Below are 288,358 nucleotides of genomic sequence, written 5' to 3' on the forward strand. Positions count from 1 at the left end.
CTCAGCAAATAGCAGGATGGGAGGCTGGAATTAATATTTGTTTGGGTCTTTTTTCCAAGCTAGTTTTATATAGCACACATCCAAAAGGCATGCATAAACTCAAATCTATAAAAACCCCTTGGTTTTCATCTCCTTTTCCAATGCAAATCCGGTTTCAGATTTATCACCACTTAACATCAGGAGAACAGAACACTCAGAATGCTGTGCATGGCACTTGTCTGTTTGCCAGTAGAAAAGATAGCAAGCTTTAACCAGGAACTAAACAAGGAACTTTTAGAGATAGGCTTCACTCTGGCACCAGCCTGGTAAGTATCAGATTTAGCCTTGTGCTTGACAGTACTTTTTACTAAAGGTTGCTCATTTATTGCCTCCCTGTTGGGTTTTTTTGGGGTTGGTTTTTTTTTGTTCTAGTCCTTTGGGACAGCAGGGACAGCTAGCTTCCTCCTCAGCAGCCGCACTGCTCATGTGTTTGGGTGTGAATGGGCTTCTCTGGCTTCAGAAAGGCTACCCCACTTTTAGTCTTCAGTGGAAACACAGTTGTACAGCTAGCTGTCCATGCAAAGTGCATTCTGCTCCCCACTCTGGAATATGGGGAAGCTTCTCGACATCACCCTGCAAGGGATTTTAAGTGTTTTCTCTTCATTGTGTCTGGGGTAGAATTATTTTCTTCCCAAGGGCTGGTATGAGGCTGTGTTTTGGATTTGTGCTGGGCACAGAGCTGATAATATAGAGATGTTTTTGTTATTGCTTGAGCAGAGCCAAGGCCTTTTCTCCTCCTCCTGGGGAGGCCTGTGGGAGTACCTGGGAGTTTAGGAGGGGACAGAGCCAGGACAGGAGATGCAAACAGTCCAAAGGGACATTCCAGACCATATGGCATCATGCTCAGTGTGGGGGAAGAAGAAGGAAGTGGGGGACATGTGGAGTCATGGTGTTTGTCTTGTGCTTATCTTCCCAAGTCACCATTACATGCAACAGGGCCCTGCTCGGCCTTCCTGTGGGGAGCAGGGAGTTTAATTCCTGTTTTGCTCTACTCATGTGCATGGGTTTTGCTTTCCCTATCAAACTGTTTGTATTTCAAGCCATGAGTTTTCCAGCTTTTACCCTTTTGATTATTTTCCTCAATTCCTCTGGCAGGGGAGTGAGTGAGCTGCTCTGTGGGTCTGGACTGCTGGCTGGGGTTAAACCACACCACCTCCTCAAACTGCTTTCAACAAGTCCATCAGTGTCACCCACAGCTTAATCCCACCTGCTTCACACTCATTTTTTTGGTTGGTTTATGTTTGACTTTTTCATCTGATGCAATTTATAGTCAGATTCTGACACCCTGGCTCTGGCTGACCTCAGCTTCACTCATGGGTTTGTGCCACTCCTTGCAATAACACAGGTAAAGAGCTAACATGATCACTTATGCTCATTAAGGACACCCTCCTTTCACCCTGAATCCTTTAGGTAATCCAATTCAACTACTTGCTTTAATACCCTTGATTTGATTGTGTCATTTGAATGGCACTAAACCAATGTTCTTCTTCCAGGATAATTCCCATTAAGATCAAAATAATTGTTCATGATTCCTTACTGTCTTCTACACAATAATAGTAAAGAGTTCAACACACACTAATTTACTTTGCTTCCTTTAGTTGCCTCTGCCTGATGAATCACAGAGGATCCCTAAAGACCAGAAAGAAAAAGCAAGATAGCAACAAAATACAATCAGGTTTTGATTTTTTGCTTGCTCCCAGTCCAAACCTATCTATGTACCTCCTGTGCTTCCACTCTGTCTACCCTAGCTACAAAATTGAGGGCTGTGGAAGGCTCCCTGAGGACCTCTGCATCCATCATAATTTTCAGTTTGGCAGGAGAGAAAAAAAGGTGACTAGCCACTAGTAGATGTCTGTGCCAGAGAGAGGAATCACACAGCCTCTGATAAAAGGATGCTGACTGCAGGAAAAACATGATAAAGCAAGATCCAGGTGGTAAGAAAATTCTATAAATACTCTTCATTGCTAACCAAGCTGTCACCAGCACTTGTATTATCATGCCTATCTGCATCAATCACCTGGAGAGAAACACTCAGAAAACATAGCTCTGCTAATTCCTCTGTTTATTGAACTATTCACTTGTTTGCAAAATGCTGCCTGCACCTGTCTTGAACTGCAGCTCCCAGGGACAAGCCCCCACTTTGTTCTGCTTGTACAGCAATAAGCACTGAAAAGAACCCAAAACAAACAAATAAACAAACAAAAAACCCAAAGAAAAAAGACCACACAGAATTTTAAAAAAAAATTAAAAAAAAAACCAAAACCAAAAAAAAAACCACAGACACAAAAAAATACACACAAAAACCCCACCAAACCTCTAAACCCCCTGGCTAACATTCTCTGTCAGGGAGATCTGGGATGCTATGGAATATTAATCCCAATATTTCCGGGTGAGACATGCCTGGCCCCATCTGACCCTTGCTGCTGGACCAAAAGCTGCAGCTGTGGTGTTTCCCCTCAGAGATACCTTTGGCTGCCTGGATGCTGCAGCTGGGCACCCAGAACAAATCCAGGCATAGTAGAAATTCAGTTTACCTCTGGTGGAAAAGGTTCAGGCAACGGTGAAGAGAAAGGAGAGGATTCTATCGTGGAGTTTTAATCCAGAGTTTTATTCCAGGATGATAGACCTCTGAATCTTGTAACCGCTCCCAATAGAATCCCAACCGCATGGTCCCGTCTCCTTTTAAGCCCCGGGCACAGGGGGAGGGGAAGGGACAGGTGAGGCACAACCAGGTGTGAGGAGGGGAAGGCTCAGGGGATACAGACACTTGGACAGGCCAATGAGCCCGGACCTGAGGGGCATCTTTTGAACTTCTGCCAACCACATGATGCCCTTGCTGGAACGTTAAGATTGATGGACAGCTCTCAGCAGGAGGGCAAAGGGGAAAGGAAAGGTTGGCACACCTGAGGGGTTGGGATAGGTGAAACAGGAAGTGGCATCACACTGCAACAGGATGCAACTCAAACACACATCTCAATTATCAGGGAAGTTTTGGCAGGCTTCAGACACAACCTCCTCCTGCAGCTGCCAAAGCACAGAGCAGTTACAGAAATCAGAGCTGAGGTTCAGAAGGAAAGTTTCCCTTTCAGGACTGTGTATCTTTCCAGGCAATAAGATGGTCACATAAATCTGCAAAAATGGATGAAAACATAATGCCAAGCCAACAGATTAATTTACTCACAAGGCATTTCCTGCATGTTATATTAATTCCAGCACGGAAAAAGCATTCTGAAAATTAGCACATGAGCTATGTGTGGTACCTAATTGCCTGTTAAGGTTAGAAGAACACTGCTTAGGAAACGAGTAAAGTGTTTTTTACTACCATGTGCAGCTTTGACCTTCAGGCAGCTTCAGTGTAGGCTCTCATTGCAGGTTTATTTACAGATATTACAGCAAACTTCCACAAGAAGGGACCAGAAAGAAGAAAAGACCTAGAACACTGTGTAAAGCAGCTTTTGTGCCAACACTGACAAACTGCTTAGCATTTTTCACTGCTGAGTTTAAGTGCTGGGGCATGTCAGAGCAAACCAAGAAACATTCTGAGGAGGCAAATCTCCATCGAGCTCCTTTGTTTCTCTAATTTTAGCACCCAGGCAGAGAGGATCAGAGAACAAAATGCTGCTTCAGGTGACCTGGTATCCGTGAGACATTCAATCTGAGAATCCTTCAGAGATTGAGTCCAGGGAGAATAATTGAAGTCTGTAGGCAAAATCCCCATTGCTCTGACACCTGTGACTTCCTACCAGTGCTGATACATGTACTGCAGTAAAAATGTTGATGCCTTGCACCTGTGGTTTTTTACAAATATAAATGAAGACTGAACTGAAAAGGCAGTGGTCCTTCAGCCTTGCTCCTAGGAGTGTCTCTGCTACACACCTCTTCCCAATGCAACATGAAGTGTAAAGAAGGAGACAGAAACAAAGAAACACTCTGATCTATGCCTACATCAATAGCAGGTCTCTCTGTCAGATCTTTTGGGGTATTTCAATCTCTGTCATCTTGTCAGTTACATAAATCTATACTCACAATAATTAAAATCAAATCCTTGCTTTGCACTCTCCAAGGTGCATCAGACAGTGCTTTGCACATTTTTTACTGAGATGGCTCAAGGGCAGACATCCAGAGAGCTACAAAAATGCAGCTTATGGTCAGGTAATCAGAGCAATGACAGTGAGAAACTTGTCACTCTTCAGAGGAGCGAAACGTAGCATGATTTTTCCAGCCCCTATTGTAAGAAGTAATTGCTGTTCTAGCATTTAATGCAAAAAAATAGTTCTCTTTTCTGGAGGCTAATCCCTGGCAGATGGAGACACAAGTTTACAGCTTAGTGTATTAGTGATTCTTCATTGTGTCGGCTGTGTGGTAATACCAAATGCAGAGCGAACACACCATGCATTGGTCGGACAGAACTAGTGAATAACAAAGCATTCAAGAAACACCTCAGAGACATAATTTTCTTTCAATTTATATGTGTTCTTGTTAGAGGGCTTCTGCTCTAGACTTTCCCCCACTGACCATAGCAAGTCTTTCTCACTGCCTCGCTCTCACATGGTCAGATATTTCACTGTGTACTGCAGAATGTCAGAGCTGATTGACCTCTCCCTCTCTGAGAAGAACTGGGTCCCATGATGAAGTTTGAAAGTTATTAACACTGCATCCCTCTTCAGAGCTGGCTAGCCAGTTACTGGATCTGAAGGAATTCTACTGTATTGAGAAATCAGGCCAAAATACTACTTTCACAGTTTGGTGAGGACAGTGCATTCCTAGAAGTACATTTCAGAACAGGAAGAATTTCCTTCTTTAGATTAATTACTTGCTTCCACAACAAATAGGCATGCCAGTAGGTGATGTTTGCTGGTAGCTGGCAGCCAGCTCTGCAGGGGTAGGGAAGGGGATATTCCAGCATATTCCCAGACTGCTCCACAACTAGTTTTGCTTCTGCGTTTGGCAGAGCATACAGAGAACTAAGAATTATAATTAAAATAAATCTGAATTGCATGACTCCACATGTTCTCTAGATTCCACGAATTCTTAATATTTTTTCCTCAAGATTACCCTAGATTTGTGAGTTTAAGCAGATCATACAGGAAAATCAGCAAATAAGCAGATAATATTCTTTAAAAAGAATTGCTGAAAATGCTGCTGCTGAACGTCTTCCTAAAATCAGAAGAAGCATAATATACTTTGTGTTGTCACTAGAAAATATTCTAAGTTTCATGAGAGCAAATTTCAGACTAGGTTTGAACACAGTTCCTCTCCCACTGATTGCAGATGGTGTCACTGGTAACACACAGGCCCTAAGGAATCCAGAGCTTGCAACATCCCTGGTGTCCCTGAGGAGCTGCAGCCACCTTCATCAGGACACACTGGGCTTTAAGGACACCACCAAGTGTGGAAAAGTGCATTTTGGAAAGAGGTAGCAGTTCTCTTTACAGCTCAAACTTTCTTCCAGTGCCTGATCAGCAGCTGAACATGAGCCAGAGTGAGCCCATATGGCCAAGAAGGCCATTGGCAGCCTGGCCTGTGTCAGGAATGGTGTGGCCGGCAGGACCAGGGCAGTGATTCCTCCCCTGAACTTGGCACTGTTTGGGCCACACCTCAAGTGCTGTGTCCAGTTCTGGGCCCCTCAGTTTGGGAAGGACACGGAGGGGCTAGAGCACATCCAGAGAAGAGCAACACAGCTGGAGAAGGGGCTGGAGCACAAGTCCTGTGAGCAGCTGAGGGAGCTGGGGGGGCTCAGCCTGGAGAAGAGGAGGCTCAGAGGAGATGTTATCACTCTTTACAGCTCCCTGACAGGAGGCTGCAGTCAGCTGGGGGTCAGGCTCTGCTCCCAGCTGACAAGGGACAAGACAATAGGACACAGCCTTAAGGTGTACCAGGGAGGTTTAGGTTGGACATTAGGAAGAAATTCTTCACAGAAAGGGTGATCAGACATTGGAAAGGGCTACCAAAGGAGGTGGTGGAGTCACTGTTCTTGGAGGTGTTCAGAAAAAGACTGAACATGGCACTCAATGCCATGGTGTGGTTGATAAGGTGGTGTTGGGTCATAGGCTGGAGCTGATGATCTCAAAAGTCTTTTTAAACCTAAATGGTCCTGTGATTCTGTAAATGAGCAGGTGTGCTTGGCACTGCAACTGGAGTGGATAATTACCAGTTTCTTCTTTCTCTCTTATTGGTGGTGTCACTGTGCCAGGTTTTGCTGCAGGGCAGCCACCAAGTTTCACGTGGACAGTCTGGGCTGTTTTCATGCTTTAATAAATTCTACCATTCCTTTGAGTGCCCAGTGCATTTTTCAAAACAATTTCTTTCAAAAATAGAAACTTGACCAGCAAAGTCTTACCATGCTGGGCAGGCTGTGTGCTCAGCCTGCAGTGATTCTTGGGAGCAGAAGCACGAGGAAATACAGCTCCAAATCCATGTACTCTTTCTCTCTAGCTGTGACAAAGCTGTGGAAGAGGGAGTTGGGATTATTCAACCTTCTTGCAGCATCTCAGTACTTAAAGGGGGCTTGTAAGAAAGACAAGGACTGTCTTTTTAGTAGGGCCTGTAGGGATAGGACAAGAACTAATAATTTCAAACTAAGAGAATGTAGATTTAGAGTAGGTATAGGGAAAATATTTTTTATTATGTGGTTGGTGAAAAAGTTGCACAGATTGGTCAGAGAAGATGTGGGCGACCATTCCCAGGAAACATTTAATATCAGGCTGGATGGGAGTCCAAGCAACCTGAAGTAGTGAAGTGTCCGTGTCCTGTGGCTGGGGGGTTGGCCTGATAGGACTCTAAAGGTTCCTTCCAGCCCATAAAAAACTATTTTATAATTCTATATGAGAATTTTTAGCTCTCATGGCTATCTGCAAAGAATGGATGATCCAGCAAGTTTATTGGCATGAGTGCAAACACCTGAAACAAGACAACTGGCTCCACTCTGGCTGAGGCTCCTGCTGCAGGCTGCCACAAGGTGACAGATCACAACCTCTGAGCCTGTGTTCACCTCCAAAGAGAAGCCAGAGTCCAGACTTGGGCTGAACTGACAAGCTGCATTTCAGCAGGGGTGCTAGCATCAGCTGAGGGGCTCATCTCCCTGTTCCTGCTCCCCTTGCTGCTGCAGCAGTAAATTCTCCAAGGATGATGGTGTGGGCTTGGCAGGGCAGCCCAGGATAGATATCCACTGTCTCATCACAGTGTGCTTGGGGTGCTGCACTAGGTCTGCTGAGAGCAAGAGGCAGGGCAGCAGGGAAAGGGCAGAGGACGTAAAAGAGCAGCTGAGAAAGCCACGAATGCCCCAGATGGGATCTCCACTTACCACGCCAGAATGTTTCCTAACCTGATCCTGAGCAGTTTTCCTGCACAGCTCCTTGGCTGAACGCTGATTTCCGCCACGGTTTTACTTCCGCTCATGAGGTTACCATGGAAACTTCTATGCCTGAGAAGCTGGGAAGGCCGAGCTGTAGCCTGGAGAATACATAAATCAGTAAGCAGGGAAGTAAGTCAGAAACAAGCAAGGGCTTAGGAAGTGCACCTTTTTCATGAAAGCAGCGCCAGAACATATTAGAAAGGGCAAGAAAGGTGCTGTACACTAGCAGATGCCTCCTGTTACAGGGGCAGAGCACAGGCTAGTCAAGAAGAAGCTGAATTAAAATCTAGAGAGCACAAGGAAGAGACAAAACTCTCACATGAAACCCAGATAATACTTTTGCCTTTCCCTCCTTTCCTAGTAGCATAAATTAGTTTTAACCAGCATCTCATATAAGAATAACTGTCCTCGATCTTTTTTTTTCCTACACTGTTCTCATCCCCCCTTTTTCCTAGATGCACTCCAATAAACCATAATTTGATTTGCTGCTTTGACCTAATATGTGCACACGGGGATGCACTATTTTTTTTCCTAAAAGTGGGAGTCACACTGCCCACAAAGAAGGGAATTCTGCCTCTGTCAAATGCACAGCTGTCAGATATCAGCAGCAGCACAGAGTAGCTCATTCTCTATGGGTCAGACAAAAGACTGGGGAAGGTGTTGCAAAAGTGGACTTAATTCTTTCCCTTCCTCAGCTGTTTACCACTATACTTTCTATGAAAAAAAAAAAGTGGTGTCTCTGTCTCATAAATATGGTGAAATACTTTACACAGGCATCTTGATTAAGTCACAGATGCCCCTAAAATAATTAAGATGCATAAAGGATTAATCTACTTGCCTAGGAAAATACCTTCCTCTGCATACCTGACTCTCAGCTGCAGCATCTTTACATCCTTTGGCTGGCTGGTAATCACATGCTCACAGCATCAGCTATCTTGAGTAAACCTTGGAAGTAGAACTAAGGAGTGCACTGAGAACTTAAACTATCCTGCTAAATGAATTGACGACTTCCCAGTGACCTTCAGGGAGGCAGCAGTTGCAGTATGGTGCTCCCAAATTAAAACACATGCTTTTTTTGTCAAGGGTAAGGCACCATACAACCTTACTCTCAATGATGTCTCAGGAGACTGGAGGTTAAAATTATGCCATTTGCAATTACTCTTTATAGGACATAACAGACACAGCCTGTGCTTAGACAAACAGAAAGCAATTACTTCTGTTCTTAACTAGGCCCTTTGATCACTTTAACAAGTCCACACCACGCTGCCTAACAAGTTGTTATTATGATTTTATCAACTGTCCTTAATCCTTTCCTGAGGTGTTCCTGCTGCCATTGTTGTCCTAACAAAAAGACAGTTTGTCTTTCCAAAATTTTCTTTTCTTGTTCTGACTTTTCATGGTGTCAAGGTTGCATGTAAGTACTGAGGTTTTCATTAGACAGGTATTTGCACAGCAAAGCTCCTCTCTGAATTTATGCACAGGGGAGTGAGAAGCAGATATTTACATCAAAGACAAAAGGCAAATGATAGCTGGCAATGTGAGAAAGACAGCTCACAGAGATTTCTGTCGTCAGGAAAGTCAATTTGCAGCAAATCACTGTGTCAGAGGAGGCACAGGATCAGGACTGCTTCATATGTGGGTACCTGCATTTCTCCAGTCTTACACATGGCATTTCAATGACTCATTTTTGAATGGACCTTAAAGGAAAGGACCTTAAAGATTGCCTTATTCTAAAGATCCTGCCACTGGCATTCTTCCAAGGTATGACACATATTGAAAATATTGAAAATATGTGTCATATACCTTCTTCATCTCTTCCCAAAATCTGTGATGTTTTCATGCTGCTCACTCCTTCCCCCACCCCCAACGGAATACATTTGGGTTTTGAAACCAGTAAAAACAGGTTTGTCAAACTGCCTGTATTGACCCATCAGACCAACAAGCTGTTCTCCCAGATCCAGTTAGAAAAAGAAATCTTTTGGAAAAGAGAATTTTGATACTTTTGCTTTGGTGTTGCATGCCAATATTTAGCAGCTCCAGAGCACTGGCTCCTGCTTTTTGCTTTCAAGATACTAATACTGGCAAAAACTTAATGTAAAGGTAAGAGTCCTTATTATTATGCTTATGCTGACTATTAATAAATGATAGGTATATTTTTTTTAAAGTGGAAGGAAGAAACAGTTTAGGAAATTCAAGCAAATCAATGTATGACTAATTTTGTGACCTGTTACCAAGTCACAGGTTTTGCAGGTTATCCCTGCTGCCAACAGAGAGACTGGTTTATGTATATGTATAATTCCTCCATGCCACAGAAAGGACACCTTGGAGAATTTTGGCAGAGATTGTCATGGAAGAAGTTTTATGTTCATCAGATGCAAAGGTGAAGCACAACCTGGGTGTCTTCGGCAGATCCATAGGGAAGCCTTCCTGACAACATGAGTTTGCATGCCCTAAGGCAGTTTTATTATTCAGTAAAGGTTAGATCAGTCTCTGAGTATGGCTGGGTGGATAAAAAGCTGGATGGAGCCACTCTGGATATCCAAAATCAGTTTCTAATGATCAAAAAGACAGCTTGCCAAAGTAGCATGGAAGGGATGCTGACTAGAAATGGAGAAGAACTATGGCACAAAATACAGTAAATTATTCTCTTTCATTTGTTCTGACAAAGATTATAATACTGTAAAAGTCCAAATACTGCTGAACGGGTAGATAATGTTGAAGAGTTGACATTGGAGAAATGGGTGATGGCAAATGCAGGGAACAGCAGCAATTCTGCAAGAGTAAACCACCACACTGAGGAACATTTCCAAGAGAAAAACCAAGTTCTACAAGAAGAACCAATGTGACCTGGAGCTCCAATTGCAAGGATTTCCCACAGCTTCCAAGACAGCAGAAATGTGTTTAATTTTCTTTCAGCTCCTTGGCACTTTCTGGCACTTCTCTTGAGTCATCTACATTGATTTAAGCCATTTCAGCTGTAGAAATTAAATTTATATGCACCAAATGCTGTTGTCTGCTTACAGCAGTGTTTGAGTATCTTAACATTCATCTTAGGTCTGCTGGTTTCACTACATGATTGAGTGTTTGAAATGGTGCACACTTGCCTTTTTTCAGTGTCAGAGTTCATCATGGCAGATGTTCACTGTTTGCACTACATAATGCTTTGTTAAAGGGTTTCATTTGGGAGCAACAGGAGCAGTGGAATTATTCTGAGTGCTACATTCTGAGGACTGAGTGGAAACCTTTGAACCTGCAAAAGAGAGCTTGTCCAAGTAACCTGAGAGCTCAAAATGCAGGAATAGATGAGAAAATATCCAAGAATAGTGGGAAGGTGAATTTACTTTCTTGGCATACTGATAAAAGTTTAGCACTATATGAAAATTCTTCTGACTCCAAAGCAATGAGATGGAAAGGCATGCATGTTAAAGGTTTGATAATCCATAGCTACTGTGTTAAAAAACTTGAGCACGTCGACCGCATTCTTTTTTCTAGCATTAAACTTTTGCCTCTGAAAGCTGCCTCTTCTGACTCCTCATTAAAATCAGTAGGACTACTAAAAGACATCTCAGCAGTCTGACAATAAAATCTTCATTGAATAATGGAGATTTCAGGTAGCTTTATAATATGGGCACTAAACATTGCTGTTCATTCTAGAAGGCAGAAGTCACAAATTTTATTAATAGCCTTTCACAATCAAGCCTGAACATCTAATGAGATTTCACTTCAGGCCCTAAGTTAACACTTCCAATTTTATGGCAAGCAACACCTTCCTAAATTCTCTTCAATAAACCAAGAATTGATTGACCACATAGCTGAGCTGTTCTCTGTCTTTCTGCCTCCAACATTTAAACCAGGTCTGAACTACAGAGCAGGAAGTGCCTGGAGCACACAGCCTGTGCTGGTGCTGCAAACAGCTGGTAACATCTGCATGCCCACTTCTGTTTATTCTGAATTCTGTGAAAAAGGGACCAAGTGTGGAATGGAAACACAGTGTCAGCCATAGTGGCTAATGGCCTCCAGCTGCTGAGGCTGACCCAGCATCCCAGATCATGCCCAGCAGCACCTCATTTTTCAATGTGCATGTTCTTGTGGACAAGTTTAAAAGGTCAGAGGGTTACACCAGGGTGAAAGGAAGAAATCCTATGCCTCAGAAGGAGAAGTGCAATATGTTTTCCAGGGTTAGAGTCAGAGATTTTCTGACTGAACTCCTGAGAATGTACCCTCAAGGATTCCAAAAAAATCCACTTTCTTTTGTGTCCAAAATGGTGGTGATTAGGAGGGTTCAGATATGCACAACTCAAAAATGCGAAGCAAAACACTATTCGTGATCAAAAAGTCAGTATGTTTTAGAATAGTTGCTAGAGGAATCACTTTCCCATAGAAACCTACTGGAATATTGCTTCCCATAGAGTTGCCCTGTAAAAAACAAAGATTACAAATAAAATCAACTTAGACCAGTGTAAAGCCATTTGAATTCCAGCTTCAGTTATTTCCCCTCCTCCCTTTTCTTGCACAGGTACAACTGAATGCTGCTGCCATCTCAAGATTTATCTGTTCTCCTTTTGGTACATAGATTTTCCCACTCCCTATCTAGTGCATCTGGTGGGGCATTGAACAAAAATAGATCCTCAGTCCTGAATCCTAAATCCCAAAATAGGTTGGATGGGGCCCTGAGCAACTTAATCTAGTGGGTGGGCCCCAAGGTGGGGCACTGAATGGTAGTGGTAATTGGAACCCAATGACCTTTAAAGAGACTTCGAACCCCAACCATTCTATGCTTCTGTGATTCCAAATGATAGACTCCTAGAGGCGCATTCTGGATTATAATCATTATATTAAATTATGAGGTCAGAAGTATCACATTCAGTGACAGACAACCTCTAGTTACAGAGACCATCATCTCCGCCCTCTTGAAGTTTCCTCAGTTACTTTCCTCAATAATTTATGTTTAATCAATAAGGAAAAATACAGTACTACAGAAGCTTCAAGTGGCATTAGGCCATCTAGTAATTTGCAGACAACAGCAAAGGTGCAATAATACTGTGATATCTGTTTCTGTATGGACTTGGCTTAAGTAGCTGCTGAAGGGCAAAATCTGTGTGGAGGCATAACCACAACATCATAATTCATGCTAAAGCTCAGCCAAAATGCATCCAAATTATTTTATTGGGACGTTGAGTTCATGTAATATGTGACTTAAAAGGGAAAATTTTCTGCTTTTTTGAAAAATAGCTCTAAAATGAGTAAGAACAGGGTCTAGTTCTGGTTTAGTCTCTTCTCCATGTTGATATCTTTTCTTTGGGTTGTTTTCAGGGTTTTTCTTCCCTCCTCCCTACCTGGTCCTATCTGTATCCCTAATAATGGGAAATGCAATTCAATCTCAGCCTACAGACATCAAAGAGGAAAAGGGAACTGGAAATGAAATGGAAATTATTTCTAAGCACACCACAGAGCAGGGATTGTCTTATTAAATGCCAATTCACAAAGAGGTTTACTTGTCTGCTTTTTGTATTTTCCCATCAAAACAGTCTAAGAGTTTTGGATTACCTGTATTTACAGTTCTAACAGCAGCTAAGTAGAAAGCACTTATAACTGAACTCTCAAAAACAATTTTAAATAATGTATCTTTAAAATATTTCAATGTCAGGATCAATGCCAGTTAAGGTTCATACAATTACTGAAAGGGACATCTCAATGTCATTGCCAGAGTCACAGAATACCTCCCCTTCCTTGTTTAGGTCAGGCTTTAGTCAATTTTTTTCCACAGGCATCAGTTTCCAGTCATTCCCACAGGTCTTTAATCAGCAAAACACTCACTGTTAAAGAGACAGTCTTGAAACTGTGATGCAAGCTCTTAAGTAAGGTAATCTGGCCTCTTTTGCAGCTGCTTCACAGAAAGATTTCAGCTCAGCTGCAGTCTGAGCAAATCCTCAATCAGAATTTCATCTTGCAGTTGCACCAATATTATTAATCCTGATTTTTTTTTTAGAAGACACCATTTAAGCCCCTCATGACTGTTATTTTTAATAAACTTCTTGGGGGGATTTTTGGTGGGTTTTTTTCGTTTTGTTTGGTTGGTTGGTTGGTTGGTTAGTTGTTGGTTTTTTTGTTTATTTGTTTGTTGGTTTGATTTGGTTTGGTTTTTTTGGTTTGCATTGCAGATGCCAACGTTGGTGTTTGCCCTTTTCAAGACCCTTTTCTTTACATTTTATATTTATATTATTGATTTACTCTTGGGCGGCTGAAACTGCTCTTGGGGCTGAGAGCTGACCTAGGCAGCAACCTGATTCTTGGAAGTGGCATTGCATAAAAAACTGGGGAAGCATTTTATTAAAAATTCATCCGCTTCCTCCATTTCTTATCTTCTTTCCACCCTCCATTCTGCCTGCCTCCTTTCCTCTTTTTTTTCTCTTTTTTCTCTTTTTTCTCTTTTTTCTCTTTTTTCTCTTTTTTTCCTCCTTTTTCTCTGCTCCTTCCTTCCTTCCTTCCTTCCTTCCTTCCTTCCTTCCTTCCTTCCTTCCTTCCTTCCTTCCTTCCTTCCTTCCTTCCTTCCTTCCTTCCTTCCTTCCTTCCTTCCTTCCTTCCTTCCGCCAATTCCGCCACTTCCGCCACTTCCGCCACTTCCGCCACTTCCGCCACTTCCTTCCGCCACTTCCTTCCGCCACTTCCTTCCTTCTGCCACTTCCTTCCGCCACTTCCTTCCTTCCACCACTTTCTTCCTTCCGCCACTTCCTTCCTTCCTTGCACCACTTCTTTCTGCCACTTCCTTCCTTCTGCCACTTCCTCCCTCCCTCCCTCCAGATTTCTCTTTACCCCACATTACAAGGCAGTTACTCCACAAATGTTGTCACTGACTTGATTTTTTTCTCATTCCTCATAACAAAATTTTTTTTTTTTGTAATATGTATGCATATACACACGCACATATATATGCACACACACATCCATGCCCACACACATGACTCCTCACATGATGTTAGTCTGTTTTAGACAGAAAGAGAAGCCAAATAAGATCCTTTTGGGAGAGAGTGGTGAGCAGTGTGTCCTGCCTGGCTGCATCCATCTGCATCTGCCTGTCCCTGGGGCATAGCTCAGGGGCACACTGCCATCACAGCCCAGGGGGGCATTGCCATCACAGCTGGCCACTGCTCCCAGCACTTCTCCCACCTGCATTGCCACCCGTGAGCTCCCTGCTGTCCTTTGGGAGCACAGAGCAGCACGGAAATCCTGCCCCAGGGATGCCAGGGGGTGCCATGGCTGTCCCCTCCATGGATGTCCCCTCCATGGGTGTCCCCTCCACCACTGTCCCTGTCATAGCTGTCCCTGTCACAGCCGTCCCCTGTCATGGATGTCCCTGCCACAGCTGTCCCTGTCACGGGTCTTCTTGTCATGGCTGTCCCTGCCACAGCTGTTCCCTCCACAGCTGTCCCTGTCATGGCTGTCCCTGCCACAGCTGTTCCCTCCATGGCTGTCCCTGTCACAGCTGTCACTGTCACGGCTGTCCCCTGTCACGGCCCTCCCCTGTCACAGGTGTCCCTGCCACAGCTGTCCCCTGTCATGGGTGTCCCTGTCACGGCTGGCCCGTGTCACGGGTGTCCCTGCCACAGCTGTCCCTGTCACAGCTGTCCAGCTGTCCCCTGTCACGGGTGTCCCCTGCACAGCTGTCCCCTCCACAGCTGTCCCTTATATGGTTGTCCCTGTCACGACTGTCCCTGTCATGAGTGTCCCTTGCCATGGGTGTCCCTGTCATGGCTGTCACCTCCATGGCTGTCCCTGTCATGGGTGTCCCTTTGTCCCTGTCACGGCTGTCCCCTCCACAGCTGTCCTTGGAGCAGGCACGGGGGGAAGGAGCCAGGAGCCACCTCCCTCCCTCCCTCCCTCCCTCCCCACCACCTCTGTGAACCGAGGATGGTGTCACGGCTTGGCACTGCAAAAACCAGCATCAAACCCCGGCAGCCACTCTTTAATTAGCTTTATTCCCTCTACGTCTCGGTTTTAATGTGCAGCTCCCAGATTCCTTCACAGTCAGCTCTCCCTTTTATGCCTCCTGGAAAGCAATATATATAGCGCAGGGCTATAAATAAGACTAGCAATGTCATGGTAACCATGGCAACTGGTAGGCTTCAAACACAGATGTGTGTGAGATTTATAGGAGGCTGCCCTTGACTTTATAGCCAGATAATCTGTCCTCTTTAAAATTACGCTGCTTGGAATCTGGATTTGTCACCTGAATTTTTTTTTCCTCCTTTTAAACAGATAGCAAGTAACTGGAATTTTTTCCCCTTTTTTTAAAAATAAATTGTTGTTGCAAAGAGGGCCTTAAAAATTGATACCTTCTTTGGATGCTGATTCCAATGATGCTTAAAAAACTTTTTCTTTTCAGATGAAAGGAGCAGCTGTCCTTGCCCACCATCCATTGTAGATGGTATGTCTTGCCTCCCTCTGTGAGGGATAGTTCAATTCACTGCAAAGATAAAATGGATGAATTCTGATCTTTTGTTCTGGGCAGAATATGAAAGTTTCAATTTCTTGAAAATAAATGCAGCAACTGAAATTCAAAGATTCAACCAGGGTCTGCCAACATCAATGTAGTAAAAGGAGCTGCTCAGTCCCCCTGGAGTAACTTTTGACACAAATGGCAGCTGAAGCAGAGGAGGCTTTCAGATCCCTCCATATCCCTACCTCTGGAGCAAAGCAGCCCTATCCATGTGGCCAGGGCCTGTGGGCAGTATTGGTTTATTGGGGGGGGTGAGCCCTGGTCTGCAGCTCTGGTCCACAGCACTCCCTGTGCCCTCACCTCTCACCACAGCCAAGCTGTGTCTGCTGATCCCTTGTTACTCCTGCAATCATAGGAGCTCATCGTGGGCTGCACAAACTGGGCTGGGAAGCAGGGTGGAATCTGCTTGAGGAATCTGTCCTTACAACCTCCACACATCTGTCCTGTAACCTGTGCTGGTGGCACCCTTTTCTCTGTGTTGCCAGGACCTTCTCATTGCCATCATTTCATCCAGCTGAAGAACAATATGTGGCTTCAGTTTTGGAAAACTCTGAACCAAAACTTCACATCTAAAAGGTGGTCACTGTTTTTTGGACCTAAATGGAGCAGAAGCTCCACATGTTTAGGAGTTTCATGGGCTGCTCAAGGAAATCGTGGTTGCTAAAGCAATTCTGACAAAACCTGAATTTTAAATGGAAAACTAGGATTAGCTTCCTCTATAAACTATATTGTGATAAGAAACTGCTTTAAAATTGCAGGACCCTCTCTGTTATAATATTGTCATTTAACTGATAACACAGTTACTTGTTTGGACTTAACTTTCCTTCAACACCTTTCCTAGCAACACTTTGTCATAGTAGTTTCAGTGCTTTGCTGTATCTCTCATCATAAGCCGTTTTCTAGAATTAATAATTTTCTTTAGTATGAACTTCTGGCTGGCTCTATAAAGGAGATAAAAATTATAAAGTATATCTGAGCAACTTGATCTAATGGAAGGTGTCCCTGCCCACAGCAGGCAAGTTGGAACTGGATGATGTTTGAAGATTCCTTCCACACTACGATTCCATGATTCTGTGATTCCATGATTCTGTGATTCCATGGTTCCATGATTTATTACTCTGCCATTGGGGGAACACTGATATCAATGTCTAGAGAGAGGTCTCAACTAGTGGTAGGTATTTCAACATGTCTGGGAGCATTGGTGGAGAATGGCTCAGCATTTTCATTAAGTAGGGTGGACAATGGTAATTACATCACGGGACATGAAACTCTTCCAGGCAAATACAGAGGCATTCCATGCAAGCAGTTGGGTGGAGAGCCTTGTGACATCTGTCTCCTCATCACTGCAGGGGAAGGGAATCGATTGTGCATGTTACTGAACAGCAGCTGAATGTGGGGAATGCTGTAAAATGGTTCCTGTCCCATGACCCTCGGTAAGAAGAAACCCATCTTCTACTAGCTGAGCATTTGCTACTAATGCATGGATGCTACTTGGGGGAAAACTGTGAGCATGTCCCACTGTTTCATTCTCCCAGTGATAGTCCAGCTGCAACAGCTTAGAGGCAGATGCTGCAAAATGATGCTGCTCTCAGAAGGATTTGGGATGGCATCTGAAAAAAAAAAAAAAAAGGTGATGCAACACTGTTCCATAGTTTGGCTTTGTTGGCAGCCCCTCAGGAATGGAATTGGGGAAGGAAACAATGAGCAGTGTGCAAATATTTCAGTTGTGCAGAGTGGCTGTGCTGCACATGGAAACTTTGGTGAACTCCTGATGCTTCTCAGCCCACATATCAATGGAGAAATTTGAAAGATGACCCCAACTCCAGTGGGTTTCAGAAATTCCTTCCACAGATCTCTGATGTGTTTTTGAGTCAGTCCAGAGGCTCTGTGCTACTTTCCTACTAGAATGCAACATCACCTGAAAGATTTTTGTAGCTGGAAATGAATGTGGGTACAGGAGAAAATGCAGCTTGCACTTATTTTGTGCATCTGTGCTAAAATTCATAGCACTGAGGGAGAAGCCATATGAGTCAGACTGTTCCTTTCCACCTTGTTGAGACTCGCCAAAGGTGCGAGCTTACACAAATACACCACAGAAATTATTTCCTCTCCCAGCAGCACACAAGGAGTGTATGCTGCCTCTAGAGAAGCCATTGCCTCTGCAGTTTTTTGCTGCCTTCAGCAGGAAGCAGGTTCAGCAATGCCCACCTCAAGCACCTGCTCTCCACCTGTCAGCAGCGAACGCTCTTGAGCTGACAAAGTGCCACCAGTGAGATTCACGGCCCACCGCTGGAGCCCCGCTTCATCAGAGCAGTGACCCGAAACCATTGCTATAGATTTTCAATGAGAGCACGTTGGGGAGTTGAAATGACCGTGCTCCCCTTGATAAGCAAGGGCATGGAAAGGTGGCAAGGACGCAGGAGATCGATAAGAGCTTTAAAAGTGCTCTGTGCAGATGTCGAGCCTTGATCTTGTGTGCAGGCACAGGGAAGCATTACAGCTATCCATTTCCCCATTTGCTCCAGCAGGATTCCTGGTTCCAGTAAAGTCCTTTGTTTGCAGTGCCAGCCCTGGGGTCTGTTGGTCAAGGATTTAGAGCCTCTTGGTGGGCTTAGACCTCAGCCATGGACAAAGTAGAACCATAGCATCACAGAACAGTTTGGCTCGAAGGGGCCTTCAAAGGTGATCTAATCTGACCCCCTTGCCACTGGCAGGCAGCTCTTCTGCTAGAGCAGACTGCTCAGAGCCCCATCCAATCTGCCCTTGAATGTTTCCAGGGGTGGGGTATCCTTCGTATATCCTTTATTAGCTTCTTTGGCAGCTGTCAAACATGCTGCTAGTTCTGAACTGCCAGACTCTTCCATGTTTTTTTCACTCTGGCACCAGAACATCTCCAGACTGCTCCAAGCTTTTATACCTATGAGAAAACACTAGTATGCCCTTGAACTTTACACCATGGATTTGTATGAGAATAACCTCTCTGCCACAGAGCGATTATTCCATCATATATTTTGAAACCTGCTTCCAGACAAAAGCAGAGTGATGTGTGACACTGTGAACAACATTGGGACAAAGAAGACTACAGTTATTTCTAAAAGACATTCTACTTTCCAGGCCCTTTCCATTACATTTCCTTGAAAAGCAAAGACAATCTCATACTTGTTTTCAGCCGACCTTGCCCAGCTGATTTCCACTGTCTGAGGCAGAAAAACTTACCAATAGTGGGGGAAAGACAAGAAAACAGTGGTGGAGCATCTTTTCTTTCACTCTCACAATTTCTATGGTTCCACTCAGGCATCATAATTGTTCATGACATTTTTGTTTTCTTCTCTTCTCATAGTATCAGACTGGAAATTTGCATTCATCTACTATTCCCCAAGTTCTTACTTCATTGTGCAACTGGCCATGAAGCATTTATAACACTGCTTGTTTTCAGTGGCTTCTGGAATCCACTCTGTAGCTGCAGTACGTTTACAAAGACCCCACTGTTGGAGGTGGGTAGCTTGAAAATTCTGTCTTACCCTTCAGTAAAAGGAGCTGGCAAAAAAGGGTGACTGACTCCATGGTTAGGGACCCTGAGCTTGCCCCACCTTTGGCCTGGCAATTTTTCACTTGCATCAGGACAGCTCCAGGCTGGAAAGAAATTAGAAGATTCACAACTGGTCTTCCAACTGCCCAAACAAGCAAAATGGGGGTTTTTTATGTTAATGAGCTTGTGGCATTCACTGGTGCAGTGCATATTTATTATCTGGGTGCAAGAAGCCTGATCTGATAGATTGAGACACATCCCATTATGTTTGTGCCACCCAACACCTGCCCCTCATCATCTCCAGGCTTGCCATTATTTTGCTAGATGACAACTTTGATGTTGAAGGAAATTTCTGGCAGGAGCTGAATTTTGTTATGTGGTCATGACACAGAGCACACAACACTCACACACAACACCTGGCACAGCAGAGACCAGACTACTCTGGGAAATGCAAATTCTGAGCAATTCATATCTGGATCCACTTAGACTCCAGCAGAAAACAGGCTCTTGATTTTCAGAAGTGTTCAGGCACCTATTGAAGGGTGACTTTCCTTCTTGAATTGTACTAAGCATTTCTTTGCATCTTCTGAAGCCAAGATCCTTTAAACAACGTAATCTGCATGTCTGAAAAATATCTGACTCCAGGTTTGAAGAGGAGGGACAGCATCATTTTTCTCTGCTGTAAGCAGCAAACTCATTTCCATGAGGGAGGACACTTATGGGCAGGGTGGCAGAATATTTTTGCAGCCACAGCAGCTGAAGCAGAAGGAACTTCTCAGCATGGGCTTTCTGGACCCCAGGATGATGATGGGAGAGGTGTGCAGGAGCCTCAAGCTTCCCAGGGCATTGCCTCCATGAACCAGTTTCCCACTGTGTTAATCCTTGCCTGAACACCCTATCCCATGACCCTTTATTACATTCTGCTTCTTTTTCAGGTATTAATACGTGCTGTAGCACTGCTATATTGATGATAATAATTATCTTCATAATAAACTGACTTGATCCAGGCAGACAGATGGATAGAAAAGTGAGAAAAGAACTAGAAAAGGGCACACAGATGAATAGTTTGGAAAGGAGGAGAAAGCAGATGGTGGGTGAATTCATTAGTTTAGAGCAACTGTATGCACCCCCTTCTTTCTTCCCAAGCTGCAGCTAAGTTCTGCTGCTCATATTTGTAATCTTCCTCCCCCTGACTGGCAGCTCCATGTAATGCTTGCTATCCTTAGAGCACAGCCCTTGCAGCATACACACAGCAGCTCTGATTTACCTGTAACAAAGCAAAGCCATCTTCCTAGCTCTGCAATAAATCCAGGTGAGAATCCAAGGCATTGTGAGCCTTGGATTGGACTTAGGCATGCAGGGAATGTTAGTTTGAAAACAGGATCATGTGTCCTTTTGTTGCCCCAAAGACTTCATGAGACACATAGATATCAAGCTGTAAAGTTCTGGTCCCTCTGAAGCTCAAAGAGATTGAATTGGGTTTTGCTACAACAGTAGTCAATTAAAGAAAAGTGCATGGAATGACAGGACAAGGGGCTATAGTTTCAAACCAACAAAGGGTGGATTTAGACAGGATATTGGGAACAAAATATTGACTGTGAGGGTAAAGAGTCACTAGCACAGGCCTCCCAGAGAAGTTGTGGATGCCCCATCCCTGGAAGTGTTCATGGCCAGATTGGATGGAGCTCTGAGCAACCTGGTCAAGTGCAAGGTGTCCCTGCCCATGGCACAGGGAGTGCCCTGCATGAACTTTTAAAGTCCTTTCAAACCCACATAATTCTTGTGGTAAATTTACTGCCTCCCAAACAGTGATCCAATCACTGCTGTCCCACACCAAGGGCTGCTGAAAGCAGCAGGATTCCCTTGAGCATATGTATGAATTCAGACAATATCCCAGAGGGTTTCAGACATGACCCTGGCCTGGCCAGCAGTTCTGTGGCAGAGAAAATGTATGCATTGCAGTAGAGGGGTCTTCCAAGGCCCATTCATCCTGATGATAATAATAGAATTTGTCAGGGAAGCCCCTCTCAGCCACCAGCAGTGGCTGTGTCCCTTTCCCAGCATGAATTGACTTCCAGAACACATCTTCCTCTGTGGGTTCACCTGCATAGACAGAGGATTCTGTCTTGCAGCTCCTTTGGAGGGGCTCAGCACACATTCCCCAGGGGTGGGACCCTCCCGGGTGGGACCCTCCCGGACCCTCCCTCTTTGCGACCCTCAAGGCAGTGCCAAATCCCAGAGGGGAAACTGGTCCCAAAACAAATGCAGGGGTGGGCCGAAGCGTGCTGAATCAAATGCTAAGTCAGTAATTAAGTTAATTGAGCTTTCGATCTGGCCCATAAATAGCTTTTACATCTTAGCATGATGATTTTGCCTGTTGCTAATTTGACTAATTAATTCAACTAATTCTACATGTTGTAGAACTGTTGGTATTGGGGAAACAAATGCTTAATTTAAAAGCTAATTGAGGAACAGGCTGTGGTCAAGAAATGCAGATGGATGAAATGGGTGCTTGCTGATCACTGAGTTTTCATCATTTTCAGTGGAGGAAGGCAGGCTTTGTAACCTTAAGAGAGAGATCTCATGCTTGAGTGAGAAGCACAAGATAAAAAATTTCTGACTGACATAATTAAAGCTGACTATTTTTTACCAAGCCATTGGTGAAGTTTCCTCATTTTCTACAGTGAGCAACCACAATGTTAATTTTCCACCTTGTGTAAAAGGATTTCAGAATTTGTGGTTCAAAATGTTTGGAGTATTTAAATGTAAGTGCTGATGCCTAGCCAAACACTTTTAAGCTGGCCATAAAATGTTACTTTGTGAGCGTACTAACTATGTTAAGATTGGATTGCATTTTCTAAGATGATGATTGGAAATATTTCAGGAAATTCTGTTTGAGGTCTTCATTAGAAGGATATATAGAGATACTTCATACATGTGTGCACTTTCTTTCTTTGTACCATGCTGCACGTCTACACTCTCTATAATTAGCTATAGCAATAAATTGTGCAGGCTATATTCCTTGTCCAGCTCTTAGTATCCATCAAACCAATTACCAAGAGAAGTCAGAAGAATGCTTACACTGCAGTTTGCAGAATTTATGTTTTCAGGATGCCAGGGTAGGGAAGTGTGTATTAAGCATTCACCCTGAGTACAGATGCAGTTGCTCACTGAGATAAGCTGGGGAGCAGGGAGATTTCCTTCACCTGGAGCTGCTGCACCAGAATTTGTCACTTCCACTGGACAGGGACCAGAGCCCAAGCCAAGGACAGGTTTATGTGAACCTTATTTACAGTGTTTATCTTGATGACCTTAGTGTGCCCATGGAGGTGTTTATAAAAGCCTATAATTAAAAGAACTCATTCTAATATTTAGAATTGGGCTGAATGTGAGGTTACAGCCAGGGATCTGCTTTTCCCACCTGCTCTTCAGACACTCACCAGCACAATGTGTTTCCATGGGGGGGACTCTCAAGGCTGGTGTGGCCACAGATATTAAGAAGCTAAAAGTGAAGTTGGGAATAAATAAACTGCCACATAGCTGCAATGTGCCTCACGGCTGGGAGGGACTCCTGCTCTGTATATCCTTCATATGACTCACACGAGGTGTCAGAATGAGAAGGTATTTCCCCATTGTATTTTGGGGTGGTGAATTTTCTCCGTATCTTTGTTACTTATTCACACCCACATTTAGGGGTTCTGACCCGGAGTACTTATCACATGACTGAACCTATCAGGTTTAGTTGGATTTTTTTTGCAAATGGTCATCAGGAAGGAATATAAATAAAATTTAAAGGGCCAGTGGAAAATTTGGGCTTACTTTTGTCCTTTTAAAATCCAAACAAAACCAGATTTTTTTTCTTGATAGAAATTCACTTACTTTCTAAATGTCCAGCCTGATTGGATGGGAACATAAACCCAGAACACTTTAAAAACTGCAAAGCCTCCTTCAGCTGCAGAGGGACTGGGGGATGCATCAAAGTAGTTTTTCTTGGAAATTTTTGATTTTTGATAGGTTGTGCTTTCCACCTTAAAAAAAGAATATTTAATCTGATAATTACCAAGCAGCAAAGCACAGCAGTGGTGCACATAAATTGTGGTAGGGAGCTGGTAGCCCATGAGGAAACACTTTTTTTTTGCTTTTCTTCTTCAGCAAGTGTGTGCTGCAACCCACATCTACACCATCAAAAAGGTGCCTGTGCAATAAAGTAAACTTTTTCCCTTTCCTTCATTTTTAATGGTGGAAATGGACAGGGTTACAATCTACTGGGATGAGCAGACCACACCATGGATCTTCCTGGCCTCTGCTTTCTTTCCTGGCTGTGACATCATTACTCTCTGCCAGGAGGCAGCTGTGGAGTGTTCTCCTTGATATGATAGAGTTCTTGAGATCCATGGGGCACACATTTCTCTGGACTCTGAAATTAGGTTCAAATGGTGCTTTCTGAGTATTTTTGCTTTAATTTAAAAGTTTGTAGAAAAGCTGTGGAGGTCACATTAAGGACATATCAGATAGCATTTAGGGGCTGCAGAAAATTTGTTAAGATGAGATGCTTACAGGAATCTGCCAGATTCACTTATCAAAAAGGAGTCTGATCTATGACATGACTACAAAGTACTTTCGTGAGGAATTATTTCCGTGTACTGATACTGCCTTTAATATAGCAGAGAAATGTGTAAAAAATCAATTTCTGTAAGTTTATGTCCATTCAAAATGAAAAAAATAAAACATTTTTAAAGAAAAATGACAAATATTTCAATTACTCCCTGATGCAGGACAGGGGAAAAATATTTGTCCTCTCAGCAATGTCCACAAGCTAGAAAAATTATTTTCTACGCTACTTGGAATGACAAGGGTCAGAACTACCCAGGGCCATGAGTTCTGTTTGGAGCCTTTAGGTTTTCTTTTCATGCTACCAGTGAAACAGAAGCTGCCTTCAACTGCTTTTACTTTTCCAAGTAAAAGTGTACTTCATCAACAGCAAAAAAAAAAAAATCTAGACCACCCGAACTGATACTGTTACAGCACTGAGGGAATAAATTATATTGATTAAAAGCTTTGGAAAGGTTTTGTTTTTCAGTGCAATTTCTTTTAATATGAGACTCTAGGAAAGCAGTGCTTCAGAATTACAGAGGATGAAAGAGTTGTGACCTTTTTTTTTTTAAAAGCAAACAACATGGAATAACAACTGTTGCTCAGACTTACTGCCATGGTCAAATGAGAAGATGTTCCAGCCTGTCTTATAAGGTTGGACTGCTTATATCTTAAGATTTTCAATGCCAAGTACAACATTCAAATACCCTTTCTTCAATTACTAGTGATGGGACCTGGGCACAAGGGTGGCCTAGAAAGCTCCAGGAGAGTCCCTTTCTTTTCACATTAGGACTGATGGATGGCATCGACCCTTCCAGACACAGCTGTTGACACAATTTTGTGCCTTTGCATCTTGGCAGGAGGCAGTAGCTGTACTGTAGTCCCTTGTGATTGTTTTCATAAATCACAGGAGGGAGGAGTGAGTGCTGGTTATGATTATTGATGAAGGTAATACCAAAAAAAACCAGCTTTGATACAGAGATTTTGGGGCATTTCTAATCCCATGTGTAATCCACACCAAAAAGCCACTGTTCAGGTAGCTCAGCAGTGTTTTTGATGTCCAAATAGGAGCCCAAATCTTATTCAGTACAGAAGCTTTCATTAGGAGCCTTCTTAGCAACTACTCAGCCGCTTTATTTGAGATAGTTCTTTGCAGCTTGGTATTTCTGCACAACACACACCAACCTCTCAGGCATAGGAATGGCCATAATAAAAACAGAAGTGCAACAGGTCACGTTTCTACACTTTAGCCTAATGCGATAATTTAATGTGCTTTTAATGGTTATAGATTCTTCCATCCTCCTTAAACATAGATCTAACAATGTGAGATTTGAGGTAACAGAAGCTTCTGGTCTGGAGCTGTTATTTCTTTTTATAGCTTGCTTTTGCCACTCTGCAGAGTGTAAAATTCAAGATTAGTTTGAGATTAGTTTGGGTAAGTGTAAGTACATCACAGAGATATTTTTAATTTCTTCTTTGCTCCTTTACAAAGTCCGTTGGTGCCCAGCAAAAAAAAAGTGTAGTGAATTCATATGTAATATTTGGGTGAAGATTTCAATCCCAATGCTTTTAAAGGGCATTCATTGCAAAACAACTTACACTTGAAAAATCTTGCAGCTTTTTTGAGAATTCTGAGCCTTTGACACAAATGAAGTCTTTTTGGAGACCCTGTTTTATTCTGTCTTAATTTTGAGCACATACTAAAAAAGACTTTATTATCAAAGCAATATTTTTCTATAAAGGCAAGAAATCAACATCCACTCTATTCCTCCATTCAATTTACAGATGCACACAATATATGAAGTCTATGATTACTTAGCAGTTTTTAGATTTGCCCTTTGTAGCATAACCCTTGATATTCCTGATAACTTGTAGTTTTTCTTGCATGAATGACAACTTTTTCTATGCATGCATAAGTAAAATATTTTCTTCTTTGTTCTAGAGGAATTTGCCTTTTACCTTGCTTGGTACTAGAAAAATATGATCACAGTGTCAAAACCAAAATACATTAATATTTCACAGAGATTTTTGTAGAGTGGTAAAGTCCTTGTCATAAGGACTTTTCATTTTGTTAAAGATTGATTCTAGAGGGATTTCATTCTCTCTGTAAACCATGGCACAGAAGATGCACTCTTGTGTAGTTACAGAACATACAATTAATATTAACCAATAGAAAATGGGTCTTGGCTTTAGTTAATATCACTTAATATCATTCTGAAGCTTTCAAGGACCTCTCTTAGCCACACTCAATGTTTATTTCTCAGAAAAGAATGATGGTTTTGGTTTTGTCTCCATTTATCCTCTAAAATTGAAAAATAATAAAGTCATCATACTAGCAGTATAAACAAAGGGGTTTAGCAAATTCCCTGCAACTGTTCAACACACAGGGCAAATGCAGTCACAAATGAAAACATCACATCTTTTCTCAAAAAAGTTTCCCTGTATGAAATTTCAGCTAAGGAAAACCCCCAGATTAGCACTTTCATTGTCCCTTTTTGGAACAAGTTTAGAGCTGGCCTCGTGTGCAGTAATAAAGCAAAAGGCACTGGACTGCAGTGGAGCTTTGATCTTTGCACTGAGATATTTTGAAGCACTCATCACAGGAAAATTCACATCTGTGACGAATTTCTTCTACACTTCTGCTCTCTGCTGTCTTAGGTTGTCTTGAGGGAAGCCGGAACTGTACATTAATTAATTGAGAATGCACACATAATCCCTGGCTGAATTAATAATGTCCTTTTCCCATCTGGCTTCAAGATCAGGTGTATGTGTGTGTGTAGATGCACTCAGAATTCACAGGTCAAACTGGGTCTCATTGTGCTGAGTGCTGATCAGCAGAGGCAGTCTCCTTTCCAAATAATTGATAACCAGGATATCAGATAGAAAATAGCACATAAGCAGAACGAATAAATGATCACAAAACAAAACGGGGGAAAATGTGTGGATAAAATGAACACAGTGCTGTGAGCAAAGTTTTGGCAAAACAGTTATTTCCTCACTGAAAGCACACAGTAGTGTGAGCTCAGGTGTCACTTGACGTACTGCAAGTCACTTGTCAGGCATTTCTGCTACACTTGTGCTTTTAAATTAAGGATTCACGATTCAGTGACTCCAGCACAATGAGGATGAACTCTTCCTATCCAAAAGTGACTCTTCACAGGTAAAGCAACATCTACTGCCACACCTGTCTGGTCTGGTCTTGTCCCTGAGCAACAGAGACATGCTGCTTCCAGACACAATGCCAGGCTGCTACACAAGAGAGGAACTGGCTCATGCAATGCAGACAAAAAGAGTTAGCCACTGACCAGCTGACACATTTTGTTTTTTACAAGTTTTGAAAATGCAAACAAATGACATTTTCTTTTTGTATTGTTCAAATAATAAACCTCCAACATAGAAATCTTAATTCATTTTCTCTTTCCCACTGTACTGACAAAGATATCACACAGCTGTATCCATTAAAACAGACACCAGAAATTACAATACATCTTCTCTGTCTCATTTCCAAAAATAACTCTTCCTAAGAAACAGAGGGAGAAAATAGGGGTATCTGCATTAATGAATGGGTCATTCAGGATATCCAGCTGATCACTGCTCTATGAATACTCCTTAGCAAAAAATGGTAAGGGTAGAAAACGCATGCAAAATGTCATAGGCTAGTGGTATTTCTGCACCTTGATAACATTGAAATGTGCAATCATGGATAAATCAGAATTGAAAAATGATACAAATAATAAGTGATGGGAGCTGTCTTGCTTACCTCCAGAGCATAAAAAGAAGAAGTAACTCCAGAAAAGTTATTACACTTGGAGTGTGTTTTAGTGTAAAAGCACAGGGAAGCATAAAAAACATCAGTTTAACACTCAATGCAGTTATAGCTGCATTAAGAAAAAATAGGGCCTTATAATGATAGATTTGAGAAAGTGAGAAAATCTGCTTCGAACAACTCAGAAGAGATTTGTCTTCACTTCCTGGGCCTTTGTTTGAAGTGTGATCAATAGAAAGGTGCCAGTGTGTCTGAAATTTCTAGAGCAAAACTTTATCTGCTATAAATCAGTGCTGAATCCCCCCAGCTGCTCTGCACTATTGGCAGTGGTGATGACACAGTGATAATAAGAGATCAACAAGAACATCCAAGGTCAGTGTCAAAGAGGTGGAAAATGTCCCGGGGCACTATCCAGTCATGAATAAATCTTGATTGTGTGAATTGTAGACTCATTTAGTCTGGAAAAGAGCATCATTTTGTACAGCCACTAACCCAGCATTGCCAAGCCCACCACCCAGCTGTGTCTCTTTGACTTGCTCTCATTTAGTCTTGGCATCTTCTGGCCTGGGAACCACTCTTCTAAACCGGCTCTGCAGCTCATGGAGTTCTGTGGCATTTTCTTGCTGTTGTCTGCAGAAATAAGTACTTGCATATAAAAGTACTTTATAAATACATTTATGAGGGAGATTCTTGGTCTGGTATGGAATTATAAAATGTTCCCATTCAACAAATCATGCAGAATCAATAAATATGGACTTAATGAATGTGAATGGCAGAGCAAAACAAATATTGTTGGTATAAACAAACTTGAGATTCCAGCTCTGGCATTGCTGTCTGATTATATTTTTGGAAAATTCATTATGTCAGTCTTTTGATTTCAAAGGAAATGGTATTCCAGAGTCTGGTGTCTTATTCTGAAGCTAGAAGAAAAAATAAATCCATACATTTACACTGCTTCATGTTCTCCCAGGAAAATCTCCAATCACTTCTAAAAATCTCTGCATTAATCTACATAGAAGGAAGGAAATAGTCATATTTGTGTCCTCCTCTCATTTCCAGGACAGACTAATCAATACTGACTGAAAAAAGCATACCCTTAGTATCAATAAGGGCATGGAATTTTGTTCCACTATAGCCATGTTAGGTCTAATATAGAGGGACTACTCAGGTGGTGCACATTTTCAGACAACTTGCTGGGCCAAAACTAAGTGTCAAACATTCCAAACCTGTCCCCACTCAATCTAGCCTGTGGCAACAAATTAATTATGGAAACCAAAAAAGGCAAATGTATAAAACAATATCTATTCAACAAGTCAGAAACATCCAATTAAGAGCAGACAGCAGTGCTGCTACAAGGGTGATGACACATGATAAAGATGAGATGAATTATTTCCTACCTCTAGCTGGAAGAAGATTACGTGGAAAGAACATCTGCACTGTTTCCTGTCTGACTTTCAATTGCACAATTATCCTTAGAGATCAGATGTACTAATGAGACTTCCTGTTTTTTACATGCCTGCTGGGGAATCATTGCTTTTAGCCTCATGTCTGCCCTTCAAAGTTCAATCTGTTCCCCCTTCTGAGCAAAGATCACCTTACAGCTGGGAAGCCACGGGATGTTGGCTGATAAAAGCCACCACAGCTGGCCCAGGAAGATCCACTGGGTTTGGCCCAGCTGAAGAAAATTTCTTCTCTTCCAGGTGGGGTTAACAACAAACAGCAGAGGGAAGATCACCCAGGCCTCCTGTGAGCCTTTCAGAGAGGAGAGGGAGTGGTGAGGATGCTCTTTTGGGCAGACACTTGGGAAAAACAAAGAGTAGAGCAGGGTGGGGCTGAGAAGGCAGCTTTTCACTGAGTGGGAATGATACCCTGATGAAAGGGATTTGATACAGTGAATTTATTTTCCTTGGAGAAATGATTATGAATATTCAAAGGAAAGAGTTTGGGCTGAGCTGGAGAGTGCCTTTCAACACCTAATATTGTCAGTTTCTTCTACCTGGTACTTCTCATGAAGAATACAATTGTTCCTCCCTGACCCTTAGGAGGTGTGTAGGCAGCTGGGAAAGGTTTCATAGTCAGAAAATCATATCCCTGCTATGGTACAAAGCCTACTGATTCTGGAAATTTGGGGGTACAGTAGGGTTACAACCATTTCCATTCTATCTTAAGGCTCCTCAACATAAACTAGGAAGGAGTTAAGGCAAAACTATTGGATTGGAAGCAGACCTTGAGTTTCAAAATTTAAAAAACTACTAACTAATGAAGTAACATAGAGAGAGGCTTATCCTGAAGGACATGAGAAGCTTCATGCCAAAGCATATTATGTTCTCAAAGAGTACTTGAGGAAAACATTTTAAACAGTCCATACAGAGGAGCAGCAGAAATTCTGGTTCAGCTAGGGAGCTTCCAGACATTTCCAAGCAAAGGACATTGGGGCCTTTTCTTAATATTTTATAGATATACATTATATATATAAGATACGATATAATTTCATTACATATGATGTATTGTTTTATTATAAACACATACATATGTTTTATTAAAAACATATTTTATATAGCAGCCCATACTTAGATTACAATATATATTATTTCTGTTTTGTTCAAACTGCTGGTAAATAATGAATACTTTAAATTTGCAAGTAGCAAAGCTGTTTTGAGGTCTTGGGGGCATTTTATGCATAAAGAAAAGAAGCACCTTTTTGCAAACTTGCATGCACAAGACAGCTAAAGGAAAATATTCCTCTCCTCCCAAGGGAAGCACAATTAGCCTCACTCTGCATTTTTCTCTCACTTAAAGTTGTATTATAACAGGGGAACCATCCACTTGCACTATGAACCCATCTGCTTGTCTGTTTATTCCTCATTAACTGTAATGGGAGGTTTAGGCAGTTTTGGCGGCCCTGCCAGTGAAGAGCATTCAAAAACTAAAACTAAATTGTGACAAAATAGGTATGTTCCCTGAATGAGGGCTCTCTGCAGATGAAATAGGTACTTCTGCCAGGTCCTCATGGAGTTATTCCCAACTGCATTGTGTAATCTGCTTCCAACCCCTAGAGACCAAAAGATAAAGTAACCCATGTGATTTGAAATTCTTTCAGGCATTATGGAGTTACTATCAGAAATCTCTTAGTCTATCCAAGGGATTAGGGCTCATTGGGGATGGAGGTAGGTTCTGTAACTGATAATTGTGCCTACACTAACTGAGAAGCTTCTAGTTCTCCAATACTATTCTGAGCTACCAGATAAAGTAGCTATTAGCTACTGGCTCTGAGTGGGATTTCGATTGATGTGAGGATTTAGGAAGTTTCCACCTCTAACCAGCTGCCTTACCCAGACCATTTGTTTAGAGAAGAGGCTGATATGACCATCTGTCTCTTGGAAAAAAGCACAATGCTGCACCTGTAACCCCACTTTTCCCACCTTATACTCTATCCTGTATATTAGGCACACCACAGGTTGTGAAGAAAACAAGGTTCAGCCTTCATATATTCCCTAATGGATCTTGAGTTCATTTTATACCTTTCAATTCATTAATCTGACTGCCCTGGAGGGCAGAGAGGTTATAAGCACACTGGCCCTGAGCCACAAAGTACTTAGAGGAAGTCACCTGGAGCTGCCAGCAAAGCAGGGAATTGAACTAAATACATCAGTTGGATTACTTTTGCCCTCACACACCTCAAATTGCTTTTACTTCATTTCAGTGTTTACCAATCTCTTTCAAAGCAGTCTGCAGCACTGATAGGCTCAGCCTTGTATTCAGCAGCTGCTGCTGAGAACATCCTGCGCTCTCAGGCACCTGCCCATGGCACACCTCACCAAGTGACAAAGATATATGCTGTCACTTTGGTGTTTAATTATACAGGTCTTCCTCATCCCCATCTGCACAGCTGAGGACTGAGACCAAAGGTGATGAGAGAGGGAAACAGTAATTTGGCTGGGAAAACATATGAAGACCTTCTAAGCTGCTGTAGCACAAATTACTCCAGCTAGGATATGATGAGGCATTAAACAGCAAAATGTGTCAGGTGGGGCATCAGATGGAATGACATCTTGTTTCAAAGGGAAATAACCCATGTATGAACAGTATGATAAATGGAAATGTGAAGAGCAATGCCAAAACCCTCAACATACAGCAGATGAGAAATTTAAGGAATGTGTTGATGTCTGTAACGTCATGGAGTCGAAAAGGGCTGAGGGTGAGATGAAAAATGCAAAGCCTAGAGCTTTCCTCCTTTAGTGAAAGTGGAGCTGCTCTTGCCTAACCTCTGCTTTCAGCCAGACTGAGGAGTCCTAACAATTACACTCTCTGTCTGCAAGCTATATTCATTGCCTTTTTTGAGAAAGAAATCCAAGAAATCCCAGATCTCTGATGAGCTCTATGATTTCTCATGTCCGTCAGGGCTTCCACTGAAGCCCTGTATCAGCACTTCTGAAGATGAAGCAAAATCTTCTAAAATCAAGAAGCTTGCATAAATCAAAAGTTTTGAAGGTCTCCATCTGAAAGCTCTCTATTTTTCCATGTGGCTGTTAGGCTAATGTTTTTAACAAGAATGTTCAATGAACAAGGAAAATGGAGATTCACATTAAATCACCTTTTTTCAGGAGCCTGGAATTTAAGATGCACAACATAAGACAATATTAAACTTTCATGAATTGTGTTCAATAAAATGACTCAGTTCCTTTTGTAAATAACTAGCTCCTTCATCTGATGTCTTCACAAGATTCTTCACAATCTGATGCCTTTGTAAACCTTGACAATCTCTTCCCTTCCATTCCTTCTCTGTATTTGTGGGAATATGTATATGCTTCTTCTCAAATAACTTAATATTCCTCAATCCCTATAAATATTAACTGGCAGGCTTTGCAGAGCAGGAGATGAAATGTTTACCATTCACATCAAAGGTAGTCAATTCATGACCCATTTAGGTTGAATCCCTGCCAGGGAGGTAGGGGAAGGAAAAAAGGATGAGGTAGAAAACAGTCCTCTGTGAATGTCATTTGAGCACATGTTTATGGCAATGCCTTTGTTGCCTACACAAATGCATTTGCATATCTATAAGTAATAAGAATTAAGACATGGGCCTTGTTTGAACTCCTCTTGACTTGATTTTCCTTTGACAGGTGGGTCTTGGCTTGCATGCTGTGTTCAGCATTTTTTGAATCCCCAAATCACTTCACCAAAATAGCTTAATAACTTCTTTCTGAGTGCCTTCAATTTCAGACCTTTAACAGAAATAAATTATAGAAGATAAATTCTTTCCCAAATCTGTGTATTTCAGGGACAGCAAGTTAAATGTTCAGTGATATTTCTCATATTCTGGTGGCTCTGAGACTTGCCTGGGGCAGGGGAATGTGTCTGCTACGTGTAGAGGATGATACTGAGCAAGTTCCTGCATCTCTTTGTGTTCAGGGCTTTTTCTCCCACACTTGTCGGATGGGAATAACCCTGACAGCTGTAATAACTGTTGAGACCTGGCAGGGCAAATATTTAAGAATAAAACAAGTATATGCAGCAGAAAGAGAAATCTTAGTACTTTACAATTTCTGTTGCACTTTAAGCAAGTAAATAATTGGCCCAAATAGCTAGGACATAAGAAATAAAATAGAATAAATCTATTTTATATATTTTAAATAATAAAAACCAGAAGGGTGGCTTCACTGATTTCAAAACAAAGATATAGGGTTTCTGTCAGCTTTTAACAATGTGCCTTACAGTCTGTATCTGCTTTTATCATTCAGCTTACATGAACAGTGCAAACAAACATTGTATTAACAATTGTATTAACAATTCTGCTTTCTCCAAGCACCTTTCCCAGCACATTCAAAGAGTATTTGAGGTATCTAGATTGAAATACACCAGTATACACCAACAAATTACAAAAATGCCCCAAAGAATTACAAACACCTCACTTTCTAAAGAGTCTCAGTTTAACAGTTTATGAAAACAAGAAAACCTTTGCTATGATTCAGATTCCAGTTTTGTTAAGATGGGTGTTAACAAAGATGATCTGCTTAAAAAAACCTCTGCCAACCTGAAGTTTTTATTTTGAAACCACTGAAATTTGAGTCATTTAACACCTTGTTTTGCGAAGGAAAATTCAAATCGCTGCATTTTTTATAAAATTTAAGTTCTAATGTTGCAAATAGCACTATTCTGTGAGGAGCATCAATAAATATATACTTGAAAAGTTTGAAGAGTAGCAGACATGGGGGCACTCCAAATCCAAATCCATGCCTTTGCCTCATTTTCCACCAGTGATAGAAATTAAATTCTTTACTTCCCTCTCAAAAGTTAACACAAAGCTGCTACCACCTGTAAGCAGTGGTGCCTGCTAAGAGTTCTGGAGAGGTGCAGAAACACACCATGACTGGCAGGTCTTATTGCAATAGTGTGACTTTACAGCAAAAATGTATCCTGCCATGGTAGTAGACATAACTCAAGAGTTTCATCATGCTCAGTATCTCACCCTGTAGTGAGAGTCATCAAGTGCAGGAGTAGAGCCTTCCTACTCCTTCCAAGTGAAAATAGTTCTAAGAAAAGATGACGCATTCCTGGAAATAATACAGCTGCAATGCTGATTGCCTGTGTTGTGTGATCATAACTTTCATTTTCTTTGACAAATTTAACGGGTAGTCATGCTAGAACTACTCATTATCTTTTTGCTAGCAGGCAACTAGAGTCATGAACCTTTCTCTCCTGCCCACTTTGTGTCCCTCATGACACCAGAAGGTGTGGGTGTCTCATTGGGGCATGAAAACAAAGAAAGTGGACGGTAGCAATATCTCATTTGATAAGCAATTGCCAGTTTGCAGTTGAGGTACTGGGCTGATGGAGGTCTCTGTGCCTTGGCTCATCTTGTCTTCCAAAATTAATCAGTGGTGCAAAGACAGTGCTGAGGATCCGTCCCAGTGGCAGGACTCGTGCTACCTGTGGTACTTCTCCTTCCTCATCTTCTCCTCGTTTTAGTAAGCTACATGTTTGTCACTAACTAGGAGACCTTGTAGCTACACCTTGTAGTAGAAGAACCAATGGAGATTTTTGGGTGCCAGTGAGCTGCCTGAACCCCAGGACGTTCCTGCTGCCTGTGTAAGTGTAAAGCTCTTCCGACTCACGATAAAAGCTCAACTTTGCTCTTCAGTAAGATGGAATAGACAAAAGCTGAGTAACTATAACATTTTCTTCTACTCCACTTGCCTCCTTAAATGTTAATTCTTTGCATTTTCTGTTATGTTATTCTTTGCATTTCTGTTATGTTAATTCTTTGCATTTCTCACCCATTGCTTGCGTGTTCTTTTACCCTTCTTTCATCCATAATCAGAACCTCTAAAGAGCAGGTGAATAAATCTGGTCAGTACTTGGTTTAGGATAGCATGCAACATCCCAGGAATCCATATTCTTTATATTCATCACTCACAAATTCCTTTATCTTGGAGGAGCTATGTAGATTGAGTTTGTGGGAACCCATGCCTGAGTGCCTAAGTAGACACTCTGAGGGAACACTGTGAGTATTAACCATTATTTTTATTCTGTTTCTCTCTCTTTTATTTTTCTTTATTTTTTTCCTTTTTTATTTTAAGTTGGTATTTGATATTCATTCCACTTTGGTGGTTCATTAAGAAATGAACCACTTAGTACCACTTAACTCTTTACTCCCATTGATATTGCCCAGAAACATCACTGTCTCTTTGACCAGCTGCATTTCCTTTCAATCCTCCCAAGGCTCTGGATTTCTTCTCCCAGTCAAGAACTTTCAAAGATCTTAAGGATTTTTAAGGCTTAAAATCTAGATTCATATCTTGACTGGACCCTGGTTTTCTGGTGGCAGAATACAATAGCTGTGTAAATTATTATCTCTTTGGTAGCTGTAGGGGTTTTGTTGATCCTTTGATCTGATCATCTCAAGTCTTTTACTGAACTTACTATCTCTGGTTCCTACTGTTATAAGATACCTGTTCATGGCCAGGGTCTCTGGAAGATTCACAGATAAATCTGATTGCAATGACTGAAAGAAGACACTTCCTCTTAAAACCTTGAGGTATTAAGAAGTGCTAGTTTTTTGGGTTTTGCGGGTTTTTTTGGGTTTTTTGTTGTATTTTTTTTTTTTTGTGTTTATCCTGAGACTTTTGTAAGAACAAATGTTCAGCAGCAGCTCTCTGAGCAGACTGTTTGGTTGTGGATTAAATGTCTCAAATGCAGATAAGGTATCACAGGAGATTCTACACACCCTTGTGATGGTATCTGTGCTTGTTCAGGGTTATAGACCCCCTGGGCCAAGCTGTGCATCTGCCCCTTCAGAAGCACAACACTGGCTGATCCTAGAATGGATTGTGCCTACTTGTGAAATATAAATGTGTAGCACCATGATGCTGGTAGAACTAAATGTGATCCTTTTGAGAATGGAAAAGGTAATCACATGTATATAATAATAACATAAACTGAAATTTTTCTCTAAATGTTCTAAATTCTTCCAGGTGTTCTAAATCTTATGAAGTCAATTCAAAGGAGAAGTATACCTGACAAAAATCCAACTCTCTGCTACTTGATGCTGCTCTGTCTTGTATTAAACATAGCAGGGCACAAGGTGGGGATGAAAACTGTGTAGGTTCTTCTCCACCCTTCCTCCTCTGTCTTGTACCCCAACACTCATCAGCAAGAAGTGACAGGGACAGTACATAATATATATTTTACAAAGGAAGCACTTCTTCAACTAAAGAACCAAATTTCAGTGCAGATAAATTCTCTTTGTTTTCTCCTCTCCTTCCAGACATTGTAAATTATCCTCTAAAATCAATGAGATTACTGGAGTGGATAGCACAGGTCTGTTTACACTTTGGAAATACCCCTGGAAGTCCCTCAAATCAAGTCAAAGGTGCATGCTCCTCTTTAAATGCTCCTCCTGTGCATATAACGAGGAGCATCCAGCCACAGTAGGACCAAAGGCATCACAAAAAGCCTAGAGAGGCCTGCTGTTTGTAGCTGTTTCTAGAGGAGAAAAGTTTTTTCTACTTGAAGTCAAACCTTGCGAACCTTACAAAATACATGTCTTTTCTTTCTGTTCATTGATAGTTAAGCTGATCTGTCAAAACTTTATAACTGACCCTCTTATTCATACTTAGACTGCATTGGTCACCTGCACAGGGCAATGGGGGCTGTTGGCTGCCATCCCAAGGGTTCTGTAGCTGTGATGGCAGCTCTTGCTCTGCCTACACTTTGACTTGGGTGGTGATGGCTTGCCACATCTATACAAATGAGGGTATAAATACCGCTGGGTTGTTTGTTGTTGGTTTTTTAAAGATTCCACTCATGGAAAAACACAGACCTGCTGGAATGGGTCCAGAGGAGGAGGCCATGAATATGCTCACAGGGCTGGAGCACCTCTTCCATGAAGACACACTGAGATATTTGGGGTTGTTCATCCTGGAGAAGAATAGATTCCAGGGAGACGTCAGAGCACTTTATTGTACCTAAGGGAGCTACAACAATGGGGTGTAAGTGAGTGTAAATGTGGGATAAGGGTTAATAATTTAAACTAAGAGAAGGTAGACTTAGATATAAGAAGGATATTTCTCCTCATGAGAGTGGTGAACCACTGCCACAGGTTGCCCGGAGGAACTATGGATACCCCATACTTGGAAACATCCAAGGCCAGGTTGGATGGGTCTCTGAGCAACCTAGTGGTCCAGTGGAAGGTGCTCTGGCCCATGGTAGGGACTTGGAATGAGATGATCTCTAAGGTCAGTTCCAATCCAAACCATTCCATGATTTATGATTTGTCATCAGGTTCAGGGTGGCACCTCAACAGGGCATCACCTTGCCTGGTGATGATCTGGACTGATGCTCCTTTTCCCCAAAAGGGGAGACAGTCAAATGCATATTCCATATTTAAAGAGAGCTGGTGGATCAAGTCAGAGTCAACAGCCACTGACTTTCCTTGTTTCTTGTCTCTGATTAACCAACAGAGCCATCCTTCTTGCTAGGCAAGGCTTTCTGTTGTCTTTCATTTCCACAGAAAATTAAATACTTCAAAATATGTGAGAACCCCTGTGCTGTCAAGACCCCATATATTGCTCTGCTCATCCAGGGAATATCCATGGCCCCGGCCCTAAATCTGAGCAAAACTGGCTGTAGAGACAGAGAAGTTGCGCAGCTGGCTTGCACTGATACAGGGCAAGATTGGGAATATAACCTATAACCTTCCCAATTCTATATATAAGAGCTGCAGGTAGAAATGCAATGGGCAGTAAATCTGGAATGGTCTGTAGGAACTCCTCTTCAGACCCCCTCCTTCCATTCTAATGTGTCTTTATCTTTAAAAAAAATAAAAAAGTCGATGCTGGTTGAGCCATCACTCAGATAATTCCTTGAAGCAGGAGGGAAGCACTGAGGCTCACTTTCCTGCTGTCCTATCATCAGCACTCACTGACACAATGAGGTTATTCTCAAAGAGTACCTTCTGAAGAAGTTATTGTTCCAGCTACATTTCTAGCTGTTAAATCCCCAGACTTCACAAGCAACCTTTCTGGAGATCCATTCCTCATGCCTAATGGAAAATCTGCTTTGCCAGAAGAGCGAGCAGGTTAATATCAAAACCTGTAAAATGAAGCAGCTACCCTGAATGCTCTTGTGAGTGTAATGCCACATTTTCCCACCAAACTACATGACCCCTTTGATGTAAGATTACCCAACTGCCAGATTAGTTCAGGTCCCATATTCCTGACCCACCATTATGACTCCTGCACCTAATGCTCAGCTACTGGACAAGGATTGTGTTGGACTTAACAAAAATGACAAATGACACTTCAATTAAACTCAAGAATATCATCCCTTCTTAATAACCTACTTTCTAGAGAGCTGTCCTACAAACTTCAAATTAATTTTAAACTTCAGGCACTGTATTTCTGCATGCTGATCTTGTTAGGCTGAGCACAGAGAAACAGAAAAATTTATCTTGGCATTTGTTCTGATGCAAGCCTCACTGCTCAGAGGTATCACAGCAGCCTCTGAGCTCTGTAGTGGAGTCATGAGAAAGCAGATGAGCACAGAGGGGGATGTTTCTGTGCAGAAAAGAAGTAGAGTGGGTAGAGGGTGATCAAGTCCTCTCCTGATATAAAGACAACTCATTTTCAGTTAGTGGGAAGTGATTTCCTTGCTAAAGCACTTTAAAAATTACTCCTATACCAGAGAAAAATAAAAGTGTTAGACACTGGCTGGTATCCTGACAGCTGTTTGTGCCCTAATGTTGGCAGGTGAGGTTTTCCAAAGCTTCTCCTCGACCTTCAAAGTCTTGTGCAAACTGAGACTTTCAAGGAGACTTTTTGTAGCAAATGACTACTGTGAATGACTGATAGCTTGTACCTGTCACCATGAGATGACAGGCACTGGAACTGGATTGGGAGGCAAATAAATGAATGGTGAGATGACACATGTGTGCATCTTTTGGCCCTTCCCTGGAGCAGCACCTGAGAGCAGCAAGGAGTGGGACTGGGAGTTTGTTTAGGCAACAGTGCTCAGCCCCCAAAGCCACCAGACCTGGAAGAGGCATCCACATGGTGTCACAAGGATGATCCATTTGGTCCCTCTGGATATAGAGGTGGGCTGCTCTCATCCTGTTCTCCTGAGGCCATAACCTGGCACCATTCAAATGGTGACAATGGGGCTGTGGGGTTTTTCACTCTCTTGCTCCAGGTGCCATGCCCAAGGGCAGGGCAGACTGCCAGTTACCCCCAGACAGCCCCACTTACATCACCTCCAGACCTTATTCTCCCTTTCACATCTCTCAACCCTTCATTTTATCACTCCTGTACCTCCTTATCGCCACCTCAGTCTCCTCACAAATCAACAACTTCAAATTACTTTTTCCAGCTAGACACCAAATTTGATATTTCTGATTCTGTGACCTGTCTGATGTGATATACCTGATAGAGTTACATGGGTTTGGCAGCTTTACAAGGCTGTCTTTCCCTAAAGGTCTTTAGTGCTGGCTCCAGTTATCTGTGGAGTTTGGCCATGTCTCACACAGCACCCCCTCAGCTGTCCATCCATCCTCTGTGGCACCACCTGTCAGTGTCTCACCACTGCCATTTCTTGTGGAATCACACAGTAATTTGGGTTGGAAGTGACATTTAAAGCCCAACTAGTCTGACCACCCTGTAATAAACAAGGACATTCTCAACTAGATCAGGTTGCTCAGGGCCACATCCGACCTGACATTGAATGTTTCCAGGGATGGAGCATGTCCAACAGTTCCCTCACACCATGTCTGAAATAATCCATGTCCTGATTAGCTTGGTTAGCCTCTGGCCAGAGTCCAGCCAGTGCTCCCATCATTTACCTGCATGTCTAGCATGCCATGCATGTCTAGCAGTGATTTTTATTGTAGGTCTTGTAGTATGGGTCTAAATAGCTCAGTAAGGATGCTTGATTGTTCACTCTTAGAGATAAGACTAAAGCGCACTTAGAAGTTTGTGTTTTCCCTTTAGGATGAAAAGGTCCAAGAAATACATGATGGATTTCATGATCAGAAGGATTTACCCAATTCATGAATGCTGCTGGACTTCAGCTTAAGGTGCAACTGCAAGATGAACAAATACAATCAAGTAAAACACCATCCAAGTACAAACTTGCACAGACCACAAGATTCATGCTCTTTGCTTTAAAATTTTACTAATACATCAAAATTAGTTGGCTACCTTTTGGCACAGAGTCTGCCCACCCTCTGATCAGCCTCCAAAAACTGAATATGCTTTTTAAAATAAGGTTCAAAAGCAAGAAAAGTGGTGGAACAGGAATGACTAGCTTTGAGTACTAAAATAGAATCCCATCGAGTATGAACGTTACCTGGAGAGAGAGTGCAGTTCAACATGTTTGTACAAGAATTAAGAAAATGAATATAAATTGAAAAAAACATGAAAATTCACTGGGAAAAATCTTGAGTAGCTTGGTTAGAAGCTAAAATCTAATTCAGCTAAATAAGGGAGACAAGCTAAACTCCTGTGCATTGATATGAATATAAATAGCAGGGTTACAAATTTAGCTAAACTGGTACACCTTTGTGTAGGACAGCCCTTCTTCCTAGATCTGCAATGCAGCCAAATATGAAACTGTCTGTATTTTTTTTTATTATTATTATTTTTATTGTTTCAAATGCTATGTGGAAAAGCAGAGTTTGTTATTAAGGTACCTAAGCAGTAAAAAATTTGGGTTTAAATAATGTTCACACAGAGGATGTGTCCTGATTTGAGGCTTTAGGCCAAGAGAAAACCACAATGCACACCTTGCTCTCAGATATTGTGGACTCTCTATCTGGAATGCTGGGTTTAGGCAAATACCAGAAAAAATACAGGGCATCTCCATTTAGGTGCAAATTCTGATTTGTTCATCTCTTCCTGTGCAGTAATTATGAATTTGCTGTTATCCACATGGAGATTGTATATTCTTTCTTGTTAGCAGGAAGATGCCAGAAGTTTTTTTAAAACTTCTAAAAAAATGCTTAAAAACACCCCAAGATTTGAGGCACATTAACTCCTCAAATGTGCTAGGGGAACAGCTTTCTGTGTTACTGCTGAAGCATACTACCTGCCCATATCCACTCAGCTCGAGCTTGCCTACCAGTACACTTCATTATGCAAATGTCATTTGCTATCAGAATGCTACAAAATTGTTTTCCCAAATTTAGGTGTATCATACTCTATCAGCAGCCTTGCTTGTGTGTGTATGTAAACATATAGAGGTAGTTTGGGTTTTTTTTTGCTGGAAAGCATCAATCTGGTGTTGAAAAGCAGAAAGCTGGTCCCTCACTCCTTAAAGAGTGAATAATTTGGATTACTCTCTGCATTGCAAGGCGTGTTACTCTTGTATACACACCCCTCTTTGTTCCCATTCCCTACTAACCTTCTCCATGGTGAAGACTTTTCTGCAGCTATAGGATTTTCATACCTGGAGCAGCAGTGTGACATGTCAGAAATCAGTCTATTCCCTCTCTGTGGGCTTTAACTTGTGTATTATGCTTGAATCCTTTGATGTCCGATAAGAAACTGGTCTTTGCATTTAGCCTACTGAGTGTTTAATGAGAAACAGCAGCTCACATCACACGTCCCCATGGCTAAAAAAGTCCATTCGAGGGAAGGTTTGGGTATGGAGTTGTTTATGAAGCTGGTGCTCCCTGAAACTGAAGTGGAGCACTGTTATCTTACACTGGCATAACAGATGGTGCATTTTCCCGTGACTAATTAGCTATGCAGCGCCTCGTCTGCAAAGAGTGAGAGGAAATCCTTGATGCTTCTCTGCTACTATCTCTTCTCCCCAGGTCTGAGCAGCATTCCACCACAGACTGCAGTGGCTGGGAGACTGTTAGTCTGGCAGAAAGCCTTCCTGACCTATTTCAGGACTCTGGCAATTTTACAGGTCACTCATAGTTGCTCATGAGAGGCTTGCCCGGGCTGCTGTTCAACTCAGGTGGGTTTGGACTCTCAGCCTGGCTGCTGTGAAGACAGGCTTACAGAATCTCAGAATGGTTTTGACCAAAGTGGACCTTTAAGGTCTATTCCATTCTAACCCCCTTGCCTTGCACGGGGACACCCTCCACTTGATCAGTTTACTCAGTGCTGTCCCAGCCTGACCTTGACTGTTTCCAAGGATGGGATATTCACCACTTATGGCACCTCTGTAGCCTGGCCAAGTGCCTGATTTGGAGTTCCACATCCAGTCAGGAATGCTGCTTCCTTCCTAGCCCCTTGGGAATTTTCCAGATGGTGATGGTGATGGTGGCCCCCTCAGGTATTAGAGAAACTGATTTTTCTATCTGTGATATAAGGTAAACACACAAATCTGGATTTTGAGACACTATAGTACTACAGTTGAGGAACCTGGTCTAGTAAAAGGTGAACCTGCCCATGGTGGTGGGGTTGAAACAAGATGGTTTTTAAAGTCTCTTACAACCCAAGCCATTCTGTGATTCTACAACACAGCAATGTGCTATTGACATTACAATGACTTACACAACTAAGTATACTGCATTTCCTTAACCAGGAACATCTGTCACCAAAACAGTGGTATGGTTCACTCTCTGGCTAGCAGTTAGGGAGGTGTGTGGAATGTCATTTCAAGACAGCAGGAGAAAATAAAACATAGTGGAAACCAATCTGCCAAGCATTAATTCACCGCCAGCTCTGTGGCAGTCAGCCCCTGCTCTCCAGAGTGACACCTGGCCTGGCATCACTATCACACACTTAACTTTAGGTTCTTTGCAGGCTTCTATCCTAATTTTGCTCAGGCAGGGCTGGAATTGGTAACCTGTGATTGCTGCCTGACAAGCACATGGCAAAGATAATTAAGTAAGTGCAGTGTTCTTAGACAGAATGTATTCAGCTAAAAAAAAAACCAAACAACAAAACAAACCAACCAAACAAACAAACAAAAAAACAAACAAAGAATAAACAACAAATCCCCAAATTAGTCCTAAAACTATTGTTTTGTTATATTGGTTGCAAACATTTCACCTCTATGGCTTGTACACAAATCCTCCAGCTGCAGTCTGGTCTGTGCATATGTATGTTATCGTTTTCTTGCTGTGTGCGTCAAGAAGTGTGGGCTTGAATCAGGTATGGCTGTTCTGTGAAACAGTGAAACACTTATAAGTTGATCTGGACTCAAAAAGCTATGCAAAAAAGTCTATACTTTTGCAACTGAAAAGAACATCAGGGCAAATTTATGGACAGGTAGTAACAGTGAGGCCTTAGGTTGAATTCTTAAGCACTAAAGTCTGATGTCACTTCATCAGAAAGTTTGTATGTGCCGTGGAAAAAAGTCAGATGGGGACACAGAGACAGGCTTGTCAATTAGAGAAATAAAGAAAAAAGTGCTGATCCTTTCTGCTTTTTGAGGAAATTGTCTCACAAAATTAGCAGCAAGCAAATGCAGGCTATATATAGCAAACACTTATGCTGTCACTACAAGCATCCTACTACAATACTTGATGGAGTAATGCATGATATGGTAACACGGATTGTCCTGGATTTCTGGATTGCATCTACCCAAACACTCAGGCAAGCAAACAGCATTCAGCATGTTCTGCAACTGGCTTCAGTGGAATGACTCTAACGAGATTCAGAATGTGAGATGTCTTACTGGAACGTCTAATGGAAAAAAGATACCCAACTACTACCAGAAGTTAAAAAAAAAGAGCTAAAAAGCAGCCCTGTGAGTCTGTGTGGCAAGTACATATCTGTGATGAATGTTGCTGCACTTATTCTTCCACAAAGATTTACAGAGTGCTGAATTGTTGCAATCCAGTCTTCAAATTCCAACAAGGATAAAGGAGATGACAAATACCTATGCCTCCTACTGAATTATCATTGATCGAAAGCTAAGATTTGTTGCTTTTAGTAGCAAAATATGAATCCTTCTCCTGCAGTACACATTCCTGCCTCTTTTCTGCTTGCTGCAGAGAGCTGCACGTTGCCCACAGGATTTCACTACAAACGTGGGCGTGAATTCTCCCAGCAAGTTGGGCAACACACTTTGGGTACCAGCTACACTCTGATTCAAAACATAAATGTGTAGTGATCTCTAAGAAGGAGAATAATATCTATTTAAACTTCCAGGTTAGGCATGCTTTTTCTGGGAAATAAATGCATGCTGCAATCTGATAAACTGGGCATCTCTAAAAATCCCACTCCAGGTGTGTGGTGCTAAAACAAGATAGTTTGATTGTTCTGGAAGTAACACATATTGATGAGAGACTGCATTACCTTGTTTGCTCTGGGGAAGGGTCATGTCTCCTGAGACAGATGATGCAGTTCCTTATATTTACTATTTAGCAAGTGCTGCTGGTAAAAGATTGTGTTTACACTTCTCAGTTTGTTTTCTCTTTTGTTTGCTTGTTTTGTTCTCAAATGTTCCTCCTATTAATACATCTTCTGGAGCTGCCTGGCCTACTTTAGGCTAAAAATAGCCCTTGTTGCTACTGCTGTAGCTCCACAAAAGCCACACAACAACCACACTAGGAAAGAAAACCTCGTGCCCAGCTGAGCTTCCCTGAAATGACAAGTGGATTTGAAATTCATATGACCAAAAAGCAGGAGGAAAACAAATTATGCCTTCCTGCTCTGCTTATACTAGGCTTGGTGATGGTGTAAAGAGGGGAAAGAGCAGAAAGGTGTGAGTGCTTTGCTTTCTTTCTGCCTCCTCTACATCCACCAAGGACAGGAGGTGCCTCTTTTGGAGAGAAACAATCGAAGAAACAATGAAACTGCAGGGATGGAAAGCTGCAAAAAAGACATTCTCATGTTAAGTTTCCACGCAATCATTCCTGAAGTTAATACAATTTGATTTATCTCTTGGGTAAATATCAGTCTTTGGGTATGGCCAGACCAAAGCTACTGATGCTGTTGCACTGCTTAAATGAACAGACACCTCTCATCCTTCAGTGGGCTGTGCCTGTGCTCCTGGTGTCTTACAAAGGAAAAGGTCTTTGGATATGCAAACGTTTTCCTCTGCATTGCAGCAGACAAAACTTAACACTTCTCAAACCTTCGGCACATAACTCTGCACTACTCCTCTGGCTGCACTCCATGGGGCCCATGGGCCTCACTGGTCAGACACAGTCTGGCAACCTCATAAGGTAAACATGGCACAGGGCACTCTGTCCATGAAATGGTGGGGTAATAAACACCCAAAAAAGCTTCTGCAAGGTATCTTGGCAACTGAGGAATTAAATTCCATTGATCCACAGATAAAAATTATGTTGGCATGATTTACTCTAGCTTGTGGGTGCTATTTTTTTTTTTTTTCAATTTTACACTTAAGGCATATTGACAAGAACATGCCACACACTTGTGGGAAGCCAGGAGTCTGTGCTCATTTGCAGGAGAGTAACTCCTGGGTTACTTTTTTCTTTGCCTTGCCAAATAGGAATTTAGCTGGAATGTAGTTGGGGTGGCACCATTCTCAGTTATAGAAACACATCTGTGAGTTGGAGGCAAATCCGAGAAAGCACAAGCTCCTCTCCTTGTGTTCTGAGTGCCTAAGGGAGTTTGTTGAGGACAAGGTCCTGTTGGATACCGAGTTCAGTATCCTGGTAGCTCCCAGGTGGACAGGGCCATGGATAGCTTTAGGGTTCAGGACAGCACCACCGTGCAGCAGCCTTGAAGTCCTGCCCGGTGCCCTGCGTGGGGCATGGGAAGGTGCACGCCAGCACTGCCAACGCCTGGACCAGGACCTGCATCCCACTCCACTGTCACCCCTCTGCTCCAGGCTGCAGGGCTCCTCCAACCCAGGGTATCCGGGGATTCTGGAGCACCAACACGGCTGCGGGTCACTCAGACCGCATCCCTCTGCCCCCGATGCGGTCCTGCTGCCGTGATGCCGGCGAAGTCCCTGGGGCATCGTGCTCCCCGCGGCGGGACCGGGGCAGGGGCAAAAGGGACAGAGAGATGTCCGGCTGCCCCCGGCGTCCGCCGGGCGAGGGCACGGAGCGATGTTCCCGCACGCCGGACCCTGCTCCAGCCCAGAGGGAGGGGACAGCCCCAGGGAAGGGGCCAAGCTGGGGAATCGCGGCGGCTCTGGGGGTCCCGCTCCCCCTCCCCTCCCTTCCGCCCGCCCCTCCTGGCCGGCCCCTGTCCCCTCCCTCCGCCCCGCCGCCGGGCGGGGGCTGGAGCCGGGTCCGGTGCCCGGGAAAGCAGAGGAGGAGCCGCGGAGGGAGGGAGCGGAGCTTGTTCTCCTGCGGGCAGCATTGCGGGCAATCCAGGCGGGAAGGGGACGAGCAGGACGAGGAAGCAGGCGGCGCAGGGAGGGAGTCCCGGAGCCGGCCCTCCCCGCCGCGGCGGAGGGCGGACCACGATGCCCGCCCGGCGAGCGCTGCCCGCCCGCCCTCCCGGAGACCGCCGCCCGTAGCGGAGCCGCCGCGCCGCGGGGTGAGCGGGGGATGCCCCTGCTGGAACCGGGACCGGCGGGGGCTGCGGGGGGCGAGGCGAGGCGAGGCGGCGGCTTCCTCGCGCCGTGCTGCAGAGCGGGCCGGGATGCGGGATGCGGGATGCGGGATGAGGTGGGTCGGTGTCGGGGATGGCGGGAGCGGCGCGGGGGCATCGCCGCTTTTCCCGTGGCAGGTGCTGGGTGGCCCCTCCCCGTCCTTTCCCTCGGGATTCCTCCCGGGAACACCCCCGAGAAGCCCTCCCGGGTAAGGGTTCCGCCGCCGGGGCCGTGCGGGTGGGCTGCGGTTCGGGAGGAGGTTGCGGCGGCAGCAGCAGGGCGTGATGGACGCCCCGCATGCGGGGAGAGATGCTTTGGAGCAGAGATGCTAAAATGTCACCGTGTGCGATGTCCCTGTCAGGTCTGGATGCTTTGAGAGACCCCTGACAGGCGGTGTTTTTGCATCTCAGCAAAACCTCCGTGGTAGGGAGAGGAGGGAAATGCAGGCGTTTTGATCAGCTGTCAATGACAGCTTGCAGGTAGAGAGATGAGATTTCCAAGCTCTAAGGTTGTGCAGTAGCTCTCTGGCTCCTTGTGGGTGAGTACTTGAGAAATAAACGTGTCAGAGTAACAGCGCTCGTCCTGCATGCAGTGTGGTCTTTTGTGGGGCTTGAAGGCACCCGGGACAGAGCAGGGACCCCAGCAGAAATCCCCCTACTGAAAACGAGGGGGGTATGGTTAGAAAAAACAGAGATCAAGGCTCTGTGCACAGATTTCTGCCTGCTCCTACTTGGGCACAAGACGGAGCATTTTTTAAAACCTCTCGTTCTTGTACAATGGGGGTTTTGTGCTTGCTTTGGGAAGGAAGGTTTCCATAGGAGTTGCTGCAGAAGGGGTTACCTCTGGGGCTGAGGCTGCTGAGTGTGATTCCCCTCAGCCTTCACATTTCAGGATCCTGTTTAATCTGAGCACATTGCTGTGGACCTCCCTCTCTTTTAAATCATCTCTGTCTCTCTCAGGTCTGAGTTTTAGGTTGGCTGTTTCTAAAAATAAAGACTGGTAAGACCTTAGGGGAAATCCTTTATGTATTTGTCTACAGGTAACTGAATATACTGTACAGGATGAGAATCTGCTTCCAAGGCTTGACATAGGGGAGGAAAAAGAACAAAATTTACATCAATTGAGGAACTGTCAAGCACTGGGAGCTATGACAACAGCTCCTTACTACCTTCCCATATTTATTTGTATTCCTTCCTTTCATTGTTGGCTCTCACATGGCATATTTCAATGTTGGCTTTTGCCCACTCTGGGTGAAAAACCAGTGATGCTGAAAAAGATAACTAAACCAACATGTATGAGCAAGGATGATATCAAGTGGCATTTTTCCTTTGATACGGTGGATGTGAACTTGTTTCATATGTACATTATGCATATGTAGAATTACTACAAAAATCTGATGAGAACCATGCTGGCTGTTGGTGTTTATTAGGCTATTTCAACACTCAATAAAGATAATATATTTTTTTCTGATTAATGAAATATCAGAGGAGAGAAGGAACTTGTGGAGAGCCATATCCTTAATTTCTCAGTCATGTAGTCACATCTGCTCAGTTGCAGAACCTTTTGCTTGGTCTGTAATTGGAGACATTTTGTCTGGGTTGAGAGAGTTCAGTAGCTGAAGAAGGAGACTTTTGAATTTTCAGTTGATTTTTTATCTATTACTCTACCTCAATTTTCTTTCACCGCTTTGGTTGTCTTTTTTTTTTTTCTTTGCTCACTCTTCCCTGCCTCTTTGTTCAATGGTAGGAGTCTACCTACTTGTACTTTGTGTGCTTTTAAAATTGGCAGACATATCTATAATTATTACTTCCATCAGATAGTATGTTGAACTGATTAGCCTACTTTCTTGTGCTCTAGTTTTTCTTCTTAATACTTTCTGCAGCCACAAAAATATTGCAGTTGTGTGGATAATACAACAGCATGGAGGACATGTGTTTTCCTAATTGTGTTCACGAGGAGCTAATGTGAGTATCACTTTGGGATTTTAGTATGGAATTGTCACTTATTGTGGCACTAGACCCTCAAGATATGCAAACTTCTCTAATGGAAAACAGCTACATATCATCAGTGATTAAAAGAAACATTTATTTTATCCACTAATGCCGTCCCATGTGTACTGGGTGAAGTTATGGTGAAAGAAACTTTTTCAGTTGGTGATTCTTCAAGAGTAAGATCTGCCTTCAAGATTATTTTCCTCCATCTTTGTTTCCTCACAATAAAGGCAGAACAAAGATAAATTCTGTAGTGCTGATGCCAGAAGACAGATGTGCCTGTCTTTTCACTCTATCCTGGTTTGTGCCCAGCAAGCCTGTGATACATGGTCAGTTCTCCACTAGTTTTCACACAAGGGTGCTGAAATCAGCTGTGCCACCTTGCTCTGAGTGTCTGAAACCAGAATGCTTGTTTCTGAGGAAGTCAGTAAGTGAGGACACCCCAGATTATGACTTCTTTTGAAATCTTTGCTGTGTTTTAGACCTCATTGCTTCCCAGGTGAGGTTCTCATGTGAGTTAAACCAGTGTTTGGCAGCTGGGAGGTGAGCTCTCCAGAGCCTGCTGCATGGTGTCTGCTGCATGGTGGCTCTGCCTGGGTGTAAGTGATGCTCTGTGCTTTCACAGACCCTGCAGAAATGCCACACTCTTCAGATAGCCCAGCCTGATGTTGCTTTGAATTCTTCAGACTTAGCCCTGTACCATCACAGGGCATTTTTTAAATGGTTTGGTTTGGTTTGGGTTTGTTTTTTTTTTGTTTAGTTTTTAATCTTACCACTGAAAAGACTGGGTGCTAACATCAATTTGGAAACACAGTTGTTTTCTGAAGAACACCTAAAGCTCTTGGAGTTTTTATAGATAGATGTTTGGATGGAGCATAAACACAGAAATAATGACCAGCATCTTTATTGCCATTAGTGTGCAAAGTTGGTGCTGCAGCTTGTTCACATATTCTCTCTTCCCTATTAAGGTGTTGTTTGCTAGGTTTGCATATCCAGAGTGAAACTTGCTTTTCAGTGGTGCTTTTCAGAAATGCTTGCTTGGCAGCAGCTGAGAGACCCATTGTGAGGGGCATTATTGTTCACGATGCATGTCCTGATTTTGAAAATCTCATGCTTTTGTAAAAATTGTGCTACCATCACTGTCTATTGGATGGACATGGGGCTGAAAAGGAGAGGCTACAGAATCTGACTTCTACTATCTACTCTGTGTAATTGTTATCTGGGTTGTTAGACATGGGGTCAGCATTCATCTGTTTTCTCCCTTTTTGCAGAACTGCTTTATTGGTATCCTGTACCTGTCAAAACAGAGCTGAATAGCTGTCCCATGTTGTAAACAATGAGATGTCTTTACAAAAGCATTGTACTGACAGGATAGGGGGGAATGACTTCAAACTGAAACAGGGTAGGTTTAATTAGATTTTAGAAGAAAAAACCTTTACTCTGAGGGTGGGGAGGCACTGGAACAGGTTGCCCAGAGTTGTGGATGCCTCATACCTGGAAGTGTTCAAGGCCACTGAGCAATCTGGTCTACTGGAAGGCGTCCCTTCTCAGGGCAGAAGGGTTGCAAGTAGATGGTGTTTAAAGGTCCCTTTAAACCCTATGATTCTGTGAATCACATGTAACAGTGATGGGGCAATTCCACACAGTCCTAGGGAATGGAGGGTAGTAGCATCATTCCTGTAGTTGACTTGTTGCACTACTTTTTCCCTAATAAGCAAGTGGATCAACGTCTGTCCAACCTCTTGAAGTACAAGATAACTTTCCTTACCCAAGTGGGTTTTCTATATTTTATTTCAAAAGGGTGGAGCTTCATTAGTGCAGGGTTCAGGACATCCCACAAGAGCATGTGGAATGTGTTGTGGAGCTGCCATACTTTCTGGTTATAGTGAAGTTGTATGGGATTGATCAAGGACATAATTAATCAAAAGGGAGTGGCCACAGGTAGAGGAGTGGGGACAGAATGGGCTCATATGTATAAGACAGTGTTTTGATCCATTTTCCTGAAGGATTTGAGCTGTATTATTCTTGTGTCTTAACCAAAACAAGAATTATCTTTGAGAGATCCATGTGCAAAAACATGCTGATCATTGATTTAACATCTCCTCTAGGGATCTCAGGACCAGCATAAACTGTAAAGTCATGCCACTCATTGCCAAATAACAGAAGTGTGTCTGCTAGATAGAGGCTTAAAGTTAGCTTGTCTTCCTTTGCTGTTGAAGTAGGGTTTATGCTTTTCTTGTTTTGAGCGTGTCAGTGTTGTTCATGACCATACACTGTGCCACACTGCCACACATCCTCTACTCCTTTAAGCCATTTGTTTAAATAGCCTTGACAATACATGCCTTCTTTGACTTCATTTTCTTTTTGCTGTGCTCTAGCAAGTGGAAGGCTGATCCTTTGCTCAGAAAAGATATCCAACGGAGAAGCAACATTTATCATTAATGGCTCATGCTGTTGAGGACAAAGAGGTTTTACAGAAATCATGGCAAATGCCTGTGAGACACCAACTCTCTTAATAACTCTAAGTCCACTGTTAAAATCTCAGAAGGTGGAACTGATTTTGAAATTGAACTCTGTACAATTGCAAAATCTAGCTTCATTCCTGTCTGAGGACAGATGATCTATAAGTCTCCGCAAACTTGTCTGAATCTCATGCCTGGCTGGCCCTGGCAGAGTTTTATGGGAGTGGACCTGAATGCCTCTTGGAGGTTGTCAAAGCTAACAGGTTTCTACAGAGGCTGAGGGTTGGACCCTCTTAGAAGAGCTGCTCTTTTGAGTAACTCAAACAGGAGCATGAGATTGCAGTGTGAAATTTCCACAGATGTTTGTTCTGCTGCTTTTTGCTGCTTAACTGAGGCTCCAGTTAATTCAGATCCTGCTTCACCATCCATCAGTTAAATTCTATCAGAAGGAGAGCAGGAGAAAAAAAAAATCCAACTTCGATGGAAATACATACACTGCAAGAGACATTTTTACCACATTTGTATTCTGCTCTGTGCTTCTGTCACCCACGCTTGTAAAATACTCAGTGACAACAAAATGAAGTACATTTAATTTCCAGAAATACAATAATTTATTGTATTTAGTGAGTAATTGCTGGTAGCTCTTCTATGGTAACTTGTTTTTCTGCTTGTTCCAGATTTTGTTACATTCCTTGTGCATGGAGGGAGACGTTTGGTAACATATGAACTGAAGAGAAACGAACCTATTTGTTCTTAATTAACTGAGATGTTTTGCAAGAAACTTGAAAAATATAACTTTGTATAATGCAGCTGGGATTTTTGGGGCATCCCAGGAGAATAAGTTATGGGAGAAAGGCAAAGTATTGGAAAAATGAAGAGTAGTTGTAAAAGGATGCCTTTTCTCCTCTAGAACACCTAAATCACTCTCTTTTGTGCTCAAAGCTTGCTTGTAATACTGATGAAATACACTCATTAACCTGTCAGAGGAACACTGTTGTGATGGCAATGCTGTATTTGGATAAATGAAGCCAGAAGAACAATTTAGAGTTCCCTCAGTTTGCACAGTCTTGTGAAGGAGTCTTGCCTCTCACAAACCTGCTGCACAAGCTCATTGTCTCCTGTGCTAGGAGCTCTCCTACCCCGTGATGTGCCACGGTCAGCAGGCAGACCTGAGCACAAGCAGGGCAAGAGCAGGACAGCCTACAGAATACAGGGCTGTGGGGTAACAGCCCTGCAGACGGCCCCCAAATGCCATTTGTGCCAAAGTGTCCCCAAATGTCTTTTGTTTCTTTGTAAGGACCATGCTCACAGATTACTCTGAGCACAACAGCGCTTTTGAACGAGACACCTGAGGATGTGTCTGCTATTCACTGTGCTGGGAATGCTGTTGATCAGCAGTGAAAACACATGTGTGTTGGACAGGAGAGTGTGCACATCACTTTGGTGTGACTTAGGGAGATGTCAAGTGGCTCAAACCTTTGCTACCTGTGGTTGTAATCCATCTTGGTGAAAAAGGGAACAGATTTTGAAGAACTGGGTGTGAAAAATTATTTGTTACTGGACCATTGTATCAACTGGAGTATTCAGGGATTTGAATTGCTGGTAGAATGGGCTCCACCTTAAAAAATACATGGTGATAGTGGGTATGTTTCTTAAAAGCAGGACCAGGTCAGGCAGAAGAAACAAGTCTCCAGCATTATACTTGGAACACTGCCCTGAGTCAAGGGAATTTCAGTTCTCCACAGTGCAAATGTAAGCCACAAACTGATGAAGGTTTCACATCCTTGCATCACTCACACAAACTGTTCTCAGTTATCCTGAGAATACAGTGAGTGCTATTTCAAAAGACATGAGAAGATATAACACAATTTGCCAGTCTTGAAAGCCATCACAAGCAGGTAGTGTCTTACAGCAGATCAAATACCAGAAAAATAAAGTGCCATTCAAGAAACACCCAGCTTCCACTGAGACCCTACAATTTGCTGGCTGCGCAGGCAATGTACTCTGAATGCAGAGATAGAATCATAAAGCCACTGAGGCTTGGAAAGGCCTGTAAGATCATCCATTCCAGCCATCAAGGGACGGAATGGCTGGCTTCATGGCTGCAGGCTGGTTTTCTGTGCTGATGAGCATCAGACAGAGGGCAGCCCTTTGGCACAGCCTGTGGTTTTGGGAAAACTAGAGGTGGGTCACGGGTTGTGGCCACCACGTTGCTCCTGTAAGGCTGCCAAAAGCACATGAGACAAATCATTCGTACATAATCCTTTCAGGCACTGCTGCAGCAGTGAGGGGAGAGAGGCCATTGCTTGTGTGGGGCTGTCACACACGGTACATCTGCTGCTGCCCTGGTGCACGCCCCACTGCGTGCAGCCAGTGACCCAAACACCACAGAAACAGCTCAGAAACGCGCAGGTACCTGAGGTTATATAAGGACAGCAGCACCTGTGAAAGGAAAACAAATGAGGGGTTTGGTGATACTCAGCTTGAGCTCTGTAGAGGAGCTGTGACAGCGATGCTGAGGTGGCTCGAGGCCACGTTAATCTGCCCTGCTGCCCATCCCAGGGGAGGTGTAATCCCCATCCACATCCCCATTCTCATCCTCATCCACATCCTCATCCCCCTGGACAGCCACAGGCTCAGCTCTCGGGGCTGGGGGAGCTCCTGGGCACCGCTTGTGTCCACTGACAGAGCACGCAAGGCACTTGCAGAATATTACTAATTCACAGGTGTTCAGGGAGAAAAGCTGTGCCTGGGCTGCAGGAGGTGACCTTTAAAGAGGAGCTGTTCGAGGACTTGTGTGGTTTGCATGAGTGAGGAAGAAATTTTGACTGGAAATGGTTGGTCTATGGCTTTGTTTCTCTTATTCAGGCAGTTTCCATAGCAAAATAAAATTCTGCAACATATAGATTTCTGCCAGAAACTACTCAGATTTGAAAAGTTTTGGCCCAAAATATTAAGCATTTCCTTTTTTTTTTTTTTTTTTTGGTACAGCTGTTTTTTGAAATCTTGTTTTATGTTTACTTAAAATTGCAAACATAAACTTATATATCACTTTGAATAACATTATTGGGGGTGATGGTTGTTTATTTTCTTTGTTTATTTCTGGTTGAGAGTGCAAGGGTTTATCTGTTTTTCTGTATGGTGTTAGTGGCATGAATTTCACAGAGAAGATTCTCCTTTTGACTTTGGAATCTAGAGAAGGGATGTGGAGCTTGAAGTAGGAAATCAAATTAAGGTTCTAGTGAAGGACCCCTATGTCTGCTAATTCTCTTTGTGTGTATATCTGTGTTCATTATTTGGATTTTTAGAGAGAATTTCGTGAGTCTGTGGTTCAGTGATGGAAATAACTAGGAGCTGGGAAGAAAATTATTTTCTGTTGACCAAAGCCATAATCTGTTTTTCTTGCTAACAGCAGAAAAATAGGGTGTCATTTCAGATATACTGAAATATTTTATTTGCTTTGTATCACTGTTTTATCTCTTCATGGTTTGAAGTTTCTTTGAGTAATTTCATTTACCCAGAATTCAATTTTGAAACTACCTGCTATATTTGACCAAAATTGTGTTCCCCAGCCCCTCTGCTGCTCTTTCCTTTGGCTTCAGCAGCCTCCTTAAGAGAACAGAAAGCACAGCTAGGGTTCCACAGAGCAGCAGTGGTGTGAACTGGGTGCATTGCTTTTATTCAGTATTACCTGAGGTCCCTCAGGAAGTGACTCATTTATGCCTACAGAAAAAGGACCACCAAAGGCAGATTTTCCTGCCACTCTTAACTGTTCTTGAAATAGAGGATTGAGACACTCTATTTTTTTTATAAAACTCATAACAATCTTGTTGCCTAAACATAATATCAGACCTCACTTCTAATTTCCATAGGAGTAATTAATAAGTTATTTACATGAAGAAATATTATTGTCAGTCTGAAGAAAGAGCAACAGAAAGAGACCCTGACTGGAATGGCAAAAAAAAAAAAAGCACAAATAACATCAATCTCATTGTTGTCCTGCTGTTTTTGTTCTCTAAATAAGACTATTTGGGTCAAGGAAATGGTATAGAAACTTGCTGACATTATTTTATTACCAATGGCTCCTTACCTCCTGGCATGGCAGTCTGTATTTTCCAGTACATAATGACCTGCAATTAATCTGCAGTCATTTATCCAATCAAATGCTCATGTCTTTGGAATCAACACCAGTGGGGTGCTCAAAGGAAAAACAAATCTCTTATGACATCAATTAATCCATTTCAAGAAGGAGCTCATTCTATAATGTCTTGCAGCCCAGCAGCCCTATAAGCATTCTTTCAGTGTTCAAAGATAATTTAATTATCAGATAACTGATGTTTGAAAAGAATTATTATCCATAGTTTTAATTAATAGTTGACATAAACTGTATTCCATCCTGAGTTAGACAAAGTTAAATTAGGGGTGGATGTTAGTACATCCCTGGTGATCTGGAGATAGGCCAAAAGTTGGAATATGTTGTTCATCACATGACTGAGATCTGTATTAGTCAGGTCCAGGATGACATCAACACCCTCATGGTCATTACACCCTGCTGAACTGTGAGGGCTTTGGAATGTTGGCTTTGGAATGATTTCGAATGTTGGCTTTGGAATGGTTTTGTTGCTGGTTGCCACACTCCTGGCAGCAGCTGAATGTCCACAATGTCCATGCCCTCCTAGGACAGCAGCTCCTGCCTCAGCTCAGCTGCCTGGTGCAGCATTGCAAAGGGAGAGTGGCATCCAAAGGGGAGAATATTCTGCTTTCCTCAGGGCAGTGTGGCAGTGGGGATGTTGATGATACTCATACAGGGACTGACTTTTTCATTGTAGACTTCGGCATTAGCAGCAAGGAAAATTCTGACAAAATTTGCATTTTTCTTCCATAAGCATTTTTAAAAATTCATTTCTGATACTAGAAATAGCTACTTGACTAGTGTTTTAGGACAGACTGTTTTTTGGGTTTCTTTCTTTAAGACTTCATTTTTATCACATATCACCTTGGCTAACATACAACCTTGTCTTCTTCAGTCATTTCTTATTGGGAAACTAACATCTTCATAGCACTTTCTTAATTTTGCCATCCTTTTATAATGGTAAGGCTTCATTTATCTTAAGAGGAATCACTCCCTTGGCTTCATTTATACACTGGAGACAATATCTGCTGCTGTCAGAGACTCAGACTGATGGATGTATCTCACAGTCATGAAAGATGACTTAATCTGGTCCAAAGTTATTCATGGGGTTCTTGGCTGAATAACTCAATGACATGGATTCACAGATCTAAAATGCACTCACTCACCTGAGAGCAGATGTTTGGTTGCATTATTCCTCTTGTGGGGAAGGAAAACTGGCTTCTAAGTGCAAGCAATGTGAGTTCCAAAGACAGGAGTACTTTAAAGAACTGTAATTTTCAAAAGAATAGAATGATTTGTTGAGTAAGAGGCTACTCATTTTTCTTTTGATATGTGTTTTCTGGTTTCAAAACTCCTGCTGAGGTCATGCTGATTCCTGGTTCCAAGATGTTTGCCCTGGTATAGAGGGCTAGCAAAACAGCTGTTCAGCTTTAAATCCCATTACACAGGTCTCATATTAAATTTTACGATGGAGGACAAACTTGATGTTTGCAATGATGTGAGGTGGAATGATTTTTAAAAAATATTACTGTATTGCGGAACAACAAAAAGCAATAATTTTAAAATTGCCAGTCCTCTTCCTTGTTATTCACAGTAGGGATCGATAGCCAATGCAAAATTCTGAGTGTTATTGCTTGTAGAATTCCATTTAGCTTGATGATCTTCAGCAGAAGCCAGTCAGTGATGCAGGTAATTTAAAAAAATAAATTTAAAGGGGAAAGTTATTTATTACTCTATTATAAAGCGTTCAACAAGGGAAAATAGAAATCAGGAATAAAATCTACACTGTTTTGTGAGAAGAGGTGAATGAGTCAGTTAATCAGGACAGAAGGAGCACAGTGAGAGCACTTTTTCAGTTAAAGCTCATCACAGGACAGAAGAGCACACTGAGATTTGTGCATCCTGTGCCCCAGTGAAATGGTAGTACCAATGCCTGTGTGGGTTTGGATTGGCATTGAATGGCTTCACAAGCACAGAGAGATGAGGGAGATCAGGACATCCAAGTCCTCCCACACTTCAGGCTAGCATGGGTTTTTTATGTGGTGTTTTGTCCCTTGTCATCTCCTCTGTCATCTTGTAATAGAAAAAAAAGCATTTTTCTCTCCTCTGTCCACACCCTTTGCCCTCAAGGCAGATGTGTGAGGTGTGCACTTCAGGACTCAAGCCAGTCACGTCCATTTCCTTCATCCTCCTAAACAGCATTTCATGTACCAGAACTTCCAGGTTTTTTCTGCTTTAAATGAATACTTCAATGTGGCTATCCAAGTTGTGCAGCTCTTTTGGGGTTTGTTTCCTTGCAGATACTCAGTGGCAAAGTGTCCAACAGCCTGGCTGCCAAGCATCAAGTCCTTTTCAGGTTTGTTCCCAGCTTGGCTACCAGAAGAGTCTGGTGTTCTCTGACCGTGCAGCTTGGATATTCAGCCTTCCAGCCTTGGCCTTCCTTAGTACACTGGCCTTCTCAGTCCTAGTTTACCTTTGTCTCTTACCGTTTTGGTTTCATCTACCTGTGATGGTGACAGAAGAGGGAAGCTGAAACTTCCTCCATCACTGCATCATGTGAGAAAAGTGAACTGAGATTACTGGGAAATATTAGTTAAGGCATTCTTGGTAGCAATAGCACCTTTTGAGGTTTTTTTAAGCCTTAAGGGCTCAATGAGAGACTCAAAGTTTTGTTCAAGCCATCAGTGACTCAAGACTGGTAGTTTTTAAAAATTATTTTGCTTTTAAGCCTTTAAACAGCTCTTCTGCTAGAAGGTTTTGTTGATCAGTTGTTAAGCACAGTGGGTAATGGAAGTATTTCAGTGAGTGACAGGTGGAAATAGGTAACTAATTTTCAGGACTTCTCTCTCCCTCTGCATTAGTGTAGCAGAAGCAGTTCCTGCCCTGTTTTATCAGTTTGCTGTAAACAATGGGTGAACATTTGAGCAGTGACAGCTTGCAAACAGCTGCTCAGGTGCTGGGAGGATGTAGCTCTTAGGCTGAAAGTTGTGCAAAACTCTGCATTTAATGTACGCATGCTGTATCCATGTTTGATGAGTATGAGTTACCTCAGAGCTGGGATTTCAGTGGGAGGGAGAACGCAAATAATAATGGTGTAAAGTGGAGGTAGAGAAGGAAAGGAATGGAATGGTGTTAAAGGTAGTGGTTTTGTGAGCATCAGTTGTTTTGACAATGACAGAACATTGCAGGAATGTGAGGTGGTCTCTCTTTAAACCTTCCAGGCTGAGCAGAAGATGGGGTCCCCCCCAAATGTTCCTGGGGTGCATGAGCATAGATAAAGTCAATTACGATTATGTTTCGAGTTTTGTATCTAGGGAAATACTGATATTTCCAGTACTCATTACAAAGGATGTCCTTCACCAGTGACCAGAGCAATTGCTAGCCCCATTAAGGCTGCATGTGAAAAGTGCTTTCCTATTTCAGACAAAACATCTCAGAAAATGGAAAAACCAAATGTTTACTGACTCACTCGTTCTTATGTGTTGTAGCCCTACTATATTTGCTCAGAAGGATAATTTGACAATTTGAAAAGCTGGTTGCAATAAAACTGTTTGCCGAAATGGAAAGCATCAAATCAAAAAGCTTTTCCAGGGTGGACCAAGCTCAAACAATTTAGCAACTCATGCATATGTTAATACAGAATGTCATATCTCTAAACCAGCCCTATACTGCAGAGCTGTTATGTCAGGAATATGGTCATGCAGCTCCTTTATTGTGTGCCTACAGCACTTACAGCTCTGCTCTGCCACTGCACTCAGAACATGCTCTTGGTTTGACCTCCCATGCAAACAGGCAGGGAGTTTCCTTTGTTGATGTTCTAAACACAGTAATGCATGTCTTGTCTCAGGAACATCCTCTAAAAAGGTAACTGAGCTTTAAAAGTATGCTCCAGAGAAGGACACATTTCTTTTCCTCTCTCTTCCTGTCTGGGCATGCAGCTCATGGCACTGATCTGCTGACAATGCCCTGGTTCCTTGCAGGCACTGGAAGGTTTATAGCAGAAGATGGCTCATGTCTCATGTGAAGGGTGAAATATAACCCTATGCATATAGCCTAAGTTTTATGTACTGCATGGCATTAGGTGGATTAAGTGGGATGAAATTAGGCCGAATAGAAAAGTAATTGTGTTTTCCTCTGATTTCTGGTTTGCTCAGGTTAAGTTGTGATTAATGCAGGCACTCAAACTCTTTCCAGTGGTTGTGTTACTTTAAAAAAGCTAATTTTTTCAGAAATCTTCAATATGATGATAACGCTTGCAGCTCCCATCTTGGACATTGTTACAGACCTGAAAATGAAACAGGAACAAAACATGGCAAATAAAGTCTGTGTGTGTCCACTTTTCATGTTACATTGTAGACCTTTTGACATCAACTCTTCAGATGTGGAGAAGCTTTGCTGCAAGAGACTTTCACATCACCTTTCCACTTACTCTTGCTATGTTTTTTTCATAGAATTGATTAAATCTTTGGTCTCTTGAACTTAGTGGCGAAGCTTACTGATTCAGGGGGTCCAGTGTTTGACCCTATTTACAAGTGCTCCCCTCCCCTCAAACATAAAATCATAGATCATTAAAACTGAAAAAAGCCTCTAGAGTCTACCAATCCAATCTTTGATTGAACACAAGCATGTCTACCACAACCATGTTCTAAGCACCACATCTGCCTCTTTTTTGAACGCCTCCTGGGACAGTGATTTCACCACTTCCCTGCTCAGCCTGTTCCAGTGCTTGACCAGTGAAGAAAATTTTCCTACTATCTAATCTAAATCTCCCCTGGAACAACTTAAGTTTTATCTTACTTAACATGAAAAAGGCTAATGCCTAAAATAAATAATTAAACAAATGGACTATCTTGCCTTGATTTCAAATGTTTTCCAGGGAACATTTTCACAGTACAGTTCATTTAGAAGCACATATGCTGTGCATGCTGATAAACAGTGAACACCAATTTATCAAGGCATTTCTCCTCCAGCCAGATATGTTGGCTGTTTTTGAGTCAGCCCTCGGTGTAGGCTCACCTCTTTTTTTGCTGTCACCTTCCACTCTGCTTTGCTACTGTTGTCTCCTGTCCTCACAGTCTTACTGAAAGACAATCAACTCAAATTAGCTTCTCTGCACAAAAAAAAAAAAAAAAAAAAAAAAAAAAAAAAGAAAATAAAAAAAGACCTGCAGCTCCTGCAGCTTTCTGGAATGTGTGGCATCCCACTGAAGAGCTGCTAACCCCAAGTGACTTCTTCAGGAAGTTTCACTTCTTGGTGATCTGGCCAGAAAGCAAGTGCTGGGGATATAAATTGGGTTGACAGAAGTAGAAAGGGTGGGTACTGGGATGCATTTAGGTCAGGAGTCTGCCTGTCAGGGGATTAGGGAGAGGCTGTAGGTAAGTTTATTATCCTGCAGTTTGCTGCCACCCGCCGAGCACCTGGAGGCTGCTGCTGTCAGGTGGGATATTGAGTGTGATCCATGACTGCTCTGATGCTTTTATCCCAGTCCCAGTGCCAGTGGTTGGAAGCTCAGTTTATCTCCTGCTGAGGGGGCACAGATCAGGTGTCTGAGCTGCTTATATTTGCAGTGACTGCCTGCTTCATAAGCATCGCCCTGAGCAGGGTACCTGAGAAAATCAATCCTAATGTTGTCTTTTCAGAGCTTGAAGAAGCTCGAGGTGGGTTCTGCAGGAGATAGGTGTTGTCTAGATGTGGATGTGAAAGGAGAAACTGGATAAAAGAATTACAGTGGGAATGCAACAGAGAAGTTTGTCTGAGGAAGGGTGTTTTTATCATGGCTTAGACCATAGTACAGGCGGCTGTATTCCTCAAGAGTTCAGATAATATGAGGAAAATTAGCCTAGAAACAAAGAGCACTTAAAAACTTTAGTCTCATTTTGATACCCACTTATTATTATTGCAGTATAGCTGAGTTTGGTAATGAAATATGCCAATTATAGAAGTTTTCTTTCTCAAAACTGTAGGGGAAATATATTTTTGAGGTCAACTGCCTTGTCTTTTTTTTTTTTAATTAGAAGCTTTAGTCCTTTTTAGAATGTTTTTAAAAATAGGTTTTGAGGAAAGAACAATTATCATGGTCAAAATGAAAAATATTTTAAGAAAGCCAGCTTTATTATTCTTCTAATGCATGTGCATTTAAACCCAGCACATGAAACTGAAAGGCAGTTCCCCTCTGTGCATGATGAAATGGAAGAATTTGAAAATTTAGAAGAAAAATTGTTACCATGAGAAAGTATATGAAATTAGTTCATGTGCCATACAGTCTTTTCTTGTAGATTTTGTTTAACTTGGAGGTGTGTTCCTAAGTAGCAGGTTTCCTTTTCACCAAAAGGCTGTTAATAATTGACATGAGCTCTCTTCATATGAGCTCAGACTTCAAGTGGAATATTAACCAGTGTCGCTTAAATTGGATCTCCTCTTGAGGGCCTGAAGTCTTTAGATAAAATGTGGGAGAATATCTTGGTGCTCCAGTGTTTTTTATCATCTCTGCTATTCCCTGTGAGGATGTGTTTCCTTTTTTGATGGAAAATCTGCTCTCTGACCTGTGTGCAGCTGCCTCACCTGGACCAGCTGTGTGTGCTGCTCTCTGCTGCCAGTCCAGATCTCCCTTCTACACCCTCAGCTGCACACAAGCCCAGCTGGAGATGCCAGGCCAGGCTCTGCTGGCACTTGCAGCTCTGTCATCTCTGTGAAAGCATGTGAACTTAGCCCCGTGAGTTCTCTGATGGATTCCACTTGCCTGTGCCAAGGGATTCTTTTTGTCTCTGCTACAAACTCACCCTTGAAACCTCTCTCTGCACTTACCTTCTACCCTCTGACTTAGACTCTCTCTGGAAAAGCATCAAAGCTATCCTCTTGTCCCTCTCACTTCACAGTGTACATTTATTTGCATTGGCCTTCTTTTGCAGTGATACCAAAGCTAACATCTACATCACATCTCACTTGTGCTGCGAGACATTTCCATTTCACCACAGTCAAAGTGGAGTGGTCTGCAGGACTCAGGCAAAGCAATGTCTGAGCACCCTTTTCTTCCCTAAATGCAAAAGAGGGAATACTGCACCAGTGGTGATGTGTAGCTACCTCTCTGTGATGAGTAGCAGTTCTTCACCCTTGTCACCCCTAAAAATGTTTCATAGGAAATACTCCCACAGCCACCCAGAAGCTTAGAGGTGAAATTAGTTTTAGAAATGCAATCTTTCAAAGCAATCAGGTTTCTCAGTGAGGGTTTTAATTAATTTCAGTGAGCTTGATTAATCTTAACACACAGTAAAGATACAGACTAATATATAGGAGTGGATTTTACTGTAAGCCCCTTCTTCTTCTTGGTATTACTGTGCTCTGGTCCTCTGTGACCACTGATCCAAAGTATCTTGAGAGAAAAAGCCTCCTGTTTCACCTCAGCCTTGCCACCCTCATAGTCAAGAATGTCTTCTCAATATCTAAACATGTCCTCTTGCAGTTCAAAGCCATTGTCCCTTCTCCTGTCACTCCATGCCCTTCTCAGAAGTCCCTCTCCAGCTCTCTTCTAGCCCCTTTCAGTACAAGAAGGTTCTCTGATGTTCTAACCTTCTTTTGCCCAGGCTGAACAATCCCAATTCTCTCAGTCTTCCCTTCTTTTCTGGCCAACTTTCCTGTTTGAGACTGATGGCACCACAAGATGTTAGAGACCAACATTGCCTTATAATGCAGCTTACCTTGGATGGTATCAGACCTTTGAAGTTTAATCTATTTTGCTTGATTAACTTTAAAATATGTATTTTGTAATTTCTGGCAAGCTTTGTGATTGGCATTGCTTTACAAGCCTACAAGTAAAAAAAAGAGGGGGTTTGCTGCATCCCGGAAAGAAAATCATTGAAAGATGTAGCTAAGTTTGTACTTTGGCAAGGACTGACATTTTTCATTTAATAGGTAGAGGCCCAAAGCTCTGGCTTCATTGAAGCCCTGCCAGTTTAACTGGAAGAGAGTAGAGCCTAGAGAATACAAGAGCTGTACCTGACCATAACAAGAACAATAATTTCAGTTTGGTAATATTTTGGTAAGATGGAGTGAGAGGGTTTTCAAGGAAGGCTTATAGTGTAGGGTACATTAATTATTACCCTGTTATTTTTCTTGTCAGTTCCCAAGAAATGTCAGCTTGATTTAACAATTTTTTAGAAATATTTTATTTCTTGAACAACGTTGTTAATTTGGCTTATTATTTTAGAAGTTTCTGCATTGGCTGAGCAAGCCAGAGATACACAGTGTGATACTCATAAGTGAGTATGTTTATAATGAGCATTGTTTAGAAGTGTGCTTGTCAGAAATCCAGTGTTTTTCTAAAAGATGCTGTTCGATGTTCAGCTATTTTCTAGAGCCCACAGAGTGAAAGGAGTGGTTTACAGCAGAAGCACGGTTTATTGCTGGTTGGCATCTTTTAGAGACAGTTGGCAAGAGGTGAAAGAAAATCTTGATGTGGAATATGGGCATTAACATCAGATGAAGTCTTCTGCTGTACAAGATAAACAAGAAAAAACAAATGGAGAGGGAAGCAAGGGCTTTATCCAGTCAGATTTAGGGTGATTGAGCTTACACCACTGATTCACACAGGGCACTGGATGATAAGATGCTGTTTGGGACCTGATATTTGATGCACTGGCTGCTACACGTGTGTGGATACCAAAGAGTGGTGCTATGATCTCTGGCTCTCCTCAGTTTCAATACAGATTCCATTTGTGAGGTTCAATACCTGTTCTGCTGTCCTCTTTATTGATCTACCATCCCTTAGACTCCTCAGATGCTCTCAGCTGCTTTATTCTCTGGCCCAGCTGTTTAGTCTCACTTCCAGAGCTCTGCTACTGCAACTTACTTTACACTGAGAGGATTGAAGTGGCTTCCTTTTCCCACTAGGGCAGGATTTAATCTCAGATACACGTTCTGGATTATGTTTATTACAAAATATCTTACATTTTTACAGTTCATAGCATGTTATCTTAATTTCTTGATGTTTAGCACAGGTGAACTCCTGTTGGCTTCCATACATACACTCTAAGTCCTGACTGCATGGATTTATGAAAACCAAATATAAAAATATAATCAAGTAGCCATTTTACCTGCTGTTACTTCCTTTGACTTCCAGTATTTTTTCATCTATCTAAAACCTTACCTAAGAAAGTCTAAGACTATATTGCAAGAAAATTGAGGCATGTAAAAAGAGGAGGTTAAAGCTCTGGTGACTCACATAGTGTAGAAGTATCCTCAGCTGTGTTTCTTGTTCAACAAAGCTCTCTTGTTGTGTCAACAAAGTTGACACAAAGTTGTGTCAACAAAGATCTCTTTTACTGTACAGAGCCCAGTTAAGTAGCCAAATGCTTCTTGTAGTGCTTCCCTGTCCTCTCACTCATGCTTCACTAGGTTGAGGAGAAAGGATATCCCAGGCAATGGTGAGCTTTGTGTCTGGGGGGAGAAGAATAGAAATGGTGATGCAAATAATACCCATCAACTTCCAGAGCACAGGCTCAGCTGTAACTCAGCCTCTGACCTTTTTAAATTGGGGGTGTCCAAGTCCCTCACAGGCTTAGACCTCTGAGAAATGGTACCTTCTATCACTTCCTTAGTTTGCAAGCAGTTGTGAGTACACACAGAATGGAGTAAGTCTTCAGGACTACGAGGAAGATTCAGTTATTGTTTTTATCTGAGTAGACTTCTTAGCTGCCAGATTTTGCAGTTGTAGCCACTGCATTTTGCACTGGGAGCTGAAAGAGTTAGAACAGCTTTTTTTTTCCTCAGCTGTTTTTCCTTTGGCTTTTGCTTATTTCATAGTCCCTAAATGTTCTGTTATTGAGCATTGTCCCTGCAACTGTGAATTAGAGAAATTTACTTAATTGCACCTTCCTAATAGTAACCTCCAAACTCTGAAGCAGTAGCTTTAAAAACAAGCCAGACTGTTAAGAGTGTAGGGCATGTAAAACTGTGCAGCAGTTGGATCTCAGGTGGCAAAAGGTGAGGTTAAAAGTGTCATTGATCCCTGATGGATACATTTACAGCCTGGAAGCATGGGTTGGAAGTAGGATTTTCTCCTGTTTAATGATTTTTTGTGTCATATCAAATTGGGGTCCATCCCCTACACAAGATGCAGGTAAAATCTGTTTCTGCTGGCTGATTACCCAAGGACTTTGCCTTTTTTTTTTTTGGTGCTACTGCTCTGTCTTATTCTTCCTTCTTAATCCTCTGCATCTTGCCCCCACATATGCAAAACTCAATTGCTTTGTCATTAAAGTAAAAATGCTACAGGCAATACTTTTTAAAACAACTCCAGAGAGTATTTTGAACTATTCAGAAGTATGAAGTCAACCTTTCTGCTGTAATTTTTTTTTTTGAGAAATGGCTTTTTGGAAGAAAAATGTTTTGCTTTCCTTGGACAGCATTCTATTGTTTAAAAGGTGACCATCAAAACCAGTTTCCTGGAGCTGCTTTAATTTTTTTTTGGTGGTTCAGGGTTCTCAGCCAGGCTACATCCATGTAATACAGCAAGGTTTCAAGGAAAGGGTACAATGCTGCCTTGGAATGGCACATATACAGTGCTTCTTTATAACATTCTTTCACCTCCAGCCATTTCAGTCCAAGGAATTCCCAAGTTGGATGTGATTTCTGTGTACAGAAGAGAAAAACAAGCATGTATTTATGAGGCTTTAATTCTCTGGAGAGCCACATGAGCAGAGAGAGAGATGGAAATAGCTGAAGCAGATTTATCTATTAATTGGAGGTGACATCCATGAAAAATGTTTTGTGCTTTTTTTTTCCCATCCATGCTTTGCCTACCAATGTCTTCACAGCATTAATCACAGCTAAAAGGTTCTGCGGGAAACCTTTTCCACTAGGTTAAGGAATGCTAGTGTGGATATAGACTTAATGTTTTGTCCTTCTTTAGAGGGTTTGCTTGCTGGATAGAGGGAAGGAAGGCTGTCAGCAGAGGGTTTTAGCCCTGGAAAGGAAGCAAGCACCTCTGCTGAAAAGATGTTTATATTTTCTTGCTATTAAGGAGCTGTAAGTATGAGATAGGCAGCTGCTAATATTTCTAGTGGCAGAGGAGGCAGCTTGTAAATGGCCTGACACATGGGCAAAGGACCTGTCTGTGCTTTTAGCTGGGATCTAGGTCAAGAGGAGCAACCTTGTATGCAAATTCAGTGATGAGAGAGAAGCGTGGTTTTGTGTGGTGGCACAGCAGGACCAGCAGGACATCTCTGGTCTTGTGTCAAAGGGTATCGTGCTCCCCTGGTGCAGAGCAGGGAAGGGAAGGAAGGAGGACAGGACTGTCCGGAAGGGCAAGAAGATTTGAAAAGGATCATGAGGCTGCCTTTCTGGGTAAACCCTTCTTGGAAGCACTGATCTCTAATGGACTTGTTGGAGAAACAATGAGTTTGTGCGTATGAAAGTGATTTGGTTTTCTGGTGTTTTGTGTACCTATTACAATGCAGGTCTAACTGCTGTCCTCACCTTGCTCTGTCCCCTGTTTCACAATAGGACCTCTGATGGGACCTCCTTAAAAATAAATCCAAAATTATTTAGGGCCAGCCCACTTTACACACAAAGACCAAATCCTCAGAATAGACCACTGGTTATTCTGGTTTTATCTCTAGCTAATTTCTGGTTTGTGTTTGCAACAGCAACGAGGTGGCAAAAAAAAATCTATTCAAACATCAGCATGTCTAAAAGACTGCAAATCAGTCATGTTAAAACACATAAAATTATGAGAGCTGAAATCTGTTTAAAAAATCTGTTTGTTGCAGAGTCATGGCCATGTGGATGTGGAGAATCTTGCCTGTAGTCTTGGAGGCATTATTTATTGAATAGTGGCAAAGAATGCTTTGGGGTGCGTGTTACTATTCACAGCAGTGTCACTTGAGCAGGCACACAGAGTTTTGATGTCAAAGTTTTCTGAAACATCCAGGTTTGGCCTAATCCAGGCTAACCTTTCTCACAAAGCAACTGATGGTGCAGTTTATACAGATGCCAGTAAATGAAGAGTTTAAGCCTAATGCTGTGGAAAATGTTATACAGAGAAGTATTGTCACAATTGGGAACCATTGCCACTGCCATATTAGACTGGTTCTCAACCTTTCCGTAAAGGAAGACTGACCCAAGAACTGAGACATCATTGCAATGACTGGAAGGGAGAGATCTGAAATCCCTGAATCATAAATGTAATAAAACCAGCACAGTATTGTCAAAAGAAAAACATCTGAAAAAACATATCACTGCTAAGCAATAGCATAGAATATTGCAGTGTTTGGAGTATGGCATATGGAGGTTTTCATTATATATGTTCAAGAAGTTTTAACAAACTATTTGAACACATCCTTACTTTAAACTGTTTGACAGTCTGAACTTCAATGGTTGCATCAAAACCATGTGTTGTGGTTTTGTTTTTCTAACAGTGGTCTATTCTGGGGATTTGTTCTTCATGTGCAAATTGGGCTGGCCCCAAATAATTTTGGATTTGTTTGTGAGGAGGTCCCATCAGAGGTCCTATTGTGAAACAGGGGACATTTCTTAACGGCAGAGGTAATAAAACCAAGGACAGTGCAGGTACTTTTTGTTCAACTGGCTTTTCTTTGAGATTTAACAATGAGAGATACTTTATTTATATTAAATATTGCTGCATGTAGCTGAAAATGTGATTTGGTTTGAATGACGAGTTCTTCAGGTCAAACAAAACTCACTACTGCAGTTTATTCTTACTGTTGGGACTGGTCTAGGTGCTCCATTTGCTACTATTGCAAAGCATCTTGCCTTTAATACCAGACAGGCCTTTTTTGTGAATAAAATCAAAGTGTTAATGCATTCCCTGACTTTTCAGTTGAGGAGGTGAGGCCTGTTGCAATATGAATCCTGAACACGAAACCCCAAATCCCTTAAAGTCAATGAATGGGGTTAAAAGCAAAGTTTCCAGGGTCCTGTGGGTAGCACAGGGCATTACACGTTTGTGGATACAGGTCAGGCAAAGCAGCTGCCTTTTGGCTGGTTCTGCTTCTCCTGCAGAAGGGCAGCTCCTGTTCACACTGGCATCATTTACGTCAAATCCAACAGAGTTGGATTTGCAGTTGCCCAATGTCTCTTCTTTGACCACAGCTACCTAACTTTGTAGTTATCTGTTTTGCTGAGTATTGCTTGGACTTGGTGTGTTATGCAGCCAGCCCCAATGGAAGGAAAATCATCTGAGTGCCCATTTCTTGGAGTCACATCCCCCTTTTCTCCTTCTGCAGGAGTAGTGTGATTTCTTCCTTCTTGCTGAACTGAAAAGAACAAGGAGATTTCCTGGGACCAGCAGGTAGGGAATGGGAGAAGGGTCTGGGGCAGGTGCTGCATGGCAGTGCAGGGGGTGCTGGCAGCTGTCCTCTCCCTGCAAGCCCTGGCAGAGAGGAGAGCCATGAATCAGTGCCCACAACATCTAAGGCCAGGGAATAAGTAGATTGGGAATGCTGGTTCCTCCAGTCCTGCTGGGATTTAAGCTGGGCACACAGAGTTGTGTGATTTAGCAGACACAGGTATGCCAACGTGCCTAGCAAACAAGTCTTGTAACGGTCAGCTTGATTTTCTTCCTTCCTCTCTCCCCCTCTGCCACATCCTTTGTAATATCCACATAAATCTATGTCTGTCTGGGCTCAGTTTCAGGATCTCTGCTGGAGGGTGATCAGTGTCCATGTCTCTGCTGGGGGATGCTCAGGGCTGGTTGAGCCCACGGCCTGACAGCTTCCACCAGCTCCAAGCTGGATGGTGACTCCCTGTAGCCATCTGGAGCTGGTCATGACCAGCCCAGCCCCCAGCCATGCGCTGCCAAGGATGGAACAAGGATGGAACAAGGATGGAACAAGGATGGAACAAGGTGGAATTGCTGAAGGAGCAGAGGAGTGAGGGGAAAAGGGTGAGGAGCAGCAGGGGGAAGAGCACAAAACAGCCCCAGGATCAGGTCTTGTGGCAGTCCAGGACAGGTCTCCTGATGCACATTTCAGCCTGAAATAAGAGCCCAGGACCAGTGTAGAGAGGAGCCAGCATGTCCTGATCACTTCCAGCCCCTCTGAGGGGTGTGTGGGGAGGGAGGTGTTAACCCACCACAAAAGGAAGTGCCTTTCACTCTCTGAATTAACATCTCTTTCATTCCTAGGGGCTCTGTTTGGATACTTTAAATACCTGATTTCACTTTTTGTTTAGCACTAGGAAAACATTATCTCAGCCAAACAAAAAACTGCTGAATTGTTGTGCTGGTTCTTATTCTCTCCTCAGCTGCGTGAGGAAAGTCACTCATCTCAGGCTTGTCTGTGCTAATTTATATGAAACTCTTCTTCAAAATTGCTTAGGGATTCTGTAAATGCTGGGACTACAGAGGCAAAATAGATCTCCCAAACAGTTCTTGATCTCAGGCAGCAGATCCAAGATTACTTTGGTGGTGAAGCCATGCTCAGGCTGGCCATGTTGACCAGATGTATCCCCTTCAGTGAAACCAACCTTCCTTCCTTCCTTCCTTCCTTCCTTCCTTCCTTCCTTCCTTCCTTCCTTCCTTCCTTCCTTCCTTCCTTCCTTCCTTCCTTCCTTCCTTCCTTCCTTCCTTCCTTCCTTCCTTCCTTCCTTCCTTCCTTCCTTCCTTCCTTCCTTCCTTCCTTCCTTCCTTCCTTCCTTCCTTCCTTCCTTCCTTCCTTCCTTCCTTCCTTCCTTCCTTCCTTCCTTCCTTCCTTCCTTCCTTCCTTCCTTCCTTCCTTCCTTCCTTCCTTCCTTCCTTCCTTCCTTCCTTCCTTCCTTCCTTCCTTCCTTCCTTCCTTCCTTCCTTCCTTCCTTCCTTCCTTCCTTCCTTCCTTCCTTCCTTCCTTCCTTCCTTCCTTCCTTCCTTCCTTCCTTCCTTCCTTCCTTCCTTCCTTCCGCCACTTCCTTCCTTCCTTCCGCCACTTCCTTCCTTCCGCCACTTCCTTCCTTCCTTCCTTCCTTCCTTCTGCCACTTCCTTCCTTCCGCCACTTCCTTCCTTCCTTCCTTCCGCCACTTCCTTCCGCCACTTCCTTCCGCCACTTCCTTCCGCCACTTCCTTCCTTCCTTCCTTCCTTCCTTCCTTCCTTCCTTCCTTCCTTCCTTCCTTCCTTCCTTCCTTCCTTCCTTCCTTCCTTCCTTCCTTCCTTCCTTCCTTCCTTCCTTCCTTCCTTCCTTCTGCCACTTCCGCCACTTCCGCCACTTCCGCCACTTCCGCCACTTCTGCCACTTCCTTCTGCCACTTCCTTCTGCCACTTCCTTCCTTCCTTCCTTCCTTCCTTCCTTCCTTCCTTCCTTCCTTCCTTCCTTCCTTCCTTCCTTCCTTCCTTCCTTCCTTCCTTCCTTCCTTCCTTCCTTCCTTCCTTCCGCCACTTCCTTCCTTCCGCCACTTCCTTCCTTCCGCCACTTCCTTCCTTCCGCCACTTCCTTCCTTCCGCCACTTCCTTCCTTCCGCCACTTCCTTCCTTCCTTCCGCCACTTCCTTCCGCCACTTCCTTCCGCCACTTCCTTCCGCCACTTCCTTCCGCCACTTCCGCCACTTCCTTCCTTCCTTCCTTCCTTCCTTCCTTCCTTCCTTCCTTCCTTCCTTCCTTCCTTCCTTCCTTCCTTCCTTCCTTCCTTCCTTCCTTCCTTCCTTCCTTCCTTCCTTCCTTCCTTCCGCCACTTCCTTCCGCCACTTCCGCCACTTCCTTCCGCCACTTCCTTCCGCCACTTCCTTCCTTCCGCCACTTCCTTCCTTCCTTCCGCCACTTCCTTCCTTCCTTCCGCCACTTCCTTCCTTCCTTCCTTCCTTCCTTCCTTCCTTCCTTCCTTCCTTCCTTCCTTCCTTCCTTCCTTCCTTCCTTCCTTCCTTCCTTCCTTCCTTCCTTCCTTCCTTCCTTCCTTCCTTCCTTCCTTCCTTCCGCCACTTCCTTCCGCCACTTCCTTCCGCCACTTCCTTCCGCCACTTCCTTCCGCCACTTCCTTCCGCCACTTCCTTCCTTCCGCCACTTCCTTCCGCCACTTCCGCCACTTCTATCACTTCCCTCCCTCCCTCCCTCCCTCCCTCCCAACCACAAGAAGATTTTACCTTTTTATAACAAAAGGTTAGCCACAAAGCAAGCCCTGACATTTTAAAACACATACTGGCTCAGAGCAATTTATTTTTTTCCCCCTGGATCTGCTCTGCCCTCACATGTGCTGGAGACCTGCTGGGCACTGCCATGGTGGTGCAGGAGGCCTGTGAGAAGATCCTGGCTCGGGCAGTGGTGCATGCCTAAATGCAGGCTCTCCACATCCACCTGTGCTGCAGTGTGTCCTTTTGCAATGCCAATTACAGTGTTTCCAAGCTTGCAGGTGGAAGTTGCAGCAGTCTGTGGTCCTGGCAAGGGGTGGGAGTTTTCTGCAGGGACTGTCTGCGCAGTCACCTATAGGCCTGCTGTCATACTTTAGTTTGTAACCCTTTGAAATACCAAGCTTCAGCTTCCACAAATACAAACCTGCTAACAGCCTCCATCAAAAGTGTAAGTTTCCAGAAAAAGTATGAAGTTGCTTGACAGCTGATGACAGTAATATACTATTTCAGTCAGACGGTTCAAATGGTGCTGCTAAACATCACTGGGCAAAGCCCCTCAAAACACAGTGATCACAGAAATGTCACTGAAAAACAAAAAAGGGCACATCTACTGTAAATTGCAGTGATGATGTAAAGCAGTAGGACATTGCTGTCTTCTTAAGCTACTGAAAGATAATAACTTATTCTGGTCCCAGTCATAGCTCAGGTCTCTGATCCCTTTCATGTCATTACCCTGCTGAGCAAACAGTAAAGCAATTTCAAGTTTCAAAACTGATGCCCTGCTGGACTGGGGTAATGCCTTCTAAGATATAAGGTAGAGCATGCTTTAAGTGTGTCACTCTTTATTTCCAGACTTTGTTTGCCTCCAGATGTGAAGTTGGCCACCTGTCCCTATCCCTCTGTTGTTGAAAGAAAGCTTGGTTGCATGTGGACAGCCTTTTACAGCTGTTTGAGAAGATGAAATCAGAGTAGTATGCCAAACGTTTTTTTAGCTTTATAGTTACAGTTGGAGACCAGCACAACACATTAAAAGATCTCCTTTGTATTCACATTCAGCAATTTCAACAATGCTGTAGAGGAGTCAAGAATTTCTGTGAAATTACAGTAGGATGTCTTTTAAAACTGGCATGATTGATGAATGACAACAGGAAATATAGTCACAGTCAGCTGCCATTACAGTTAGAAAATCACTTGTGTAGTGATTTGCTGTTCTTGGGGTTTCTTCCTAATGGAAAGGAATAATGCATAAGGCCAGGTTAGAAACAAATGTTATGGTGTTTTCAAGGTAGTAAAAGACTGGTTTTATTTTGATAATTAATAGATACTCAACATGTTCTTCATTAGAATATTAGCCTTCCTCTTTCTTGCTTCATTGCAAAGCAAAGGAGCTGTTTCTGGCTTTGAGAAAGTTACAAGTGCATAAACATTGAATATAAAGCAAAGTATATGCAAAGCATTGTATATAAAGCAAAGCCATTGCATTCTGCCTTCAGTAGAGAAAAACCCCTCACACCTTTTCGAAATCCTCCATAAAAAGTCATTACACAGTCTAAGATCAGTCTCTCCTTGCAAAGAAAACTTGTTTTAAAATCTATTTTGTCTTTAATAATTTCTTTTTTCCTTTCAGTGAAGTTTAAAATGTACTGGAGATTGTTCTAAACTGAACCAAACAGAGCCTCAACCTTCAGTATATGGGCTAAGAGATCCAGGTATAACTCCCGTTATTTTTATAAGTTATTTATTTTCATTGATTTGTGAGTTATTCCTTGATTTTAGCAGGTGTTTTGCTAAAGAAAGTGATCTTGCTTTGTCTAGGTGTAGAGAGTTGCCTGATATTAATCTGCCTGTAAAAAGCCTGTAAATGTAAAAAGTCGTATCTAGTGTCAGAACTGACTGTCATTTGTTCAGTTTGGAGTTCAGATTCCATCCAAGGAAAAGGAAATGTCCCTTTATCTTCTGTGTTTTAGACAGGTGGAATCTTGACTTTTTGCTTTCCCTTAAAACAGGAGCATTTTTGTCTTGTTCAGGTTTGTCACATAAAGCATTCTTTAAGAGGGACAATCTTCTGAACTTAAAAATCTCTGTTAGAGGAGAGTCTCTTACAGGATCCATAGCTAGATGTGCAAGCTCTTTAGACAGCTAGGCCTTTTTTGTGTGACTTCCTGATTTTGTTATGAAAAAAAATCACCTTACTGTCTATCACTGAAGAGATTCAGAGCAAGTAGCATAGGGTTGCACTTGTGGTTTAAATATTTTTTTCAGACAAATAACTAGATGAGCTAAGATAGAGTGCAATTTTCAGCTGACAGTGGCCTGATGCTCTTTGTGTTTGGAGTTTCTGTAGTATGAATTAACAGTTCTGATCTTCTTTGTTGTGTCTGTATTAAGTTTGAGACTTCCTTTTGTCCCTAAGCTGGCCATATAATTTTCAGGAATGCTTATGTTGCTATACTTTAGCAATATCATAAAAAAGTCCTTGAGTACCAGTAGGAAGAAAAGAAAATGCTTTGTAGACCTCTCTGATGAAGAAATTCCATGTAATCAAGAAGAGGGAGGCTGGGTACTGGTACTGGTTAATGGTACTGGTCTGAATTAGAGGTTTCTGTCTTCCCTTTGGAAATGAAACAACTGGGAAACAGAACACATCTGCTTGCTCCCTCTCAGGACAGGCCATGGACAAGAAACCAAGGTCTGCTAAGGAATTAATCATTCATAACCGTGAGATTTGTCTTGACCTCTCTCTCCTCGATCCCAAAAGAGAATTTTGTATAGCTGTGTATGGTTTATTTAGTCTTTCAAGTTTCACTTTAGCAAGAAAAAAAATTCATAAAGGTTATGTCACCTTCAAGAATCTTATCCCACTGGTTTAGTTGGAAGGATATTCTGAAGCAATATCCATGGGTACAAATTCCTTTTGTTTAGTTTGAATCTTGTGACTGGTGTTTCCATGGGAATCACCTGACAGTCAGGCAGAATATGAGGGAGTGGATAAGTGGTGTCACGGAAGGAGGAAAAAAGTACAGCAGAAAAACTCTTGTGAGAAAGTAAAAAAACTTTTGCATTTTGAAAATGATAAATTTGACTTCATATTCTCTGTGGACTTTGTCGGGCAAGCAAATGCTGCCAACCGTGGCATCTGCTGCAGGTCTGAGGATGTGGCTCTTGTGGCCAGGCACTGAATCCTTCCCTTTTATCATGTGTGGATTAGGTGCCTGGTGCTTTTTAATTCTATTTTTTAATTATTATTAATAAGGTAGAATGTTGGGTATTGAGAATGCTTCTTTTAGACGGGAATACAGTAGTTTAGACAATGCCAGAAGTGAAGCATATTTCCAAAGCAAAAACACAGCAGAAGACAGAGATCTGGTAAGTACAGATTCTTTTTAAGCTGCACAGATGGCCCAGCCTCACAGCAGCAGGAGGATGGGAACAGTCCTGTGTTTCCTTTGGGTGTAAACAATGATGACAGCCTTCTCCAGTCCTTACAGCAGGCTGAGGGGCAGGCCTGGAGGGGAACCCACTGCAAGCTGAGAGGTGTAAGGAGTGCAGACAGTGCCACGTGAACACTTGCACAGTGCAAGAAGAATGAGCAGCTTTCTTATTGACCATCCTGGTTAATGGACGTAATAGAATGAGGAATTTCAGGATTTCCAGAAATGTACAAGGCAGAAATAGCAAGCAAATCTGTAAGACTTCTGATTTGTCAGTCATCTAGCCATTGTCTGAGAAATTTAGTGTGCTGTACACTGTAGTCTCTTCATAATGAATATGATGTGGGCACTGTGCCAGGATGTAATTATTCAATGTGATGAAGCAAAATCCTATCTATTTATCCTGTTTATGCATCTAAACTCGTGCTTTAATTTTATTTTCCCTCATGCCAAATGAAATTTGATGTGTTCTACTTGAATATAATACTACAGTTTGTGGGATTAAATTGTACAAAAACATTTGCATATGATAAGCGTATTGCAGACTGTCTTTGAAATTCCTTAATGGGAAAAAAAAAAGAAAATTGGAAGTTCTCTTATTACTAATGGAGCTGTGTAGATAGAAAAACTGAATTTCATACCAGTGAACTAACAGGTGGACTAATAATGCCATAATCTGAAACAGGACAGGCTGGAATATATTGATTAGAAATCAGCAATTTCACTCTGTCAGTACAATAGCTTAAGGGCAAAGTGATTTGGTTTTGCTTTTATCTAGAATAGGGCTTTACATTCTTTATCAATTAGAGCATTGTTTCTTTTTCACAATGCAGAAAATTGCTGACTTTTGAAAATGAACCTGCACAGAGCACAATCTGTGTGCATTTGTGTGAAGCTGCATTCTCTAGTTTCTGTACTGCATTTATGGGTCACAGTTAATCTGAATTTTTTTGTCTAGTTTCAAAGTAACTATTACTGTTAGCACACAGTGTCCATATCTGCCAGATGCTTTGTAGGGACTAGTTTTCCTTTAGTTGATAAATAATATAGCAACATAACTTTCATGGAGTATGAAGGAACTGAGTTTTGTTCAAATACATGGGAAGGCATTTATGAGAAAGTTAAACGCAAATGATTTAAGCAAATTACTTATAATTATGATTCTGTATCATTTTTGGCAGTATCTTTCTCAATAAATGGTTTCTCCAAAATTTCCCATCTGGCTTAGACTTGAGTATTTACATGAATTTAGGAATACAGTGAAATTGGTGTATCTCAGTCCTTGGTGCCATTGTAACCTGTCATGGACAATCACTTGCCTTTAGCTTAGTAGTTAGGATTGGTAAATGGAGCAAGAAGGATTCTGATCATGTAACTGAGGAAAACCATACAGAAAATGGTGCTATTCCATGAGCTCACTGAATTCCTGGCCTGAGTAGAGGGTCAGGCTTAACTTGGACCAGAGAAAGAGTGAGTGTCTGTGTAGGGTATTTTTTTAAGTTAGTTGCATTTTTGAAGGTGTGTGTGGGTTTTTCCCCCAGAAACTGAACTTGACAGAGTTTTTCTGGCATTTTGGAAGGGAGTCAGGGTATTAAAAAAAAAACCCCAAGAACTAAAAATCTGACTGCTATTTAGAGGCTTGTGCAATAGGGAATTTAAGCTGTATCTCCATGGCTTTTTCAGATACGGTATGAATTTTTTCCAGCTTGAGTGAGAGTTTCTCATCATGCTGTCACAACTTACCCTTTTAGCTTTGGCACTTGTCTCCAGTGTGTCAGACAAGAGGAGTAAGTGGGGTTGCAAAGGACTTGCTTTCTCTACTGTGTTTTTTTTTCAGCAGTGCAGCTCTAGTAGTGGGTCGCAAGAAGTGTTGTGCTGCAGTGATGTTGTTGACCGCCCTGAAATTTTCTACTAACATAGCTTGGGAAAAGATTGCCATTCTCTAAGAGATCTGTAGTGAAGAAAATTGAGTTTGATAGGTTTTAGTTTGCCAAAAACCCACACAACCACTTGCTTCCATCTCACTCAGCTTTATGTGAGGAAGCTGTAACCTGGCTGTCATCTTTCCCTTTTCATCTGAGGGACAACAACACTGTAGTAGCTAGCTCACAGAATTTTTTTGGACACATCTCTTTGGAATTACCAATGCTGAATTACAAAAAATAAAATGCCAGAAGTGCAGGGATGAAGTGACTTGCCAGGAGTCAGAGGAGGGCCAGGAGTAGGAGCAGCCGGTCCGTCCAGGGTCCCAGTCAGGTGTCTCAAATGCATGGGAAGAGCAGGCCTTTCAGACAGAGTGCCTAGCACTGATTTTGAAAGCACTGACATCTACCCTCAGAGGTGAAAGTCTTGTGATGTATTTTCTTTCTTAGCAGCAGTAGGCAACCCTCACAGTGAGGATTGGAGGCAGGCAGGATCTCCCAGAGGCTGCTGTTGCTGGATGAGCAGCATAAACAGGTGTAAGCCTATAGATACTTTCTGATGTTGTTCTCTAGATTAGGTTTTTTTGTTTTGTTTGAATGTGTTGGAGAAAATGTGCCAGTTTCCATGGGATGCTGAACAGTCGGACAACAGAGTACAGTAAAAAGAAGGAGTGATAAATAAATATGTTCATGAGCTCCTTTGTGAAGTGTCAAACATGTAGAGCTGGTGGGTTATTCATTTTCCTTTGTCAAATGTGGAGCTGTTCTTCTAAATAGCCAGCCACTTCATTGTAGTGTGAGGGAAGATACAAATCTGATTACTGTGACATGTAGAAAATTCCAGTGGCTTTTCTTTCATGTGTGGAGAAGACATCTCTGCTCTCAGGAGGACAGGACACTGTCTCCCTGCTTGTGGAAACAAAAGTGCTTTCCTTTGCAGCTGTTGAGAGTTCTATTAAATAAAAATAAAAAAATCATGACCCACCTTGCAACCAGCTAATCTTTTATCATTATGTGTTTTATACCTGGGCACTTCTGTCTATGGATCAAGGGAGAAAAATGTCTCTGTAAGTGAAAACATGAATCTGAACTTTTGGACCTGAAAATGGATTATTTTTATAAAATTAGGTATTGAAAACTTATACAATATCCAATGCAGAATGAAAATACAAGTTTACTGGTTTGCCCAGGTTACAGTATATACTTTTGGCAGTTCTGTTTCTAGATCTAATGTATGAATATTAGAGAATCATAGCCATTTTACCTCTGTTACACTGTGAAGAGGGAAGGGGAATCCTGATTGGATATAAGAGAGTCTTCTAGTATAGAAAGAATAGGAAATGACAATATGGAATTCTATGATACACTGTAGGCAAATATAGTGTGAAAAAACTTCCTTAAATAATTAAAAAGTTAATATAGGTAGAGCAAATGTACACAGATATTTCAGACTGAGGGGTCTTAGTTGGAGTTATGAATATATAAAGCAAAATAGTAACTCATATAATATTTTCAGGCCCTTACATTCTCAATTCAACTTAAAATCTTGAAAATGTTACTCTTCCTAATCTCTCCAAAGATGTGAAAATCCTGCAGTCTGTCACAGAATAGTACCAAAATCTGCTTAGTGTATCCTTTTTCCTATGGGACCCCATATTTTGTGTTCTAAAGCTGTTTATTGCAGCATTTCCATGCTTAATTCTGGGTTTCTTGCATTTTTGACAAGAAGGGTTTGTGGGAAGCTCCACAGTTCTGTCTGGAAGAACTTTCTCTCAGACTTCACTGGATGAGGGCGATACCTTGTCCAAGTATAATCTCATCAGCTATTTTCTACAAAAGAAAGAGCATTGTTGTACTGACTATAGTCCTGTTTTGATAGCAGTTTTGCCGGCTGATTTCAACAGGCTCAGGAAATGCCTGTTGTGTAATGATCTGTACAATCAATGGCATCCTTTTCAAAATGTGAGCATCTGTTTCAGACATGATAAAAACCTCTTTTTTTTTTTTTTTCCCCAAGTCTAATAGAAAATAATAGATTTGTTTTTCAGAAATTCCACTTGGAAACAATGACATGATTTTTCAAAATGAGGTGGCTTTAAAAAGGGCAGCAAGTTGGTATATTCAGAAGTGGTTACCAGGTATGTGAATGTAGTTATGCCACTGCTCTTATTTTTAAAGACAACATTAATAATGATTGATGGGCTCCACTGCATCTAATTACTGTGTCCAGTGATTCTGAAGTTGGTGAGCTGACTCCAAACATAGCTGCCAGAAGTCAGAATTTCTTTTTGCCTTTTCCACTCTGTAATTCTTGTACATAACAAATATAAACTTGCTCATTATGCCTTCTGTGTCCTAATTAGGAGGGAAGGGCAGTGGGCACTGTGTAGCTATAAATGAAGACAGTTATTTAAAATATAGTATTGTCATTTTGGTTGTCATTTGGTTGCCTAACAACAGCATCTGAAGTTGAGTCTCACAAATTACAAATTAGGATCATAAGTGAATTGTTGAGGTGAAGAATCCTTCATCTACATTTTTCTGATTCAATAGATACAAAATTTTTATTATTTACTAACATCTGATCAGTTTAAAAAAGCAGAAAAAAGTCAGTGATAAGAATGGAATGGCATTTATTTTTACAGGGACATATACCAAGAATTTCACCAAATAAGCACAAACTTGGAAGGAGATTCAGTCTGTTTTGATTTTTGGTGGTGGTTCTTTTTTTTCCTCCACTTACTGCATTATTTTTTTCCACTGTTATCTTTTCACCTTACCAGTGAGCTGTGATTTAAGGAAAATATTCACAATAACGGTGGAAACAATTTTAAAATAAAGTTGACAAGCGAAAGACAAATTTTTGAAGATTGTTCAGTAAAAGTTGCCCAATATGTAAATCCTTTTTGTTTTTTTCAGACAGAAAAAAAAAAAAAAAAAGTCATGCTTCCAAATTACAGGTGAAAATTTGAAGAAAATTTCATTAAAACTTGTTCTAAATTCTTCCTGTCATGCATTTTTCTTTGTTTGGAAAACTTACCAACCTTTATACTTCCGTGACACAACCAGATACATTCAGTCTAGATGTCCATTCCACAGCTCTGCACTCTTCCTCAAAGCTTTCTAGACCAGAGCATCAAGTGGATTTGTTGCCCCTCTCTCTCTTACTTGGCATCCTTTTCCAGTGGCAATTTTTTTGCAGATTGTGGCAATTTATCAAAGTGCTCTGCCTGCAGCTCTGAAAGCATTTTCAAGCTCCCACTTCTGAAATATCCACATTTTAATTTTCTGGATTCTGAACTGCATTTTCGACTATCTCAACAAATCACAGAAAAGGTGAATATGTTTAGAAATAGGCTCCTTTTATTGTCTAGTTTTCATGGTATCATAGGGGTGGACACAGGCTGGGGTGTGGAAGATTTTATTTCTGTTTCCCATTCTGCTCATCTCTTAATGAACACTGTTGTTTAAAAATTAAGAATTGTATTTCTTACTACAGTGGTTTCACATTTTTCAAGAGTGTAAGTCTGTAAGTATTGGAGAGATATATTTCCTCTGAGGTACTCCATCTACTCAAGCACTTCTCTTTTTTCTTTTTTTTCTTTTTTTTTTTCTCTTTCATTATTAAGTGGCTTATTCTTTATGATGATATTTTCCAAGTTTCTAATCATATGGTAAGGTAGAGCAATTTTGTGGGTTGACTCTCCTGGTTATGTAAGTTACTTCTGCTTTGGGTCTTCACTTGCTTTAGGATTTTTTTTTTTCATTTTAGAAACAAGATTTCATGGATTTTCTCATTTACCTAATGAAATGGATACTTTTGAAAAGTAAAGTGTTAATGCTGACTGGACTGCTATCTTGGGTTAGATTTTAGTCAATGGGGATTTTTTTTCATTTTGGTTGTGTTTGTTGGTTTGATGGGGCTTTTTTAAACTTTTATTGTAGTTGCTTATGAAACATCACATCCTTCAGTGCATTGGTGTACACATAATAACAATAAATTATGATAATGATGATGATGATGATGATGATGATGATGATGATGATGATGATGATGACTACAGGTGCCAACTCACTCATTTGACAATAGTGAAATGCAAGTCTGAATAACATCTACAGGACAGAGGTTACATAGGAGTTCAGAAGGAAAGATTAAAGAGTGCTTTTGTCTCCAGTGGACAATGTGATGGATGAAGAGGGTGATACCATAAATTGAGGGCAAGTTTAATACTTGGAAGGATTGTTAGACTTTGCCTCTGTGTACACACAGAGTATGAGGAGACCTTGGGAATGCAGCATCTGCATTTCATAGGATCTCATGGCTCTCTACCTCTTCAGGCAAATATGTTTGCACTGTTTGAGTATATTAGGTGCAGAAATCATTACTATACAGACTGGAGTTTGAAAAATTATGAATGTGGTAATGAAAACAAAGCAGTAGGAAAAAAACCACCATTGCTAATGACTGGCAAATGAACATGCTTTGAAAATGGCACTCCAACAGAATCCTCAATTACTGTCCTTTAATTCTTGATTGTAATAGCAAATACTTAAAAAAAACCACCCTTACTTTTTAAAATAAGGACTTGTGTTGCTTGAAGGACTCTTTGATTTAGAAGTTGTGCAGAGGGACATGGAGGAAAAGACAGCAGAAGTAACAAACATTTAAATTATCCAAGGACTTATACACAAGCTTGCATGTGTGCAGCAGTTCTTAAAAGCAAAACTGAGGCCTTGTGAGTCTATCAACCGTTTTTTCAATCTTATTCCCATTACTCAGGAGTATCTGATGTTACATGTGAGACTTTTTGTACTGTTTTTCTGAAATCTGCTCTGAAACACACTTTAATATTCTAGTTCCTTTTTTCCTAATTGTTTTCTTGACCTTTCAGTTATTCCTGAGATGGAGCAAATTTTACTAACATAAAGTAACTTTGTCAGTTAACTGAAATTGTTTTACCACTTTAAATAGTCTTATCACTTTATTCCTGCTAAAATAGTCTTCATCTTTGGCAATTCATCAAAGAAAGATACTGTGCCTCTCTGAGACCAAATTGGATGAGCTGCAAGTTCACTGAGTGTAAAGAATTCACCTTTTTTGCATGTAGATACTTGTCTTTTGAGCACTTAATGATAAAGCAAATCTGATGGGTACGTTAGAAGGGTAGTTTCTAGTTTCACTTCCTGAACATTTTGCAGTTTCCTCTTTAAAAAAGACTTTAGAGTTCTACTTTAAGATTATCCTTTGATTACAAGTCAGATCTGGCCTAAGGTCCCATGTTAAAGGTTCTTATCTTGGGGGAGGCTGTATTTTGTGTTGAGGATCAGAGCTAAAGCTCCTGCAGTTTCTCCTGACGTTGCCTCAGTGCCCGTCTGTTCACACCACATGGCCCAGCATTTGGTTCATGCTACCTTGGTTAAATGGACCCCTGGGATTTACAGAGTGGCTTCAGAAAACAGGAATCATATGCGAGATGTTTGCTTTAAGTAAATATTTGCTTTAAAGGTTTCCACATTTTGATTTTTAAAATACTGCCCTTAAGGGTGTATTTGCTTGCAGGCAAGCCTGTATTTTGTTTCTCCTTCTGGGACAGGGGCTTGGTTTCTGTGCATGTGCAAAACCCACAGGGCTCATTCTTTAAGAGGTGCTCAGTTTCCCTTGCTGATAGTATGGATCATAGTAGGTGTTAAAATGGTTGTCACCAGCTGCAGAGTAATGAGAATCTGGGTTCCTTGTGAAGTGGAATAATTTATATTCACCACCACTCTGAATGTGCCCTCAAGGTGACAGATTCAAGACTTCATGCAATAGAAAACTGTGTAGTGCCAAAAAAGGGATATGTTTAATAGAATAGCTATTCTTATGAGAAATGCATTTCGATGCCTTTTATCTTGCTGCAAACCCTTAAGTTGGAAAAGGATGTGAAGCTTGGCTGTTACTGTATCTGAGAGTAATTTGCCTTTGTGTGTAGAATTAGGCCTCATATATTGTTCAGGTTGGAGTCCTAAGCAAAACCAGAATTCTGGGATAGATATGGAATCAAATCCATAGCTGCATTTCCTGCCATTTCGTCATCAGAAACAGGTACTGCTTTAAAGGGTGCCTGATTTCCATTGCTGGAGAGCTTTATCTGAAATGGGAGCTTAACAGACATTTTTGCCTCCTTGATCCACAAAACTGAAACTGATAGGTGAAGGTGTGAAAAATGGGGGAAATTACCTCATTGTGCCCATCTCTGGGAAGAGTGATTTGGACTTTGGCTCATCAATAGCCATGCCGGTGAGGCAGGGATGGCAGTCACCTGAGGTTATACATCTGTCAGAGAGAGAGGGTGGGCAAAAGACGCTGGGCTTCTGTGGTTTCTTTGTTTACATCCAAAATCTAGGGTCTGCCTTGATGTGGGGCAGACTGGTGACTTGCTTGTGCAATCCGAAGAAAATAAGGAAAGGTGGAAGATGGAGGGATGGAAAGAGGAGGAACAGAGGAGGCAGGAGAAGCTGAACAGAAGGAAGAAGTCCATTTTCAGTGATACAGGAGTAATATTCCTAGGAATAAACAAAAGATCTTTATATTAATTTAAAGAGTACTTAGAAAGACCAGAATTTGTAGCATATTTGGAGTTTTTGTTTTGGCTTTGTTTGTTTTTGATAAAGCATTTCACTTGCAGTAGCAAATCAAATTCTCCAAGGAGAACTGCAACAGGAATAGAATAAGCAGAGAATTAAAACCTGGTCCCAGAGGTATAAAACCTCAATTTCACTTGTCACAGAACAGCAAGGGGGAATACACTATGCCTGGGGAAGGGTGAGCTGTTTTCTGTGTTTGTCATGATCTTCAACAGCCGAAAAAAGGAATCTTTTTCACTGACTTTTGAGGCAAGGTGAGAGGTTTATCAATACCAGCCAGAAGAACCTCTCAGTTGGTAAAAACTACACTTGCAGAACAACTTACCCTTTTAGAAAGCAATTCTGGGGTGTATTTGTCTTGGGGATTTTCTTGCAGCCCTCCCTCTGCTTCCTAGAAAGGAACTGTTAAGGATAAAATATTAATGCTAAATACAGACAGAGCGGACATTCACCAACCCATGCAAAGGTTTACTGGGCTGTGCTTGGTTTTGAGAAGCTGTGAAGTCCCAAATATTTAAACTGAAAGAGATAAGGAGAAATGTGGAAAAATTGGTATTTGACATCATCAGAAAAAACTGCTGATCCAGCTGGATAAGAAGCTTAAACTCTCAAAAAGAAAGTGGGAGAAAAAGGAGGAGGTAAAAACTATCCTTAAATGTTTAATTTTGAAAGTTAGAGTGTGAACGATCTTTCAATTTTTTGTTTTGTGGTTTTTGGGGGTTTTAGCTTATTAAGAAGGCTTTAAGTGGTAGCAAATTTAAAAGTGTTCATGCTGAAAATCGAATTAACTCATTCAAAAACAATAGCTTCCAGAAGTTTGAGTTCTTTTTACCTCTGACTTCTTTCTTCTCTTTCTTCATCTGACAAGCACACACAAAACATGCACTCCATCACCTCAGTATAGTGAAAAAGGTTTTGAAATTCCAAACGGCTTTTTCTTGAAAAGTTCTGGTTTTGAAAAGAATGCCTTTGCAGAGTTAAATTCTTCTGAGCTTTAATGGCTCTATGTAATTGCAGCATGTTCTCTGCTATTTTACATTATCTAATTTTAGGTGAAGTGTCTTCATGGCCCTGGGGAGGACATTTCGCAGTCTCAGTGCAAGCCTACACTTACACATATTCTACGCTTGCACCTAAAAAGAAAAAGGAAAAAAAAAAAGTGAGCAAAGAAAATGTAACTGCTGCAATTTTAAGATTGACAACTAGTTGGTTGCTGTCACCTATTTTTTTTTTTTTTCACTGGCAGTGTAGGAGGCAACTAACTGAACAGCAGCATTTAGCACATTGTTTCAAGGATCAGAGATCAGCGTCTTCAGCCTGAGAAGGCTCTGTGGTATAGGCCAGTGAAGGTTGTGATGGTGACACAATCATTTATTTCTGTGTGCTTTTTCTTTTGGTTTAGAGCATGGCACTTTTTAAATTATATTAAGCTTATCCAAATTGAAGGTGAAACAAAGGCATCTGTTCCCAGAAATTTGTACTGATTTTAAATTATTTTTCCTTCACACCATGGATTTATTGGTCTGTGTGTGAATAAAGGATACTTTTATAAGATTTTCTGGGTAAGGGACTTATTTTCCATCTGTTATTCTACTACTGGATCATGATAGCAAGTGGACTCTCATTCCCACCTCTTCCCTCCTAAAGTTTTCCTTCCCCTTCACCTTTGTGATTATCGTAATACCTGGAGGACGGCAGGTTTTGTAGTCAGAGTCCATCTTGGTAAATGTGAATGAGAGAGTGAAGGCACTTGATGTTTGGGTAAACAGTAACAATCATATTTCACTCCAGTGGTTTAAAATCAGGCAGCCTCTTGTCTTCAGCCTGTATCCTGCAGTGTCTCAAAAGAAAATGTCATTTGTGAAAGTGGTTTTTAACAGATATTCTTATCTGTGTGCACTATTTTTCTTTGAGTGTGGGGCTGGTGAAAAAAACTGCTCTCACAAAAACATTTCTATTGGCACTATTATGCCTTCAGAAAAAGAAGAAAAAAGCCTTCCTGCATTACATCCACTGAAGGATGGGCAGAGATCTGCTACCACCCAGAAGGAAATGAAAGCATTTCCATTCTTCTGGTCTCCAAAGAACATGTGCAGAGCATCTTGTGTTGATGATAAGGTTGTACAAAATGGGTTTGTAGAATTATATTTCATGCTTGCCTTAAAGCCTTTGTTCCCAGTGTCCAGTGGCCACATAATCTCTGTCTCTGTTTTGATTTTTGTTAAAGTTTCACTCACAATGCTTTCATTGAAAAGCTTTGTGATAGGAAGGTATACATTCCAAAAGCTAGAAAAACCCAGGAAATTATCAATTGAGGAGTATTATCTTAAAAATAATAGTTTTCAAGTAAATATTGTAAGCTCTTATTATGCTCTCCCATGATTTTAGACTGCATATATGCAGTTTGTCACTTCTTACCCAGGGGTCCTTGAAAGTCCCATTTTAAAGCTGTTCTAAAATATTTTGGTTTATGTATAATCATCAGGTTTCGTGACTTAAGGAGCAAAATCAGTAACATCAACCAAAGCAAAAAGTGGTGTGGAAAATGCAGTGGAGAAGAGAACACATTCAAATTGAAGACAAAATTAGTGAGGTGAGATCAAGTTAAAATATGATGGGAAATAATATAAGGTGCTGGGTATTACCAAACTCCGTCACCCCAGTTAGTGAAATATTCTGTGACTAGTAACTCTGGAAGGAATTCAGAGAAGTTGAAAAGGAATAACCATTTCAGACTGATATTTTTTTTAAGTTAATCAAATAATGGGTTGTTTCCTCTTGTCCTTCTGCAGCCTATATATAGTATATAGGAAATATACCTCTTAAGCAGAGCCAAGAGGTTATTTTCTAATCTGTCTTAACACTTTAGTCAACACACACCAGCTGCTACTCTGGTAGAAATTATGTGAGCAGTGCAAGTTATCTGCTTTTTTTTTCAAGTAATTCCCTTCCATCCATCAAGCAAAATTGTTACATAGACTTGCCAGTACCTGCCCCTTTCTCCTGCATACTGGCCTGATGACCCTCTGAGTCTTTTGGTTAGTGGCCTCAGTCTTTATCAAGAAGAAGAGATGATGGCGAGCCATCAGTACCTTGGTTCTGCAATTCTACTTTGAATTCCTTTTTCAAGCTGCTTGTTATCTTTGTAGAATCATCAAATGGTTTGAGCTGGAAGGGACGTTCCAAGGCCCTCTAGTTCAACTCCCCTGCCATGGGCACAGATATCTTACAGATCAGGATGCTCAGAGCCCTGCCCAGCCTTACCTTGAATGTAAGTCCAGGATGGGGCACCCACCACCTCTCTGAGCAATCTGTGCCACTGTTTCACCACCCTCATTGTAAAATAATTTCTTTCTAATATCTAATGTAAATTGACTCTCCTTCCCTTTAAAACCACTGTCCCTTTTCTTATGTCAACTAAAATGTTTGTCCCCATCTTTCTTATAGAAAGGTGACAATAAGGTCTCCCTGGTGCCTGCTCTTCTTCAGGCTGAACAATCCCAACTCTCTCAGCCTTTCTCCATAGGAGAGGAGCTCCAGCCCTCTGAGCATCTTAGTGGACTCACTGGGGCAGGTTCACATCTCTGCTGTGCTGGGACCCCAGAGCTTGAGGCAGCTCTGCAGGTGGGGTCTCACCAGACTGGGGCAAAGGGGCAGAATCTCCTTCATCCTCTGCTGCCCACAGTGCTTTGGATGCAGCCCAGGACACAACTGAGCTGCCAGCACCAGGTCATGTCCTGCCTCCTGTCCCCCAGTATCCCCAAGTCTTTTCTCCTCTGGGCTGCTCTCAGTCCGTTCTGTGGGACTGACCTGACCAAGGAGCAGCATTCTGTATTTGGCCTTGGAGACCTTGATGAGATTCCCAAGGGCCCACTTCCTGAGCTTGTCCAGGTCCCTTGGATGGCATTCTGCCCTTCAGGCCTGTCAGCCTCATCACTCATCTTGGTGTTACCTGTATTCACTGAATTACATCCAATCTTGTGGATTTATTAAAATTTGCCGAGATGAGTTTGGAGTTTGTTTTTAGTGTGCATGGTTTCACTCAGTTTAATAGCAGAGCCCTTTCTCTGTAGTGGGCCATTGACTAAGGCACGTTTGTATCCTCTTGATAATGAGTGTTTTAAAGTTCAGGTGTGAACTGGGGAGGTGATCAAGTTCAAGGTGGAGCCCTGCTGCATCTCTGGGACTCTGCTTGGCTGGCAGTTGTGAGTGGGGTTTAGACCCAGGTTTATTTTGTAGTCTAGCAGTGCATGCTAGTGTGGATCTTGCCCTTCATTATATTTCATTTCACCTTTTCTACAGTCTTTCAAGCCTCGTGCAAAGTTATTGAATTTCACAGTTCAAAAGTTTTCCTTATCACGATATCTTACATTTCCAGATGTGTTCTTCACTGTCTTGGCAGCTTATCTTTTCTGTTTCAGTGAAACTTTTCTTGTACTGCTCTGGTGATCAATGCATGCCTTTCTTTTTAACCCTTTGTCCGCTGTTTCTTCTGGCATTTTCCCTATCTTCTTCCCTCTTCCCTCCACTCACTCAGATTCATGTTTTCCTCATGCAAATCTCAATAGTTTTGTTGCAACACTCCTTCTGAAAATGTTTTTTTCTGACAGGCCTCTGCTTGCTTTTGGTCCATGCAGAGATTGTGTCCCTGTCAGAAGAATCAAACTGATCCAAGCATTCAGATGAGCTTTGTTAGATCCATTATTAGTCTGTGTGTTAACAGAGAGCTCACTCAGGGTTTAGCTACAAGGTTTGGCTCCTGTCCTCAGCAAACATGTGCAGTTGGTTCCTGCAATGTCCTAGGTGCTCTTAATATGATTTGGGTTAGTGGTATTGAAAAGGGCTGACTGAATGTTAGCAGTCACAGGAATTTTCGAAAACAGCTTCTAGAACTTAATTTGTCTTCAGATTATTTTGATGGGTTACCTGGACTGGCAACAATCTGCTGGATTATTCCAGGGAAAGCAATGTTCAGGGAAATGCAAACTTCTTTTGATCAGAGTTTATTCCAGTCATACTTACCCTCAACAAGCAAACACATCTGTAGGGAATTAGAGGCCTTTTTTTTAAAGCCTGTCTGACTTTTGTGGCACATTTCTATCAGTTGTTGCTGTGACCTTAGAGAAGGTGCAACAAAAGGTAATGCCAAAGACAGAAGTTGTGACTGCCTTTGGTGTCTGACTGGTTCAGACTGCACAAACTTCAGAAGCTGAAGTTTTGTTCAAAGGAATGCATCCTGCTGGTACCACTTGTGTTGATTTTTAGTTATGTTTTCACATAAGAATGATGAGCTAAAATTGTCTAAGGTCCCTCAGGAGCCCTTCTGAAGAAGTTCTATGTATTGAAAATGTTTTATTTTTGTCTCTTTCTTTCTAGATAGTAAAGATTAGGACTTCCTCTGAGAACAATTCTGGACAGAGAGATACATAAATCAAATTGTCTTTTCCTGCCTGTTATGAAACCTTGCCTGATGATAAGGAACATGCTAGTTTAACAGTGGAATGAATTTTATTCCTCTGACAGCAATGTCTTGATAAAAAGAAAATGGGAAATCTCACCCAAGTGAAGTCACTGGCAGACACTGGCAGCATGCAGACTGTTCAGCTATTGGTGCAAACATCATGGAACTGCTTCTAACTACATCTTTAAGTTTTCTGATTTTCTGTACGTCCTGCTATGTCCACAAATCATCACTGAGAGAGACTCAAAGATAATTTGAAAAAGCATTGTCAAGTATTAGCTTGGGAGAGTATATTTGCAGATGTTTTAAACTCACTGTGGGGTTTATTTGCACCATGTGGAATCACAGAACTGTTACAGCTGGAAGGAACTGTAAAGCTCAGGGACACCTTCCACTATCCCAGGCTGCTCAAAGCCCTGTCCAGCCTGGCCTTGGACACTTCTAGAGATGTTGAGTCCACAGCCTCTCTGAGCAGCCTGTGCTAGGGCCTCACAGAGAAGGATTTCTTCCTAATACCTGATCTAAACCTAAATCTACTCCCCATTAGCTTCAAGTCATTGCCCCTTGTCCTGCCACTCCATGTCCTTGTGAAAATTCCCTCTCCAGCCTTCTTGTATTACTCTCTTTAAGTAATGAAAGGCCTGTCCAAAGCCTTTTCTTCTCCAGGCTGAAGAGGCACAGGTCTCTCAGCCTTTCTTCATAGGAGAGGAGCACCAGTGCTCTGATAAATATAGTGGCCTCCTCTGGTCTCATTTCAACAGGCTGGGGACCCCAGAGCTGGAATTGTAATGTATGTGGATGTCTGTGATGAAAACCATACACAGAAAGTGTTGGTAGCCCTTTCAGCTTTCTGTGAGAGATGCTAACATGGTTACTTTCTAATTTTTTATATATTTGTATGTCCACTGAGAGTGGGAGAGGTGTCAACTATGTGCCTGTTCACTCAGGTTAAGAGGTGGGAAAAGGCTGTTAGTTTGTGTCTGTTAGCAAGCATTGCCCTCTCTGGTTCGGTATGATTGGTATGCTTAGCTAGATTATACAGTCATTAAGGCTGGAAAAGATGTCACAATTCCAAGTGTGCTGAAATATTTCCAAGATTTTCCATGCTAGGAATGTGTAATATATTAAATCTGATGCTTGTCACAACTTCTCTTTCTTAGATTTCATCCTGCTACTTGTTATCACCAGCACCCTAAATACTTCAATTTCTTTGTTAGAAGCTGTTGTTTGGTGTTTTGGAGCTCAAATATCTCTTTGCAAACAGCCCTGGAATGAAAAGATCCTTTTGGAAATAACTCTCATCAGGACAAAGCTGCAAATTTTGACTTTCTAAATACTTGGAAAGCACTATCATATGTTCCTCATCATTTGGGAAGCTGACTGTGTTTAGCTGTCACAATCATTTTTTTATGAGCAAGTGCCTCCTGTTGTGATAACTGCTCTATTGCTTATCATGGGCCTCTTTAACGCCAATCATTATTAGTGAGAGCTTTTCTCCATGGGACCAAACTCAATACAGTGGATCTTCTCCTCCCCACTGTCATCCATCTCCCTGTCATTTTCCTGCTGGCTTTTTTCCTTTGTGCCAGGATGTGCAAGGAGGTGGGATTTGGAAACTCTCCAGTTTTGTCGGTAGGAGCAGGTAAAAATGTTCAGCTACTGCATACAGGGAGAGGTCCTCTGGGTCCAATTCCTGTTCATTGACACTGAGAGAGTGGTTGCACACTCATTAATACCAGATCAGTGCACTGTGGATTGCCAAGCAGTGGGAAATGTGTGTTAGGTGGGCCTGTGACTGCTGAACAAATTGAATGCACAGTCTGGCCTTTCTGTGGCTTTTTGTCAGCTGTAGGAGGACAGGCAGCACTTGGTTCAGAATGTAGCCTGCAAATGTAGTTAACCAGTGATCTTCTTTTTAACAGTTCTTAATTACAGCTGTTCTTAGGGCCTGACCAATGCATGGAGACACAGCTCTGGAACCTTTGATCCAGGGATTGTGAGGCTGAGAGCTGAATTTCTAGTAAAACTGAGACATAGTCTTAGCTGTTACTGAACTCTGTTATTTATGGAAGTGTTGTCTCTGCCTTTGGTGACTGTACAGTTTGATCACCAATGCTTTGAAGAACCCAGGCTTGACCATTTTTGTGGCATCTGTGCTCTCTGCAGGGATCATTAATGCGTCCAACTGCAGGAGGAGCAGAAGCATCTCCCAGTGGATGTACTTGTCACTGGCAGTGCAGGGAAGCAACAAGGTCTGTGCTTGGACACTTCTAAATGATGAGCAGCTGGGACCAGCTGGGGATTAAAATGTCTCATGGGCCCCTCAGGTACCTGGTCTGCAGAGTTTGGATGTCCTTTGTGGAGAAGTGGACAGGCTAAAGCACCTTTTTGTTTCGGAGGAGTCAGGGTTAGTCTCTGCTCTGTTGGCCAAGATGCCAGCTGCCACATAGGTGTTGGTTGTTCCTTCTCCACTGAAAATGGGAAGCAGATGCATAATGATGGCTGTTAAAGTGAGCTGTATTACAGGACTGTTGCCTGGTTTTATAGGTTGGATAATACAACACCTCATGATTGCACTGGAAGCTCTGAGAAGAAATGTGCAGTTCTTATAATCCCATCATCTCAATCCCTCAATATAGTTGGGTCTGAAATTTTATTTTAATTTTTACCTTGAGCAGACTTTTCTGCAAAGCTGGATAAAGAATAGAAAAGCCAGGAACATCTCTAAGAGAGAGGTCAGAAAACAGGTATACATCCTCTTAGAGTTATGACAGTATCGGAGTGGAAGTGGAAGCTTATTCATGCAGCTCCCCAGATGGTCACTTCCTTGTTTTTCATTGGAAAAGAAAGGCCACCTAGGGATGTGGGTTATACATTGGTACCAACTCTTAGAATCCTGATTGTTGCAGGACTGTCCTGGATATTGTCCAGGAAGTTGCAAACCTGGCAGAAAAAACACTACAGTCCTGTGAAGAAACCAGATGTGCAGGGGAATAGTGGTAAACAGGGCAAGAAACTTGCAAGCTGAAGGACAGAAAACAAGAGAGGAAAGATGAGATAGAGCATGTAAATTGGGAGAGAGTAAAATTTAAGATCAGTTTTGCAGCAAAATAAATTTAAAGTTCTGTGCATTATCAAAAAACCTGTAAGCAACTCCACTGTGAGATTGTGGAGCTGAGGTGGGAAGTTTTGAGTGCAGCACTAAGAAAATGCAATGCCTCCCCCAAGCTGTTGCCAATGCAGTGGGGTGGACAGAGACCTATGGCTTGACCCGTTCTTCACTTAGAAGAGCAGAAGTTCACAAGTTCTGCTGTTCCTGTTAAGGAGATGCTGAAATTCTTCATTGAGAATTTTGGAGAACTCTTTTGCTGCTGGAATAAAAGAAGAAAAATAAAGGTGCAATGAGAAAGTTGTCCCTTATGAAACTACTGAGCTGACCCCAAAACTTTAAGCAGGCTTGCCTGCAAAATTGGGCCCTCAAAATAAAAATATGTACTCTGAAGGACTTCTTAAATGAAGTATTTGCCTTGCCATGGCTGGATGAGAAAATGCTGTGCAAGCTTTCCCTGCAGCTGCTCAGTGGGTGACTATAAAAGCAGAGCTAGATGTATCCCCTGCAGCCACAAGTCATGGTTCTGAGGAGGCACATTGGCTTCTGCAAGCTTTAAAAGTAATATTAAAATGTGAGAGTTATGTTGGGAGAAAGGCCATGTGCCAAATAAAAGCATATTTAGGTCAGGAGAGATTCTCAGGCTCTGTCTGTGGTCTATTAAACCAGTGGTCTCCAAAGCAGGGTGCATGCACATCAAGGGGTGCATAAAACACTCCCCTGAAGTGTGGAAAAATGTGGGTTTGTGCTATTAATAAATTTTAAAACTATGTTTATTTCATCTCCAGCTTACAGTTTTTATTTTTCTGTATGTTTTACAAGTTGCATAATGTGTTAGGATGGTGGTACCTTGGGAAGGTGGGGTGGACATCTCAGATTTTTTTTGCAATTGCAGAAGTTTGGAGATTGCTGTGGTGAACCACAGATGTAGCCAAGACCTGCATGCTGCACGTAGAACAGCTGTGGTGAACGGTCTTGCATCTAATTTTAGGACTTGGAAATATGTGAGCTACATGGCCTGAGGCAGAACCCTGGTAAGAAAAATAGCAGTCTTTGGGAGGAAAACAGATGATTATAGGCTAAAGAAAAATCCTAGGGCTAGGAAGAGACAAAGAGGCTGTACAAACTGCTGCCTTTGCAGCATGCACACGAGGAGAAGGAGGTTGTGGCAGGTACCTTTGCTTGGCACAAAGGCTGTGGAGGAAGTGGAAGCAGCAGGGCAGTGCTTCAGCAAATATCATGCTGGGCATTTGGAGGGGAGGGATCAGCACAAGAAAATAAATAAAACCCAGTGCCCCCAGTCTCTCAGTCCCACCGACAGCCCATCTCTCTTCTTCCTGGGGTTCACACAAAATTAAAATGAAGATGCTGGGGAAAGCCTGTGATTCTGGCAGCACTGAGAGTTCACCAGGAATTAAAGAGCCCAGGAGCAGCTGCATAATGTTATGTTTAAAAACCACTGGAGAGCAGGTGCAGAGAGTGACACCTGCTCTTAGGACAGCTACCCTAAGGAGGCAGGTAGTGAAAGAGAATGAGGGGCTGAGGACTTGCTCATAGCAGGGAAAGAAGGGATGCATATACAAGATGGAGCAGCCAGGGTGCTGTATTTGCTACAGTGTATAATCCATTCCAGTGCCATGGATATTAATGATTTCGCATTTCTTGGCTTTTCTTTTCCCTGTTCCTGTTTTGTTCATGCTGTCACCTATGTGAACACAGTGGTGCATGTTTTTATTATGTCAGTTATTTTATTATGTCAGTTCTCATGGTTGAGGTGACAGGAGAAATATATGAACTAAGGGAAGCAGAGAAAGAAGATCGAATTTGAAACTGCATTATCTCCAAATCAGAAAATAATTTTCTTTGTGAGAATATGTATATTTCATACTATTAATATTGATTGTGCTTAGTAGATTAGGGAATACAGTATTTCAATAGGGTTTTTTTTAATGTGTTTGTACATACCTAGAGAAATAACTCTTGTGCATTTATAAAATGTGATGTTTTGAGCACTAGAAACAGCAACTGCACATACATCAGCCAAATCTAGAACTGCTTTCTGTGATAATCTGAGTTTTAACAGAGTGCATAAGTCCTTCAGTGTTGTGAATGGGGTGACTGCACCTTTGTCTAACACTGTCTTTGTATTACTTTAAAAAAGCAGTGTATAAATTGGTGGCCCTTGGAAGGGCAAAAAATAACAATTTTTTTGTAAAAAACAGTTTCCTCTATGCAAAAATGCTGTATGTATGTGTGATACTCAATCTTACACCAATTTGCTGGAAATAATTTTTCCATTTTTAAAGAGCTAATCAGTTAATTTTTGAAAATTAGAATTATGATGTTTTAGAGGTGAGAACTGTGCACCAGCAGTAGAGGACTAATAAACAAGACATGATGTTCTGATGGTCTGCTTAGAAGGATGGCAGCAAACAGCACAGGACATGATGGTATATTTTATATGCTTCTGTCAGCTTTTAGTGTTCAAATGACTGCTTAATCATATTCTGACCAAGTCAGATTGCATGCAAAATTGTTCCCTTTAGTTTCAGCCATAGCCTCTCATGCAATTTGCAGGCTCCAGTAGCATTTGAGTTTATATGAATTTGTATGAGCACACACTCATGCTGGTGTGTAACTGTCCACAAAATACTACAGGCTAACTTTCTATATACAGTTGACCTGAAGTGGTCATGTCTTATGAAATAGGTGCATGTCACATTTAAACTCTTACAGTATGTCATTTCAGTTACATCCTTAGAAGTAACATTAAGGTCTCAGCTACAGGAAATTCAGAATTTGTCTTTGTGGGCTGAGCCACTTTAATTTTAACAGTTCAGTTGTTTGTGTAGACTGTATTGGCTTTAAAAATCAAATGCCCAATATCTCAAACAATGTCTATGTGAGCTTCTCTGAGGCCTGTATAGGTGTCACGAGACAAAATTGCACAGGGAAGAGCACAGACCTCCAAGAAGACCAAGGCTTGGCCCTAATGAGGAGCTTAAATCCATAGAAGCGTTTCCAGCCTTGCTGGATTCATAGGTGAAAAACCATGTTTTTCAGTCTATCAGAATCTAGGGCATCCTTATCCATCAAAACAAGTTTGTTGCCTTGCAGCCAGACAAATGCTATTGCCTTTTCTAGTAGGAGCACAGGTTCTGAAATAACTCTGTGAGGACAAGGGTTTGTCAGATCTTGGTTGCCAGGGCTTGCCTGAAGCTTTGTTCTGCTTTTTTAACTCTTACAGCAGTTGTCTGAAAGAGTGGCATTACCTAATCAGTTTTAGCTTAAGGTTGCTTTTATATGATTGTATAATTTAGTGCCTATTTTTATAATAATCTTCATCAGTTTCTCTGCCTAATGGGTAGAACGAACAAGTCTCTATTCTTTTAAAAATGAACTGTCTGAATGGCAGCATGGAAAAGAGCAGACATGGGACAATAGGCAGAGGCCTGAAATCTATGAACACAGGGTGGTATCAGAGCCAATCAAGCTACCAGCAGCCACCCCACCCACCAAGGAGGTGTTGAGTGGACTAAAGAGGAACAAGCTCTCACCATCAGCCCTGGTGCCTTTCTCTTGGAAAAAACCTGTGCCATAACCCTCTCTCCTACTCCAGACTAAGCAGGAATCACAGACGAGTCTGTGGATAGCATAACAGTACAGAGAAGGGAGAGGTATTACAAGGTTTGTAAATTCAGAAATGTTTTTGTTATAGTTGGCTGCATTTTTTATAGTAATAAATAGATTTGGACTAATAAGAAGTTATTTTCCTTAAAAATGTGGTAGTCTAACAATAGACTCCTAAATTCTTGACTTTCCCATCCAGGGAGTGTTTATGAGGCCCACATAAACTGCATGAGCTGTGCTCAGTACTGTCCTTAGAGTGGGCAAATTTGGGATATGGGGATTATATTTGATGGGAGTTATACTTCCCTTGGCTGCATAATGGGCACAGATAAAGAAAAGAGGAAAGCAAAAAAAATTGTTTTTCATTTCTATTAAGGAAAGCTTCTACCAAGGTGTTTTGTATGAGGGAAAAGAGCAGGTATGCTAGAAATCCTTTGTCTGTCTTGGCAAGGGATGAAGGTGAAGGTTTATAAACCAAGTGAACCAACAAAAGATCCACATGAGATTGAGCTTGCTGCTGGGTTTGCAGGAGTCTGTGCAGTCCTTATGTGTCCCTGACAGCTCCACTGCCAATGTGAATTCCAGAATATAAGAGGAGCAAGAGGCCCTGCCCCTGGACCTCATCGCCAAAGGCTACACTGTGGAGAGGCAGTAGTTTGTTTACTTTCATAATATTACAGCTTGCAATCAATACTCACACAGTTTGCTGAGCCCTGAGGGGACAAAATTAATGGGTTTTTTCTTTCTATCTGGAGTCCACTGGCTTGTGCCTGTTACATGACTAGTTTTTAAACCAGCTCACCATGATTTTGAGAGGAAATTTCCAATGCAGAATTCATCCCCTGGAAAAAAAAAATCAGAAATAAATAGAACCATGTTAATCACCTGATTTTCATCCCCTTACCCTGTCTAGCATTGCTCTGTTCTTTCCCATGCTCATCTCTATTTCTGCCTGTTGATCTTTATACTATGACCTGTGTAAATGCCCTCCAAAGTGTTGGCTTCCTAAGCTGTCATAGTAGGGCAGTGGGAGGAAAGGGGTTTGGAAATTTACTCAGAAATGTCCATCTGAGGTCTGAGAGTAGCTGGCACTTTGCAGAAGGTTCATTCTTGCACTTAAATGTGTGGATCAGCAGCTTGCTTGGGCTTAGGCTCAGCAGATGTGGCATACAAGAGCACCATGCAGCACATATTTTTGAAATATACTTTTAATATTGGGTTGGGATTCCCAAAATCAGTTCTCTGCAGAGCTGTGAAGCTCCATTATAAATAAAAATATTTCTCATTCTTGCTAACACATAAGCAGCCAATTGATTTTTTTAATAGCTCAATAGGTTTCAGTCAAACAGTTGGCTAAGGAGGTTTTGTAAAGAAAAAAACAAAACTAGTTTTCTGGAGTAAAGTAAAAATTTTCTGAATGAAGAAAATGCCTTTGAATATTTTTTTCTTATAATACAGGACTTTAATAATTTTAAAATAACATTAAATTATCTTTGGCAAAAGCCTGCTGGTTTTGGGAGGGTAAGGGTAGAGTGTTTTCCAGTCTATTGTAGTAATAGACAAAATTTGCAGTCTTGTGTTTTTACATCACGGGGAAAAGCTGTGGTCTGTTTTCCTCTCCTACCCTCCATCCCATAGGAGTTTTCCTGTAGTTCATCCACTTTTCCTCTCTTCTGCACCATTCCATTGTTACCTGCTGTATTCTTGAAGTTTTCTTTTGCTTTCTTCTTTTTCTTCAATAATGGTCTCCTTCCTTTTTCACCAGTTTAGAGCCTGAGGTGCTGGCTGCTGGTTTCCTCCTGTTGGAATTGTTCAGGTTCCTCAATGCCTGTTGGTGCTTTGCATGGGGACTCACCAAATATAATTGAATTGGTTTCAGAAGGTAAAATTTGGTCACAAGCCCTTTATGATAGTATCCCAAATACCTTGGGGATCTTCAGTTTCCAGCCAGAACCTTGCAAGCCTATAGGTGCAAATCAAAAATGGTGTTGATTTTTTTTTTTTGGTGAGTTATACAAAGGAGACACTCCATGTAGAACTCTCGTGGAATAGTTTACAGATGGTGATTTAACATAAACAGAGTACCTATATCTCAAGCCCATGACTAATTAAGTCAATGAGTTGCACTTCTGGATCTCAGCTCTGTTACTTTTGGAACAATATCCTGCTACATTTTCATTACACTGATCATGTAACTAATCTCTGTTATTCAGAATCCTATATGTACAGGAAGAGTTACATTAATTCTGACCACACCTGCAATTTTATTGCTATAAATACTCTTAGAGGTAGATGGAGTTTTAACCAGTCAGAAGTAAAAGAAACAACCTGAAACACGCCTTTTGTGTTTGTTCAGAAAAGATCACAAGGTGATTGGTCTAAACCAAGGTGACGTGCCTTCAGGTGGGATGGGTGGAGGCCAGAAATACTCTTTCTTCTTCCCACTAGTGTTTCATTTAGATTCACTTTAAAATTTGAAAGGCTGAAATGAGACCTAGAGCAGTTAGGGGGTTTTTTACTTAAAGGACAGTAGGAGCAGGACAGTCTCGTAATTGCATGGATAAATTTAGTGGGTTTGTTTTTGTTTTTTTTCTGGAGACTGCTTATTATTTTTTTAAAGAATTCCCTAATGAAATTAGTTAGATTCCTTCTTCATTTATCACGTACCACTAATCCTTTTGCAAAAAAGAGAGGAGCATTGTCAGCTATAGTAGGTAAAACCTTTTATTCATACGGTTTTGCTGATGTGACACCACATTTCAGTGGGTTTCATTCAAAACAACACAAAGTGATACGGTGAAAATTTTCAGAAGGAATTCAGTGTCTCTCCAAATGGAGCAGACCAACCATGATGATGGTTCCAGACCTGCTGGACAATGAGAGGTTCATGGGTTTGAATGGGTTCAGAACTGGGCTTGTGGCCATTTTGTTTGGCTTTCTGGATATTGGCATGCACATACCTGCTATTCACACAGATATGTCTGGGTTCTCTTTGACATCTATAAAATTCTGGCCAAGTGGTATAAATGAAAATTCTGTTGACAGAAGCTGTGGCACAGAAATTTCACCTTCCTCCCCACAGTGAGACGTTGTTAGAGGGCCTCTGCTGTGCTAACATAACACTTGAACTCTCTTGAAGATATAAGTGGTGCAGAACCCTTATCAGTCTGCCTATCCATGGACTTTGTACTGTTGCTTATCACTCAGTCATGGGATATTTTCTACATGAAGCTGTTAGCAAGGGAAAACAACCTTAACAACCCTTGAAATCTGAGGTATCACTTTCTTCCAGGTATCAAACACCAGGGATTCAGCAACACGTTTTTAAAAGAATGAATTTACAATCAAGACAGTTATTAATGTAGCTTTTTTCATAACCAGATGGGCTATCTACTAAGAGATATCATTTCAGATATGCTGTGAACTTTATTACTTAAGTATCAGTGTTCTGTGTCAAGTGCTGAATGTGAAGATGTGACTTCTGCTAGCAGATTAGGGTCAGAATTCTCATCAGAGAAAGAAAAAATTTTCTGCCTTAAATGCTGCAAAATATTTTTTATGTAGTGGTGAACATGTGCGGATTTATTTTGCGTATTGTTTTTATTCCTTTTTTTTGGCTGCTATTAGTGATATGTAATTAGTTTTTTGGCCAGGAGTCTGTGGAGACACCTGTAAGGAGCACTTTCACTGGCAGGGCAATTTATTTGAATGGTATAGCTATTGAATGGTATTGTTCTCCTGGCAGAAACCAGGAGAGTTTATAATAAATTGTATTCTGGGGTGAGATCTAGATTCATTAAACTGAGCTTCTGCTTTACCAGTTCAGTTCCTCTTTTCAGTGTTCTGGCAAAGTGGGACATTGTGCTGCTCTCACAGGAGTGCCCTTGGAGATAGCCATCAGCCAAGGCCTGAAGCTTAGAACACAACATTTGTTTATTTGTTTATTGTCACTAGACAACTTCACATTTAACAGCTAAAGATCAAGCATGACTCAGACAGTCAGGTTTGGACAGACATTTTCTCCAGTCTCACACCGTGTTACTGGTTTAGTGGCCATGGTGTTGGTGGCTCTGTGCCTCTCAGTTCACAGAGAATGGGTAAAGGGTTCTTTGTTGATATGTGTCTTCCCTTTTTCCCAAGCCCCATTGTGTGTAGGGCACACTTCCTCAAGGGCAACATAATCCAAAGGATCACTTTCTCCTTGACAGGTAAAAATTAGTGTGTTGTGGGTCACTGAGGTAACAGAGTGCCAGTTGTCTGGTACCTTGTAATTGTTGCAACCATTGTTATTTTCTTAGTTTTGCTGTTTTCAGGCAAGCGGTCTGCTTTGTCTTTGGGTGCAAGGCTGGCAAGCAGATGTTATGCCACAAAGCCATTTGTGCTTTTAGTCACGTGGTTTGGCTTTTGAAGTGATTCATGCCACCACTGTGGTTTCAATTACTTTGAAAACAGTAACGTCTGTACTTGGAATTTACTGACTGCCTTTTGCAGTAAAATCTTACGTTTTATTCCTTCAGCCCTTTTTTGTGCATCAGTTCGATTTACATGGAAGAGAGCTCTGGGGAAGGAATTTTAACCCTCTATTTTTCTGTTTCAACCCTGTTCAGAACTGCAGGCATGCTCATGGAGAGGTTGCATGGGGACAATGTGGAGCCTTTGGACATGGCAGGTGAAGTTACAAAGAGAGAACGTGAGGCTGTCACATCTCAGGGCAGTGTTTGATCAGCCCTCATTTTGTAAGGTTGCAGTCAGTGTTCTGCTGGCTCCAGCAGCAAGCAGTCAGGGAAACCTGTATTCCTAAAATGTGCAATTTCTTATGCAGGAATTAGCATGCACATTTGAAGTGCAGAGATTGTGTTGTCAAGTGGACAGAGCACCTGACAGGAGTCTGAGAAGAATGTGTCTTTCTTCAGCCTGTACATTGAGTCATTCTGTGATGTTTGGCAAATTGCTTCAACTGTTTCCCCCCACAGGAAATAGAGGACCCCCCTTTACAGTGAGATCTGTAAGAGATAGTATAATATATAGTGATTATAAAGATACAGTTCTTCGATAAAGCTTAGATAATCATTGTTAGCAGAAGTATTAGTTTTAATTTGTTTCCTTAACTGAACGGGGGTTTGACATAAGCAATTTGTGTTTCAGTTGGGCAAAATGATTGTTGCTGGAATGGTGGAGAGGTTTTGATGATAGTTTTTTACTTGTAAACAGAATTAATATTTTAATGAGAGTAAAGATCTTTTTAATTTGAAGCCAATTGCCAACAGAGGTCTGCAAATTGCTAATGTAATGTTCAAGTAATTTGCATAAGGAAATACTGATGTTTCAAGTATCTTTTACATTGTTACAGAAATAGTTGGTGTTCCTTCTAATATAATATTTACACCTTGTTTTGGAAGCATATTAGCTGCTGCTGAAACGATCATGAAACTAAGAGACAAATCCATTTTTTTTTGTGTTTGCATCACATCCTGATACCAAATGACCAGTGGTTACCCTCCTCACCTCTTTCCGGTCAGGGAAGATTTGGGATTCTCCTCTGAGGGTGTATCCCATGTGTGCCAGTAGCTTTGCTGCTGCTGTGGTTTGTGTAGCAGCTCCTGGATTTCAGGCTGGTGGTCTCTGACCTACGGCAAAGCAAATAAGCACTGATTCTGCTTAACTGAAATGTAGTTAAAAGCTGTGATGAACAGGCCTGTCAGCATGTCTCAATTGCTGGTTTGAGTATTTTCCACAGAAGCCCAGGCATCCACTGTGGCAATATGTGAAATACATTGTTCATCTTCTCTTCCTACCAATGCAGGACATGACCTACAAAACATAGGTTTGACCATAGGGTCTCCAGAGGAATAGACCACAAATTAACTTGTTTGCTGAGTGATCACACAGAACAACAGTTGAATGTGCTGTGATTGCTGCAGGAACTTACACTATAAAGGCTCGTGAATGCTAGTTTGTCCTAGATATGTCCTTCTTGCTGTCTGCCACATGCTCACATAAAGGGCTTTAGAATATACCTGAATGGGGCATTCTGAAAGCCATTCCCCTGGACAGACCCTTGCGGCAAGAAAATCTCTTCAGCTTGAATTCCCTTTTTCTTTGCTGTCCTTTTCATTCAGTTTTCAATTAACTTATTTATATTCTCTGCCTCCACTTGCTCTCCCAGGAGATGCCAGGCAATAACCTCCTGTGCTGTGATGTGGGGCTTTCTGAAAATGTACAGGTGAGGTAAATTGAGCAAGATGAGAACTAATTTTAATTAATTCACAAATATTGCATTATACAATTACATATATTGTTTTAAGAGGGGAAGCATCTCATAATACCAAAGCTTCAGATTATTAATATTCTCTCTACAGTGAATTCTAATTAGTTAGAATAGGTTTGACCAGTTCTACTCTCATGCTGTGATAACATACCAGGCCTGAAGAGGTCACAGCTACTGGGATCCGAAAAGACTATTACAGTCTCGCTCGCATGAATTCCTTAGGAATTCAGTCAAGTTGATAAAAACAGAAATAATACATGGAGAAGGCTGATGCTGATATTATAGCTTTTATTTGCCATTGCTTTGGTCAGAGACTTTGGACTCCAAAAGTTTGTTCAATGTGAAGAGGTCTGCCTGGGTTAGAAAACAAGATTTTTACCAAAAGTTCTTTTACATCTTATTATGGTCCTTTGAGCAAAACTGAGTTCTCTCTGGCTGCTCTGCAGGCTGAAGCATCTGGGGTTTGCTGTAATTTGTGTTTTGCTGTCAGTATCTCTAGAGGACTCATTGCCAGCTGAAGAGAGACAAAAGATGATGCTCCCACCAGGACTGTACCTTTGCTTCCCTTTACTCTTTTGTCAAGTAACCCGATGAAAAGACCAAGCACTGGTAGCTGAGAGTTTTCCCACAATCTGGGAATTAGCTGATCATGCAACAATTTGGCCTCTTCCTACTTCAGCCTGACACAAATGTGTCATCACATAGGAGAGAAGCTGGCATGTAAAATGCTTTCCCATAGCCAGTGCAGTTTTCTAAACCAGTGGTGCACAATAAACTTAAAGGAACGGGCAAGGTGATAAACATCTGTGAAATCAGGGGTCCCCTAGTGTCAAATCAGGCAATTTTATATGACTATGAACCCTCAGTTTCTTTGCCAGTTTGTTCAGTTGCTTTCAGTCACTTGTTGGGCAAGGTAATTAAATTCTTGGATTGCCTTGCAACCTCTGTTTTGGTTTGGAACACACATCAGTTGCAACTGAAGGCATAGCTTGGGGCTACAGTATAGTGGTATGGAAAATCTTGGTTATTTCTAACCTTAGTCTGGTTAACCTTAGTCTAACCTTAGAAAAGTTTCACTGAATAATGCTCTGTAGGCTGCTCTGACTCTTTAAACTGCTATTCCACCAGGTTCCATGTTTGCCAAGCCACAGGGCACAAGAGCTGGGGGTACTAAAAAATTAATTGCTGATTTATGATTTTTTTTTTCCCACGGTCCAAATGGGGTTGGATTACCTTGTCTTTTTTAAAGCAATGACACTAACCTCTGAGATAAACCCCATTTTATTTAATGAGTAAAGTTGAAGTCTGTTTGGAAAATGAGATGTTTTGAGAATATTTGTATTTTAGAGTGGGATACAGTGTAAGATGGGAGCATCTGAGGTACATCACAGGTGACATTCCTGACTATTTTGTTTGCCCTGAAACTGTATTTCTCAATGCTTAGCAGTTGAGAAGCTCTTCTTGACACAGAATGTGGCCTCACTGGAGTCACAGTAGCTCTGCTGTGCCTAAATCCACCATATACAATGTGTATTATACATCTGTGGGTCAAACTGTGAGGAGCTGAGATAAGGAACACGATAAGCAGTTCATAGGTGGCGAGACAAGAGTGTCCATCATGGTGCAGGTGGCAAGCACTGGCAGCTGATCCAGCTCCTCCATCCTGACCTCAGGTGAACTCACTTGTGCTGACCGTGGTACTTCTCCCCGTAGCCCTGCTGAGAGATGGTGAGGAAGCACTGACCTCCTTGTGAACCTCACAGGCTCCATGTGCTAAGGCCTGAATTGCCACTCAGGTGCCATTGAGGTCAAAAAGTCACGGGAAGATGCTGTGCAAAGCACCCTCTGCAAAATACATCAGTTTCCATCTCCCTCCTCCTGCCTGGCCCTGACACATGGAGGAGCTTGGCATCAGGGCAGAATTTCTTTGTGAGTGTTGGAAGTGAGGCTGGACCCATCTGAATCTGTGATCCTGCTTATTGTGCTTGGGTTAAAATCAATAGCAGAGGATTTTGATTCTCTCCTGTGTCTCATGCTTTGTGCAATCCTGCACCTCGCAGCTCTGGGCTTTTCCAGCTTCCCTCCTACTCTGTATCTCCCTGTAAAGGCATTTAAACCAGACTTAGCTTCTTGATGTGCTGCCTCATGAATGCAGATAAAGACAGACGCTGTCTGTAAAATTTGTGTTAGTCTTCTTTTCTCTGCTTCTTCTACTTTTTATGCAAAAATAGTGTCTTAGCACAGTGTTAAAGGGTTATGTTAATTAGGATAGCCAGTAGCCCGAAGTAATGCTAAGTGGGTAGAGTTTGGTGTGTTAATGTATGAATTCATATCAGGACAGAAAAGCTCTGCAGAAAAGGCCCAGGTCTTCATTGCATTTGCTTGTTATGGGTAGAGAGTTTTGTGCATATCACATGCTGTCATCTTGAGCAGATTTATACAGATAAACATTCTGATCATGTGTACAGTCAGTGTACTGTAAGCATATCTGTCAATTACCAAAATCTCCTGGTTTGAAATACACTGTAGGCAAGTCAGTGGGCTGAAAATGTGATTTTACAATTCAGAAGAAGAATCTTTTGCTTGGTAGTAGATTGTATTTAAGGAAAACAATTGTATTCCTTATAACCTTTGCTCTGTATATGATGTATCTTGTAACCTCTTGTCTGTCCTCTTGACAGATCTCTTGTCTGTCTCTTCTTTTGTGTTGTAAAGGGAGAGCTTTCTCAGGGTGTTTTGTATACAGATAGACCTTGAAGTTCTTGACACTAGATTGTGTCCTTGGTCTATCAGGTCAGTGTTCTGTCTTATGAACCTAATTTTGGAGTTTGCAAAAATGTGAAATATACTGAAATACCTCTGTCTTTTCTTTTTCAGGATATAAAGTTTTGAACAGTGCCTCCCCAAGAAGTGTGATGAGAAATGGCTTTAGGAAACAATACCCAGAGAAGTTATTCCATCATCCCCTGCTTCATCTTTGTAGAGGTGAGTGCAGCATTCAGCTGCCAGGCCAGCATGGAAGGCAGCTGTTCCCTGCAGGAATTAAGTAATTTGTTAGCAATTTTATTTGTAGCAAGGATGCTGTCTTAGTTGATGACATAGATATCCATGTTCATACTTAGTGCCATCAGATCCCCCTGAAAAAGTCCTGCATGAGTTATCCAGATCTCAGCAAGCAAGAACAGGCAGAGACAGGGTGTATCCAAGACTTCTCTGTCTGGTTATTTTCTGGCTAGTCCTGTGGTGGGCAGTAGCTGCAGGTGATTGCCCATCCTCCTCAGACCTCTCTCCATCTTGGTGCTGCACAGGGACTAAAACTCATTCAAGGAAATTTCTGATTTACAGTCTGATGGTTCATGGGCTTGGGAAGCAAAACTCAGCTCTGATTTCAGTTCAGGTGGAACATAAAATGTAGATGAGGCATGCCTGACCTTTAAGTGTGATGAAGAAGCTTGGCTAGCACAAGGGCTGAGAATTGTCTAGCAGTGAATCTGCAGTTCATGCTCCATGTCTTTGTTAAAGGCAGTTGATGTGGTGGGGTTTTTACTTATTAATTTATTATTTTATTATTTTAATCCATACAGATAGTAGTTTGTGGTTCTTATTTTACATAGCCTAACACTGATAGACTGGCCAACATTCACTATTCAAATCCGTGATTGATCAGCTGGTGCTTATAAGGCTGAGACAGTTTTCCTGGCAAGGGTAGTGACTCTGTGTTTCCAGAGAGGATGAAAGCTTCCATCAGATTTAGATGGTAAAAAGGAGATAACTGCCTGTAAATAACCAGGGCCACTTGTCTGATGTAGCTGGGATGGAATGCTCACTCTTTGGCCCAAGTTCTAAGGCAACTTGAGCCCTTCCATAAGAGAAGTTCCCAGAACTGTCAAAGGATTAATTGTTGTTCTGATGGAGACAATGGGTCACTGCTTTATTCTAATAGCTAGAGAAAGAAAGGGTAAAGATGAGTGAAAAGCAGAAATGAGGTCAGAAAAATACCCTATAAAAACAATCAGGAATGGGATGTCTCAAATTTATTGCTTAAACAAGCAGCTCTGAAGATTTTTAGTCCTCTAAAGAATTGAATGATGGGCCTGGTTGGCAACTTGTGACAGTGACATAAATTGTTCCTCCTGTAGATAAGATTGTTGTGAGGATTTTTTGCTCCATAATGTGCATTGCTTGTCCTTTCACATAGTTGATTTGCTGATTAAAACACAACATTAAATTAAAAATCAGTCAAAACCAGAGAGGTAGTGTCCGAAGCTATGTTCTCTCTGCTACATTCTTCCCCTCTTTGTCCACAGTACAGATTTTTAATGTAGCACTACTGGGACTACAAATTCATAGACTTGTGTCAAGCACTGTAGCATTAAACAACAGGAAATCTAATTTCCTGCTGGGAGTGCAGAGATGATTGATAGTAGTCATTCCATCTGAAAAGTCCCTGTAAATCTTAAGGCACACTGGAGGTGTTCTTTTCCCACTGCTGTGCTTTTGAGACTAACGTGCTTTATTTTTTTTTTCAGAGGAGCTGCCCCAGACACCAAGCCCTGTGCTAGATTACCTGGGTTAGGACAGACCCCATTTTTGTTGCTTTGAAGCAACCCTGAGAATTGATTAGCAGTGTGACACCTTGCTGTTGCTGTGAAAAGCAGGACAGCTAAAAATAATGTTGCCTGCTTTCCTGACAATGTTTTTCTGTGGGAGAACAATCCAGCAGCAGCCATGCTAGCTGAACATAATAGGAAAAGAGATAGTAAAAAATTATCATAGGCCTTTTCCCCAGAATGTGCTGTCTCCTCCACTGTAATCTCATCCTCTGATTAAAAGTTTTGAGGCATTTGCTCTTAAGAAAATAATGCTGGGCCTTGAATGTCATGTCAGATGCCCTACCAGTAGCTATTTGCTAACTGCCTGCTCTGCAGTGTGCCTTCATGAAATTGTAGTGGCAGAGGTAGAAATGAGGTGTCACAAGGAGTTTGGGCACTTTAAATACCATCATGCTTCAGTCTGTACAAATATGACACAGTTTCAGCCGCTATTGTAATTTCCATTTTTTTCCCATTTCATTTTCCTCCCACTGAACTAACTTATAGCAGTTAGTTATTATGGAACCTGACCTGAAGAGGAATAGCTCATTATAAAAACTTAAGCCCTGTGCCTGACTCTACAAATTCCTTTTTATATTCAAAATATGAAAGTTTTAATAATAAGGAGATAACATGTGATGTCTAATCTGAAATGACAGAAATGTTTAATCAACATTTTCATTCCCTAATTGGAAATACAATGTCACATTATGAGTAGATTTAAAAGCTAAATAGGGAATCATTAAACTAATTTTGATCCACTTATCAAATCTGAGTCCCTCTCCCAAATAATGCAGGCAGCTTTCTGGATGATTCTTTATTATATTATAAGAGGTGTCATTACAGTCTGACATTTGTCACCAAACGTCTGTGAAGATTTGGTGCAGTACATTTTGTTAAACATGTAAACAATTAACTAGGATGTGCAGGAGACTGAGGTTCTCCTTTTCCCTACCCTCCTTTGCAGACAGCATCCTAAAAGAAGCCTTCAGGAGGCTGTCTCCCAGCCTTGGTTTGCATTAGACAGAGGTGACATAGTAGTGCAAAGATCCCCCACTCCACAGGTTCCAGAGCCCTTTGGAGTCAGGGATGGACCCAGAGATGCTTTTGATATGCCCTGGGTCTATCCCAACAAATGCCAGTGGTGCACAGCAGCCTGTGTGAGAGTTTGTTGCTGGCCAGGACTGATCACTGAAGTGATCTCAAGGATGTCAGGCAAGCATGAGAGAAAGGAGGAGAGGCAGCTTCTGGGATGACAGGAGGAAAATTATCCCATTCTTCCTTTTCCACTTATGGTGGCTAAAGCTCTTTGGGGGGCATCTCCTCCCTCCTTCACCTGCTGGGACAGGGCAATGTCAAAAACATCTGTGCCAATATTTCAGCATAGCTGTGCCATTGTTTTGCTACCCTATTTTACCAGGTTTGATCCAGCGAGTGCTGTATTCCATCATTCCATGGAAGGATGTGTGCTGGTTGAAGGTGGGGAAAGGTACAATCACACCTGGCAGATGCATTTTGTACATGAAAGTACAGCCAGCTTCCTGCAGATGAGGAATAAATTGTCAGAATGACTAAGCTTCCTGAGGTCTGGGCAGTGCCAGGGATAGAAGTGGGAGAAGTGCAATGCCTGTCAAATCCCAGTCCTCTTCCTGTGGGACTGGTGAGCTGCCCTGAGGTCTTCGTCCAGCAGTGTTTTCCATGCTCTGTGCTCTTGCCCTCCCTTTGTTCATCTTATTTTGTCAATCAGGTTTCTAGGAGAAAACTCAGGCTAGGGAGCTGTAGGAGACGGTCCAGTGTGGCTTTGAATTTGGTAGGTTTAAGTGTAGTCCTGGCTTTTGCAGCCTGTTTGACGCTCATCATTAGTGACAGGAAGTGCAAGGGGATGTGATAATTGCATTTACCAAATAGATGTTGGGAGGAAAGTTCCATACTGTGAGTAAACAGCATCCCCACAACTACACATGACTTCAGGGGGAAGGCATGAGAGCAACTTCAGAGCCATTGTGTGTGTTTGAATGGTGGTTATTGAAGAAGCAGTATCCTTTTCTTTCTGCAAAGAAAACCCTCTTCTCAACGAGAGTAAGGACTGTAATGGCTCTCTAGGGAACAAAAGGAGAAATTTTGGTCTGGGATTTCTGCTGATGAGGCATTTTCTACTTCCTTTTTCCTCCTCCTCACACTGCAAGCCCTGGCCTGAGGGGTTGAGCTATTTCAGGGAGTTATCTAAGGATTTATTTTCAAGTGCAGTTACTCCTGAAGGAGTTGGGCACATCTGAGGTATTTCTTTGCCCATGAAAACACTAAAATTTTCTGGAACCAGATTTAATTAAATTGTCTTAAATTGATCAAAGAGTTACCAAAAGGCTTTGATATATCACTGATGTATATTCTTCATTGTGATTCATTGTGGATTATTGTAATGCTGACTTTGACAAGGTAATAGGGGCAGACTCAAATATATAACACCATTAAAACTTAAAACATTGGGCATCTTTAAATTCTGTAATCTGAAGATCCCACTTTTTCACACTAAATCCATTATTCTGCCCTCAGGAAAGCTTTTGCAGGCAGACTGGAAAGTGTTTCTTCTTGACAGCCCAATATATAGGACATTGCAAAGGGCTGAGGATTTTACACAGAAAATATCTTCTCCCCTTCCCCCAAATGAATAAAATAAAAAATCTGAAAAATAAAAAGTTCTAGTCTTACATTTATCCTGGTACAAACTTGGATTGGAACTGTAGGTATGCTGTAACCTCACAGGATTTCTCTTTCTTCAGTGGGGTACATTTTCCATTACTTTTGGCTATTTTATGTTTGGACAGATTGGATCATCTTCAAATATCAGTTCAAATGTAATTAAAAAAAAAAGTTTCAACTTACAGAAGCACTTAAGGAAAGCATTCTTCTTCCTTGCCCACATACATTTTTGTGTCAGTACTTTGTGTAGTCAAGCCGACAGCTGAACTACCGAGTAGCAGGAGAATTTCTCCAATACTGAAATCATTTGTGCAAGTGAGAGAAGTGCCTCTTGAACTTCTGTTTGTCATCAGCATCACAGCAGGGCTTGGGGAGCTGTGAAAAAATCAGTGAATTTAGAATATTTGTGACATATGTGGCACTTGTTTTATTATAATTTCTTGGTTAGGTGTTCTGAAAATTAAAAAGGTTTTGTACATTTGGGTGTACTGGTTGTTGCCCTCTAACTTTTAGCAGTATGTGAGGAGTGTGAAATGACCTCTTACATTTGCTGTAGTCCTCAAAGTTATGTTTGTAAGACATTGAATGTATTGGAAGTGACTTTTATTTGCTTATTTTTAAAAAAAGAGTAATTTCTCTCATAAAAGCTTGCTGGTTGTTTAGCGCTTTAATGATATTAAAATTACATAAAGGATGTAGAGATATTAGATTGCAACTTTGGATATTCAAAATGCAGTGGTTTTGTCAAGATAATGTCCAGTTCTCCTAGACAGTGCAAAATAAATCCCGTCAGAATTTGAAATAACCTTTAACTGGGAAAGCATCCTGAGGTGAACTAACTTGGAAAGAGCTGCAGCCCTCAGTGACTCTGTTCCTTCCTTCTCCATCCATGCCGTGCTTGGATGTGCTTTGCTGCTCCACTGGGATGCTGTGAGGACAAAGTGCCCCAGGGATGTGTCATGTGTTGGTGTTGTATAAACTGCCTGTCATTAGATGCCCGCTTAGGCTGTGAGAATCAGTGCTGACAGAGGCTGTGCAAAGGGTGATGTTTCTGCATAAATCCCTGTGCTTCAGACACTTCTGTGTCTTGGGATTCATTGTTTCTGATTTTATTCACTCAGCATATGTATCCATCTCTCTCTTTCTAAAAATCTCTTTATGTTCCCCATTTGCCACTCATTCCTCAGCATTCTTTGTCCTCCACATACCTCCTTTGTTCCAGGTGACTGGATAACTCCATATTGTAAAATTGGCTTAATCTCAGTGAATAGGTGTCTCTTGAACATTGGATTAGTTTTGTTGAATTGCTAAGCAGCTTTCATATTACCTGACTATAAAAAAAATCCTTCCAAGTGCTTCATAATTAGGCAGAGAGCACAAATGACTCTTGGCCAAAATAGGCACTGTGAAATAAATCTGATTATTATTTGATTCTCCTTAGCTTCTTGAGGACCTATTAAAATTAACATTAAGAGGTTACCATGAGAGTTTAGGTGCCTTACTGAATTTTTCTTTAAAACATAAATGAAAGAAGGCTTGTATTCCTGCTTGCAGACACGTGAAGCCTTTTTTTATCCTTCCTTTTATTCTGAAAACTTCCCATTGCAAATAATTCATTTGGCAACCTGAATAACATCTTAGGGTTTCCACCAATGAATCTGGTAGACTTTTCCAGGAAGGGATTAAAGGTACCAAACATTCTTTGTCTTTATGTGTAATAAAAAAATGCATTTGGAAGTAGATAAAAATGCTGTGAACAAATTGTTTTACCTGTTTACATTGTGCCTTGAACCTAGCCAACACTTTTGAGAGCTACTGTAATTTATATGTTGCTCTGTTTAGTCAGGTTTCTAAGAGAAGGAATTGTACAGGTTTTTAAAAATACTTAGCAGTTAGAGAGATTGGATTTGCTCTGGTTCTGAAGTACAAATGCATTTTCCCATTTGTTAGTTAAAACAAACTCCATATTTTTTGCTAGAAAAACTACTGATCAGAAAGTTTATGTAAGTCTTTGAGAAAAGGGGTTACAAACTAGGCACTGTTCGTGCAGGTGTTCTGTGTGTGCAGAAGTCTGCAAGCCATATTTGAAGCTTTCTAAGTTGGAAGGTATTTCCAGTAATTACTGAGCTGCTTTAACTGGGCTTAAAATAGCAATGTGAAAATACACAGGACACAATATGTAACTGCCCATTTTTTCCCTCCTCTCTTTTCAGAAGTGGACTTAGATTTTAGTTTCATTGATATTGCTGTAAAGCCCTTAATGCATTAACTTTTGTTTGTTTGCCTACTTCAAAAACCTGAGGGATTTTCATGTTTTCTTCCCCAAGCACACAACATAGAGCTATTTATTTGCTCCGATACATGCAAATTTGGAGATCAAGAAAAGTGCTGTGCATTATCAAATTATTGACTGCTCTGTGATACACCTGCACCATTTCCTCTGGTCTGCGTCTGTGAATAAACTGTTTTTTTGTTGTTTTGGTCTGTAGGAATATCCTTGCCCTTACTTATCATGATAATTTGCATGAGGTCTAAAAAGAATGGAAAGGAATCAGTAGGGACTCACAAATGCAGTCTAAGTAACCCTAAGTACAACAGTCAAGCCTTTCCAGAGCTGGTCAGTGGGAAAGACATGAAAAATGCAGGAGCAAAAGAAGATGCTTAAAGCAAACCCATCCCAACTTTTTGACAGTGGCTTTGACATCAGGAGAATTTTTAAAAATTTAATAGGTCTTTTCAAGCATCATGCCCAGTTTCATCAGGACTTGATTTCTGGTTCCAGACCAGCCACTCCAGACCTTGAAAAGGAGGAGTTTGTTTCAGCAGAGTTTCAAGGGTGAAGTCCTTAACATCAGCCTTATGACAAAAAGGTTTGTTTCAGTGATTTAGCTTTGAAAAAAATATTGACATTTTTTGCTCTCTAGAAATTCCAACTAAGTTTTAATACCAGCCTTAGGAATTGGTCTGCCAAGCCTTGTTCATCCTATACAAGCCTAAGGTACTGCATCAACCCAGAACTTCTCCAAGCTTCTGGCAACATCTGGGTGCCTTTGTGTGGGTAGCAAATAGCTTCTGAATTGTGAGATCTTCTCCCTCTAAAGCACAAATGGATAATCCAGTTGCCTAAGTAACCTAAGTAACATGAAATAAATAAATAAATCTATTATGAATGCAGCAGAATGTGGCAATAACAACTACAAAAAAATCTTTCTGAAGAAATGATACTTTATGTTTCTGTATTTCTAACTTGCTTGCCCAGTGCACCTCAGGTTTCATGATCTATTTTTTAATTCGTGGGGCATTCTGAAGGGACATCTGGTGCTTCTTCTCAGCCCATTCCCACATCCCAGCATTTTTGCAATAAACAATTCTTCTCTGATGTGTTTCCTTCACTGGTGTATTTCACCAGGAATTTCTGAGGTGGTGGGTATAGAGCCAAGCAGTTTGCAGATCCCATTCCTGAAGTCAGAGCAAATGCTTTTTACACAGGTAGGCTTGCACACATCATTTTGTCACAACTGTGGCTACTGCTCAGTGGAGCTGTTGAAGAGACTGAATGAAAATGGATCAATATGGATGTGTTTGCAGGAAATAAGTGAGACAGTAGGAACTGATGCTTTGAGAGTTGTTGCACAGGATGCTAAATGGGCACTCAGGTCTTAACACACATGAAATCATTATTCATGATGGTGTGTGCTTACAACAATGGTGACAGACTGACCCTCAGTTGTAGAGTTCATGAGCCTTCATGGATTAACTTTCAGCTTGATGCCACGCCTAAAATATTTCTGATTCAGAAGTTTGGACTAGGGTCAGATTTAGGATATCTGTATAAATTAACAATAATAAGTTGTGCTAGGTCTTCCTAGAACACTCCAGTTTTAAATTAAAGAAATAGGAGTTAAGATGTACCTTTGTCTTGGAACAGAGTGATTTAATGATCAAGATTTCTGTTGCAGATAGACTTTTAGAAATGGTTGTTAGGTGCATGGTTGATCAATATTTTACTGAGAACATAGTTGATTTTTAAAGAGTTGTTTCACAATTCAGGAAATCAAATGGGGGCTCATAATGGTGTGTAACTCTTACTCGTGAGTGACATGTTTACAGCGCCCACTGGGAATAAGATCTGCATCACACTGCACATCCTGAGAGTCCCAAGGGTGGCTGTGGTCTCTACCAGCAGAGACTCTGCTTGTTTGCAGAGGGTCAGTGCAAAGAGCCTAAAAGATTAAAACATACTCCAAAACCTGCTGTGCACTTCTTTCTCTTATAATTTCCTTTATGACCTAAGAGCAGATGAATGGAAGAAACCATGTAACAGGATGGGTTTAAAATGCATTTGAATAATTTGTTAACTTTTTTGCAGTTCTAGGGCATTATTAACTTTTTATGATTCTAGAGTAATTATTGATGAAGCCTATGAAAAATATGCTGCAATAATATTAAAGCAATTGGAAGTAATGATGCAGTTATTGCTGGAGTTGCAGTTAGTTTTCTCATGAGTTCAGTACAATTCATCCTGTGACTTAAAGGATAGCTACACCTGGTATTATAATGGCCAAATGTTTCCTGTGTTTCCTTCTCCCAGCTATTCAATGCTGCATGTCTATGCCCAGAATCAACTGTTCATTGTGACTTCTGGAGTTTAGATTTTGCATACCTGGCAGGAGCTCTAATAATAATGCTAATCTTGTATCAATACCTTTACATATTTCACTAAAGCATAAAAATTTAGTCTGTGATTATTATGTGCAGATGTACATCATTATTGAATTAATATCACCTTTATTTAGTTTACACCATATATAACTGACTGCTTGGTATCTCAAAACTCTTTGTGAGTTGTGCATGCTTCATGGAGAAAATAAGGTTAGAGAGACTTTAAAATAGTTTGTGTTACGTTTCACAGTGGAACTATCAATTGAGTTTCCATTTGATTTACTGTAGTCTCAACACTGCATTTTTTATAAAATTACAGCAAAAATATCTGTAAATGTACTGCATAAATGCAGTCTAGTTTCTTATTCGAGCCTGACCAATGTAAGATTCTGGTTATAATGGAGTGAATTAACTTTTCAAATAGATTGGATAGCAGATTGTACTTTTATGAACTTTATAGTTGTGCTAATATTTGACTTGTAGCTAGCTAGGTCAGTAGTCATCAAGGATCTTTATTTAAACCAGCCAAAGCGAAAATCAGTTCAGCTCTGTTACAGAGATGGGGAACATACTGAAACTCTCAAACTGATCAAATTGTGGGAATAGAGGTGGTGTACACATAGTATAAATGTTTTATTGTGTGAAAAAATACCAGCATTTGTTTAACATGCTGAGTTTCAGGTTTTTTCATTCTTATTGAAAATATATTTCTGTAGAAGGAGTAAAGCAGTTTGGGACTTGGAAAAATTCAAACTAGCTGTGTTTGGACAAGAAAGGCAGCCAGGGTCAACCAAGTGAATAATAAACCCAAGTCTTTACTCCTTTGAGTTAAAAAGAAAGGTCATAGACTCAGAGAATTATTTAGGTGGGAAGGGTTCTCTGTGGGTGTCTGGGCATTTCTGCTCAGAAAAGCAGCGGCTGAGTGAAGTTCCTTTGGGCCTTGTCCAGATGAGTTTTCTGATTTTCTTACAGGTAGCCTGGTTAGTTTTTGAGTATCCTCATAGGAAAACACTTGTCCTAATATTCTTTTTAATAAACTGATGCAACCTGGTGTGAAAGAAAAGGAATCTAGGCCTGATGACAGAATAAGGAGAATGGGGGATGCAACAAAGAATGGGTAACAGAAAGCAATAAAGAAATTAATCAAGTAAAAAAAATCTTCCTTTTTGTCTTTTAGAGCTCTGTACATTTGGAATCCCATTTTGCCTGCCCAGTCCCATTTTCTTGCAGGAACTTCACCTAGGTATTGGCATGCCCAGTATGAAAATGCAGTTAATTACCAGTAGTCAGCACATGGATTTCCTTGTCCACATTCAATATTTTAGAAACCAGCATGTTGGAGAAAGATTCCTGTTCAAGCCTTGACACCTCACTCTGTTTTGTGAACCCAGTGAGCTGTACACACATAGCTTTTATAGGGAGCTGAAGAGTGGACAGTATGGGAAAGAGTGCAGTGGAAATCCCTTCAGGATGCAGATATCAGGGTAATATCAGCTCCCTATAAAAGCCATGTGTGACTCCTGCTGCCAGGCCCTGGTTTATCAATACTTGGTTTAGTAAGAAGGAGATTAAACTGCCCATAGTGTTTGTGGAGATTTGTTAAATGAGCATCTAGAGGATGATCAGTAATGTTAAATCTGGGCTCAGATATGACTACTCTTGAATTATATCCAAACCTTGTCATGAAAAATAGCCACAGCAAATAGCTTTGAATATTTGTCTTTGTTTTGACTGGGCTTACATTGAAAAGAGAATGGTATCTTCAAGTGAAAGGGGAAAAAGTGAGCACCAGAACCTGGTGGCATTTCATGAAAGTTTTCAAACCACAGCTCTTCTTCCTTACCTTGCATTCAAAATTGCATAGCAAAATGATTACAAGTTCTGAAAAATGAAGCAGTCATTAATTTTTTTATATGACTGCTTGCCAGTGATAAAGAATTGTACTAAAGGACTCAGGTTTTTTTGTACTAAAGTACTCAGGCACAACATGACTTGCATGCAGCAGAGGAGATTCAAAGTAGTAATTGTTTTTTTTTAAAAGCTTCCTGTTCAGCTGGGAAAATGTTGAAGGCAAATAAAATGGATTTCATAATGCGTTATACATATTAATAAGACTGTGAAGTAAAATGTCTTTGACTGTTTTCTGTTTAATTTAAAACATTGTCTCTATTTGATTTTTATGATTGATCTAAGAGTCCTGCAATCTTGGTATCAACAGATAGGTTTTTTTGGCAGTAAGTGCTGCATTTATCAATGCCTAATGACTCTGAACCTGCACTACTCTATTAAATAGCCCGGATCTGGAATCACATACAAGTATTATGAATTTTAATAAATGCTGCTCTGTGAATGACAAAGATTCAGAGCTTCACCAGCTCCAAGGTTGTCAGCTCAGATGGAAAGCTTTTATACCTGGTAGAACAAGGCAACAGGACAAGCAACTAAGGACATGATAAGGTCAGTGTTGTTAGAGTAAGGCTAGATTTGATTTTCTCTCTCCTACGTATGAATTCTGCAGTGCCTTGGCTTTCACTGGACACAGCAGTTCATCATATAGGTATTGGAGCAAAAAAATAACTAAGTACAAACACATCAGGAATTTCTATCAGAAAATACTGGAATTTAATTTTTTAGCATAAATTTTGATATATTATACTTACTGAAACTCCAGTAGTAGATCCCACGTTGCCCAATTAGTTCACTTAGGAAAAAACTGACTAAGCTGGATTTTTAAGATTCATCGTTGTGTGTTAATACAAACCCCAAAAATATACTACATCTGTGCCTGCAAGGCATTGCCACCTTTAAGGCTTCTGCAAGATATTGCAAACTAAAAGGAGGGAGCTGCACCTCTAGTTTGTACAGGAAGGCTTTTTCTTCTAGGAGAGGCCCCATCTGCTATTCTGAGGGCTTCATTACTTGATGTTAACAGGGAGAGCAAACTGGGCAGGCAGAGTTGCAGGTTCTCTGCTTTGTGATTTAAGCCACATCAGCTGCTTGGAGATACCATCAGAAAAGCACATGTTTCAGAAGAAGAAAGTAGCCTGGAAGCTTTGGAGTTGAAAGATATCTCCCAGTATTTTTTTCCCCCAAATTAAATTTGGGTTCCAGCCTGTTTCACTCCAGTAGCATTTAGGATAGGATGCAGAGCAGCATCAACAAGTAGAATTCCTGAAGCTCTGCAACACCAGTGGTGCAAAATTACGTGCAGAGTTTCTGCGTTTGGGTTGTAAGGGAGGGGCAGGACAGCAGGGAGTCCCTGTGTCTCTGTCTGTGCACTGAGGGGCTGTGGTACCTGCCACACCTGCAACACAGGAGTCCTGCAGTGCATTCCCTGGGGGGTTTTCCACTTGTCTGCGGTGCTGACATGAAAATAAAAAATGCATCAAGGCTGCTTCTGTGTCTGTGCTGACCATTTTCTCATCACCTTCTCTGCACCTCTCTCAGTGGCAATTACACTGTGATTTGTTTGTGTACTAGTGCCACTGGAGATCCCTCTGTCTGAAGAACATCAAAGTTCTTCACAGCTGTTAAGAGAATACTGAGCTGATCTAAGGAAGACAAAAGAGCTGCATTGTCCCCAGACCAAACAACCCTTGCACCCAGGAGAGTGACATCCTTCACCAAAAGAAAGTCAGGCAGTTGTGAGCCTTGTCTTGGCAGCTGGGCTCTGAGCACCTGCCATAACCAGGAGATAGCTAGAGAAGGGTCTAAAACAGGATTGTTGTATCATTGTCTCTGCCATGGTGCTGCTACAACCTCTGGTCAGAGGGAGTGTCAGTCTGCTTACTAGTTTGTTACAGATTTTTTTTCCCAAGGTTTGGGGTTTTTTGTTGTTGTTGTTTTTGGGGTTTTTTTTAATAGAAAAAAACACTCGCAAATTGCTGATATGGGTAATTCCAATGTCAGGGAGTTTTAGACAGCTTTCTTATGACATCTGTAATGTTGTTTATGTCAACCAATAGCTTCAGTAATTGACATAAAAAGTGAAAACAAAAACTACTGCACCTAGCACTTGAAAAGTCTGCAGCTTTTCCCTGTTTGGCAGACACAGCCAATGACACAGCAGTATCTCCACTCTCCTCTGAGACTTTCTTGGTCTTCTGGGAACTCTTAGAGTTGTCAGGGAAGTCCTGGACACTCTTGGAGGAACATTAGGGTGCCAGTGACGACAGCTAAATGAGCCCATGTCTGCTAGCAGCAGCCTCTAGTCAGCTCTGCAGCTACTCCTGATCCAAGTGGGCTCTGAGCTTGCAGGTCTTGAGTCCAGAACAAGGAAGGGTCAAGTGAGACACTGACACAGGTTGCCCAGATCTGCTGCAGTTTCCAAACTCTGAACCTGCATCAGTAGAATAGATGGAGTCTCCGTTTACCTGGGTTGGAAAGTGGAAACTCCAGTGATGATGAAGGTTATAAGATGATGGCTTCTGGCCCTTGGGGAGCAGACCCCTGTTCCACATGCAGATCTGAAGTGGTTCAGTGCCAAGGCAGCTCCCTGGATGAGAGCCCTGCTCAGGGAAGTACCTGAATCAGCTGAACCTGAGCCATGTGGCAAGAGAAAACAATGAGTGGTGGTGTTGAGATACTCTCTACCTGCAGAGAGTGAAGGCCCCCATGAGTGCTTTCCTTGATACTGCTGGTGAGAAGGAGGAGAAGGGTCTGAAGAGGACTGGGTGGATCTGATGAGTCAGCAGTTGAGATCACAGATCACAGAATAGCCTGAGTTAGAAGGGACGCAGAAGGATCACCAAGGATTGCCAGGTTGTAAGTGAATGACCCATATGTGTGTTTGTCCAGCTGATGACAGCTGCAGGATTTGGCTTCTGTGTCCGTGAGACCCTCTTTGAGGATCTGGACTGCTTAGAAGGCAATCAACCTGGCCAAATAGAGCAAAAGCAGCTTTGCCAGCAGCCTGGCCAACCTGGAGAGGAGAGCTTAAAATAAGAGCGAAGGGAGTGGAAATAGTGACGAAGAATCGTGTGAGGAAGTGAAGGAAAAGGTTGGGAGGACCAGTAAAGGACGAGGACTGAGCAAAGGACCCAGCATGGTGTGAACAGAAGGAGCACTAATCAAGAGAACAATGAAATGGAATCCCACCAAGTGTAAACACATAAGAAAAGAAGTGCCAGGGAAAGTTTTCAATTCACTTTTGGGAAATCAGCCCAATCAGACACTTCTCCAGCACACCGCATTTAATATCTTATGACTTAATCGATTCACTCACCATGAGACAACCAGACTACACAAACACACACTCAGGATTATGAGCCTCAGTCAGCAAGCAAAATTTTTTTCATACTGAGTACCAACCTGTACCTCTGATCCCAGTTACCATTCTCTCAGTTCTGTAGAAAAGGACAGATTTTTCAAGCAGTGGGAGGAATCTCTGCCTTGTTGGTGTTAATGGGAGCCACCTGTCAGCAGCCTGTTCCCAGCACAGAGGGTTCACAAAGTAAATTCAGATTCATAGCTGGCATAGCAGGCAGGTTACCATTAACAGGTTTTCTTTGTCCAGTTTAATAGCAGGTGTTGCTTGTCCATCAATTGGCAGCTTATTTATTGGTTTCAGTGCTTCGTCTTCAGCTTTCATAGCTGTGTAGTGTGGGCAAAACTGGGAGGAGCTGTTGACTCCCTCAAGAGCAGGGAGGCCCTGCAGGGAGACCCTCAGCTAATTATGGAGCTAGGCAATCACCAGCCATGTGGAGTTCAATAGGGGAAAATGCTGGGTGGACTGGGGATGGGGCAACCCTGGATGTATGGATGGACTGGGGAATGAAAAGGAACCTGGGGGTCCTGGTCGATGACAAGTTGAGTCAGCAGTGTCCTGGCAGCCAGGAGGGACATTCCTGTCCTGGGGGCACCAGGCCCAGCATGGCCAGCCAGACAAGGGAGGGGATTGTCCTGCTCTGCTGTCCACTGGGATGGCACCGCCTCAAGTCTGGGGCAGACTGGGGCACTACAATGTAAGGATGTAGATGTTAAAACTATTAGAGATGTTAAAACTATTAGAGCTGTTAAAACTATTTGAAATTGTCCAAAGAGGGATAGTGAGGTTGGTGAAGCACCTGGAGGTGAAGCTGTATGAGGAGTGGCCTCTTTGTCTGTTCAGCCTGGGGAAGAGGAGACCTCATTGCAGTCTGCAACTTCCTTGTGAGGGGAAGAGGAGGGGCAAACACTGATTTCTGCTCTGTTGTGTCCAGTGACCTGAGGGAATGACCGGAAGTTGTGTCAGGGAGAGTTTAGGTCAGATATTAGGAAGAGATTTTTTCCCCCTGAGAGTGTCTGGGCACTGGAACAGAGTCCCCTGTGCAGTGGTCACAACCCCAGCCTGACAGAGCTCAAGATGCCTTTGGACAACACTGTGAGGCAGAGGATGTGATTCTTGGGGATGGTTCTGTGCAGGACCAGGAGCTGGACTTGATGATCCTTGTGGATCACTTCAACTGAGTTTTTTCTGCGATCACTCAAGACCAGAGCTGCACTCAACCTTTGACAACCTTTGCACCTGTTCCAAGCCAGGAACAAGTGTGTGGTCACACTCTGACATGTCTGTGCACTGAGGGACATGCTGTGGCAAGAAAGCGAGAAGAATTAGAGGTCTGAATGCATTTTCAGGGGTATGATTTTGCTGGTGTCGCAGTGACATGGAGACGTAGCTCACATGAGTGGAGTACCCTGGATAAACAGGTATTTTCAGGAAGGGCAGGCTGGGGCAGCAAGAAGGAAGATTGGGTTTTAAGCAGGTCAGCAGGGATCATCTCCTCTGCTCAGTGCTGGCAAGATACATGTTGTTGGGATGCATCTGTGCTGGGTTCCCCAGAATGAGAGAGAGACTCCTCCCTGTGATACCCAAGGAAAGGATCAGAGGCAGTGGGCAAAAGCTGCAACAGGCATTTAACATAATAAAACCTGTCATCCTTTCAGGGTGATGAAATGCCAGGGCAGATTGATGTAGAGAACTTGTGGAGTCTCTGTCCTTGGAAGATGTTTAACACCCAACTAGACATGGACTTGGACTGCCTGCTCCAGCTGACACAGCTTCAAGTCAGAAGTCAATCTAGGTGATCTCCAGAGGTGCATGCCAGAAGGAGCAATTCCTTCACAGTCTGGCTTGTATCTGGTGGTTGGTTCCATTTAACTGCTGCCTTGTTTGCCATGCCTCCTTGATGCTGAAGATAACTGCTGTAGCACATGGGTTATAAGGGGAACTGTATTTTATTTTTGCAGATGAAGAAATGGTGACTTGCCTACACTTACTCTTTTGGTGAGGGTCAGGGTCTCAGTATCTACATATGACCTTTTTTACCTTGATTTTTGCTTCAGGCTGAAGTCGTGACTTGTCTCATATTTAGCTGAGAAAACCCAAGTGTTTGTTGGTAGCTGCTATTTGAATACTAGCCTTTTATCTTCTTTATAGGTATTTTCTTTCTTTAATGACCTTGAACTATCAGCAGAATTTTTCATAGCAAAAGATTTTTTTTTTTCCTCTTAGAACTAAACATTTATCAACTTTGTTTGGCCTTTCATGTTCCATTGCACCAGCAAAGCATTTAAAAATATATCTTAGTAATAATTATTGCAGCCTTCTGTAAAGCTGCTGGCTTTGAAACACAATTGCTCAGCCTTTCCTTTTCTTCCTTTCCTCAACAGGTAGCAGTGAAGCATTAGTCATTTAAAAATCAGACAAAGGGTTTTGATGCATATGGGGAAAAGAGGAGGGTTACAAAAATTCTTAAACATGTCAGAGTGCCATGCCACTGTAGGAAGAAGAGGTGGAATATTAGAGAGACTGCTGGAAGAAGTGATTAATAATAACAAAAAAATAACTTTACAGCAGGACAAAGAATTAAATATTGCAATTTATTGTAACTGCTTGACCTGAGTGTCATTTTTGAAGAAAAGGAACACAAGTAAGGTCCAGGTGCACACCTATAAGCACTCTGATTGCAAGGACACAAAAGATATGAATGCCTGTCCAAGTCCTCAGAGTAGAACAGTAGTTCTGTCACAGGGAAAGAGCAATAAAATGTGTTCATTTTTGCCACATGGCTGGTGGAGGGAGAGACCCTGCTGCAGAAGCACTGCTGTGACCAAAGGTCTGACCACAGCCTCTTGTCTCTGTGTGCCATCCACTGCTGAGAAATTGCTTGCCCATTTCTAACCCCAAGAATGTCCATAGGTAATGAAGCTTTCAGAGAAAAGGTTGACTGTTAACACCTTTCAAAATCAAGGGAAACAGGACCATGTTTTTCAAAAGCAGCAAGAAAGTGGTCACAGAATGTATAATGTCTCTGAGTTAGGCTTCTCTGAGGCTTTGTGTTTACCCTGGGATTTTCTGGGTTGAGAAGTATGGTAGAAAAACAGTTCTGTTCTGTCTAAGAATAGAATTTTCTAACTAAAAGAAGTTTCTGCTGTTCTTCTAAACCTCACAGCTCTCCAACTTGCACTAAAAAACTATGTGGATTATGTACTGATTTGCTTTGGAATTAGGCTTCCTTTTTTCTCACTTTTGCATTGCTCAGAGTGACATGTTTTAAAAACCTGACAGGTTTGGTTTCTTACTGAGATTCTCTCCCAAATGGCAGACTGATGACCAGAACAAAAGAGATGAAAGTACTGCCAAAAATGTGTGAGAAGGGAGCAGATTTGGGAAGTGCTTTCAGCGTGAGGAAAGTGAGAGAATGAGGAGCTCTCTGAGGAGCTGCTCTTTGTAACCATGCACACTCTAGGAATTTATTATAAGGTTTCTGTCTCTGGAGAGATGTTCCCTGAACTTGCAAAGCAGAGATGCTCAGAAGAGGAAAACAGTTTCCCCTTTCTTTCCCAGCCGCTTTTAGATCTGTCTGATGGACATCTTTTTTACAGCTTTTCTGGTCTTCTGGAACAATGATGTGCAGATGAGGCAATGGCTTGTGGGTTATAGAGCAGCTGGAAAATTGGTAGCTCCTTTCTTTCAAGGAGCAGTCTGGGAATCATCCTCTGGACAAGGAAGATGCACAGGGTATAAGAATAAACAACCATTCATTGGGATGAGAGAGTGGACACTGCTGTTGCACTCTTTAGTGTTTACATGTCAGAGTGGGCAAAAGTCCTCAACTTCTTCTGCCTTGAACATTGCTAAAAATGTCACCCAATCCATTACTAGTATCCATAAGTCTGCAGTCTGAGAACAAGCAAAGGGAAAGTAAGGGTTGTGTTTTGGTGCTTTTCACTTTGTGCAGATCTTTGTTCCTTCCGTATTTTGCTTTATCCTAGTTCTCATTTTCACCTGATTCTACCACTGTCAATCCCTTCAATTTTCAGAGATCATAGAAATCAAAATATACCTCAGCATCTCCCTGTGAGCAGTTTTGCTTAGGTACCACGTGAAGATACCAGAGAGCAGTCATGAAAAGCATACTGAAAAGATGTGTAAGTCTGTTGTGTCAGAATCCTGTGTCCTGTCAGGATCTGTTGCTTCTCAACATTTGGACAGTAAATTGTCCTGACATCTCTATGTAAGTGAAAACAGTCATTAGATTAAAAAGCCTTTAGAGTTCACGATGGATTTAACAGCTTTTATGAGCCATTTGTACAGTGAAAACCCATTAGTCAGTGAACCAATATCAGGGTTGCAGGGCAACTTGGAAGCTGTCTTAGCCAAAGGCAGCTTTTTAACTTTCCAGAGCAGTCCCTGTATTGGGCATTTTTGGAGGACACAGATACATGGAAATAAAATGCATGTGTGCCATGCATTTTATTTCCATCAAATCAATGGTTTTTTATGGAATGAGTGTGGTTCAAAGCAAAATAAGCTGCTATTTTGTGGTTTTGATTACTGAAACTAGGCAGACAATGAATTATGACATGATTTTGCATTATTTCTTGTGGACTGGGTGACTCATGTCAATGTAGTCCAGGTTAAGAACTGCTGTCAGAAAGAATCAAACTCAAGGCAGCCTTTCACAGAAGAACACACCTTGTTCAAAGTTAGAAGGGCAAATTCAGCACCAAGTTCTGATTAAATTCTTTGGACTTGCTCTGAGTTTTTTAGGAGTGTTCATTACTTTGCTATATGCAAGTATTTGAGCAAGTTTCATGAATTTGGATGTTTCTGAGGCTGGAGCAGACCAATGGGTAGAACCAGAGCATAGTTTAGAGGAGCTAACCCTGAATCCTTTTAAGCCCAATTTGGACACCAGTTTTTTGAGAACATCCTGGCAGACATTTTCTAAGTTCTAACCTTATTGTGGGCATGAGATGGAAAGCACTCCTCCTGCATTTAGAAGAAGCAGTGAAAAAATGTTCCAAATATTCCTACCAAGCAAGCTCTTCCAAAGCAGCTGTTTCTAGCAGTGGCTGTTCACATGAAGCTGTTCACAACTTCTGTTGAAGTACAGAAGTTTTAGATGCTGGATTTCATGGAGTCAGTAAGAGCTCTTTTAACAAGTCCTGGAGATGATTCCAGCATTTTGTACTGTTTGTTTTTAGCAAAGGCTGGATAGGCACGACAACCAGTCCTGGGACTGTAACTCATTTTCTGTCAGTCCCAAGTGATCACAGGTATTTTCCACCTCAGTATCTCCCAGTTTGGTCTCTCTCTCAGCTTCAACATCAAATCTTTCCGCTTGGGGAAAGCTGTGTAGTGCTGCATTGAGTGCCTATTCTTGTCATTAAAGGCGCTGTACTACAGGTGCTGGTACACACCTGAAATTCTAGTGATGTTCTTTTTATTTGAAAAAGCTGATTCTGCAGATGTCTTGATGGAGAGATGAGGAGACAGATCAGGCAGGACAGGAAAGAAACAAAATTCTCTTGATTTCTTTTAATTTAATACCAGAGTGGTCAAAATATATCTCTGCTCTGCTTCTGTTGCTAAAAAAAAAAAATCATTCTGAACAGATGCCATTTTAATGAAGACTTTTATGTTAAGAAAATTGCTTAGTCTCCACCAGAATTTGTAGATCATTTTAAGGTGTTATGTGCTGGAAACAGCAGTTTCCTGGCTGTGTGCCATTTGGAACTGGGTAGAGCATTGATGCCACCTGCTGAAAAGCTTCACGGAACCTGCTCAAGGGAAGATAAATATGCTATACTTGTGGCTTGGAGGTTTTAACAACACTTGGTAATGGTGATGACATTCTTCAGGTGCTAAATAAAGGTGCTAAATAAAAATACAATTTTTTAAATCTGATATATTCTCCCTCTGGACAGGTGGAAGTTTAATTTGTTTAATTCTCTTTTCCCCTTGTAGAAATCTCACTCTTTATCATTTATCATCATTTATCTACAAGGGTATCAGACCCCATTTTTCTGGAGTCTTAAAGGAAAATTGTAGTTCTCAATTTTTTCAAGAGAAGAGTCCTGATTTTCATGCATAGAAGATAGCCAGTGATTTCACAGGAAGTTCAGAATGCCTGGATTTATACAGCTGTTTGAGGAACACATTTCATTTCACTATTGTTTTTTGGAAACTGATTTTTATCATAACAAAGGTCTGCATGTACCTGAGAAAAAGATATTACATGAAATACAGAATATGTGTTTGAGGGACAGAAAAAGTGTGGGACGTACCATGATCCCAGATACAGGAGGCAAAGCTGGAGAGTCTGGCCCTAAAAGCAAGACCTACCTGATTTTACAGAGTAGTTTGCTACTGTAGCAGTCAAGCAACTTTCTGATCCCCATCTTTAAAGTGTATGTCTTCCAAATGTTGCCTAAATTCCCAAATTTACTGTGTAATTAAAACTTTTCTTAATGGTCTTTAAAAATTCCATTACTGCAATCAAGTGGTGATGTGAAAATCTCAACTTCATTTTAAAAGCTAAATTTCCAGCTTTTTATTGTGGGAAAGAAAATTCACTAATGTAATTTCTGGCAAAATTTTTAAATTTATGTCTCTTTGCACTACACGTACAGACAGACTGTGGATTGATATAAATTACACAGATTTTAATCCAGGAAGGTCAGACCAGGTTCAGTAACTTTCATGCTATTAGTGAACAGAGTGAGAGTGAGATCACAGTGTGCCAGGATCTGAAACCAGCCCTGAGTAAAAGACCAAGGAGCAGAGCCAGTGCAGTGGAAAGCTCTTCCTTTTTAGCTCTGACCCCTTCAGTCTCCAGCTCACAGCTAGATCAGCTTTCTGGCAGAAAACCTTTGTAAACCACTTTCAATAAGGTTTAGGAAGGGAAAAAATATTCTTTTTGTTGTTTGTAAATGTTGGAAAACTAACAAGAGAGAAAATCCTACAGACATTAACTCTTGAATTTATACTTTTTAAGTAAGAATTACATTATCACTGGGGTTGCTTTTATTTTAGAGTCAGTGGAGGGGAGAAATGTTGCTATTTAAAATTGCTGTCTGGAAACACCTCCTTTCTCCAGGTCTGTAGTAAGGTCAGAGTGCAAACATGGAAAGGAAATGCTGGATGCATGATCTGATGTCAAAGAGCAACTGATGCTTGTGAACAAATACTCACTGAGAAGGATGAAGCCACCTATTCTTCCTGGTCATGATAATCCCCTTTGAAGCTGCTGGCTGCAAATTTTCTGGTCTTAAAATAATTTTCTCCTTTTTCAAACTACACAAACCAGGGACAAAGACTTCTTTTAAAAGTCAGGATGAAAACCACAGTAGATTATTAACCCAATTACTATTATCACCAAATGACCTGAAATTCCAGCTATATTTAAAAAAATGAGATGATGTTGTGAAAAATACAGGGAAACCCACAAATATATTAAAACCATAAAACATTTTGGGCTCTGCATGGATGTTTGGTAGTGTTGCATTTGGAATTTAATGTCGCATTAATGCCCCCTGCTGATAAGCCTTCAAAATCTACTTTGAATCAAGCTCAGAATTTAATAGTCTTCTGCATCAGTACGTCCCTTATATTAAAAAAAAAAACAAAACAAACAAAAAAAACCAACAAAAAAAATCTAGCATATATCTCATCATAACTGGGTTCTTCTTAAATAGATCACATCTCTTTCAATTCTGCTACATAACAAGTTCTGTGCTGTCACAAAACCAGTAACACCAGCTCCTTAGAATTGTCCCACATTAATCCCTTCTGCTCTTGGCTTAGTTTAACGTCCAGTTATGTAGTATAATTGGATAGAATCTGAATGTTAAAGGAGAAAAATAATCTTTTTATGATTATTTCATAAAGAAAGCAAATTATTGTAATGAAATACAACTTGCCAAAAAAGAGAAATTGCAAGAAGGTGAGCAGATATTCACGGTTGTACTAGAGGACGCTGAGTCACAAAATAATTGATGTTGGAAAAGCCCCCTAAGATCATGAATGCAGCCCTTAACCCAGCACTGCCAAATCCACCACTAGTCCATGTCCCTAACCCATGACCCTAAATGATAAGCCTTTTCATAGCTTTTATGATCTATTTTCTAGGTAAATAAAATTTATATTTAGTATTGATTTTTACAGACATTCTCTTGCTAATAGCAACACAGGTATTACTTGATTCCACAAGAGAGAGGAGGATTCATTTCCTCTCTCTTCAAGCCCTGGGAGAAATGCTTTTCCTCTGCTGTCAGTGATTAAAAAGACACTACTGTGCTTTTTCCAGTTTCCATCACCTGTGCTGCTGCATCTTTCCTTTGTCCATTCATCTCCCTGCCTCTCTGAGGTGCACAAAATCTTGTGCAAGTGCCCACAGTGTTGGCTGGCCACCTGAAGCTTGTAGGGACATCCACCCCTGCACTCATTACCTCTGAAGAGAGTGAGGAGACCTGTGCTGTCCCTCTCCAGCATCAAAGGCTGAGCTTTCCTCAGACAGAGCTGATGTAAAGAGGCTCTCCCAAGGCAGCCCAGCTCTTTGTGGTGGAGTAAGAATAGGCTCAGGCTGTAACAGACGCAGTGTGGGTAAATGTCCCTCCTTCCTTCAGGCTGACAGTTTCAGCCTGTGATCAATCCGTGGATCGTACTTACCTGTCAAAGAAAGTAGGCTTAAATTTATTACATAAGAATCACTGGTGAAAAGTAAAAGTCTTTACATGAAAAAGGTTGAAAAATTTTGTTTTAAACTGAGAAAGCTAGAGCAGTGTATAAAGTGCACTGAGTCATATAGATTGGGGTAATCAAGGTGCTTCATACTGTTGCTTATTTTATTTTCTACACATGAAAAGGCTGTACTGGTTAGAGCATTTTTATGCCTTTATGTCCGTTGCCATTAAGAGACTTGTACTACTTTAACTGCACAGTTAGAGCTGGAGAAATCTGGATTCTTTATGTGGGTGAGCTCTTAGGTAACATTAAGCTATTGCAGTGTAGCGCCTCGCCATTCTTCAAGGACCAGTATATAAAAAAAGACACTGAAAGAGTTTTTAACCAGATGTCAGTATTTTTAGAGGTCATGCTACTCTAACAAAACAACTTCTGCTGAAATAAGTGCCTTAGGAAGACATGAACTCCTTTTATTTTGGTCTGAGCATGTTTTCTTTAGCCATACCTAATCCATACTTAATTGCTAAAATGGTGAAATAAGACAGTAAGTTCATGAAATGGACTTGTAAAAAGCTCTGCAGAGACTGCTTTGATTTCTACACAGCTCCAGTTTCAAAAGCCTGTGTGCCTTAATAAGCCTCTCTGCCTCCACTGCCCAGCTTGTGCCTGCACACTGAATGGACTTCACAACTCCTGTAACAAAGCCACATCCTGTGCTGGGCTGCTGCAGACAAGGTTGCTGTGTGCCACAGTTGCATAAAAAACCTGATGTCAGAATCAGTTATGTAAGGTGAAAGAGAGAAAACACCTTGAGGAGTGGCAGTGTCGAAAGAGCATTGGATTTCATATTTAATCTGACAGTGTAAAATAAATGGTTATTCAGCATAATGAAATCATTCACTTGTATTTGTTTTACCGCTACGTGGAATTCTAATAGAGGTTCATTTTTTTTCTATCTCTTCCATTAAGCAAAATAATGTTGCAATGAACAGTCCTGTGTCTATTTTTTTGTCCCTGTTGTTTTGCAGTGTTTTCATAAAAAGTAGGGGATTTGCTGCATTCAGTTTCTTGGCAATAATAAAAGATTGTGCAGTCAGCCTGATCCTTATAATCCATTACAAACATAAATTTGCTGCCGTTGCAGTCTTCAGGAGCCTTTGCTGTCCAATACACTTCTCTTTCCACAGACCTGGGTGTGCTGCACAAGTGCGAAGGTGAAACTTTTAAGGTTGAATCAGTTGTGAAAAAATGGCACACAACAGATGCTTCACAAACTGCTGTAGACGGAGGCTTTTGTTGATCCCTGAAGGGTTCATCCTGCTAATTCCCATTAACAGATAATGGGGAACAAGCACCGGCCACCCTCACACCTCAGTGTGAAGTTTCAGCTGCTGGCACATCTGGATCAGATGGGCTTCTAGTTAGTGGCAGTCTTCATCTTTGTTCTTTGTAAATACAAGTTTGTCTGAAGGCATGTTCAACATTTCCTTACTACTTGACCACTCCACTGTGTGAAAATATAGGTCCTTCTTAAAACATTGTACTAGGTCTGTCAGAATAGATTATTTCAGGAGCCCTGAGAAGAATTACCAGAGAGAATACTGTAAAAAGGCTTGGCAAAATAACTGTTTCAAGTCAAATTATCCAAATCTACTATTTTCTGGCAGTCTGCACTTCTTCTGCCAGAAGGAAGTTTGATTATTTAAGAAAACAAAATCCACCTAAAATATTTTCTTTTCTTTATGTCAGTTACAAGCACTATGAGCTGAAGGTTGGTTTACTAGGTAGAGATTAACTGGCCACAAATAAATACAGCCAACACATGTAAAAATTATTGATCCAATATGAGTTTCTGAGCCCTCATCCTAATAGGATACTTCAGGAAACAGACATGGTACTTCTTAAAAAGGGTCTTGATCTGCTTTTAGATGGGCAGAAATGGTCCTTTGAATTTAATAATAAATGAGATTTGTTCCAATTTGCTGTGCTTCTAATGTCCCTCTGCTGCAGCTGCAAGACTGGAGCTTCCATCTCCAAGGTAGAATGACAAAGAGACACCTAGACCCGTCCCTGGGGAAAACAGCCTGGGATTCATAGTTCAATATTTCTGATATTATCCAGTAGAGAGCACAGACACACCTTAACAATTCCTTTCAGCAGTAACTTGGGAATTATTTCAGGACACACAGATGCCATGGCTGTTGGATGCTCCATTGCATCTGCTCCAAGAGTCATGCTCTCATCACCTCACTGAGAAAAAGCACACCAGATTGTTTCAGGTTTTGCATAATAGTGGGTCACTAGGGTTCAGGCAAAGGGGGAGGCAGAAATATGATCAAAATGAGTGGAACTGTGAGCCACAGCATGTGTGTCAAGGGTTGAAAATGCTTGTGCAGGTTTGTGGTGCTCATGAAACTGTGGCAGTTTCATTTAAAGAAGTGAAAACCACTGAAATTTGCTGGAAATAAACTCAGCAAAGGGATCAATAGATATCTCGGTGACTATCCACTAAGGAGCACCAAGTGCAAAATACTCGTTTGACTTCTTTCAGGAGAAACTAAAAAGTCATAATTTATGTTGCCATTTGTGTGCAAGAACAGTTTTTCAGTTTTCAGTCGTGCACATTAAAGGTGCTGTAAGATATATTGTGAGTAGACTGTGGGAAGGCTGATAAGGTAAAAGAATTTACCTATTTATGTATAAATAGCAGCAATACTAGGGGGGTTTCAAGTTTACTCATATGGACTTGCAATATCACTTAAATAGTGACAAAACACACAGCAAAAGGAGATTTTTGCAGTGGCTGGGTGCCTGTCTTGCAGGACAGGTTGTACAGCTAAAGGGTACACCAGATATTTTTCCAGCATCATCCTTTTCTCCATAAGTTTCTTGCTCCTCTGTTAAAAATTCTGGGGAGTCTTCAGTCTAGGCTGATCAAAATTCTGTTTCCCACAGTGTCTTCCCTCTTCCAATACTGATCTCTGTCTTTTACAGCTTTATGCCCCTTTCCCAAGTGGAGTTGCCCTCTTGCTTGCTTACTTGCAGAACAGAGACTTTTCTGTGAGTAACAGTATTTAAAAAAAAAAATCTCCCATTTGTGGAGGATACAGGGAAGTGCTTTGCAATGAATTATGAGAGTGCATACAATGTGGGACTTCAGTCCCACTACCTGGAGGTGCAATAATTTTATTTGGATGTTAGTGCTCTCTGAGTTTTGCTATCAGAGACTCTATTAGAGTGCAGAGGAGGATTTCTGGATATACACCAGTACCCTAGAGTTAGTGTAACTAACTGTACTGCTTACTGCAAAGATCCTCTTTCTTTATACTTGGGACACAATCTGTCATTAATACATGATTAACTCTACACAAAAATATTACCCATTACCCAAAGAGGATTGCAAGACTTGCTTCCTATTTCTTAAACATTGAAGAAAGTGGTTTTTTGAATGCAGAGAATGCCCACAGGTGAAAGTGGAGCAAGGGTGTGCAGTGACAGGGAGGTCCGTGAGGGCAGAACCAGTGTGGACTCTTGGAGCAGGGCAGAATTTAATGATGTGTCAAGGGATGGATGTTACATGCTACATAATTAATCCATTTAAATGACTGAGGGAAAAACACACCCCAGTTGCTTAAGTCCAGCTTGTCAAGATTGATTTAAATTCAGCAGGAATTTTTAAATGGGACTGAGTCAGACACACAATTTTTCTTAACACTACCATGAATGAGCTTCTACAGAATCAGGACCTAAACATATGTATCATTGAGCCTTTTTATGTGGAGATTATTGACTAATCCAAAAAAATTTGGTCCAGAAGAAAGATAAATCTTGGTTCTGCCACAGGCTCTGCTGTGACCTGAGGGCAGTCATTTTATCTCCTCAGCTTTTGTCCCCTCTCTGTAAAATGATGATAAGAGCATTTTCTTAACTTACAATGGAGCAGTGATGATAAATATTAAGGATTATGACATGGTTAAACACTGTGCTAATGGAGGCCATTAAGTACCTTAGACTTATTAGCAGCCTTCTGTTCATTGGCTGCCTTTCTGAAGTTATTGAGCATTTTTAATTTTTTCCCAAGTAAACTCAAGGAAATTAGTTAATAAGGATTAATAAATAAACCCTGCAAAATGTTAGAGTTAAAATGCATTGTGTTTTCTGAATTACATAATGGGATGTTTTGTATCTTTAGTTAAAATCAGCCTACCTGTTCTTCTCTGCTTCCTTCAATGTTTGGAAACCTGAAAACAGGGAGAAAAGGCTGCAAAATTCAGGCCCACTTATTTGGACCCCATAGCGCTCATAATCCAAGATGTCTACAAGGCAGCACTGCATCTATTCTTTATCCCAGCACCCAGGGAAAGTTCACTGCCTTGCAGGGAGCCCTCCTGTCTCTGACATCTCTGCTTCTGGCCAGTCTGACCCCTTCTTGCATTTGTCATGTCACTCATGTTAAACACATATTAAATAGTTACATCTGGAGGGAAAAAGGGAAGGGAGAACTAAAAGAAGTTTCTGGTTGCATTTTGCTGAGAAGCTGCTTGAAGTGGTGAATACTCAAGATGAGGCAGAAGAAGTTGCCACACAGAAGTGGTCAGGTCTTTACTGACTGTACCAGCAGCAAAAATTTTGCTCCTGACTGTGCTTTCTGTATCATCCCTTGGGGTATGGTAAGGTCTGTTTAGCTGGAGGTCAAATTTCTGCTGCCTGCTGTTGCTGTTTCAGTGAGATGGTGGATGTCACCTACAGGATACGATCTGTCCACAATTCAAATCTCTTTTCACAAATTATATGTTTTTCAGGGTTTTTTTTTCTTTGTCAGAAGAACAAAACACAGAAACACATGGAGTATGAACAGAATTGGGTTCATTATTGAGGTGTTTTGAGGTCAGGCTGGAAGGTCCCTGCCCATGGCAGGCAGATTGGAATGAGCTTTAAGGTCCCTTCCCACCCAAAGCACTCTGTGATCCTGTGATTTGTGATATTCTAGGTCAATATCAATGTTGAGTCAGTCAGTCAAGAGCTGTATTTTACATGCAAGAGGGGGTTTTGTGCAGCACTGAGTCAGCATTTGACAATGGAAAGGTCAAGGTTAGTTGTGGAACTGCTGCCTAGAGACTGCATTTGGGATAATGACATTTTCCTCCTGTATCAGAGCACCTTATTTTTTGAAAAGCATTCTCTTTTCCATATGACACCCAGAGAAGGTTAAAAGTTCAGTAACCTGCTTTCTCTGTTTTCCAGTAAGAGGAGAAAAACCAGCTGTCTGTTGTGTCATTTATTATTTATCATTTACCTGTGTTTGCCAGCTGGGGCTGGCAGCCTGAAGTATTTCTGGGAGTATGTTTGGGATAGGAAGGGTGGGTCAGATTGCTTTTGACAGCCCAGGTCACGTGAGGTGCTGGAACTGAGTTTAAAGACCTCCATATCCAAGCATCCTGTAATCTCCAACATGTTTATCTGGGCATGTCAGGTAGAGTAGTGATAGTGTCATTACCTTTCTCTGTGTTAATTAACAAAGCTGAGTTGCCCAGGTTGATCAGAAAATCTATAGCTGCTCAAGGAGTTAAATTCAAATGTAAATTAACTCCTGTGTCCTTAGTTGTGGGACTGTGTTTGTACTCGTGGATGTTGCTGTGAAGATCTCTGGGGAATACACAGATATCAGCATCTTGCTTTATGTTTTTTAAAAGAATTTATGTGGGAAACTATAAAATCAGAGGTTTTTGGGAAAGCTGCAAAAGGCAGGCTTCAGATACAGCAGAATTGAGAGTAGAGCTAAAGCAGCAGTTATGAAATAGGTCAGCAGAAAAATTATTTAAACTGTAGAAAAAGCAAGGACAAATAGAACAATAGCCTGTGTATTAATGCTTGTCTGAAAAGCTCTCTAAGCTGCAGAAAGTTTATCTAGCAAGATATTAGGAAGGTACATGTAATCTAGCACACAAAGGCATGTGTGCTTATGGTGATTGGCTAGAACTACTGTCAATATGCTTTTGCTTTGTGTGATTGGTCAAGAAGCTTATAAAGTAAGTTGTAACATTAAGTTTTCTGTCCTGCTGCCTGGATTGTGAGCTGTTAGCATCTTCCCATTGTAATAATCAAGTAAGGAGACTGATGCTGAAAAATAAACAGCTTGAGACACTTTCCATAGCATCCCTGTCCATTCATAGTCTGTAAATAAACCCCCTTGCCAGCGTCAATTTATTCTGGTCAGGTATGTGCTCTTGAAAATAGTACATCTACAAAATGAGATGGTTAATTTGAAAGGTAAAAAAGGGGGAATGAAATGTCACAACTATGGCTTCACTGTGACATTCTTTTAAGTCTATCTTCCAAGTGACACAGGGGGGTTGTGAAGACTCCATCCTTGGAGATGTTCAGAAACCACCTGGGCATGGTCCTGGGCAACCAACTGAGGTGTCCCTGCTTGAGCAGAGGAGGGTGGACTGACCCCCAAAGGTCCCTCCCCACCTCAACCACTTAGGTCTGCTACTTGCATCAATTACTAATCTGATTTCATTATTTTTTCTTATTTTAGTCCAGCTCTTACTCAAATACACAATAGCTTTAATGGCTGGCTGTGTGTGCAGAGATGTGCCAGAGGAGTGCATGAATAGCTTCAAGTGTATCTTTGAGATAGAATTGCCAAAATTAATTTTCAGAGGTCTTACAATAATCTTGCAGCAATATAGTTTTGATGCAGAGATCCTGGAGGCAAAATACTAAAACCAGGACCTGGTTATTCCACTTTTTTCTATGGTGTGGCTAGATAACTTGTATAGTTAAAATGACAAAAATAGTTGAATAGTGACAACTTCTGTATAGTGGCACTAGTCTTCATAAAGAGGATTTTGAATCAGATCCTGTAGTCACAATTTAAAATCATAGGATTTGAGTTGGAAGGAACTTCTAGAGGCCAGCTAGTCCACCTCCTGTGCAATGAGCAGGAGCACCTTCCATTAGACCAGTTGCTTGAAGCCCAGTCCAACCTGACCTTGAACACTTCCAGAGATGGGATATTCACACCTCTCTGGGTAATCTGTGCCCTTTTTTTACTACCTTCATTGTAAAATACATAATCCTTATGTCTAATCTGAATCGACCCTCTTTTAATTTTAAGACCATTACCCCCCCAAAAAAAAAAAGTTATAAATCAATATTAGTATTTTTGTCTTGGGTGAAGACTGTGATGTGAGATTTTCTTTGCAGTGTGGCAGAGGGAGAACAAGAATTAGTAAATCTGTTTATTATCATGAGGTGAGTTTTGGGACACCTTTGGTGAGGTTGTGGTGATGTGTTGCTGAAGCAGTGTGGGAAGATGACTCTGTGGATATATACAATCTGTGGATTGCTGAGCTTCCAACCAACCCATTTAGGAGCCATGAAGTATGGAAAAAGAGACCAGAAAGGCTTCTTGCAGTTCATATCTGTCATATAAATGCAGCTTCAGACTCAAGCCAGCTTTTCCAAAAGGGGCTATGGTAGAATAGGTAAATCAGGCAGTGCACTGAAGTCCCCACAGGTTGCTTGTCGAGATTTCTGAGTAGACTTCTAAAGCTTTGCTCATAAAGAAGCAGCTCCAGGGAAAAGTGAGTGGCAGGAGAGAAGTCTTCCTCTGGATGCATCTTCATTTGGGACACACAGAGGGCTCGTCTGAATTAGCACAACACGCACGTTCTCCAGCACGGGCTTGCAGCTGCAGCGGGGAAGTGTTTTGGCTTTAGCTTCCTCTAGGCTTTGTAACAATCCTTTCCCACTCCCCTGCCACCGAGCACAGGTTTTTTAGCTGCCGCTGCTGCTGCTGTCTCCTGCCACGCTGCCATCGATCCCTCCTGCGCTGACACTCACATGCCCTTTGAGCTGTCACAGCTCCCGTCCCCCTGCGCGCCGCGGCGCGGACACGCTCCCATCTGAGACGTTCATTGGCGTCGTTTGCCAAAAGGTTTATGTAACAGATGTTGCAAAGCAGAGGCACAGAAACACACACACACACACACATACACACAGGCTCACACACCATTATGGCAGGGGTTGTCAGAGTGACGGTGAAGGGAGGATGGTCCACAGGACTGGAGTAGCTCGCAGGCACAGCTGCATCTGTTCAAAAAGCAACTAACGTCTCTCTGTGACTATGCTTTATTTTCAGCTCGTCATCATGGCTGGGACTGTTCTGCTCGCCTACTACTTCGAGTACACTGACACTTTTCAGGTGCATATCCAAGGTTTCTTCTGTCAGGATGGCAATTTGATGAAACCGTATCCCGGCACGGAGGACGAGAGCTTCATTTCGCCACTTGTGCTGTACTGTGTGCTGGCTTCAACCCCGACAGCGATTGTGAGTATGAGGAATTATCTGAAATCCCCATAAATAATAACAATAGTGCTGTGATATCTTTGTCCCCTCGCCTCTCTGTTCGGCTGTAATTGATTCACACTTAGCAGGATCTCTGTTTTGCCTCAGCCTAATATGATCTTCATCAGTTATCTCCAGGAGTAATTATTCTGAGGTAATCACAATGCAAGGCTGAGGGATAGAGCTTGTTAAGCCTTTAACAATAGCTTGCTTACTTCACTGATTAGTTGTGAATTTCCTGGGCTCAGAGAGGCTCTAATGCAAAGGTTATGTATTACTGGAAATAAGAAAACAGGATAAAGCTGAAGTAAAATCCAGGTCAGATGTGCAGTATATCCAGGATTATTTCCTGCTCTATTAAAAGGACTGTTGAATGGCCTTAAAAGCCTTAGATGAGGAGAAGGATGCTAAATAGAAAGAAAAATATGAATGCTGTTTTCTTTTTTTAATAGTTTCTTTGTTTCCAACAGTCACTAAACTTTTCTTTACCTGATTTTATTCACTCTTCAGCCAGTAAACTGCAATTTTTAATATTTTATGCAGATGAAAATATTCAACTAGCGGAGTACATACAATGCCAAACAATTTATTGCGCCCACTGGTTAGCAAAACTTCAACCCTTTTCCATTTTCCACACAGAAAGTTGCATATTTCATCAACAGCCCAAGCTTTGCTGAATTTGTAATTACATTGATAAATTCCTGTCAGATTCTGTTTATGGACTTTTTTTTTTCATTTCTTTCTCTTTCTTTCTTCTCTGTTAGTATTTATTTCTTATATTAATTTTGCTTTTATCCCTTTCAAAAGTTGATTGAAGCTGTACATTACATATTCACTTTTAAATAGTGAGGGCTTCACCATAGTCTGTTTTAAGTTTTGTTCTGCAGTAATTTTAGTGCACCAAATCATGTTCTTGTCACAGAATGTGGTAAGAAGTGTGAAAGGGATCTGCAGAAGAGGCTATAGGTTTTGGTACAGGACACTTTCTAAAGACAAGCAGGTGTTTTAAAGTGGATTACATCATAATTTTATGAAAAACATCTGCAGTAACAGAGTTATTTTATGTATTGGATGTTGGTGCATGCCAAGGCTTTCATTTTACTTTTTGCTGCAATGATAGATTATTTGAAAATAAAAAAAACAAAACCAAAACAAAACAAAAAAACTTAACCCCCCACATTTTGGACCTCCCCCATCAACAGAGTGCCAATGTTCAGGGATGTAGCTTTCACAAGTGCTTTTTGTAAAGGTAGGTGGTGGGTCACAGCCATGCCTTGATTGCAGAGCAATGACATTAATGAGTGGTTTGTCCCTTGATTACTGATAAAACATTGAGTAATGAATGTTGCTCTTTTTTTGGATCTTCTATCTAAATCCTTGCTCTGCCAAAATTTTATGCTAACCTTTCAAGTTTTGCTGCACTGGATCAGCATTTTCTTTGCTTTTTAGTTATCCAAGAAGCTTTTCTTAATTACTATCCTTTATGAAAAGCTGAGTCGGAGTCTTGACTTGGCAGTGCTGGGTTAACGGTCAGACTTCACGATCTTAAAAGTCCTTTTCCAACATGAGCAGGTCTGTGATTCTTTGAAGAGTGTTTTAAGCCCATGTTAAACACAAAGAATGAAAGGCTGTAATGAATGCCAGGTAAGGTTGTTGGGTGCTGAAGAGACCTTCACCTCAGTGCTGTGTGGAGCTGGACTCTGTGACCCGACCCATCCCATGCAAACTGTGCAGGAATGCTGGCCTGGGTCCAATCATCACCCTGGGTGAATGGATCCAGGGCTGGTTTAACTGGGAAACTCTGCCTCTTGGGCTGTGCTGTACTCTTGCACTGGACACATTGCTCCACACAGAGAAGGCATGGTCAGGGTCAGCACAGGGCTCTTGGCACCGTGCTCAGCCCTAGTGATCTCTAGGTACAACCTCCAGGAGGTCAAATTTCCCTGGCAAAACATTTTTTTTTCCACTTTTAATGCAGTATTTATTAATGCATTGTTTAATCACATTATTTAATTAGTTGTATTGTTATATTGCATTATTAATACATAATTCAATTATTTCATGTTCTATTAATTAATATTGGGTTAATCTTCAACCAGGGTGTATGTCAGAGATTTTTCTGTCCTTCTGACTGGTGCTCATCATAAGATCTTTATAGGAGTAACTTAATTTTATTTCTCATTCCCACCTTTTCCTGAAAGACCTTCTTCTCTTTGCACAGTATTTTCACACTTTGCTTTGGTTTGTAGCTGACTCTGCAGACCAAATTCTGGCAATGGTCATCAATAAAAAGATAATAAATGAGACAGAAAGTGAGCTCAGATTCTCCCTAAACTCTGTATTGCACTTCCCTGCTGGTTAGTCCATTCCGAGTGTGAATATCCTCATCTGTCATCCTGTACCCAAATGGGTGCTGCCTCTCACTTCACCTGCCCACAGCCTAGGAAGAGATGTTTGATCCAGTCAAATGTCCCAAGGATTTCAGTGCAAGGAGCAAATGCAGCCATTTCTATTTAGACCGTGATGTTTTGTACTCTTAAAAAAAAAAACCCCAAAAACCTCCACACAAACAAAAGAACGCACACAGCTGTGCATGGTGGGAGGGAGTGCTGTGTGCATTCACTGTCAGCTAAGTTGTAGCTTCACTCCCTACACTTTGCTCTCAGGAGGAATCACCAACATTGTGCAGCTCCACCACCAAGACATGACTTAAGTCAGAGGTAATGCCATTGCCTTTGCAATTACTTGTTTCTCTTCTGCACAGCACTCACTGCTTCACTTCCTAAAGGCAGAACGGCTGATTTGGCAAATGGTTGGTTCGATGTGGCAGCAAATTTGATCTCTGTGTTGCTTTCACATTATTACTGTCTTGACACCTCGTGACATGAGAGGAGTGATTGCTGGTGGAAGCCAGCAGCAATAAGGTACTAGCTCATAATAAAATCTAAAAGGGCTTCTGGAGCTGTGGGAGGTATCCCAGGGATCTGTACTAGCTCCCTCATCTGAGACACAAGCAGCATTAAGTGCAGTCCTGTGTGCATGGGTCTGGGGAGGACTCAAAGCCATGATTTCAGCACAGCTTTGAGGTGTTACAGTGCTTGCAAGCCAAAAGGGAACATCTTTGTGAACTTAATGGAATATCTTTGTGTCTCTGTCATTTGGCTATGACACTGGGCATGGAGAAAATGAACATATATGTTTTATTTCTAAGACCACTTTGCAGAAGTGCTGCTGTGGGTTGGTACCACTGTATCTGCATTTCCCTGCATTTTTAGTGGCAAAATAAATGTGACTGGCCTGGTTTTATGCAATTTTATCCATTTCTTTTGAAACATTTCTCTAAAAATATTCTGGGATGACTCCACCACATTCATCAGTGTCCCTGAAGACTAGCTTTCCCTCTTACGAGGTTACTGCAAAGCTGCCAATTCCCCAGCTGGCACTAAACAATCCTTCCAGAGTTCAGCACTGCTGCCTGCTCTGCTCCATCCAATGTGATTTATCTACCCACCCAAGAGAAGCAGAGAGGCTTAGGAACAGGGCCAGCTCACTGAAATGAATACTGAACAGTGGCAGAAAGCTTCAAGGGCACTGTTCTCACTGTTCTTCGTTACCTTAAAGTGAATAGAAAGTGGCAGTACCATTTTCAGAGTTTAGTTTCTTTCCTTCTGTTTCCAGGTGAAAGTAGCAGCCTAGATGTAATCTGTTAACTGTCCAGTGCTATTAATTTGTGCATAGGAGTATTTGTTTTCAGATAAGGTTGAAATCAGTCAAACTGAACCAGTCTGATTATGAACTAGAAGCTGAATTACAGTGTTGATCTAAGGTAGGAGGAAATTGTTCCAACTTTTCTCTACAATCTGCACTTACCCCTCAAACTTCAGAAACATCCTTCCTCTCAATGGTCCTCCTATTCTTTCTTAATTCCTTGGCTTTGGCTTAGCACAGCCATGTTACTACAATGGTTTATTTCTGTAAGAGAAGCCAGGGAACCTCTGCCTGTCGTGGCTGATTCCCCTGTGGCTGCTCAGCTGCAGCTGCCAGAAAAACCAAGAACGTATGACGCAGCTCAGAGCTCTGTTACAGCAGCTCCTTCCCGGCTTTTCCAGGCAGGAATCACCAGGCTCTGCTGGCTGTGGTGCTGCCAGAAGGCACAGCCTGCTGCCCACCACGCTTCCCCCTGTGCTGGCACAGCTGGCTGTGTCCTCTGCCTTCCTCTCCTGGAGTCTTGCCAGGGCTGGTGAGGTGGTGAATGAGGAGCTGGGGATACCACGGAGTGAGGAAAAGGTGTGCCCTGTGTAAATGTTTGTATTCTGCTGTTTGCACACCATTCTGGAGGAATAAATATGCTTTCTTGATTTGGTGCAACACTTTCAGGCATTTCTGTTGACAGTGTCTCTGGGACCCTGTGGTGGTCCTAGCCACGTGCCAGTTTGTGAGGAACAATTCAGGGCTGTGGAAAATGTGTATTCTCTTCATTAGAACTTCAGTATAATAATTTTAGACAGTTTTACCACAGTGTATTAGGTTTTTGAGCAGAACCCTAAGACAGTTTTGGTTTTTGAGCAGGCTAGACTATAAATTGTGGATTTCAACCCTTTTGACTTAAAATAAAAAAGAGAAACAAAAACAATAAAGCAATTTTCTTGTTCTGGAAAAGTACTTGCAACAGTTCTTTGCTATTGTTTTCATCCAACAACAACAACCACCCACTCCAAAACACAATGAGGTGAGTAATTGAATGCAGATTGAATCCATTGAGTTTGTATCCTTGGAAAATTAAAAGTGAGCTGGCATTGCAACATTCAGCTGAACACAGTGTTGCATTACCTTGTATAGCTTTGCAAAATACAGTATTGATTCCTGGGGCCTGAGAACACCTGTCCAGGGTGTGATGGCAAAGACCAAGAGAGTGTCTGAGGGAGCTCTCAGCTGGTCTCTGTCCTCAGGAATATCGATGATAGTGATCTTATCAGGGAAAGCCTCTGCAGGCTTGGGTCAGGGCCCTGTCTGTGGATCAGAGCAGAAATCCTGTGTCCTGGGGAGGGTGTTGAGGCAGACCTCAGCCACCCTTTGCCTTCTGAGGTGCCTTTTCTCAATACAAATGTTGCTAAGTGTTTGCCACCTGGGTTTGACCATAGGGTGTCTCAGCTTCACAGTGTCAATACCAGGTCCTGAGGGTAGCAGATAGGATGGCAGATCAATATTCCTCAGGGGCTAAGGCTAAATGTGAGGGAGATCTAAGGAATTAAGGTATTCACAGCAGTAAGTGAAAGTCAATATAAGCCATGTTCTTAGTGGGGACTGTGGAGAAGAGGAAAACAGACTGTTCAGATCACAAGAGGCAACCTTGCAAGGGACACCAGCTTCAAAAATTGAAATGGATTAAAAACTAGGCAAACTTTAACAATGAGGATAGGCAAACATGGAAGTGGCTGTGAGATCTCCATCCTTGATGTCATGAGCTCCAATGTAGAGCCTGAAGAAGATCCCTATCCTGACTGCAGCTGTTCTAATACAAACCTCAGAGATACCACAGTGCAACAGGGCAGAATTGCTATTGGCCTAGCTGAAGCCAGTGCTGATGAAACACCCTCTGGAACATTTTGCAAAGGTGACCTTTTGGTGAAGAGTCCTGCTTCTCCCAGGGAGAGTGTGTGTGGAGTCATGCTGAAACTAGCTGATTGAGGCTGAGAGCTCCACAGCCCTCATCTGCTGCTATTCTCTCTTTCTGAGTGCTCTGCATGCAGCTTGTCTCACAGCCAGTGCCTTCCTCATATCCTCTCCTCCCCCTGGCTGCTGTTTGAATGCTGGAGACTTGATTAATTTGGTTCTTTCTATTTGTGACATTAAAAACGCAGCCACACGCATCCTTGCACAGGATTTCGAAATGTCATATGGCTTGCTGAAACCTGCCCAGAACTGAGAGCAGTGGTGTCCCAAGATCTAAGTTCAGTTTTGTTTGCTGCAGAGATTTTTGTGTGCTGCAGCATGTCCCTGGGTGGGGTTTCAGTGTAGAAAGTGATGTTAAAAAGGACTGACTGTGTCACAAGGGTGTTGTTAGAGTAAACAAGTTGAAGGATTTAAAACCTCACAGAAATCAGAATAATGTTAATTTAATACCTAGGAAAAACAGATAGGTCATGTGTGCACTTCACATGATTCTCCCTAATATAGGAACTCTGTTGTCTTCCTTTGATGGGAAATAACATCACTTGTACTTTTTCATGAAAAGCAGCAGAAGGAAGTAAGTTTCACAGAGAGGCAGACTTGAGGCAGTCCCAAACTCTGGGCACAGTGGTGCATCCTGCATCTCTCCCATGTATCTTAGCTGGTCCTCCTCCTTCTTTATCCATGTGGAATTGCAGCAGAAATTAAGACAGTGGGAACTTCCACACAACCCCAGTGTTCATTGGAAGCGTGAAAAAATTACAAAAGTAGTGTTTTCACATTTGTCACAAGTGAGTGAGTGAGTGAGGAGTGAGTGAAGGGGAGGCAGGAGGGCTGTGAGTGTCACCAAAACTGCAGGAAAAACAAAAACTCTCCAACAACATTTTTAGTGTTAGAGAATAAAGGCATTACTTTATTTCTGGCCAGGATGTTGTTCTGCTCAGGATGTGCAACACAAATCATTTCATCCTCACATAGGCCAGCTGTGCAGAGAAAATCATTCCATGCCACACGTATTTTAAGAGATTTTTCACAAACTTTATACAGTCAAAACCCATAGCTATTCTTTGGCTTAATGTTCATTCGTCCCAAGTTACTTAGTTCTTAATAGTTGGTTTCCTACTCCTTACAGATATTTTCACCTCTGGTGCTAAGCAGGTCCTTATTCTTCTCTCTCCTTCTCCAGACCAGGGGTGTTGTTTGGAGTTGATGGATTCAGGGCACTTTAATGCCACTGACGGCTGTTACCTTTGGTGAATCTTCTGTTCTGCTCCCAGTCTGTAGAGATTTTAAGCTCATCAGGCCTTCACCTGGTGGAATGCCCTAAAGGAAAGAGGAAATAAACCCTAATTCCCTTCCCCCAGGGCAAAGGCAAACATATGTTTGATACTTGATGATATCAAAGGTCTTTTCCAACCTAGTTCATTCTGTGATCCTGTGAAAACTGACCAAAGTTATAAAATAAAAAAAATAATATAATTAGGATATTTTCCAACATGAGGTGCAGCCTCTCCCAGCAGCTGTGGGACAGCAAGGAGGCAGTCAGGGCAGATCCAGCTGAGCAGCTGGAGTTGCAGTGAATCTGTAGTGGGTTTTCAAAGGGAGAAAACAGAGGTGAGACTGGGGCAGCATGACTGGAGCACGGGAGGAACCAGATTGTGGCACTCTACATGCAGTTTGGAGAAACATGACTAAGGAGAAATATTTTGCCTACTGGAGAAGTGAGCAAAAGCATGGCAGGGGAAGGAAGAAGGGATGCAGTATTTCCTGCCTCACCATTGCTGCAGCATTTGAACGAAGGTACAAGGCCAATGTTCTGTTCTGAGAAAAACTGATAGAAGGAACAAATGGGGTTAAAAGCTGTGCCTGTCAGCACCATCAATGATTATTCTTCTAAATTTAATACAACTCTTCAAATCAGCTCCTCAGTCTTGCCCCACTGCACAATTACTGCAGGAGGGCAGCTCCAATATCTCACTGTTCTGCAACCTCCCCTCAGTTGTACCACAGACACATTCCTGGATAGTTTATTTTAGTTCATCCTCATAGAAAAAGGTCTTCTTGATGTTCACTTTTTTTTTTTTTTTAACAAAGTTGTGCAAATGATCCTTTGCATGAGCTTATCAGAAAGTGCTATGGAGAAAAAAAAGATTCCATGTCCTTTTAAAAGCAATAGTTCCATTATTTTGTTGATTAAATTGAAAATTAAATTTATGAACTGTCAGTCATCTGTACAGGAGTGCAGGGAGTATCAGGTGCTAATGCTCTGCTGAGAACTTGAAAGGGGGAGATGAGACATTTCACTGTCTGAAAATGTCAGCTGAAGGACTATCATGGATAAAAGACTGTTGAAGAGGAAAATGGACGGATAATTTTATCATCTGCTGGGTCAGGATGAGCCAGGAAATACGTGTGTGCAGCAGAGGGCTTTGAGAGCTGAACATTGAGGGGCAAGTATTTGGTGACACTGGCAGTAATGGGAAGGCAGGGAAAATTGAAGAAGTTTTCTCACTGGAGAGGTCGAAATCACCAGAGGAAAAATGCCTGCTGGGTAGGTACTTCTAATTCATACTGGGGCTTTGGGTCATCCTTGTATTTTTACCTGGTACTTAAACGAAATGGAATGTGAGCAAGAGTTCTCAAGCAATATGTCCTCAGTGTAGATGAGCTGCTATTTTATTCAGGAAACCAAGAACAAAAACACATGCAGGGCACTACCTTTGCTTCCCTATTACCTACACCATGCCAGACTGAAGATCACTTGTGCTTTCAATCCAGTGCAATTCTCCTGACATTTCTACTGTCTAATTAAGCCAGTATGATACAGAAGTTCATTAACCTTGCATTGTTTTCCCAAATGGAAATAAAAGTGGTTAGCTTGCTGTTTTCTTTTTCAGCCCATATTTAGGTATATGAGTCTATATTTAGATGTCAGCTATAGAACTGATTTGCAACCATTCCTGGAGTGCTGATTCTGTTTTGGCAGGAGCTGACGTACTCAGCAGTGCTGGTGATTGATTCTGGGAGGCCAGCTGGACAACTTGGCTGGATTTGGACCCTGCTCATGCAGCATCATCAGGGTTTAAATCACGAGAATCACTGGAGTTACTTGATTTCAAAAATGCCTGGGAAAGAAAAAAAAAAAAAAAAACAAACAAGTTCTTTGAGAGCTATTCAGACCACATTCAATTGCACACAGACAGATTAGCTTTCAGAATCAGGTGTCCAATTGCCCACTGAAGTTTTCAGAAACAGCAAGGCTGACTTTCTAGAGACCCCATATTAAGCATATTAGAAAACAAATTTCAGCAACTAAATTCAGTGCCAGAGATGACATGATAAGAATGGTCCAGTTATGTTGAATCACTTTGTATCTCTACACAAACACAGCTTTATTGCCATATACCTAAACCTAAGGCAGTATTCATTTTAAAAAATCAAATTTTGAACTGTTATGCTGTAGGAAATCTGGGATAATTCTGCTTAAATCAGTGTAATGGAACTGAACAGATTTACAGCCTGGCAAAATTTACTCCTAAATCTAAGTGGAACTAATCTATGCACATGGGAGTCGCTAGGAGTATGCCAGACAGCTAGATTTATAGAAACAAAGATGGGAATTGAAGCAGGAAAATACTCCATTAACCTCTGATGTAAAGGAACTTTAAAGATGGATGTATAGTTACAGGAGGACTGTTAGTATGTTTTATGCCTAAGTCTCTCCTGTTTGAAAAGTTTAGGATATTTTAAAGTCAAGTAGCCCCTGTGCTCACAGAGTAGAATTCCCTCAGGGTGTGAATCGTTCCTCAGTGTCTGTGTACAGCCCCGGGCAGACAGAGAGCCAAAGCAGTAATTCAAACTTCTGAACATTGTAATAATTCATGTAATAAACGGGTTGAAACAGAGTGTCACTTTCAAACTGCTTTAGTGCAGATGGTCTTTTTCTTAATTCCCATCCCCATCGTTAGTGAGCTGAGCTTATTGAACTGCTTGCCAATTCTGTTAAGAGCAGATGGAGTGAAATGGGATAAAGGCAATATTTCAGTGCAGCTCCCATGCATCAGCTCCGCTCCAGATGCCATTATCGACATGCATTTTACAGCTCCACAGCTCTTGCCATCAGCGGGTAGAATTATAAAGAGGTTGAGCATACTTGGCTTGAATGTCAATAATCAATAAGGACACTCATCTGGCTTAATAAGGATAAATTGTTGCCCTTGAAACAGCACACCATTCCAGCAGTCAGAGTGAACTGAGGTGACTTCCTTGACATTTATACTAACTCCAGGTGTCTGTGCCACCCTGTGTGTGTGTACACAAACACTTCTGTTATGTATTTCTCTGACTGTTCCCTAACACTATGGATTCTCTTGTGTATGTCCTGCAATAATGTATTAAATTAATAATCTTGAGTGCTTCCCCTTAAAAGCTCATTTCTTCCACATCAGGCAGGCTTTTTTTATTTTAAAGACTTTAATTACAAACTCTGTCTTTCTAAAAGTGTCCCAGTTTCACTTTCTCAAGCCTGCTGACAGAACATGATAGGTGATATTTTCAGAGGTTCCTGCTGTGTGTGGATCATCATTGCCTCTAAAGCCTGTGATTAAATTCTGTCCAGCTTTAGTGAGGGTAGATAGGCCTCAATGCAACAGAACTAAATTAGTTCTAAGTGCTTAAGAAATGATCCTACTCCTATGGGAAGCAGCTATTACATTTATAGAAAGCGTGAATGTTCAGATCATACAAAAATATATAATACATAAGCACAGCTGACATCATGATTAGTGGTTCTGTGGAGACTTCATTTTTGGTAACAGAACATTTAGTCAAATATTGCTCTTTCTCACGGTGTTTTAATAACAACAATCCTTGGTTGTTACCAACATTTCTGGCCTGTTATTGCCAACAGTCCTTGGATGGCTCCACAGCCATCCAGCTATCAGTGTTTGAGACATACACATTACCCTTTTATCTTCTGGGAATTGGGAGCTCAAAAAGGATCTCACTTTGAACACTCGTTCCGAGGGTCACAAGAGAGTGGGCTGGAGTTATGGTAATCTTCCACCCTGGGCACAACTCACGTTGGTAGCTTTTTTTGAAAGTTCAACAACAAAAATATTATTTCACTTGGGTTATTATTCAGACAAGAAAAATAAGTTACCAAGGCTGTTAGTGAAAAAACAAATGCTCATTAGAAAGCAGAGTTTCTGGGAACAGAGAGTGTCTTTGATATGCTCAACAGGGGCTTAGTCCAGGTGCAGCTCATCAAGGCTAACGCTTAATGAGCATTTCTCAGCTCGGTGCAGCCAGAGGAGGGGGAGGGATGCACCACCACAATCCTTGCCATGAGTGAAGTCATCTTCTCTGGGTCTCTGCACCACTGAGTGCAGGAGTGATCCCTCTCCAGGGGGCGGAGCTGGGTGTGTGTCAGTCATGCTGAGCCCCACAGTGCCAGTGCAGGGTCCCCAGAACATGCAGCTGTGTGGCACTGTCTGTGGGCTGAGACTAGACACCCATGTTTCAATGTTTGCTCATGTCATTTTTAACCTGCTCTTTCTTTCCCTTTCCTTGGCAGATTTTTATTGGTGAGATATCCATGTATTTCATAAAGTCAACCCGAGAAACCCTCATTATTCAAGAGAAAACTATTTTGACTGGAGAGTGCTGTTACCTGAACCCACTGCTTCGAAGAATAATACGTTTTATAGGTAAGCATCCTGTGCACTGCAAGCTTGGACCCTGCTTGCACCAAACCAGGACGAAACATGCTGACAAAGTACATCACAAAATTAATTAAGCTGTGAAATCTTTGCAGGCATCTTCCACCTTAGAGGGATAGTCCCCTCAGGATTTCCAAGGTAACTTTCAAAATTTGCCATATCATGCTGGCTGGAGCTGGTTTAGATCATATTCTGCTGAGCTTAAAGCTTTTTTTGAGACCCTTAAAGAAAGGTTTTACCAATCAAATCCTTATATGAATAAATCCATCATTGCTAGTTTATGCAAGCTACCCATTTTAGTTACAAATTTGTCCTCACCAGCTCATCTATTTGGCATTTTTCTTTTCAGCTCTAATTTTAACATCCATAGCTCTGCCACATAATGTTCAACTGAGCACAGCATAAAAAGCCCAGAGCTCACTTCAAAATAATAATATTATTTTCATTGTATTTGCTTTTTCTTAGAGCTTTCATTGAGTTAATTGCTGAGAAATGAAGTTCTGTCATTAAACCATTAGGAAGTTGCTTTTTATGGTGCTTGCAAGCTGCTTTACCTTCTTCACACTGTTGATGAGTCCCAGGTTCATGCGTGGGATGGGATGTCTGGCTGATGGCATGGGCCAGTGGCTCCTCAGAATGCTCCCCACTGGCCAAGAGGGGCTTTGCCATCACAGCACTGCCCTCCTTGTGCTCTCTCAGAAGTGAAGCACCCTCCTTGTGCACTGCCTCTCACAGAGACCTGAGCCCACATTCATGGTCTGACTTAGAACAAGCAATGGGGGGAAAAAAGCTGAAAGTATCTGGGGCGCTTCTTCCCCGTCACTGCTTAATTTCTGAGCTTTACCTGGAATGAAAATGTCTGCTGTGGCTGTGGCAGGTGTTGTGTTGCTTCCATGGAGCACATCCCTGGCTGCAAGCAGGGATACTTCCTCAGAGCACAGAGCTGAGGGTGCTATTTGTCATCAGCAAATGTATGCTGCAAAGGAGGAAAAACCATGGTTTTCCTTCTCCTTCAGCTCTCTCTGTGCCTCCTGCTTTATGCATGGAAGGCAGGGAGTGAAATGTGCCTTCTGCCACCACAGAGGTGGAAGCAAACCACTTGTGTTTTGTTACTTGGGCCTGGTCTGTGTGGTGCTGGGGGGAACAGAAAGACACAGAAATTCAGTTAGACGTAAAACACCCTTGAACTTCACATGACCACCAGGATATATTGATGGACAGCAAACTGCCATTAAGAGAGAAGCAGGGTACCAGTGTCCACTGGGCCACTCAGGGCTTTTTGACTGTTCCAGCACATTTGGCATGTTGCAAAGTCCCAGTCAAGCACTCTTGCCTGCGGGGTCAACACTAGAAGTCCTTAGATCATGGAGGCTGAGTTCTTGCTCAGTATGTTTTCTTACAGTTGGCTTTATTCTTAAACATGCTGTTGTTTGTCTTCTGGTGGAAGAGAAGGGGGTAGCAATGATACAGTGGACTCTCAGAGAGTAGTAGGACATAAACCATGCTAGGGAAATGATTCTTGGCTTTGCCAGCTGTGTTTGTTTTCCTGAGAAAAATTAAGTTAATATTATTAGAAAAGGCTTGAAGTCTTCGCCTTGTCTTAAACTACACTGTGTTCTTGTTTTCTTCTGGAACCTTTTCCCTGCCTCTGTAGTGAAATGAGAGAAGTAGAATTTGTCGGATGAAATAATTCATGAAAGGAACTGAAGATAACTGCATGTTTTTTCGTTTTTCATTTCACCTGTGTTTTGAAAACAGGGCATGGACTGAGCAGCTGTACCCTGTGCCTGGATGATCCAGGGAAGTTAGCTCCATGCTTAGCCCACTTCAAAATGAAGCTTCCCAAGTTCTTGGCTGTGCAAAGACAACTAGGTTGCTTGTAACTAGATTTCTCTGTGTGTGCCTTCTCTTGATAAACTTTAGGGCCAAAAGTTACAGAGCTGATTAACTAAGTTCTCTTGCAAGTAAGTTATCTTCCCTAGCAAGCAGTCTGGCTTGTTGCAAAAAAAGTTTTCTGCCAATTTAGTTTTGGTACCCAGAGGCTTGAGCAAGTCTTAATGAGTACCTGCAAAAAGCAGTTACTTAACCCCTTGGAAAATTGCCTTGTAAGGCATTACAGTTTATATTATTCCAAAGAATGAGGAAAATCCTGCAATATGTCTAGGTTCTCATGTGTCAGGAAAAATGAACACTACTGTCTGACCCTACAAGGCACATCATGGAGAACCTTGAGAGTTGCAAGTCCCAAATTTTAGGAGTGCAAAGGGGCTTTTTCTCCACACCCCCCCCCCCCCAGCTCTGTAATGGAAGTTGCTGGGAAGAGATGGGATTTTAAAAATTGTAGTCTAAATGTGCTTTCCACAAAACAAGCAGAAAGCCATACATACTTCACTGAATGTTCATTTATATTTTTCAAGAAAAGAGACAAAAAAGGGAAACTTTAGGCTGTCTTTTGGTCCTGTGAAATACAAGGACTCTTGTAATGTAATCTCCGTTGGATCTTCTGGTTGCTAGATTTGAGCTTTTCTGCTCTTACTTTTCCTTCATGTATACAGAATTAAGGACTTTTTTGCACTTTGAAAGCAGAGCAAAACAAAAAACCTACAGCTTTTCTGGAATGCTAACAAAGTCCCATGTTTCTTCTCTTTGTTTTTTCCTATCTTGTTTACTGTGCTCTCTGTTGATTCTCTCCTTGTTTTCTTCAAGGTCTCAGCGCATGTCTGTTTCTAAGAGCCTCCCCTCCTGAGTTTAGTTGAGACTCTGAATGTTGAACTTTGTATTAAATCTCTCCCTGATACTTTGTCTACATGAAACAGAGCCACAATTTCTTCTTGCTTCCTGGCCCAGACAAGAATCCTTCATGCTGATTGACATTTGCTTGTGGCAAAAGACTGCCTCTGACCTTCTGCAGTGTATATCAAGTCCTGTATCACAGCCTAGATTGGTGAAACCTGCTATGTTCCCTATATTTAGAAAAACACTTACTTTATCAGTGAAAAAAAGCTGGCTTAGCTTGGAAACATCAGACTTTGATGTATGCTTCAATTTTCTCCATCTTCCTCTTTATCTTTTACAGCTTCTTTTTTTTTTTAAGGTTTTGAGGTCAAACTAGTGATGTGGAATTGCTTCAGAACAGTTTTTTCTAATATATTGCTGCTGCACTGCTTTACTTTAGGCACGTCCTCTCTCCTCCCTCCTCTCCCCACCCTTCTCAGCAGTTCTGTTATCAATTTTTGATGCCAAAACTTGCTGTTTATGTGCTGAACCTTTGAGAAACTAATTGTTAAGGGTGGCTGTTTCCTGGGCCTCTGCCTCCTCCCTGTCTCCCAACTTGAGCATACACAGCCTTTTGTATATTTATTCATTCTGTCCTGTAATTTACATTCAGCAATTGGTTAACATCGTTCCGCCTTGCATTTGTGTCTGTGTTCTACTTAATCCTTTGTATTGCAAATAGAGGTTATAAGATATTTTAGTGAATGGTTTCAGTCAAGGTTTCAGTCTTTTTATGTGCAGCTGCTATCATACCCCCAGGATCAGGGACTCAGACCTCCCTGACCCAGTCTGACGGGGTGAGTATGGTATGTATTGTGTTGCATTTCATTATATTAGGTTTCTAATCCATGTGATTAAGTTGTCTATCTGCAAAGCCCTGATAACATGCAAGTAGCCCCTTTCTAGTTCAGATATCTAGAAATTCAGCATGCTTCATCAGCTTGTTACCAGTGGCTTTGACTTCGGATGCGCATAATTTGCTGTTAACAAATGGTGCAGATCAGCTTCTGTTGACAACTTAATCTAAAGCATGGTGACACTTCACAGTGGGCAGCTAAATAATTAAATTAGGGCTTTATTTCAGCAAATTAAGATTTTAGTTTGGCAAATAAAGGTTTACAAGATTTATACACACATTGAGTTTATAGTAACAGGATAGATATGCCCCAGAGCTCTGATGTCAATTCCCTGAGCAGCTGCACAAGACAGCTTACCTGGCCTTGTCCTTCTGTCTGCCTTGCCTCTGAAGTTCACTGTGAAAGAGTGCATGCTCTGTTATTAACTTGCTGCCTTTCCATGGGGCTCAAGCTGTATTTGGGGGTGTTGCCCCAAACCTAAACTGCTTGAACAACTGTAGATGTTATCCGTGAAGAATCTCCACAAAGAGGAACAGGTCACTGTGCTGGGGACACATCAGCCCTCACAGTTCTCTTTGATGCCAGGCTCTGAGCTGGCAGCTGCCTCCATGAAAACTGGTGGTTGTGAAAGCAGTGAGGAAGGAAGACACCCTGTACATCTGTCAGGAGGAGTCTTGAGCCTCCAGAGGACTTTTGCAATGGGAACTGAATTTCTTCTGGCATGGTCAGACTCAGGAGGTTTTAGATCCCTGGAGTAGTGAGCTTTGTGGGGTTTTCAGGGGAAGATCATAGCTAGTCTTAGAACAAGGTTATGAGTGCTCAGAAGCTTGATGTTGAGCCTGTTCCTGATGCCATGGCAACAGGACAATAAAGTCCCCTGCAATCCCCATCTTTCCTGTTGTAAAATGGATTAATGATACAGGCCTCTTTTTACACATCCTTTAAGATTACATGAAGGGTGGTTTAGCAGAGTCTGAGTCACAGGACTATAAATGTATGGCTGTATTGGATGCACAGGATTCTTACAGCAAAACATTCAAAAATGGGCTGAGGATCAGCATTCCCATAGAGGCCTGAGTCCTTCCGGGGACACTCTCCAATGAAATTCGAATCTTCCTTAAAAAACAGAGGTGTGGGAAAGGGGTTAGGTGAGTATAAGTGTGCATGTGAAATATGAACACTTTATGAGCAAGCTAGGTTAGGAGTGACAAATTCAGATAATTGGGACGGAGAGGAGTGCCTAAATAAATATCCTTGGTAGAAAACATGATGATATGTTACTGAGGAGCTCAGCTTCTGATGTCTCATAAACCCTTCAATGCATTGTTTCTTTTGTCACTTTATTTAAGGGTTTCATGATTTTTCCTTAATAAAGCCTTCTACTTCCTGATTCTTATTTCCACCCACTGGCTTCTCACTTGTCTCTTCCCAATGTCTTTTAAGCTCTTCTTCAAGGCCCAAGGGGTGGGTTTGTTGATTTTTATTGTGATGATGATTTGGTCTTTTCTTTCAAATCAGTGGCATTTTAAATGCCTTCAATGGCGAGAGTTTCCACAGAGACAACAAGCAGCTGCAGTGAATGATGTTACATAGATTCAGGGTGGAAGAAGAGAGCTTGAACATGAATTGCAGGGAGGACAGAGGGTTCTACTGAGGCTACAGTGAGTGAGAAGAGCCGGATTCTTCTTCAGGGCAGATGCCTCTATTAGAAAAAGCCATAGAGCTGGAGGTGGCAACACTGATGAACTGCCACAGAAGGAGCTTGATAGGAGATAGAGCATGAGAATAGGATGTGGGTCAGAGACCAGACACCAGGGGTTCATTTAGGACTTTCTGACAGTTATTTAGAGGGATGTGTAAGTGGAGAAATTAAAAATGAAGCATTCAAAATTGAAGCTGCTAAATACTTGGACTTTTCTGCCAAGACAACTGTTAGTTCAGGTGAGATGACATGGGAAAGTCAAGCGTCACCTCATCCATCCTCAGCATTTTTAACAGGACTTTCCTTGTTTGTTCTTTTTCTTTTTATTGGCTTGAACATTTAATTTGTCTAAGGTCTTTCTCACTGGAGGTAAAGATATGTTAAAATCTGGTCTCTGTTTTCTTGGACTCTGGAGTAGCTGAGAGAGTAGCAGGGAGTACAGCCTGCCCTCTTATACCTGGTCTAAGCTAGTATCTCTCCCAGTTACTTTCTGCTTATTGTTTTGTCTTCTAGGCACCTCCTTCTGCTCCTGAGACACAAGCTGAGAGTAGTCAGTAAAATGAGAAGTCAGGAGGCCTTTCCAGACATAGCTTCTGCTTCTTCTTTAAGGCCTCTTTTTGCAGCCAGACTATGTGACATGAGTGGCTGAGGGGAAAGATTGGCTTCGTGTAATTGCAATTAACCTTCATCCTTTCTGCTGGTGAGCAGCTGTAGGTCTGCTTCCCATGTGGCTTGCACTGTTCCCATCCTTTCTCAGCATATGCCAAGTTCTGCACTACAGTTCATGCCCAGGTTTTCTGGCCCATAGTGAGCACACCGAAAAAAAGCACTTTGCTGCAGAGCAGGATGACGCCACCTCCCATTACACCTGGGTGCCAAAGTCTGGAATAGACATGTCTTCTCCCATTCTTTCTCTCTGACATTATATCACAGATGTGAGCTGTATGACCCTGAAGAGCTGGGGCTGCTTGCCCTTCCCATGAAGCCTTTCAGAGCAATTTGTCTGCCTCTAAAAAGCTGGCAATCACATCCCTGCATTTTTGTGCTCTGGTCAGTTAGTTTAGCTGCTGTAGGTCATTGAACAAATCCATTGAACAGATGGATTCCTGAGGTACAAAAACCATCAGGGGACTGTCCAGCACTCCCCAGGCACACTGGCATTACAGCCTTTAAATCAATTACAGCCAACCCTTGCTCCAATAAACGTGAGTTGTAATCAGCCTGAAAGGGTCACATTTCGCCAGGCTGACTCATTGCTGCACATGGCTGTGATTTTCACAGAGCACAGCTTGGCAGAACTGTGAGAGAGGAGCTGCACCACAGTCAGAATGTGACAAAGGTTTCAGCCATGGCTTGCTCTGCTCTTCTCCAGGTTATGCAGGCCTCAGCAGCTGCATTTGGGCGGCCACCTTCTGTGCTACCAAATATTAAAAAAATGCAAGTGTTGAAACTTCTTTTCTTAATGGAAAGAAGTACCTTTGTATATAGGTACTTCCTAGAGATTGAAATAGTTTTATGTAGCTCGTGACTTTTTCCTGAAATGTCTTGGTTTTTGGCATGTAAGTACATGATAAAGAGCATGAACCAGACTGCCTGACACTTAAATTTCCTCTAATTATTGTAAAGGCTGGGTAATAATCCTTGCTGTACTCCCTGTAATTTGCACAGCACATCAGAAAGTTGCTATTTAAAGCAAGCTGTGCCAAAAAAAAAATTAAAATTTTGACAGAGTGCTGTATATAAAACAAGATTCTTCTCTGTCATAACTTCAGCTGTTTCACCAGGCTGAAAAGATACCCTCCTGCCTTTTTCCTTTGAACTTGCTTGTGCACTGACTAATGTAGGTTAGAAGTTCCTGATGGCTGTGGAAAACCGTGGACTTGAAATATTACCAGAGGGATAAAGGAAATAAAGGAGCAGTCTCTGTGCTCTCTTTTTAAGCACACTTAGCAAGATAAATGAGATGAAAACTGTCACATCATTGAAAAGGCAGGGGCCAGTCCTGCAGTCTAAAACCAGAGGAAGGCAGCCTCCTTCTTTGGCCACCACCAGCTTTTTAAATCCATGATCACATACCAGTTCATTAATAATAAATAAAAATAAACATGCATGAAGAATAGTAATACATTCAGGCTCCAGAATCATCTTCCTGTGTGATGCTCCTTGCTGACCTTGGGGAAGGATGGTGAGGAGCAGCTCTACAGTCCTGCAGCCCCTCCAGGCTGTTTCCCAAGGGAAGGGCGCTTCCCATCAGTACCCCAGCAAGGGATCTGTGCCACAGTGACACCAAACCATCTCTCTAACTGACTGGCACAGGCAAACCCCACTCAACACTTGTACAACAAGTCCATTTTAGTTACAATTGTCTGTTACTGTAGGTACATGCTGCATTATTTTGAGTCCCTCATATCTTTTGTGTCTCAGACTAGAGACATAAAAGATATGAGGGACTCAAAATCTGTTTTTTTAACTCAGTATAGATAAGCAGTGAAGATGTTACAATCATGGTGGTGCCACCTCTTAAGATCTTATCACAGCTTTCCTAAGATGATTTCCCTCGAGCTCCAGCTCTTGGCCATATTTAAATACATAACAACCTCAGATAATTTATAATTTAATGACTTCTGCTTACAGAGCTACAGAAGGGAGAAAGCAAAACTGCATGACCTCAATATCCCTACATCAGAAGTCAGTATTTATTTGTTCTATGTTTTTAAAACATAGAACAACCTTTAATCAACCTTAGTGATGAAAAGGGGAAGAGGAGAGCTGATTTAATCTTTCTGAACATTTGGGTTTGGTAATTTTGCAAACCTGCTGTTCTATACCTTTGGTGTGTAGGCATTACATGCATCTGAAAGATCCTCATATGTTCATAGCAGCTGTAGCAGGTATTGATAACGCTCAAGGGGAGTCAGTGAAGGATGTGACAACTGCAGTATTGATCAAGAGATGCTTCATAACTCGGGAAAAGTTCCTACATTCAAGTGAATAGTTCATCTCACAGGTTATGTGCTCCTGGTGACATGAGCTGAATTGCAGCTGTCTTCCAGAGCAAAGAAAGCATTGGGCTGCTTCCAAAAGTACATGCCAAATACCGCTAGGTCAGGATTGTAAATTTTCACCATAAAGGTGGCAAATAGTCAAAATCCAAAAGGTACTTAATGCTAGGTAGTTACGTTAGGTAAGAGAAGTTTTGTGTGTCAGCACTACACTGCTCTTTCAGGTGCAGAGATCCCATTTTTTTGTCACAGATTCATTATAAGTACATGACACGACTCTCATTATGTCTCTCCCTCTCAGATATAGTGTCATTATCTGAACCTGTTTGAATAATCACTATTTTTAACCTTTCTTCACAGGAGTGTTTGCATTTGGACTTTTTGCCACTGACATCTTTGTAAATGCTGGCCAGGTTGTGACTGGGAACTTGGCTCCCTACTTCCTGACCGTCTGCAAGCCCAACTACACTGGGAACGACTGCCGGGCCCACCACCAGTTCATCAACAACGGCAACATCTGCACGGGGGATGTAGAGGTGATTGAAAAGGCCAGGAGATCCTTTCCATCCAAACATGCTGCTCTGAGCATCTACTCAGCTTTATATGCCACGGTGGGTGCTAGTGATGACTGCTGACTCGCATGAGAGGTTTCTGTATTTTCTAGATGGGGCATTTTTCGTACGATGAATTTTTCGAGAAAAAGAGGGTTGTTTTGGGGGCAGCTTTTTTCTTTATCAATAGGGGAAGATCCCCTTCTCTCTCCATTTTACCAATCCTTGTATAAGTAAATGAAGTGCTCATTGATTTTGAGGCACTGCATGTGGAGGCATGAGGTCCTAAACTTGTCTTTGCTGCTGATCTTCTAATTCAATTTTCTCTTCTCCCTGCTCCTGTTTCATGAGCATTAAAATGAAGCTGATACTTAAACAGCTTCTGGGTTGCTACATTTATTTGTTCACATGCCATGCATTGTTGAACATTTAAAATTTAAATTGTGCCCTTTCAATAGAGATCTGAACTTAGGCTGAATTTTGCTTCCTTTGTTTAGGACCTGAAGTCACATTGCAATGAGGGTTCTAATAAAAGTCAGAATTTTGTTGTTATCACAGAGAAATGCTCCCCAGTTGCCACACTGACAAGGTGACACTGCCATGCAGACAGGAAGGAAATTATGAAGTCTGATGAAACAGATCAACTGCTCCTTTGAGTTGTCTGACTAAAGTTTCTGTGATTTTTAAAAACTGATCCAAGAATCTTACTAACAAAGCAGAAAACTTTGGTGGTTTTGCCATAAAGATCCAAAGACTTAACCTGGCTCTGATCTCAAAATGCATTAACCTAGGTGTTTTCTCTCCCTATAGCTTGACTCAGAGTAGTGTCAGAGTCTGTTTGTTGGTTATAAGTATGCAAGAAAAGCCTTAAAGTTATAAAGACAGGGTATTTACTGAGTATTTTGCCCAGTGCTCTTGGTAGCAGATAAATGAAGCACCACATTATTACTTCTAAAATTAAGAGTCCACCCACTGCTGTTTCAATATCCATCTGTTGGCGCTGCATATTGTGTGAATAATGATGGAGAAATAAACTGTAACTCCTTTGATCAGGATTTGCTGGGAAATGTTTGGAAAGCCTGTAACATTTTGTGCACATTACTTCTGAACAATGTGCAACCCTGTGTGAAATAAAGCCCACAATATACTCAGCATGGTTCTGGCAGCTGTTTGCACCATGATAAACTCTTAGGTGGAAGTTCCAGGGTCAGGCTTAGTCCTGGTTCTGTCCTAAGCTAATTACATCCTTTCGTGGACTTTCCCTGCCCAGCCTCCTTTGTTTCCTAGGAGGGCAAAATTTCTACAACAGGCTGACTTCTACAGCTGAAGGGTAACACTGTTTTTCTTCCTGAGCCTAAGCCCCAAGTAGTTTAGTATTTCTGAGCTCTAGTTTTCCAGGAGTATCTGCTGTGGGCCAGTACTCCTCTCATTGGAAGATGTCAGACCAGGACACGGAACTCTTTCTGAGCCATAAGGTCGTGAAAGTTTGCCATTAAAGCATTTCAGCCCACAGTCCAATTTCAGCCCAGTTCTCTGCCTGAAGTCACCTTTTAGAATTAGAAATGTGTTTTCTTGTCTTTTCTTTGTCTGTCAGCTGGGAATAACATGAGCATTACACAAGAAATTCATTGTTCGTATCCAGCTTTGCTTAATAACTGTGCTGTGCACAGATTTTTGAGAAGTCTCTTGCTGATTCTAATATGCATAATAATATGGCCTACTGAACATAAAACACAGGTTATTTGCTTAGTAATAGTCGTGTTTTGCATAAAGCTGAAGGATTGAGCCATGGAGCAAGAAAAATAGAACAGGTACAACATAAGGAGGCTGGAGAATGGTTCTCGTTTTATAAAATGTCTTATGAGATCTGGAAGTCTTCTCCCTTCACTGAACCTCAAATATCCTGTGCAGGTGTCTCACTTGTTCATTACTCTGCTACTGAAAACACTCCCACTGGTGTTGGCTTTGTGGGGTTTTGGTGTTTGTTTTTGGTTTTTTATAATCTGGGGTTTATATTTAATCAACTAGACTTTTCTTTGTCACCTTCTAAAGAAGCTGAGGAAAACCCAAAGCATCAGTTATGTGATCTCTGGAGGTGGAAATGAATCTTGTCTGCCTAAAGTAGGGGAAAGAGAAAAGGGCTAGCAGCCCTGGCTTCCATACTTATAATAAAATAAAAATGTCATCTAAAGACGTTTTATCAGTCTCCCAGAAGAGATGGCAGTCACTGTACCTAGTGCAAGCTGCTATGCACTCACATGAATTTAAGTTCCTTTTCTGATTAAAAAGAAATTGTTAGAAAAAGAGATCACCATTCCTGGTTCCAGCATGAATCCAGCTGATAGGATGTCAGTCCTGGTTTCAGCATCAATCCACCTGCTCAGCCCATGAGATGTCCAGGGTCCTGGGGGCACTGCTTGGGCTTGGAAGGATGCCTCTTTATGGGCAGGTTTCCTCACCCCAAGGATATGTTTCTCACTTTCTCTGTTAATTTATTATCATGTGCAGTCCGTTCTTCCAGTCTTTCTGGAAATGGGTGGAGGGCTTCAGGGGTCTTGGGTAGTTTTAATCCCACCCTCTAGTCCATGTCCATTTCCTGTGCTATGTTGTGGTTGTTTGTCACAGAAAAATGCCCTATCTCTGGCCCCTCTTCTCCAGCCAAAACTTGATATTTCTCATGGCCATGTTAATAACAACAATCCTTGGTTATTCCAAAACAATTCTTGTCTGTTATTTCCAACAGACCTTGGTTGGCTCCACAGCCATCCATTTATCAGTGTTTGAGACATACACATTACCCTCTTATCTTCTGGGAGTCAAGAGCAGAAAAAGATCTCACTTTGGGCCTTTGTTTAGATGACCCCAAGAGAGTGGGAATTTTCCATCATAGCCACAATTTCAGTCAGTAACTTCCTTTGAAGGTTTGCTGAAGAAAAATATGATAAGTTGCCAAGGCTGTTCATTAAAAAACAGGTGCTTGTTAGACACCTGTTAGATCTTGGGAACAGACAGTCTCTCTGATACTCTCAAAGTGGGCTTAGTCCAGGTGCAGTTTGTCAAGGCCGAGGCTTAATGAGCATTTTTCAGCTCATAGTGCAGCCACCACAATCCACCCCATGACTAAAATCAGCTTCTCTGGGTCTCTGCTCCTAGACATGAATCCTCCAAGTTTTGAAAATGCTGAATAGCAGAGGACACTACAGCAAATACCTGTTGCAACCCTGATCAATTCAAGGCCTTAGCACCATGAGCACCTGCACTGTCAAAGGCTCTGCTTCTCTTTTACTGCAGGAATCTCTATGGCAAAAGAAAACATTGGCCATAAAACTTCTAGGACATAGACTTTTGTAATACTGGTACGAAATTTTGAATTCTCTAAGGAAAATACACTGTCACAAATCTCCTCACTTTCTACTGAAGGGACAGGACAGATTTCTTCCACTCTGCCTTTCTCATTAAAGACAATGTGCTCTAAATACATGCATATATTTATATATACATATGAAAATGTATATGTCTATTTTAAACTTGCAGACAAAAAACCCTCCTTATCTATGATTTTGTCTCTCTGAAAAAGATGGGAGAGGAATCACATGGGATAAACGCTGCTATCACACACTGCATATTGCTAAATACATTGCTTGAGTCTACTGATAAGATCACAGCAAAAAAGCTGAACTGACAAATTTTATAGTTAAATCGTGTGTAGTTTATTTTTTATTATGTTGTAGGCATGATTTTATATTAATGTCTTTCCTCTTCTCTGGTTTCAACATTTAGAGTTTTGTAAATAAATTGACTCTATGGATGGCATTGTGGGAAATTTTCAAAAACACTTGCTGTATGTAGGAAACCAAATGTAAGTGGCTTTGACTGAGATTTTGGTCTCTTGCACAGAGCTCTGAAACCATGCTCTAAATGTGGGTAAACACTGTGGAAATAGTAAAAAAATATCTTGGCTTTTGGGCCTGGACAATAAAGATCAAGCTGCAGTGATTGGGAAGTGTGATCAGAGCAAAGAAGCTCTTCCAGTTATTTCTGAACATAGCGTGTGACTTAGGGATGAACTGGAGCCCACCTTCTGGGAAAACAGTTTGTCTTCTTTCAAACCCTCCTCACGAGGGTTTAACAGATCTCCCTCAGCAATCTGTTTGCATCGTTGATTATCCTCCTTGCTAAAAATGTTCTTTTTACTACAAGTTTACATTTTATTGCCGAGACGTGTGAAACTCCAATTACAGATACTCCCCATCTGTGACAAAGAGTGCCCTCCCATGTGGGTAACCCAAAGATCCAGCTTCATCTCATACCTGTAAGGAGACAAGCACGTGTGGGTTGTTCCCTGCAGCTGTGGTTCACAGCTGGAACAGCATGACTGCATTCTTACTTTAAAGAGGTGGTGGGTTTTCCTTGGGATGCTGCAAACAGCAGTGGTGCTTCGGTGGGGAGCAGGAAAGCAATCTGGCTCCCTATTGCTCGATTGAATTGAGTAGAAGGAGTGCATAGGGTGAAAGGATGGGTGATAATTATTCACGCAGTGGAAGTGATTTGATTTTTTTTTTCCTATTGTTTCCAAAGAACCTTAATGTGAATTTTGGTGATAGGCGCAGCTTAACCTGCCAGCCAAGGCTGGAGCAAGGTTGCCGCCTAGTGCTCACTGTTAGCTGTCATAAGGCATCTGCTGCAGTCAGGTTCAGGTGTGAAAAACAAAGCAAGCAGCAACATCTCAAATTAGCAAAGCTTTGGAAATCACGTGGACTTACATACTTGTTGTCTGAAAAGGATTTTAATGAATTGCTTTGCCATCAGGCTCAGTTTGCTTCATCTTTGTTATTTTGTGGCTCTGGCACTAATGACAGGCTGCTAACTGTGAGCCACATGTTTTTAACTCCGTCAGAATGTATTAAGAAAATTCCCAATAAACTCCCAGAATCATGTGGGGCTCGTTAAAAAATATTTGGAAACAGTGAAACTTCTTGCCCTGGAATTGCATTCTCAAAATACCTTTGTTTTGAAAGAAATCTCTTTCACACTGTGTTTCCTTTCATCTCGTAGGGGAAATGGCTGGAATGGTTTCTCTCAGTGTTCTCTGTTCCTTAAACTTAAAACCATCTAGGAAACTGGAGCAGTTAGTTCACAGATTCTAAGCACTCCATCTTATGCACATTACAGTTTCTGCAGGAGTATAAGCATGGACTCCTGAATCCCTTGGCAACATTTAGTTGTGTGCATTCAGAGTGTGTGTTTGCCACCATATGAACTGGTGCTTGCACAAAATCAGTGAAGCTGAGCCTGTGAATAACTGCTCAGAAAAGGTCCAGTATGTAAATGCAAGAGGATATTTCAGAACATTTAACAGTATTGGGTTTGTACTCCTAAAATTGTTCTCTGAATTATCTGAAACATCTTCCTCCATTTTCCAGTGCCTTTTTTTTTTTTAATGAAACAAGGGGTTTGTCACATCTTTGCTGATTTAGGATTTGTCCAGGTGGGAAAGAAAGATGCATTTCCGGTGGAACCCCTTTTTATTTTTGGTTTGCCCTTTCCCACAGATGTACATCACAAGCACAATTAAAACAAAGAGTAGCAGGCTAGCCAAGCCCGTGCTGTGTCTGGGAACCCTGTGCGCTGCCTTCCTCACTGGGCTAAATCGAGTGTCTGAGTATCGAAACCACTGTTCGGATGTGATTGCAGGCTTCATCCTGGGGAGTTCTGTAGCCTTGTTTCTGGTAAGTCCATCAGTCCTTCTGTGTTCCCTTTAAATATATCACAGTGAAAAAAAACCAACAAAAAAAACCCCAAAATAAATATTGTAATTACTTGTAGCCTGCAAGATCTAATTATAGCTCCATCTAATTAAAAGTATTATCAAAGAAAATCCTAATAAGAAATGAGGTTCATACTAATTGGTATGCATTTGGTAGCATTTGTACATTTTATATATTTCAATTATCTGAATTACTCTCCATGTTGTTACTTGATCTGTCCTGGAAACTGCAAAAGGTGGTGTAGATTTCAGTATCAAAAGGAGGGTATGCTTGAGATGCATTCTCTGTGTTGCAAAACCTCTCTGTGTGCCTTGAATTTGGCAAAAATGTGAGGTACAGGGTGTTTCTGGGGCTCTGAGCTGTGATCCTGGTTCTCCATTTTGTTTCGAACCATAAAAGAAGTGCAATAGAAGGGAAGGTCAGGATAAATTTCCTTGGAGATAAAACTACCTCCCTGTGCAGCTTTTAGAGACAAGCTGAAATTGTTGCCCCCTCACAAACATACTAAAGTATATCAAAGAATATATTCCTTCCCACAGAATCTAGGAAGAGCATCTCTCCAGACTCTGAGTGTAACTGGCTCTCCTGTGGGCTGTGTGGTTTAAATGTTTTGTTTGGTGAGACGTCTCTTGCTGAGGATTTACTCACACAGCAAGCAGTCCAGGTCACTCTCACTATTACCAAGAAATGTGCCTGGTTCCATTTAATCAAAATATGCTTCAAAACTATGCACTGCATAGCAACAGACACTTTATCCCTGTAATCAGCAGGGATTAGGTTTCAAAGATCCCTTAAATCTCAATTGTCCTGTCACTGATTTTTTTTTTTCGATTCTGTACTTGAAAAAGCATCAACAAACCTTCAAGCATCATTTATTCCTGTGCTCATTTCAGATAAAAAGATGTCTACAGCCTCTGACCTGAATCTCCTTGACTTTAATGTGAATAATTTGTCTGGTTCCTGCTGGGAAGGGCAGTTTAAATCTCACCCATGCAATTTAAGAGGCAGCTGCCCCATCCATCAGGCCAGGACAGTGTCTGTGTTCCCAATACCTGTTGGTGGCAATGACAGCCTGTCCCCAGCTGTATTTTGACCTTGCAGACCTTCTGGCACCCTGCAGGTGTCACAAGCTGAATTTCAGAGTGGTGGAAGGGGTCTCCCCAGAGGAATGCTGTCAGATCCCTGGCACAGATCCTGCTGGCACAGGACCCACCCACGCTGCAGCCTGCTTCTTGCTCGGGTCTATGGCAGTGAATGGGAACAGCCAGCAAGAAATCACTCCACCAGCAAACATGTCACCTCCTGTGTACCTTCTTTTTTCCATGTCCTCAAGCTACCCGCTGCTGTGCATGGTTGCTCTTTTACTGGCATCACCATCACCATATGGGTGCTGTTGAGTCTGGTCATGCATTAAGGGAAGGGTTTGTGGGTTAAACACCACAGCAGTGGTGCTGGAAGCATGCAGGAATGGTGCTAAATGGTGTCATCCAGATGTGAGGGAGGTTCAACCATCCACAGAGCTGTGTTCACTGTTTGGAAATGACAAAGAGTCTGAAGGGAGTATTTGGCTAGTAAAGGACATCATTTGGGTAGTCTGTGGTTCTGGGAGGATAAGGCATACATGGGGGTGTCTGCTGTGGCCAGTGTGAAATGTAAAAAGGCTGAGAACGGTCCATCACCGAGGCAATCCACCATGCCCAGCCATGCCAGTGACCACACTGCAGCCCAAGGCTGACACAGATGATGCTTTGAACCCAAACCCAGGTTAAATTCTTTCAGTTGTGCCCCAAGTGGTAATTCATTCCCCCTCCAGGTTTTTCCTGGGAAGGGAACACACTGACACACTCTGTTTTTTACCTGCATTGCACAGGGGATATGTGTTGTCCATAACTTTAAGGGCAGTCATGCAGCTCCTTCTAAACCGAAGCCTGAAGACCCACGAGGAATGCCACTAATGGCTTTTCCCAGGGTGGAAAGTCCTCTGGAGACACTGTGTGCACAGGTACTGTAAATCTCCTATCCAGACCATCACCAACGATATTTTCTCTTGCATCAAAGTAAAAAAGTAGTTTTTTACCTGACCACACATGGCTCATTTCAAGCCCATTGAACAGAGGGAATCTGCATCACAGCAGACTTTGTTTTGAGGCATTTATCCCTGAAACTATCAAACACTGTAGATTTTCTGCCCCCATACATGTTCAGAGCTAAAGAAGTAGGATTTGACTTGCCTCACAAACTTTTGCTTAGAAGAATAGAAAACTGGGAGAAAAGTAAAAATAATTCTGCCTATTTACATTCCAGAAAACTTTTTGGGATGTATGAAGGATTTACTCTTTCCTGAAGATAAACTACTCTGTCCTCAAAAATATTACAGAGATTAGGTTTTTTATCTTTATTACTGTTCAGTATCTTCTAGAATAGGCAGAAATCGTATACTTTTTTCTATCTCTAATTCATCAGAAGAAAAATTATTAGCATTCTTTCAAGCCTGCAAAAAAATAGTGGGAATATCAACATTGAGAGTATTTCTGTTAAAACTACTAATTTTAAATGGCTTGTGTTGGCATAACTGCATCTTACCCAATCCTTTGAAAACAGACAGGAAAATGGAAGCTGCCAGAAATTCTGGGAACAAGGATAAACGGTAGTTGATGAGTTATCTGAAATACACTGGTGTAATTTATTTGGTCTTTTAATTGTACTTCCTTTATTAGATGGCCGGTCACACATGATGTGGGGCAAGATCAAGAGTGACTTTTGTTAAACTCTTTGTGAAATAAACTGAATAGAGGAATTTAAAAAAATGGGGAAAATACTGCTGCTAATGTCTGGAAATACTTTGCTTAATTGAAGAGTCAATTTTGATTAGGCAAAGATTTACTGGAAGACTTTCCACTAAATCTGCAGAACTGTGTGCATTAAATGTTCTCTTGATGGGTTTATAGTTCAGAAACCAAGTGCTACTTATATATCCACATTGTGTTGTGTAGGGCTGAGCAGGTGAAAATATTCATGACCTGTGAGAAACATTTTGTCCAGTCAGCTGTTTATAGCTACTGGACTGTCAAGTGCAGGTAGGGACTGAAGTTTAACTGTTGGTGTCCACCAGAAATCAACAAGGTAATTTTCTTAAATTATAATTATTGACCATACATCTACAGTGCAGGTGTTATGAGTGAGGGTTTTTCCCACTGCTTTTTCTAATGAGTGAGGGTTTTTCCACACTAGTAGGGTATGTCAGTGCCAGACTGCTGTATACAAACATTCATGTGTTTGCCTTTTCCTCTCTGCAGAATCACTCTGCCTCTATGACTGAAGTGACCTGAGATGGAAGATCAGCAGACGAAGCTATTTTTTACTACCCTCCAGTAAAATACTCCAAAACACACAGTTACTAAATGTCTAACTGTGATGACCAGTATTATGTTATGTCTAGTTAGAGGCTAATGTTTTGTACTTTTTTTGTATGAGGAAGTGATGTAGCTTGCCCTGATTTTTTGTCAGCTTTAATATTATTATGCCAGACTTTAAAAGCAAAACAGAAAAAGAACAAAAAAACCCCTTTTCTTGTTTAAAGTGTGCACTGAGGAACTACATCTATGGAATTGTTGATGTTGTTATGTGATATTTGTACACAATTTTTTTTCTTCTCAGTTTTGAATTTATATATCTTGGGGGGAAAAAAATTCACTTTTACCTTTTCTTACCATAAGAAGTGCTGGGTCAGATTCTCATCTGAGTAAACTCAGCATGGATCTGAAGTAATTGCATACATTTAATTCATATTAAAATAACAGTGATCAGGAATCTAACCTGAATACTAGCAACAAGAAACAAAAATCCATCCTCGATTCAATGAGCTACTTAAGTGTTCCCTGGGAGTTAATGGACTTCAGTTCCCACCCAGTTCCCAGGCTAGAAGCATGTCCTTAAGCACCTCACTGAATCAAAGCCTGATTGTTCTGGTGTGGGTGATTGTGCCAGTTATTGAAGAATGACTAAAACAACATCCTCAGTCTGCAGTATAGACAGACTGGACGTCAAAATTTATCGTAGTAGCTGATAGCATGTGAGCTGACTATATCATCTCCCTAGATCCTCATTCCTCCCCGAGGCCCAGCTAAAGCTCCCAGTGAAACCTGGCTTCAGGAATTGACTATGGGGATATACAGCCACCACTGCGGGGCTGAGGCTGAGCTTTAAGTGTTGCATCATTTCATCATAGATTTGTGGGGTAACTAGTGACACTGGTGCAAAGGAAAAGTGGCACCACTCCTTCACCAGGGTGGCATTCCTTGGCACTTAAATTGGCATAGCCAAGAAGCCAGTTTTGCTGCCCAAAATATGTTTCTTTTCCTAAGGGGCTTTGACAAGCCAAGAAAAAAAAAAAAAAAAAGAAAGGAAAGACAAGAAAAGACAGAAAGAAAGAAAGACAGAAAGACAGACAGAAAGAAAGAAGCTGAGTCTGTAGTAGCAGTCTGCATTTCTTTTTGGAAATTCTGCCATACAGAATTTATATAAAAACTGCTATATTACAATTTAACAACTTTGTCTAAGCATTATAAAGACAACTAAGTGTGGTTTGGGGATGGGAAGAACAAAAAAAAAGCCCATTTACAATGGTTAGAACTAGGGCAAAGGCTTCATTAAATGATTTTTCACTGTTTCTAGGATTTTCCTGCATCTCATTCTTCTAGCATGGTGATAACTGCTGTGTGTCTCCTTTAAAGAATGGAGCCTCTGTACTTTTACTGGAATGTTTACCTCACATTTCCATGTTGGTTCTTCTTGGCTTTTTTTTTTTGTATATTTTTTCCAAAACAGAAGCAAAAAAAAAAAATTATTAAAAAGCAAACGTGAGCCAGTCTTTCATTTGCCTAGGACACAAAGAAAACCTGGAATGTCTGTGTCTGGTCATGTGGTGTTTCTTCCTTTTCCTGACTCTACTGATGTCTGCTTCTGGCTTAGGAATATAAGGATCAGACTGGGGCCATGCTTTCTGAGGCCATGAGGAGCCTTTGCTAAGTGTTCTGGGTTCCTCACTGCAGCTGTAATCAGAATTCCAAAGGGAACAATCTGTTCTGAGTCATTTTAATAAGAAATACCCTCCCAAGCTGGCTTTTTCACACTTTCTTCTGATCTTCACTACTGCTCTGGCCTAAAACAAAAGGGCAGGGCTTCTATTTATTTATTTATAATTCAATTCAACTGAAGTGACAAACTTTTAAAAGCCCAGGGATAAAGTGATTAAGCATCTAAAAGTCTTGCCCTTCCATGGCACAGGTGCTGTGTGTAAGACTTTGATGTCATTTCAGATTTCTGCTTCTTCAGTTTGTTACAAGCAGTTAAATGTTTTGCATCTCAAACACCCACATGTGATCCTCTTCCCTTGTACTTCCTGTGCTGATGGAAGCACGAGGTCTGCACCTCCAAGGGACTGGTATGTCTGAGACCAGGGAAATGGCAGTTTAACTCAACTCAGAAACAGGAAAACACGAGGCAAGCTGCTGTGAACTCCTTTCTTGCCTGTCCCAATTCCCAATCCAGTTTTTCACTCTGTTCTGATCACATTACATGAGCTATCAAAGTCACATCCTGGGAGAGACACAGAAAGGGGAATGAGTACAAAGTGCAGCTACAACTGGAAGTGTTTTCTCAGACAGTGTTAAAGATGAAGGAAGGAGGTGCAGCTATCTCTGGTTTTGATGGAAGGAGATAATTTCATGAAAAAGTAACTTCCAATTCACTGCTCCCGAACAGCCTCTGAAGCCAACAAGATGACAGAGTTAGACATTTGTCACACTGTGCCTTCCCATAAGCTACAGGGGAGGGATTTGTGAACATTCAGCCTTCCACGGTGATCAGTGAAACATCCCCAGGGCACTCACCCCAGTTCACCCCGTAGAGGAACATGTAGGTGCACACGTACACTATTCTGTAATTCTCCAAGAGTCAAAAGGAGAAAAGAAAGCATTTCTTAAATTTCTTCAGAGCTTTTGAAAAGAAAGCAACATTCAGAAGTTTCCTCAGTTAAGAAACGGAGCACTGTAACACACAAAAGCAGCAGTGCCTGAGTGTGCTTCATGCATCTGCACACTGAAAAAAAACAGGGGAGCAAGGGTTCAAGGCTTGGAGAGGTATAACCAGGACATTTCTGGACTCTTCCCAGAAAGATCACACAGACTCTCAACCTCATTGTAAACAACTTGTTTTATAGAAAACACTCATAAAGTACTACGCATTTCTCAGACTGCTTATTTTCTTGTCCTCCTGACTTCACTGGTTGCCTCCTCTGAATAAAAGCAGACCTGCATCATCACTTAGATTGGAAGGAAAACTAACACCCAAAGAACTTAAAAAACAGGGCCCTTAACAGACACTGGAGAATTCAACAAGATGCCTCAACAGCAGATGATTTTACAGTGCTGTTGGAGACTTCACTATTACTGAGTGATTTCAGTGAACTGAAATTCACAGATCTCACCCCAGTCAGAGGGCTCTGCTGCTGCCCTGCAGCACCAGCCAGGCACAGGGATGCTGCGCGGGGGGACTCACTGCTGCCAGATGATTTTCAGGTTCGGGGGCAGCTCTGCGGCCGCGAGTTCATCGATCTTGCTGCTGTCCCTCACGGGGGTGCGGTAGAAGCCCAGCACGTCCCCGGCACGGCGCATGCAGTGCAGTTGCGAGTTGGGGACAGCGTGTCCCAGCTCCGCCGCCAGCCGGGCCAGCAGGCGGTGCTTCAGCCGCTTATCCTGCAGCGGAGCCTGCTGCCAGTCCTCGGGAACGGAGGGCCCGAAGACCTCCCTGACGTGGGACTCGAGGCAGCTCTGCAGGTCCTCGGGCGGGACGTAGCTCTGGCAGCGGGGCAGGGGGTGCATCAGGCTGGGCTCGCTCCTCTCCTTCTCAGGAACTGCTCCGTCTGCTTCCACTTCTCTTTCCTCCTTCCTGCTGGCACCAGAACACATTCTCAGTCTCTGGCTACTCAAGACAAAGTCAGAGCATTTTTGTATTCGTGGTGTTTTAAACCACTCAATCCAGACACTCCACACATCCCATGGACTCATCAGGTCTGTTGGCCAGAAGTGCACAGGCCTTCCCCAAGTGCTGCTCCCCACACAGGCTGCCTCCGCAGAGCAATCACCCACCCACCTTCTATCATGGATCTGAGTGAAAACAGCATTTTAACAAGATTAGTTATTTTTTCTGTTACAGCTCCATTTCCTAATCAGCTGTGAATAAAAAGCATTTCAGAAAATAACCACTACTACAAAAGTAAATCAGTGCCCATATGTAAAAAAATCATTACTACTTTTTAAGTAAAAACTTTTGCCTTCTCATATACCCCAATCTAGTCAACAACCCATGCGTGGTTTCACGCAAAATGTTACAGAGGAACTGTTTTTCATTCCCCCGAAATCCCTCTCTTCCCACTCTTAACAAAAGCAGTAACAGCTCCAGCCCTGCACCACTGCACCCCCACCAGCAGTGCACCTCGGTGGGCGCTGCTTGCCCAGAGAACCTGTGGAGTCTCCTTCCCTAAGGACATTCCAAAGCCATGGACAAACCCTGAGGGCTTTGCTCAGGCGGTGCTGGGCTAAATGACCTCCAGAGAGCAACGGCCCGGTGCAGGGCCAGAAGGCCAGAAGCCACCCCCGGAAGCCACCCTGTGCCCTGCGGGTACCTGCGGCCGCCCCACAGCGCCCTGAGCCCCGCAGAGCCGAGCCCCGGTCCCTGCCGCGCCGCCACCCGCAGCGCCGCCATGCTGGGGGCGCGCCGGGCGCCTTCCTCGGCCACCGCGAGTGACGCATTTCTGCCGCGCCCCGCAGAGCCTCATGGGAAATGTAGTCCGTGCCCTCAAGCCAGCCCCCTCGCTGGGAAACGCAATGTGTGGAAATTTCCTTAGGAAAAGGCGTTCTTTGATGTTTGGTCTTTGTGTGCTTTCAAGCCTAATCGGCAAGCAGGGAGATTTTGTCCCTGTAACAGAAACTAGCCCACAAGCTGGAAGTGATGGCCGGGCCTTGGAAAGGCAGGTGACTTCTTGGCTGAATTGCCTTGTTGAGATGCCGGGCATGACAGGCTTCAGTGGCCTCAGACACAGGGCAGGTCAGCAAGGTTTGGTAAGAAGGATGCACCACTGATGGTGGACACAAAGAATGCAGAATTTATGGGCACAAGGACATTAGGCAGAACCCTCGAGAAAAGGAACAAACTGATAAAGCCAGCGCAGGAACTGTGCTGAATCAGCTCTGGCAGAGTAAAAGGCCATTCCAGCAGGGGCAGATCAAGGCCATCAACTCACGGCCACCAATTTAAGAAACCACTGACTGAAAAGAAAGACTGAGCATGCAGCCTAATTAGCATGGGAAGCAAGAGGCTCCTTAAATGACAGCAGACAGAATACTAATTATTATGAAAACTAGATAACTTGAAGTCAATGAATATTAATTCCTTTTACTGTGTATATAAATAGGGGAAAATTTTGGTCATCTTGGTGCTGATGGTGGCTTATAAAAAAGAGGGAGAGAGACTTTCTTCGCAGACAGATAGTGACAGGATAAGGGGGGACAGTTTTAAACTAAAAAAGGGAAGAGTAGATATTTGGAATAAATTTTTCACTGTGAAGGCAGTGAGGCCTTAACACAGGTTGCCCAGAGAAGCTGGGAATGCCCCATCCCTGGAAATGTTCAAGGCCAGGTTTGGACAGGGCTTAGAGCAACCTGGTCTAGTGGAGGCTGTCCCTGCCCATGGCAGAGAGGTTGGAACTAGATGGGTTGAAAAATATGTTTTTTCAGGTCATTTTTAATGCAAATGATTCTGAGATTGATCTTCGATCAGAGTATCAGTAGGATGCTGCTCATCAGGAGCAGAGGTTTCTGGGAACTCAGGTGTATGGAGACCTGATTCCTCCACAGCTGGAGCAGGAAAGAGGTGTTATTCCTGAGACTAGCATCAGCCTCTGGAGTGTTTTTGGCAAATCACTTGCTCTTTGTTCACTGTCAGGAGAGACTAAATACAAACCTTAATTATGCAGTGACTGGATCCACATGAAGGATTTTGGCTGTTTATTTATTGCCTGTGTGACACACTGGTTGCTAACTCAGAGGCCATGAGGAGGTGGCTACAGGGCGGTGATTTTTCCTGTTTTCCCTGTATTTGTTGGCCGGAGCAGCAAATTCCAGTGGCCAGGAGGGGCAGCCAGCAGAGAGAAGTGACCCTGAGAAGACATGGAGTCCTCTGGGTTGCCTCACCCTGGCTGTTTAGGGGGCTGCTCCAAGGTCTCGTGAGTTGATTGGTGTAGCACGTAGCCAGGTAAATACTCTTACATAACCTTAGGCCTGCTGTTTTTGCCATTTATGCCTTTTTTTCATGACCATGTGACTGTGCTTTTGCTAACAAAGCTGACACCTTTAACAGGAACACAGCAATGTGCCGAAGGTCAAACCGTGTGTCTGCAACATCAGCCTCATTACTCAAGCTACACAACGGGTAGGCTAAGACACTCTCATGCATGCTTTGTGTTAATTATTGTGGAAAATGCCACCGTAAAGATGATTTGTAAAGACAGACTTTGCACAGCCCTGACTCAATGTGTGCAACCCTAACAGTGCTCAGCAGCCTCATCTCACCAGCAATGGTTCTCCTGACACATGAGATGCTTCTAAAGGTGGTGTTGTTTATCTGTGGCCTGATTCCCCAGCACTGCTTGCTGTGTACATCTCCCAAGTGTTTTAGTGTCTGCCAGACTTCTGTTGGCAGGATTAACCTCTCCAGCTGTGCCACTGTTGGGTTATTTCCCTTTGATATCCTCAGAGTTTCCCAAGCTCACCAGCTCCAACACTTTGTGACTCAATCTTTGCAAGGACGACAAAACGACACAGATGGGTGAAAGATATTGTAAAGTTTACACAAAACAAAAAGAATTGTGAGGTGGAGATTAGTTTTCAATTACTGTTTTATTGATATGATTGAATACACAGTCAGGTTTTATAATTCAGGATTGTGGCTGCTAAATGTGGTAATGGGCAAGGGTAGCTATTTGAATTGCTAGAGAACTACTGAATCTGCCTGCTGTTCCAGGGGCTGAGTTTCAAACTGAGGGAGGGTGGGTTCATGATTCATTGGCAGCTGTTGTTTGTTGTTTGGAAAAATATCCCTTTCCTTGAAATGTGCAAATGAAAAAAGAATATCCCCTTGGTAAATTGTGGGAGTGAAGGGTGGAGAGGAAGCTAAGCCATTCTATCTCCAGTTTGGTGCAGGGTAAGGGAAATTAGATTTCTATGTTTTTCTTTCATTTCTGAACATCTTCCACTGTGTGACAAGGGACAGGAGGAAGGAAGGTTTCCTGCTGTTTCAGTAGGTGTAGCTGGCAGTGAACAGTGACTGCATGGCAGCTGCGTCATTCTTCCCAGACTGGACATACTGCCCCCTGCAAGCCAAACTGTTAATCTGAAAAAGAAGAAGAAAAAAAATGAGGAGGAAAGAATCAGCATGGAGTAAGAAAGGCAGATGTGTAAAGAACAACCAGCAGGAGTAAGCAAGGCACAAATAACAGAGTAGTGTCCCTGGTGAACATGAAGTGCTAGGAGGGGTGGGATCAAGAGCAGCCTTAGGAAGGTGACAACATGTGTCCCTTCATGGTGACAGCTCTTCTCTCTGCTTGGGGGAAGCCTCATACCTGTGCCCGCTTGCGGAAGGCCTCTTGAGCAGCCTTCTTGTTCTCGCTTTTTCCCAACCATGCAGCCAGGGCAGAGGCTTGCAGGGCTCTCCCGTAGGAAAACGTCAGTTTCCAAGGCTTAGGCAGAGGGCATTGATTCATGGCATTCAGGTTGAGAGAAGCCTCCTCTTCACTCTGACCTCCAGACAGGAAGCAGATTCCTGCAAGAAAGAGGTTTTGGGGCTTAGAAATAGTGTTCCAGCCACCTCAATCCCTGGTCTTTACTTGCCAGAGGAGCAGGTATGTCAGAGGTAGGAGAGAGAGTGAGAATGAAGAGGTAGGAATGAATCAGGAATCACCAGGAACAGCAGCAGGAACGGTGCGGAGGAGAGTAGTGACAGTTGCTATGGCTACATCCTGAGGGGTGTACTTCTTGGAGCAGGAATGCCCAGCCGTCACCATGTTGGGTTTCAGCAGTGTCCCCTCCAGGTACACGTGATGATCATTCAAAGCCTTGTAGACAGCAGCCAGAACCTGAAAACAGGAGGATTGAATACAGACCTCTGCTCAGATCTTCACCTCAGGCTGCTGTGGAAAGACAGCTTATTCTTTGGTACTGTAGCAAGCTCAAATTGAATTTTGCTTTCTGATGAAATTTATTTTTGGGGTTACAGCTGGGGACACCTCACTGCTTTTGAGATTACCATGATACAACTTTTCATATTTACGGGATTTGTCCTTGAAATTGAGGTAATTGAGTTTGGTCCTGATACATCTTTTTGAGATTGAGAATGCTTATTGTCACTGAAGTGAAAATCCAAGAGCACGGAAAATACTCTTGGATTTCCCATTTGTTTGTTATGTGCCTAGGAGAAGCTCATTTTTGTGATGCAGCTATGAAGGACATTTTTGGTCAAATCTCTTTGAGATCTGTGAGCACAAACTGCACAGAGTTTAGCTGCAGGTTTGTGAGTGAGAGCACAGAGGGAGGAATCTCTTCTTACCTTCTCTGTGACATACTGACAGCGCTGGAGATCATGGTCTCCATCAGGCAGGATTTCTGGCTCCACGATGGGTACCAAGCCATGCTAGGAAAAGAAAGACAGGGGATTCTTTAGGGCTGTGGAAGTAAAATTGTCCTTGTTGTTTGTCCTGACTTCAGTGGTATTCCTTCCTGCTGTGCTGCCCTTCCTCCTTGTCTTTCCAAAACCTTCACAGGGATTCTCCTTTTGAGCTCCCTAGTATATTATCACAGGGAACAGGGAGAAGGGGCAACAGCATCCCAGGACAGGTTGCTGGAGGGAAGGTACCTGCTGGCAGATACTGGCATAGCGTGCCAAGGTGTTGGCATTCTCCTGGATGGCGAGTTGAGAGGGTGTTGTGCTGGTGATCTTCAGCACTGCACGCCACTTGGCAAAGTCAGCGCCATCTTTCTTGTACTGGGCACAGCGTTCAGCCAGCCCATCCAGCCCTGCAGAGGGAGAGTGATGTTTCACTGAGAGCTGCTCTTCAGCACAGAGCTTTGGAGAGTACTGTGACTATAGCCAAGGCTGCGTCTCAGGTGAGTCACCCTATGGCTTTGCTGCCCAGGCCATAGCTTAGGCTCCTTAGATCTCTCCTTACCTTGGATGGTGGTTTCTCCATTTGTTCCTGCTAGAGGTGCTGTGCCTTTATCCAGCTGTGCAGGTCAGAAAAACAGGAAGGGTTACAGAAAGATGAGAATTGGTCTAATTCTTACCCATGTCTAGTCTGCCTTTGAAGGAGGACTGTTACTAATGTGTGGACCTTAATGTGCTCAGGGTGAAAAGGAAGGAAATGTTGGAGCAAAGGGGAAGAAAAAGGAATTAACTGGGTAAGAGGAGGGTCAATGTGTATATAGATGTCTGCAGGAAATGGCTCAACAACTCTGTGAGATGTGGAAAGAATTAGGTTTAGGTTACTGCATGGAGAGGCTTATTTGCAGTGAATGGGGAGTAGATGGGAGTTGATGTATGGAAAGTTCCAGCATCTAGTGCAAATGAGCCCCTAGTTAGTTGCACAAAAGCAATGCAGAGAATTTTAAAACCAAGGACAAAAATGGGGGGAGGGGGAGGAGAGGGGAGGGGGAGCAGTGTTAGTTAGGATACAGTGCAGCCCCAAATATAATTTTCTCTGGAAATGGGATTTGTTATGGTGCCAGCCTGGCACATACAGACACTCACCTTAATTCCCACCACAATGCCTTTTTCCTTGATAACTGCTGGGAATGGCTTTCCACTGCTGTCTTTCTGATAGAGGGTCTCATGGAAAAGGATCACGCCCCCAATGCTTTGGTTGATGGAAGTATCCGAAGAGAAGAGGACCTCTCTAAAAGCTCGGCGGTTCTCCTCCGTGTTCTCCACATTGATCCGCTGCAGCCTGTTCCCCATGGTACCTAGTGTGGTGGGCAAAGAGGTTCTAGGCTTGGCTGGCCTCCTGATCCCAATAAGTAGTAATGAACTGGGGCTTCAGTTCAGAATATCCCTTCTCAACCCACAGTTTGTAAGCTTTTGTTGTTATGGCTGCAGCCCTGCTTGGCTGAATTGTTCTGCTCAGACAACAGTTTCAAAGTGTTTTTCATCTACTCCACTGATTTCAAATATGAAGCAAAACTAAAAGGAAAAAAAACATCTTGCATACTGCTAACTGATTGATGTCCAGAACTTACCCACTGATTCATCTGCAGCAAGGATCCCCTTTCCTGATGCCACAATCTGCTGAGCAATGTCTGCAAGAGCTTTTTTCTGCTCTGGAGACAGCGCTGGGAACTGGTGGGTCATGTTGACTTATCTGTGGGAGAGAATTACTGTTACAAGTAATTACAAGTACTTCTGCGGGAGACTGTGAACCAGTGACACAACTCAGGTGTTTCCTCTGCAGGGCTCTTGGTGCTTGTCTGGTCCATGTTATCATAGGCAACATGACCAGAAATCCATTTCAGTTCTTCTAGGTTTAGTGTGTCTGGAAAAACTAGAAAGAAATGCAGGAGACACATCCTGCCACATCATTCTAGAACCAAAGTGGGAAAGACTCTGCATTTTACCTGGATTTGCTGAGAAAATAAAGGAAGGTCAGTCTGTCATAAAAACATGCTCTGAGTAACAAGTAAGCAAATTGCTGACTCTGCATACTTTTTGGTTCCTGTGAGTAGAATGCCAGTTATTCCATTGCTTACCTTTACATATTTCCTAACACTGCTCCTCTTCTATTTCCTGCCTCTGTTGGCAGTATTTGCTGCTGTGTCTGGGTGATGTTCCATCCCTAACCTTTTGCCTGGGTTTAGTAATTCTCCTCCCTATGACTGCTTTCAGAACTGCAGTGCATTGCTTTCTCTGCAGAAGATTTGGGGCCTTAGGAGAATTCACCCCTCAGTTCTATCTTTTTAGCTGGGGTAGAGGGTTACCAGCTGCAACTACCCAGCACCTGAAATCTGTGATCTGTCTTGATATGACAAAATTCTTTGTCTTATGTTTTGGTTATATGCCATAAAATTACAGTTTCTCTAATCATCTCAATAGTCAAAGTTACTTTTCTGAGTGTATAGGCCTATAAGTCAGAAAAACTCTCTTCCTTCAGTTTGTCACATGTGATAGCTAAAGCAACACTTCTGTTTTTATTAATGAGTGGTAAATCCAGAAGCTACTAGATTAAAAACAACATGAAAGATCTCAAATATCACATTTTCCTTCAAAAGGGCAGGCCTCTGGACAGTGTTTGCATTTTCTATTCCCAAACTCTGCCTGAGAGAGGAGTGAGAACATTTCCCATTCCATCAGAGATGGCCAGAAAATATTTTTCCCTATTTAAGCATGTAGGCAGCCAAGTCCAACTTCTTATTTCCCTGCACACAGATGTTGTTTTGCCAGGGAATCCTTGTCTTATCCTTCCTGCTGAAGGGCACAATGGGTAGAAACAATGGAGAGTCTGTCTGCTACTCATGATAGGGTACAGAGTTCTGAATTGCATGTCAAATGGTGCCAAAATTTTCTGACAACGATGCCATCAGAGTATGATAACAGCTGTAAATTCATGTCCCTGTGTGGTGGTTTGACAGGAAATATGTTTTCTGGGAGGCTCTCTTGGGTTTCCGGCAGGAAAGAGTTCGGGTCTCTCCCCCAGCCCAGCTGCTGGCTGGGCAGGGGGAGGGGAAAAGCCATGTGGCCGAGAGAGGTAGGCCTGACCCCGGGGGTGGAAGAGAGAGAGAGAGAGAGAGAGAGAGATGGTGCCTGGGACTGTTACCTTGAGACTGTTACCTTGAAGCTTGATAAACATGGGCATGTGCCAGCAGCACGGCTGAGACGACTGAGAAGGAAAAGAAGGGGGGGTTCAGCCAGCCGCTTGTAGGAGCTTTTAACCCCTTTTTGGAGAATGAGAACTTTACAGAACATTAACCTTTCCTAGAAGAGAGATAGAGTGGAAGATGAAGTAGGAAATGGGCAAGTGTGAGAGAGGTCTGGGCAAGTGAGAGATGGTGGAAGAATAGAGAAGAATCCTAGTGGGAAGAGATGATGGAGTGGCTTTTGCTGGACTCTTTTTGTGTAGCCATGGACAGAACCATGTTCCTTGTGATACAGAGACTGCATCTAGGGGAAGGCAATGCCTCAGGACCAAGAGGGTTCAGTGTGGGTACTCCTCGGCCCCAGGGGGTGAGAAATATGGGGGGGACAGGTGTCCCAAAGGAAAGACTGTGCCCTTTTTGGATCAGGACAAAGCATCCTTAAAAGTCAACCCTAGAAGCAGCTCTGGTCCGTGATCAGTGGTGAGAGTACTGGACATGAAAGGAAGAGGTCACCATTGGCACAAGAAGGACTCCTTCTCCTCTTGATGAACTGAGGATTGAGTATTCTGAAGGGTGGTGCTGGCCCAAGAGTCGATGATTTGGGGGATGTATTGTATTGAGAATTTGGTGTGGAGGAGGAGGAGATGTATTTGTGAAGTTTTCATTTTCCTTGTGTGTCTTTTTTTTCTTCTCTCCCTTTTTCTTGTAGTTTAGTTAATAAATTCTTTTTTTTTTCCTAAGTGGGAGCCTGCTTTGCTTATTCCTGGTCACATCTCACAGCAGAAACCAGAGAGAGGGTATTCTCATGGAGGCTCTGGCATTGTGCCAGTGTCAAACCATGACACCCTGATTTATAGCTGAAGGTACTTTGGTACTGGTAATGTTATCCTGCAAGATTCAAATGGCATTGTCTGCCAGTACAGACCACTCAGATGCAGGTCTGCTTTACCTCTTTGCGAGCTGAGCCTGGAAATTTTCACATGCAGCTTACCACAGAGTGAGTCATTTTAGGTTTAGAGGGAAGATGAAGGACTGCAGGATCAAGACTTAGTCAAATTAAGTCAAATTAGAGAGAGTTCCCTGCTTTTCAAAGGGCTGAAATTCCTTGCTGTGGTCCTGGTGAAACGGGCTTAGCTGAACCCCTCTCTCTGTCAGCCTATGGCCAGAGCTCTGGGAACCATCCTTCTATTGTGGTGATCATAGCTCCATCACTCCCAGCTCTTGGCCTTTTCAGCTCACCCAGAAGAATTTGAAAATCTATGGTTTATGCTGCATAGCTACTTCAATTCACCTACAACTCTCCTTATCCCTCACCTGCTTTCTGTATTGGATATGTCTTTAAAAGAGGAAACTGGCTTGTTATTATGATTACTGTAATAATAGTTTGGTGATGAGCACCTCAGTTAAAACCTCACTTCTGTTAAATAAGTCATTATGCAAAATGATAAGGAATCACTCCAGTAGTTTAGAGGCTCTGTGGAGAAGACTGAGAAATTGTGCTCTGGCAAAAATATGATCTTGTCCAAGGTCAGAGCTGATAAACTGCTAAATCAGGGGTGGGATTTTAGAGTTGCAGTTTGGAGCTGGGCTACAGGACCAGGAGGTGTATTCAGGTAACCTTGAGTTCAGCTGGGTGGACTGCAAGATCACCAGTTGCTCCAGTCATGTTATGTTGAGTACACTTTCTTTCCAGCAATGCAATAAACAATGAGGCTAATGTCTGCTCTATCTTACTTATTCACAGTGTTTGCCGAAAGATAACAAGGAGACACTTATCACTCAAAACCAGCCTTCAAGGCAAATTTTCAAAATACAGAAAGATGAGTTTTCAGTGAATAATGCTGTTCCAAGTGAAAACTGAGACATTGAAACAACAAAGTGTGGTTTCAGAATGATGAATTGGAAGACAGCAAATTAGTTCCAATTTCTATGCAAGTATCATGCTGAGTGTGAAAGAGCAGGTGGAGATTTGCCCAAAGTGTCCCCAAAATTATCTTTAAGGCCATGGTGAGTGGTTCCCAGCTACTCTGCTGAACTATAAGGACGAATAAGAGGCTAGTGTTTCTAGCTGAAATGGTGAAGAAATGAGGGCAAAAGAACAATTGTAAACCTTATAATAGCTCAAAGGTGCAGAACGTTCTAGTACCCTTGATTTAGGATTTTATTCTTCTGTGATTCTTTCATGAGAATAATAATTTCTGAGAATCTTCATGTCTGCATTCAGAAAGGGTGTCCCTGCTGCAAAGTCCTGCTCTGAGCAGGGGAACAGGCAGAAGAGGAGTGGAGAAGCCTTACACTCCAGTAACATTTCATGAAGCCAAGCCAAGCCTTTACTTGTAAAGAGTAAGCTCCCAGCACATCCATAAAAGCATTAATTTTACCATCCTCATGTCCCCTCAAAGAGCTGGATATGTCACCGCACAAGTCCTGAGAAAAAACAGTTGTGCCCAGGTTGCCAGAGCTGCAAAGCTTATTTTAGTCTTCCAAGAACAAAGCCTGTTTGTCTTTATCTGATTTATCTGTTAAAATTGACAACTTTTCCAGGAAGAAAAAAATTCTTATGAATTGTGATCTCAGTAAAAGTACCTGGGAGTTCTCTCACCACTAAAATGTTTCAAGCAGCTTTATTTTTATTTACCCATTTTAGACTGGGGGCTAAGTGTCACAAGCTCAGGTGATTTCACATTGTTTGAAACACATACATTTCATGAAACATACATTTACATTGTATGAATGCAATGCAGACTCTTTGTAGTATCTGCTTACTTTTTTTCTTAAGTAGAATTATAAAAGAACCTCAGAAGAATAAAACTGCTCAACCCTGCTAGTTTTGTAGCTACCTAAAGTGCTTATCAGGCTTCAATAGCTCCTTAAGCAAACAAATTTCTTTGTTCAGCCCCCATCCTCTGGCCAGCAGGAGGTGGGGTTGTGGGAGCAGGGGACAGCACACTTGTAAAAGTAAATATTGTAATGCTGAAATCTTGGGTTTCTCTCAGCTACCATAAGAAAGAAGGGCTGAGGGGAAATGCGTAATGGCAGCACAAGCACTTGATCCTGTTAATATTAATAGTGACAACCAAAGAGCAGAGTGAAGATGAATAGCAGAAGGAACAATGTTACATTTTGCTTCCAATACTCTTAGAAACTTCAATATATCGTTGGCATTTTTTCTTTTCAAGAACCTCATTTGACTGTATCTTCTTATCTTACATAAAATCTCACCTGAGTCCCAGTTTGCAAATGGGAAAAGACTGGGTCAGAATCTCTAAGTTTTTCTCTTGGGACTCTGCACTGCCTTCTTTTATAAAACTGGTTCCAAAAGTGCAGGACCAAAGTTTTAAACTACAGCTTGTATCCCACACATGTAGCTTTTTCCTATTCAATTACTAGTAAACACAGCCCTTCAGCATCATCTCTGACAGTCAGCAATGCAAACTCTGCACACAAGAAATTTGCTTTCAAAGAACAGGATTTGAAGAAGAAGCAGCTGAATATATAAACAGATAAATACAGTTGGTAGAGACAATGAAAAGTATTCAATAATTTAACCTATCACATGTAGGCACAGTGTTGGCCTGACTGAATGTACTTCTCTTTTACTTGTATGCTTAGAGGAGGCAGACACACAATGACTTAGTCACCTTACATTTTCACTGCAGTGAATATCTGTGGTTACTGACCTCACTTCTCTGTGAGGAGCTCCATTAAATAAGTCTGGTTCCTTGGGTGTGAGGAAAATGGGGAGGTGTGAACGCCTGGGCAAGCTTGGGCACATCCTGCTGACAGAGCACATTCTTATCTAGGTGGCAGAAGACACACAGCTGGCAGGACTATTTGATAGGTCTGATTGATGGGCAGCTATCCAGAGGAGCCTGGCCATGGGGGTGGGAAGAAGCCAAAAGGAGCACAGAGACAAATGCCCAGACATTGCCTGGGGTGCAGAGCCCTGGCAGCCATTCCCCCAGGACTAGTGGGATGAGGGAACTGCTCTTTGGGGATGGCCTAAGGCCCTGTCAGCAGCGAGCTGAACAGCATGGGCCCAAGCATCCTGTGTGAGCAGGGGTCTGGCCTGTAGAGCCAGGGGAGGAGACAGGTTATCTCCCTTTGCTCAGCACTCCATAGTTAACATCTGAGTACTGCATCCAGTGTTGGGCCCCTGCAGTACACGAAAAACACTGACAGACTGAAGTTAGTTCAGCAGATGCCACTGAGAAGGTCAGTGGCTGCAGCACTTGCTCTGTGAGGAGAAGTCAGCAGAGTGGGGTCTAGTTCAACCTCAAGCAGCGGTGGCTTCAGGGGCACCTCTCAGCAGTCCGCAGTACCTACAGAGTGTGATTGAAGAGGCAGAGCTGGGCTTTTCACAGCAGCTATGATGGGACAGTGAGAGACAACAGGCACAAACTGAAACTACAGAGATTCAGACTGGATATGAAGAAATTTTTTTTTGCTGTTAGGAGAGCCAAGCAATGTAATAGATTGACAAAAAAGGCTGCACCATCCTTGCAGGTTGCCCATACCCACCTGAATAAAGACCTGAGCACCTTGGTCTGACCTCATGTCTAACCCTGCTTTGGGCAAGGGGTGCTTGGACTACAGACTTCTGTGTCCCTTTCAGTCTGAATTACCCTGTGACTCTCTGTGAATACCTATTTTGAGGAGTCAAGGTGGAAGTAGTGCCTCTTCATATCTATGAAGGAGGTCTCAGAAAAGAACAGAACACTTCTCCCATCATCTTTGCACTGAGATAAAGATTTTGGGTCAACAAAATGCTTAATTTCTGGATTCTAAGAAGTCCCAAGGGTATAGGACAAAAAGATACTCAGACTTCTGTCACCTAGAAGAAGGGGCAGATGATTTTGACTGATGTGCTAATGTCACCATCTCCATCAGTCCTTTGGGATATATGTGATTGTAAATTGCTTGGTTGTTTTTTGCTTTTTGAGTTTTTTTACTATCCCTATGGTCTGTCTAGAGACCTTGATTCAACCTGCAGTTGCAGGAGGAACTGCAGATCCGAAGTTCCCTGTGCTGATTCCCGTGTTAGCCTCAGATCTATACTCAAGCCCTGAGCAAATGTATCCCTATTTCATTTCCCTAGCAACTATGAAAGGAGGTTATGTTCAAAGACCTGTCCTCTGCCGTCAGTGCAGAGCACTCAGAATGGCTAGATTTGGCTAAAGTGGCAAGAAGCCACCTTGTGGTTTGGAAGCAAGTATTATTAGGGAGAAGCTACTTCTCTTTCAGGGCTGGACTTTTCTCAGAAAAGGTAAAAAATTGCTTTTAGACTTGCGTGAGAATTCAAGTCTTGTATTGCCAGCAGGGGAGGCTGAGGGAAGCAGTGGTGAGAGTCTCAGGTGGACTAAATAATTTTGGGTAAGCACATAGGACAGTTGAATAAGTGATAGAGGATCACAGATTCAGTGAGGATTTGAGTTTGTGAAGTAATTTCCTGAAGCTGGCTGTTCACAGCTTGAAAGGTTACAGCCTACAGATGCAAGAACAGGCTTTGTTTTCCTGCACTCCACCTTATACCCCCCCTTGCCAAATAAACTTATCAGAAGAGGCTGCACAACAAACGCACATAATTGCTCTTCTGTCAGCACTGATGTCGGTCAGGACCAGCTGCCTTCTCCAGTCATTCTCTGTTCTTGCAAAACAGAAATTCATGTACACCGCAAGCAAAAACAAACACGAAACAAAGCAACAGAAAGCAATCAGGTATGTTATTGCTCTAGTCCCCTTAGGCAGAGGATTCATTCACACACTCCAGGAGTTCTGAGTGACTAAGCTAAGTTAGAAAGCCAATGTTAGCAGCAAATGGATCACTTTAGAAGACCACTGCAGAATGCTTATTTCTCACAAGCTGTTCCTGAAACAAAAAAAATTAAAACAAAACCAAGAACAACTTTCCAAGCCCACTGTAGATAAACATTCCAGGTCTTAGCTGCTGATATACATACCAGTTTTACAGTTTAGAAATTAAATTATTATACTTACTTGTTTGTGGACAGTGTCTCTGCTGCTACAAGCTTCTGGTGAGGTGTTGGCAGGCAAAGAGACCCAGTCCTTCTAATCACTAACTTTTATAAAATTCTTGGTGGTTTTTTTTTTTTTTCTCCCCTTTCACTCCTTCGTTGTCCCTCCTCCCCCGCAAGCTGTTGGGGGACGTGTCACTGCTCAAGGCTGGTCACTGGCTATCAGACTACCACCACACACCTCCAATGGGACCTGGTCATGCTCCTGCTGTTCCTCCCCTTTCCCCTCCCCTGTATATATAAGGCCATTCATGCAGTAAAACTGAGATGTTTTACAGTTATTTCAAATTATTCCTCCTCTTTCTAAAACAGACCAAAAAGAACTACAAGAGAAACTATGGAAATTGCTTACAGGTATCTTTGGCACAGCTTTATCATTTAGGGTTAGATCTTCTGAAAGCTTATACTTAGGAAACTGCAGGAAGAAAGAACAGAAACAAAATGCAGAAACAATTCAACAGATCCTTAACTGGCATGAGCTGGTATCATTTCAGTGTCTTCCTAAGTGTTACATTGCTTTTCCTTACTGGAAAGTCTTGCATGGAACCATATGTTCCTTTTCCAGTTGGTATATGGAAAGGCAAAATGTGATGCTACAGTATCAGGTTTAATAATAAAGTTTAATGCAAGTTCTGATTTTCTGTAACACAGTGTACTTGTAAAATTAATGATTGTCAGACCGCATATGCCCACACTGAGGTTCACAGCTGCAAGCCAGATTTTCCCCCCCAAATCCCACTGAGATGCCCACCCATATTGCGGTGATGTGAAAACTTCTCTGTTGCTTAGCAGAATTTTTTAGTGAAAAATACTGATGCTGTATAAATGGTGTATCAGGATTGCAGTTTATATGAATCCACACTAGAATCATTCACCAGTTCTAGGCCTATAGGTTTGATTAATTGCTTTAATTTCTTTCTCCTGATCTTGCAGGCCAGTAGTCCTGGAGGGAAGTATAGCACAAGGACTGCTGGACAAGCATCATACCCTCAGGAACATCACCCTCTGTAACCTTGGACATTGGCACATTTTTACCAGAGAGACCCAGTGTTTGCCTGCAGAATGACGTCGTTTCTCCATTTGTTTGGCTGCTGCAGTGACCCTTTGGCCTTTACAAGGACAGGTGAGACCCTGATTTCTCTCTCCACAACACTGTCTTCCTCCTTGAGCCTCTCTTGTGCAGCTGCATGGCAAGGCCAGTGCTTGTAGGAAACCTTAGGAGCCTGCCAGGCTGCCAGTCAGCAGAGAAACCTCTGAAGGAGCTGACAGTGCAGTCCAGTCAAAGGCCTTGTGCTTCTGTTCCTATTTTCCTCCACGCTGCCCTACCTGATCTGTGTTTTTTTTCCTGAAGGAAGCTGTGGCACATGACATGGACATAAAGCCTTCCCTGCTTTACAGTGTTTGCTTTACATTCCATTTCTCCCATCCTAGCAGAGGTTTAATACACCATCCATGGTGTATTAAAGTTTCTCCACCACAACAGAAGCATCTAATATAGAGTAAAAATATGTTTAATTAAATATCTTATCTAAGACCCTCTTGAGACCAAGAAGGTGCCGTAATGGTGGTCTTCTTCCTCAAAGTCAGAGTTTGAGTCCTGTTGCTCCTGCTTTGGCTAGAAGCTGATATAGGAAGGAAGTTCTTGGAAGTGTTTTGTTCTCAATGTCATCTGCAATATGGCCTCACAGGCTATTAGAGAAAATCTGCAGGAGTCTTCTTGAAAAAAAGCGGTGTCACACATTAGGATACACTTTAAATAATCCCCTGCAGTCCACCTTGCGTTCTTAACTCTTCAGAAGTATATAAATGTATTTCCAGATGGATAATAGCTGTTGTGTGCCTTTCCAGGCCTTCCAACCCTTTAATCCAGCACTCCAAGCACAGGATTACAGGTCCTCCAGAGATTTTCAGGACAGAGGGAAAAAAAGGTGAATATACACGACACTTAATTTTTTCACTTAATTTAGGAATGGGAGCCTTTTCAGATAAAAAAATTGAATGAAGAATCATAGTAGATGATGTAGCTGTAAGGTGGTAGCTTGCAGACCCATCACATTGACCATACTGTGCAGAAATAACAGTGATATTAAAATTACACTGGAAAAGAGTACATACTTCCATCACACATAGTCATACTTTGGGAATAATTGTGCCTCTTAAAAGTGAGGTTATAGTAGTGTGGTTTCTTAAATAATAATAAGGGTGCAAAGCTTGCATTATGGGTGGTATGCAGTGCACTTCCATTTACCAAACAACTAACCTGGCCCATAAGAAGTACCAAATCACTGCCTGCACTAACTATTCCATGCCAAAATTGGTGTATTTTCCAAGCTGTAATTCTGTCTCATGGAGGTAGTGTTTCATCTCAGACCTGGCAACTCACACCTTTCCGGTGGCCAGGAAGGCAGGGCTCCCAGTGGGAGTTCAGTTTCAGAGGCAGAACCATCTCTCCTCTTCAACCCTGGGGTTCCTCATCCCCCTCAGCCTCTGGCATGGCAAGGAGGACATAGGACAAAGATCCCAGTCAAAGATAAGGATAGGGTGAACAAGAGGGGAGGTCAGTTGCACTAAAGAACAACTACTCTCAGTTTTTTGTATTTTTAAAAAACGGTTATGCAGACTATTGCAGTGATTGCTGATACACTTTTTTAGGGAAGAGTACAATGATTTATTAGAGAACGGATTACTAGCTGGTTTTGAGTTTTGGATGTCTGAGAATTGATTGCTTAAATACATATCTAAATACAGGGGGCAGTTCTGCACCTATTATGGCTTTTTTATGTATTCATGAAAGAGTTGATAGAAAAAGTATTGCAATATAAAAAACTTTATGGCTGTGTTTGAAACATCACTGTAAACAAGATGCACAACTAGTTACAGAGCTTAAATGTTCATTGTTGTGCCTTTTATAGCATAGAAATAGAAAGCAGTAGTTAGCTATAAAAGAGATTGCTTAGGGTAAAACACAAGAAATGTCTTACAACATAAGTGAATTTTCTACTTGAATGGCTTGGAGATTTTGCTGGTGTCAACCCTCTCATCTGGAATTCCCATATAGAAGTTGATAGAAGTATGCATTTAAAAATATTAAGGACCATTGAAAACTATTCACATGTGACATGGGTTATTGCTTAGGTCTTAATTTGTGGGTTTACATTTTGGAATTTGACAATTTAACTGCTGTCCTTGTTATATCCAGCCTTGCTGTCAAAGGATCTAACAGTTGTGCACTTAGGTGAAGTTTTGCTGGTTAAAATACAATAAAATCAACAGAAAGCCTGTTTTAAAGACAGATAAAAATATTGTAATTGCTTATGATTTTTGAGATTGTGATTTTTATGTCTGTTTCTAGCAGTGTAATTCTGATAATGTTTTGCGTTTACTCAAATAACCTAGCATCATAAATAAAAAAAATAAGTAAAATGGGAGAGAGATAAATTGTAGTACACCTCAGAAAGAATGATGAAAAACAAATGGATGAAGCAACATCAGAGATTATATGGTCACCACAAGAAAAATTACAAATTTACAGCTTCTCTCTGCGCTTAAGTAAATTAAATAGTACTTTTGGATGTGGTCAAACCTGTAAAATTGATTGAAATGGAATGGAAAAAAACACTGGGAGTTGGAAAATGTCCAAGAATAATATGCATCCACATGAAAAACACCTGGCTCTGTTGCCCTGTGAGGCTGCTGCCTGTGTGATGGGGTTAAAGTCTAATCTGAGCAGGCTCAAGCAGAGTGGAGTCTGCCTCCTACCCACCTCTTCACACTGTTCTGGATGTTTCCTGTTTTCTGTACTCTGCAGTCTTGCTTAACCATCTCAAAGTCCAGCTTGTTCATCCCTATCTAATCAGAGGTATTGTTTATTAAGTGGTTTGTTTTCCCCAGTCACCTACAGCCCTCACCCCCAATATGAAGAGCCTGGCTGGTTAACCCCACTGGAAGAAATGCCCCTCTATTTTTGGCTCCACAGCAGAGTCTGCAGACAAGTACAGCAGGTGGGCTGGGGGGTGTTGGACAGAACAGACTCAAACCACCAAGGAGATTACAGAAGGAATGGGTTTACTTTGTTCTGCATTCTATGCAGCATAAAGCTGGGCTGCAACAAGCATCATGACCTGGAATGAAAAACAGGCAAGCACACAACACTGCTGTTATCAAAACACAGATCTTTGCACTAATTTAAATAGTGGGTATATTAAACAAGCATACAACTTTAAACTGAGCTGCCTGCAGCAACTTTCCTGGGCTGTGAAAAACAGCTGTAACAGGACATGAAGGTAAATGCTGTAATGACACTGGTCTCTGTGCCTTTCCGTTGACATTTTTTTTTTTAATAAAGCAAGAAGGCAAACACCTGGGTTCTATAAAGGGAGACATTTAACTATTTATTACCTGTTTATCTGAGCAGCACATGATACCCCAAAAAAGCACAATTAGGTGCTTTTAATGCATGTTAATATTTGCATTGTTTGCAAAATACAAACCACAGCAGATGTCTGAACTGGACGAGCTTGCTGAAAGGACCATTTGTAGATGTGGTTTCTGTCCAGGAACACTGGACACGGAGGCAGAAATTCTAAGATAAAGTAGGCACAGCTGCCCAGAGGCTCAGAAACAGAACAATAAAACGTAACTCATCAACATTTAAAAATCACTGTCATTCCTAGCTACCTAGCCATCAACATGGCATTCCTAGGTTGCCATGAAGAACAAAGTCATGGGAAGGGACACTGATGTTGATCCTTAGCCTGTAGGTACATGGATAAACTGGCTAATGGGGTGGATTCTCCCAAAGCTGTCAGGACAGATAATCAGTGGAAATGAAGTTACTCCAGAATGGAGACATGCAGTGAAGAAGCACAGACCATGGAGTACCTAATTCTCCATGCATTTTTGGCAAGTTTGTGTTTTACTGAAGATTATTCAGAGCCACATGTTGGGCCCTGCCATCTGCTGAATTCAGATACGATGTCTGTAAAGCTGGTGTGAAAATACACAAAATGAAACTCTGACTTTGGGAGAGAAACTGCCAATGCCTTTGTAACTACAACTGTCTCTCACAGAAAATTACCTTTTTTATTTTGTGAAATATGTACCCTCTCTATACAAAAGTAAGCCAAGTTTAAATTTCAGCACTCAGAGCTTGATTTTACCTCAGGTCCCTGTTAAAATGCCTCAATTTTGATTGGAGAAGGGCCTGAGAAACCTGGTCTAATAAGACCTGCTTTGAGTGGGGCTGGATTAAAATTATAGCATCTGTGCCAATGCATGAACATAGGAGTAACTTTCTTTGTCAAATATGGTAAGGAAAGATGGATCAGCCAATCAGGAAAACAAACAGTGGGACACGGAAAGAAGATACTATAAATAGAGTCTTTATAGAAAGGTTATTTATTTTGTGGAAAGTTTGCTTGTAAATAAATTTGGTTTAAAAAACCCAGAAAACAAAAACCAACCAACCAAAAAAACACCAAAACCAAAAAGAAAAAAAAAAAAAAAAAAAACAAAACCAAACAAATTTAAAAAATCCCCAAAAAAACACCCTACCAAACAATTCAGCCTGTATCCAGACAAATTGCTGCTGAAATACCCAATCTGGTGATTCAGAGCTCCTCACCACAGGAAGGATGGCTTTTCTCTCTTCAAATCCAGTGTCTTCTTAGTAAAACATTGATACCTACTGGAGTTAGAGAATCCTCTTGGGCTTCTAATCTAGTAGAGACCTGTCAGTTTATGCCCTGTGCCTGCATCATGCTTATGTTGGATACACTTTGGAACTGAATGTAGTTTTTGTTAATAACTCCCCCTGAACTATCTTGGACAATAAAGCCTTGGGTCCTGCTGTTGGCCTATCAAGAAAGACTCCTCTTGTGCAAGCAGCAGCTTCTGCATTGAAGAAGTCTCCAAACTATTGGGAACGAACCTATACCCAAGCAAATCCATACTGTTTGTTTCAAAAATAGTCACTAAGCTTGTTTTAAAGTGAAAGAAAACAAGCTCTTAAGGCCACATTTCAGGGAGCTAATACCATGCTTTGAATTTCTGTAGTCTGAGATGGGGCAGCTCAGCTCCCCTCCCCTCACAGGAAAGAGAGGGAAAAGGCTTTTGGGTGTTTGAATACTGCATTTTTAGCCTGAACTTCAGAACAAAATCCAACAGGAATTAAGAATTCACAGTAGCCTCCCATTCTCTGTTCTGAGGGTGATGTGCACTTCTCTGACTTCTAATTTCTAGTAAAACATGCAGCACAGAAAAGAGAAAGAAGACTCAATCTGCTTCTGGGAGATTGGAAGGCAGCCGCAGGAGCCCTTTCCTGGGTTGCCCCATTGGCAGGGTGGGCACTGTGCAAGTACCTGAGTAACTCAGAACAGCTCTCTGAGGTTCAGCAAAGCAGCACCTCTATTGTGAAGGTGAGTTGTGCACTTTAGGAAATTGTCCCAGAAGGACATAAAGAATTTCTCAACCTGCTTCTTGCACAAAGGACTGGTTTATCTGAAACTCTCACACTGGCAAGTTCAAGCCCTGGGCCCTCTGCACATTGTTTGGTCTTGCAGTCAAATTCTGTCATCTCTTATGCCATGAAAATTATCTTCTGGCTTAGAAGGGATGCCTCAAATTCGTGTTCTTAATTTCCAGCTATGAGGCTCAGTGAAATTATTGACCTCTCCTGGACTTTTGAAACGTCAAATTAAGTACTACTGGACAAACAGGAAAATAACTTTGAGACAAATGGATAAATCATTTCCTCACAACAAAACATTTATTAACTGGATACAGCTTCTTTCTTGCTTGCTTGCTTGCTTTCTTGCTTGCTTGCTTGCTTGCTTGCTTTCCCCTCTTCCTTTTTCCATTGTCTGTTCCATTTCTTGCTGTGAGATTTTCTTTGCAAGAATGAATATGAATGGAAAGAACAGAACACTGTCCTGGATTTTTACAGTCTAAGGACATAAAAGAGAGAAGAGCAAGCACTGAAACATTCACAGCTGAAGATCCAGAAACCAGTTGTATGTGCAGGCACTTGGTGGAATAAATACACAGTGACACTCAAATCCTGATACCCAAACCCCACTGCAGTGAAGCCAGATGAGAGATTTGCTCACCTGCCACTGTGTGACTACCTTGGCATCTCCAGGGCTTCCAGTGGCTGGGAACAAAATGTCGTTTTGCCTGTGCCATTTTCCTGGTGTCTTTTGCCAGGAGGCCTAAAGGCCAGGCCTTTGGAATGGCATGGAACCCACAAGCAGTTTTTACTCACTCTAATTTCCAAAGATTTTCTGAAGGTATCCAGCTGATTACTGGAGAGCAAAGCACTGGTGTCATGCTATTTCTCAGCTAACCTGCACTGTGCCTTTGTGATGTGTAACTGATGCCCACCGTGCTGACAGAGGGAGGGTCGCCATTTTCTTTGGTTTCATCTCTCAACAGCTTTAGGTATTTCTCACCTACAATCACACTTGTTAAAGCTTAAGGCATAAATCACCTGGGAGAGAGCTGGGACAAGAAAATTCAAAGCAGAACCCGTTCGTTACGAAAAAGAAAAAACAAAATAACCCCCACTGATTAAATTCAACAAAAAATAATTTCTTGGTTCATTCCAAAGCAAGGAACATGGTTTTTAAAATAGCTCAACCAAATGCCACCTTGAAATGAATTTGATTCAAAGTTAACTAAAGCCAAAGTAGGCTTTTCATCAGATATATCCAATTTTTGCCGGCTTTCTTTCAGTATGAGGTCTCTTGTCATCTGCAAGGTTTTCTATTTAACTGTGCTCACAGCCCTGGTGCAAAGTACCTCTCCCAGATGCCTAACAACCAGGAGACATGGTCACTGTCAGAGTGGCCCCTTGATGTGCTGTGCTATTGTTGCTTGCTCTTGTGAACAGCTTTGTTTCCCACAGGTATTTTGTTTTCTGCCAGGAGCAGTGAATGAACCACTCCAGCTGAGCTGTGAATTACAGCTCCAGAATGAACAAGGATCCTGCACAACAACAGCACCTGATTGAATCTTTCCTTTGCCTCTCTGCTGAGGGAAAGTCAAGGTAAATTAATGTTGAATGTCTAAGTTCACTCAATGGCTGACAAGACCTCTTTTAATGGATCCAGTACAATGAGTGATGATCCCGACCAACACAGCAAACATTGTGTACAATGTGCGTTGTGTATCAATGAAAATGTGCCTTTGTGGCCCATCTATGTGACACCAGTGGCTGTGATTCTGTTTTCCTATCCCTACTTTCAGAGGTGACCTTTAATGAAGCAGAGAGGTTTTGTTGTTAAGAGCCTCTGGTTGAAGCAAAAGAAGTGGGAATGGTGGAGGTGCAGATAGGAAGACAGTAGCTAAAGAGACTTCAAAACTTTGAAGAATCTAGGCAGAATTTGTGGGAAAGTTCCTGCAAACCACTTCTGCTTTTGAAGGGTGTGCTCAAAACCAGAGTTTTGGAACAGAGACAGGTCAGAGATGAGACCTTAGTAAGGATGGGGAAATAAGGCCTTCCCCTCCTCATTAGCTTAAATTTGAAACATTCACTTTGTCCAACATTTCTGCTGCCCTTAGGTGAGAGGATTTTTGTAACCACTGTCCAGGAAGAGTAGGCAGGAAAGCCATGCTTGTTGGTGTGAGAGCTTTTCTTTGGGAATGGCTAAGGAGAGTGAGCTGGAATCCTCCACTTCCCTCCCAGGTGTTGCATGGTGATGCATTAGTTCCAAGTTCGTATTAAACAGGGTCTCTGTGAACAAAAGCTGATTTTTTAAGAAAACTTGTACTTTTAGAGAGAATTATTTTTGCCCATGTGGAGACAAGCAGCACAGACTCCAAGTCTGCACACTGTCCATGTGCCCCATGGCGAGTGCGCTGGGTGCTGTTGTGTGGCAGGGCAGGAGCAGCTCACAGCAGTTTCGGGTCGCTGCTCATTCGGAGGCTGGAGTACATCCCCACGTGCCGCACCAGGTTGGGCTCCACCACAAAGGCGTTCTCGCCCTTGCCCCGCAGCAGCGAGTAGAGGGCGGTGTCCTTGGCAAAGCCCCGGCGGCAGCGCAGCCCCCGCAGGTATCCTGAGGCCCGGCGGGCAGAGGCAGCGGGGAAGAGCATGGCGGGCGTGCAGCACTCGCTGGCCGGCGCCACATTGTAGAGCGCGGGGTGCAGGCGGCGCAGCTCCAGCCCGTAGTGCCGCCCCACCAGCTCCGACAGGGCCATGCTGTACAGGGCGAAGAACGCCACCAGGCACCAGCCAGGGCCCGCCCGCCCCGCGGCCCAGCAGTATGCGCAGCTCAGCACCGGCCCCAGGAACATGCCCAGGCCCAGCCACTCCAGGATCCTCATGGGCTCAGGGTTGATGTAGCGCTGGAGCCTCTCGGGATGGTACAGCTTGAAGTAGAGAGCATCTCTGAGGTAGGGCTTGGAGAACCGGGCCGAGAAGAGGTGCTGCAAGACAGAAAATATCTCCTCCTCTGGCACAGCATCATCTTCCACAAGAAGGATGTACTCTGGGCTGTACATCAACAGTGACTGCTCCAGGCAGAAGACGTAGTCCTGCTTCTCCTTCTCAAACTGGTTCAGGCTGGGGTCAGGATTCTCTCCAGTTCTGTCACGACTGACCATAGGAAAGAGGCTGCTCAGCAGCCTGACATCCTGATGGCTGCTGGGGTCTGACTCCACGTTACAGAGGAGCATGCGGTGGCTCTGGCAACGCGCCCCACATTTCTGGAGGAGGCGGTGGAAGTGGGAGGCCACTTGCAAGACGTAGTGGAAATCATTCTGCCTCTGCACAGTGATAATGGTGATTAGCAGCAAGGGCTGGAAGGCGTCACTGCTGGAGGCCTCGGAGGCGTTTGGCATCTGCATCTTCTCAAAGTAATGGAGAGCATCCTGGCCCTCCTGCTGGTTCTGCTCCAGGAACTCCCGGCTCATGGGGTTCAGGTGCCAGCGCCGCAGGTAGAAGTAAGAGTGCAGGAGCCGGTGGCAGATCAAAGGTGCCAGCACACCAAAAGTCACCACAGTCAGGGTGAGGAGATGGATGAAAGGGCTGGACCAACGGCACCACTTCCCACAGAGCTGCCAGGCTCGGTGGAACATAACTGCTGCAGAAAGAGGGCACTCCCGCACTGCTCATGCCCTCAATCCTTCACTTTCAATGCATCCTTCTCCCTGGAATTCAGGATACCACTGGGGCCACTGCTGCCAAACCTGCACAGGTTGTCCAAGCCCAGAAAGGAAGAAAAAAGGATGGTTAGTGAAATAGGAACTGACAGAGAAAACAGAAAACAGGGGACTAGTCTCTGAGTAAGCTAAAATACAAGGCCCTGTGTAATCCCTTATGGTGGAGGCATCACAGCATAGTCCTGGGACATTGAGGACAGATGAGCCCAACTTAATTTCCAGCAAAGAACCCCTAAGGTTTTTTTAGCACATAGGAACTCTGATCTAACCAAGCTCGAAAGAACTTGGTGTGTTTGTTACTGTGCTTCAAACACGTAACAACAGGCAGGGTGGAAGCAGGGTGTGTGGAAATCCCTTTCTGTTAAAGGTTAGGTACTCCTTTCTGGTGACAGTGACATAATAATGTTTAGATCACAGCCACAAAGCAAAGCCAGAATTCTTGTATCTTAGTCTAGCATATATTGGAGAGAAAAACTTTTACCACTTTGGAGACATAGATGCTTCCCTCCTGCTGCTCACACACTTCCAAATGTGGTTTTTTTTCACTCCCTGAAATGTGAAGCCATATAACAAAGACACCAATTTACTTCACTAAGGGCCTGTGTATGCTAAGGGTAATGTGTGTGCCTGTTTCTCTCAGATGTCTCCTCCTAACTAGACCCTGTGAGATACATGGGCACAGCAACATGAACATGTTGTAATTGAGCCATTGACTCCTTATCTAAAAGTACACAATTTAGAAGTATATGCCTTCAATTTTAAACTGAAGTAGTCACATAAATATGTAATATTTTTTGTATACACATTCACTTTAAGCAAATATCCACCTTCACCAAAGTTAGATTTTTCCATATCTGCTTCTCTGGCTGCCTTGAAGACCTCACAGCCTGGCTGACAAAAGCTTACCCAAAATCATGGCAGTTAGGTTGTTCAGATGAATTCTCTTTTGTCAGTAATCTCACTTTTAATCTGTTGTCTCATTCTCCCTTTAAGTTCCTATTCCCTCTCCCTAAGAACTGAGGTACTCATGTTCCCCTCACTGAGATGACTGAATGTGCACTGAGTGTTCAGTGCAGAGTTTCTCCAATTTTTACCCTTTTGCCTTCAGCAAGTTCTGATCATCAAATGATAGTTCAATCAAATGTTATTCTTTGTCCTTTTCTACACTGTCATTTGAAGCAGCCTAAGCAAAGTTGGGTAGATGGAAAAAATCATGGCTTTTCTCCTCTGTCTCAGAAAAATGGATCTTGTATAAGAAGAGACTTGGAGGACATGGAGCAAGGTCTGGCTTTGGGGATACTTCAGAATTGCCTTCTTTACAGAGGTCACAGATTTGCTGGTTTTTACCATTAGGAGAACCTTTTCCTCTTGCCATATGGGAATGTGACAACCATCTATGAAAGGCCTTTTAACAAGATTAATGCAAAATATACAAGAGTTATTCCAAATATTTGTTAGTGAACAGGCAGTTCATGCTGTGAGATCTCAAACCATCCTTACATAGATTGTGGCATCTTTGTGGCAGAAACAATCACAAGTGTTTGTGCACTCTTAGGGCTCAAGACAAGATTTAGAATAATTAAATTCGAGAACGAATTTACATGTTGATGCATGAGAATTTGCAGCTTCTTTCCATATAGCTTTCTTTTCCTGTCTTGTTACACAATCCTGTTGCAAAAATGCTGCATTGAATTGCATCAGTGAACCTTGTAAAGGCCTTAAAGGTGATGGCTGCACTTCAGCTGCTAGATCCAAGTGCTGAGGATTCAGGATGTGAAGACCTGAAATCCATCAGATGCAAAGTTCTGGCATTTAAATGCATTTATTCATCCAGAATCCTGGGCCTTCCAGCTAACCTGTCACAAGCATTAAGAGAACACAAACATGCAGAATCATATTCTACAGCTCATGCTGTCGAGCCTTCTCTTGATACAAGCATCACTGTCTCTGAGCAAGCCTCCAAACTTGAAAGTGAGGGCCACAGGGGGAAAGAAGATAGTAGGTAGTTTAGTTCTCAGGAAATAAAGCTTAATTTCCATCTTCCAGCTATGCTGAAACTCTGAGCTACAAAACCTATGAGCTGGCAATGAGATCTTGGGATATATATTGAAGTACTAGTAATAATTATTTGAGCGTTTCTTCATTAATAATTCTTGGAACAACCTGATTAAGTGAGTGGAATCTGGCAGGGAGTTTGAAACTAGCTGTTCTGTAAGGTCCCTTCAACCCAAACCATCCCATGATTCTATGATGATAACATTCACCCAAGGAAGACCTCCTTCCCTCACACCATCTTCTACTGAAGAGGGAAAAATGGTTGTGCTGTCCTCCCTAGTGGCCAGTAGAGCTGGGGGGGCTGCAGCCTCATGAGATGAATCAAACAAGTTCTCACTTGACATCCTGCTCTTCTGCAACCCTTGAACTTGTTCATGTCCCAGGTCCCTGCAGCTGGACTCACACTGAGTCCAGAGCCCGACAGTGCTGGCAAAGTGGTGTGGGGACTCCACCTGCTGGTGTCCCAGCTCCCGACTCAAGGCAGGGTCGGTGAGGTGGTGCAGGTGAGCACCACCATCTGTGGAGGTACCTCCTTTTCCAGCTTCCCCTGGAAAAGCACGCAGGACTGGAAGCCACCCATGCAGCCATCCAATCACTGTTGTAATTCCAAGCATTATGACTCTGGCTTCACTTCACCAGTAACAGAATTCGAGATCTTAGAGCTCTTATTATGCTCTGCAACTCAGGGAGCCTCAAGAAAACAGTAATCACACACAGACATGACTGCAACTCTTCACATCTTCCTCTGCTGCCTGAGCTGTTCAAACTCACATGGACAGACACACTGTCTGTTTGTCACTCTGTCTGGTGAGGAAAAGTCTGTTTTCACTGGACAGTGAAATAACCACAGAGGCTAAAAATGGTCAGGAGTGTACTAAAGCAGGTCAAATACTGCAGTTAATGTGAAAAACAAGCTGAAAAATCAGAAGAGAGGGAAGAGACTGACCTCCTTCACACCTTCTTCTGTAACCTGGGAACCTGAGAGCTCAAAATATGGATTAATAAATTCTTACTTCTGCAGAGGTGAATCTTGCTCATATCTGTAGGATTTGAATCGAGAGTTTCTGCTCAGGCTGTTTTCAAGCCATTAGGATGGTTCTGACTTCAGAGGAGACACTCCTTTCAGGAGCTCTTTGTACTGTCATTTTCAATTTTTTCCCTTTCTAGGGGGAAAAAACATCTTGTTTATTTTTCATGCAAGCATGCAAGTGGCATTTCAGACAGAAAAAAAAAAAGTTTTCTGAGGAGAAAAGGAAGAATCAGGTTTGGATTTCATAGTGCCTTAAAAACCCCCACTTTATTAAACCTGAATAATAACTACTTTGCAACCATATAAATACTTGCAATGGAGGCCACATTTACACATGTCCTGTGTAGAACTGAGCCATTGCTTAAACACGACTAGAACCTGTGGTGATATAAAGCTGTAATTTGGCTTGTTTCTTTTCTTGGATTCTCATGATGAAAATTCCTTCCAGAAACACCTAATTCCAAATCTATATCTTCATTAGTCCCCTAATTACTTGGCTGAATTAAACTTTTGAGGAAAACTCACCTCTTTGCACACCAAGGAGAGTAGAAAAATAATAATGTATTCTTTGGGGTGCAAAGCACTATCTGCTGTGCTTGTGCTTTAAAAGAGAAAGCTGATTTTCTGTCTGCTCCAAACTCCTCTCCACAGAGAGGTCTTCCTGGAACAAAGTTTCCTATATGTTTCAAAGCTGCAAATTTTTAGGTTCCTAGATAGAGAAATCATCTGCCTTCTCCTTCCTGCACCATGAGACAGAGACAACTATTCCTGTACAATTACATTATTAAATTACTCTTTTTGGCCTATCTACACTTCTTCTCAGTGTCAGTGGGAAAAGCCATTTCTTTCCTAACATAAAAACAGCTGGATGAAGTCATTTGGTCAAAGCTATAGAGTCATCTCTCTAAAAAGGGATGAAAGAGGGAAACAAAGGCAGGCTCTTGGAAAATGTCATGGAAATGTCATGGGCTGTCACAGCCCCAACTAAGCCATAGCAGTGGTGGGAGTAATGGTGCTCACACAAGTGGTACTTTACACTTTTGATTCTATAGCAGCACCCAAGCTGAAACCTTTGAGTGAAAAGCTTTTCTACACCCCAGCCTAACACCATGCAGAAGAGCTGCCAGCTCAGGACCAGCTCCCCTGCTGATGAACCCTCTCTGGCAGAGACAAGGCCTTTGTGGTGCTGTGACAAACATCCTGCTTGAATCTGAGGAAGTCAATGAAAGCTTCCCAAGGAGCCATAGACATCTCCTGTAATATATGGGCATGCTGACAGGGACTGTACAGATATCCTCAAATTCCAAAACCTGAGTTCCTTGCCATGAGCTGATCCCTATTACTGGGCCAGATGGCCAGCTTTTCTCATCTGCAATTCCTCTTGTTTTTCTGACAGCTCTTTGTAGGTCAGGTGCCAGATAATATTCCTGCAATGTATCAGGCCTCCCTTGACAACACCAGTGTCCAGCAGAAGCCAAGCATCCACAGATCTGATTGCTGTACTTCCATGCCAAACTGGGAGCTGGACCCCCTAGAGAATACAAGCATCCCAGCAAGAGCTGCTAAAAAACATTCAGAGGAACCTTAATGGTAAGAGACCAGTAGTTGTTATTTGATTGCATTTTACTGGCAGGTACCAAATATATCTCTCACCTCCTCAAGCACTGCTGAAAGCAATTGTTCTTTTGTTGTTCGTAGATGATGAGTGGCATCTATCATCTTATCATCAGATAAGCCAGGCAGAGATCAGGGTTGCTGCACTTAAGCTCTCAGCTCCCTTAGAACTTTTGTTTCTTATGATCTGTGTACTAAAGATGTAACACTGTCACAGTTAACAGATTAATGACAGCTTGATGTGTAAGAGAAGCGGCTAGAGAGGGGTAGAGGACTTGGCCATTTGCAAAAATTATGTGGTGCATGAGATAGAAATTGAGGGCACTGCTGTCTGTTTTGATTTTCCATTCTTCAAGGCCTGTCAGTGAATGTACAGACCTTTTCTGTCCAAGGAGATGGAATTTAAGCACTATTGGAACAGTAAAAATGCACAAATATGCAGGGTGTAACCGTGACCAATTAGGTAACACAGGAAACTGCAGAGTTAAAACTTGAATGTAAATTTCATCATAGGCTGGCTTGCTATTCTCATCAGACTGTGGTTAACTTTTACAGGTTGTTCATAAATCCCTAGAGATCCATGAAGCACAGTTTGAAAGCTACTGCACTAAGAAAGAGGGACATAGCTGTGGCAGGTGAATGACACTTGGCCCATTTTGTTTGAACTAAGAGGATAAGACTATGCCACCAGTGAAAGAGGCTGTGAACTCAATATATATTCACTACAGATTTTTCCCAACTTCTGTCTTTTTTCTCATGTATATTGATTTTCCTCTGTCACATAAACATGTACAGAGCCCATTTCACCTGGCTGCCTCCCTGCAGGGCAATCCCATGGGAAAGCAGTGCTCCCTCTGCTGCTATCCAGCAGTCAGATCAGATGAAGTGGCAGTGGAGAGCAGCCTGAGAAGAGGTCTGCAAGGTAATAGCTAAACACAGAGACTTAAGCCAATGACTTTGGAGAGCTGTCTGTGATTTTGGTAGGTGTGACAGGGGGTTGAGGTGCCCCAAGAGAACCAGGGCTTGTGATCACAAGAGTCTGTCTGTCTATAGAGGGACTCATCCACTCAGTCGTGCTGGTGCAGTGGCTTGTAGCAAACCTCCACAAAAATGTCACCTGTCCCTGTCCTCCCTTAATCCTGATTCATCATCTGTTGGACAGCTCCTCATCCATCCCTGAGCAGAGCTCCATTCACTCCAGCTGGTCACTGGCATAGAGGGTGACCTCTCCTCATCTCCCCCACCTGCCCTTGCTAAAGATTCTGTATCCTTCCATTCCACCACTGCAGTTTCAGGAGCCACCCCAGCACATTGCCATGATGCCAAGGAGCTGCCAGCCCTGCAGGTGTGCCTGTGACTCCAGCTCCCAGGATTCATTCCCCATGCCTTTGCACAGAGGCAGGTAAATTGGACTCTGATGAAGGCAAAGTAGTGACTGGAGTAGCTGGAATTCCTTTGTGCTGCCATTCGGGTGCCCTCCTGCTGATTGTGATCCCTCCCCATGTTCTGGGCCTCTCTTGCTCGCCCTGGCTTTAAACTGAAATGCTTGAAGTTCCCATCCCACAGCAGCTTTAAATTAAGGCCCTTACCAACTTGGTAAGTCTGTCACTGGAATTCCCTCTCTGTGTCAGAAGGACCCCAGCAGTCTCAACAACTTTCTGCAACTACATCCTATGTATGTTCATGATATTTATATATCCAGCTATAGCTTTAGGTGTAGAAGTAAGTAGCAGAATCTAATCATGGTTTAAATCATTGTTGAAAGCAGAAACTATAACATGGTTCAATTACTGTTTCATTACAGCTTAATTATTAATTATTGTTAAATCATTGTTAAATTATAATTGAATTATTCCTTAATCACCATTTGCAATTTATTTATCGTTAAATGTAATTTGATCATCATCTAATCATTAATAACACTTTTTTGTTATTCCCACAATGATGAATTCTCTTAAAAATTCACCTGTGCCAGAAGAGTTGTGGGTGTAAGAATGGAGGGAGAGAAAAGGAAACAGATGTGGTGATGGCTGCTAACACTGCAGATGTTGTAGCTTTACTGTTGTTTATGACTGTGAAGAATAAAGCACAGGAATAAGGAAATAGAATATTTGTGAACAAAGGTCTTTGATAACAAACCTGTAAATTTCCATTTGGGACTGGCCTATGTAACAATCAAAATGCAAAACTGTACAAGACAACAGCCAGAGTACTGTGATTCAAACTCTGTTTGAAAGAAAAATGTTTCATCATCATTGATAAAAAGCATTTCTCTTTGAAGAGACTCTGTACTATTGTTAAACTACTGATTTCCCTGTATTCACCACTTGTGCCTGAGGAATATACACCCTCTTCCTCCCCTTCCCCCACAATGCAAGAACCAGAGTGTTTATCCTGCACAGGAAGGCGTGGTGAATGGAATGCCCTGGTTCTGGGGGATCCTGGTGATCTGCTTGAGCCCCAAGGGGAGAAAATGAGGTAAATGCAGGAGCTGAAAAATAATCTGTGGTACAATTAGTAAAGCCCTTGTTGGACAGACAAGAAATCAGCAGATTTCACATGTGCAGGAGGGTGTTCCTCCTGGCTTTTGTGCTGGCAAATGCTTGCTGAACCTGATGTGCCCTAATGGTTGTACATAAATTATTTTCTCAGTGACTGCAGGGGAGAAGCCAGCCCAGGAACCTGTAGTGTACATCAGCATCGTTTCACGTTTTGCTGCATCACAGCACAACTGCAGATTTCCTCAGCAGCCTTTGATTCTAAATGTCAGCGACTTCGGCCATTGGGTTTCTTAGGTGCTCCTCGTTCCCTTCGGGAGAGCTGCCAGGTAGCACAAGGTGACCCGTAAAGCACTGGGATTAATGGCAGTTACCTCAGTGGGGATGGTCAAAGAGGAGAGGGCGTTCGTTAGATAAGAAAGGCTGATCCCACCTCCACTCTCTGCCCTCCTTGCAGATACACACGGAGGTCATTTCAGTGTGCCCAGTCCTCAGCTCCTTACCCAGATTTCAGACCAGAGAGATTCTGGCCACGCTTCTACCTCGGGCGAGGGCTCCTCCGGGTGGCACCAAGCTCAGGGCAGAAGCTGGCTGGCTTTTCCCCGTTCCCTTGAGAGTTCCACTCACCTCCCCTAAGGGAGGGGCCGTTTCTTGAGGCGCGGCCAGGCTCCGGCCACTTGTCCTCGCTCGTCACCATGTACAGGCATATCCCCGGAGCAAGCACAGAAACATCTCCACGATCCTTGGAGGGTTTCCACCTCCCTGCCGGCTCGGGTGCCGCAGCCACAGCAGGCAAGCCCAGCCCCGATAAGCAGTTGTGGCTGCTCATCAGCCATAACTTCGTGGCCCCCCTTTCCCCGTTCCCCCAGCCGGTTCCTCGGTGCACCGCCCGCCCCCTTATCCCCTGCAGGGGGAGAGGAAGCCTTCCCCCGGGACAGCGCGATCCTAGCGGGCCATTTCCCCGATCCGAGCGGGAGATTTACCCGATCCGCTGGGCAGCCCCGCACGGCCGCTCCCGCCTCCCTCCCTCCCGCAGCTCCGCTCCCGCCGGGATCCTGCTCTCGGCGTGTGGCTCACTTCTCTTCCGCGAATTTCTCTCCTCCCTCTCGGGCGCTGAGGGTGGGATTAAAGGCATCAAAGACCAAACATGTGACTCCGCCAGCACGGGGATGCTCAAGGAAGGGGAAGGGGAGATGGCCGGAGGGGGTCACCGCACACCGGGGAGGGGACCGGTCTCTGGAAGCAGGTTCAGGAGTAAATCCCGAGTCCCAGGGGGACGCCCGGGGCGGTGGCGGCTGCGCAGCCGGAGGTCCTCATTCCTACTCTGCGGTCCCCGAACGCTTCGCAGGGAGCGGCGGGACAACCGCAGGGGCAGCGCAGCTCCCCGGCCCTCCCCAGCCAGGGTGTCACATCTGCTCGGTGTCACCACGGCCGCGTGTCACTTTTAGTGGGTGTCACTTCTGGCGGGTGTCACTTCTGGCGGGTGTCCCCTCTGCCCGATGTCACTTCTGCCAGGTGTCCCCGCCAGCTCCCGCGCCTCGGGGGCGCTGCCCTCCCCCGCTGGGACCTGCTGGATGATCCGGATCCCTCGCCTCCCTCCCGGGAGGGGAGAGGATCACCGGGGTCTGCAAACTCGAGCAGAAAGTGTCAAGAGTCACCAGCAGGTTCTTTATGTGCGTGTCACCCCTGACAGGTAAAAGCTTTCTCAGTCTGCAGCGAAGTCTTCAGAGGTGTATTGGCTGAAGTGGGGAGGCTCAGCAGCTACACAAAGATTTATATGAGCCTGTTCAGGATTCAGACATTTTATCAAACTGCCCCAAGACTGCGTCTGACCAGTTCACTTCCCCTCCTTCCCAGTGCTTTTCACTGTGTTCCACTTCCCTGTTCTTATATACACACACACCCCTCAGCCCTGTGACCATAATACATAATTAACTGATTACCTGAAAGATGCTTCAGGGAAAGTTCACTGTCTGCAATTGTAGGAACTCCTTGGGTTTGTGCCTGCAGCTCCAGAAAATGCAAGTGCACGTATTTGGGCTAAACTGTTTTCAGGCTCAGACCTCTCTTATATATTAGAAGGATCTTGGGGCAAGGAAAAAAAAAACCTACGAAGAAAAAAATCCCTTAGGTCCTTTCAGTAAAATACCTTGTTCTGTTGAGCACAGCTAGAAGTTTGCTAGTGTCCAGTCCTGTAATCAGAAGTTTCTAGCATAATATATGTTAATTTTAAGATAGCAATTTCTGTTATTCCCTCTTATAAGCATGATGAACAAAGGAAATCAGCTTTGCATGCCTGTGATCCTTATTCTTCCTCCTGGCAAAGCTGTCCCACAACTAGAGCTTTTTATTGCTGAGACAACATGGAAGAAGATGGGAAAGCCAGAGGAACAGTAATGCCCAAAATAAACAACACATTCAAACACCAGTTGGATTCCATAGTGACTTCCTAGAAACGGGTTAGGCATGCTGGAAAGTCCATCAGCCTACTAAGATGCATGTTACTCTTTCAAAATAATATATCATAGTTTCTCAGGTGATTTGCTTTCCCAAATCCTTCTGTCTTGGTTTGAAAAGACAGGTGTCTGCTAAGGAAGGCAGAAGCCTCCCCTGAAATGGGAAATGTAAACCCCCTCCCTCTGAATTGTTATAATTTTGAAATTAAGGGGTTCTCAGGCAAAGACATGGGAGCAGGAATAACAGTTCTTTATTAGGGAAGAAATTTTTTTTAAAAATAAAATAAACAATGCAGTAATACAAAACAACACTGAGAGAGTCAGGATACAACCTGACACCCTGTTGATCAGGGGGTTGGTAGCAATCCAATTGAAATGATGGCTGCCATCCTCCTGGAGTGGCACACATGGTTCTGCTGAAGCAATGATCCTGTAGAAGGGTGTGGTCTTCGTCTGGGAATCCAATGGAAAAGGGCTGCTCCTGTGTGAGTGCAGTGGAAAAGGCTGGCTGTGGTCTTCCAAATCTCTGATTATATCCAGGTAGGAATGCTTGGCTCCTCCCCCTGGACAGAGCATCTCACAATGGGATGATGTAATTTTATCAGTCATGGAGGAGACTCAATGGCCCATTCACAGAGGATATTTCCCAAAGAGAGGATTGGTTGTGGAAGAGATAAAGAAAACTGCCCAATTAACAGAAGATAACTCTACAGATAGGAATAGAATACACACACCCATTTCCAACCTAAGACACCCTCTTTGCTGACCACCTCTGCCTCTTTTTCTGTTTTTAACAACAGTGATTTATACTCTACCTTCTACTTAAATGCTCTCAAGCCTTCAAACGTTGATGCACTGAAAGCACAGCAGATCCTGGAACAGAGCAGAGAAAAAAGAGAGTACTGGAGGTGGAAAAAAGTGTATATGTTCCTAGGAGGTCTTTTACTGTGTTCTTCCCATGATAAGAGTTGCAGAACTTTTAAAAACAAAAAAAAAAATTTTTTGACTTCTGTTTCAGTGTGCATGTGGGAGAGTGACTATTGTGCAGCATCAGAAGAAACACCACACTGCACCCAGGATTACATTTTGGATGATGCTTTAGCCAGCAGAATTTATTACAAGGAGCAATCAAAAAAAAAAAAAAATGGGCCAGAAGGCCTTTTTTCCTTTTTTTTAGAAATAAATATTTAGTTCATTATAATTTTTTGTGATTTCTATTCAGTCTTCCCAGCTCCCTCTTTGCTCACTTGCATGCTTTTCAGGGTACACTTTCATCCTTAAACAATTATTTCTTTAAAACAGGTTCTGTTAGACCCAAAAGACTGAGGAGGGAGAAGAGTCTCAAGTGATTTTGGGGTAGTGGCACAGAATGACAGTGGAAGCCTGTCATTCCTGACTACTCATCCATCCTTATCATGGTGCTGTCTCCTGCTGTGCACGAACATAAGTGACACTGATGTAGCTGAAAAATGAACTTTTTCTTCTGATAAGTTATGTCTTACTGGGGTCACTTTGTCCCTTCAGTTCCCCACACCAAATGGCATTGGAAAGCTGGGAGGGCTTTGGAAAACAGAGATGAACATTTGGTGACTCAACTGTTCCTGCAGTCATGTAACTGCAACCTCAAGTGCTCAAAAGAAATAGTTACTTATTAAATTATTCAGCCTGTACAATAACAGGACAGGACTTTAAAACTATGATCAGAAACAATCTTGGGATGAGAATTTAACCAGGTAGCAAAGGTTCACCCCAGCCATCCAGATCCTAGTATTTTCCATTGTGAAAGCACCTTTCCCCTCTGCCATCCACTGTAACAGCTCTGATGGCACTGAGCATTTGTGCTGGGCAATGGGAATAATATTTTCTTTTGCTTTGCCTGAGATCAGGTACAGCTCCTGCTTTTCATAAGCATGAGTGTCAGAGGCAGGACAAGGCAGGCACGTCGTGTTTAGATACTTGCTCAATGTGCAGGCAGGACAGACATTCATGGTCTTGGGGGAGCTGAACTGAGAAGCCTGGTGTCCTCTGAGTTGTGCTATTTGTGTCCTGCACATCCCTGTCAAATTATCTTCACTCCAACTCGTGTTCCCTGTCCCCTCCCGATTCCTTGACTTTCCTCCTACTGCCTCATGCTTTTACCAGAAGGCAAGGGCATGAGGGTATGCACACTTCAGTTGATTTTGAGCTGCTTGTCCTGATTATTCATCCAACAAATCAAACAAACAGCTTCCTGTTCAGGGTGTCCTCAGGTTCTGCTCAGCAGGATGGACATGCTCAGCTCTGCTCTGCAAGGCACTGCCTGAAGTAGCAGCAAACACATGTTTGAGGCTAACCTCCTTCAGCCAGTTGCAATGAAATTCGAGAAGTGTGTGCAACACTTATTAGGGACAAGGAGGAACCTGTGAAAAGAGAAAAGAAAAAGAAAAAAAAAAGACATACAGGAAAAAAAATTTTGTAAAGCTGGTCTCCTTAGGAAAAATCCAAAGCCATTGCATTCCAGCAGGAGGAATGAATAATGTGTTTAGCATAACTTGTTGTGCCAGTATGTAGTAACCTGCAAAGGCTGTACCTCTTCCACAAACACTGAAAAGTTCTGCAGTGACAGCACTATTCCTTTACATACAGATACCAGATGATTGTCTGGCTACTCCTGTACTGTCAGCTGCACAATGGATATGTTCTCCTTGTAGGTATCTGCTGTTCTTCAAAGACTAACTTTGATAATAATGTTTTTCCCCTGCTAATAATTTATAGGGGTAAAAACCCCTATATTTCCTGCTTACATTCTATTTTTGTAAGAAGCAGCAGATATTTCTGATGACCATTTTGAATATAAACACAATATTGAGGATAACCAAATACATAGAGTGGCAGTGGCTTTCTCTTTGTTTTCTTTCAGACTCAGTATTGATCACTGGGGACAAAGAGTGTTCAAAGTGCTTTGCTGTTTACTGGAGACATAATGAGCTTATATGTCAGGGCCACTGTGTTTAACTTTAGACTGCAATAGTCAGAGGAAACACAGCTCCAGCAGGGATGGATTGATGCTGGCTTGCCTGTCTAGGGTACATTAGTATTCTCTAAAAAGGTTGAAGTATTTTAATCTCATTTTCATCCTGGTCTGTCCATTTGGTTTTGGTTCTTTTCTTCATATATTTCCCAAGTCTTCCCTCTATAAAGTCTTCTGTATACAACTACAACCAGACTTTTCAGGCTCTTACCAGTAGCTAATTCATCTTGCAGATGAATTATTAAATTCTGTTCCTGTAATCTCTTCCACCCAAGCTGCACACATCTGAAGATGACAGAAACACACTCACTGTAGTCTAGTTCACTTTAGAGACTATTGGGCACCCCTCCCCACCACACACACCCTTTTTCTCTGCTTCTTTAGCTTCTCCAATCAAACCATTAGAAAAGGCTATTCATAGCTAAAAGAACACCTCTGTGAGCCAGCACAGAAATATGTTTAATGATGATGGAACTGCAGAAATACTGCAAGCCTGATGACACTCAGAGAACTAGATGTACCTTGGCCAGTTTAGTGGCATATGCTCTGGTGATTCAACCTCCTTCCTGTCTTACTCCAACGTTCTGACTCTTGCAGACCACAGAGTTTTTCTAAGAAAGGGACAAACCTTTTAATTTAGACATAGAGTCTAGTAGCTCTTCAAAATATCTGTTAAAATACATTGGCTCTCAGTTTCTTGCTCTGTCTTGCAACATAGAAGAACGGCCTGGAACACTGTACTTTTTGCTAAAAAAAGAGAATGAGGTGAAAAGGCAAACCAGAAGATTTCTAAACTGAGAGTCAGGAGGAATTATCCCCCAGGGACTGCTGTAAAACTTTTACTTTCCCTTGCAAAATGGAGTAAAGTTATTTTGTATGGTCCCTGAGTTCTTTGCACTAACAATTTCTGCATCTGTGTGAGAAGCACAGAGTGTTAGCAATTTCTCTGCTTTCTCTAACTGCAAATTTTAGGTGAGCACTTCTGGAACTAAAGGTCAGATGCTGGCACGAGAGAAAGGGCTTGTCTAGGAAAGTCTGAGTACCACTTGTACAAGGTTTTAACTGCAGAAAGACTCTCAGGAAAATTGTATCAAATTATAACTATTTTAAAACTGCTTCAAATCTCTAAGGGCCTGCCTTATTTAAAATTTGAGAGGTTTTAATTCCATTTAGCTGAACAGTGTTTTGTTAACCTTTTTTCATTCCATCTAATAATGGATGTAACATGGAGACTCAAGTACTTAACTCTTAGTTAATATTTTTAATTCATTCTGGTAAATTTTTTGTTAGCAAGATTTAAGGTTAGACTTAAGCAAGATATAAGTCTGTGACTAGTCCATGATCTAGAAGTAAAACCTGCTATAAAACAATGGCTACATTGGCAAAAGGTGGAGGGTTAGACTAGAGATTCTACAACTGATTTTGTGAATTCTGTGATTTTCACTGCTGAGTAATTAATATTTTCAAACACAGCTTGTTTTCTTTCTCTGGTCTCTAAATGCACCAGTAAAAAGCTTACCAGTACTCTGAAGAGCCTGTCTTTAAAATTCAAATGCACCTACTGCAATTAAATAAGTATGGATCGTGCCCATAAGCTCCTTTTCAGGAAACTCTTCATACCACTATTTCCAGGACCATTTGCACACAGGAATCCTCTATACAGACAGCAAATTAAGGTGGTGTGGTGCCAGAAAAGAAAAAAAATGAAAGAGAATGAGTGAGGGAAAGAGAAGAAGACAGTTAAGCCTGTGTTCCATTTCCTGGGCTTTTCATTTCTCCTGATCACTATGGCAGCTGGGCAGTGAGGCAGCAAGGCAATCGCTAATAATCCCTGCTGAGACTTCCCAGCCTGGGTTTCTCACTGACTAGAATCTTTCATTCTGTCTTTTTTAGATTCCCTGCCAGGATGTTCTGGGTATCAGCAGAAAGAGCTCCTTCAATTCCCAGAAATACTCTCCATTTAGCATCAAGTATTTCTCTACAGGAGGAAGACAACTCGGGAAGGAACATGACAAAACAAAAGTAAGTGAGAATTTTTGTGCAGCATATATAAGCAACTGAAACATTTCTATCCAAGTCCCTTCTGGTCAGGTGACAATGGAATTTCTTTCCTACACCTGGGCAAAATATGATCAGTGTCTCCCTTCCTAGATGTAAGCCATAAGTATCCTACTATGCTACTTAGGTAAGAGTAACTATCCAATTCTAATAATAATAGTAATAGAAAAAAAAAAAGTAGTGCAATTTCTTTCAATGGAAAAGCAAGAACTCAGTTCAACTGCAGTGGCCACAGCTTTATGTGCCTTCATTTTCTTTAGTCAGCTTGTCTGTCAAGAGAATTATAATATCCTAAATAACATCAACAGCAATTGTTGGCTAGATCAAGGATGCTGTGAAGTGATACATTTCTGTGTGATCTGATGTACACTGCACTGGGTGGATATCATTAGGTAAAGTACCTGATCTTATCAAATATAGTCCCACTGTTGGCCCTAACGAATGTGTACCTAGCGCAGCACCCTGCAGCACCACCCTTCATTCCATTTAATGTCCACAGCAACAACATAGCTTACTTCACAATACCTGAGAGGAAAACCAAAAATTATCCTATTTTCAGAGCACAACCTTAGCTAAAATGATGTGCTTTATCCTTACCTTACAATGAGGTAAGGATAAAATCATGTCAAGAGGAGGGGACACCAGAACAAACCTCAAGGACAAAATTTTGAGCAAGGACAAAGGTCAGCTTTTAAAATTAATCTTCTTGTTGCTTATCACACTTTGGTAACATGAAAGTGCCTCTTGCACAAATCAGTCATTAAGAAAGGGGTGTCTTTTAAGGCACTGGTGTTTTCTATTTTTGCTTCAAAGAACTGATGATCAAAATAGCAGAACAAGACAGAATCACCCTGTCTGTAGCCAGTGTACAAGGAAATTAAGGGGGTTAGGAAGTAGACTAATCTTCATCTTATTTATTTATCTATTATAATTGTTTTTAGGAAGAGAGCTACATTTGCTTTGAAGTCAAAGACCTGTACAGACATATGACAGGTCTGGTACTTTTATTTGGAAGTATGTTCCACTAATATGCATTTTCTATTTTTTCCTTTTTTTTCCTTTCTGAGACTTTTCCTTCCTTTACTTCACCTCTATGATCTGATCTAGAAGGCACTGAACACCAGCTGCCACAGGACACATGAGGGCTGTGTTTCATACCTGCTCTCCTGTGGTGCCTGACACTGCGTTATCACAACGCAGCTGCTGTGGTTCCAGTTAACAGCCTAGGAAATGAAAGGCTGATTTGTGTGCTGACACAAAAATAGACCTTTGCCCCAGAAACATTGATGCACAGGGCTTTGCTCCACTGAATTTGAAATGTGGTTATCTCTCTTTGGGCAGTTAGTCTGCTGTAAGTGTTTTGGGTACTATTTTGCTTTGTCCAGTCACTGGTTGCCTGAAGATGTCACTTTTCCACTTTATTATCTTAGGCTGGCTGCTTCTTGTGTTCTTGGGCCCATTCGTCCAACCTCTTTCCTTGAGTGTGCAACCTGCAATCCCTTTCTTCATCGGCCACTGACAGCACCTGGAGCTGATTGGCCAAAGCTCTTCTGTTCCCATCTTTGGGATGAATCTGTGCTCTGCTATTTCCTCAGCAAATTCCAGGCACACAAATCCTCTCACAAAAGAGGATTTCCCTCTGCCCTCCAGGGCAGAGCCTTCTGCTCACGACAACCTCAGGTTCAGCAACAGGTGGGAGAGAGATCAGCTCCCAGACCATCTCCCATATGGGCCTTTCCTCTTGGAAGCAGCACAGTTCTGCTGGATCAAAGATCACTTTGGGTACTATCCCGGGTGTGCCAAAGCTCCAAATTTACCTGCACATCTGCAGACACATCTGGGTAATATATGAATAGTTCACAATGCTGTGTCTCCACCTCCCACCTTACCAAAGAGGATGAATTTCACACCCATGTGTTGGGCTTTCATAGCAAATTTGGTGGCTACTACTACTCCTGCAACTTGAGAGAAAGACAGTATTTGAGGTTGTGTAGGTCCTTTTAATTTGGAATAGAGGTTTGGAACAGGTAATGGGTGATGCTCAGCACAACCCTGGTCACAAGTCTGTGCATTTCTTGTTTACAGGAGATTCAGTCCATCCAAGTCTCCTTTTGTGGCCGCATCCTGAGCACACCAACACTGCAAGCTCAAAATTGCCTCCTCTCTAGGCTGTTCCTTACACAACGTTTTTTATTCAGTTCACCTCTGGGTCTTTGGTGGTTTCTCAATACCAGGCTTCCCTCTGCTTATGCTAAAAACATGTGCACATCCTTTCCAAGAAACACTCTGCTTCAGTCACTCCAATTCTTAAGCAACTGTAATTTTGTAAAGTGCTCCACTCTTTCTTGTAGCAATTGCAAGTGAAGGACTGCGAGGTTCAGGAAAAAGCAGCCATATTTGTCACACTCCTGACTCTAAGTAATTGCAAGTTGCTGCAAGACTTTCTCTGCAGTTCCTCTGCACTGGCATTTGGATTGCTTGGCTCTCCCATCTTCTTCACAAGAGTATCTCAAGTATTAATACAAGTATTATTAATCCCTCTCTTTCTCTCCTTACCACTCTGATTTTTTCTTGTCATTTTTCCCTCATCTATTGTGTTGTCTCTGCACAATTCGCACAGTTAATCTTCAAACAACACGGACGAAAGCAGAAAATTCTCGCTGTTGGAGGGGAGCAAGGGCGTGGCCTCTCCAGTGCCGAATGCAGAGGGACAACCACTGCCCCAACCCTGCTGCCACACCATGGCCGGCACAGAATGTTTAACCCACATCAAGAAGCTCCGACGCCCTTCCCGCCCGCTCCGGCCGGGACACGGCTCCATTCCGGAGAGGGCAGGGAGGCGGCCGCTCCACGGGGCCGCGTGTGGGCGGGGGCGGCTCCGCCCGCGCCGCCATCTTTGGTGCGGGTGAGGGCGCCGGCGTCTGGTGCCGCTGCCGCCCCGCCATGTCGGGCGAGGGCAAAGCAGCGCCTCCATGACGGGTGAGGGCGAAATGGCGGCCGGAAAGGGCGGCCCGTAGCGGCCATTGCCGGCGGAGCGGGGCGCGGCGGCAGCAGCGACGAGGCGGCCGCGGCGGGTCTGTGGGGCGGCTGGGGGCCGGGGAGAGCCGGGAGGGGGCCGTGTGGAGGACGGAGGGGTCGCTGGAGGCTGGAGGCAGCGCACACCCTCAGAGGGAGGGACGGGGCCGCGGCGTGTCTGGCTGGCGCTGTGGGAATATGCCAGGGGCAGGACCCCCGCGGGATGTAGGAGAGCGGAGGAGGTGTGAGAGCGGCTGGTGTGTGTGGGAAGCTGGATCACAGCATCGGTCGGGTTGAGATCACCCTGTGCAACCCCCCTGCCAAGGCAGAGTCACCTGGAGCGGGTGACAGAGGAACACATCCAGGTGGGTTTGGGATGTCTCCAAAGGCGGAGAGTCCACGACGTCCGTGGGAAGCTGTTCCAGTGCTCTGCCACCCTCAGTGTTTTTCCTCATGTTGAGGTGGAACTTGTTGGGTTTTAGTTTATGGCCACTGCTCGTCATCCTGTTGCTGGGTAGCACTGAAGAGTCTGGACCACTCTCTTGGCACTCACCTTGGAAATATTTGTGTGCATTAATGAGATCCTCTCCCAGTGTTCTCCAGACTAACCAGGCCCAGATATCACAGTCTCTTCTTATATGAGAGATGCTCCAGAGCCCTCATCATCTTTGTGGCTGCCACTGGAACCTCTCCAGCAGCTTCTTGTCTTTGTACTGAGGAGTCCAGAACTGGGCACAGTACTCCATCCATGCCATGCTAGGGCCAAGCAGAGCAGAGGGTTGGGAGTTTTCCCCTTTCTCCTGTTATGCTTAAAATATTCCTGCTGAGCTTGACATGAAGCTATGGAAAAATCCCTGTTGGGTTTGTGGATGGATCATTGTTTGACTGGAGTTCCTGCTGGGGAGTAGAAACTCAAATAGCAGTTTTTAAATCTGCCCAGGGCTTTTATTTCTGTTTTTCAGTGTCTTTACATAAATTCAGGTTTATACATGTGTAGTGTGATTTCTGTACTGTAGCAGGAACATCAGGTGGTGGCAGATGTAATAAAGGTTTTGAATTTAGTTGTAAAATGGTAGTAAGTAAGAAGAGAAAATCTGAGTTTCAATCGATAGGGCTTGTCATCAGAAATCCACCTTTTTTTAAGCAAATACAGAATGAGTAAGTAAAACTTACTTTTAGGTAGCAGAGCAGATCAGCTGTTCTGTGTCAGAAAGGAAATCTGACATTCAAAGAAATGAACATTCATGCTTAGAGTTCTTCTATGTGTGAGCAGCAGAAAGGATTGTCAGGCACTGGAAGGGGCTGCCCAGGGAGGTGGTGGAGTCCCTGTCCCTGGCTGGACGTGGCACTCAGTGCCATGGTGTGGCTGACAGAGTGGTGTTGGTTCATAGGTTGGGCTCCATCTCAGAGGTTTTTCCCATTCTAAATGATTCTGTGAAAGAGACGGTCTGTGGCCATAAAAAATTAATGGGTTGGGGTCTGGTATACAGTGTGTGAGGAAGTGGTGAGAGAGGAGCTGGAGCTGAGGGGGGTGGTGCCAGGAGGCAGTGGAAGGGGTATTTTGTCTGGGGACAAAAAGCGTGAAAGGCAGTGGGCAGTGGTGGCTTGCTGGACTGACAGGGGACAAATGAGATGTTTTTAGTGACAGCTGTTTCCTTCCAATGCTCTCAGAATTCCAGCTAAAGTCAGTGCTGTTGCTAAGAGAAGGAAAATGGTTCCATGGCAATTGTCTTTCTTTGTAAATTTGAGATGTAATTTAATGTTTCTATTACAAGATACCTCATAGGATCTGTGCTGTAACTCAGCAGGATCTGTTTCAGTAACTCACTTAGAAATAATCTTTATACTGTTTTGCATATGATGAAGGGCAGTGTCACACTGAGATGCTTGTGAATGCTGAGATTTGGCAAAACAGTGTACCAGCTTCATCTTCAAAAGACAATGGCCTTGTTGCTTTCAGTAGAACTGCTCAATTAAAGCAGATAAGAACTGGAAGGTTCAGTTCCTAACCCCTGGTTTGACCATAAATTCCATAATAGGTTTAAATGGAACAGGTTGGGTTTTACTGGTGTGGTCTGCACTTCATTCACTTCTGGTTTCGTTCAGTCTGACGCAGCCTCAGTGGCTGTGGGAGAAGAATGCAGCTCATGTCTAGTGAAGATCTGGTTGGTTCCATTTTTTATCTCCAGCTGCTCCATTTGTGTTGGAAGCCTTTTGAGGATACACTTGTAATTTTGCTCAATAATATTTTAGGGAACTACAGGAAATGCTGTTCATACACGAGAAAAGCCTGTTTTAATGTTGAGGGTGATCAAGCACTAGAGAGGCTGCCCAGAGCCGTGGCTGAGTTTCTGTGCCTGGAGATGCTCAGGCTGCCTGGACAAGGCCCTTGGAAACCTGCTTTGGCTGAGCCTGCTTCATGCAGGAGCACAGGGCAGGTGATGTCCAGTCCTCCCTCACAGCCCCAGCTGTTCTCTCTTAGTCCAGAGCTTTTCAGACTGCTTTGAGTTAGGAATAGGTTCTCTTCAAACATGTTTGATCTCTCTTGGTACACAGCAAAACTCTTGGAATGGGTCTTTACAAGCCTTGAGTCCAAGTTGCTTTTCAGTTCTGTAGGATTTGTGAGCTCTCTGCGTACAGGGCTCATTTATTTCCAGGGTGTTGCTGCCCTCAGCTTTGACTGGCTTTCTGTGTAGATTCAATAGGAACAGTTTGGTTGTTGTGCAGTGAACTGGTGCACATACACACAGTCTCAGTTGTTTGCCAAAGTCTAACCTGGTTAATTTTTGTTAATGCAGAAAAGCAGAGAGTGCACCTGGATGAAGATTTTTTTGCAAGGAGGGTGATAAGGTACAGTGTTTCAATTTTAACATTACAGAGCAGTGGATATTTTCCCCATCAACTTTCTGCTTGAAGTGCAGATCCTGCTGGTGTCTTTTACTAATGTTGGACCAGAATGTGTGAGTCAGCACCGGCTGGCACAATCTCCTAGTTAGAACACAAGGAGTAAATTTGTTTCTGTTACAGTGCTCCTTGTGGGAGCAAGGTAACAGAAACAAATTTGCTCCCCAAAGCAACAGCTGGCAGAGGTGCAGTATTAGAGAAGTGATCGCCCTTAAAGTCAGCCTGTGCCAGAGGATCATTGCCTTGTCAAGAGTTATTCCCAGCTGCAAGGTCACTTGAATGATTTACAGTCCTTTACCAGTCTTCCACTTTTAGTCCATTCCTCCCAACAAATATTTTTCAAAATCTTTCTAGTTCCATGATCTTCTCTGTTTTGGGCATTTTGTTACCATGATGCATCACCATGTTAAAAACCCCAAATCAAGTTGACTGCATGGATGTGTGTTTGGTGATTTTTTCATAGTGTTCTTTAATGTTCAGGAAGAACTTGGAGAAGGTGGGAATCTGTACACTTCAGCCACCATGTCTGGAATTGGCAATAAACGGATGGCTGGAGAGCCTGGCCCTTCTGCACCTCCGGAAAAGAAGGCAGGGGTTGAAGATTCAGGCACTACTGTGGAGACCATTAAACTTGGTGGTGTTTCTTCAACGGTATGTCTTCCTTGCATACCCCCACTCCACCTTTTGGTTTTTTTCATCTGGAGGCAGAAATGTCTCTGGGGTCAGGGTGAGCCCTTCTGTGACCTGGCCTGTGTGCTGTGTGGCTGTGCCCAGGAGGAGCTGGACATCCGGACCCTGCAGACCAAGAACCGGAAGCTGGCGGAGATGCTCGACCAGCGCCAGGCCATCGAAGATGAGCTGCGGGAGCACATTGAGAAGCTGGAGCGTCGGCAGGCCACTGACGATGCCTCTCTGCTGATCATCAACCGCTACTGGAATCAGGTTGGGAACAGCTTTTGTTACTTCATATACAGTTTGCTTGTCTCCCCTGTACCACTGTACTCCTTTTGTTCACATCCATTCTTTATCTTGTCTGGCCTTGACTGTCCCATCATTCAGTTTGATGAAAATATCCGCATCATCCTTAAACGCTTCGACCTGGACCAAGGTCTTGGAGACCTTTTGTCTGAAAGAAAAGCACTGGTGGTGCCAGAACCTGAACCAGACTCTGACAGTAATCAGGAGCGCAAAGATGAGAGGGAACGAGGTGAGAAAGGGGGTGGGGACAGTGGGAAAGGTGGATTTCAGCTGTGGACAACACTGACGTCCATTTCTAAAGGCTGACAGACTTTTTTTTGTGATTCTAAAGAGCAGGGATATGCTACCTTCTAGAACACACTTACTTTTTTTCACCCCTTTATGTTCCCAGGGGAAGGGCTGGAGCCGGCCTTCTCCTTCCTGGCCACTCTAGCCAGCAGTACCAGTGAGGAGATAGAATCTCAGCTGCAGGAGCGTGTGGAGTCCTCCCGCCGTGCTGTTGCCCAGATTGTGACAATGTATGACAAGCTGCAGGAGAAAGTGGATGTACTATCGCACAAGCTGAATAGTGGAGGTATGACCAAGGTGGCAGGTATTCAAGAATGCTTATCTGCTCCCACCTTAGTCTTGATCCTGAATTGTAGACATTAAGGTCTAGTCCTTCTCATGTGCATTTATTTTCTAAAATTAATTTTTTTGGCTTTCCAAACTCTTGTTATCAAAACCTCCTCTAAAGGGCCATGTGCCAGAAGTGCATTGCATCTACCTCTGTATTTGAGTGCTGAGGGCTCTGCCCAGCATGTTGGGCTAAGAAGCAGCTTGTTTCTGCCAGTACTCTGTTCATGTGCTTGAGAAGTCAGAGAGCACAGCTGAACCTCCTCAGCCACCTGTTCTTAGCCACCACATAAAAGGTTTTGTGCCTACAAGTAAAGAAGTGAAATCAGCATTGTGAACTGATGGTGGACTCCTTCTCCTTTGCAGTTTAGTAGAAGGTGTGGCAATAACAAGCTGCTCAGTTTCCACTGAGTCCTGAGCAAAATTGTACCTGTCTTATGGCATGGTGTGCTTAGTGTAGCTGTCAGTTTTGAACATAGCAGAGTTCTGCAGAGAAAGCCAAACTACCATCTTCTAAAAATTAATGTAGCAGATTCACTTTAGACTCAGATGACTGTTGAAAAAGCATCATTAGCTTAAGGTTAGATTTTTCATCTTTTGAAAGAAACCTTGGGTGAAATATCAGCTCATGCTTGGTGTGCCTTCTGTGTGCTCTGACCAAGTCTGGTATGGGTGTAAGAATATGTTGCTGTCCTTGGCTAGCAGTCATAAACTGTAGTAGCTTTGACACTGGTGCCATGCCTAAGGTGCTCTAGTTTCACTTGTCACCCAGTGGTGTGGTTGTCATATGGTGTCATGGTGTGTTGGCCTGGTGTGTCACCCTGGGCATAAACCTGTTGCAACAGGTTTATGCATGAATTTGGGTGTCCCTGGTTCCAAGGACATGCTCTGGGTTGCTGGCACAGACAGAGCTGAAGTGATCTCTTGTGTTAGGGATGGCCCCTGGGTCAGAAATGGGCAGCACTGTTAAACTGCAGAGCCTTTTGCATATGGACAAAGCTCTCTGTGGATTGAGATCAGGCCCTCAGGAAGCACCTGTGGCAAAGGTAAATTAAAGTAAAGTTAGACTCAGAAATCTCCTTTTCTGTTTTCTTATTTCTCTCATTGCTGTTCAGGAATTAAAACCAGATTTCCATTAATTTCCTTTTCTTTGTGCACCTTTCAGATATTTCACTGATGGAAGAAGCAGTAGTGGAGCTGAATACCTACCTGTCACACGAGAATGGACGGCTGCAAGAACTGGCTGATGTTCTTCAGGAGAAGCACAGAGTCATGTCTCAGGAGGTAAAAACAGGAGAGAGAAAGAAATCTGCTTTGGGGTCCTGCTTAGCATAATTTATGGTTCCCATAGATTGGAAGGCAGCTCATATCCTTGGAGAGGCATAGGAGGAGCATGGTTTGAAAATTACAAAAAGGGTTGTTGTTGTTGTGGAGAGCTGTACACTGATTTTCTGTATAAATCAGGTTGATTTGCTTGTTACATCACTAAAGGAAAGGATATAAGTGAGACAGTGAACTGAATGGTTTTAACTTTTAAAGAAGACGGGAGAGCAGAGAAACTGGGGGCACGTGGTGCTGAGGTGGCTGTGTAGACACCCGGAACAGTCAAGGTGATATCTCTGTCGTTCTGAATTCCTTGATTTCTCTGTGTAATTTGACAGTATAATGATATCAGTTACAGGATGATCCCAGTTGTTAAAGGATTCACATTAGTAGCAGCATTTGTTTGAGAGATTTCAGTTCATTAAAAAATTGTGTTAATGCTGATCTTGCACAGCATTAGACATCTGAGCACTTAGGTGCTCTCTAAAGTAGATGGACATAGGGATAGAAAAGATTAAAATCAAAAAAGGCTTTGAATCAGCTGAGGTGGCTTCCTCTGTATTCTACCAGATACTACCAGCTTCTGCTCTTTCTCAATTTTCAGTTTTGTCTTATTTTTGTTGCTGTCTTGGGATTTGGCCAGTGTAAAATTTGGGACAGTTCATGGAATAGTCTGTCATCACAGCAAAAGATGAAAAAGAGAAAAATGACTCCTGAGCAGCATGAGGAAAAGTTGGGTCTATGCAATATGCTGGCTGAAGCACTCCTTTGATTGCAGTTCTCCAAGCTGCAAGAGAGGGTGGAGACAGCAGAATCCCGGGTGTCTGTCCTGGAGACCATGATTGATGACCTGCAGTGGGACATTGACAAGATCCGCAAGAGAGAGCAGAGGCTCAACCGCCACCTGGCCGACGTCCTGGAACGAGTAAGCGCTGGCCAGGAGACCTGGGAAGTGGGGGTGGTGTTGGATGGGTGTGTGACATCCTCCCTGGGACTTTGCTGGGAGAGCTGAGAACCTGCAGTGTTCCTTCTTTGGTCTTGGACCTGCTGCATCACTCTTGTCAGTATTTCACTGGATCTTGAGGAAATCTCTTGCATTTCTTGCAGGTAAATTCCAAAGGCTACAAGGTGTATGGAGCTGGGAGCAGCCTATATGGGGGAACAATCACCATTAATGCTCGCAAGGTAAGGCCAGCAGTTTGTTCAAGGAGAACAAGGGCCACAATTTGAACAGAATTCGATACTTATTTTAGATAATTTTTAGATCCTGTGCCACAAAGCTGGGTGACTCTGGACAAGCCATTTTGTCTGTGTCATGAGTTTTCTACTTAAGAAACACCAGGTGGAATTAGACTCTGTCTCGCTTGGTCAAGTTACCTGACTGCTCAGTCTGTAGCTGCCATTACTACATGAACAGATAGTTCATTAGCACTCTCAGGAGACACATTAACAGTAGGATTTACAAGCAGTTTATCCCAACAGTTTGAGGAGATGAATGCAGAGCTGGAAGAGAATAAAGAGCTTGCTGGGAATCGCCTTAATGAATTGGAGGAACTGCGTCAGGATCTTGAGGAAGTAACAACACAGAATGAAAAGCTCAAGGTGAGACATCTGTAGCTGTGTGAGGACGAAGGTGTTCTGTGGGATGGGCTGCCCTCAGCTTTGCAGTGCTGTGTCTGCAGAAAACCTCATTGCAGTGTCTATTCTGAGCCTGCTCTTTAGCTGTGTTACACTTTGCTCCAGGTACAATTGAGTGGGTCTGTGGCTCCACTTGCAGCTCAGTGCGTTGGTGACACCGTGTGGCCACCGTTGGAAATTGTAATGGTTTCCTGCCCATGTCCCATTCTGATCTTTGAGTCCATTTTAATCATGTCTGGTTAAAACTGTTTTCAGATTTTCCACTTTCCCCACGCCCTGTGCAAGTGGAACCAGAGAAGAGAAACAATCAGGGAACTTGTGTGGGGAGAGAGGCTCTTGAAAGAGACAATGAACTTCTGTCTTCCCCACTGTGGGGAATGGATAGATAGGAGACAGCCTGTGAGTTTGTGATGTTTTAAAAGTGGTAACACAAGAAGCTGTGGCTCTGTGGTAGACAAGTATATGACAGAGAGAATAATCCAAATTTCATCTTAGTGGTCAGTGCCAGTTATAAGAAATGTCTGTCTCAAAAACTTTAATCCAGAGATCTGATGCTGGAAACTGTCTTGAGGCACCTCTGAATTCTGTTTATCCACATGAGTTTGTTTAGAGAGAAGTGTCCTTAGCTTACAACTTTTTTTTCCCCCCTGTAATTACTTTTAAGCTGAATGCATGTATATATGTGTCTGGTTTACTGCTGCTAGTTACAATCATTTGCTAACTTTTTTTTCTAGGAGTTCAGTTCTGTACCTCTGGGATTTTTTTTCATTTCTCTTTCTTTCAGTTATTATGTCCTACTGGTGGAAGGCTGACATAATTCCTATTTGCATGTGTATTTTCTCTGTTCTCTCATACTTTTCTATGTGTCCATCTTTGTTGATCTGGGTGTTTACAATTTATTATGTTTTCCAAGTTCATATCTTTAAGAGAAACTGTTTCAGGACCTAAGATTGAAAAACTTCCGCCTTGTGGTTGTGCGAGAGAAGCAGCCTAGTGCATAAGAGAACACAGACACTTTTTAGGATTGGTACTGAATCATATCACTTGGACCTACTTCACAGCAGTGCTATTCAAGTTCTACTTTTGTCTTTGCTTGTGGCAGCTTGATTCACTGTTCTTCTGTCTTGAGAGACAGAAACCAAAGGCAAGGGGATAATTTTTGTTTTTGTGACATTTTCTTGTGTCCCAACCAGGTTGAGCTGCGGCGGGCAGTGGAAGAGGCTGTGAAGGAGACCCCAGAATATCGCTGCATGCAGTCCCAGTTTTCTGTTTTGTACAACGAGAGTCTGCAGCTGAAGGCACACCTTGATGAGGCCCGCACGCTGCTCCACGGCACCCGCGCCACACACCAGCGCCAGGTGGAACTGATTGAGGTAACACCTCTGCTCTCTCAGCCTGGGAGTTCTGTCATGCCACCAGCCATCACTGATGGGTCTGTGTGCCTCTGCAAATGCTCAGGAAATAGACATTTCTGGCAATAATTCAGTCTCTGGTGGTACCTGATATTGATGAGGTGAGAGATACTCCAGGTTCAAAGCACTGAGTTCTGTTTCCTTTCTGTTCCTCAGAGGGATGAGGTCAGCCTTCACAAGAAGCTACGCACTGAGGTCATTCAGCTGGAGGACACCCTGGCACAAGTCCGCAAAGAGTATGAGATGTTGAGGATAGAGTTTGAACAGACACTTGCTGCCAATGAGCAAGCAGGTAAGTTGTTCTGCTGTGCCTGAAACAAACACCACCTACCCACCAATGCCCGTTAGGAGCTACAGTGCACTAGGATGCATGGGTTGATTCTTTGTTACTATTAAATACTTGTTCTGGCAGGTCTCCTCATCTCAACAAGCAAAGCTCTTCACCTGTTTTATTGGGAGGCCAGTTCCATGTTATCTGACTTCTTTCTAGATGCTGCATAATAGATACATTTTGCTAACAATTTGGTTTATGGCAGGATATATTGCATGATTAAAAATTACTTGGGGGGAGGATTCATTTCCAAGTCTGTAAGGACAATCTAGATAGCAAAGCAGTGATTCTTAAATTTCATCAGAAGAAATAAATTACTTCTGAAGGAGCATTTAAATCAGATTTATTTTGTAACATGACATGTTTCCGTTCGGATCATGGTCATGAAAAGGATATTAAGTGGGAACGTAGGACTGTGAATTTGCAAGGACTTATGGTTGTGTATAAAACTGGCATGACTTTCCTTCTGCAAGTGTTTTGTGTTGCTCTGTTACGTGGCAGAATGGTGAGAGTCTTATTTTGTTCTTTGTCATTGTCACTTAGCTTGTTCTCCATCTCCATGAAAGTCCTCAAGAAGGTTGGCAGAGGTGTGGTTTGTTGCAGAGGTGTTTCTGTTTTTGCAGGCCCCATTAATCGGGAGATGCGTCACCTCATCAGCAGCCTCCAGAATCACAACCACCAGCTGAAGGGAGAGGTGCTGAGATACAAACGCAAACTGAGAGAGGCCCAGTCTGACCTGAGCAAGGTAACACAGCAGGAAATGCCAGAAAAGAAGGGAAAAGCTTAGGAGAAGGGGTAATGCTGTCACCCTTGCCAGGAATACCAACCTTTCTGATACGCTGTGCAGGATGCAGTGAAATTTTCTGTGGAGCTCTGCACTCTGCTGCTTCCTTTGACCAAACAAATGCTCTTCCTTTGTAGCTGTGTAGTGCTCCATGAAAAGGGGGCATGGAAGCATGGATCTGGGAAGACAAGGGAGAAGGAGGTAGGGAAGACTCCTGGCTAAGAACTTAAACATTTGTTTTCTTGGTCATCTCTCTTGCTGTTCCACTCCAGATCCGCTCTCGCAGTGGCAGTGCTCTCCTCCAGTCCCAGTCCAGCACTGAAGACGCAAAGGAGGAACCTGCAGAGATCAAGCAGGAGCCTGATGATCCTTCTGCCCAAGTGACTGTTCCCAAGGCTGCTTCTGAAGATGTTAATGAGATGAAGGCCAGGCGAGATGAAGAGGAACGGGAGCGGGAGAGACGGGAAAGAGAGAGGGAACGAGAGAAGGAAAAGGAGAAGGAGAAAGAGAGAGAACGAGAAAAAGAGAAAGAGAAGGAAAAGGAACGAGAGCGGGAAAAGCAGAAGCAGAAAGAATCTGAGAAGGAGAGAGAGTCCAAAGACAAGGAGAAAGGGAAGCATGAAGATGGAAGAAAGAAGGAGGCTGAAGTGATCAAGCAGCTGAAGGCTGAGCTCAAGTAAGAGTTGCTGTTTTCTCCCTTTCCTGTGTGAGCAGTGCCCAAGCCTGGGGTGTTCACATGGTCTTGCTTTTACGGGATCAGCATCATTGGAGTTTGGAACCAAGAGAGTTTCTTGACACCCTCTGTTTCTGATTGTGATGTGGTCAGTGGAGTAGCCTAAAGCATGAATTACCAAAGGAGATACTTCATGGTATGGGTCAAGTAATGTTGATTTGTTGATGTCATAACAATAGCATAGAAGTTCACAGCAGCACGTTATTAATAGAGGACACAGCAGTGTTCCCACTCCTGCATGGTTCCCAAAGCAGAGGAGGATAGTTTGTACATATTATTAGGATATGTATTTCATCTCCAGCCCACTTCTTGCATTTCAACCCATGTGCCTGAACATGTTTTATTTCCAGACTATACTCAGCTGCTGTTTTATGTTACCAGGATAAAATGAGCCACCAACAACTCCATATCCATATGGGAGATGAGAGAATATTGCCAGGCTGTGGTGCTGGCTGTGTAACAGTGTGGCTTTGCTACTGTGTTCTTACTGTGGTCCGTCTCCCTTTCTCCAGGAAGGCCCAGGAGAGCCAGAAGGAGATGAAACTGTTGCTAGATATGTACCGCTCTGCCCCCAAAGAGCAGAGAGACAAAGTGCAGCTGATGGCAGCTGAGAAGAAGGCAAAAGCTGAGGTATTCCTAATTTCTCATCCTCTTTTCTTTTCAATGTGTTACTTAAACTTCTTTTCAGGTACTCTGCAGCAGAACTGTGTTGTTTCTCTCCTCAGAACTGAGGATTGTTTGTCTTCCCAGCTTTGTCGCTTAGAGATTGGAATGGTCTGGAGATAACAGGGACTAGTTGCTAGTGCAGGCACACACACACACCAGTCTCTAGGTTCATAAGAACAGACCCATTTGCAGATTCCTTCAGTTCCAGCATGTCCCTCTCTTTGGGACCCCTGTGGTTCCAAGCCCCTCTTGCCTTGTTCACAAGCAGGTCTCGCCTATAGGCAGCACTTCCTCTGTGCAGCACACACACATGGGGTAAAGAGTTAGATTACATGGTGATACTTAGGAAAAGATACAAGAAGCTAGGACAGGACAGGCTGTGATGATTGTGGGCAAGGCTGAGCCAGGCAACTGCCTACTGACTGTCCATATTTCCCATGGGACTGGCTCCTTTTATACCCTTCTCTGTCTAACCCTAATTTGTTCATCCTTGGTCTCCATTTCCCTGCACATTGCTTCTGGATTTGAGCTGCTCTTGATTGCCACAGCTGTCCCAGTTCAGGAGCCATTCCTGCTTTACAGTGTCATCAGTTACAAAGTCCCAGCTGATCTTCCTGGAGGTGGTTCCTGTAGTTCCTTGGAAGCTGTTGTGACTGGAGAGGTTTGCTTCCTCTCTTTGTATCTGTGTTTGTTTTGTCAGGTTTGTGTCTCTGTATATTTTATTTTGGGTTTTCTCCTTCTCCCACACTCAGATAACCTTGATGGAGTAAACATTTTCACACCCTCATGTGCTCTCAATGTTTAGTGTGACTGACCAGGTTTCATTCTCATCACTGCCTCCTTTACCATTTCTCTGCCAAGTTTGTATCTCTGTATGTTTTATTTTACCTTGTCATTTTCCTGTTATCTCCTCCTTGTATGGAAGAAGGTCCTTGATCAGATGGTCTTAAAGGAGCAGATGCTTTCTGAGTCTGTATCCATACATGTACAATTGCAGGAGACTGATGTTCCTACTCTGATAAAAGATGCTATGAAATTTTCAAAGGTGTGGAAGTCAAGATCTTGGGCCTACAGCCCATCCAAATGGTACATCTGCCTGTAATACTCTGTCAAAACAACCTGGGGTTTTTTTGCCATGCTTTGAAGGCAGTCCTGAGTGTTTCAGAGAATTTTGGAGAAAACAGGCTCTGAACAATGCTCAGGGTGTATCCTTGTGTTTAGTGTTGTTTCTGGTTGGTTCTTGTAGCTTGAAGAACTGAGGCAGAGGGTGAAAGAATTGGAAGACAAGGAAAAAAAGGAGAGTAAGAAGATGGCTGATGAGGATGCCCTCCGCAAGATCCGAGCAGTGGAAGAACAGATTGAATATTTACAGAAGAAACTTGCCATGGCTAAGCAGGTGAGAAATTCCTGATGAGGTCTCTTTTGGCTGGGGCAACTGGGAGAGCTGCCTTCAGGTTACATCCAGAAAGAGAGAAGGAATTTATATCTGTATGGGCCAGAGATGGGAGTTTGGTGCTTGTTTACCAAAGGAGAAAAAAACTGAGCAAGCAAAAGAACCACCAATAAAATAACCCCGTCCACCCTCAGCTCTGGGATATCGCAGGCAGGCCATGGTGGGAAATATTTAATAACAATTAAACATTAAATAAACAGTTAAACATATGGCCTTGGTGAGGCACACAGAGGAGAATTGGCTTTATTTTATCAGCCATTAGGGGAAGAGATGACAATTTCTTTTTAAGAGTTATTACCTCCTCAGTTCATCTAGTGAATATTTTGCATGGAAGTGGTACATGCCTTCTGCTAAAAAAGGCTCAATCCAATGAGAGAGCAGGACCACCTCAGCAGGATAGAGGCAAGCCAGTGAATTGACATGTACTTTCTTAGAATTTGGATTCTTGTTATTGTAGAGCAGAACTGCTCTACCTTGTCAATGCTGAAGTGGCCAAAATGAGTTTAAGGAGCTTGGCAGCCTGTAAGTTGGAAGCTGTCAACCTGTCCACATGTAGAATTTTTGCCCTGGTATATCTGACAGCTGTTCAGCTGCTGGGAATTGGGTGTTGGTTTCTGCCCAGCTCTGGCAATTACTGTGTCAAACCTGATTCTGCCAGACAAGTGACATGTAACCATCTTTTCTCTGCACCTTCAAATTCAGAGTATCTGCTGTGGTGCAGACTTGTAGGGAATACATTTTTCTGGTTGTTGGGATAATGCTGTTCCCTCACATTGAAAATCTTCCTCCATCTTTGCTAGGTTTGGTGTCTCTGAATAAAATGTTCAGGCTCACTCAAGAGGGTCCAGGGCACAGTTTGGCCAGAGCCTGTGATTCTTTTGCAGGAGGAAGAGGCCCTGCTGTCAGAAATGGATGTCACAGGCCAAGCCTTTGAAGACATGCAAGAGCAGAACATCCGTCTGATGCAGCAGCTGCGAGAGAAGGATGATGCCAACTTCAAGTTGATGTCAGAACGTATCAAGTCCAACCAGATCCATAAGCTGCTGAAAGAGGAAAAAGAGGAGCTAGCAGACCAAGTTTTGACACTGAAAACGCAGGTAATAGGGAAAAAGGAGAGAGAGGACAAGAGAGATGGTGGGGAGATGGAGGTGTGGGTTATCTGTTTTAGGCAGCTGCACACAACCGTTTGCTCTCTTCCCCACTGAGGGAAAGGGGAAAGAATCAGAAGGGACAAAGTGAGAAAACAGGTGAGCTGAATAAAGGCAGTTTAACAGTTAAAGCAGAGATGTCTATACAAGTGAAACAAGAAATTAATTAATTGGTTATTTCCTGGGGCAGTCAGGAGTTAAGCCATCTCCAGGAAGGCAGGGCTTCATCAGGCCTTACTGTTATTAAATGTTGCAGCTCTGATCATCCTCCCACTGCCTCCTTTCCACCAGCTGTTATTGCTGAACACAGCATTGTAGGGTGTGGAACACCCCTTGGGCCAGCTAGATCAGCTGTCCTGGCTGTGTGGCATCCCTGCTTCCTGGACACCCTCAGCCTACCTTCTGGTGGGCAGCATGAGACACAGAAGGTCTTGGTGCTGTGTAAGTACTGCTCAGCAGCAGCTAAAACAGTGCTGTGTTACTGAAAGTGTTTTGCTCCAAAATGCAAAGCATAGCAGCATATGAGCTGCTCTGAAGAGAATTAACTGTCTTCACCAGAATCAGTCCAGGATGGAGTGTTCCTCTCACCAGCCTGGGACTGCATCAGGATTCAAAGGGGCCTGTCATTGTAGGAAACTGACACTGCTGTATGAGCATTACAATGTCCTCTGGATTCACTGCTATGGAGAGCAGATGGGTGAGGAAAAGTGGGAAGTTCTTTTCCTGTTGGAATAGTACTTCTGCCTGTATATTCTACCTATAGCTGTATATACTGGTAACAAGCATAGGAGTTGGAAACCATGGTTCAGTCTGAACTACCTCAGACATAGGCACAGGCTGGGAGAGGAAATCACTGAGAGCACCAGAGCAGAGAAGGACTCCTGGATTCTGCTGGGTAAGAGGCTGGACCTGACCCAGAGGCGCATGCTGGGAGCCCAGAAAGCCAACTGCATCCTGGGCTGCATCCAAAGCAGCGTGGGCAGCAGGCTGAGGGAGGGGATTCTGCCCCTCTGCTCTGCCCTTGTGAGAGCTCAGCTGCAGTGCTGCATCCAGCTCTGGGGTCCTCAGCACAGCAAAGACACATGGACCTCTTGGAGGGAGTCCAGAGGAGCCTGTAAAGATGATGAGAAGAAATGAGCACCTCTGCTACAAGAACAGGCTAAGAGAGCTGGGCCTGTTCAGCTTGGAGAAGAGAAGACTCAGGGGAGACTTCATTGCAGCCTTCCAGTACCTGAAGGGGGCTTAGGAACCTGAGGGAGATGAACTTTTTATATGAGTATACAAAAAAAATTACAGGACAAGAGGCAGTGGTTTTAAATTGAAAGAGGGCAGGCTTATATTAGATGTTAGAAAGAAATTCTTCACTCAGAGGTGGTGAGGCACTGCTGGAGGTTGCCCAAAGATGGTGTGGATGCCTCATCCCTGGAAGTGTTCAAGGCCAGACTTGGATGGGGCTTTGAGAAACATGCCCTAGTGGAATTTATCCCAGGGAGGCTGGGACTAGAGGATCTTAGGTCCCTTCCAATCCAGGCCATTCTATGACTTTGTATCCTGTCATCCTTGGTGCCACTGTGGAACTGTTCATTGCCTTACTGCAAGTCTTAAAGCCACTGTCCAAAAATTAAGACATGTTTGTTGCAAATATTTAACTGCTAACTTTTAAAGTGTTGACCAGAGAGATCTGGGTACAGCTCTCTGGATACAGGCACAGCTGTTCAGGGAGAAAAAGGCAAGCCGAAGGTGTGCTCCCTGGTGATGGGGAAGCAGGGGTAGTTTTAGGCGGCAGCTTGAATGACAGCTCTGAAGACCCACAGAGCATGCATTCATTTGTTCCTTCTGGTCCCTCTGTGTCCCTTTCCAAGGTGGATGCCCAGCTGCAGGTGGTGCGTAAGCTGGAGGAGAAGGAACACTTACTGCAGAGCAGCATAGGAACAGGAGAGAAGGAGCTGGGGCTGCGAACACAGGCCCTGGAGATGAACAAACGCAAGGTGAGCGATGCCTTCCTTTCCCCTTGGGCTGTAAGTGGGAGCTTGGGGAGGCATGGAAGGCTCTGATCTCTCACTGGCATTACAGAACCTGGTATTCCCTGATTTGGGATGAGTGTATCAGAAGGCTGAGGAGTCCTGGAGAGAATTATGATTAAAGTACTGGAGACTGATGTTTTGCTTTGATAAGGAAAAGCAGGTTATATCTTTTTCTGTGCAACCTGTGGTGAAGAAAGAGCAGCCAGACGAAGTTAACTGGGGTTAAAGCCTTTGTAGCAAAGATGGGATAAGCAAAAGGAAATACAGCTGGGGAATGTGAACACTTTCAACAAATGCCTAAGATCAATAAAGTAGGTGCGTTACCAGTAAAATAAGACTAAGTCTAATAGCTGCCTTTGTTATTAAGTTTTAGTAGAAATGCAGAAATTACATTAAAACAGGCAAAAAGGTAAGCAGGAGTATCACTGTGAGGAAGAGCTAGGGAGAATTCAGCAGTCACCTGTGCTTAATATGACAATTGGTGGTATTAGGGCATTTGGTTATAAAGTCAGAAGAGAGGTGGTGAAGAGAGAAGATTGTTAAAAATAGGTATCTTGCAGTTCTATCTATTAACAGCTATAGAACTGCCTCTGAACACTTTAACAGAGAAAATGTAGAAGCTGGAAGGCTGAAAATACTTTAAGAAGAGATTTGGATGATCATTAGTGTTTTTCTAAGTGATGTGCTTTGCAGCATGCCAAGGTTTGGCTCTGCCCAAAGGAATCTTGAAGCTAAATTATTAAAACTTGTTGATAATAAGGTAATTACAAGGCACTAGAAGCCACTAGAGCTGTTCTTCTATGTTTGGTCCTTATATACTGGTTTTCTTTCTCAGGCCATGGATGCAGCCCAGCTTGCAGATGATCTGAAGGCCCAGCTAGAGCTGGCTCAGAAGAAGTTACATGATTTTCAGGAAGAGATTGTGGAAAACAGAGTAACTAGAGAGAAAGAGATGTTCAACTTCAAAAGGGCTGAGGTACATATCCTATGCACAATCCTTCAAGATCTGTCTGCTTTAGTGTCCTTCTCCTTGTACATCGAGCTTGTCGAGGCTTTCAGCTGAACTGCTCTTGGTGTCCATTTTCACTTTGATTTTGGCATCATCAGGTCTTGGCTCTTTCAGATTTTGTCCCCTGATAACTGACAATACTTGTAGCATCAGAGGATCATGTTGTCTCTTGGATTACAGGGGGTAAAACTATGGGTGGCGTGACTTAGCCAGGTGCATGTTCTCTTTGGTCCCTGAAGAAGCTGACAGAGAATGTACTGCTCCTTCTCTTGGTCTCCTGTTTTTGTGCAGGAAGATATTTCTAGGTTGCGCAGGAAGCTGGAGACCACAAAGAAGCCTGACATGGTTCCCAACTGTGATGAGATCCTGATGGAGGAAATCAAGGATTACAAGGTGAGTATCTGTGTCCCTCAGCTTCCCTTTTTATCTTAGTCAGAAGGTGTGTAGGCACACTTCCAGTATCTGACATCTCTTGTCGTTACTCTGGCACTGGAGAAACCACATTGTCCTTCTGAGGAATGGAAGGACCTTCATGTTGAGACATCTCTCAGCACAGCAGCTGGGCTGCAGGGCCCCTCACAGCTCTGTGTCTGTGTGTCTGTGTTGCAGGCCCGCCTGACATGCCCATGCTGCAACATGCGCAAGAAGGACGCGGTGCTCACCAAGTGCTTCCACGTCTTCTGCTTTGAGTGTGTCAAGACGCGCTACGACACCCGGCAGCGCAAGTGCCCCAAGTGCAACGCGGCCTTCGGGGCCAACGACTTCCACAGGATCTACATTGGCTGAGGCCTCTGAGCCCCCACTGCTGCCGAGCCAGCCTCCCTGCCTCACTCTCAGCTTCTGCTGCCTGAGCTGCAGTGTCTCCTGGGAGGGGCCTTCAGGGTCTCGAAAGAAACACACTCTGGATCTTGCTTCCTTTCTTGGCCCTGTCCCTTTGGTCTTGCCCTCAGTTTTTGTGAGTTCTTTGTGCCTGAGAGGAAATTTCCCATCCCTTGCTTTCACACTGCCAAGGTGGGAACATGCCACTGAAGTGCTGCCTTGGTGGGATGGAAGCTCAGCTGCAGCAGAGATCTGTGAGAGCTTCATTTGAGGGCTCTTCTTTGGATGCTAATTAAATCTTATTAAGGAATCACACTGCTCCTGGGAGGAAAGAGTTTCTCAATTAACAGACGCAATAGAGGCCAAGGAAATGAATCTGTGCCCTCAGTGGAGCAACTCCTTAGGTACCTGGGATCTTCCTGAGCCAGGGCAAGAACCCCTGAGGGCTGATGCACTAGGAAACCCTAGCCCCAAACAAACACATCTAAATATCCAGAAGAGGAGAAAGGAGAGATCTTTGAGACCCTTAGAAAATAGCATTCCACTGAGGAGCCCTGGTTGATGTGCTCACTTTCCCCTAGGCTGAGGCATTGCTGTCACTGTCCTTCTCAGAAAAGGACTTTTAGTGGTTCCTTTGCTGCAGGTTTACCATAAAGATTAACCTTGTTATGTACAAATTCTTACTAAAGCTGTTTGGTTAATTGTTCTGGTTCTCCTGCCTCTGGTACTGTCTGTCTGCTCTCCCATCCTTTGTCCAGTTCTTGGAAACATTTCTCACAAACTTTTAACTTCTACAGTAGAGACACCTAATTTCTTCCTTCCTCTTCTTCTAGCTCCAGCTAGAGCAACTTTTGTCCCTCTGGCTGTATCCCCAGTGGCTTATTCCTGACACATCAGGAGGGCCAGGATGCTGCATTATTTCTGCAGTCATTTTGTCATGGCTGCTGGGAATTTTGGCAGAGATGTCGTGTGGCTTAAAGTCTCAGTGCTCCCTGTGCTTGGAGGCTGCATTTGAAGTCTGCTCCTAAAATCAAACTGGGAAGTTGTTGATTTGTGACATTTCTTCCTAGGGTCTAGTGTTTTCCCTGTAAACCTAATTTGCATGGAAGGTGCACCTGTCAGAGGTTTGTCTCATGGGTGTCCCTTCTGTGAAGCAGGGAATCTCCTGCCTTCCTCCATCCCCTCCCTGCAGGAAATACCAGATACAAAGTAAAAGGAGTTCATCCCAGGCTCTTACACTATTCATTATCTTGTTGAAAACATTCAAAATGTTTGAGTAAAGCTTGTAAATGATGAGGAATCCTGAAAAGTGAGAAGGAACACAGCATCCTGCCTTTCCAAGGGGAACCTGGGCTGCTGAGAGTCCCTGCCATGGTGTAAGAGCTCTTAGAAGGAATGAGAGTAGAACCCACTCCCCTTTCCCTGGAAGTTGCTCCTGGGATTACAGGTTCTGGCAGCAAGCTGGCTAAAGTATGGTGTGGTAATGCTGCTGGTAGATTTTGGGGAACAAATGCTTCTTCAACCAGGACCTGGCTCACGAACAAACTGTCTGCATCTTCAAACAGTTTGCTACAGCAGCAAGAGTTCCTTTTACAGCTGAGAACAGCAACCTGAACTGAACAGCCCCTCAGAACTGCAAAGCCCCTCTGTCCATCCCCAATGTCTCTTGTATCACCTTGCTACTGAAATGAGCTTTGTGTGCACTCTGCCCAGGCTGGTGTCCCTCTGCTCCTGGTAGGAAAAGGATATTTCAAACAATCTGCATTAGTTTCACAGAGGAGTTTTGGAAACTCCTTTTCTCACTTAACAAGAAAAAAATTCTTGGTTTTGTTTTAAAATAGTAGCTTATTTCAAGCTCCTTTTGGAAGTGACTGAGTTTCTCTCAGAGGACAGAATTTAAATACTGATAAACAGTGAAAATTTTAGATGGTCTGTTTGCCAGAATGTACAGGAAGAATTCAAATTTATCAGGACTAGAAGTATTGGGCTAAAAGAAGTAAAGGGGTGACAACCTTTCTCAAAAGGTTCTCTAAATTCAGTGTCTGATGTGCTGAGGCCTCAGCAGCAAGCCTGAGCCAGAGCTGACTTACAAGATGAATCCTGGGGTCATCAAGCCCATCTAGTATTTAGCTAAAAACAGACTACAAAGACACTTATGCTAGCTCTGCATAACCTCGTGTAGTTATCTGCAAGAAATGTATCACTTTAGGAAACTTTCCCAACTGACATGAATACGGGCTTCTGTAGGGTATTTTAGGGGTCCCGGGTTGATGTTAGTTAATTGCTGCCCCGAGATGTGTAGGATGTCTCTGTTTCGGCCCACACAGCTGAAGAAAGAGTCTGAACTCTTCAGTTTTCGGTCTTGAAGATGTTTATTTATTATTATCTATAAAATTTTCTCTCTGCCCAGCTGAGACCTGCTCAGTCTGGCAGCCAAAGGCACTATGACTGCCCCCGAGGCGGTGTTGTTTTTTTATATTGCAAACTATGTATAACATATTTACACTTAATTCCCAATACCTATCACCTATGTTAGACAGTGCACTTCTATTCTAAACCAATCCCAAAGTGCCAACTGCAGAAAATGGAGAACAAAAAGAAGAAGAAAGGCTAGACATGCCCAAGTTCCTCCATCTTGTCCCCATAAGCTCCGTACCAAAAATCCTAAAATCTACATTTTCACCCTGTGATAATTTTATTATTATACTATTCAAACCTCTGTGACTTTCAGGTCCTCATACAAAGTTGGCAACTTGCTCCAGGGGTCATAATCAAATCCCCAGGTGTTCTGGACAGCATGCCAGGGTCTCCGAGCCCCCTGGCAGGATCCTCGGCAACTCTGGACACCTGGAGGGATGTAGTGAGTTCCGACGTCTCCCCCTACTGTTTGGACCAAAACCACCTCTTTGGTGACTCAATTCACGACCCGTCGCACATACAAAAAGATGCATGGCACAATGAGCATGAGAACCAAAAGTCCTACTAAAATATAAAACCCTATTTTTAAAAGCTCTTTCCACAATGGAGACAGATCAAAAAATCCAACCACATCATCAATCCAAGATCCAGTGATCTCTCCAAGTTTTTTATACTTTCTTCTATCTTTTTGATGTTCTCACGAATTGACTTTGAGTGATCTGTCAGGTTCATGCAGCACATTCCCTCAAATTCCTTACATCCATGTCCATATGCCAGCAGCAGATAATCAATTGCTGCTCTGTTTTGAAGAGTTGCCTGTCTCACACTGTCAATGTCTTTTAACATGTCACTCAGTGCAAGAGAAACAGCTCGAGCATGTTTGCTCAACCAGCAACCCACGTGGTCCAATTGAGTCACGGCCACCCCCAACGCTGTCTGAGGTGAGAAAATTGCAACGGCAATTCTCCGAGCCTTGTCCCAAGTGTTTACCTCATCATCACAATTTGGACTATACTGTTCCAATGATCTTTTCTCTTTATGTTTTTGCTCTTTCAATGATTTCGAATCAGGTGACAGCAATGAAATTCTTCCAATGCTGCATGGACCACCTTTGACATTTGCAGGGATGCCATGCCAAATTCTGTCCCCACAAATGAAAAAGATCCCTTGTGGCAATTGTACTGGAACCTAGAGCGATGCTTTGGTTGTCGTCTTGGTGTATTTGTACCAAGCCAATGCATTTTTGTGAAAGGCATGATTTGGAGTGACATCAATGTCATATTTTTTGGTTTTGTCACATCCAAAATTTCAATTTTCATGCAAAGTTCCATTGTTGTGGACCCAAAAATTTCCAATTCCTGAGGTTCAGAGGAAGCACAGGAAGGAGTTGTGTTCAAAACGCCACTCATTCACAGGATCCATAATGACCTGTGAAACTTTTACAGTGTGTTTTGGAACCGGCCATTCATCCACTGGAAACCTACCATGCATGTTGAACATGGTTTCCCTGGCCTTGAGTGTGTCTGTCTTGGTCCCTCTGGGAGCCTCTCAGGAACCCTGGGCCAGTCCCGAGTCGGCAGACACCGGGGGGCAGCCCCGACACGGCCGACAGCAGGGAAACACTCTCTGTGCCCCGAGGGTACTGAGGGCACCTGGGCTGGTCGCCTTGCAGCACAAGAGACACCAGAGACATCGGTAGAAGATAAAGGGCCGACTCTTAGCAGGGGTTAATCCACGGTTTTATTAGGATCCCAAAGGAGCTCCTGCATCTCAGGGGCCTCCTGCTGAGAGCCCCGGGAGATGTGCCAAGGTTACATTTAAAAGGAGGCGGAAACCAAAAGTAGATAACATTTTACCAACCAATGAGTGACCCTAAGGGATGAATGCTGGGGGATAGACATTTAGGACAGCGTATGGGGCAAGGCTTGGGGGGCTGACTCCTAGCCTCTGGCTAATCACTCGACAACTTGGACCGAAACTTCTGGATGGAGGGATGGGATGCTGAGTGATTGACAGAGAGCCAGGGTGGGGGTTTGGGGATGATCTCATCCAGGGAGAGGGATAACACAGGTAAAGGGAGGGGGGTACAGTCTGGGATAAACCATTTGAGAAAAATATGGGGATACAAAACAAAATTACTTCAAAGTATTACAAAGTATAAAAACGCACTACAACATGTGTCAAACAAATGCTGTCTAAATTTGCTGCTTGAGCCAAAGCTTCCCAAATGTTCTGTTTTGGTTGAACAATGAGCAAATCCGCCCCATTGCCTAAGGCAATAGGTGGAAGAATGAGGCACGCGAGCATTACCAAGCTCATGGCTTCACCCTTGGTGAGAAGCTTTGCCATGTTTTTGACACCCAAGCCCCAAAAGAAACCCCCAAGTCCTTAAATTTTTTATGTCTTTTCCAAGTTGATGTCTGGAGTCTGGTTCTCTCCTTCTGTCTGCGTGCTCGCTTCTCTGTTTCCAGGATCAGTATCTTCTTGCTCTCAAGTCCAATATGGCTTCATGTGTCGTGCTGACACCCACTTCTGACCTTGCCCTGTGGAAACACAAGCAAAACCCTTGCCCCACATAATTAGTTTGAAGGGACCTTCTATTTGTCCTGTCTCTGGGTTTCGGATCAAAACTAAAGGATTCTCCCTTAGTTTTGCCTGAGTGCTTTTTGAAAAATGTCTTAAAATCAGTGGATTGGCCTCTGAAAAGGAGCTGTTGAGAAAATTCAACACATACAATGCCTTGTTCAACCTCATGTGGGGCGTTGCCTCTGGCTCCCCCCTTTTTTGTCTATCCAAAAGGGATTTCAGGGTATGATGTGTTCTTTCAAAGATTGCTTGACCCGTGGGGGAATATGGAATACCAAATGTGTGTCTGACACCCCACTTTTTCAGAAATTTGTCAAGCACCTTCCCTGTTTATGTTGGCCCATTGTCTGTTTTTATCTCCTGAGATACACCTAATGATGAAAATGTTTGCAAGAAATGTCGACAGGCATGTTCTGCTGTTTCTCCGGTATGTGCTGATGCGAAGACTGCTCCTGACAATGTGTCCACTGAAACATGAACATTTTTGAGCTTTCTGAATGACGGATATTTTGTGACATCAGCTTGCCACAGTTGAAGACTTTGCAGTCCCTGTGAACTGACTGCTCCTGTGGAAGCAGGTGGCTGCACAAGCTGACAATCTGGACAAGCACTAATGATTTCCCTCACCTGGCTCTTTGAAAGACGAAAGGATTCCATCAGTGCCTGTGCATTCTGATTAAAAAATGCATGACTCTTACTTGTTTAAAAATGTCCAATAGGGTTTGTGAAATGGGCATTTTCAATGTGTCTGCCTGGGCATTCCCTTCTTCTAGAAATCCTGGAAGTGCTGTATGTGCTCTAATGTGAGTGATGAATATTTATGTTCTCTGCTTTGTAACAGTATTTTCATGCATGACAAGTACGAATATAAAACTTCATTGCTTGTCTCTTTCAAAAGTGAACCTTCCAACTGTTTGACCACACCCGCAACATATGTGGAATCTGTGATCAGATTGAGAGGTTGTTTAACAATTGAAATGCCCTGATCACGGCTGCCAATTCCACAATTTGTGGAGAGCCCTGGACTATTTTTATGTTTGAGTCCCATTCCCCTGTTGTTGAATTTTTTCAAGTGTTCACTGACTTGTGTGTTTTCCCTGAATCATCAGTGAATACTGTGATCCTGTCCAATGGTTCGTCACTTATTCTCGGTTTTTCCCTGTAGCATATTTTTGATTGCAAGACTCTGTGCTGAGGGAAATTAATTGTGCAAACGCCTGGAAGCCTAACAATGCGATTAACAAATCTTCTGATTTCTGCATCGCCCAATCGAAATAATTTTTTTCAACAGTAGATGAATTGTTGAAAATTCCCTGCCTGCCATTGTCAGCAACCTTGTTCTAGCCTTTATGATAATATGTGCTGCCATCTCCAGCTCTGTGAAAATTGTCTTTGAAGACCTGTAAGGTAAAAAGATCCACTCTATGATTAATAGAGAGTCTCTTTAAGACAAATCCCATTGAAAAATCAGACCATGGAACTGCACTTTTTCTCCCAACACTGCCAATTTGAAGGGCAGCAATTCTATGAATCGATATGTCTGCTTCTTCTGAATGGCCTCTGTAACTTTTTCAAGTTCTTTTCTTGCTTTGGGTGTGAGTCTTCTGGGAGATCTGACGTCTGTGTCTCCTCTCAGAAGATCGAGCAACGATGGAATGTCATCATTCGTGATTCCCAAAATTTGTCTCATCCAGTTGATCTCTCCTAGGAGTTGTTGTAGATCGTGTAAATTGCTGACTTTGGTGCTGACCTCCATCTTCTGAGGTCTTACTGTTCTCTCTGAGATCTTCCACCCTAGATATTTCCATGGTGCGATCTCTTGGATCTTTGAGACACTGATTTCCAAACCTGCCTTCTGCACTTCTGCAATCACACAGTTGCGAGTTTCTTGCAGCTCCTGTTGTGTTGGTGCTGCAATGAGCAAATCATCCATGTGATGAATAATTTTTGCCTTCGGATATTTCTTCCGCGCTGGTGACAAAGCTTGCACCATGTACCATTGGCAGATAGTTGGCGAGTTTTTGAGTCCTTGTGGAAGAACCACCTAATGGTACCACTGCAGAGGCATTTCCTTGTTGATGCTTGGAACAGAGAAGGCAAGTCTTGGAGCATCATCTGGATGAAGCAGAATACTGAAGAAACAGTCCTTGAGGTCAGTGACCACAAGCGGCCAATCTCTGGGAATCATTGAGACTGAGGGAAGTCCCAGTTGAAGTGGTCCCATGTCTTTGAGGACTTCGTTGATCTTCCTGAGGTCGTGCAACAGTCTCCATGTGCCTGAAGCTTTCTTTTGGATGACAAACACTGGAGAGTTCCATGGACTGTGTGTTGGTTTGATGTGTCCCTTTTGCAGTTGTTCTTGGACGGGGTTTCTCAGTGCACTCAACTTCTTTTGCTCAAGGGGCCACTGATCCACCCAAACTGGATCATCTGTCTTCCAGTTTAACTTCAGTGTGGTGAGTGCCACAGTGACCCCCACTAAAAATCCACCTCCAACTTCATGCCCGATTGTGCTAAAAGGTCTCTTCCCCATACCATGATGGGCTTCTGCACAACAAAGGGACGAATGATCGCTGTTTTGCTTCCTGGTCCTGTGACAACAATAGAATTCTCACTCTGCAGACACAGAGAACTTCCCCCTATGCCTGTGAGGGAAACCAAGGATGCTATCAAACTCCATTCTTGAGGCCAAAAGACGTATGATATAACTGTGATGTCTGCCCCCACGTCAAGCATTCCTCTGGTGACGATTGTTCTTTCTCCACAGGTCAACTGACAAGTGACAGTGGGTCGATCTCAGCCTATATGTTTCACCCAGGAAGTATGTACTTCCACATGTTCCTTAGAAGGAAATCCTTCTTCGTGAAACACTGGCATGACCTGCTCCATGGCGTGTGGTGGCAAAGCAATAGCTTTTGCTACTGGGGTGTTTTCTGCGACAATCAATGGTGGTTGAAGAGCCTCAGATAAAACCATCAACTCTTCATTCCGATTTGCTGAAATAATTGAAGGATAAACAAGTCCAAGGGTACTACTTCTGTCTTTACAATTATCAAGAAATCTTGTCTTTTTGGTGACATCCTGATGACACCTGTTGATATCACTGTGTGACTTCCATCCAAGAAGCACATTAACTTTGAAGTTGCCAATGTGCACTGCGCTCCTGGTGGGAGGAGTTCTGGATCACTGGGGATTCTGCTGATGACTTTGCTGAGGGAGTCTGTCCAACATTCTCTGATGATTGTCCTGTTTGCTCTTGTGTCATCACCATCACTTGTGTCGACACACCCTGACGAGGTTGCACACTCTTTTTGGCATTTCCCAGATATAGTAGAGGTTTTCCATTCACATCTGTCTGAGAATAACATTCATTCACAAGATGTCTTCCTCTTCTGCATCTTGGACAGAGTGGCCTTTCTATCTTTGGCACCTGTGCTTGTGCGCAATTCTTCTTCATGTGTCCAAATGCTCCACAACTGTAGCATTGTCCTCCAGATGAATTGTTTTTCTTTTCAATGCTTGCTAAAACTTTGTCAGTCTTGTTGATCTTCTCATTCTGCGTTTGAAGCATTCTTTCCATTCTTTCTCCCAGCTGTCCTTCCAGTTGTTCTTCCAACTCTCCTCACAGTTCTTATTTCATGATTGATGCAACGTGCTGAGGTGTTCCCACTTTGCTGCATGCCTCCACCATTTCTGCTAAAGAAGGTCAACCAGGCATTGCACTGATGACCCATTGGCAATCCAGACTGGCACTGGCATAGGCAAGACTTTTGGTGAGATGTGGTTTCACCACATCATCAGTCACTTGTCGATCCACAGCTTGTGTGAGTTGATCTGTGAATGAGGAAAAGCGTTCAGTAGGACCTTGTCTGACATTTGTGAAGAGGGTATCTTGCACTCCTGCTGGAGGGATCTGCAGGATTGCTCTTCGTGCTGCTTCCTTGATGTCATTCAGCACCCATCTTGGAAGCCTTGCTGCTTGTTGCATTGGATTGTCGTCTGGAGGATCACCTGCTAACTGTGCCACTGTGAGGTTTGTGTTTGGTCTGCCTTGGTATCTGAGCCTCAGTTCTGTGAGAGATCTTCTCCATCTCGCACCCCACATGAGATTCTGTTGTCGGTGAGAATCATTGACACAAGACATCTGATGTCATAAGGTGTTAAATCATACATGTTGAAAGTTCCCCTCAGATGCTGCTTAAAATATTGTGAAGTCAGTCCATTGTCTCTGATAGCTTTAGCTAATTCTTTGAATACCTTGTGATCCAGTCTGTCCCACCTTGGATTCTGACCCTGTGCATAATATCTCACTGGCATTGTGATGTCTCACGAACCTTGCAATAAGTCTTTTTCCTTTCCTCATTCTTTTCTAATATTTGTCCAATCCATTGTTTCAATTGCCTCTTCTTCAGGTACCTGCATCTCCATGGGTACCTGCATGTACAGTGGAGTTGTAGAAGTCATTGGTGTCTCTGGAATCTGCATTCCTCGTTTTGTTGAAGTCTTGGGCCTTGCTCCTAAATTTGGAACAGGAATTTGAAATTCTTGTGCTAGTGTTCCCATGGCCATGTTTTAATATTGTAGAAGCTATTTGGCTGCACTCCTTGGCACAGTGATTGTTGGTTTCCGGTCTGATGAACTGGCTGCTGTTGCTGCTGAAAACATCCATGCCGGAACACCCTCTTAGCCAGTAATGTGTATTGTATCATCCTGTTGCTGTGCCTCATCAGAAGTGTCTTGAGCTTCATTAGATTCAGAAGCTGATGAAAACTCCATTTGCTGTGCTGTAGTTGTTTTCTTCGACTTAGATTTCTTTTTGTATGTAGTTGGAAAAAAATGTTGCAATGTTGCGGTCCTGCCACCAGATAGCACTGTGGCTTGGTCGATCAGATCTGGCACGGTTTCCTGCAGTGTGGTGATTCCATCACAAGGTGGCGCAGTCGCCCGCCTAGTTGACCGTGATGGCGTCGCGACCGTGGTCGGCCCCTGCTCGACTGACTGCAGCATTCGCGATTTTGATTGAGACCGATTTTTGACTGGGCTGGCAGTTGAGATTGGATACGTGTGTGTCTCCTCGGGACTGGAGAGGAAGGGATCGAAGGGATTGGGACTGGAGGGACTGGGATCGGATAGGGGGTGGAGCCCCGGGATACGACCGAGCCCCGAGCACGCCCCTTTCCTGCCTGTGTCATCATAGGGGAGCAGACTAGCCTCTAACCACGCTCTGCCCGCATCTTCCATGCACACGCGATCTCGGGAACCCCTCCTTTCTCCCCTAGACTGGCATCACTGTCTCCGTCCCATTCCGCCTCCGGTGTTTCCCCCCTAGCTTGATCTGTTTTGGAGTCCCCCTCCTCCTTCTCTGACACTGCATCCGCCACCGACGCGCGCAATTCCCGTTTGGCTCGTGTCCGTGCCACGATTCGAGCAGATCTCCGCGTTCCAGCTTCTGGGGATGGCGTCATCACCGCGCGCCTGCCGCGTCTCTCTACGGGTGCCGGCTGGGAATCTGCAGCTGTCCCGCCTGGCTTGTCCCTGGACGCTGTCGCCGCGGTCTGAGACCTGTTCCCAGGTGGCTGCATTTTGCACGCCACATTTGTCTCGCGATTTCTGTCCCTCGCTCGCGTTTTTTGCATTGCGCCGCTGGGAAGCGCCGACGCCGCGCCCGCACAAGCCGCGTCAGCTCCCATGTCTCCCATCGCCTCTGTCCCCCCCTCGCCGGCTGGCCCTGCCGCCGCCTGAGGCTGCCATCACTGGCCTCCTGCGTGACCGCTCCCGCCGCGAGAGAGTTTTTCTCCCTCCCCCTCCGGTCCCACTTCGGCCCCCCTTCCCGATTCTGCTGTTTTCCCTCCACTACGACCCTTTGGCTTCTGCAAAGCGGGAGGACACGTCTCGATAATTGCGCAGTCCAATTCCTCGAATTCACTTGGGGAAATTTCAACCCTGAGCTCTCCCAGGAGTGAGAGGGTGTCTGAGTCTGAGCCCGATGACCCTGAAATAGCTGGGGTTTTCAGACGCTTTGGGGATACCGTGGGCTTTCGGGGTGATGAGGGAATCGGAGGTGATGAAGTTCCCTCCTGCTCACCTTCTGTGGAAGCTATTTCTGTTTCCCTTGGGACAATTGGAACAAGAGCTGCCCTCTGCTTCTGGCTTTGCTCCCCTCCCTCTGCCCCTGTGGGAATTTCAGCAACCTGCTGTTTGGCAATTTTCCCAGATTTTGTTGTTGTTATTTCCAGCATCACCCATGCAGATGGTAAAAGTTTCATGGCTGTTTCATCTTTTCTTGTGGCTGAATGATAAAGGTGTCTGTTGATTTCCTGCCAAAATCCTGCTTTGAACAACAGACATATCTCTGAGTACGGATAATTACAGCGTACCCATAGCAAAAGATCTCTAAGTTCTTGTTCTGAAATTTCCATTGGGTGTGCCTCTGCCATGCCTTGTAAGGCTGACAAAATCCTAAACTTTTCCTGGGAGCATGTCCCCCCCATGTTCTTAATTTTGACCTTCTTACCAAATCTGAGTCGTCAGGTCAGTCCGAAGGTCCTGATCACCAAAATGATGTAATGACAAGAAATCCTCTTACAGGAGAGAGGATCCAGGGCATCTTCTGGTTCCGCTCCGGACTGGTCTGGTACAAGTCTCTTTGGCAGAAGCTCTCTGGATGGTCTTGAGAGTGCAATGGCTTGAGAGTGGCTGCTGCTTCTCGGGCTGTTCTGGCTGCATCCCAAGAGGCTTATCAGTGCCCTCTTGGATCATGCCCAGCCAACAGACACCAAATCTTGGGTAGCTGGTTGATAATTGCTGCCCTGGGATGCGTAGGATGTCTCTGCTTCAGCCCACGCAAGTGAAGAATGAGTCTAGACTCTTCACTTTTCGGTCTTGAGGTTGTTTATTAATTCTTATCTATAAAATTTTCTCTCTGCCCAGCTGAGATCTGCTCAGCAAGGCAACCACAAGCACTCTGACCACCCTCGAGGGGGTGTTGTCTTTTTATACTACAAACTACATATAACATATTTACACTTAATTCCCAATACCTATCACCTATGTTAGACAGTGCACTTTTACTCTAAACCAATCCCAAAATGCCAACGTCACTGCAGAAAATGGAGAACAAAAAGAAGAAGAAAGGCTAGACATGCCCAAGTTCCTCCATCTTGTCCCCATAAGCTCCGTACCAAAAATCCTAAAATCTACATTTTCACCCTGTGATAATTTTATTATTATACTGTTCAAACCTGTGTGACTTTCATGTCCTCACACAAAGCTGGCAACTTGCTCCAGGGGTCAAAATCAAATCCCCAGGTGTTTTGGGCTGCACGCCAGGGTCTCTGAGCCCCCCAGTGGGGTCCTCGGCAACTCTGGACACCCGGAGGGATGTAGTGAGTTCCAATAGATAACCAAGAATTTATATCCTGTGGTAGCAAATCCATATACTTTACTAACTTATTTAACACCTGAGCTAACCTGGTTTACTGTTTTCGACCTGAAAGATGCCTTCTTTTGCCTCCCTATCCACGAAGCCAGCCAGAAAATTTTTGCATTTTGTTGCCTTCTTGTGAAGGCCGCGATGACCTGGTATCGGAGTCCAGCACTGCGATCTTCTCCTTGGGATCCCTCGTGGCCAATAACGGACGCTGACACCAATGTGGTGGACGGTTAAAGGCATTATTGAGGGGTCTCGAGGGTATTTATGGACTAAGGGGTTTCTCTACGTCAGAAAGGGGTTTGGCTATACTTTCTAGGGTTAGTATGGAGTGGAAAGTTACTGGCATCCATAGGTTAGGGGGGCTACACGTTTGGCTACATTCCAAGGGTGATCCTTATCTATGGGGAGGGGGGCAGAAGGACTCCTGTACTTTTCTGTCACAGCCCGAAATCTTCCGAACGCCTGTCCCTATGCCTACCACAGCATTTGAATGGGAAAGCCCTAAAAGCAGCACAAAACACAGCTCGCATGAGCCTCAAGGCTTCAAAAATTCCCCCACTCTGTTTGGGGAGCAACTTGCAAAGATCCAGAGTCCTGGGAAGCTCCACAGGAAGAAAGAAGGCTTTTGCAGTATGTGGGTGATCTTCTAGTAGCCACTCGGACAAGGGAAGCATGTGTGGCCTGGATGGTAAGCCTTTTGAATTTCCTAGGACTCCAAGGAAACAGAGTATCAAAGAAAAAGGCACAGGTAGTGAAACAGAAAGTAATCTACCCGGGTACGAGGTGAGCGCTGGGCAACGGACTTTAGGACAGGCTCGCAAAGAAGCTATATGCCAAACCCTGAAACCCCAGACAATGAAGGAACTCTGAACCTTCTTAGGCATGGCAGGGTGGTGCTGGCTGTGGGTTTATAATGATGGATTGCTCGTCAGACCCCTCTATGCTCTTATTGCCAATGGAAACACAGATCTCCAGCGGACAAAGGAAGCCACACGGGCCTTTCACCAGCTAAAGAGTGCCCTCATGTCAGCTCCAGCTTTGGGACTTCCAGATGTAAGTAAACCATTCTTTCTATTTTCCCATGAAAGACAAGGAATTGCCCTGGGAATACTTGCTCAGCACTTGGGTCCATATCGGAGGGCAGTTTCTTCCCTAAGCAACTGGATGCAACAGCCAAAGGATGGCCAGGTTGCCTCAGAGCTGTAGCAGCAGTTGTGCTGAATGTTCAAGAGGCACGCAAGTTTACCCTGGGACAGAAAATGACTGTGCTAGTGTCCCACACAGTACTGGCAGTAAAGGGCGGCCACTGGCTTTCACCAAAGAGGTTCCTGAAGTACCAGACCATCATGGTAGAGCAAGATGATGCAGAGATAGAGGTAACTAATATTGTCAACCTGTAGCATTGTATGTTTTAAGATATTTATACAAGTTTTGTTGTAAAATTGGTTATTCTTTTATAAGTTGAAAATATGGTTTGATCCCCAGTTCCCCCCATGTACCTCCCTCACAATGGTTTGTCCCTGAGTTGTTTGTCCCTTGTTTTCCTGCCAGTGGCCTGTCCATCAAGGTGACTGATCCCCTACTCCTTCCTCTTATGTCCTTATAAGTTTATCTCCTCCCTCCTGGTGCTGCCCAGTTCCCCTGTCCATCATTGTAACCACCCCCCTTTATTTCGAGAACCTTCTGTGTCAATTATTCCTTACTTGAGATATGATTTGTCTCCTGAGCCTTTTCCCTCCCCTATGCAATGCTTATTGGTTCATTTGTGTCCCATGCTCCTCCCCTGGGCTTCGTTTATTGGTCCCCTCATGTCTCCTCCTGTCACGCCCATCCCCTTTATCAGTGCCTCCCCGAGTGGTCCTTCCCTGATGCCGTCACTGCTCCCACCTGGGACAATAAAGCACCTTGGCATTCCGTACGAGTGTCCGCTCTCTCCTTCCTTCATCTCAGAACTTCATAGCCACTCTCTCGCCTGCGCCACCCATGCTGCAGATGGCACCACTACCCGGGGTTCTTGCGAAGAACCTGGGAGTGGCAGATCTTATGGTCTCCGCCAGCCCCACACCAGGAGCGGCTAGCTGGCATTTGTCCAGTTCCTGTGGCCGCAGGGCAGGCTACATCAACCCAGCTTCTTTTCTCAGTGGAAATCAAGGAGAAGCAGTACACCACGATTGCCTGGAGACCATTGAAGCTACCTACTCCAGCCACCCAGACTTAAAGGACGCTCCAGAGACCTGGTTCACTGATGGGAGTGGCTCTGTTGCCAGTGGAAAGTGACATGCTGGGTACGCAGTGACCACCTGCAGAGAGGTAATAGAACCTGGACCCTTACCAACAGGCACCTCTGTGCAGAAGGCCGAGATAATTGCCCTGACCTGTGCCTTGGAAATGGCAAAAGGAAAGAGAGTCTGTACGGACTGGAGGTATGCATTCAGAGTCGTGCATGCACAAGGAGCCATCTGGAAAGAGAGGGGACTACTGACCTCACAAGTAAAAAAGAGATAATCTGGCTGCTGGAAGCAGTTCAGCTGCCTGAAAAGGTAGCAACTATGCATATTAAGACACACCAGAGAGTGAGTTCAGAATTGGAGGAAGGAAATGAGCTGGCGGATGGAGAGGCAAAGAAAGCAGCAAAAGCTGAGGTAATTATGGACAGATTTCCCTTGAAGGTAAGCCAGAATATAATAATAATACTAATGAAAAGGGACACAGAACCACAAGGGGTGAGCTACCATTTAAAGGGAGCTGGTAATCCCTTTCTCTTTGTATGGTGGCTAGTAAAGGAGGAGCACCAGAAAACACACTGGGACCTAACTTCTTAAAAGCTTTTATAAAGTGTGGCTCCTTTCCCAGAATGACCAAGGCTGCCAGTGTTACAGAGTGCATTGAAAGGAAGTGTTGACTTTTAAGCAGTAGTTTCCACAGGCTTTCTAGAACACATATCTGATTGAAAGACTTGTTGCCAGGAATTTATATGCCACTATTACTCAGATAAACCGACAGTGAGATCTTTGCCTCCAGACTAACCCCAAGAATACCCCCAGGCCAAAACGAGGTCAGATTGGGAAAGGTCATGGATCCAAACAGCAGTGGCAAATTGACTTTTCAGAACTCCCATGGAAAGGGGGAGTGTCCGTATTTATGAATATTCACAAATACATTCTCAGGGTGGCCAGAAGTGTTCCCCACCAGAACTGTCAAGGCTTGAGAGGTGACCAGAGTAAACAATGCCGCTTTCGGAGTTCCAACCACAATACCTATATGGTGGCTTTAAGTAGCCAACTCGGAGAAAATGGAAAGCATGTGACTGGAACTCAGAGCAGGGAGTTAGATGGACCAGTACATAGCATACAGCCTGGGGATAATGTTTATGTTAAGTCTCTTAGAGAAAAGACTTTGAACCACAGTGGAAGGGACCATTCCAGGTGCTTCTCACCACTGCAATCAAGATCAAGGAGCAGAATGCCTGGATCCACCACTCTGGAGTGAAGAAAGCCCCAGAAGCCCTTTGGAGAGTGACACCAGGAGACGATGAACTGAGACTAAAACTTACTCAGGCAAAACGAGTATATTGTGGCCGGGTGTAGTTTGTAATTTCATTTACAGAATTGTTTTGCATATAATTATAACTGGAGTCTTAGAATTAGAGAGTACCTCTATCCAAAGCGATGCTGATTGGCCTTGGTCCCAGGCTTTTAATCAGTATACTGGATCCATGGGAAAACCTGAGATAAAAGATCTAAACCTGTCCACTGTAGTAATCCACGGGGATCAGGTATATGAGGAGCGGGAGTGGCAGGAGTGGGAACTGTGGACACTTCAAGGGATCAGAGGAGAAGAAATCAAGGTAGGGTGCTGGCTGGTCAATGGGAAAGCTCATGAGAGACGAGATGCAATTAGTGTCTCAACCTCTCCTGTATACAGGTACCAGGAAGTTTGCAATAGCCCAAGCAAATCGGACTGTTGGTGTAATTTCATCTTAATAAAGCCTGTAGAAGTGATTTGCCTTTGGGCTCGTGATGCTATCGGGCTCTCATTTAAATTTAAAATAGATACTGCACTTTTTACAACGGCAAGACCTTATACAACTCACACTAGGTTCAGACCCAACCCAAACTTGAACCTGAAGTGTATGAAATAGGCCCATACGTAGTGAGGAATGTGAGTGAACAACAACCATTGTTCAATCCAGAATGGTCTCTCAAGTGTGTTGAATTGCTAATCCAAATTAACATGTCAAAAATCCAACCAGCCTGCTCCTCTTTCCTAAGGACATCCTTTGAGGGCTGGACAATATGGTTACAAAGACAGGTATACCTCAGGAGCAGAAAAGATCTAACTGAGACATTAAGGACAGGATTGAGAGTTTTAAATGGAATTGATTCAGAAATAGTGATGAGTAAGCTGGCCACTGCAGCAGGTGGCCTAGCAAAATTGAAGCAGCCTTTACAGTCATCTCTGTTGGCATTAGGAACTAGCCAGTGGCAGATTTCAAAAGTATACTGCCAAAGTGGGAAAAGGCCGGGGACCAAGACCACAAGTTAATAGTAGAAGTGCTTAGTACAGTTCAAGATAATGTGTCTTTAGCTTTCAGTAGTATACAAGCACAGTTATGGATGCAGGCAACAGCAGCTCTGATCATATGGGAAGGGGGTGAAGGTAATTTTCCAGCTGAAATTCGGAAAGTTGTCTGGGATAATGCTATTAATTTTGAAAGGAAGTTTCAATCCTGGTGGACTATGGTAAATTCCACCTCTGATCCTGCTTCTAATGTGGCCACTGCCTTTGTGCTTACCATACGTAATGCCACTGTTTACATTATCCACCCTGTCATTGCACTAGGATTAAATCATGAAAAAACAGTGCTCTACCCTTCAGAACATAGGGTGTGGGCACGAAAGGTGAATGAAAAGTGGAAAACAGTAAACTTAGAATCCTGCATTACAAGAGAACAACTAGGATTCATTTGTGAAAGCAATACTATTAATGCCCAAGATGTGTGTTTAGACACTGAACAGAGTATTTGCCACTTCGAAATTCATCCAGTCACTGATCAGAAAACTCTGCTCTTATATACTGGTAAAGGTTGGATGTGCTTGAGAACTGCTTGTGCTGCTGTAAAAATTGATAACGATGTTATTTTGTCTAGTAGAAATCATTCTAATTTTTGTATTGGCAATTTTGTTAAGATTATAAAATGTGATTTTTCATACTTGGCCCCAGTGACATCCCACCAGTTGATTAAAACCAATCACACAATGTATCACAGACTATCACCTACTCCTATTGGAATGGACCTCACATTGGTAAAACAATTAATTAAACACCAAGACCTACTGGAGATCTTGAAGAAAATCCAAGAAAACGGAGAGAAAACCCTAATTACTGCCCAGCATGATACAAAAGAAATAACCAGAATTCTGCAAAGAATAAAACAAAATGCAGATCATCAGTGGCGGGATGTAATCTTTGGATGGTCACCAACTGCAAATGAAATCTTTAATAAGTTGTATCATCCCATTGTAGTTTTGTTAATATTAGTTGAGTAAGTTTAGGGTTGTCCTTTATATTGTTTATTTGGAATTGGAGAACACTACAGTGAGTAGCTGTGTTAACCTCCTTATCAAACATACATGGTAAAGTGCTAAGGCACGCTTATTGTCAGAAGAATTTGCATGAAGTAAAAGAATTTACTGATTCCTTTTAGGAAAGGGGAGAATGAGGCAGAGTGGAAATTTTCCAGAATAGAAATCCATTTTGATTTAGGTGAAATGTACATCTTTGAGTTAAGTCTGTAGCTTGCTGTTTAGTCTGACTGCCTGTTCTCACAAAGGGCCTGTGCTTGGAGGGACTGCTTCAGCCAAAGGACAAGAGACAAGGGGGGAGTGGGGGGGGCAGACAGAGCAGGGCAACCTGACCCAGGAATTCTTCCTGATAAAGAAGAATTAGCGGCAAGCGTCATGCCACAAAATCAGTGGAATGAATTGGTATGAACCTATTGTGAAATAGCGTGCATACGTATTTGAGAAGGAAATAAAAGGGGATCTGGAGTTCCCAGAGGTACGCATGTCATTTTAGGGGAATGATTCCCCCATGCATCCAGGGCTGTAATAAACATACCGGCTCTACAACTTCCACAAAAGTTGTGGAGTTTGTTTGCTTCCGCAAATCACCACAGGCAGGGCTTCAAACCCTCACTGCCACATATATGTATCTAGTTCTTTATGTATGTTGTAAAATCTGTGTTTAGATTTCCATATTGTATACAGTTGTGTAGGTATCTATTTGTATTGATGTAGTTTTTGGTATATGTCTTTTTAAATAGCTATACTGGTATTTATATCGGTATATATGTCTGGTTTTATATTTTTAGCTGTATCTTGATCTATTTCTAGAGATGTTCTATTTACATATATATCCAGATGTAGAGCTGTATATTTGTATCGATGCAGTTGTACAGATATTTAGATTGGTAGTGCTTTTTGTCTCTTTATAGATAGATTTGTTTTATGTATCTGTTTCTGGAATGTAATAGGTAACATTTAACCTATATTCACATCTATATATTGTGGTAGTTGTATATGTATTTAGTTCAATTTGAATGTGTATGGAGTTGTATGGTGGTGTAATTCTATTTGTTGAGTTCTTGGTATTAGTAAGAGATACTGATATTTTTGTATTTCTATATGGGCTCTATGCTTGTCAAAATATGCAATAAATCAAGCTGTTAATTTTCCATTGATCTTTGTGTATAGTGAGTGTTTGTAGAGGTTTGCAATAAATTAGTTTTTGTTAACAGAAGTTGATGTTTGTATGTTTTTGAATAGTGTGGTATAACAACCAATTTTTTTTTTTTTAACAGAGATCTGTAGAGTTCTATGTTGTCAGCGCTGGTGTAGCAATTTGTAAGAAATGCCATTTGTCAACTGAGATTGTAATTGTAGATTGTCTTGTAATTTGTGCTACCCAAAGCCATGAGCAGATGTAAATGCTGGAGGATTTTGGCCATGAAAATCTCCAGCCATGCCCAGCACAAGCCCCACCTGCACTCAGGCTGGGCAAGGGAAGCGCAGATTTGGGCTGGCAGCAGAGCCACACGCTCAGAACTCACAGCAAGGGCCTGCTGACTTTGAAAAAGATCAAGGATACATTTTATTTTATGAAAAAGATCAAGGATATATTTTATTTTATTTATTACAGTATTATATAGTATTATAGTATTAAATATTCTATTTATTACATATATTAAAATTTGTATTATGTAGTATATTGTGGGAATCCTTAAAATCAGAGGGTTTTCAGAAAGCTTCTCCTCAGTTCTCAGAATCTCTGCTGGTCAGAATGACCCTGAGATGTGTTAGAAAGTCTCTTTTCCCAGCCCAGCAGTCGAAGAAAGAGTCAGGATTTTTTCTGTCCTCATTCTCAAGGTTGTTTATTGTTTCTTATCTATGAAATCCTTTCTCTGACCCGCCGAGGTCTGTCTGGCAGGTTGGGTTGAGGCACACTGCCCACCTCAGAGGCGGTGTTATCTTTTTATACTAAAATCTACATGTGTGCATTATTTACCCTCACTTCCCAATACCTATCACCTATGTTAGACAGTGAGTTTCTACTCTAAACCAAACTAAAAGTGCCAGCACCACAGCAGAAAATGGAGGCCAAGAAGAAGAAGGAGAAAGGCTGGACATGCCCAGATTCCCCAATCTTGCCTCCTGAACCCGCAATCTAAAAACCCCAAAAAATCTATTTTTCACGATGTGATAAATTCGCTATCATTCTACTTAAAATTTCGTGGCTTGTAAATCCTAAGATAAGGTTGGTAATTGTTTTTCCCATGGGTCAAGATCAAAGGCACAAGGGTCTCGGGCTCTGTGCCAAGGTCTCTGAGCCCCCTGACAGGGTTTTGAGTCCTCCAGGGCAGTCAGAGCAATTTCTTGAGTTCCAACACTCAGTGAGGAGGATTTCCAGCCTAGAGGAATATAAAAATAAAAATGAAACACCAGCCAGGGGTTATTTACAGACACGAACAGGACGGGGCTGCTGGGAAAGTGCCTCGAGCTGTTTATTTTTTCAGTATCAGTCTCGTTACATGATTGTGACAATGGGAAGATGCTAACAGCTCACAATCTGGCAGTAGGCCTGAAAACTTAATGTTACAACTTACTTTATAAGCTTCTCGACCAATCACACAAAACAAAAGCATATTGACAGTAGTTCTATCCAATCACCATAAGCACACGTTCCTTTGGTTAAAACAATGCTTGCTTATTTCGAATACAATAACTGTTTGTAAGACACAATGCACAGAGCTCCATTATTAAGCTTTAACCTTCCTAATATCTTGCTAGATAAACTCTCTGCAGCTTAGAAAGCTATCAGACAAGTTTTAATACATAAGCTTATTGTTCTTTTTGCCCTGGCCTTTTCTACAATTTAAATAATTTTTCTGCTGACCTATTTCATAACTGCTGCTTTAGCTCTACTCTCAATTCTGCTGTATCTGAGGCCTGCCTTTTGCAGCTTTCCCAAAACCCTCTAATTTTATGGATTCCCACAATGAAGACCGTGGACGGTGCCATTGCCGGAGGTCCAGGCTGTTAAAACGAGGAATGGATCGTCCCCTTCATCGTCTGTAGCCGATACCCTTGTAAGTAATAAGTAGCTACTCTAGGGGCTCCTGGGCAACGAGATGGGAAACTGTGGGAAATGGATTTGTAGAGAGTTCTCAGGGCCTGACAGGAGGCCCACAAAGAATGCATCTGTATGCAGACTTTGAGACAAGAAATGCTGACTTAGATATGCCATGGAATAGGACAGATATTGTTGAGAGAGAAATGGAGCTAGAAAAAAGTTTCAAAGGATGGCCTTGCAAACGAGACTAGATACTTTAGAAAAATAGAACTTTGAAAGATGCATTGTAGTGGGATCCACGAGGGAAGTTTTTGGTGATTGGCTTTAAGGCATGGTGTGGCAAAAAGCTGATAGGCCAAGAAATGCTTCTAGTGTATTGGAATTAGGAAATGGTTGGCTTCTGATTGTGATGGCATCAATTTTAACATCTGTATTGTCTCACCTTTTTCATGAGACTAAAAATGGAATAGAAGTTTTTAAAACGCCTCTCAGTTGCCCCATCTCTGCGTCAGGAATAGGGTATTGTCCCACAGGGCTGGAGACAAATCTCTTGCCACAAATTATTGACAAATAGTGAGCAAGTTTTTCATTCCTTGCGTTAAAAAGACCCAGTGATACCTTTGCAGTGGTTCTACTCTATTGATGGCTGGAACCGAAAAGGCAAACGAAGGAATATCCTCTGGATGAAGTGGAATGTTGAAAAACCAGTCTTTTAAGTCAATGACAAGAAGAGGCCAGTCTCTTGAAATCACTGAAAGAGAAGGAAGTCCAGGTTGCAGAGGTCCCATGTCCCCTATGATCTCATTGAGCTTTCTCAGCTCATGGAGCAATCTCCAAGAACCGGAAGTCTTCTTATGAATGACAAAAACTGGGCAATTCCAGGACTGTTTGTAGGTTTGATGTGGCCTTTTTGTAGTATATATTTACTAATTTTTTGAGAATATTCAATTTTTTCTGCTCAAGAGACCATTGATCAATCCAAATTGGCTGATTGGTTTTCCATGGTAATTTCAGAGTGGCAGGCGTTGCTGTGGTTTTTGTCAAAAACCCACTTCTGTCTTTGCTCCCCACTGGGACAACACGTCTCTCCCCCGTACTGTGATGGGCTTCTGCACCACGAAGGGACGGATGGTTGCCGTCCTTGCCCTGGGATCTGTAACAGTAATCATGAGTTCACTCTGCAGACACAAGACAGCTCCTCCAGTTCCTGTGAGAGCACCCATGGCTGTCACCAAATTCCAATTGCGCATCCAAGATGCACAAGAAATCACAGTGATGTCCGCCCCTGTGTCCAGCATACCTGCAATACGAACGGTTTGACCAAGGTGTGTAAGACTCCATGTCAGCTCTGGCCCTTCATTGCTGACATGTTTTATCCAAAGGACATTAGGCACCAGGCCAGAACTCTCAAAAGGCATTTCTCAGCATACAACTTGCTTATTTCTGTTCATTGGCAATGCAATAGCAATAGCTGCCAGAAGCTTAATTTTGTCCATTGCAACATTTATTTGGAATTGGAGGATGCTACAAATAATGGCAGTCTTGAATTCAATGCTAAGAGCATATGGAATAGCCTTCAAAGATACTTACCTTATGACTTGGTTAGATGAGGAAGAAACTGTGTATTAGTAAAAGAATTTACTAGCCCTATAGAAAAAGAGGGGAATGAATCAAGGATTTAATAAAACTGAAAGAGTTAAAAGTTTACTAGATTTAATATGGGGGGGACACTATAGCAAGAAGAGTAGAAATAATGAGGGATAGGTAATTTTTAGCAGGTAAAGTAGTTAAGGCTAGGGTGATATACCACTTGCCTGTCTTTACTATGTTTAAAGAAACAGGATGGTGTGGGAATCCACAAAATTAGAGGGTTTTGGGAAAGATGCAAAAGGCAGGCCTCAGAGACAGCAGAACTGTGATTAGAGCTAAGCAGCAGCCATGAGATAGGTCAGCAGAAAAAATATTTAAAAAGTAGAAAAGCAAGGACAAATAGAACAATGGTCTGTGTATTAATGCTTGTCTAGAATTACTCCCTAAGCTACAGAAAAGTTTATCTAGCAAGATATTAGGAAGGTTGAAGCTTAATACTGTAGCTCTGTGCATTGTGTTTTAAGGCTTACAAGTAGGTATTGTATTCAAAATAAGCATTGTTTTAATGTGTGCTTATAGTGGTTGGATAGAACTACTGTCAATATGCTTTTGCTTTGTGTGATTGGTCAAAAAACTTATAAAGTAAGTTGTAACATTAAGTTCTTGGTTTGCTGCCTGGGATGTGACCTGATGGCATCTTCCCATTATCATAACCATGTAATGAGACTGATACTGAAAAACAAAACGGCTCAAGGCATGTTCCACAGCAGTCGCATCCCGTTTGTGATTTTTCATAGCCCCCGACTGGCGATAAGTATTTAGTATGGTGGGGAGAGTACAGCAAGAAGAGTAGAAATAATAAGGGATAGTTAATTTTTAGCAGGTAAAGTAGTTCAGGCTAGGGTAATATATCACTTGCCTGTCTTTGCTATGTTTAAAGAAGCAGGATGGGATGCGGATTTCTTTGTGACAAAGGAGAGGACCATAGCCTGCACCTGGGCCCTGAAACTTCAGCTCTAGCCAAGGGGTGCGAAAGCCTGCCAACAGGTCCTATGTAAAGAGGTCAAATTGAGGAAGATGTCTTGGCCTTCATGAGAAGGAGACCATTCCTCACTTTAAAACCCACCAACCCATTTGAAGTGAAAGACTGCACAAGCATGAAGGAACTTTGGACTCAATTATAATACATTTTAAAGTGGGAGTAGGTGGGTTAGCTAATGAATATGTATTAGGCGTTTTGGGAATTATATCAATATGTAAGACTTTTTTAGATAAAGAGCCAGAGCCTGTGATTCTTCGCACATGTCGTTCGGAGAAGACTCATTGTGTGCCTGGTGCTGTAATAAACATATCACCTTCTAACTTTAACCAGTGGCAAGTTCTATTCTGTGCTTCACCACGATGGCTCATGATACCAACCACATGGCAACAATGGCTCCATTATGCATTGTTCCTCTTTCAAAGGTTAACTACCCGCGTGTTGTGATGTGATGTCATGGGTTGCCTCAGATACCTCAGGTTTCTCCCTGTAGATTTCTTCCCCAGGTGTGTCAATCACCTCTCCTTTCCCCCACCCTGACCCCTGCTGAGCACTGTCTGTCAGTCCTGGCATTCCCGAAGGCCATTGAGTGATTGGTAGAGTTCAAAAGATACCTTACACCCCTGGAGGACATTGGGCCATCCTGGTGTCATTTGACCCCTGAGACTTCTCCCCCTGCATCTGGTTGGTGGGAACCCTACCCCTTTCCTCCCCCTCTCCCCGGGGATAACAGGAACAGCAACCACGTGGTTTGAGAGGTTCTGTTAGAGCTGTTACTGCATTCAGAGGCCTGTGGGCCAGGAATAAAGCTCTGGATTGAAAACCTCTAGCAGAACCCGACTCCTTTCCTTCATCCTCGCCTTAGAGCTTCTCTGCCAAGCAAAACCTGAGCTCCTGCATGTCTGAACTTGTCTCTAGCGCCCAGCTGCAGCATCCAGCTTAGCCAAAGGTGTCAGTGAGGTGAAAACACCACAGTTGCCGCCTTTTAGTCAAGCAGAGAGAGTCGGACAAGCCCAGGCATGTCCCTTCTGGCTATATTGGTAATTCCAATACCCACAGATTGACCAATACACTGTTTCTCTTTCAAAGGTTAAGTTCCTACTCATTGAACAATACACTTTCATCATTTCTCATTGACCTGCTCAAACATGGATCAAATATGACAGGGCCCAACTCCAGTCCCTGCCACAGTTGTTTGCAAAATATCCCACTCCTCAAATTCTCCTTTGCTGGTCAAGAGCCTCCTAAAAGCACTTTCTTTCCCTTAAATGCATTCCAGCTACCTTCTTAGAAGGAACACTCTCTCCAATCTCGATGTTAAGATAGCCACTTGCACACATTAAGCACTGCAATGGGGGAATACAGGGTTCAGCACTGCCTGCTAAAGCTCAAGGAATTCACAAGACTAAGTCCCATTTCTTACACTTAAATATTTTCCCAGCGCCTCTCCTTCCTATTCTGGGAATCAAACACAAACATTTTGTCATAAAGTCCTGCAAGTGCTATTATTGATGAGTGAAGACACATTACAACTTTCTTTCTGAAATTAATGAAGAAAACATAGATTGCCTACTGAAATTATTCTGCTCCCTTCCAAATCACTACTCAAGCAAAAGCCTCAGGCACATCCCTGATTCCCTCTCTCCCAGCAGCTCAGAGCTGCATTGCACAGCGCTTGCTGTGTGCCAGAGAGCACAAAGCAGGCTGGCCTGGTGGGCCTGAATATTTCTGCCAAACACTCTGCACCTCACACCTTTGCTCTGGCTGAGTGCAGAACTGCAGGATTGCAGGCGCTTCCTGCCAGAGCTGCGTGAGGCGCTGGCTCCTGCAGATGTGCCCTGCCAAGCTGTCCCTGTCTCACGCTGGCCTCACTTCCCCTGGCAGAAGTGCCGGGCCTGAAGGAGGCTGCCCTGTGCTCCAGCCTGCTGAGCAGCCCGGCTCCCTGCCCCGGTGCCCAGAGTGCTGCACACACTGCTGACCTTGGCCAGGAGTTGCAGGGCAGCCGGCAGAAGAGGAGGAATCCTCAGCCAGCCCAGCGGCCCTTGGCTGCCCTTGGCCTTTCTCTGCTCCTGGGCACACTCCAGACGGCCAATGCCTCCAGGCTGGGCTGTGCCCAGCACGGCTGCGCTTCCCCTCGGGAGCAGCCAGCTGCCACCTGGGCTCTGAGAGCGCAGGATTCGCCCGCTCCCAGGAACAGGCACCCAGGGCCCGGCTGCTGCCTCTCGCAGCTCCAAGGGCCTCCTTCCAGCCTGCCTCTGCCGGGGCTCAGCCTGCTCCGGCCTCTGCTCCCCTTTGTCTTCTCCATGGCTGTCTCCCACATTTCCCCCTTTTTTTTTAATTAAATAAATGTTTCCTAGTGTTTTGTCGATTGTTTTTTTAAAACACATTAGTGCTGCTAAAACAACAACAACTATGAGAAGGACCCACAATAAACTTTTAAGAATGGGGACCACCCACCCAGGAACGCCCCATTGCACGAGCATTTTGTCCATCATGTCCACAACTTTATCTTCAGTAAGAGGAGTCTTCATTTGCTCTTGCATTTGTTTGATCTTGGCCTGAATTGATGTGCTTTTTGATGACAGGTTAAAACAACAAAGTCCTTCGAAATCCTCACAACCACGGCCATGGGAGAGCAGCAGGAAGTTGAGTGCCACCCTGTTCTGAAGGGTGGCATGTCTGGTGGTTTCCTCCTCTGCTAGAAGGTCTGATAGGACAGCGGACGTAGCGTTGGTCTGCTTACTAAGCCAGCACTCCAGGTGAGAAAGCTCACCAAGGGCCTTCGCAGCTGCAACCTGTGGTAGAATGATGGAAACATCGACTGTCTGAGTCTTGCCCCAATTATAAATTTGGTCATCACAATTTTGGTCCAGTTGGGAGTATGATCTTTTTCGGCACACCAATTGAGTTTCTTGTTTCCAATTTTTAATTTGGGTAGTGTTTGGGGTGAGGGTAGTAAACTGGCCAAGGCTGCAGGGGCCCTCTTTGATCTTCAAGGGGATCCCTGCCCACACCCTGTCACTGCAGATGAGAAACACTCCCTTGGGAAGCATTCTGGGAATGAGAGGACTTGGATAATGTTTTGTCAGTATAATTGCACCAGCCAATAACATTGTATCTCTTATCATTTGGTGATATATCTTTTCTCACTATCATCTATGGTTCGGATTTCTCATGCCAATTTTGTTTGGGGTGGCTCATAGAAAAAGTTTACACAATTAGTAGCTTTTGAGGAGCCCAGCAGGTCTAGCTCCGGGGGCTCCTGTGGTACATGTGTTATGATCTTCGTCCACTCGTCCCAGGCGTCTACTGGGCTGAGCTTCTTACCTGCATGGGGATATTCATTTGGTGACAGGGGGATTCCTACCAGACATGTAGAAAGTGGGTCTTTTACACCTCCCATGGCCATGCAAAAGTTATCTTGTTTGAGAGACTGTGACAATGTGACCCATACGTTTTCTGTTGGTTGTGGCATGACCCATCCAACCAGTGTTCAGATGCACAGGAGGACAATGAAGGTGGCAGCAGTAGTTAAGGTATTTCGGGGTGTCCTGGGAGCGGCCATCTGGTCCTCAAGTAAGTCAGTTATCGACTGTTTGAGCACTGATAGAAACATGAATGGAAAAGCTATTTGTCGCTGTAATTTTCTTTGGTTTGTCTCTACTATGCATTAGATCTTTGGTTTTACCATCTGTCTCTTCCTTGTGTTTAACTTAATAGGTTAAAGAAACAGGTAATAGGGTTATGGGGGTAATGGGTAGGGGTTATGGGAGGGATCGAGGGTAATTGGTATGAGGAGAATGGTAGTGGAATTTCAGGAGAGGGTATAAGGGGATCTGTAGGGTTACTGGCTATGGGGAAATATCTCTGGGAAATTAAGACTCTGGCAACGACATTTGGCTGGGTAGACTTCTTTCTTTGGTGTCACCAGGCAACAGCGTCCTCTGAAGCGTTCTGCGGCAGGGGTATGTCGAGGTAGTCTGTTGTAGTTTTATCATCTGTTGTGGTGTCCAGGTAAGTTTGGACAAATTTTCCTGGGATCCGCTGGGGGCCTTGCTCTGTGGAAACACACCCATACCCTCTTCCCCAGGTTATCAGGGACCTTTGATACATTTTGAGTCAAGGTCTTTTATTAAAACAGGAGGTCTCTCTTTCAAATGGGTGTAAGTGCTTTAATGGAAGTGTCTGAGAATGGGTGGGCTTGGCTTAAAGAAGAGAGGAGAGCAGTTCCTAAAATTCACAACATAAAGTGCTTTGCAAAGTCTTTCTGTTGGGGACATGGTTAACTCAGCATTGTGCTGTTGTTCAAGCATTCTTTTTATTTCTTTGTGAACTCTTTCAACCACTGACTGGTGGGTGGGGTTATGAGGAATGCCAGTACAGTGTTTGATGCCCCATAATTGTAGGAATTCTTTAAACTGTTTTGAGGTGAACCCAGGGCCATTGTCTGTTTTTATAACTTTTGGCATACCTAAGGTGGCAAATGCCATATAAAAATGCTTTATGATATCCTTTGATTTTTCCCCTGTGTCAGTAGAGGCGAACACTGCTCCAGAGAACGTGTCTATTGGCAGGTGTATATATTTCAAGCATCCAAATGGGGTATAGTGAGTCACATCAGATTGCCAGAGTTCTAAAGCTCCCAAGCCTATTGGGTTGACCTCCTTTGTTATGGAAGGGAGGGTGAGGGATTGGCAATTGGGGCAGGTGGAGATAATTGCCTTGGCTTGGTCTCTGGATATCTTAAATTGACATTCCAAAGCTGGGACATTCTGATGGAAGAATGCATGGCTTAGACAAGCCTGTTGAAAGACGTGGTACAGTGGGGGAAATGCGAGTGGCACTTGCTGCCATTGCTAACAAGTCTGCTTTCCAGTTGCCCTCAGTGATGTATCCTGGCAGCTCTGTGTGAGGCTGGATGTGCAGGATGTGATAAGGTTGCTCTCTGTGGGAGATGAGGCAAATTAATTCAGAGAGGAAGCGGTATAATTTTTTATTTTGGACTTCTTTGAGCAGGGCATGCTCTGCCTGCTCTGCTATCCTGGCGACACATGCAGAATCTGTGACTAAATTGAAAGGTTGTTGGAATTTCTGAAACACTCTCACAACTGCAGCAAGTTCTGCAATCTGGGGGGAACCTTCAACAACTTGGACATCAGACTCCCACTTCTGAGTGTCCAGGGCTCTCCAGGTGAACACTGACTTGTGAGATTTGCCTAAACCATCAGTAAACACTCTGATAGCGTTTTTAATGAGTTTTATTTATATAGGATTTTGGGGCCAAATGCAGTGAATCTTTAAAAAGCCTGTGCTTAGGATAATGAATTGAAATTTGTCTGGGATAGCTGTCTAACGAAATTTGCAGATGTTGATTTGTTTGTAATAGAGAATCCAATTGTTCCAAAGTATAAGGGTGGTAAATGCATGCTGGATCACACGCTGCGAGGGTCCGGAGATGATGTCGGCCTTTAATAATAAGTTTGGCTACGAGTTCTGGTGGGGTGGTAACTGTTTTATGTGGTTGGTGGGGCAGAAAAAGCCACTCGATGATAATGAGTGGGTTTTTTGAAGTATCATCCCACTGAAAGAGCAATGCACAGAAGTTCAGGCACTTACCAAAAATACCGAGGATGAGGGGGAGGGACCGGTCAATCCGATGTGCCTGGTGGTGCTCGATGGTGTTGGCGAGTCCCTCCAAAGCCTCACAGGCTTCTGGGGTTAGCAAGCATGGGGAAGCCAGGTCGCTGTCTCCTTGTAGAAGGTTGAAGAGTGGTGCCAGTTCTTCTGTGGTGAGGCCCAGGAGAGGGTGGATCCGTGTGATGATGCTGCACAGCTGTTGCATGTCTCTTAATGTCTGGGGGTACTCGTTAATGGATGGAGTTTGAGGCATGATGGACCTTCCCATAATTAAAAACTAGAGTTACTTCCACGGGCTGGATATTTGGATTTTTTCCTGAGCTATCTGAAACCCCGTGCTTTTGATAGCTGTGACAGTCTTGGAAAGTGCTGCATCTAAGTAAGACTTGGTGGAAGCACAGATTAGTACATCGTCCATGTAATGTAGGATTTTAGCTTCAGGAAACATCTTTCGCACTGGACATAGTACTTGTGTGACAAAAGTCTGGCAGAGCACTGGGGAATTTTTCATGCCCTGAGGCAAAGTGACCCAATGGAACCTTTTGAAGGGTTCTTTATGGTTGACAGATGGGATGGAGAACACGAACCTGGGAGCACCTCCAGGGCACAGCGGGATGTTAAAAAAGCAATCTTTGATATCAAGGATCGCAAGCTGCCAATCTCAGGGAAGCATGGAGGGAGAGGGGAGGCCAGGTTGTAGGGGGCCCATGTCCTCAATAACCTCATTGACCTTACGTAGGTCTTGGAGCAGGCACCATTTGTCTTTGCCAGGTTTTTTAATAACAAAGACAGGGGTGTTCCAGGAACTAGTGGATGGTACAAGGTGTCCCAGGCACACTTGCTCTTCCACTAATTCATGGAGCGCAGTCAAATTTTCTTCTTAGAGGGGCCACTGGTCCACCAGCACTGGTGTGTTCGTCTTCCAATTGAGAGGTGGGGTGGTACACTCTGCAGTGGCCCATACTTAAAATCCCACTAAAGGTCAGGGATATCGAGGCAGGCTCCCACTGGGACAAAACATCCCTACCAAGTAATTTGATGTCAGAAGAAACAACAAAAGGCCAAGTGGTGGCAATCTTCCCCTCGGGCCCCTCCAGGCTTACCAGGTGTTTGCTTCTCAAAGAATTGACAGCTCCCCCAATGCCAGAAATTGTGGCACAAAGGGGCACCAACTCCCAGTCACGAGGCCACTCTGCCTTGGGAAGGATGGTAATGTCTGTGCTGGTGTCTGCCACCATGTTCAGTTTGACAGACTTTCCCTTTTGGGAAATAAGAAATAAGCGATCTTTCTTTACTTAAACTCTTAGAAAAATAGACATGAAAGTCATTATCATAATCTAAATAGTCTTATCCAAATAGGATATACATTTGGGCAAAGGGGAACTGTTGTAGTGCGTTTTTATATTTTGTAATATTTTGAAATAGTTTTGTTTTGTATTCCTATATTTTTCCCAAATGGTTTATCCCAGACTGTACTCCCCTCCCTTTACCTGTGTTATCCCTCTCCCAGGATGAGATCATCCCTAAACCCCCACCCTGGCTCTCTGTCAATCACTCAGCATCCCATCCCCCCCATCCAGAAGTTTCGGTCCAAGTTGTCGAGTGATTTGCCAGAGGCCAGGGGTCAGCCCCCCAGGCCTAGTCCCATACGCTGCCCTATATGTCTATCCCCCAGTTCCCATCCCTCAGAGATACCTATTGGTTGGTAAAATGTTATCTACTTTTGGTTTCCTCCTCCCTTTAAATGTAACCTTGGGACATCCCCCGGTGCTCTCGGCAGGAGGCCCCCTGAGGTGCAGGAGCTCCTTCGGGACTTCTAGAATAAAACCTTGGATTAACCCCTGCTGAGAGTCGGCCCCTTCTCTTCTACCGAGGTCTCTGCTGTCTCTGCTGCAGTGAAGGCAACCAGCCTAAGTGCCCTCAGTACCCTCGGGGCACAAAGAGTGTTTCCCTGCTGTCGGCCGGCCGTGTCGAGGCTGCCCTCCCCGGTGTCTGCCGACTCGGGACTGGCCCAGGTTTCCTGAGAGGCTCGCAGAGAGACTGAGACAGGGAACTCTTTACAGGGTATAGGGGCATCATAACATTTTACTGTAAACAGTAATTTCATCCCCAGGATCAATAGTTACTACTTCAGGGAGGATGGTAAGCTCGTGTGGTGTATGACGAGTGTCTCTGAGGAGGAACACGGTGGTGATGCGATCATGGTGAGGGGGACTGAAGTATCTTGCAGAGACCCTTACCAGATCCTTGTTGGCAAATAGCAGCTGGATGGAGCTATATGAAATTCGATGAGTGTCTTGGGTCAGGCTGCAGGTTCTCCTGAAGAACTTGAGTCCCTCTTCATGGCTCCAATCCTGGGAAATGAGCCATCGGGGAATTGGGTCTCCTGGATGGTTGGGAGACTTTGGCGATAGGGCCTGCCATTTGGTGTCTCCGTGCGGGGCTGCTTTGCGCTCTGCCATCTATTTCCTGGACAGTGTGGGGGCTGGTAATTTCCAGGCATTCTTGGAGAAGGCATAAATGGTTGATTAAAGTGTGTGGGGGGAAAATGAGGGCAGTTAGCTTGGAAATGGCCTAATTGGCCACAGTCAAAACACCTCACATTGTTTATGTTCACCATTGCCTCCCCCACTCCTTTACTAACAGCCAATGCCAAAGTGTGTTTGAGAGAGGAGGCCTTAGTGCAAGCATCGACACTCTGGGGAATGGTCAACTCAGGCTCTTGAGGGAGAGCTCTGAGGATCTTTTTCATTTCTATGTTGGCATTGGTCATGGCCATTTTCCTTTAAGAGTTCATCCCTGGCCCCAACATTATCAATTTGGTGCTCAGTGGCTTCTCAGAGGCGGTCCACAAACTTAATAAATGTCTCTTCAATCCCTTGGTGGATTGAAGAAAAGTTCTGGAGGGGAATAATTCCAGCAGGGATCTTTAAAAGAGCAGTCTTTGCAGCAGTTTTGACATCATCTAGAACATCAGCAGGTAGCACGACCTGGTCTTCTGGTCTGGAGAACTCCCCCTCTGCCGCTAAATCCTCAAGGCCTTCTTCCCCTTCTCCTAGCACAGCGCTTAAATCATATTTAAGCTTTAACAGCTTTCTCCATTGCATCTCCCATAATAAAAATTCAGTGGGAGAAAGTAATGCAGTGGCAATATATCATAAATCATGAGGGATTAAGACATGTCCAGTAAAAGTTAAATCCAAAACATTTTTAAATTAAGGTGAATTATGGCCATAATCTTTGGCCGCCTTTCTCAACTCCTTCACCTCAGTGTAAGGACTTTGCTCCCATTGTGAATCCCTCCCTCGTTTTACAATGACCAGTGCCAGAAAACAATCGAGGTCTCGCACCAAGCCCAAATCACCGTCCTGTGATCTGCGTCCTGATCTGCGTCCAGCTTCCTCCTGGTTTGATCGTGCTGCCGGGGGTGTTGGGGGTGTTACTGTTCCCATCCTCCTCAGAGGATGAGACCGGGCAGGCTGGGGCGCGGAGTCCGACTGACCAGCGGGACCTGGTGCCTTGGGTCCCGGCAGGCTAAGATGGCCTGCTTCCGGCCAGGCCTGCTTCTGGTTCTGAAGGTGTGGGATTTGGAAGAGGCTGAAGAGGGAGCGGCATGGCCTGGTGGTAGGCCTGACCCACCCACTGGGGTTGGCCTTCCTGGAGGCCGGCACAACCCACAAGAGGTTCCCTCGAGGGTGGGTGGAAGGGACGGAAGGGATGGGTCCAGACAGTGACACCATCAACGCATTTGCAACCAAAGGGAAGGGACCTGATTCAGGGGCAGGGCTCGGCGCACAATAGACGGGAGGTGGAGGGGCAGGAACGTGAGGGGGTGAAGGAGGAGAGGCACCATTTTGTGGAAAATATTCTGGGCACCCAACCGTGTGGTTGGCGCCATTTTGTCTCACTGTTAACACTTTTAGAACTGGGGATTGAACTGGGAACCATGGAGTTAGGGACAAGAGCGTGGACAGGGCTCGGGTTGGAGTGGCCAGGTCCAGCACGAGAGAGGGACTGAGTGGGGTGGGAGGCAGCAGGGAGTAGGTGACAGCCCTGTGCCTGTGGGCAGGATCTGGCTCCCATCCCACTCATAGGGGAAGCAGGGTTAGGATCAGGGAGGGAGGAACACAGGGGAGGAGAACCGGGGACCCTGTTTTCCCGCTTAGATTTTACTAACTTAAGAATTGAATCTAAAATAGGATTAAACTTGCCTACCTTATAATTCCCCTTAACTTGTATATCATAAATGCTTCACCCAACTTTCCCCCAAAATGAAACCAAAGAAATGTCATCCCGAGTAATCTTGGGAGAATGTTCAAACTAAAAGTGAACAAAAGATTTGAGGTCCCTCTTTGAAAAAGAAACATCTCCCAAAACCAGGGTAGCTTTAACTTGGACATAGAACTCTCATTGGGCTGGGGAAAAACGATTACCCATCTTTCCCCAAAACCCAAATCTTCCCCCCCCATATTGTCAGGTCAATATGTTTTATTTCTTCTTGTGTCTCCTTCCTGCTGTTTTACAACCTCTGATAAAGGTTTAGTACGTCCTCCTTAAATTTAACATGGAATTCTCTGATTGTTCTCTGGTGCTCTGGTTTGTGTCAGGGTTATCTTATCACTTGGACAGGTTGGTCAGTGGATGGCCTTACACTGGTTTTAGTTACACACAAGCCTTTTTTCCCCACTTATGATTTGCTAGGGTCTGTAACACAATACACTCATCACACGATTGTTTCCATAAGTGATGCATAGATATTCTATTCATTACACTACTATTTCTATGAGCAGCACAGTGCACACTTAAGCTGATAGATTCTATTACTTTAACAAGCAGCTAAAAGAGTTCTAACTAATGCTATTTCTGAATACTTATAATCACTAACAACGTGCACAAGCTAATACATAAATGTCAAAGCCAATATTATCTGGACATTTGTCACCCAGCTGTTCATCCCAGAGCTGGTGGTTGTTTCGGAGGAGCTGTTGCTCACTGCAGAGGGCAGGTTGCACATGGCAGGGAACGGTGCTGGTTCATAACTCAGCTCCCAGCACCTTCAGCTTCAGCCATTTCAGTGAGGACTGAGGTCTCTCTGCCAGCACAGAAGAAGAACAAGGCTGGGCTTCTTTGTGGCAGCTGGCACTGTCTGTGTTTCAAGCTCTCATGGGGGCCCTTTGCACTGTGAGGGCTTTCAGTGTATTGGGATACTTCAAAACTTCAGAAGTTTTGAACACTTGGAAGGAGTCTGGCAATTTTAAGGGCAGGCTTCAAATTACCAAGTGAGAGTCTGCCTTCCTGGCCATCTTTTACAGACTTTGATAGAAGGACAGTTACCTCCCAAGGGAAAGATGCACAGAGGCCAATATTGACCCAGTGTTCCCTTTGCTTCCCAGATTTCCATCTGATCTGCCTTGCCAGGAGGGCTGTCCTGCATGGGAAGAAGAATCAGAGGGGGAGCCTGTGACCATCAGGCAGGTGGAATCCCTTAGTGTATACATAGATTTATAGATTTCTACAATTCTGTTTCTATATCCATGTAGTTACATTTATAGATTTAGAGGTGTGTTCATACGTGCATATATATACATCTATACAGTTAAAAAGATCTGTATTGTTATAGATGGGATAGAATTAGTTACATTTCTAGATTTTGAGATTTACATTTATATATTTATAGAGTTACATTTAGATGCCTTCATTTAGATGCTTACATTTAGACGCCTACATTTAGACATCTACATTTAGACACTTACATTTAGATGCTTAGATATAGATTTAGAAATGTGTGTTGTTATTTCTTTAGAGGTATGTGGAAGTTTAGATTCCTAGATTGAGCTGTGTAAGCCTGGGCTGCATTTTTACCTCTTTCCCCCCTCGGCTGCCTTTTTCACCTCTTGCTTTTCCCCTGGTGCCCCCTGTGTCCCCTGTCCCTGTGCTGGGTCCGAGCTGGCGGCTGGGCCGGGCAGAGCAGCACTTCCAGCCCCAGCTGTCCCTGGAGCGGTGGGAGCTGCCGCTGGCCCCAGGCACTGTCCCCTGAGGAGCTGCTGAAGGACGGTGAGACAGAGGGGGCTGAGGGTGCTGAGGGCAGTGGCGCCAAAGGGACGGTGACCCTGAGCTGCTGCTGGGGCTGAGGGCTGTGGGGCAGCCGAGGGCCATGGTGGCACTGAGGTGACAGGGAAGTGGCACAGGCTGAGGGGCTGGCGGGTCTCAGGGGACAGGATGGCTCAGAAGGGACTGAGGTGGGTGAGAGCACTGTGAGGGGCTGAAGAAACTGAAGGGGGCTGGGGCTTCACTGAGAGCATGGCGGGGCTGAGGGGATGGAGGGGACCAGCAGGGAGCACAGAGGGCTCCGGGACTACAGCTGTGCCAGGCCTTGGAAGCAATTCCAGAGCCTCCACTTTGGCCACAGCTGCAAGGAAGATCTTGAGGACAGCCGGAGACTGACGGGAGCCAGCAGGGAGGAGCTGAAGGCCGGCAGCAAGAGCAGTGAACGGGGACCTGCTGCTGCCAGCCTGGAGAGAGCCCGGCTGAGGCCACAGGCCCGGGGAGGCAGGCTGGGGCTGAGGCTGGCGTGGGCTGTGGCCGTGGGCACTGCCCGGCGGGGCAGGAGCGGGCCCTGCCCGTGCTGGGGCTGCTCAGCGCAGCTGGCCTGGCTGGCACAGGGGCTGTCCTTGGGCAAGGCAGCTGTGCCGGCAGGGCCCGGGAGCTGTGCCGGCTCTGCCGGGCTGCCGGGGCTGCGGGACAGTCCCGCCGCGGCTGCGCTCACCACAGCCTGGCCCGCTCGGCTGCTTTCTCTTTCCGACCGTCCTGGGGAGGCTCTGACATTTCCTCTTCCCTGATGGAAGTGCAGCTGCTGCCAAGGGAAACGTGCCCATACTCAGTCAGTGTTCCCTTTGCTTGCCAGATGTCCCATCTGCTGTCGCTGTCCAGGAGAGCTGCTCTGCACGGGAGGAGGAGACCGAGCGAGAGACTTTGAAGATGGGGCAGCTGGGATCCCTCTGCTTGGAGCTCTGTTTAAAGATACACGGACTTGTATGTGGACAGGGATTATTAAATGGATATGTACATATGTAGCCTGCTATTTGTACAGGCATATTTCTGTACATATGGTATTAGATTTATGAATGTACTATGTATATATGTACATATAGATACCTACATACATACAGGTTTGCAGTTACATATTTGTGTGTATATGTATCTAGTTCTTTATGTGTATTGTAATATCTGTGTTTAGGTTTCCATATATATACGGTTGTGTAGGTATCTATTTGAATTGATGTAGTTTTGAGTATATGTCTTTTTAAACAGTTATATTGGTATTTGTATCGATATATATGTCTGGTTTTATATTTTTAGATGTATATTGATCTATTTCTATATATATTATATTTACATAAATATCCAGATGTATAGCTGTATATTTGTATTCATGCAGCTGTACAGATATTTAGATTGGTAGTGCTGTTTGTCTCTTTATAGATAGATTTGTTTTATGTATCTGTTTCTTGAATGTAATAGGTAACATTTAACCTATATTCACATCTATATATTGTGGTAGTTGTATATGTATTTAGTTCAATTTGAATGTGTATGGAGTTGTATGGTGGTGTAATTCTATTTGTTGAGTTCTTGGTATTAGAGAGAGATACTGATATTTTTTGTATTTCTATATGGGCTGTATGCCTGTCATAATATGCAAGAAATTAAGTTTTTAATTTTCCCTTGATCTCTGTGTACAGTGAGTGTTTGTAGAGGTTTGCAATAAATTAATTTTTGTTAACAGAAGTTTTTATTGTATGTTTTAAATAGAGTAGTGTAGCAATTAAATAAATTACTTTTTTGAATTTTAACTGAGATCTGTTCTATGTTGTCAGTGCTGGTGTAGCAATTTGTAAGAAATGCCATTTGTCAGCTGTGATGGGTGTTCTTTGATTTGTGCTACCCAAAGCCATGAGCAGATGTAAATGCAGGAGGATTTTGGCCATGAAAATCTCCAGCCATGCCCAGCACATGCCCCACCTGCACTCAGGCTGGGCAAGGGAAGCACAGATTTGGGCTGGCAGCAGAGCCACACGTTGGCTCAGAACTCACTGCAAGGGCCTGCTGGCTCTGAAAAAGATCAAGTATAGACTTTACTCATTCTATTTATTACAGTATATATAATAAAATATATATTATGTAGTACATTGTGGGAATCCTTAAAGTCAGAGGGTTTTGGGAAAGCTGCTCCTCAGTGAGGAGGATTTCTAGCCTAGAGGAACATAAAAATAAAAAGAAGACCATGGGCAGTGCCATTGCCAGAGGCCCAGGCTGTTAAAAGGAGGAATGGATCGTCCCCTTTGCCGTCTGTAGCTGATACCCCTGTCAGTAATAAGTAGCAACTCTAGGGGCTCCTGGGCAGTGAGATGGGAAACATCTCTCTAAACCAGAATGGGACGTCTTTTACCAGCTTGAGACAATTTTAGGATAAAGGATGTTCAGACATCTAAAAGCATGAACTAAAAGACTTATTGATCTGGGTAAAAGCGAATACTCAAAATACAGACTTGAAGTCTGATTTTACCTTTGATTTCTGGGACTAGTTACAATTTAGTCTCTCTCAAAAAGGAAGAGACTTTGGTCAAACTAATGCCTGTCTCCAGGGCTTTAATGGAGAGCTTTGAACAGAATGATTGTAACAGAGACTTTCTCGAACAACAAAACAGAGGACCTGGTTCTGAGACTTTAATTCCGAGTGGTGCTGAGCCTTCGTCCTCCTCTGGGGAGATCTCAGGTTTTATTTGGGGTTCTTTCCCTTCTCCTGGCATGTCTGGGGTTTCCCCAGGCAGTGTGGACACCACCCTGAAACCCGGGAAGGGGGATTCAGATCAGCTTCCAGCTTTGGTTGTGTTCTCTGTTTTTTCTGGGATTCCCTGAGTCGCTGATGCTGCGACCAGGCATCCTCCCACTCCTAGAAAAAATCATCCACCCCCAGAATTCCCAGGAAAGCGTTCAGAATTTTTGTTGCATTCTGAGAATTTGGGGGGTCAGGGGACATGTTCTGGGGAGGCTGGGAATCAAATGGGTCCGGGAGATGAGAATTTGGGGAAGCTTTGCAAAGCAAGAGCTGCTGTTTCTGTGCCCTGTTCCTCTTCTGAACAAGATGAGGCTGGATCTTGTTCAGAAGTGCTGCAGGCAAGGTCTGCCAAGGGGAACTCTGGGTCCGCTCTGCCTGGCTGAGGGTCTGCAGGGTCACTCCTATAACTGTTTCCACTTTCCAGGAAGTCACCCCCTCAGACTGGGCTCAGGCAGGCAGTTTGCTTTGGAGCTCTGAGGACTCTTTTCATAGAGATTCCTCTGCCAACACTCTTCTGGGATTTTCACCACTTTTGGCTCCCCAGCCTCAGATTACAGCAGGTGGGGGGGCTTTGGATTTGGCTCTGCCTATGGAGGGCAGGGGGGAGGACAGAGGCGGCGGGTGGCAGCCAGGGCTTGAGCAGGGCAGGGATGGCACTGCCCAGAGAGATGGATGGGGTGGAGGTGGGAGAGCTCAGGAAAGTTGCTGTGGAGACACAGACAATTCATCCAGAAGCCTTGAAGCCTGACTCATTCTCTGCTGCATGGGAAAAAGCATGCTGAGATTGCCGCTTGGACCTGAGAGTTTTCCAGCTGTATCCCTGCAGGCAGGAATACCATGTGGAACCTGTCACAGTCCATTGGAAAGCGTCACAAATACAAACTCAGGATCTGCAGCTGGAGAGCAGCCCGATTTGTATGAATCTAAAAAGATCCAATTTAGTGAATCCAGACATGAGTTATCAGGCTCTGGCTTTCTTCCTGTCACCAAGAACTTGGAGCTCTCCTTCCCAGCTCTTCCTGGCAAGGCTCCCGGGAAAGTTGCTGTGGTGACAACCCTACTGCCAAGGACCTGGAGCTTCCTGGCAGGGTTCCTGGGACAGCTGGTTGCTGTGACAACACTACCTGTTCTTCTGGATCAGATACAGGAGTGATGAAAGGGAAAAACAAAACACAGTCTAAATCAGTGTAAACCTTCCATTGCAACTACCTAATTGGTCTAATATTATTCAAAATTTAGAAAAAATTTGGATTCAAATAAACAGCTCCTTGCCTTACCTGTAAGATATGGTCGTAATGATGTAAATCCACAATAGGAAACTCTTTCTCACCATGATATCAAAGAACTTATAGGAAGAATGTAAAACAATTATTATAACTTTACCAGATCAGCTTCCAGCTATAACACAGATGCTAACAGCTTGCAGTAAGCTCACCTCTCCACAACATCTTGCCAATGTGCAAGTCGCTGCTTTTGGAAAGCAGATTGCAGAATCTCAAGAAAAGGTAGGAAAAACATTGGGAGATAATTTGGGAAAGGCTTTGGGAGAAAATCTGGGACAAAAAATGGAAAAGCTTGAAAAGGCACTTTAAGCACAAACAAACATTTTCAAAAAAATCTGTTGGTACTGTACAGTTGGACTCTGATAAAAAGTCTGGTTGCTTTGCTTGTGGTAAACCAGGACAAAAGAAAAGGGATTGTCCTGCAACAACAATCCAACCCAAACAGCCTTCTATTTGCCCTTGATGTGGGAAAGGGAAGCATCTTGCTAAGCACTGTCATTCTCAATTTGACATCGATGGCAAAGCTTTGTTGTTAAACTGAAAAAAGAGCTTGGATTACCACGGTGCCTTGACACAAGTAGTGACCTCCTTACAGTCAATTACCCAGTCTAATGACATTGGTACCTCAGTCATTTATCCCTCAGTCAGCCATTCCTCAAATGGTCCCAGCTCAATATCCTCAGGTACAAGGTTCGAATTGGCCTCCTCAAAATTGATTCAACTTTTAAATTATTTTTGTTATGAAAGCATTCCTACTGGAATTGTCAATCTTTTTCAACAAAGACAAGATTTTTTGATTCTAGACAAAGCCAGCAACAAAATTTTTGGATTTTCAATCCTTCCTTCTGTTGTTTCAGTAATTTTTTTAAAATTCTTCATTTTAATGAAGAGCTAGTAATTTTAGCTCTTGCACTTGATGTTCCTACGGTAATTCCACCAAAACCACCTATAGCTATTGCATTTCTTTTACCCATGAATACATCCAAGAAAACAACTTTCCAAAGAATTCAATTAAGTCTGTACCATTTAGTACCTCAGGTCCAGAGGCCTTTTGGGTGCAATGTTTGGACCGCAACCAAGCAAAATTGACTTGCTGCCTGACTCCCTGTGGTAAAACAATTTACATTATGGGCATGCCAGATACTGGTGCAGATGTCACTGTAATTTCTCACATGTTTTGGCCCAGCGATTGGGATTTGGTGGCTCCTTCAGGTTCCCTCACAGGGGTTGGAGGTGCTACTCTATGTTTGCAAAGAGCATCTATGATTACCATTACAGGTCCTGAAGGAAAGACAGCAACGGTGCATCCTTTTGTTGTTCAGAAGCCTCTCACCGTCTGGGGGAGAGATGTCCTGTCCCAATGGGGAGCAAAACTGGAGGTTGGAAGTGGGCCTGTGATAGGAACCACGTCAAAACCTGCCTCTTGAAAGCTGAACTGGAAAACTGATCATCCTATATGGATTGATCCATGGCCTTTAACAGAGAAAAAATTAAATATTAAATATTCGACCCCAAATGTTTCGGGTGTGTCCTGCCTGGCTTCATCTGGCCTCGCTGCTGGACCAAAGGCTGCAGCTGTGGTGTTTTCACCGCAGAGATACCTTTGGCCGGCTGGATGCTGCAGCTGGACACTCAGAACAAATCCAGGCAAAGTAGGAACTCAGTTTACCTTTGGTGGAAAAGATTCAAGCAGCAGTGAAGAGAAAAGGAGCGGGTTCTGTCATAGAGTCTTTAATCCGGAGTTTTATTTCAGCATGGTAGACCTCTGAATGTGGTAACAGCTCCCAGACAGACACTCTGGCCGCATGGTCTCGTGTCCTTTTAAGCCGCGGGGACAGGGGAAGGGAAAGGACAGGTGAGAGCCAACCAGGTGTGAGGAGGGGAAGGCTCAAGGGATACAGACACTTGGACAGGCCAATGAGCCCAGACCTGGGGGCATCTTTTGAAATTCTGCCAACCACACCATGACCCTGCTGGAATGTTAAGATTATGGGCAGCTCTTGGGCAGGAGGGCAAAAGGGGGAGGGGGAAAGGTTGGCACACCTGAGGAGGTTGGGATAGGTAAAATAGGAAATCGCACTGCAACAATTAAATAGCCTTGAAAGATTGGTAAAGGAACAATTTCAGTAAAATCACATCACACCCACAAATAGTCCCTGGAATTCACCAGTATTCATCATCCACAAGAAGACATCAAAATCCTGGAGATTGTTTCATGACCTGAGGAAGATCAATGAAGTGATTGAAGATATGGGACCTCTTCAACCTGGACTTCCTTCTTTATCAATGATCCCAAAACACCAGCCTCTCGTTCTCATTGATTTAAAGGACTGGTTTTTCCACATCCCACTTCATCCCGATGATGCTCCAAGATTTGCCTTTTCAGTTCCAGTCATCAATCAAAGAGAGCCCATGCAGAGATAGCACTGGAAATCATTGCCCCAAAGAATGAAGAATTTGCCTATAATTTGTCAGTATTTTGTTGCCCAAGCTTTGTCTCCAGTTCAACAGAAGTATCCAAGATCTATGATTCTGCACTACATGTATGATTTGCTCACCGCAGCTCCAATGCAGCCAGAGATGGAGCAAACTCATGCTAGTGTTGTTACTGAAATTCAAAATGCTGGACTTTAAATTTCTACATCAAAAATTCAAGAAGTTCCACCCTGGAAATATCTGGGGTGGAAGATGACTGAAAAAACAGTAACACCGCAGAAGATTCAGCTCCAGACCAGTGTCAACACCCTGCAAGATTCACAACAGCTTCTAGGAGAAATCAGTTGGGTCAGACCTGTTCTGGGAATTGCCAATAATGAACTGGGCCCATTGTTCAATTGACTGAGAGGAAGCTGCGACATCAACTCTCCTAGAACTCTAATACCTGAAGCTCGTGCAGTCTGTGACAAGGTCATGGAGGCTCTCCAAAGACAACAAGCTCATCGCTCTATTCCAGAAAAGCCTTTCTTTTTTGCAATTTCAGGAGAAATAATGCAACTTTGTGGTCTCATTTTTCAGTGGGACCCTTCTGAGAGAGATCCTTTGTTGATAATAGAATGGATTTTTCTTCCCTACTGGTTTCCAAAGACTATTTTTACAGTTTTAGGGATGATAGCACAAATTGTAATTAAGGCCAGGACCAGATTGCTAACTTTAGCAGGTCAAGAATTTGCAGTTATCTATTTACCATTGAAAAAAGATTATCTTAATTGGGCAATGCAAACTTCTGATGATTTGCAGTATGCATTGCTGAACTTTCCAGGTGTTTGTTCTGTTCATTACCCAGCTCACAAATTATTGCAAGCCAAATTGAGCTTTAGAGAGAAACGCAAGTTAAGTGAAGAACCTTTAAATGCAATAACTCTCTTCACTGATGGCTCTGGCAAAGTCACAAATCAGTCGTAACTTGGTTGAACCAAAACACTAATGCTTGGGATTCAGATATTCAAATAGTAGAAGGATCTCCTCAGATTGCTGAACTTGCTGTTGTAGTTCTGGCTTTCCAGCTCTTTCCACAACCTTTTAATTTAATTACAGATTCTGTTTATGTTGCTAATGTAGTTAAGATATAAAAAGGATCAATTTTAAAGAATGTTAGTAATGACACTTTATATTGTTGGCTTTCATGTCTTTATGCAACTTTGCAATATAGAACTAATCCATATTTTGTTTCTCACATTGGGGCTCAATTCTTCGCTTCCTGGATTTTTAGTGGAAGGAAACACGAGAGCGGACAAACTGACAATGGTTATTTCAAACAATTTGCCAAACATTTTGGAACAAGCAAAACTGAGTCATGCCTTTTTTCACCAAAATGCGCAAGCACTTGTGCGAATGTTTCAAATTTCCAAAAGTCAAGCCAAGGCTATCATCAGTACTTGCCCTGACTGTCAGCTTGTGCAGCCTCCTGTTTCTACGGGAGCGATCAACCCACGAGGTTTGCAAAGCCTGCAGCTATGGCAAATGGATATCACTAAATACCCTTCCTTTGGTAAATTTAAAAATATTCATGTTTCAGTAGACACGTTCTCTGGTGCAATTTTTGCTTCTCTTCACACAGGTGAAACTAGTAATCCTGCTTGTCATCATTTTTTGCAAGCTTTTGCTTTATTGGCTGTGCCCCAAGAAGTAAAAACTGACAATGGTCCCGCATATATATCTCAAAAATTGGCCACATTTTTAAAAGAATGGGGTGTTCGTCACATCTTTGGTATTCCTCACTCTCCCCCAAGCCAAGCAATTATTGAGAGGGCACATCAGACATTAATACGCTGGTGTTTGTTGGTGGGTTTTAATTGCTTCTTGTAGTGCAGATTTGCCTGTGGAACAACCAAAACCAAATGTTTCGGTGACCTTAGTCCTGGCAGCAGGGTCGGATACCATATGTTTGTCTAATTCAGAACCAGAAAAGCCTTTCTCAACCTGTCTGGTCGGTGTACCAGTAAAGGATTTGCCTTTGGTCAAAAAACAATCTAACGGTGAGCCTGGTGAAATTGACAATGGGAGCGATCCGGTATTAAATTGGAACATTGGGCCAAAGAACTTCCCAAAGCAGTATCTGAGCCCCAAGAATTAGAAATCCTTGCTTCTTTAACAATGAATTTCTGCCTTAAATTTACAGTAGTGATTGGTGAGAAGGTGATTCTCCAAAGTACAATGTTTCTCCCCATTATTTTGAATACAGAAATTTAAGTTTTTGGTGTAATTATTCAAACAGTTGGGATGTGCTTTCTGAGGCTGACCAATGTCCGCAACAATTGCCAAAAGGATGTTGTTTCATTTGTGGAGATAGGGCTTGGCAGGGCATCCCATCACGCCTTGAAGGTGGCCCATGTAGTATTGGAATGCTCACTGTGGTAGCACCTACTGCTAAAGCAGTCATTAAGAAGAAACATAGAGGAACAAGATCTGCTCATCACTATGATGAAAACCGTAAGAGTGATTTCATGCCTTGGAATGCTGCCCAAAGGGTTTCAGCATGTTTGTTTTTACCCCAACTGGCTTCAGCAATGGCATTGAAACAATTAGATTGGGTTGGATGTTGGCTGAGTAAACAAACTAATGCCACATCCACTGCAATCAGTGAGATGTTGACCAATGTTAATAGTGTTAGACATGCTACCCTTCAAAATAGAGCAGCAATTGATTTTGTTTTACTGGCACACGGACATGGTTGTGAGGAATTTGAAGGATTGTGTTGCATGAACCTGTCTGATCATTCTGAATCCATCCACAAAAGCATACGAAAACTGAAAGGTTTGACAGCTCCAATTAAAGAAGATGGTGGGTCCTGGTTAGATGACTTGTTTCATGAATGGAGCTTTGCACCTTGGCTAAGGGAACTTTGTAGAATAGGTCTCTATGTATTGGGTGTTTTGGTAGTGATACTAGTAGTAATACCATGCATACATCGGTGTGTGTGACAAATGATGGGCAAAACTATTAAAGTTTTTATCATACAAGAGAGAGAGGTAGGAAATGGATTCATGCAGAGTTCTCGAAATCTCACAGAGATGGTTGATGATGGTATAGACATAGAGGAAGGTTTTGAATTAAGACCTTGGAACATGCAAGACTTTTTCGAACAATACTTGTAATTATTGTCTAGCATGATTTATGCCCTTTGAACTGACTGGACTTTCACAGCATTAAATTGCTGTATTGTGATATAGCAATGCTTAGGGCAAGCAAAAAGATGCTTTAGGTAGGTAATAAGCAGAAATATTATAGTAAGGCTATGAAACGCAAGGTAGTAATAAACGACGCAGTTATGAAGGTTTCTTTTTAGATGAACCGAGAGGGGAAATTGTGGGAATCCACAAAATCAGATGGTTTTGGGAAAGCTGCAAAAGGCAGGCCTCAGAGACAGCAGAACTGTGATTAGAGCTAAGCAGCAGCCATGACATAGGTCAGCAGGAAAATTATTTAACAAGTAAAAAGGTAAGGACAAATAGAACAATGGTCTGTATATTAATGCTTGTCTAGAATTACTCCCTAAGCTACAGAAAAGTTATCTAGCAAGACATTAGGAAGTTTGAAGCTTTATACTGTAGCTCTGTGCATTGTGTTTTAAGGCTTACAAGCAGGTATTGTATTCGGAATAAGCAAGCATTGTTTTCACCAAAGGTACGTGTGCTTGTAGTGGTTGGATAGAACTACTGTCAAAGTACTTCTGCTTTGTGTGATTGGTCAAAAAACTTATAAAGTAAGTTATAACATTAAGTTCTTGGTCTGCTGCCTGGGATGTGAGCTGCTGGCATCTGCCCACTGTCATAACCATGTAATGAGACTCATGCTAAAAAACAAAACAGCTCAAGGCATGTTCCACAGCAGGTCCCATCTTGTTTGTGATTTGTATATAGACCCTTGGCCAGCAATACTTACCATAAAGAAAAGACATTGAATGACCAGAAATACCAGGGATTTTGCGGGAGCAGATAGGAGAGAAAAAATCTGTTTCATTCTTTAAGTTCTCTTATTGAGAAAAATTCCACAAGTTTGCAAAGTGCACAGAGATGCAGTCACTAGAAGGAGGCTGTTACTCACATCTGGCGTCCCTAAGCCTTTGCCTCAGAGTTTGCATACAGTTTGTAAGTGAGGGAGAAATGCAAGATTGGTCTAATTAGTAAGGGTAAAGGTTCACCTGGGGTTTGATGTGTGGGGATCTCTGCAGTCCCAGAAGGCATGCTGAGATCAATTTCTTTGGTTTCATTCCCTCACAGCAAAAAATAAAAGGAAAAAAATGATGAGGCTCTTTCTGTGCCACACTGTGGCAGCTCTGCCCTCTCAGCCTTTGCCTTGAGCCCATTGGTTCTTTTCCCTGAGCCCTGATCCCTGTCCTCGGCCAAGGGCCCCTGGAGCCATTTCCAGGGCTGCAGGAAAAGCTCCCTCAGCCATGACCATGCAAGAGCTTCTGGAAGAGTTGATAGTCTCTTGCTGTCTCATAGTTAGAATTGTTATGGATCAACTTGGAGCTGTAGAGGAACAAATTTTCAGGCACTATTACTCTTCAAATTTATTTTGTTCTAATCCAGAAGGAAGACAAAGAGGAGGTTTGGTGTTGGTGCTAAGTTATGCTTGCAAGTAGTGTCATAGTAGTTATTAAGTTGGGGGAAGCAACAAGAGCAGTGCAGTGAGCACTTCATGCAATACAAGTTAGAACCCAGCCCAAAAGATCCCAAGTTGATGCAGTTACACAGCTTGGTTTTGCCCAGGAAGTTTGTGTTGTTTTCTTTTCCTAGAAACGGCCCCAGCTCCCTGCAAAAGATCAGAAGACCCAGTCTGGGTGCGGGGCAGCTGCCAGTAGTTTTAAATTGAGATGTGATGATCATTTTTCACTTAGGCCCTGTCATCTTTGGCATAGATACAAGGGGCTTTTCCTTCCTTTTAATAATGGGTATGTAGTGGGCCAAATTTTCTCTTTTCTTTTTTAAAGAAACCTTCCTAAAGTTGAGATGAAGCTGTGGCTGAGCCAATGAAATTTTGAATTGCCACCATAGTTGCTTCTATTGACAATTTACTAATTTATGACTTGTCTGTATTCTCATCACAAGTGACATGTTGGGAGACCAAATATGAGTTAAAAGAACTTAATTTTATTTTTTTAATGAAAAAAAGTGGTGTAGGAAAACTCCTATGGATGTGTAATTTTTCTCAACATAAACTTCTATTTCTATGTATTTGAAATCATGTTAACCTTCCCAGCTCTGCCTTGGGAGGTTTTACAATTATTACGGTCTGGCTACATTTTTCAGACTTCCTAATAAGGAACTAAAGAATCCTAACAGAAAACAAAAAATGTCCCATGAGGAATGGTTCTCTTCACCTTCCTCAACTCATTTTCGGTGGCAATGCTGTCACCTCAGCAGCAGTGCCATCGTGGCAGTGAGTCTGAGAGGTGGCAGCTCTCTGGCCCACACGGTGCTGCTGGCAGAGCTGGCTGCTGCCTACTCCAGGCCCAGGCAGGCACCTGAGCTGCCTCGCTGCACGGCCAGAGCCATCTCGATGCTGCAGTGCAGGCCAGAGGCGCCGCTCAGCCGGAAGCTGCAGGACTTGCCGCAGGGCAGCGCCGTGAGCTGGCAGTGGCGCGACTGCGGCAGGAGCAGCCAGGCCGACAGCACCAACGTTTGCACCCAGCGGGTGACTTTCTTGGCATCCAAGTAGGAGCCCGTGCAGAGCGTGTCCATCAGGTACACTCCTGATCTGTGGGCAGCTGGCCACCAGAGGCGTGCAGGAAGCACGTGTGCCCCAGCAGCTGCTCCCCGGAGCACAGGCACTCCAGTGCCACACGGATGCGCCTGGCTGGCGGCCACTTCGTGCTCTCCAGGCTGAAGGAGTGGCCAGGGGGTGGCCGCAGGATGACCAGCGGGTGGTAGGTGCTGCTGTTCTCCTGGACACTGCAGGCTGCAGGGCTGGTGTCCGTCCCAGCAGCTGGGTGCAGCTCCGGCATGAAGCTCCTGCGGGAGAGCACTCGGCAGACACCGAGGAGCTCGTCCACCAGCTCCTGCAGCACCTTCGTGCTGGGCAGGCCCTGCTGCAGAATCACAGAACAGTTGGGCTTGGGAGTGACCTTTATGGACCATTCAGTGTGAGCCCACAGCAGTGAGCAGGGACATTCCCAATGAGATCAGGTTGCTGACAGCCCGCTCCAGCCTTATCCTGGATGTGCCCATTGGTGATGGGCTGGGCACAGCCAAAGTGCTGCCACCCCAGTCTGCACCCTTGTCCTTCTCATGCTCACTGACCTTCTCCTTGCCACTGAACTTTCCCCTGACAATATTCCACTTGCTGCTGGATCCCTCCTGCGTCCTGCAGCTGGCACAGACACGGTTCCATCTCCTGACCAGCCAGAAGGCCAGAGAGAGCAAAACAGCCTCGGTGAGCAAAGGCAGCCACAGCAGCTGCTGTGCAGAAAGGAACAGGCTTTCCATGATGGAATTGTTGCCATCAATCTCCTGCAGGAGCCGAGTCATTTCCTGAAGCAGATACTCCTTGCGCTCCTGCATCCGTTCAGCTTCACTCTTTTCAGTTTCTGGATTCACCTTCTGCCCAGCGTTGGTGAGCCAAGGCAGCCACAGCAGCTGCCGTGCAGAAAGGAACAGGCTTTCCATGATGGAGTTGTTGTCATCCACCTCCTGCAGGAGCCGAGTCATCTCCTGATGCAGAAATTCCTCCCGCTCCCGCATCTGCCTGACCACATCCTTATCAATTTTCATGTCCGCTTTCAGCCCACTGGGGGTGCATAACAGGGCCAGGATGAAGGCCAGTGTTGGAGACATGGCCTGGTGGGAGAAAGGGAGCTCAGCACATCTGGCTGGGAGGGAGCAAGGGGCTGCCAACACCTGGAATGTCCCCAGAGCCTCTCTGGGCACCTGCCATGCTGAGAGCCTCAAGCCCCACTTCACCCAGCCCTGGGGACAGTGGCCTGCCCTGAGGGTCCCCACTCTCCCTCTGGCTTTAAACCCCCAGGGCACCTTTCCCAGCCCCCATCCAGCTCAGCTGTCCCCCTGTGTGTGCACTCACTGGCTGCCAGAATCCAACTGCCCGGTGCTGCCCCTGGACACAGGTGCCAGGGTGACCTGTGCTCTGTGATGTCACAGCCAGCAGAACCATGTCACTCAGCTGCCAAGCTGGCCATGCCCCTGTGCGGAGGATCAGTAACAGGACATCATGCCATGATCAATATGATCAGTTGAAGCTGATTTATTACAAAAAGCAAACTATATTTATACTGTTCTCTGTTGTTCACACCTCAAGCTAATACATGATTGGTTAAATCCTTTTTACGCATGCATTTTAATATTTCAGTTAATTTTGGTTACTCTTTCTTCTTCGTGCGTCTCGCTGCGGTTTTCTTGTCTGCCTTTGCATCCTGCACTGTCTGCTCCTGAGTGTGTTCTTCCCCTTTCATGTCTTTCAAGGGCATTGTGACCTTACCCAGTTTCTATGAAGGCTGGATTGTGCATATGTTGCATATGTCCATTGTCCTGCAAAAACTCTCAACACCTCTGCTCACAGCTCCCACTGTGACCCGTGCCCTGGCATGTCACAGCCCCTAGAGCCACACCTGCCAGGCCACAAGCCCCAGCCTTGGTCCCCACTGCTGACCCCACTGCAGCTCCTGGGCATCCTCACCCTGAGAGCCACAGGAGCCCCCCAGGGTGCTCTGGATCCAGGCTGCAGACACCCTAAAGCCAGCACTGAAAGGAACATGGATGGGGACTGCAGCTGGATCTTGCAGTGCTCACCACCCCTGTCCACCCTCTAGGTGAACCCAAACGTCACCTGCAGCAACTTCAGAAGTGTCAAAGACTCTTTGTTCTATATGTGTGAATGTCATGCAAAGTCATATACCAATGTTCAATTGCTCAAACACATGCAAGTCATCTGATTAAAAAAAAAAATCACTGCTCTGTTGCTTTGATATTTCTGTATTTCTTTGACTTCATCTATCATGCTTAAATGTTTTCTTCTTCCATTTTTGAACATCCTTCCTTGACACTTGCTCCGATCACTTTGGTCTGTCTGGTGTATCATAAGTGAGAGTATCCAGGGGAACCAGAATGTCACCGTCAAAGGGATGATTATACTCCTCCAGGATGCGGCTCATGGAGGCCACGAAGCGGGCGTTGCTGGACCGCAGCCCCTCCTGCACCTCTGCATCACACTCCATGGCGTGGAGCCGCTCCCTCCGCCGGCCGCCCCCCATTCTGCCCATGAATAAGACTCTTTGTTCTATATGTGTGAATTTCATGCAAAGATATATACCAATGTTCAACTGCTCAAACACATGCAAGTCATCTGATAAAATAAAAAAAAAAATTAAAAAAAGGCATAGCTTCTTTTATAGCTATTTCTTGTGAGCTTTTAAGAATGTTTTCCGTTTCCAAAATTCTGTTATATTCTAACTGCACAACTGTCTCCTTTTTATAATGGTAGTTAGAAGATCCAAGTGAATTTGTCTTAAGAAAAAGGAGTCTTTAAAGCCATTGAGAAGCAGAGAGCTAAAACCCTCTAACAGCCTTACGAAAAGGATGTGTAACTAAATAGAATTTTGTCTCTCTATGTATTCTAGATGCAAAAAATCCATGAACTGAAATTTGCAAATACTCAGTCTTTACTAAATCTTGCAGCCTATTACAATTTAATTTTTTCTTGCAGATGTATTCTATTTACAGGTTGTTTTCCAAGAAATTATCTCCGAGGGGGCCCTGCTCGCCCATGCAGCCTCTTGGAAACCTTACTCCCCACCAGCAAATAAATGGTCCCATGGCTGAAGTGACCCACATGACTTGGGGAAGCCTGCCCTGCTAGCACCTAACATTACCATAATTCATGACCAAGAAAATTAAGCTCAACAGATTTGTCCATCAGTTTAAGTCTGGCTGCAGAAACAAAATTGATTTTTAAGGTAAAAAAAGAAAATAGCAGCCTCAGTATTGGTCCCTGGGGTTACTGCTGCAAAAAACTTTAAAAAAAATGCTAAGAGAATTGAAAGTGCTAGGTCAGTAAGCAAACCAATGCTATGTCATAAGCACTGAGTGAGCTGCTAACAAATGCTAATAGCGCCAAGCATGTAACACTATAAAACCAGCAGCAATAGATTTTTCACTGCTTGCCCATGGATAAAGCTGCCACAACTTTCAAAGGATGTTCTGCTTCAACTTTTCTTCACACTCAACATCTATCCACGTAAACATCCAGAGCTGAAGGAGCAAGTAAAGGACTTAAAAGTTGAGAAGAACTCAGATGACATCAATGAACTTTTTGGACAATGGCGGTTGACAGTATAGGTTTCATCGTTTCTTAGAGGAACTCTTGGGGTTGTAATCATTGTTTTTACTCCTGTTTCCCTGTTTAGTTAAGTGTCTGCAGAGGTTCACTGAGGAAGTCTTCATAGTAAGGAAAAACAGGGGAGTTGTGGAATCCTCTGACTCCCCCCCCTCAAACTCTGTATCATAGAGTTTTCCCCACCTAGGCTGATGGAGAAGACTTAACCCATCACGCTCTGCAGCACTACTGCCAATCTACATCAGATTGCCTCCCCCACTGGCCAGTTGACACTGCCCACCCCAGTTATTCATCTCTCATCCCCCCTACAGGTTGTTGTGCCCTTGGCCCTGCCCTTTGCCCGCCCCTGTGCCCTCAGGTCATTGGTCACTGACCCCACACTTAAGCTGTGCAGAGGATGTGGTTTGCCCTTTTGTCTCGTCCCTCTGGTGTGAGGGATGCAATAAAACCCTCGCTGGAATATCTCATGCAAAAACCCTTCCTGTCTTTCCTCTGCTGAGCTATCTGTGAGTCCATGAGTCCATGCACACATGGACTGGAAATGGCTGTTCTTGTGGCCTTCCTCTTAGCAGCTCCTGAAGGAAATGCCTCAAAGAAGGCTGCAGCATTTCTACCACCCTGCAATGCTGCAACAGTGAACAAATACACAAAAATCAACGGAAGTTTAAAAAATGAAATTTTTTAAAATTGCTACACCTGCGCTGCCAACATACAAATATCAATTTAAGGTTACAAAAGAAATTTATTGTTACTATCATGCAATGCAAATATTTACAAATGTCAAATGCAGTTAAAAAACTAATGTACTGAAACTATCTACAAACACTCACAATAAGCAAATATCAATTGAAGTTTAACAAATTTATTACATACTACTACAACTGTACAGCCCATATACTGTGGTGGTTTGACAGGAAATGTGTTTTTTGGGATGCTGTGTTTTTGGCCAATGGATATTCAGGCTTTAATATTGGCATTTAACCTGGCCATTAGGACATGGACACACCTCTGAGAACACAGGGTTAAAAGCAGAGCTCTCCCCTGGGAGGGTCCTCTTGGGTTTCCGGCGGGAAAGAGTTCGGGTCTCTCCCCTGGCCCAGCTGCTGGCTGGGCAGGGGGAGGGGAAAGCCATGTGGCCGAGAGAGGTAGGCCTGAGCCCTGGGGTGGAAGGGTGGAAGAGAGAGAGAGAGAGAGAGAGAGAGAGAGACACCGGGAGCCATCGGGCAGCCCCCCCTGAGAGATACAGAGGGAGAGACAAAGAGAGCCGCTGCCTGAGACTGTAACCTTGAAACTGGATAAACATGGGCCTGTGCCGGCAGCACGGCTGGGACGGAGAAGAGGGGGGGTTCAGCCGGCCGCTTGTAGGAGCTTTTAACCCCTTTTTGGAGAATGAGAACTTTACAGAACATTGACCTTTCCTAGAAGATAGAGAAGAAGATGAGGAAAGAAATGGGCCAGTGTGAGAGAGGTCTGGGCGAGCGAAAGATAGTAGAAGAATAGAGAAGAATCCTAGTGGGAAGAGATGATGGAGTAGCTTTTGCTGGACTCTTTTTGTATAGCCATGGACAGAACCATGTTCCTTGTGATACAGAGACTGCATTCTAGGGGGAGGCAATGGCCTCAGAACCAAGAGGGTTCAGTGTTGATGCCCCTCGGCCCCAGGGGGTGAAAAAATATGGGGGGGACAGGTGTCCCAAAGGAGAGATTGTGGGGACAGGTGTCCCAAAGGAGAGATTGTGGGGACAGGTGTCCCAAAGGAGAGATGGACAGAACCATGTTCCTTGTGATACAGAGACTGCTCAGTGTTGATGCCCCTCGGCCCCAGGGGGTGAAAAATATGGGGGGGACAGGTGTCCCAAAGGAGAGATTGTGGGGACAGGTGTCCCAAAGGAGAGACTGTGCCTTTTTTGGATCGGGACAGAGCATCCTTAAAAGACAACCCTAGAAGCAGCTCTGGTCCGTGTTCAGTGGTGAGAGCACTGGACATGGAAAGGAAGAAGTCACGACGGCAGATGTACTCCGGGCGGTGCCACGAGTGACACAGAAACACACGAGGCTTCGACTGTGTTTCCAGGGGAAGCCCATGGTACAAGAAGGACTCCTCTCCTCTTGATGAACTGAGGATTGATTGTCTAAAAGGTGCTGCTGGACCGAGAGTTGGTGATTTGAGGAACAAATGTATTGTGTTGGAAATTTGGTGGGGGGAGGAGGAAATGCATTTGTGAGGTTTTCATTTTCCTCTGTGTGTTCCTTTTTATTTGTAGTTGTAGAGTAGTTAATAAAGTTCTGGTTTTTTTTCCCTAAGTAGGAGCCTGCTTTGCTTATTCCTGGTCACATCTCACAGCAGAAACCAGGGAGAAGGTATCTTCATGAGGGTACTGGCATTGTGCCAGTGTTACACCATGACATTTTTGGTTCCCTGACCGGGAATCGAATTTTGAGGGAATGATAAGATAAAGTTGTGAGTAAAGCTGTGAGATGGGACCAAAGAAGAATAAGAACAAAGCATGTATTGAGTTAAGGTAGATGCATAGTAAAAATCTGGCGATGAAGGTTTTCTTGTTTTGTAGAAGTGTTGAAGTGTTTTGTAATTTTGTTAATAATTTTAGAAAGTGTGTTCTCAGAGGCGAAGGGTGGAATGTGGTGGTTTGACAGGAAATGTGTTTTTTGGGATGCTGTGTTTTGGGCCAATGGATATTCAGGCATGTTAAACCATGACAGGCACGGACAGTGCAAAATGAGACAGAGGGGGAGAATTGGAACAGAGAGTTTGGAGATTTCAGTGTTGTTACACCAAGCAGAAAATGCTGGAGAGGTTTTAGCCTTAAATCCTGCTGCTGAGAGCAAAACCTCTTACTTAATAACCCTGTTATTCTCTGTTGCTTTTGGGAATTAAACCTCTGTTGCAGCCAAGGATTTTAGAGACATTTAACCCTGACTTCAATTTCCCTGGTGCATGTGGGGAAAGGAGCTGTTTTCCTTGCTATAAATCATGCCCTGTGTGTTGTCATCACTGTCACAGGTGCTGGTAGAAGATACCTTCAGGTTTGATCTCATCAGCCAGATTTTCAGCTGCAAAAAAGCAGCTTAAACATCACTGAACACTGCTGAAATTCAAGATGCAGTTATTTTAAGGTGTAAGAAAATGGTATAAGTTTTTGTTAGAAAATAATTAATATCTCTCTGACTTGAGATATCTATCTCCTGTAGGATAAAAGCATAGCTTAAAAAAACATGAGTGTTTCTACTACATGACCTTCTGCTTTCTTGCTTTCCTTGTCCAGAGTCTCACACAGCTGATTTTATTTTGGGTGTAACCAGATGCTCATCCCTCTCCTTAGTCTTGTAGTTATGCTTTGAGCATCCCTGGGGAATAAGAGGCTCCACTTTGTTCCCCAAAATGTTCCACTTGGTGCTGCACATCCAAAGTGAGCCTGCTTTGGGGTGATGCCAGAACTCTCCAAAACTATCCAGGTCCATGCTTGGTGCATCAAAAGCCAGTCTCCAGCAGACCTGAATGAGGTCCCTGAGGATCAGCTATAGTGATTCCAAAGGGCTGGGATGAGGGCCTCAAAGACCACCCTGGGGCCACTGGAGAATCCCTCAGAGCAAATCTGCTTGGAGCTGCCAGGACTGAGCCTTGCAGCTGACACAGGGACTCAGAGCAGCTGGAGCACAGCCCGGGGAAACGCTGCAACTGCAATCTTCTTCTGCAGCAAGAAGGACAACTTCTGTCTCTCCTCAGCTGCCATCCCTCTGACATCAGCACTGCTGCCCTCTACCTGAGCAGAAAAATAATGAAAAATTTTCCTCAACAAACCATCCCTTGTAAAAGTGGGCAAGATCATTCTGATGACTCATTTGGTCTCCAGGCCGCGAAATATACTGGGAGCTGTCTGTGCCAGGGCTGCAGGAAGGACACTGACCTCCTGCCACAGTTACAGAAGCTGCTGAATGGTTACAGAATTACCCCAACATCTTCAGCAAACTCCCAGAAATTCTTGACCATGGCTCTGCCTGGGTCAATCCCCATTCAATGTCACTACCAACCATCTGAGTCCACCAATATTCCCTGCCTCCCACAGCTTTCAGCAGGAAAATTGAGTGAAGCTGGCCTGATCTGTGTTCACAACTGGGCCTCACTCTCTGGTCACACTCCTGGCTTGAGTCCTCACCCAGCAGGGCCTATGCTGGACAAGAGAGTAAAGCAGAAAAGTCAGAGATGCAGATGGGGAAGAAAAGCCTCAAACTGACATTTGGAATAAGCACTCACTCAATAAGAAAATGGATTACATGCTCACATTTCTGCAGGGGGAAGAAGGGAAAAAACGAGTGCAAAGAGCAGGAGGGATTGTGCTCACCCAGCTCATCATCAGGCTCGGAGCTCCATCTCGTGGGTGCTGGCCACCAGCAGCACTGGCCACTGGCCAGGGGGCCTGGAGGCCACCAAATCTCTTGGGCATATGGGCTCTCAAAGCCATGGACACGCTTTCTGGTAGCCTTTGAGTTAGTACTTTTTAATGACGTCCACCTTGCATTTCTCAGCATTGAATCTCTCTTATATCCACATCAGAGTCACTGATAGACAAAGCTGCATGTCTGGCAGGGCTGTCTGTGAGCTCCTCCTGCTCTGCCATGGCTCAGGGCTGCTTTGTCTCAGCAGTAGTGAATGGGAAAACATTTGTCATCTTTGAGCTGAGACGTTGCTCTGATCCTTCCAGAGGCACCAGGTCAGACTCAGACCTTCCCAAGATGTGCATTTGCCGGATGTCAGGTAACTGCATTGGACAGGGAAGCAGGGAAGAAAGGGGCTGGACTGAGAGCTTGTGAATGTTGTTGCATGGCTGAGAAGGAAAAGCTTCTTGAGTTCAGCTGTGAATGGACAGGAAACGCTTTGCTTAAAGCAAGATTTCCTAAAGAAGAGGGAATGAAAATGTCATGTCATCCCTGAGTAAGGATGAAAAGGTGTGAGCCTGTGTTGGCCACATTTGTGTGCTTGTTTTCCTGGAATAATCCCTGGTGCAGGGACATTTGTGGTGAGAAGCGGAAGCTTGGTAGGTTCTAAGAGGCTTTGTTTGATGGGAAAGAAGAGAAGAGTGTTTGGAGAAGGGGCACTGAAGGCCAAGTGTCCCGTGCAGGGAGGGGCATGCCAGAAGTGCCTCTGTTGCAGCAGCAGATGCGGGCTGTGCCTCTTTTGGCTGGGAAGGCCAAGGCAAAGCAAGGGCTGGGCTGCAGCTGCTGCTGCTGTGTGAGCCCTGCCGTGCGTGTAGGCGCTCCCAGAGCCGTGGCTGGGGCTGGGCTGGAGCTGCACTTTCTTGTCCTCTCAGGAAGCTGCTGCCTGCAGTCCAGTTTCCATCTGGGAAATCCTCAGCTGGGCAAACTGGCCAGTCTTGCTGTCCATGTTGCAGAGCTCAGTCCCCTTGCTCTTGGGCATCTCTGTGGGAAGAGATGTGTGTTCCCATGCTGTCCCTGCCAAGCTGCAGCCTGGATGAGACTGCTGTGCTCAGGGCTGTGGAGGGAGGAGCACATCCCTGTGCCAGGAGCTGGCAGGACTCCTTCCTTCGCAGCCATTCCATGTGTTCAGTGTCACCCCCATGTTCAACCCTGTCAGCTTTGACAGCTTTTGGACTGTGTTTGAGAAGTCACATCTTTTTGACTGTTGAAGGCCTTTGGGGCCCAGAGTTCTTGTTAGGAACAAGGGATTAAGTGTGTGAGCCATGGAGGTGTTGGACCAGGTGTTTTGTGTAAGTGGTGAGAAGGGTTTCTTCCTTTCTGTTTCTCTTTCAAGGGGAATATTACTGTTGGCCCTGAGTCTTCAGGAGGGGAGCCAGTGGACAGAGCTGCAGCAGAGGGAGCTTTGCCTGGCACCGAGAGCTGCAGGAACAATTCCCAGGAGCCCGAGGAGCTTGGTAAGGACAGAGCCCCCAGTGGTTTAGAGAGGTGTGAGATGGCTGCTCTGAGCCTGCCTCTGGCAGCAAGGGAGATGAGAAGAGTTGAGTTCCTGTCTGCAGGCTTGGTGCTTCCTGGTGCCTTGAGTTCAAATCCTGCACGGGCACAACCTGCCTGAGCCCTGCCCTCCACGCTTCTCCAGAGGCTCTGACACCGAGTCCTCTGCTGTGGCAAGAGAGCAGGGAATAAACCTGACCTTGTGGGACTTGTGTCACCAACTCAGGTGTCCCAGTTTTGTGCTGATGTCCATGGATAAGTTTGCTGCAGGGTGTCAGTGCTCTGGAGGCAACACTGAGTGACTCTTGAAGCAAGAGAGGAAAAGCCCAGCAAAAAGTCAGTGTAGAAGGCTGAGGTTTTTGTCTCCAAGCATTAAATCAATGTAGTACCACAGTCTGCTGATAGGTGTAGTGAGATACATTAAAAATACAAGGAGCAGAAGCTCTGAGGCAAAGGAAATCATCAGTCGCAAATCCAGTAGCTCAAGGAAAAACTGAAATTACCCCCTTAAATTAGCGAGAACTAAAGGAGAGAGAGAGCACTTTGGATCTGCATTCTTGAGCAAAGCTGGTGCAGCTTGCAGGCCTGGTAGGGAGCTCTTTCCCTCTGGGATGACCCAGAGCTGCTGGTTGTTTTGGAGGAGCTGCTGCTCACTGCAGAGGGCAGGCTGTAGATGGCAGGGAACGGTGCTGGTTCATAACTCAGCTCCCAGCACCTTCAGCTTCAGCCATTTCAGTGAGGACTGAGGTCTCTCTGTCAGCACAGAGAAAGAACCAGGCTGGGCTTCTTTGTGGCAGCTGGCACTGTCTGTGTTTCAAGTTCTCGTGGGGGCCCTTTGCACTGTGAGGGCTTTCAGTGTATTGGGATACTTCAAAACTTCAGAAGTTGTAAAAACTCTGAAGGAGTCTAGCTCTTTGAAGAGCAGGCTTCAAACTGCCAAGTGGGAGTCTGCCTTTCTGGCCATCATTTACAGACTTTGATAGAAGGACAGTTACCTCCCAAGGGAAAGATGCACAGAGGCCAATATTGACCCAATGTTCCCTTTGCTTCCCAGATTTGCACCTGATTTGCCTTGCCAGGAGGGCTATCCTGCGTGGGAAGAAGGATTAGAGGGGGAGCCTGTGACCATCAGGCAGGTGGAATCCCTTAGTGTATACACAGATTTATAGATTTCTACAATTCTATTTCTATATCCATATAGTTACATTTATAGATTTATAGAGGTGTGTTTATGTGTGCATGTATATCCATCTATACCGTAAATTGATCTATATTGTTATAGATGGGATAGAATTAGTTACATTTCTAGATTTTGAGATTTACATTTATATATTTATAGAGTTACATTTAGATGCCTACATTTAGACCCTTACATTTAGACCCTTACATTTAGATGCTTTGATATAGATTTAGAAATGTGTGTAGTTATTTAGTTAGAGGTATGTGGAATTTTAGATGCATAGATTGAGCTGTGTAGGCCTGGGGTGCATTTTTAGCTCTTTCCCCCCTCGGCTGCCTTTTTCACCTCTTGCTTTTCCCCTGTGCCCCCTGTGTCCCCTGTCCCTGTGCTGGGTCCCAGCTGGTGGCCGGGCCGGGCAGAGCAGCACTTCCAGCCCCGGCTGTCCCTGGAGCGGTGGGAGCTGCCGCTGGCCCCAGGCACTGTCCCCTGAGGAGCTGCTGAAGGACGGTGAGGGGGCTGAGGGGGCTGAGGGTGCTGAGGGCGGTGGCGCCAAAGGGACGGTGACCCTGAGCTGCTGCTGGGGCTGAGGGCTGTGGGGCAGCCGAGGGCCATGGTGGCACTGAGGTGACAGGGAAGTGGCACAGGCTGAGGGGCTGGCGGGTCTCAGGGGACGGGATGGCTCAGAAGGAACTGAGGGGTGTGAGAGGACTGTGAGGGGCTGAAGAAACTGAAGGGGGCTGGGGCTTCACCGAGAGCATGGCGGGACTGAGGGGATGGAGGGGGCCAGCAGGGAGGACAGAGGGCTCCGGGACTGCAGCTGTGCCAGGCCTTGGAAGCAATTCCAGAGCCTCCACTTTGGCCACAGCTACAAGGAAGATCTTGAGGACAGCCGGAGACTGACGGGAGCCAGCAGGGAGGAGCTGAAGGCCGGCAGCAAGAGCAGTGAACGGGGACCTGCTGCTGCCAGCCTGGAGAGAGCCCGGCTGAGGCCACAGGCCCGGGGAGGCAGGCTGGGGCTGAGGCTGGCGTGGGCTGTGGCCGTGGGCACTGCCCGGCGGGGCAGGAGCAGGCCCTGCCTGTGCTGGGGCTGCTCAGCGCAGCTGCCCTGGCTGGCACAGGGGCAGTCCTTGTGTAA

General features: G+C 43.3%; 5 protein-coding genes across 11 annotated transcripts; 2 read left to right on the top strand and 3 right to left on the bottom strand.

Annotated features, from left to right (window-relative positions):
* Positions 1–46,443: 46,443 nt before the first annotated feature.
* Positions 46,444–166,801, top strand: PLPPR1 (phospholipid phosphatase related 1). 2 transcript variants are annotated; one of them, XM_036403377.2, is made up of 9 exons: positions 46,444–46,692; positions 73,006–73,087; positions 104,704–104,811; positions 135,881–136,069; positions 147,333–147,465; positions 156,174–156,424; positions 161,917–162,093; positions 164,003–164,134; positions 165,429–166,801. In XM_036403377.2, the coding sequence occupies exons 3-9, from the start codon at positions 104,749–104,751 to the stop codon at positions 165,459–165,461; spliced, it is 978 nt and encodes a 325-aa protein (XP_036259270.1). In that variant the 5' UTR covers positions 46,444–46,692; positions 73,006–73,087; positions 104,704–104,748; the 3' UTR covers positions 165,462–166,801. The 2 variants fall into 2 exon arrangements, with proteins under 2 accessions (XP_036259270.1, XP_036259268.1); XM_036403375.2 differs by lacking the exon at positions 73,006–73,087.
* Positions 166,802–168,327: 1,526 nt separating this feature from the next.
* LOC118699385 (39S ribosomal protein L50, mitochondrial-like) lies at positions 168,328–169,904 on the bottom strand. 2 transcript variants are annotated; one of them, XM_036403383.2, is made up of 2 exons: positions 169,817–169,904; positions 168,328–169,080 (listed from the first exon to the last, which is right to left on the bottom strand). In XM_036403383.2, the coding sequence occupies exons 1-2, from the start codon at positions 169,894–169,896 to the stop codon at positions 168,687–168,689; spliced, it is 474 nt and encodes a 157-aa protein (XP_036259276.1). In that variant the 5' UTR covers positions 169,897–169,904; the 3' UTR covers positions 168,328–168,686. The 2 variants fall into 2 exon arrangements, with proteins under 2 accessions (XP_036259276.1, XP_036259275.1); XM_036403382.2 differs by having other exon boundaries at positions 168,328–169,083; positions 169,817–169,903.
* Positions 169,905–172,018: 2,114 nt separating this feature from the next.
* Positions 172,019–183,121, bottom strand: ALDOB (aldolase, fructose-bisphosphate B). The gene is made up of 9 exons (XM_036403374.2): positions 183,084–183,121; positions 175,476–175,597; positions 174,991–175,202; positions 174,413–174,467; positions 174,100–174,260; positions 173,794–173,877; positions 173,149–173,323; positions 172,811–173,010; positions 172,019–172,581 (listed from the first exon to the last, which is right to left on the bottom strand). Exons 2-9 carry the CDS (start codon positions 175,585–175,587, stop codon positions 172,486–172,488), a joined length of 1,095 nt encoding a protein of 364 aa, XP_036259267.1. The 5' UTR covers positions 175,588–175,597; positions 183,084–183,121; the 3' UTR covers positions 172,019–172,485.
* A 6,740-nt stretch (positions 183,122–189,861) lies between these two features.
* PGAP4 (post-GPI attachment to proteins GalNAc transferase 4) lies at positions 189,862–193,283 on the bottom strand. The gene has a single exon (XM_036403373.1). It carries the CDS (start codon positions 193,196–193,198, stop codon positions 192,011–192,013), a length of 1,188 nt encoding a protein of 395 aa, XP_036259266.1. The 5' UTR covers positions 193,199–193,283; the 3' UTR covers positions 189,862–192,010.
* A 17,617-nt stretch (positions 193,284–210,900) lies between these two features.
* RNF20 (ring finger protein 20) lies at positions 210,901–229,561 on the top strand. Of its 5 annotated transcripts, none has more exons than XM_036403366.2 (21): positions 210,901–210,982; positions 213,817–213,868; positions 214,403–214,573; positions 214,697–214,864; positions 214,982–215,129; positions 215,292–215,474; positions 216,681–216,799; positions 217,617–217,763; positions 217,946–218,023; positions 218,321–218,440; positions 219,670–219,849; positions 220,045–220,180; positions 220,843–220,964; positions 221,276–221,679; positions 222,249–222,366; positions 223,649–223,798; positions 224,740–224,952; positions 226,866–226,991; positions 227,863–228,003; positions 228,328–228,429; positions 228,646–229,561. In XM_036403366.2, the coding sequence occupies exons 3-21, from the start codon at positions 214,445–214,447 to the stop codon at positions 228,820–228,822; spliced, it is 2,961 nt and encodes a 986-aa protein (XP_036259259.1). In that variant the 5' UTR covers positions 210,901–210,982; positions 213,817–213,868; positions 214,403–214,444; the 3' UTR covers positions 228,823–229,561. The 5 variants fall into 5 exon arrangements, with proteins under 5 accessions (XP_036259259.1, XP_036259262.1, XP_036259258.1 ...); XM_036403365.2 differs by lacking the exon at positions 210,901–210,982 and adding an exon at positions 210,997–211,077; XM_036403368.2 differs by lacking the exon at positions 210,901–210,982 and adding an exon at positions 211,216–211,383.
* Positions 229,562–288,358: the final 58,797 nt, after the last annotated feature.

The sequence above is a fragment of the Molothrus ater genome, chromosome Z (genome assembly GCF_012460135.2).
Source record: "Molothrus ater isolate BHLD 08-10-18 breed brown headed cowbird chromosome Z, BPBGC_Mater_1.1, whole genome shotgun sequence".
Taxonomy (NCBI): Eukaryota; Metazoa; Chordata; class Aves; order Passeriformes; family Icteridae; genus Molothrus; species Molothrus ater.

Bases quoted from the DNA above. Each gene is read 5' to 3' on its own strand.
- PLPPR1 (XM_036403377.2), top strand. From the start codon at position 104,749: ATGGCTTTAGGAAACAATACCCAGAGAAGTTATTCCATCATCCCCTGC. The intron at 104,812-135,880 runs GTGAGTGCAGCA...CTTTATTTTCAG, and splicing joins CCTGCTTCATCTTTGTAGAG to CTCGTCATCATGGCTGGGAC. The intron at 156,425-161,916 runs GTGGGTGCTAGT...CCTTTCCCACAG, and splicing joins ACTCAGCTTTATATGCCACG to ATGTACATCACAAGCACAAT.
- LOC118699385 (XM_036403382.2), bottom strand. From the start codon at position 169,896: ATGGCGGCGCTGCGGGTGGCGGCGCGGCAGGGACCGGGGCTCGGCTCT. The intron at 169,084-169,816 runs GTACCCGCAGGG...TTCTGGTGCCAG, and splicing joins GCGCTGTGGGGCGGCCGCAG to CAGGAAGGAGGAAAGAGAAG.
- ALDOB (XM_036403374.2), bottom strand. From the start codon at position 175,587: ATGACCCACCAGTTCCCAGCGCTGTCTCCAGAGCAGAAAAAAGCTCTT. The intron at 175,203-175,475 runs GTAAGTTCTGGA...CCACCACACTAG, and splicing joins TGCTGCAGATGAATCAGTGG to GTACCATGGGGAACAGGCTG. The intron at 174,468-174,990 runs GTGAGTGTCTGT...TGACCTGCACAG, and splicing joins GCATTGTGGTGGGAATTAAG to CTGGATAAAGGCACAGCACC.
- PGAP4 (XM_036403373.1), bottom strand. From the start codon at position 193,198: ATGTTCCACCGAGCCTGGCAGCTCTGTGGGAAGTGGTGCCGTTGGTCC.
- RNF20 (XM_036403366.2), top strand. From the start codon at position 214,445: ATGTCTGGAATTGGCAATAAACGGATGGCTGGAGAGCCTGGCCCTTCT. The intron at 219,850-220,044 runs GTAACACCTCTG...TCTGTTCCTCAG, and splicing joins GCCAGGTGGAACTGATTGAG to AGGGATGAGGTCAGCCTTCA. The intron at 223,799-224,739 runs GTGAGAAATTCC...ATTCTTTTGCAG, and splicing joins AACTTGCCATGGCTAAGCAG to GAGGAAGAGGCCCTGCTGTC.